Below are 288358 nucleotides of genomic sequence, written 5' to 3'. Positions count from 1 at the left end.
AATCGGCCATTCGGCCCCTCGAGCCTGCTGTGATGAAATATTCCATTCATCACTGCCTGTGACTGTGGTCGGTTTCAGTGTCATTTCCCTTCCCCCAGTCCTCATTGTATTGTTTATTGGAATGTGCTGGAATGTGCTGTGTGTGTAGGGCTCCGCCCATACCTGGCCCCTTTTGTAAGCTAGCTCAGTCTGGCCTCAGTCTCCGGAAGGAATATACCTCTCTCTCTTACGTGTTACTTTCTAAGTTAATAAAAGCCTTGTTTTTGTTTCGCTAACATCGAGTCTCGGAATTATTGAGGCACATCACCTGCTCCGCCATTCAATAAGATCATGGCTGATCTTCTACCTCATCTCCACTTTCCTGCACTATCCCCATAACTCGTGATTCCCTTAATATTCAAAAATCTATCGATCTCTGTCTTGAATATACTCAATGACTGAGCCTCCACAGCCCTCTGGTAGAGAATTCCAAAGATTCACCAACCTCTGAGTGAAGAAATTTCTCCTCATCTCAGTCCTAAATGGACGATTCCTTATTCCGAGACTGGGACCCCTGGTTTTAGACTCCCCAGCCAGGGGAAACATCCTCCTTGCATCTACCCTGTCAAGCCCTGTAAGAATTTTGTATGTTTCACTGAGCTGCATTTATTACACATCCCTACTTGCTCTGCGGGCATTAAGCGTCAACAACATGGTGTGGGACTGAGCCTGTGTGTAGGCCAGACCGGGTAGGGGACTGGGCCTGTGTGTAGGCCAGACCGGGTAGGGGGCTGGGCCTGTGTGTAGGCCAGACCGGGTAGGGGACTGGGCCTGTGTGTAGGCCAGACCGGGTAGGGGACTGGGCCTGTGTGTAGGCCAGACCGGGTAGGGGGCTGGGCCTGTGTGTAGGCCAGACCGGGTAGGGGGCTGGGCCTGTGTGTAGGCCAGACCGGGTAGGGGGCTGGGCCTGTGTGTAGGCCAGACCGGGTAGGGGGCTGGGCCTGTGTGTAGGCCAGACCGGGTAGGGGGCTGGGCCTGTGTGTAGGCCAGACCGGGTAGGGGGCTGGGCCTGTGTGCAGGCCAGACCGGGTAGGGGACTGGGCCTGTGTGTAGGCCAGACCGGGTAGGGGGCTGGGCCTGTGTGCAGGCCAGACCGGGTAGGGGACTGGGCCTGTGTGTAGGCCAGACCGGGTAGGGGACTGGGCCTGTGTGTAGGCCAGACCGGGTAGGGGGCTGGGCCTGTGTGCAGGCCAGACCGGGTAGGGGGCTGGGCCTGTGTGTAGGCCAGACCGGGTAGGGGGCTGGGCCTGTGTGTAGGCCAGACCGGGTAGGGGACTGGGCCTGTGTGTAGGCCAGACCGGGTAGGGGGCTGGGCCTGTGTGTAGGCCAGACCGGGTAGGGGGCTGGGCCTGTGTGTAGGCCAGACCGGGTAGGGGGCTGGGCCTGTGTGTAGGCCAGACCGGGTAGGGGGCTGGGCCTGTGTGTAGGCCAGACCGGGTAGGGGGCTGGGCCTGTGTGTAGGCCAGACCGGGTAGGGGGCTGGGCCTGTGTGTAGGCCAGACCGGGTAGGGGGCTGGGCCTGTGTGCAGGCCAGACCGGGTAGGGGACTGGGCCTGTGTGTAGGCCAGACCGGGTAGGGGGCTGGGCCTGTGTGCAGGCCAGACCGGGTAGGGGACTGGGCCTGTGTGCAGGCCAGACCGGGTAGGGGACTGGGCCTGTGTGTAGGCCAGACCGGGTAGGGGACTGGGCCTGTGTGTAGGCCAGACCGGGTAGGGGACTGGGCCTGTGTGTAGGCCAGACCGGGTAGGGGGCTGGGCCTGTGTGTAGGCCAGACCAGGTAGGGGTGGCAGGTTCCCTCCCCGAAGGACATTAGTGAATCGATAACAAGCCCACAAACAGATTTTTTTTCCCCATTCAATTTTAACATACCTCAGTGAACTTTGAACTCGCAACTTTTTCCTACATTGTAACCAATGTTCCCATTAATTTTTTGGGATGTGCAGCCAATTCAAAATATCGCGCACGCGCGTTTTTTCTCATGGAAAAGCCGGCGATCCGGCTGCGTGGCCGTGCAGCTCAAAGGGAACATTGATTAGAACAGTGACTACACTTCAAAAATACTTCATTGGCTGCAAACTCTTTGGGATGTCCCACGGTCGCATAAGGCGCTATATAAATGCAAGTCTTTCTTTCTTTAACTCCTGCGATGTAAGTGTCTACAAGTACCATAACCACTAGGCTACTGAACCCTAAACATAGACCTTCCTTACTCGGATTAAAATTATAACTGTGCTGTCATTTTTAGCTTTATCATTCTGACTAACAAAAACCATATAAGATCAGCACAATCTAATACAAAGTTTGACATTTGAAATGAGAAACTGAGCAATTTTCCAACCTTTTGCTGATTCTGCATTAACACTCTGCCTCTTTCTTACTGATGTGTGAGCAGCTCAAAGTGCAATGGATTGAAATCAGGGTCCAGCACACGTGACATTTAGTATTTCACTTTGCTGGCATTTAAGATTACAACCTTAAAAACATTTCGTTCTTAACTGGCAAGTGCTTACACGATAAATCATAACAAACAAACAATTTTTGGAAAGGAGCCAGAGGAAAGCAGCAAGTTAAACTGAAGCAAACCCGAGGAACTCGGTCAAGCAGCTGGGGGAAAGTTGTTGGATGGCATTTCATATTCTTTGGAAGCTCTTTGTTTTCAAGGCACTGGGTACTTGCTACACTATGGGGGCAGATTGTCAATGAGGAATAAAACCAACTTTAATGAGATCTCAGAGAGGGCACTTGTTGGAAGATTGAGCCCAGCTTCAGCCAGTGTGTTTATTGTTGTTGGGAGCAGCACCTACACCAGCTAGCATTTGTTTTTAAAGAGACAGGGTTTTATTGACTTTCTTTTCCTCTGATTTTTGAGAGACTTTTTGTTTAGTTTTTCCATTCGGTGATTTTTTTTTTAAAAGAACGGTCTAGTTGAGTCTACCTAAAAAAAAGTATTTTTAATTTTTGCTTATTTAGAAGCTGCGAAAGTCGGAAACAGTTTGATGACTGGTTGAAATTAATGATGAGGGTTTGTTTTAATTAAGATGGCATCTTGATTGGCAGCCAGAGCTCTTTCTGCTTCACCTCCACCATTAGCCACTGTGCCCACAACAGTGCCAATTAAAGAAAATACTTCTGGAAATGATCTTTAAAGGGGTAGTTATCTATATAGATTCACTGTGCAATGTCTTTATCCCAAGACAAAATGCAACAATGCAACTTTCTTTTCACACCATAGTTATTATTTTCTGTACATTTTTAGAATATAAAAGAAGAAAAGACTTGTATTTCTATAGCGCCTTTCACAACCCCAGGACGTCCCAAAGTGCTTCACAGGCAATGAAGTACTTTTTGAAGTCTAGTCGCTGTTGTAATGTAGGAAACGCAGCAGCCAATTTGCGCACAGCAAGCTCCCACAAACAAATGAAATAAGTGGCCAAATCAAGTGTTTTAGTGATGTTGGTTGAGGGATAAATATTGGCCCCAGGACACCAGGGAGAACTCCCCTGCTCTTCAAGATAGTGCCATGGGATCTTCTACATTCACCAAGGGGCAGACGGGGCCTCGGTTTAACGTCTGCAATCCTCCAGTCCTCTGGCACCACTACTAGTGCCAAAGGACTGCAAGATTGCAAATGTTACACCATTGTTCAAAAAAGGGGAGACGGATAAATCTGGCAATTACAGGCCAGTCAGTTTAATGTCGGTGGTGGGGAAGCTTTTAGAAACAATAATCCGGGAGAAAAATCAACAGCCACTTGGACAAGCATGTGTTCTCCTTGGAGCAGTGAATGCCAAGAGGAGATTTGATCGAGGTGTTTAAAATCATGAAGGGTTTAGATGGAGTAAATGAAGAGAAACTGTTTCCAATGGCTGAAGGGTTGATAACCAGAGGGCACAGATTTAAGGTGATTGGCAAACGAACCAGAGGCGACAGGAGGAAAAACTTTATGCAACGAATGGTTAGGATTTGGACTGCACTGCCCGATAGGGCGGTGGATACAGATTCAATAGTAGCCTTCAAAAGGGAATTGGAGAAATGCTTGAAGGGGAAAAAAATTTGCAGGGATCTGGGGAAAGAGCGGGGGAGTGGGACTAACGAGGCTGCTCTTTGAAAGAGCCGGCGCAGACTCGATGGGCTGAATGGCCTCTTTCTGTGCTGTACTATTCTATGCCATCTGAAAGACGGCGCCTCCGACAGTGTGGCGCTCCCTCAGTACTGCACTGGGAGTGTCAGCCTAGCTTTTGCCACTCAAGACTCTGGAGTGGGACTTGAACCCACAACCTTCTGACTCAGAGGTGAGGGTGCTGCCCACTGAGCCACAACAGACACCTTTAGTGTCAGATTAGTCTTTCTTTGCACACTTATTTGTTTTCTTCTTGCTCTAGTGTGTTTTCTATCACAATAATATAAAGTTCGGTTCTCCTTGCTCTCCATTGTCTCACTCGGCAGCTGATGGAGTCCGGCAGGTAGTGGCATCCGATTTCTTTCTCTCTTTTTCTTCCTACTTTGAGCAGTGTTCCTTGAAGGGCACAACCGCAAACAATAGCTGGCTTGTTGGAGGTCAACCTGAGGAAAGCTACAAGTTGTAACATGGGCTGATGGAACACGGGTCTGAGCCCACAGCTGCTCGAACTGTGGGCTCCCGATTTCAATCGTGCCATTGTGGTGAAGACATGTGGAGGCCAAGCAGATCCTCACAGGAAGGGAAGAAGCAGCTATAGGACCAATACCATTTAGTACAGCCTTTCCACTTGTGTGTTGGCTCGGAGAACCCTGCCTCCCCACAGCATTCCGCAGCTTTATTTTGTTGGAGGGCAAGAAAAGGAAGAGGAACCATGTCACGAACCTATGTGATGACACCCTGGACAGCCCTGCTCTACCCTACATCTATCCTCATCATTGGGAGGAATCAACCCAACAGAAACTCCAACTACAAACATTCCATACATTGCTGTCCTCAGAGGACTCCATTCACCCATCAGCAGCTTAGCGCCACCTTTAAGGGCCAGGTTTGATGTCTTCTGCCACTGTCCAAGAATGTCATTGTCTCAACAGCAAGGTTCCAGGTCCCAAGTCTGGTAAAAGAGCAAAAGCTGCAAATTATAGCTTTGTGTCAAATACAATTGCCCACTATTTAAAATAAAATGTTTACGCCTCTTAAAATAGCAAGCAGAAGAACTTCATCTGAATGTAATACACATTTATATGGTAATGTGGCCCAGCGTGAATTCCAACTGCAAATTACTTCAAACCTAGGCATTTAGAATTAAGATTTCCTTTTTACTTTCCAGCCATCCTCCATCCCCAGCCCACTGCGGCTCAGCCCCCACCCTGTCCATCCCCAGCCCACTGCTGATCAGCCCCCACCGCCCCCCCACCCCGTCCATCCCCAGCCCACTGCTGCTCAGCCCCCACCCCCCGCCCAACCCCGTCCATCCCCAGCTCACTGCGGCTCAGCCCCCACCCCCCCCCACCCCGTCCATCCCCAGCCCACTGCGGCTCAGCCCCCACCCACCCCCACCCCGCCCATCCCCAGCCCACTGCGGCTCAGCCCCCACCCCCCCCACCCCATCCATCCCCAGCCCACTGCGGCTCAGCCCCCACCCCCCCCACCCCATCCATCCCCAGCCCACTGCGGCTCAGCCCCCACCCCCCCCACCCCATCCATCCCCAGCTCACTGCGGCTCAGCCCCCACCCCCCCCACCCCGTCCATCCCCAGCCCACTGCGGCTCAGCCCCCACCCCCCCCACCCCATCCATCCCCAGCTCACTGCGGCTCAGCCCCCACCCACCCCCACCCCGCCCATCCCCAGCCCACTGCGGCTCAGCCCCCACCCTGTCCATCCCCAGCCCACTGCTGATCAGCCCCCACCGCCCCCCCACCCCGTCCATCCCCAGCCCACTGCTGCTCAGCCCCCACCCCCCGCCCAACCCCGTCCATCCCCAGCTCACTGCGGCTCAGCCCCCACCCCCCCCCACCCCGTCCATCCCCAGCCCACTGCGGCTCAGCCCCCACCCCCCCCACCCCGTCCATCCCCAGCCCACTGCGGCTCAGCCCCCGCCCCCCCCACCCCGCCCAACCCCAGCCCACTGCTGCTCAGCCCCCACCCCGTCCATCCCCAGCTCACTGCGGCTCAGCCCCTGCCCCCCCCACCCTGTCCATCCCCAGCCCACTGCTGCTCAGCCCCCACCCCCCCCCACCCCGTCCATCCCCAGCCCACTGCGGCTCAGCCCCCACCCCCCCCACCCCGCCCAACCCCAGCCCACTGCTGCTCAGCCCCCACCCCCCCCACCCCATCCATCCCCAGCTCACTGCGGCTCAGCCCCCACCCACCCCCACCCCGTCCATCCCCAGCCCACTGCGGCTCAGCCCCCGCCCCCCCCCACCCCATCTATCCAGTCCACTGTTGTTCTCCTCCCCCTGCCATTCGCAACTCCGCAGATAATGAAGCAGTCCATGCCCACATGCAGCAAGACCTGGACGACATTCAGGCTTTGGTTGATAAGTGGCAGGTTACATGGCTTTGTCAGGGGGAGATCATGTCTAGCCAATTTGATGAATTTTTCAAGGGGGTGACTAGGTGTATAAATGAGGGTAGTGCAGTTGATGTAGTCTACATGGACTTCAGTAAGGCTTTTGACAAAGTCCTGCATGGGAGACTGGTCAAGAAGGTTGAGTAGGTTGGGACTCTACTCATTGGAGTTCAGAAGAATGAGAGGCGATCTTATCAAAAGGGCAGCACGGTGGCATAGTGGTTAGCACTGTTGCCTCACAGCGCCAGGGACCCGGGTTCAAATCCGGCCTCGGGTGGCTGTCTGTGTGGAGTTTGCACATTCTCCCCGTGTTTGCATGGGTTTCCTCCGGGTGCTCCGGTTTCCTCCCACAGTCCAAAGATGTGCGGGTTAGGTTGATTGGCCATGATAAAAAAATTGACCCTTAGTGTTAGGGGGGATTAAATACGTGGGGTTACGGGGATGGGGCTTGGGTGGATGGCTGTCGGTGTAGGGACCGGGTGCTAGGGTTTGGATGATCAGCCATGATCTCGTTGAATGGTGGAGCAGGTTCGAAGGGCCGAATGGCCTACTCCTGCTCCTATCTTCTATGTTTCTATGAAACATATAAGATTGTGAGGGGGCTTGATCGGGTGGATGCAGTGAGGATGTTTCCACTGATGGGTGAGACTAGAACTAGGGGGCATAATCTTAGAATAAGGGGCTGCCCTTTCAAAACTGAGATGAGGAGAAACTTCTTCACTCAGAGGATAGTAAATCTATGGAATTTGCTAACCCAGAGAGCTGTGGAAGCTGCAACATTAAATAAATTTAAAATGGAGATAGACATTTTCCTAGCAGATAAGGGAATTAGGGGTTACGGGGAGAGGGCAGGGAAGTGGACGTGAGTCTAGATTCAGATCAGCCATGATCCTATTGAATGGCGGAGCAGGCCCAAGGGGCCGTATGGCCTACTCCTGCTCCTATTTCTTATGTTCTTATGTAAGGTAAAAGCCCATGGGATCCAGGGCAATTTGGCACATTGGATCCAAAATTGGCTTAGTGGCATGTATATAGATCCCTGCAGGCAGCAGGGCAGGTAGATAAGGTGGTTGAGAAGGCATATGGGATACTTGCCTTTATTAGCCAAAGCATAGAATATAAGAGCAGGGAGGTTATGATGGAGCTGTACAAAATGCTAGTTAGGCCACAGCTGGAGTATTGTGTGCAGTTCTGGTCGCCACACTATAGGAAGGATGTGATTGCATTGGAGAGGGTGCAGAGGAGATTCACCAGGATGTTACCTGGGCTGGAGCATTTCAGCTATGAAGAGAGACTGGACAGGCTGGGGTTGTTTTCCTTAGAGCAGAGAAGGCTGAGGGGAGACCTGAGTGAAGTGTACAAAATTATGAGGGGCACAGATAGGGTAGATAGAAAGGAACTTTTCCCCTTAGTAGAGGGGTCAATAACCAGGGGGCATAGTTTCAAGGTAAGGGGCAGGAGGTTTAGAGGGGATTTGAGGAAGAACTTTTTCACCCAGAGGGTGGTTGGAATCTGGAACTCACTGCCTGAAAGGGTGGTTGAGGCAGGAACCCTCACAACATTCAAGAAGCATTGAGATGAGCACTTGAAACGCCATAGCATACAAGGCTACGGACCAAGTGCTGGAAAATGGGATTAGAATAGACAGGGCTTGATGGTCGGCGCAGACACGATGGGCCGAAGAGCCTCTTTCTGTGCTGTATAACTCTATGACTCTATGAACATTCATGCCACACAAGTACCAGGCAATGACTATCTCCAACAAACGAGAGTCTAACCACCGCCCCTTGACATTCAACAGCAATACCATCGCCGAATTCCCCACCATCAACATCCTGGGGGTCACCATTAACCAGAAACCTAACTGGACCAGCCACATAAATACTGTGGCAACAAGAGCAGGTCAGAGGCTGGGAATTCTGTGGTGAGTGTCTCACCTCCTGACTCCCCAAAGCCTTTCCCCCATCTACAAGGCAGAGGTAAGGAGTGTGATGGAATACTCTCCACTTGCCTGGATGAGTGCAGCTCCACCAACACTCATAGAAGCTCAACAGCATTTAAGACAAAGCAGCCTGCTTGATTGGCACCCCATCCACCACCGTAAACATTCACTCCCTCCACCACCGGCGTACTGTGGCTGCAGTGTGTACCATCTACAAGATGCACTGCAGCAACTCGCCAAGGCTTCTTCGGCAGCACCTCCCAAACCCGTGACCTCTTCCACCTAGAAGGACAAGGGCAGCAGGCGCATGGCAACACCACCACCTCCAAGTTCCCCTCCAAGTCACACACCATCCTGACTTGGAAATATATCGCCGATCCTTCATCGTCACTGGGTCAAAATCCTGGAACTCCCTCCCTAACAGCACTGTGGGAGCACCTTCACCACACGGACTGCAGCGGTTCAAGAAGGCGGCTCATCACCACCTTCTCAAGGGCAACTAGGGATGGGCAATAAATGCTGGCTTTGCCAGCGACGCCCACATCCCATAAACGAATAAATAAAAAATCCCCAGCCCACTGCGCCTGACCTCTCTGTCCATCCCCAGCCCAGGAGTGTTATTGGCAATTTAGCACAACAACTGCTCTCCCACCGGAAGTTAGCCTCACCAACACAGACCGGGAAGCGAGGTAGGTCAGTATAGCTTAATGCTCCACTGGCAGTGCCTTCACCTACCCGGTCATGAGGGAAGCACGTGTAGTTTCACGTCTGTCATGCTGTTAGTTGAAAACAATAATTGAGAGAAGCCTCAGGACAAGATGCAGAGCCAGGTGGTTGTTCTCAGTACAGGGTGGCTTCACTTCTTTATTTCAATGATGATTCCCTCCTGAAGCGAATCTTCTCTCCATTCAGAATCAAAACTGTTCTAGTCAATCATTCACTATATTTAGCTAAGCTTAGCATTACAGCAACAATATAACCTTTACCAGACTGCAATTCAGAGTTTTTATTAGTACTTTAATGGTACATTGTAATTATTCACAGTATCCCACCTACACTGTAACAAGTCCCTTCAAACTCTGACACACAGACACAAACAAATATACAGAAATAGATTTCAGGCCATGTCCCTGTAGAAAGAAACTCAGTTGGGGAGGAGTGTTGATGGGACATAACCAGGGGAGAAAAAAACCAAAATGATATTTATATCAATTCATAGATTTCTATGTTTAAATTAGTTTTATACTTTCAGTAAATGAGTTTTTTCTTTGCATTGCATATTAGCACCACGCAGAAGTGACAGCTCGTCTGACGCTACCCAATGTAAATCTGGGCCACCGGGAAGTTTCTGAAGTCCCATCGCTTCTTCTCTACGATCAGAGATTTCTGTAGCAGAGCTCTGCTGGTGTCTTTAGAAATCCACCTTCCCTGACCCGAGAGTGGCACGGCGGGCAGTATAACTCAGTGCTGCCTGCGTGCACAGCTCGAAAAATTCTAGCACTGTCAACCTGATACTGAGGAGCACGGGAGCATGGCTAGTGATCAGAGATGTAGAGATGGAAGGAACGGGTATGTGGAGCCCCTTCTACTGGGGGATCATTCCTCCCATTCATTTTGAACATAAGACCATAAGAATTAGGAGCAGGAGTCTGCCATACGGCCCCTCGAGCCTGCTCCGCCATTCAATAACATCATGGCTGATCTTCTACCTCAACTCCACCTTCCCGTCCAACCCCCATATCCCTCGATTCCCCCTAGAGTCCAAAAGATTCACAACCCTCTGAGTGAAGAAATTCCTCCTCATCTCAATTTTGCTTGGTGAAGTTTTTGCTCAGCAGGACCCTGAAGTTAACGGTTTGACTGGCGCCGTCGATCCATTCGCCCCAGATTACAGCTGGATAAATGCACGTTTCACCTGAGCAAACGGTTTACTCTCAGCAAACACACGGGATCATCCTGTGCACTTTATACCCTGCGCACATTGCCATGGGGGCTTAAGCATGACGTGCGGCTGCTAATGGACCTAAAATGAAAGAAAGAGTGCACTCGCCTATCACAATAATAAAGACTGACCCCTCGTTACCTGATCAATTTGTTAATGCATCACAGTACATCTTAAAATAACCCACAGCACATACATCCAAGTACCCTTCCAATCATTCAACGCGTACAAAATCGCACAGCTCATGGGGATAGGTCACCTTCAATGTCTGTCAGCCCTCCTCAGGGGAATTGGACCGTCAACACATACCACCAGAATACATGAAGGGGAACCGAGGGGAGGGACAGCGCTTGTTGTCTCTTTAGTGTAAAGAAAGCCCCAGGCCTATCATTTAGGTAAAGAACTGCTCTTACTTTCCTTCTCCAGTGGGACCGTTCAGTCAGGGAACTGTATCGCTGGTAATCATCAGTAAACAACCCATCTGGCTACACGAGAACAGAAAGTTCAAGAACGCTTTTCAGAATAATGCGTGAAAAAATAATACAACCACGTAACAAATGGAAAAACTAATAACAATGGAAAAGCAGATGTTTTGCCAACTCTAACCCTGATTATAATTCCATGCAAACACAAGGGCAAAGTCCTGAGGGTCAGTAACAGCAGCCACACAGAGGGCCATGACCTGGCCCACCCTGCTAACTGTGTGCAAGAAGCTACCTTGGAGGTTGATGAGAAAATTAGGGAAATGCATTGTGATGAAATATTCCATTCATCACTGCCTGTGACTGTGGTCGGCTTCAGTGTCATTTCCCTTCCCCCAGTCCTCATTGTATTGTTTATTGGAATGTGCTGGAATGTGCTGTGTGTGTAGGGCTCCGCCCATACCTGGCCCCTTTTGTAAGCTAGCTCAGTCTGGCCTCAGTCTCCAGAAGGAAGATACCTCTCTCTCTTACGTGTTACTTTCTAAGTTAATAAAAGCCTTGTTTTGTTTCGCTAACATCGAGTCTCGGAATTATTGAGGCACATCAATTTTATTAACTTATTTTTCAACACTATGTATCAACTCCTGAAACCCGAACGTTTGGATTTGGATCAACATGCTCCGGACGCATCAGCACGCTTCGGACACTGGTTTGAGTGTATGGAATTCTTCCTGGACAATTCCGCAGCCGTCAAAGACACTACGGACGCTGCGGGGATGAGACTCGGAATTCTGCGGAATTGGGTAAGCCACCGGGTTTACCCCCTCATCCAAGACGCCGATACGTACCTGGCCGCCTGCGACATCTTAAAGGCGCATTACCAGCAGCCTACGAATGAGGTGTATGCTAGGCATCTGCTCGCTACTCGCGCACAACGACCTGGGGAATCGGTGGAGGAGTTCCTAAGCACCCTGAAAATGCTTGGCAAAGACTGCAAGTGCCGAGATGTAAAAGCCGCAGTGTACACTGACGAGCTTGTTCGCGATGCCTTTATCACAGGCCTCAGCTCCACTTACATCCGGCAAAGACTGCTGGAAAAAACGGGGTTGGACCTGAAACAGGCTGCGGACACCGCGCGATCCCTGGATGTGGCCCAGAGAAACTCGGACGCCTACTCTTCAGCCCGCGCCGTCCACGCCGCCACGTGTGCACCGAGGGTGCCACCATCTTGGAAGGCATCTTCCCCGCCCGGCAGCCCGACACCGGCGGGGCCCCGCTCTCCCCCCAGAAGCCCTACGACAGCCGCGACGCGTCAGGGACCCAACTGCTACTTCTGCGGGCAGCCAAAACACACCAGAAACCTGTGCCCGGCGAAAGGCACCACCTGCTTTAAGTGCGGTAAGAAGGGGCACTTCGGGAAGGTGTGCAGAGGGAACCCCGCTGGAAAACCAACCGCCGGAAAACCCGCCACCGCCGCGTGTGCGCCGTGGGAGCGGCCATCTTGGACGCCATCTTGCCCGACCTCGTGGGGTCCGCCATCTTATGAGCAGACAGCGTGGACGCCATCTTGTATCGATCAGGGCCCTACAGTGGCATCGGTCACAGTGGACCAGACCAGGCCGCACCCGCTATCCAAATCAATGGTGGACATCGAGGTAAACGGGTGCCGGGTTAAATGTTTAATTGACAGTGGAAGCACGGAGAGTTTTATCCACCCTGAACTGGCACAACAACTCTCCCTGAAGGTGGTCCCTGCTCAGGGTACCATCTCTATGGCTGATAAAACCCAGACATCGACCATTCTGGGTTACTGCACGGTACAATTGGGCGTTAACGGAACTGTATACGATAATTTTAAAGTATTAATCATGAAGAACCTATGTGCGAGCGTGATCTTGGGCCTGGATTTCCAGTGCAACCACCAAAGCATCACGCTCAAGTACGGTGGGTCCCAGCCGCCCCTCACAGTGTGCGGTCTGGCTACCCTGAAGGTAAAGCCGCCTTCGCTATTCACGAACCTTACCCCTAACTGCCGGCCAATAGCGACCAAAAGCAGGAGGTACAGCTGGGAGGACAGGCGGTTTATCGCGACCGAGGTAGACAGGCTCCTGAAAGAGCGCATTATTGAACGCAGCAACAGCCCGTGGCGCGCCCAAGTGGTAGTGGTAAGGGGTAGCGAGAAGAAACGGATGGTGATCGACTATAGTCAAACGATCAACAGGTACACCCAACTAGACGCCTACCCGCTACCCCGCATATCAGAAATGGTGAACCAAATCGCCCAATACCGGGTGTTCTCCACCATCGACCTCAAGTCAGCGTACCACCAGCTCCCTATCAGACCAGAGGACCACCCGTACACCGCCTTCGAGGCGAACGGACGCCTCTACCAATTCCTCAGAGTCCCCTTTGGGGTGACGAATGGGGTCTCGGTTTTTCAGAGGGAGATGGACCGCATGGTCGATGACCACCACTTGCAGGCAACCTTCCCCTACCTCGACAACGTCACCATCTGCGGCCACAATCAGCAGGATCACGACTCGAACCTCGAGAGGTTCCTGGAAACCGCACAAAAACTCAACCTCACCTACAACGAGGACAAGTGCGTTTTCAACACCACGCGCCTCTGCATACTAGGCAGCGTGGTGGAGAATGGGGAAATCGGACCAGACCCCGACCGATTGCGCCCCCTACGGGAGCTGCCCCTGCCCAACACTCCCAAAGCCCTGAAAAGGTGCCTGGGGTTATTTTCTTATTATTCCCAATGGGTCCCCAACTACTCCGACAAAGCCCGCCCCCTCTTGAAAGCATCCTCTTTTCCGCTCTCTGCTGAGGCCCACGCCGCCTTCAAAAGCATTAAGCAGGATATTGAGCGGGCCATGCTACAGGCAGTGGACGAGAACACTCCATTTCAAGTGGAAAGTGATGCGTCTGACTTCGCCTTGGCGGCCACCCTCAACCAGGCGGGGCGGCCCGTAGCTTTCTTCTCGAGGACCCTCCAAGGGCCCGAGATCAGACACTCCTCCGTGGAAAAGGAGGCCCAAGCCATCGTGGAGGCAGTGCGCCACTGGCGCCACTACCTAGCCGGCAAACGCTTCACCCTACTTACCGACCAGCGGTCGGTAGCATTTATGTTCAATAATAAACAGAGGGGGAAGATTAAAAATGATAAGATTCTTAGGTGGCGGATCAAGCTCTCCACCTTCGAGTACGACATCATTTACCGGCCAGGGGCCCTTAACGAATCCCCTGACGCCCTCTCACGAGGGATGTGTGCCAGCGCCACCGGGGATCGGCTACAGACCCTCCACAACGACCTCTGCCACCCAGGGGTCACGCGGCTGTTCCACTTCATAAAGTCCCGTAACTTACCCTACTCGATTGAGGAAGTTCGGTCTCTGACCAGGAACTGCCGCACTTGCGCTGAGTGCAAGCCTTGGTTCTACCGCCCAGATAGAGCCCACTTAATCAAAGCTACACGGCCCTTTGAGCGGCTCAGCTTAGATTTCAAGGGCCCCCTCCCGTCCATCGACCGCAATGTTTACTTCCTGAACATTGTGGACGAATACTCCCGGTTCCCATTCGCCTTCCCCTGCCCAGACATGACCAGCGCCACGGTCATTAAATGCCTCAACAGCCTGTTCTGCCTGTTCGGTATGCCGAGCTACATCCATACGGATAGGGGGGCGTCCTTCATGAGTGAAGAGCTACGCCAGTACATGCTGTCCAAGGGGATCGCCACGAGCCGTACCACCAGCTACAACCCCCGGGGTAACGGCCAAGTGGAGCGAGAGAACGGGACAGTATGGAAAGCAGTCACTCTAGCTCTAAGGACCAAGGGCCTCCCTATCTCCCGCTGGCAGGAAGTCCTCTCGGATGTGCTCCATTCGATACGGTCGCTATTGTGTACAGCCACTAATGCCACGCCTCATGAACGAATGTTTGTCTTTCCCCGGAAATCCACCTCAGGCGTATCCATGCCGTCATGGCTCTCCACCCCAGGTCCGGTACTCGTGCGAAGGCATGTGAGGGGCCACAAGATGGACCCTCTCGTGGAGCCAGTACACCTACTCCACGCCAACCCCCAATACGCATATGTCCGGCATGCCGACGGAAGGGAGGACACCGTGTCCATAAAAGACGTCACCCCAGCCGGCATCGACAACAACCACGGCAATAGCAGCAACAACGGTCACAGCAACTCTTACCCACCCACTACTCTTTCATCACCCCCGGAAGAACATCGACCAACGGCACCCCCACCAACTACCCCTTCAACAACCCTGGCGGCACCCCCGGCAGAGACCCAGGAGACTACCGGGGACACCCAGCCGACACCCGCGGCACCACAACAGCCACGTCGGTCGCAGAGGACTATCAAACCCCCGAACAGACTAAATCTATAGAAGGGGTGAATGTGATGAAATATTCCATTCATCACTGCCTGTGACTGTGGTCGGCTTCAGTGTCATTTCCCTTCCCCCAGTCCTCATTGTATTGTTTATTGGAATGTGCTGGAATGTGCTGTGTGTGTAGGGCTCCGCCCATACCTTTTGTAAGCTAGCTCAGTCTGGCCTCAGTCTCCAGAAGGAAGATACCTCTCTCTCTTACGTGTTACTTTCTAAGTTAATAAAAGCCTTGTTTTGTTTCGCTAACATCGAGTCTCGGAATTATTGAGGCACATCAGGCACATCATGCATTAAATAAAAATACCTTTGTTCTAATTTCATGATTGCAACTGCAGCATATAATTGGAGAGTCATTATCTATATTTACATTCTGCAATGAACACTGTCTGCATGCCCAGTGAAGGCTCAATGATAGGAGAAATAATAGAAACCCTACTAAAGGAGAAAATAGAACATCTAGAAACAAAAAGTATAATAATGAATAGCATGGGTTTCAAAAGGGAAAATCTTGCTTGACCAACCTTACTGAATTGTTTAAAGAGGTAACAGAGAGGGTAGACAAGGGTAATGCAGTAGATGTAATTTATCTAGATTTTCAAAAGGCCTTCAATAAGGTGTCCCATAATAGACTGATAAACAAGGTCAGAGAATGCGGAGTCAGGGGACAAGTAGTAGAATGGATTGCTGGCTGGCTTCAAGACAGAAAGCAGAGAGTGGGAGTAAAGGGTAGCTATTCCCAGTGGCAGAAGGTGGGTAGTGGTGTTCCACAAGGATCAGTGCTGGGACCACTGCTGGTCACAATTTACATTAACGATTTAGACTTAGGAATCAAAAACACAATTTCTAAATTTGTGGATGACACCAAATCGGGGGGATAGTCAATACTGAGGAGGACTGCAACAAATTACAGGAGGACATTAATAAACTTGCAGAATGGGCAAATAATTGGCAAATGAAGTTCAACACAGATAAATGTGAGGTATTACATTTTGGTAGGAAGAATAGGGAGGTCACTTATCACTTGGAGGGTGCGAGTCTAGGTAGATGAACAAAGGGATCTCGGAGTACAAATACACAAATCACTAAAAGTTGTGCCACAGGTTAACAAGGCCATAAAAAAGCAAACCAAGCACTGGGGTTTATTTCTTGAGGGATAGAATTGAAAAGTAGTGAAGTTATGCTAAACCTGTATCGAACCTTGGTTAGACCACACTTGGAGTACTGCGTACAATTCTGTTCGCCATATTATAAAAAAAGGATATACAGGCTTTGGAGAGGGTGCAGAGAAGATTTACAAGGATGATACCAGAAATGTGAGGGTATACATATCAGGAAAGGATGAACAGGCTGGGTCTCTTTTCACTTGAAAAGAAGGCTGAGGGGTGACCTAATAGAGGTCTTTAAAATTATGAAAGGTTTTGATAGAGTGGATACAGAGAGAATGTTTCCACTTGTGGGGAAGAGCATAACTAGAGGCCATCAATATAAGATAGTCACCAAGAAATCCAATAGGGAATTCAGAAGAAACTTCTTTACCCAGAGAGTGGTGAGAATGTGGAACTCGCTACCACAGGGAGTGGTTGAAGCGAATAGTATCGATGTATTTAAGGGGAGGCTAGATAAGCATATGAGGGAGAAGGGAATCGAGGGTTACGCTGATAGAGTTAGATGAGGAAAGACGGGAGGAGACTCGAGTGGAGCATAAACACCGGCATGGACTGGTTGGGCCGAATGGCCTGTTTCTGTGCCGTATACCCGATGTAATATGTCATGAACTACAACAGCTTGTATTTATATAGCGCCTTTAACGTAGTAAAACGTCCCAAGGCGCTTCACAGGAGTATTTTAAGACAAAAAATGACACCGAGCCACATAAGGAGATATTAGGGCAGGTGACCAAAAGCTTGGTTAAAGAGGTCGGTTTTAAGGAGCGTCTTAAAGGAGGAAAGAGAGGCGGAGAGGTTTAGGGAGGGAATTCCAGAGCTGAGGGCCCCGGCAACAGAAGGCACGGCCACCAATGGTGGAGCGATTATAATCAGGGATGCTCAAGAGGGCAGAATTGGAAGAGCGCAGATATCTTGGGGAAGGTTGTGGGGCTGGAGGAGGTTACAGAGATAGGGAGGTGCGAGGCCATGGAGTAATTTAAAAACAAGGATGAGAATTTTTAAAATCGAGGTGTTGCTTAACCGGGAGCCAATGTAGGTCAGCGAGCACAGAGGTGATGGGTGAAGGCCTCTGCCACATTATAAATTATTTTATCCCTGCCTCCCTTAAAAAATACAAATCCTGTAAAACTACAAGCAGATGTGGAACCTGATGACCTCTGCTAGGTTTGGGCAGTGCTGCTCTTCGACTAGTAAGAGGCAGATTTCATCAGTTTAAAGCACATTTGATGCTCAATTCAATTTAAATAGGGGAAACTTATTATTGTGCGCAACAGAATACAACCAGAGCTCAGAACAAGGGGAACAAGTCAATTCTTCACATTTCCTCCCCGATTTTAAAAAAAATTCATTTTATGGGATGTGGGCGTCGCTGGCAAGGCCAGCATTTATTTCCCATGCCTAACTGCCCTGGAGAAGGTGGTGAGCCGCCTTCTTGAACCGCTGCAGTCCATGTGGTGAAGGTACTCCCACAGTGCCGTTAGGGGAGGGAGTTCCAGGATTCTGATCCAGTGACGATGAAGGAACAGCTGATATACTTCCAAGTCAGAATGGTGTGTGACTTGGAGGGGAACTTGGAGGTGGCGGTGTTCCCATGCGCCTACTGCCCTTGTCCTTCTAGGTGGTAGAGGTCGCGGGTTTGGGAGGTGCTGCCGAAAAAGCCTTGGTGAGTTGCTGCAGTGCATCTTGTAGATGGTGCACACTGCAGCCACGGTACGCCGGTGGTGGAGGGAATGAATGTTTAAGGTGGTGGATGGGGTGTCAATCAAGCGGGCTGCTTTGTCCTGGATGGTGTCGAGCTGCTTGAATGTTGTTGGAGCTGCACTCATCCAGGCAAGTGGAGGGTATTCCATCACACTCCTTACTTGTGCCTTGTAGATGGTAGAAAGGCTTTGGGGAGTCAGGAGGTGAGACACTCGCCGCAGAATACCCAGCCTCTGACCTGCTCTTGTTGCCACAGTATTTATGTGGCTGGTCCAGTTAAGTTTCTGGTCAATGGTGACCCCCAGGATATTGATGGTGGGGGATTCAGCGATGGTAATGCCGTTGAATGTCAAGGGGAGGTAGTTAGACTCTCGCTTGTTGGAGATAGTCATTGCGTGGCACTTGTGGTGTGAATGTTACCTGCCACTTATCAGCCCAGGCCTGGATGTCGTCCAGGTCTTGTTGCATGCGGGCATGGACTGCTTCATTATCTGAGTTCTGAATGGCGCTGAACACTGTGCAGTCATCAGCGAACATCCCCATTTCTGACTTTATGTTGGAGGAAAGGTCATTGATGAAGCAGCTGAAGATGGTTGGGCCTAGGACACTGCCCTGAGGAACTCCTGCAGCGATGTCCTGGGGCTGTGATGATTGACCTTCAACCACCACAACCATCTTCCTTTGTGCTAGGTATGACTCCAGCCAGTGGAGCGTTTTCCCTCCGATTCCTACTGACTTCACTTTTACTAGGGCTCCTTGATGCCACACTCGGTCAAATGCTGCCTTGATGTCAAGGGCAGTCGCTCTCACCTCACCTCTGGAATTCAGCTCCTTTGTCCATGTTTGGACCAAGGCTGTAATGAGGTCTGGAGCCGAGTGGTCCAGGCAGAACCCAAACTGAGCATCAGTGAGCAGGTTATTGGTGAGTAAGTGCTGCTTGATATCACTGTCGATGACACCTTCCATCACTTTGCTGATGATTGAGAGTAGACTGATGGGGTGGTAATTAGCTGGATTGGATTTGTCCTGCTTTTTGTGGACAGGACATACCTGGGCAGTTTTCCACATTGTCGGATAAATTCCAGTGTTGTAGCTGTACTGGAGCAACTTGGCGAGAGGCGCGGCTAGTTCTGGAGCACAAGTCTTCAGCACGATAGCCGGGATGTTGTCAGGGCCAATAGCCTTTGCTGTATCCAGTGCACTCAGCCATTTCTTGATATCACGTGGAGTGAATCGAATTGACTGAAGACTGGCTTCTGTGATGGTGGGAACCTCAAGAGGAGACCAATATGGATCATCCACTCGGCACTTCTGGCTGAAGATGGTTGCAAACGCTTCAGTCTTGTCTTTTGCACTCACGTGCTGGGCTCTGCCATCATTGAGGATGGGGATATTCATAGAGCCTCCTCCTCCTGTTAGTTGTTTAATGGTCCACCACCATTCACAACTGGATGTGGCAGGACTGCAGAGCTTTGATCTGATCCATTGATTGTGGTATTGCTTAGCTCTGTCTATAGCATGCTGCTTCCGCTGTTTAGCATACATGTAGTCCTGTGTTGCAGCTTCAACAGGTTGGTACCTCCATTTTAGGTATGCCTGGTGCTGCTCCTGGTTTGCTCTTCTACACTCCTATTTGAACCAGGGTTGGTCCCCTGGCTTGATGGTAATGGTAGAGTGAGGGATATGCCGGGCCATGAGGTCACAGATTGTGGTGGAATACAATTCTCCTGCTGCTGATGTCCACAGTGCCTCATGGATGCCCAGTTTTGAGCTGCTAGATCTGTTCTGAATCTATCCCGTTTAGCATGGTGGTAGTGCCACACAACACGGTGGAGGGTGTCCTCAGTGTGAAGATGGGACTTCGTCTCCACAATGACTGGGCGGTGGTCACTGCTACCAATCCTGTCATGGGCAGATGCATCTGCGACAGGTAGATTGGTGAGGATGAGGTCAAGTAGGTTTTTCCCTCGTGTTGGTTCTCTCACCACCTGTCGCAGGCCCAGACTGACAGTTATGTCTTTCAGGACTCGGCCAGCTCAGGTCAGTAGTGGTGCTACCGAGCCACTCTTGGTGATGGACATTGAAGTCCCCACCCAGAGTACATTCTGTGCCCTCGTTACTCTCAGTGCTTCTTCCAAGTGGTGGAGTACTGATTCATCAGCTGAGGGAGGGAGGTAGGTAGTAATCAGCAGATTTCCTTGCCCATCAGACTTCATGGGGTCCACAGTCAATGTTGAGGACTCCCTCCCGACTGTATACCACTGTGCCACCACCCCTGGTGGGTCTGTCCTGCCGGTGGGACAGAACATACCCAGGGATGGTGATGGAGAAGTTTGGCTCGAGTTAAGCTATAACTCTGAACCTGTTGCAATGTTTTACCAATTGTTGGCCAAAGAAATGATTGGAACGTCTGGAACGTCTGCAATAATCTTCACAAATATGAGTTGTGATAGATATTGCAATTGACCTCAGCATCCCTTGGCACAGCCAGAGTTCACCCTCACCCTCTCGATTCCTGAGCAGTGGCCCCACTCCATCGAGCGTTGGATATCACAAGGAACGTGCGTCCCATCTGTCTGCCTCACAAGAGATCATGGAGATGTGAAGGATGGCTTGCAGTAGGTCAAGTAGGAAAATAATGCATGAATGTTTGCTTTATTGAATCAATTTACATACAAGGTTAGCGCCAAGATAAACATAGTCCTGAACACATTTACATCGAATATCTGAAGAAAACACCTGCTGAATTAAAATCCGAATTAGCCTTTATTAAAAGGATTGATAAAATATAATAGATTCAGTGAAAGGTGAGAGTACACCAGACCAGATGGAACTGAAACGTAATTATAATTTATAATAAGTGAGACGATGGAATCAAATTAAATGTCACAATTTAAATAGATTTTATTTTTTTAAATCAATGAGGAAACGTGAGCCAGGTTTGAATTAAACGGTCTTTGAATTCAAATTATGTTCCTGCACCCAAACCGTTAAATGTGCATGCTGGTCAGAAACATGGGAAATCTTGCTTAAAAAAAGAGACAATATTAAAATATTATTTTGAAGCTCTCCGAATGGCCATGCTGATAAATTTGCTGAGAAACTGAGCCAGGTGTCAGATCAGTTCTAGATTCCAGAACAAGGGGGCAGAATCTTAAAATTGGAGTTTGGCCATTTAGGAGTTAAATCAGGAAGCACTTTAAGGGAGCATCTTCCGATTAGGCACTTTACAGCCTTCCGGACTCAATATCGAGTTCAACAATTTCAGATCATAACTTCGGCCCACATTACATTTTTACTTATATTTTTTATCCACACCTTTGTTTTGGCCCTTTCCCCCCCCCTTTCTTTTTTCTCTCTCCCACATGGCAGCTGTCTCCCATTCTGCCAGCGCATTTCACACCTAATCTAGAGCCGTCTTTTGTCTCCACTAGTCCTATCACCATCTCGTCTCGTTTTGAATACCTCTTAATTAATTAATGTCTCTTCTCTTTTGTTCTCTCCCAGCCTGGCCTTTTAATCTATTTCATTTCCTGTGCTTCTTTAGTCTTGACAAAGGGTTCACCTGAAACGTTGACTCTATTTCTCTCTCCACAGATGTTGCCTGGCCTGCTGAGTTTTTCTAGCATTTTCTGTTGTTATTTCGGATTTCCAGCATCTGCAGTATTTTGCTATCGCACTTTAAGGGTTGTGGAAATCTGGAACTCACTCCCCCAAAAGACTGTGGAGTCAATTCAAATTTAAGACACAACAGTAACCTTAATTTAATTCATTTGTTGCATCGTGCTTTGAGATGTCCAAAGCGGTGAAGAACTATTGTAAACGCAAGTGTGTTTCTTACCTGTCTGAACCCATTTACGTGCTAGCACATTGTACAGGAAGGGGTGGGTGTGATAGTCTCATCACTATGCCATTGTAGTACAAGAACAGACTAGTTAAGGCAATAGGTTTCAATCACTTTATTCTGAAGTTTCATCTCATTAGGTGTCAGCCGTGGCTCAGTGGGCAGCACCCTCGCCTTGGAGTCAGAAGGTTGTGGGTTCAAGTCCCACTCCAGAGACTTGAGCACAAAAAGCTTAGCTGACACTCCAGGGGAGTGCCGCACTGTCGGAGGTGATGTTAAACCGAGGCCCCATCTGCTCTTAGGTAGATGTAAAAGATCCCATGGCACTATTTCGAAGAAGAGCAGGGGAGTTCTCCCCGGTGTCCTGAGGCCAATATTTAATCCTCAACCAACAGAACAAACAGATTTTCTGGTCATTATCACATTGCTGTTTGTGGGAGCTTGCTGTGCGCAAATTGGCTGCCACATGACAACACTCCAAAAGTACTTCATTGGCTGTAAAGTGCTTTGAGACATCCGGTGGTCGTGAAAGGTGCTATATAAATGCAAGTCTTTCTTTCTTTTGTAAGAGTTAGTTAACTATAACCAGACTATCTTACCCCAAGCTGCTTGTACACCTGACAGCTGTAGTGATTGGATAGCCAAGCCAAGGCAGGTAGAGATTATAATGAACATAACTCACATGCTACTTCAATAATCGTTTTAGCACATTAACTAAACAGTGCCATTTCTAATACTGAAGTTAAGCTACAGATAAGTGATAAAGGACCAGATAGCAAACAACTTGTTTTTAAAAAGCACAGTAAAACCCAAACCACAGGTCTATTATAGTGCCAGTCATAGCGTCTGTTGTGCCCACCACCACTATCTCAAGGGCAACTCGAGGTTGCAATAAATTGCAGCTTTGCCAACGACGCCCACAGCCCAAGATTGATTTTTATTTTTTTATTTTTGTGCTCACTTATGGATACAGGGGTAACAATTGAACTCAACTCAAATATATAACAAAAACACAAAAGGAAGCTTATAAAGTAACTGACTCCCCTGGTGACTCAGCCAGTAAAGGCACTGCTCAGTGTATAAATCAACCAACCAGATTACAAAGGTCCCAGGTTTAACGGGCAGTCTTTGTTGAGTTTAGCTCTTAGCCATGGTAGGAGCTAGAATTAGTCTCATTAGCCAACGGGGGAAAGTAAAGAAGGGTTCCCATTCCTGATCATTATCCAAGGAATGTTACTGGCTGCTACATTTGTGGATGTTCGGGGAGGTCCCTAATGGTGGAATGGCCATTCACCATCTCACCCACTGCATGAAGAATGGCCACTTGACGTGGTATCAGTGGGCTTATAGGTGTCCACGGAACTGCTCCCCAGCAGGATTCGACTCTTTCAGGAGTAAAGAAAATTACAAAATGTAACATTAGTGATATTTATAACCATTGTGTAGCAGCTCCATTTCCAATTACTAAATGTAAGCCAGCCAGCTGTTAACTTGCATTAGCCCTTGCTAGAATCAATGTGGTGATTTTAAGTCAAGGGTCGCACCCCAACCACTGCCCCAAGACCCAATAACTCAACCCAGACCAAACTGGGGCCTTCTTATCTATATAGCTCAATACAAGAGGCAATGCCTTTGGGGGGGGAAAAGGATGATTTGTTTTTAAACATGCATTTGCACAATTGCAGGCTCTTCCAAAACTCTCAGGAATTTCCTAGCATGTGGTGATGAACTTTGGAATAATTGCTGCTTGCTTTGCTTCATTGCTATTTAATGAGTCCGTTAATTGAATGGCACACACAAAAAACTTCAAGTGATGCCTGACCGATTGATTGGGGTTGTTAAATTGCATTAGCCCAGCTGGTGATTTTACCAAGGGTCACTAGTTCATCTCGACATCAATCCCAATCTCTGCAACTAAACGGGAGCCTCCAAGAAACTAGATCAGCTTCTCAAAAACCTACCATTGTTAGCGCTGGTTTGATAGAATCACATCATCTACCTATTCTAATTATAGCAGTTGCCGAGCTTTCCTTTAATCTAATGTGGAGGGAGAAGAATGACAAATTAAATGAGCTAATAGGTTTCCAAATTCATCAACAATTATCCTAAACAAGGGAGGTCCAACTGTGTGGGCTTGGGGAGAGGCAGATGGACGTATGCAAAGCAGAGAGTCGATCACATTATGTGAAAGTTTAACTCCATACACAGAAAATCCACCGGAGTGCATTATCAACCCAGACAATCAAATTTTAATTTAATTTGTTAAGTTTTATTTAAAGTTTTATTAATTTACAGTCAATTTGTTTAAACACCCCATCAAAAGGGTACACAGAAAATCCAGCACCCTCCCCCCGCCATACAAAATTCAAATCCCCATACACAAACAGTGAGACTGCCTGTATACACAAGAGAGTCCACCCCACACCCCCAACCCCCACACAAAAAGCCAGATTAACAGATGCAAAGTGAGGCAACCAAACATTAAAATTCCAAAATAACAACAGAAAATGCTGGAAAAACTCAGCAGATCAGGCAACATCCGTGGAGAGAAATTTGAGTTGACGTTTCGGGTTGGACCCTTCTTCAAAACTGGAAAGAAAAGAAACTAGATCGGAGGCAGGGCTGCGATCGGACAAAAGAATAAAAGAAACAAAAGAAGTAAAAGAGATTAGAAGCTAGACGAGATGGTAATAGGCTGGGATTAGGTGTAAAGTGTACTGGCAGGGCAAAAGATAGCTGCCAGGTGTGAGAGAGAAACAAAAGGAAAGGGGGGGGGGGGGGGAAGGAGTGGAACAATTATAAGAGAAAATGAAATGGGGGCCGAGCTTATGATCTGAAATTGTTGAACTCGATATTGAGTCCGGAAGGTTGCAGACTGCCTAATCGGAAGATGAGGTGCTGTTCCTCGAGTTTACGTTGAGCTTCCGTGGAACAATACAAGAGGCCAAGGACGGTGAGGTCCGAGTGGGAATGGAGCGGTGAATTAAAATGACAGGCGACCGGAAGCTCGGGGTCACCCTTACGGACTGAACGGAGGTGTTCCGCAAAGCGGTCACCCAATCTGCGTTTGGTCTCCCCAATGTAGAGGAGACCGCATCGTGAGCAGCGAATACAGTATACTAGATTGCAAGAAGTACAAGTAAATCGCTGTTTCACCTGGAAGGGGTGTTTGGGGCCCTGGACAGTGGGAAGGTATAGGGGCAGGTGTTACATCTCCTCCGCTTGCACGGGAAGGTGCCAGGCGAAGAGGAAGGGCTGTTTGGGGTGATAGAGGAGTGGACTAGGGTGTCTCGGAGGGAGCGGTCCCTGCGGAATGCTGAAAGGGGAGGGGAGGGGAAGATACGTTTGGTGGTGGGATCACTTTGGAGGTAGCGGAAATGCCGGAGGATGATCCATTGAATGTGGAGGCTGGTGGGGTGAAAGGTGAGGACAAGGGGAACCCTATCGTGGTTCCGGGAGGGAGGGGCAGGGGTGAGGGCAGAAGTGCGGGAGATAGAACTGACACGGTCGAGGGCAGTGTCAACCACAGTAGAGGGGAATCCTCGGTTGCGGAAAAAGGAAGACATGTCTGAAGCACTGGTGTGGAAGGTGGCGTCATCGGAGCAGATACGGCGGAGGCGGAGAAACTGGGAGAATGGAATAGAGTCCTTACAGGAAGCGGGGTGGGAGGAAGTGTAGTCCAGATAGCTGTGGGAGTCAGTGGGCTTGTAGTAAATATTGGTCGATAACCTATCCCCAGAAATTCCAAGACCACTGGATACACAGAAAAACAGCCAGGAACCCAGTCACAAAAAAAACAAACACTTCCTATCTGCTCAGTCTTCATCCCTTTCAGCAAAGCTTGAAAACTAAGGATGGGTCCTGGATTTAAAAAACCCTTTATTGACACATTGAGAATAGACGTCAGCCCATTTCACATTTTCCAGGTTGGAGGACTAATTGGTGCAAGAAAGGCTGCTCCCTGATTGGTCTAAATCCACCAATTGGATAGCACCAAGTTGCCACACCTCCAGGCCTTGGTGTTTAAAATGGCTGACGTTGAGTTCCCTGCTTGAAGGGTTTTCTCGCTTGTGGAATGAAGTTCAGTTCTCTGATTTTAGTGGACAATGGTGAAGGCAAAAACACCAGCTACAACAAGTAAGAAAATAAAGGCGAATCTGCTGGGTGCTAAAGCAGTTACAATATAAGTGAGTTGTGGGAATGTTTGATACGAGTGAGAAGCGAAGCCAAGGTAAAAATGAGGGATAATGGCAGGAAACCAGCAACTATTTACCTAGTCTCCAGGAGTGCCATTATTGGAGGACTGTAATCCCTGTCATTATTCAAAGGTTAGACTTGTTGATAACACTATTCAGATAACAATAACCATGGAGGTGCAGAGCTGGAAGCTCAATGTTTGCATAGTGAAGATGTACTGCCTGCCCTGAAGGGACATTCTCATTGTGTGCTGTCATCAGGGTTAAGAATAACCTTTTAAAACCCTGACCGGGAGAAGGATAGTTAAGTTGGGGCTTGCCAAAATGCAACCAAGCAGCAGAATGAACGGCCAACAATGGTGTGACAAATCAAGGGCATTAATGCCAATAGTGGAGGTAGAGGTGTGCTGTGTTCACTGGCCCAACAGACTCTGAGCTGCAACACAAACCAAACTGGAGCCTCTCCAGTGATTGAGGAAACCTGAGCGGCCCAGAAATTGGCTGCAAGTAGCTTCAACTTACTCTGTCCCTGTGAAGTGGAGGTGGTGTATGTTCCAGCTGTGGTTCTTCAATGTTTCAAATGCTGAGGATTTGGCCATGATTCAGTGGAGTGTGAGAAACCACACAATGGGCAGGTTTTTAACTCTGGTGTGGGATGGTGTTGTGTTATCCACCTGAATCTAAATGGATGTGGGAGATTGATGCAATTTTAACTTAATTGTCCAATTGATTGGCAATGTGTGGGACCCTTGGCAAATGGGTTTTTCCTGACTGACAGTCGCCTCTGATGTCGTCCTTGCTGCTGCATTTACAGTCTCCAGCAAGCCTTTCTTCTGCAGGCGGCCAAGCTTTCTTCGTTTGGTGTGAGGGACCTGCAGGAAACATGACTAGCGGGAGGCCCAGATCAGCTCCTCTCTTTGACGAGGTGGCACTGCAGGCATTGGTGGATGGGGCTAGGGCCAACAGGGAGGTGCTCTTCCCTTCCTCAAGGAGGAAGAGGTGTCCCAAGCGGACTAAGGCTGTGTGGATGCAGGTGGCTGAGGTCAACTCCTTGGGAGTCACATGGCGAACCTGGATTCAGTGCCGGAAAAGATTTCATGACCTTCAGCGCACTGGAAAAGTGAGTATGAATTTCCCATCATAATCATCAACTTTATTGTCATTGTTAGTGCACAAGTGCAGTACAACGAAATGTAGGCTTGCGGCTCCCGAGAGTGTACATTTAGATTAAGACATTTAAACATTCAACATTCATTTGGCTTGTAATACATGACCATAATAAAGTGCATTGGCAGATGTGCAGGCTTTAGAGTTTATTTGTGGAGTTCAGTAGGATGACAGCCCTGGGAAAGAAGCTGTTCCTAAATCTGGTTGTTCGGGTGCGAATGCATCTATAGCGTCTCCCAGATGGCAGGAGGGCGAACAGACTGTGGCTGGGGTGGGTAGGGTCTTTGATGATGGTCAGTGACCTCCGTAAACAGCGTTTCTGGTAGATGTTCTCTATGGTCGGTAGCTGGGTGCCGGTAATGCGTTGGGCAGTTTTGACTACCCACTGCAGGGCTTTCCGGTCATAGTAGCTACAGCTGCCATACCATACTGTGATACAGTTCATCAGGATGCTCTCTATTGTGCAGCGGTAAAAGTTAGAGAGGATCAGGGGTGACAGGTTACATCCCTTCAGCCTCCTTAGGAAATGTAGGCGCTGCTGGGCCTTCACCAAAGAGGTATTGAGGGACCAGGAGAGGTCTTCTGTGATGTGGACTCCGAGGAACTTAAAGCTGTCCACCCTTTCCACCACAGCCCCATGGATGTGGACGGGGGTGTGACTTCCGCCTTTAGACTTCCTGAAGTCCACAATGATTTCCTTGGTTTTCTTGATGTTAAGGGCCTCAATCTGATCTCCATTGCCTCTCACCAGCACTCTGCTTTAGCAATCTCTTCCTCCACATCCCACTTGACACTGACATTCATGCACCCTTACCCATTCCCCCTCTCTCTATGCTCACATTCACATAACTATTCGACTGTGCAGCCCTCACACTCCCTATCACTCTGATGCTATGAAAACAACTGACAACACACAGGGAGGGCCCTTGGTCTTGCCACCTCACTTCATCTTTGTCTCCTTCTAAGCATCTATGTTATGGATTCTCTGCACTCACTCCTTCATTCTCACTCAACCTCCATTTATCTCCCTCATTGCAGGAAAAGAGAGCTCACAACAAAAGTGAGCAAGGACAGGAGGAGGGACAGCCTCAATAGTCCACCTGACCCCTGGGAGGAGGCCGTCCTGGAAATTATGGGAATAGAGAATGATTTGCGTGTGGGGGACGGACAGACGGGTGCAACACAGCAAGCTGGTGACAGAAAAGTTTCCCATCTCTCTGGCATTGCATGAGTCACTGATAATGATGGTGAAGCACTAACAGATAGCTTTTTGCAGATGCTCATAAGTCCATGTGCATGTAGCCTTGGCATCACATCTGACTCTTTCCTTTACTCCCCCACAGGGCCATCACAAGCATCCATCCCCCCTAGCCAGGAAGAGGCGGCTGAGCAGCCAGACTCCTCAGAGGAAGCTGCAACCTCAGAGCGCAGCATCACCAGAAATCTGCGCACCCAGCACCAGCGCAGACACACACACCTCGATGGGACCTTCGGGACATAGAGGAGTGTTGTCACCTGGTGTATCTCGGCTCACAAGTGAGCATCAGCAGATTGTGGAGACAGGGACAGCAGTGGAGAGTCCTCGTCAGAGGGCGCAGGACTCTGCCAGCTCGGCTCGGTAGCATGTCGACCCTCTGCCTCTGGGTCCATCCATGAGATCAGCGGTGATGGAACTCCAGGCACAGATAGACGTCTCAACCCCTGCACAGCCACAGGAGCAGCAGACTGTGGACGCCTGCCAAAGGTGTCGAGACAGGAGCAGCAGCAAAGTGAGCAAGGGGCCTCCACATCTGCTGAAGCCACAAGGGAGGCACCATGTAGGAGCACGTGTAAGAGGAAAATTATGCATAAATAGTCACTTGGGTGCAATTCTGTTTACTGTTTAAAAAAAAAAAAAAAAAAGTACATAAAAATTCTGATGGCAAATGTTGCAGTTGTGACGTTTGTCATTTTGCTATTGGGACTTCCACATTGAGGCCTTAGGAATACTTGCAACTGTCAGTATGGTGGTCAGAGTGATAGGAATCCTCTGGTTCTTTGCCATTGTCAATGCTCTGGTAAGAAGCTGCGAGGCAAAAGTGTTTGACTAGGCTAAGCAAATGTGTTGATTTTGAGGCGTGGACAAGAGCTGGGGGAGGAGCGGCGGCGGTGCCAGCCTCGGCCGCACTAGATAACTGAGGCTGTTGAGTCTGTATGTCCCAGTTAGGTTTAGGATCAATCACTGGACACAGACAACAAGAGTAACTTTTAACAGGTCTTTACTATTCGAAGGTCAGGGCTGAACTGCCCAGCAAATCCTTGCACAACACTTATATACCGGTGTGGTCACCACCGGTATTACAGTATTACAGCAGCCAAGAGAAAGTAGTACATCTCTTAAGGTAGTTCTCTTAAGGTGGAACAGGTTACATACACCACAATCCTCCCTTTTTAGCTTAACAGTTATATCCCCATTTAACATAACATAATAACATATATATATATATATATATATATACAACTTCATGCAAAACAGTTCAAAGATTCAGTCTCTGAGGAGGCCTCCTGATTCGAGTTGAATAACGCCTTTCAGGGGTCTCTGATTCTCGTTGCTGGGTTGACTCATCTAGTTGGTCTCTTATGGATTGGACATCATCATCAGGTACATTCACTTCTGAGGTAGATGCTTCAGGTTCACTAACTTCTTTCACGGTTGTCTCTGCCGTAACCATGGGTTCGACCCTTGTTCTCAATTCTACCAGTTGGTCAGCATGACGCCGTATTACATTTTCACCAATATCTACCGTGTACATCAGGGGTCCTTGTCTGGCCTGAATTGTTCCAGATTGCCATTTCTCATTTTTATAGTCCCGGGCTAACACTGGTTGTCCTATTTCGAAACTCCGAGTGGTCTTGTTATTTATATGCTGGAACTGTTTGTTTTCAACTTCCCTCCGCACATTTGGTTTTAACAAGTCCAACCTGGACCGCAACCTCCTGTTGTAGGACATCATGGCAGGACTTTGGTTTGTCACTGCATGAGTGGCGTTTTGATATGCCAGTAGGAATTTGTCCACCTTGTGTTGTAGTGGAATCTGATCTTCACTCATGGCCTTTATTGCTTTTTTAAACGTTTGTACAAATCTCTCAGCCAACCCGTTTGTAGCCGGATGATATGGGGCAGAGGTATAATGTTTCACCCCATTCTTCTTCATGAATCCCTGGAATTCTTCTGACACGAACTGCGGTCCGTTGTCTGAACATATTTGTTCTGGCAATCCATTTCTCGCAAATATCGTTCTTAACACCGCGATCATCTTTTCCGAGGTAGTGGTGGTCATCTTAATCACTTCTGGCCATTTAGAATGTGCGTCCACTGCAATTAAAAACATGGAGTCCATGAAAGGACCAGCAAAGTCAATATGTACACGTTGCCATGGGGTTGAAGGCCATTCCCATGGATGCAGCGGTGCAATCGGAGGTGCATTTTGCACTTTTTGGCACCCTGAGCAGCTTTTCGTCAGCTCCTCTATCTGTTGGTCGATACCCGGCCACCACACAAGCCCTAGCAAGGCTTTTCATCTTGACTTCCCCCCCCCCAGATGACCTTCATGCAGTTCCTTTAGAACTCTCTCTCTTAACTTAGGAGGAATAATCACCCTTGCTCCATACATCAATGTTCCTTGACAGACGGACAGCTGTTCTCGTCTTGCTGAGAATGCCGGTAACAGTGGATCACCATGTGCTGGCCATCCCTTCACTGTCACTTCGTAGACCCGGGACAGTGTCGGGTCGTTCCTGGTTTCTCTTTCAATACTTGCATTGGTGACTGGTAAACATTCGATGATGGTCGAGTGAAATAACTCAACAGGGTCAACCGTCGGTGCCTCCTCCTCTGTAGGTAGTGGCAGGCACGACAGCCCATCAGCATTACCATGCTGCTTTGTACCTTTGAATTCTATCTGATATTGATGTGCCCCGAGGAAAAGGGACCATCTCTGGCGCCTCTGTGCTGTCATCACCGAAACACCCTTAGGGTTAAAAATGGATACCAACGGCTGGTGGTCTGTCAGAAGCGTAAACTTTTGGCCCTGCAGGTAATGATTAAACTTCTTTACTCCCCACACAAGGCTGAGAGCCTCCCTATCTATCTGAGCATAATTGCGCTCAGCGGAGGTCAATGATCTGGATGCGAACGCAACTGGCCTCTCCTGGCCATTTGGCAACTTGTGTGAGAGTACTGCCCCAATACCATATGGAGAAGCATCACAAGCCAAACGAATAGGCAGCGTTGGGTTGAAGTGAGCCAACACTTCCTCTGAGGTGATCAATGCCTTGCTTTCGCGAAAGGCCCTCTTACAGTCCTCGCTCCACTTCCATGGTACTCCCTTCTGCAAGAGAGCGTTCAGCGGGTGCAGCACCGTGGACAAATTTGGCAGAAACTTATGGTAATAGTTAATCAACCCTAGAAACGACCTCAATTGGGATACATTATCCAGAGCGGGAGCCTTCACAACAGCTTCGATCTTGTCAGGAGACTTATGAAGCCCCTCCTGGTCAATGACATGACCACAGTACGAGATCCGCTTCTGAAAGAATTCACATTTCTGGCGATTAACTCGAAGACCATATTCTTTCAATCTGGTGAGCACCAGTTCCAAGTTTGCAAGGTGTTCCTCGTCATCATCTCCTGTAATCAGAATATCGTCCAGGTAACATTGTGTACCTGGAATTCCCTGTAATACCTGCTCCATGGCCCTCTGCCAAATTGCTGGAGCCGATGCCACTCCAAAAACCAGTCTATTATACCGGTACAAGCCTCTATGCGTGTTGATCGTGAGATACTGGCGTGACTCTTCCTCAACTTCCATCTGTAAGTGCGCCTGCGCCAGGTCTATCTTAGTGAAGTGTTTCCCGCCAGACAATGAAGCGAAGATATCCTCAATCCGTGGAAGCAGATACTGCACCATGTGAAGCACCGGGTTAACAGTGATCTTGAAATCACCACAGATGCGAACCTTCCCCGGTTCCCCCGGCTTGTTGCTCGATGAACGCTTCATGACTGGGACAATGGGCGTGGCCCACTCACTCCAGTCTACCTTAGACAGTACTCCTGAATGTTCTAGCCCTTCCAGCTCAGCTTCCACAGCAGGTCGTATTGCATAAGGTACCGGTCTGGCTTTGAAAAATTTCGGGTTTGCATGTTCTTCAATCTTGATGTTTGCCGTAATTCCTCTGTGTTCCCAGTCCTTGTTGGAACACCTCTTTAGCATCGTCCAATATTCTGGACAATCGTTTAGGTTTGACATCTTTTGTACCGGAATCTACCGTTAGTGCTTTTAAGGAATGCCAGTCCATATTTATTTTCCTAATCCACTCCCGTCCCAGTAGTGGTGGACCTCCCTCAGGTAGCACATATAAATCCATTCCTCGGCTTTCTTTGCCCTTGTGGACCACCTTTACCTCTATCTTCCCGATGGGGTATACTCTTTGCCCCATGTATGTTTTCAATACAATCTCCGTATCCCGTAGGGGAATATGTGGGAATAACCTTTTGTAATCTTTCTTATTCATGACCGTCAATGCCGATCCAGTGTCCAATTCCATCTTCACTTGGACTCCTGCTATCTGAAGTGTGACCCAAATTGTTTGGAGGTCTGCTTCCTTACCAACATTGTGTACTCTTAGACTACCCAGTTCATTACTGCTGGCGTCTGAATCTGACTTCTGTTCGTTCGAACTGTTCTCTGTCACCTTGTGTACCTTTTTGTACTTTTCCTGCGGTGACTTTTTGTTGCTGGTCTTCTTTCCTGACCGGCATACTTTAGCTATGTGACCAAGCCTGCCACATTTTCTGCATTCCTGATTTTTGAACCAGCACTGGTTCTGATCGTGCGTTATCTTTCCACAACGATAACATTTTACTGTACTCAAGACCATTTGATTGGTGCAGAGTTACGGTGACCGTAGCTGCATTTCCGCAGTGCCTCTTGCTGCGGCTTCTTGCGATGCTGCAATAGTGACAGCTTTATCAAGCGTAAGATCATTCTCCTCAAGCAGTCGCTTTTGTGTTCCTTCTTTTAACAATCCACACACAAATTTATCTCTCAGCGCATCTGCTAGCCCTGTCCCAAACTGACAGTACTTCAATAGCTTACGTAGTTCAATTAAAAATTCAGCGTTGCTTTCGTCTTTCAACTGCGTTCTTCTGTAAAATTTAAATTGTTCCGCTATCATCAGCGGCGTGGGGTTTAAATGATTTTTCAGGACAGTAACAATATTCGCGAAGGTCTGATCCGCCGGTTTATTTGGTGATAGAAGGTGCTTCAATAGCCCGTATGTCTTCGCCCCCATTGAGCTTAATAAGGTTAATGCTTTCTCATCATCTGGTACCTTATTTGCTTTACAATAAACTTCCAGGCGTTCTACATACGTGGTCCAATCTTCGACATCACTATCAAAGGTATTAATGCTCCCATGTTTAGGCATCCTTGCAAGTTTTTAAAATTTTTGTTTTTAAAATGGCGGCTCCCCGCGCTTGTCGTCTTCCCCCGCCTACTAAAATGGCGGCTTCCCGCGCTTGGCGGTCTTTCCCGCGCTCGTCTTCTTCCCCGCCGACTACAATGGCGGATTCCCGCGTTTGCCTTCTTCCCCCGCTGGCTGCAATGGCGATTGCCTTGCTGCTGCCGTTCTCGCCTCCCCAGCGGTTCTCACTCCCCGACGCTGCTGTGCCTCGCAGCCCGGTCCTGTACACTGGCTGCGTTTGAGTTCTCCGCGGCTCTCGAGCCTTAAGCTGCCCCAGTCGCTGCGCCTCTCGGCCTTGATTGCAGCCCGGCCCTTTCTACCGGCTGTGGTCGAGCTCTCCGCCTTTATTCCTCCGTTTTCCCTCCCCTACTCCACAGTCAACGCGGCCGACTTTCTGCTCGTGTCGCTGATCGGCTTACCCACCACCGTGGTAGAAGGGATGATCACTGCCTGTCGCTGATGGAGGGCTTCGTGGTCAGAATTCTTTTTCTTTTTAACCCGGGTTCTCGATGCCTCCCATGCGATGGTGCTCAGCAGGATGATGAGAGCGGATGCCTCTTCTCGACGCCCGTTTTGAGGACGAAGCTGCCTTGGATGTAAATTTGCCACAGGGCAAGATCGGACTCGTCGCCACTGTTGAGTCTGTATGTCCCAGTTAGGTTTAGGATCAATCACTGGACACAGACAAGAATAACTTTTAACAGGTCTTTACTATTCGAAGGTCAGGGCTGAACTGCCCAGCAAATCCTTGCACAACACTTATATACCGGTGTGGTCACCACCGGTATTACAGTATACAGCAGCCAAGAGAAAGTAGTACATCTCTTAAGGTAGTTCTCTTAAGGTGGAACAGGTTACATACACCACAGAGGCAGGGCAGTTTTTCCTTATGCCCCACCTCCTTACAGGTGTGGCACCATCTGCCGTCCAGAAGACGCGGTAGGCTGTCATCTCGTGGTGCACCCTGAAAGCACCGTCTGCGTCCTCCTCCCACGCCAGCTGGACAAAGAGCTGGCGCCGGAAGGAGAAGACATGGCAAAGGCTGGCTTCTCGGAAGCCGAGCGGGATGGGCGGAATCCCTGACCTCGCCTCCCCCAGTTGACACAGGTGGGGGGGGAGGAGGAACTCACCAGGAACAAAGGGCAGGACGTGGCAGATTACAATCCTTTTCCTGGTGGCCTTGAGGATCCACCGGCAGTAAGGTCCCGCCCACAGTGAGCACGTTGGTAATGGCCAGGGACACCACCCGCTCCAACCCCAGGGAGAACACCGCCTTCCCATACATCTTTGAGGCGGTTACAATGGCTGAGGGGCCGACCACCCCAGCCATGGCTTTAACACACGCCTCAATAGTCATGTTGGGGTGAGTGCAGCTCTTTACCCCATACTTCTTTGTTATAAGTTTGAATGGTGACGGGGCAGCGGGAGTAGCTGTGGCTGCCACACCCACGTACATCCTCACTGACCCCGCCACCGGCGAAGATGGGGTCGCCCTAATTGTTTTTTTTTAAGGGCTACACTCGCCCCAAGTCACAGGCCTGAAGATGTTAAGATCTTGGTGGTATTTGTTCTCTTCCTTGGGCAGAGGGAGCTGTTAAAATTGAAGGCACACTTCTCCCCTTAGCTCAATAGACAATAAATTAATAGATAGAGGTGCCTCAGACGAGAGAGGGGGTGGGAAGGAGGGAGGCCACAAGGGCAGGGTCGCCACTCGGAATGGTGGGTGGGTGTTGGCAGGGCTGCAACTCTCCGATGTAAATTAAAGTCTTTGATGTAGGTGGTTTTCTGGTGGGGAGATGATGTCTCACTGGGGAAAAGCTGGAGATGCCCAGGCTCAGTCCTGCACCAGGTCTTAACGATGTTCCAATAGTTGAAATTAAATTGGTGACTTTACCTAGGCATAGCCAGCTGCTTTTTCAGTCTTGACGAAGGGTTGCGACCCGAAACATTGACTATTTCTCTCCACGGATGTTGCCTGGCCGCCTGAGTTTTTCCCCAGCATTTTTCAGATTTTAATGTCCCACAGCTCCAGGTTTTTTTTTTAATTAGGACTTTGTCCTCTATTTATAAACTGGTAGGTTTAAAAATGAGATTGCCACCTCCTCAGAATGCAGCAGCAGCACCTCCAGAATCTGATCTTAACTTTTTAAGCCCAATAGAAATCGTCCCATCGCCTCTCGGCCACTGACCTGACGTTTAATTTCGGTCAGCAGCCAAAGCAGCTTCCGTCCTGCAGTCTCCGTGCACAGTCTGGATTAGATCCCCTTAACACCGTGCACCACCACCGTGTCTCCGTCCCAAACCTCGAGTCCCGGCTCCAATCCTTGGGCCTTTTCTTCTCTTTTCCCTCACTTGTCTTCCCTGATTAATCTCAACCTGCAAATATTGTCCTTTTGAGGGGCCCGGCCCTTCCTCTCTTTTCCCCCCCCCCCCCATGAACCCAAAAACCAATCTCGCCACCAAAGTTTTTCCAAATTAAAGTCAAACTGTCGCCAGTAATCACGCACCAAGCGGCTGCTGCTCCGGTCCTGGGCACTCCGGGCCTGGGCACTCTGGGCCGCGGGCACTCCGGGCCTGGGGTACGTGGCCGTGGGCATCAGCTGGCTGACTTTACTTAAAGGTTCGCAGTTTTAAATGAAAGGCCGCCTCACCGTGTAGATTAGAACAGCTAGCAGGTTCTGCTGACCAGCTTACTGCACCTGGTGTTCCCAGGTGATACTAACCTGGCCTGTCTCTGGTTAGTGACTGAGAGCAGCCCAGACCGGGTATTTAGTGTGGCAGTAGAAGATAGCCGACTGTGGTCTGCTTCTCTTTATTTAAAGCTTTGTGCTTTGGCTAGCTTATTTACTACTACTGTTCCTTAACTCTGTCTCAATCCTTTCCTTTGAGAGAAATTCATCATTAAACACATTTGCATTGTACCATCCAATCATTCCTTTATCGGGCATTAGCTAGAAATTGCAGTTCAATTTGTCTCCTCCATATTAATCTATTGAACTTCAAAAACTCGTCAAAAAATGCCATCTTTAAATATCTTTCAAAATAATAAATCCACAGTTTTGTAATGCTCTTTTTAATCTCTCTCTCTCATGTAAAATACTCTCTGGTTCATTCTTCTCCCCTTAACAAACCAAGCATTCCTTCACTAATCTGGCCACATGGGGTTACGGGGATCGGGTGGGATATGTGTCGGTGCAGGCTCGATGGGCCGAAATGGCCTCTATCTGCACTGTGGGGTTTCTGTGATTATACATTGTTAATCGCTGCCCTGACACACTCCTGCAATCCCCATTGGCTGCAAGCATTAGCTGATTAATTGATTGGCTTATCGTTCTGTCACCCTCTCTTGCTAGTTTAGATTTACCTTTTTCACTCCTTCCCTCACACCACTCTCTCCCTCGAGTACTTAGCCTCCCTCACCCATACAAAGCTACAAGCCCTTCTCCCCCCCCCCCCACCTCAACTCTCCGAACTCCATGAGCTTCACTCACTCACTGGGGAGCATAGCTTGTGTAGCAGTCAATGGGGAAGCAGCCAGTGCAGACAATGATGAATGTTCATTGCTCAGGAGCGGAGATGATAATCATAGCAAACAACAGATCTGTGATTAATGTAATCCAGCACAGCCTGTTGGTGCTGTATATCCTATGTAATAGTATAACTACAACTGATAAGTGTCTAATACTAAAAGGAGAATCCATATATGGCAAGATACACATCACCCCACTGGCCAGTATAAAAAGGATCCTGCGAGCTCAGACCAAAAGGACACTGCAGTGGAGTAGCTAAAGAGTGCTGAGAATTATCGATTGGCAACTCAAGTCAGATAGCAAAGACGCACCAAGATGATCACTCCGATTCTCCAAGGACACTGGTTTGATCACCCTGTATTCTGGACTATGCTCTGCTGTTGTAAGTGCTGCTTTTAATTATTGAATGACTGCCAATAAACTGGTTTAATTGATATCAGTCTTAATTGCTCTGTTATTGTCTCAGCCCGGGGTCCAACAAAGCAAGATTTGAATCTTGCACTGCCCACATGGGGAGCTGCCTTCTCTCCTCTCCTCTCCCACACCAAGCTGCTTATTAAAAGCTCAGGCTCACACCCCAATTCAAGTCACAAGATTTCAGCCTTTCCGCACACCCATAACAGCAGCCCACACTCATCATTTGAGCAACAGGCCAGCCCTGGCTGGCAGGAGAATGTTCTACAAGCCAGCGAGCGAGTGTGTGCTGAGCTAAGAGCAGCCTCTGCTGGCAAGAAAAGCCTACTGCAGCTGGTATTCCCAGGCAGTCTCCTAGCCAAATCAGGCCCGTCTCAGCTTAGTTTGAAGTCAGACGTGCTTTTTAAAAAAATATTTATTCAATATTAAACACAGTTACAACAGAGTGATCATTCCTTGACCAGTTATTAGCTACAGGGATTAGTCATTGGTAAAAGACATTAACATTATTATTGTTATACTGAGCATTATTTCCTTTACCATCTATTAGTGTCAGATATTAAAGTTCTATATACCTGTATTAATCTATTGAACTTCAAAAACTGGGTGAATGCCATCCCTATTCTGGGGCGCTCACAGTATTGCGGCCGTAGGCAGTGGCTGACTGCCTTTCTGTTTAGTTAAAAGGCTCAGTTCTATCACCCTCTCTAATGCTTTACATTTTTTCCCCCTCTTCCCCTCCCTTCTCCACAGCACTCACTTCCTCTCCCACTCCAGAGATTTGAGCACAAACATCTAGGCTGACACTCCAGTGCAGTGCTGAGGGAGTGCTGCACGGTCAGAGGTGCCGTCTTTCGGATGAGACATTAAACCGAAGCCCCGTCTGCTCTCGCAGGTGGACGTAAAAGATCCCATGGCACTATTTTGAAGAAGAGCAGGGGAGTTCTCCCCAGTGTCCTGGCCAATATTTATCCCTCAATCAACATCACGAAAACAGATTATCGGGTCATTATCACATTGCTGTTTGTGGGAGCTTGCTGTGCGCAAATTGGCTGCCGCGTTTCCCACATTACAACAGTGACTACACTTCAAAAAGTACTTCATTGGCTGTAAAGTGCTTTGGGACATCCTGAGGTTGTGAAAGGCACTATAGAAATGCGAGTCTTTTTTCAAATGCTCAACATTCCCACCAGTGACACCGCCCCCCCCACACACAAACTACAAGCCCTGCCTTTCATTGTCTTCTCCTTGCCTCAACCTTCAAAACTCCATTCGCTTCACCATTCCTCACCTCACTCATTGCTACAAAAACCCTGCCTTAAAATACACCCAATCACCCAGCAGCCTCTCCGCCTCTCCCACGCTCGGCTACTTATTAAAAGCTCAAGCCCACACCCCAACTCAAGTCACCGTTGCCCTATTCACAACACAAGATGTTCCCATAAAGCAGCCCACGGACACCATTCGGGCAGCGGGCCAGCCCTGCCTGGCAGGTCAACGTGCCCCAAGGAAATGAGCGGAGGAAGGCGAGAGAGACAGACTGTGTGCGCGTGTGCAGGAGCAAGCAGCAAAAGTTGTTAATTAACAGCAGTGTGCATGTACAGAGCTAAGAGCAGCATCTGCTGGCAAGAAATGCCTACTGCACCCGGTATCACAGATCACAGAAATCACAGAAACCCCACAGTGCAGATAGAGGCCATTTCGGCCCATCGAGCCTGCACCGACACATATCCCACCCGATCCTCGTAACCCCTACACCAACACATATCTCCCCGTAACCCCACGTATTTAATCCCCCTAACACTAAGGGTCAATTCATCACAGCTAATCAACCTAACCCGCACATCTTTGGACTGTGGGAGGAAACCAGAGCACCCGGAGGAAACCCACGCAAACACGGGGAGAATGTGCAAACTCCACAGTCACCCGAGGCCGGATGGGAGACCAAACGCTCTCCCATTTCACTGTTTAGCTTCTGAGATCGGGCGCTTTCACAGTAGTGTGGCCACAGGCATCAGCCAATTGGCATTCCCTTTAAAGGCTTACAGTTCTCACTCCCTTTCTGCTAGTATTTAAAATGTATTTTTGACTCCGGAGAAGCAGGTTACAAAACTGAAAGGTGGGATGTGGTGGTGAAGGAAAGTGGGAAAAATTGAGGTTGCAAGAGATTTTTTTTATCAGAACTTAAAGACTTTAAGTTTAGCAATGGAGGCGGCATGTTCTTGTATTTAGGAGGAATTAAGTGACGAGGACTTAAGTATTTTGAGAATTTGGAGCAGGAAATAATGCCGGCAGTAAGAAAAATTCAGTTCCCTTGAAAATAGGCTTTCTATGCCATCCTTTAGATCCTCCCCACTCCAGGAAAGCCTGTACAAACGAACACCCCAAAAATGAGACTTATTGACAGACCCAAATAACTTGCATTGTAATACAGTTGCACCCTGAAACCAGTCACAAATTACAAACTATGGACAGACTGGAGATAGGAATGGTGGCTCAGGACGGGGGGAATGAGAGGGGGAGAGATGGTGAATGGGGGTTCAGGGGATAATCGGGAGATGGTGAATGGGGGCTCGGGGTCAGGTGGCACGTGGGTAGACCATCAAGTGATTAAACTTCCAGTAAAGCCTCCAACCAGAGATAGCAACACCAGACATCTCACTCCACTAGTACGTCAGGTACTGATGAGTGAACAGCCCCCGACCCAAACCCCCAGCACTTCAAACATTAGCAGCTGCAATACACGAAGGGAGGGGTACCCCGGATAGAGGTTTACAGGACATTTCATTCCTCTCCCCCCCCCCCCCCCAAACAATTTGGCTGGGATCCCCCAGGCACTCCAGCCCTGTGCATGCTGCCAACATAGCAGAACCCAGAAACATGACCCCAAGATGGCACTGAACTGGGAAACCCAACAGAAAATGAGCTGAAATCACATCCCACTGGCAGGGCTCCTGAATTGGGCACGATCCCAGGTGGGGGAAAAAGCATGTGATGCAGGCAGTCCCGGGATATTTGGTTCATCTGGTTTACTGTACGTACAATGGCCATTTTGAAATTAAGCACACCTCATGATTTAAGGCTTTCGTTGTATTACGACTGGCAGACCGGCCACTTTTTACTGCAATCTTTTCCTTTCACTTCTGGTCCCCCCCGACTACCTCGCGCATCTTGTCCTTTGCCGTCAAATTCACATCTCCTCCAAATGGTGGCCCCGAGCTTCTGAACATCGCTCGGACCAGTTTCCCCCCTCACTTCCTTTTATGGGGCAGAGTCCGCTGTCCTCCACTGCAGTCTTGATCCGAGGCTCCATCTGCCACTGGGACTTGGTGGCAGTTCCATTGTTTGGGCTGACCAAAGCCTTCTCTCCTCCTGTCACAATCTTCGGGCTCAGCTTCAGCCTCTGCCCCATTCCCCTTACTTCCCTTCTCCTCCGCCACCTTGCTCCCAAATTACAACTCCCAGCTCGCGCTCCCAACTCTTCACTCACTCGCATCCGCAAGGCTGCCTGGGAATACCGGGTGCGGTCGGCTTTTCTTGCCGCCTTTGTGACGAGCGGTGGTGTGAGCTGGGTGGGGGTCGGGTGCGGTTTCCACAGCAGCTCGCAATTATGCGCCAAAACGGGTCATGTGACATACTGCAGCTTAAGTCTGGGTTTGACAAAGGAACTAGTTTAGTGCTGACAGCATCGTCGTTTGAGACGGAAAGTTGTCAACTATAAACTGTATTGATACAATTACAACTTATTAAATACTTAGAAAATGCAATGTGTCAACTTTCTGCTCGTCTTGTTAGCAGTAAATCCACAACCTTTCAGGAAACATATTTTCACTTTGCTGGGAAAACTGCATGTTTCACTGCAATGACTGATTGTCTCTGGCCAGCAGCAGGGAAAACATTGCCAATTATCAAATTTTGAAAAACTGAATCGTGCAAATTTGAAAGAGAAACGACAGGTGATGCAGGCAATCCAGTGTGCATTCCTTTATTTCATTAGTAATGCAGCCTCCATCTTTCTAAAGTTGCCTTTTTTGAGTGGAGCTGGAAGACCAACTTCTCCTTGGCTTCCTCCACTGCCAGGAGCTCCATCGGATGGAAACAAGCCGCTGCTACCATCAAGATTGCCCATTTCCCCAACAGCAATGTTCTAGCGCGAATGCTCAAACAAATCACCACCATAAACAGATCAACTGCTCCTGTACAGGAATCGACAGGAATAGATGACCAGTAGCAGCAAATAGAGGGCCAGAAGAAAAGAAAACAATCACCCAAAATGTTAGACTACATTGTATAAAATGAAAAACATGACCACTGTGGCAGTATATTAACATTTTATTAAAGACAGTACAAAGAGTAAGTGTTTAAATGTACGGCATCAGGCACCGACAAATGCTCGCGTTCATTCTTTACCACATGCTGTGAATTTTCTACAAGTCATTTTCTGTATCAAGCAGGATCGGTCTTACCTGTCTAACCCCGAAAATAATTGTGCACAGCTCAACGCAAAGGAGGAATTGGTCATTTAATCAGATGATTTGTCAGCTTAGACTGAACTGTAGTAAACATCTCAACAATAAAAATCTACAGAACACAGGGAACTTTTGCTGGAAAGAGATTGCACTTCCAAAGCTACCCAAGTTCTTGAAGTTTAAAAGCCACTCATAATAAGCCCCTACTTTTCTAAAAAAATTATAATGGTCCACTTCTTCTAAGATGACAGAGCTGATGAATGCAGAGTGCCATCCTGTGGTGAAAACGCTTTACTTCTTGGGTCACGTTTCCATTCAGCAAGTTGAGAGCAGAGCCTAGTTTAGATGCAACAGATCAGGCATGAGAATAATATTAGAGATAAGGTTTCAGTGCTGTAAAAACAACAGGATATGGGGAAAACCTGCATTAAATTTGGCTGTACAGAGAACATATCTGCAAAATTCATTAAATCACATTGAAATGTGAGCCTATTTTTAAATAAATGGTCACTGGCAGTCAAACTTACTCGACTTAACAGTAAGTCTATCCAACATCCTTCACCTTTTCCAACCATATGGAACTCTATTCTCGGGTCTCAGGAAAGGCTATTGCCTGATTCCAGTCATGTGACACCACTGACCTTTGGGACTACCAGTAAGTAAAGCTGGATTTAAGTTTTCAACCAAAAAATATGCAGCGCATATTAGAAATAACTGGCTTGAATCATGAGTTGCAAGGCCGTTAATATAATGGTTCAGTTGATAGGCAAGCCTGCACTGATAATTTAAGAAGTTAATCATCTTGATCGTGTCACAGCTCTGCAATGCTTCAATGTTTTTCGTTAGAAAAATGGTACCGGAGAATCGTAACCAAGAGGGTCTGGGCATTAGATTATTCAGACATATCAAAATGGCATCAGGAGCCATATGGTTGTCAAATGAGGCTACACCGTTGGACTTACTACCCGGTCATATTCACAAACCCAGTGGCAAAAGTACCAGAGGGGAGAGGAGGAGAAATATTTTTACGCAGCGAGTTATGATCTGGAAAGCACTGCCTGAAAGGGTTGAGGAAGCAGATTCAATGGTAACTTTTAAAAGAGAATTGGATAAATACCTGAAAAGTAAAAATTTGCAAGGCTATGGGGAAAGAGCAGGGGAGTACTATTAATTGGAGAGCTCTTTCAAAGAGCCGGCACAGGCACGTTGGGCCGGATGGCCTCCTCCTGTAATTCTAATGGGTGTCGCACTACACACTGCAGGCCAGAATGGTCCCAGTTTGTGCCGAGTTCACTGATCACAGCCGAGGAAGCAGCTGGGAGAATGAAATTGGTCTCCACCTCCTTGGGGTGGGTTGTGCTCCCTCCATGGGGCTGCTGACAGTCATTTAAAAGAAAAGTAATCAAAACTCGGTGTCCTTTCTCTCTTCTGTGAACATTGGGATGTTGCGCTATGCTACAGTTGCTATCTATATGAATGGAGGTTGTCATTACTTCACCTGCCCCGCGTCTGAGGAAAAAATAAGGCAACTGACTAATCAACCATCAACCTTTAGTGATTTTGGAATTAAACATACTTAAAACATTAAAAAAGGAACCAACGGGTGAGATGGTATTAACTTCCACAAGAGAAAACCATCAAAACTGTGGCAAGATACTATTAACACTTATATCTGAAAAACAAGCATAGAACAATATATATTACACAAAATTAGGGCTTATGGGATTGGGGGTAATATAATAGTAGGAATAAATGGGTCATTGTCAGGTTGGCAGGGTACTGCAAGGATCAGTGCTGGGGCCTCAGCTATTTACAATCTATTAATGACTTAGATGAGGGGATCAAGTGCAATGTATCCAAGTTTGCTGATGATACAAAGTTAGGTGGGAAAGGAAGCTGTGAGGACGACAAAGAGGCTGCAATGGGATATAGACAGGTTAAGTGAGTGGGCAAGAACATGGCAGATGGAATATAATGTGGAGAAGTGTAAAGTTATCCACTTTGGTAAGAAAAATAGACAAGTAGAATATTTTTTACATGCTGAGCAACTGGGAAATGTTAACATGCAGGTACAGCAAGCAATTAGGAAAGCAAATGATATGTTAGCCTTTATTACAAAAGGATTGGAGTAAAAGAGAGTTAAAGTCTTACTACAATTATATAGGGCCTTGATGAGGCCACACCTGGAGTACTATGTACAGTTTTGGTCTCCTTACCTAAGGAAGGATATGCTTGCCTTAGATTGAGTGCAATGAAGGTTCACCAGACTGATTCCTGGGATGAGGGGATTGTCCGATAAGGAGAGATTGAGTCGACTAGGCCTATATTCTCTAGTTTATAAGAATGAGAGGTGATCTCATCGAAACATAAAATTCTTACAGGGCTTGACAGGGTAGATACAGGGAGGATGTTTCCCCTGGCTGGGGAGTCTAGAACCAGGGGTCAGTCTCAGAATAAGGGGTCGGCCAATTAGGACTGAGATGAGGAGAAATTTCTTCACTCAGAGGTTGTGAATCTTTGGAATTCTCTACCCCAGAGGACTTTGGATGCTTAGTTGTTGAGTATATTCAAGACAGAGGTCGACAGATTTTTGGATACTAAGACTCGAGGGATATGGGGATTGGACGGGCAGGTGTTGTGGTCACAGATCAGCTGTGATTGTATTGAATGGCGGAGCAGGCTCGAAGGGCCGAATGCTCCTATTTCTTATGTTCAGAAAGCACAGATTTAAGGTGATTGGTTAGGATTTGGAATGCACTGCTTGATGGGGTGGTGGAAACAGATTCAATAGTAGCCTTCAAAAGGCAACTGAATAAATACTTGGAAGATGAAAAAATTGCAGGGATTTGGGGAAAGAGCAGGGGAGTGGGACTAACTGGATTGCTCTTCAAAAGAGCCAGCTCAGACTCGATGGGCCGAATGGCCTTATTCTGTGATTATGCCTGACTTTTCAGGCCTAGTGAGTGTAATCTAAGCTTAAAATGTCAAATCTAACCAGAGAAGGGAAGTGAGGAAAGAAAATCACTTTTAGAAATCTACAGGTGAATGAGAATTTCTAGCCAGGCAATAATTAGTCTGTACTTACACAGGTATCTACTGCAGGGGGAAACAATGCTCATGTATGTCACCTTGTTCACACTGTATGGTGCTGGAAAAGAGAAACAGTACGTTTTTGTCAATACAAACGCTCAAGATCCAGTTTGTCTGCAATTCAAAGAACCAACCATTTAAACTTAGTTTTAAATTTGTAACGTTATCCAAAAGTGATGTGCAGGCTCCCTGATGTAGGTGAATGTAGCTGAACCATAGAGAAAGGAAATCCCAGGTCTGATCCCCAATCTGTGCAGAGTTTGCAGATGTCAGTCAGAGTAATGATGGGGATGCCATCACTAACTGCAGCATTCTGGGCTAGAGAAAGGAAATAAATTAGCTGGAGTTCCCACTCTGGATAACTATCTGGTAACCCTTGTTGGAAACCGCAAGTGTGCGAACAGGACCAAGCTTGGCTTTGATATCTCGCCAGTCACCCAGCCTGCCAACATTACCTCTGCTCAGGAAGAATCGCAGTTGAGGTAGCAGCAGGGTCGTCAGCGCTGCTTAAATTTTACCCAGAATAAATCACCACCTTCTGCAGAGGGAACAAAAATGGGATAAAATTGGGAGGGGTGGGGGAGACATGAAGTTTGTTTATTGATCCCAAATGTAACATTGTCTTCTAAACATCCACAATTTATGTAATTACCAGTGATTGATACATTCACAAAAGATAACCAGAGACTGTAAAACTTACCCATTAAGCTCCAAAGAACTGTGTCCACTCTATGGCAACAGTAGGTAATGCAGAATCTGCTTAAACATGCCAGATACAACTCGTTTATTAAAAAAAAATCAACTGATCAATTGCTGCAGTGAGAGCTTTCTAAGTAGAACAGTGTTGTTTTATGTACTCAGTTACAACACCGGCTAGGGGGTTTAGCTACAACGTGAAAGTAAATGAAGTTTAATTTCCAACTATATGCAGCTCGTTCTGTGGAATTTTTCAACCTTGTTCTGCACACATTTTTCAGAGCAGCACAAAAAATACAACACAAAGATCCCTCAGATCTTCAGTTTTTGCTCTAAACTGTAGTGCACACTTACACAAGGAAAGGTTTCTTTTTAAACCGAGGATTCAACATTATATATGCCTTTGAATGCAAGCGTTTTGAGCTGTCCACTGTGAGTTGAGTGATTTTTCCTGTGGACAGGTAGCTGGTCTCTATTCAGTATGTGGATCTAGAGAGGGGATTCAAATACTAGATCAACTTTTAAAATTTCAAGTAGAATATTTGGTGAAAATGTTTTGATCAATCGAGACATTTTCATGCACACTGCATCTATTACGATCAAAACAAACATGCCTGCATGGTAAAAGTCAAGTTCCAAGTGTAGCAGGTCAATGACTTAGTCCATTTCAGTCCACTTTGGCAGATTTTATTTGTTAAAAGTTCTTCCGCTGAAGGCTACAAAACTGTACAAAGTATATATTCCCAACTCGAACAATTTTTGTTGAAGCTGTTTTGTTCCACATCAACTTCAAATTTGGTCCACAATCAAATTTTCACACCGTCTCTCAGTAATTTTAGGAGATCATTCTGCATTGAACAGAACTAATTCATTTGTTAATCTTGGCCATACGGTCAAACACAGCGACACCAAAACAGTGATGCTCCAAAGGTGGCCTGATTTTACTGGAAATGTGAGCATCAGAAAGCAAACAAAAATTTGACTCAGCATGCTGTTAATTCTCACTGGTTTTTGACCAGAAAATTGACCTGTTGTAAGCACCTGAGGGCACACAATACTTCTCGTTTCATACCAATGTAATCAGTTGCTGGATACTGACCCCCTGCCCCCCCCGCCTCGTGAAGTTACAGGATCTGAATGTATGTTGTATGGTAGGAAGTAGAAGAAATGGAATTTCCTTACTTTAACAAGTAGCTCCACAGGTTTACAAAAGGAATGTCAGCAAAATACAGACTAACTCTGTATATGGCATGCATGGTCTGCTGTGGATCCCAAGTGATGTAATTTTTCACTTGTGAAGTGCCAATGGTAAAAACAATGGGGCATTCATTGCAGTCTGACTGTAGCTTCCAAGTGCAGCAATTGCTATAACATTACACAAATAATCCTCACCTGAGTGGCCTTCTATATTCCACATTTGTGCATGTTAAACAAAACAAAAATACTAATTATAACCCACAAATACACCCCTGCAGTCAATGCCATTTACCCAGAAACACTACACCACTGATCATTTAGAATTAATTGTCCAGCTTGGTTTTTGGCAAACCAGGAAATTCAGCTCACAGGGATTTTCACCTTCATTGCTTTACTGCTGTGGCTACAGTATTTTATCTGTGGAAGTTTGGCTCAGTAAGGGTTACAGAATACTTAGAATTTAGCAAGTTAAAGGCAAGCAAATCATTGGCCACTTGGTCTATTACCTTCAACTGTTTCATGGAAGGTTTGTGATTCTTACACCTCTCATTTTCAACGTGGAATCATTAAAATTGCAAAACTTCAATGTGAAAGGCAGAAAGTTCTCTCTCACAATCACTTGCTTATAGCAATGTTCATTCTGGGAAGGACATGCCTGTTCAAGTCTGTGTATTCGATTTCAGAGAAATGGCGTGGAACTGATTATGCAACACAGCAATTGTACTTCATAAAAAAAACAAATCAAACCATAGCTACAAATTAGGGTTTGGTATGTTGTTGATCATTTATTTCGCACAATCTCTATATACACAAGTGCAAGGTTATGGATTAAGCTTAACAAATTACACAATAACATGCCTTATTTTACATTAAACTGGGATGGGAATGTTCACTCTTAATTGGGACTTGGCATTAAGAATTCAAACTAAGTCAAATTAAATTAAAGACAGAATCACACTGTGCACAATAGGTATAGTAGATATCCATTCAATGCAAGTTTTCTTTAAAAAAATTCAATTTTAAAACTAGTAGGGGATGATGATAAATATTCTGTAGTGTCTGGTCACGTGATCTAGTTTGAGAGCTGGCACCAACTTTGAAGTTCGCTACATGGTGATTTAGCCGTGTATGTGTTTTTTTTTTATAGTTTAAAAAGTCAAAACTAGTGGAAAAAAGATTGCAAGTACGAAAAATGAGCTCTCTCTTACACGTGGTTTAGAAAATTACCTGTCTTGCAGATAGTTTCTTTTTCCAGAAAAAACCTTAATCTTTTAAATAATTTTAATGTTGCAGATCATGCACAGGGTAAAACCACTCTTTAATGGTTATTGAGCAATAATGCATGATAGTTGTAATAAATACAATGCTATTGTCCATGCTCCCAACTTTTAGGGAAAGGGAAACTCAATATTGAGAGACATATAATCCTTCCCACTTCAAAGTGGACATTTGCTTTATATCGTTTGTTGGATATATATATTATGGAAAATTCAAAACAGCTCAAACCTGGCAAATCCCATGTACTTTTAAAATGTTAATTAGCGACAGATCTTGGTTTAAATTTAGTCTCTTTTTCCAGGTTATTAATATACTGTATTTTATTTTATGTAGGTTATACAAACCAGCTGAAAGCAGCCTACAGAACCAAGTTTCAAGTTGCTGAGGCAACTGTTAGATGGTAGAGATTAGCAAGTCCGTCCATTTTTTGTGGAAAATCAGTTGAGAATTGCTCAAGAATCATTTCAAAACATTGGAATTTATCCGCAAAGATTAGTAAAAACTGAACAAGAAACTTCAGTCAAAACATGCTAAATCTGGGCATAAAGATATACATAAAAATACTTTAACTTCAGAATATTTATCTGTAAATCTCCAGCAATTAGATCAAAATCTTCTCATACACTGAGAACAAACTGTACCATCTGCTGCTGCTTTCCACCGAGACCTGCACAGTGCATCAACCAAATATATGGTTAATATACTGAATGATAAACAAGAATGCCCAGGATATATTATGATAGAAAAGAATGATTTCAAGGCTCTAATCCCATGTCAGAACTCCAGGTTCATTCCTCAACACTTAGTAATACTTGCACAGACATTAATTGGACAGGATGATATCCAGCCCCCTGAATTATCTTAGTCTTTTATCACTCCCGTGATCCAGAACTATTTGTTTCAGTTTTTTTGACTTAAGGTTCTGGATTTCAGCATTCCTCGTCTTGGAGCACAAATACTTATCTAAAGGAACAGATGCACAAAATTCATCCATATTTCACATACAGAAATATAGGTCAAAAACATGCAGTTCCAATCTTGTTTAGAAACACCATTTAAAAAGGGTCCAAATCAAACAATTTTTCCCCTGTTATTCAGTGAAGTAAACTTCCTTAATTAAATAGTGTAGTGTTCCAAGAAATTACAGAAAATGATGGCCACATTATCTTTAAAATAGAAAATGCTGTTAATACTCAGCAGGTCAGGCAGCATCTGTGGAGAGAGAAACAGAGTTAACGTTTCAGCTCGATGACCTTTCATTAGTTCTGACCAAAAAGGTCATTGACCTGAAACGTTCACTCTGTTTCTCTCTCCACAGACGCTGCCTGACCTGCTGAGTGTTTCCAGCATTTTCGGTTTTTATTTCAGGTTCCCAGCATCCGCAGGATTTTGCTTTAATCTTTAAAAATTGGTGTAACTTTTTTCCCCCCCAATTTGAAATGTTCACTACGTTAACCAGACACTAATTCCCAGGTCTATTTCCAGATGAGATGCCAAAACATACTATGTAGGTTGGGAAAAACTTGGCACAGAAATTGTCTTACCATAAAACTCCAACAGCAGCTTCCTGTCCAGCCCCCACCTAGGATGTTGGTGTCATGACAACAGGTCAGGGCCAGTCTCAACCACGCTTCCCTGATAGTCAGGTGACAAAAGGATATTTGTTAAAACATGAGAGGCGAGAACAGATACACAATTTGTGGCTATTTACCAGAGTATTTAGTAACAGCAATACAAAGAAATTTCTCATCATCTACAGCCCATTGTTTACCTTGCAAACACAACTCTCCAACTTAAATATTTTTCTGGGGTTTTTTTTTAAGCTAAAAGGAAAAATAAGTGGTTAGAACTAATCAGTAGCCAATGACAAAGTGCTAGTGTCACATTGGACAGGTCACAGCACAACTGTGCCACCTGCTGCATTTGTTCATAAATATTAGTTGAGGTAGATAGTTCGGCACCAGGTATATTTTGTCTCATCTTTTTTGGATAATTTTCAATAATTTTTTTTTAAAGTTCAGGAAGAAAACTGCCAGTCGTGCCATTTTGTTCCAATCGATGAATGTTGTACAGAAATTATACTGTAGTAGCCAACCTTGTAATAGGGATGTCACAAACATAGCTGTATCACAGAATCTTGGTTTATAGCACAATTTACCACAAAATGAATATTAATTCTGCATACCAGGTTATACAATGAGGAATTGTTTTCAATAATCAGCATTCAGTGCTTACCCCAGATATGTAAATTTTTAAACGGATGACAGTGAAATAACCAATCTATTGTGACCATCACAAAAGGCTTTTGTTTGCGCTACCATATCTGTATGAATGCAACCTGGGCGTTACAGCAAAAATGTACCTGGCAAGAGATTTTTATTTGCATTAGCAAGTTATCAAAAAAAATGCCATCCCTATTTGGCCATTTTAATATTGCCAGTATATTTTCAGTAATACAGTATTTGAGACTGGCAGATTCAGAAACGTCATTAACTAGGACAAAAAGACTTTCAAACGTATGCAGTTCAGAGATTTAAATTCTCTTTGCATGCTGTTATTCTCAAAAGTACATACTTCAGTTGATCAAAATCAAATCGCATTTGGTAAACTTAGCACAGGTGCATGAAATCTGAAAAGAGTCAGAGGATTGAAGGTATCAGATTTTAGCCGTTGACAGGTTTGATTCAACCAATGTTATTTTTGCACCAACAGTTGACAGCTCTAACGAAACCAATGGGAGGTTTCTTCCAATTACATGTAGTCAATTCAAGGATAGCCTTCATTCCCATTACCAACAAGCTGGGTAAAGATGTAAAACTGCTGCAAGTGAGTGATCAAACAAGGTATCTAAATGTTCTAAATCTGCAGTTGCAGCAACGGTTCTCACACCATAAATACCCATCCTTCCTTGCACACTAACATTGAGGAATTAGCCGTTGTTTTTACACTAAACTGAAAATAACTATAATTCATTTGATTCACTTTTGTTGGCAGCAAAGCAATTCCTACACCTTAACCAGGCTTCTCAATTAAAAACTGGGTTAAAGTGGCCCTGGCAGCTGCAATACTCGAGCCTTTTCCTAATACTGGACATTTGGAGTGAGTGCCACACCAACATTTCAGCACCCGAGAGCTGCTGGGACTGTCTGGGCCCAAGTGAGATGACCTCCAAGAAGTGCAGCCCTTCATTTTGCTTTGCGCCAGCTACAGTTTAACAGAAACCCGGTCAGCATTCCTCGATCACTGAACAGCTAACCAGCAGTAGGATGCTGAGGAGCAATACTTAACGTTAGAAGATACTTGCACAAAACACTGCCTTCCCATTCTTTGCAACAATGCGAGCAAACAGTTCCCGCTAACTTCACTTTGAAAATGTTACTCCTTATCCGACTGGAGCAATACAACAACCGCATTGGCCTCTCGACAGGAGACCACGGGTAGAATCCTAGTCTTCATTTGCATTTTGGCTTCACTAGGCTGCAAGTGCAACCAGCGAGAGGAAAACTTGCCACATGACTCAAACACACACTAGATCACCTGGAGCAACAAACAAATAGAACCAAGACACTCCCACAATCTCAGAACAAAGAGATCGAGTGGAAGTAACGCTCGATTTACAAATCACCAACGCACACAGTAGCCAGTCACAGAAGGACAGTGTATAGACAACCTCTTCAAAATAGTCACCAGTGCATTTTCTAGACCATCAATGCATGAAACTTTGCCATCTAAATAAAGATTTAAAATTATTTTCTAAGTTCACTTGAATCATATGTAGCATTCTGATTGCTCTGCCAAATGTAAGAATTCTAACAAAACTATCCTGTTCTGGATATTGATATCTCAGGCCAGCCAGTTTTCTAAGTATTCGGCTTATACCGGACGACACGGAAACATTATCAGAGTAAAAAATTATCCCAAAATACTCCTGTATGGCAAAGACATTAACTGAAAATAAATTACCAATTCCGTTTGTGGTTCACTTTTCATCTCATTCTTTTCCTTTGCATCCAACTTTTAAAAAAATCTTTCAAATTGCTTCTTTCGGGTTGGCTGGCTGTAACTAGTGGGTTACCGCAAGGACCAGTGCTTGGTTACCGCAAGGACCAGTGCTTGGTTACCGCAAGGACCAGTGCTTGGTTACCGCAAGGACCAGTGCTTGGTTACCGCAAGGACCAGTGCTTGGTTACCGCAAGGACCAGTGCTTGGTTACCGCAAGGACCAGTGCTTGGGTCTCAGCTATTCACAATCTACAATGATTTGGATGAGGGGACCAAATGTAATATATCCAAGTTTGCTGATGATACAAAGCTGGGTGGGAATGTAAGTTGTGAGGAGGATGCAAAGAGTCTTCATCAAGGGGATATAAACAGGCTAAGTGAGTGGGCAAGAACATAGCAAATGGAATATAATTTGGAGACAGGTGAAGTTATCTACTTTAGTAGGAAAAACAGAAAAGCAGTGTGATTTTTTAAATGGAGATTGGGAAATGTTGGTGTTCAGAGGGACCTGGGTGTCCTTGTACACGAATCACTGAAAGTTAACATGCAGGTACAGCAAGCAATTAGGAAAGCAAATGGTATGTTGGCCTTTATTACAAGAGGATTTGAGTATAAGAGTAAAGACGTTTTATTGCAATTATATAGGGCCCTGGTGAGACCACACCTGGAGTATTGTGGAGAGTTTTGATCTCCTTACCTCAGGAAGGATACACTTGCCATAGACTGGTTCCTGGGATGGGGGGATTGTCCATTGAGGAGAGATTGAGTAGACAGACTTGGCCTATATTCTCTAGAGTTTAGAAGAATGAGAGGTGATCTCATTGAAACATACAAAATTCTTACAGGGTAGATGCAGGGAGGATGTTTCCCCTGGCTGGGGAGTCTAGAACCAGGGGTCAGTCTCAGAATAAGGGGTCGGCCATTTAGGACTGAGATGAGGAGACATTTCTTCACTCAGAGGGTGATGAATCTTTGGAATTCTCTACCCCAGAAGGCTGTGGAGTATATTCAAGAGAGACCGATAGATCTTTGGATATTCATGGAATCAAGGGATTTGGGGATAGTGCAGGAATGTGGAGGTGAGGTAGAAGATCAGCCATGATCTTATTGAATGGCGGAGCAGGCTCAAGGGGCCGAATGGCCGACTCCTGCTCCTATTTAGGTTATGTTCTACTTAATCTTTATGCTTTATTTGACTTTTTCCAAAAAAAACTCCCACTTTTCCCCACTTCCTTATGCCTCCGATTGCTTTTTAAAAAAGTGTGGTAGCAACTTTTAGAAAACTAGGTGTTTCATTAGTGGAGAACTGGCTTTAAAGGTAAGTTTCTGACCAATATAAATCCCAAAACACAGACAGGTACGATTGTTTTGCAGATACAGCACCAACTATTGAGGCACATTACATGTCAAACATGGAAGAGGTTTCAGTAAACATGGCAAGGGTTAACCTTCCCCCCACCACCCCCCCCCCCCCCCCGAATCAAGAGCATAAAAGTTAAATTACATGAAGTATTAACTAGTTGCCACAGAAGATAAACTAGTTCTAAAATATTTGTCAACTTAGCTTGTTCCAGCATGAAATATTAGACAGTGCAAGACTGTTTAGCTTCATGAAAGTAGTTAAGCAGAAAGAACAAACTTGTTCTATGCTCAGACTAACAATTAAACAGTCCAAGCTTGGCTTATTTTAGTAACTGACCAGTTAAAATATTGGAAGCTATATAATTTTTTAAAAAATCTCAAATCATTAATTTGATTGCAAGCCAGCTTTCAAATATTTGTAATTGAAAAATTATGCATATCAATATGAAAGCCCAAATATTTTATTGGGGGATGGATGAATCATCAAAATGATTCATTCATTCTAATATATTTTCAGTTTCACTGATTTATGAATTCAGTAAAGCTCATCTTAATGATTCAGCAAGTTTGAAACAAATCAATTCCACTCTAGTATTTCTTGTACAGCTACACCGACAATCACTTGTTAACCTTATTTATAGCTACCTATATTTAGCATTCCAAACATCCATAGTCTGAAATGAATGCATGAAGCACAATGCAAAATTACAACTTAAATTATTCAGACCATAGGATTAAGTAAAGGACAGAGAGTATGCGAAGAGTTTCCCCCACTCCTGAAGATGGTGACTCGTGCTAGGATATTGCTCCACAGGTGCTCTGAGCCCTGCAATACTTTACTGAAGTAGTCATTCTTTATGAGTTAGCCTGGCATTGAGTGTAGCAGGCTATTCGGAGTATAGAGCACAGCACAGATCTTCACCTTACCCGACTGCTCGAGTTTTCCAGCAGCGGTTACTGGGTAGCAATTAGAAATGCGGATCAAACCTCCCCACCCCCGAGGAGACCATTTTCAATTTTAGATTCCCCATCATCACCCTGTAGAGCGGAGTTAATTTAGCACAGACCGCTGTGGCTCGGTACCATAACAAGCCTGCTGCAACCAGGAGACTACATTATAAAAAAGGTGAAAAACACAAGACTTGCAATCCAATTCTGAAGTGAAACAGCCTGGAAACACACAAAGCCTCTGTTTAGACATTTTTAGCGAAGATTACTTGCACCATTTGAGTTATGCGCAGCTCACTAAACATTGCACATTCAATAGAGGAAAAAAGTACAAATACAAAATTCTTCTGTTGCAGTGTAGGACTGTTTAATTTTACTAATGCCAAGATTTAAAAAAAATTATAATTACTCAAATGACAGAGCTTGGGTACTTCTTGCGATATTTGCTATCTTTAATGGAGAATTTACACATTTACTGGTCCAACAATGATAGGATTCAAACATCTCAATCAACTTTTATAGGGAGCTAATTGAGGGCCTGGTTAATATAGCAATTAGTCTCATGGTTTTAGCTCAGGAATGAATGTCAGTAATTTAAGCTTTTTGGTTTTTACTATATTCTTCCACTCATTTCTTTTAGTCATTTCCCCACTAACTCAAATTTTCAACGCTTTCCCTGCCCCCCGCACCATTCCTGGCTGAGGGATTTGTTAACGGCCCTCTACAAAACTCACTCTGGAACCAGGTGTAATTCAGGGTGACGAGCACTTTGACTGTCCCTGCCTTCTTGTGAGGAACCATTGTGTGCCTCTGAGGCATGATGGGGATAAACACACTTGGGTCTGTGTTTACAGATAGTCAATGGGAAGGGAAGAGTCTCATTTTGTGAAGGATCTAGAGGGAGAAGGAGGGTCCGAGCTGAGCAACAGCTCATTACTTCTCCATTTGTTTCAATATTTATCTTTTTATTCCTGTTTGTTGTGAAGGAGGTGGAGTTTACAGTTCTTAATACATGTCAGACGTTTAGGAAGAAAATTGCATTTCTTTTGTACTTTTATTTGTACAACAGAAAAAAAAATTAAAGATTGCTTAAAGAGTCATCAGCTGCCAAATTGTAAATACGAATCAACACCCCAACATCCAGGTTATAGCACACAGAAACAACATACTGTCTCTTTATTGCCCAAATGTTCATTTAACTTGAATTACGTAACATTGTAGGCAATCTAGTTTTGCTTTAGAAACACAAACGCCCTTCAATTAAGTCTTATGATTCCGCACAAGTTTGGAATAAAGTCGCTGTTCAAGGCACCTGTAGATGTCATGGGGTTCAGGTGATGCAACAAATGGCTTGACTTTTGCACTTGGTGGCACCATCTGAACCAATTATTATAGTTAACAGGAGACCAGACAGTAGATGTCTAACAGCAGAACTGAAACAACAGAAAACGCTGGGAAAAACTCAGCAGGCCAGGCAGCATCCGTGGAGAGAGAAACAGAGTTAACGTTTCAGGTCGAAGACCTTTCGTCAGAACTGGAAAAAAAAAAGCAGGAAATGGAACAGATTTTAAAGCAAGTTTAGGGGCTGGGAAAGGGGGAGGGGATGAAAGAACAAAAGGGAAGGTCTGTGATAGGGTGGAAGGCAGGAGAAGAGGCATTAAGAGATATTCAAGGCGAGAGGAGATGGTAATGGGACAGGTTAAGAAACAAAGGATGGCTCGAGATGGAGTGTGAATTGCACTGGCAGAACTGAAGCGGTTTGTTCTCCAAATATTTGCGTAAAGGTATTTTTTTCTTTCATTCAAATCTGAAGTGCAAATGTCAAAACATTTACCTACTTCACATTCACACCGTAAGTTATATTTATAGGGATTAGAAAATTAAAATCAATGCCACAGACAAACGAACTATCTTTAGCCGTTTACTTTTTCAGAAAGCACTGATCTTCAATCGCTTTCCTGGAGGGATTAAAAACTAACTAAATGGAAACTTTCAGAAAGGAGAAAGTGTCAACATATTTTCGTGAAGAAACATCCTGTGGCAAGTGCATCAGAGCAGGAGTTTCCTCAACTACTGGCTCAGTATTCTTGTTGCAAGTATCTACCACAGGCTCCTTTTTAGTGGCACATATTTTCAGCTTTACGTTCACCATGAGGCAACACTAAGAAAAATTAATCTGTGGCAATTCCCAAGGAACACCAATAACCTTTATTTATACTGTAGTAAGATTTTAAAAACAAGCTATCTCCTAAAACTATTTTAAAACAGGTATGAACATATTAAAAGTTCTCCTAGCCTTCAGGAGAAGTGTTTGTCAGTGTTTAAGAACATCGGAAAACCAGAAAAAGGTTACTGGATTTAGCGAGTTCATCCTTTGATAGATCAACCTCAACTACCCCCTAACTTACACACATTTATAATCTTCAACGCTCTTTTCCTGGTAACTTATTCCATGTCTGCTGTCCTCTGCATCAGGTTCTGTCCAACTTCCCATCTTAATTTTCAATTCCAAACTTCTGCCCCTTGGTATTCAAACCCTTCATTACAGTAAACAAATTCATTTTTCATCAATCTTAACAGAGGCTATTACAGGCATTGAGTGCCCTTAATAACCTCAATGAAGACAAGTTGACTTGGTCCCTCTGTACAGACTTGCCCAACATCTTGAAAATCAATTAAGTAGAAATATTACATTCATGGTCAACTGTGCCTCAAATATACATGAAAATATGAGAGAATGAGCATGTCACTTGGATAATCTAACTCAAAACATGAGCAAACCACATTCCTGGTTTATACTAACATTCAGTTTGAAAGTCACAAATTATGGACAATGTCAAATCTAACACTTGCAAAGCCAACAAGATTTTAGCATCAGAAATACATCAATTTACTTCTGGAAACTACAAGCACTTGGAGATCTTCAGGATAGGCCCATAGCAACCCCAAAGGGAGCTTTTCAGAAATAGTCCAATGTAATTTAAACCAAAAACCAATATTGAAAACAACATGTCAATAAAATTCCTGGATAAATATGAAGCTGGTGTTAAGTACAGTACTTCTTTCAACACTGAATGCAAACAACAATGCTGGAATGAGACTGGGTGATAATAGCATTATACCATGTCAGAGCTCCTGCGATTCAACAGCAAAGGGGACAAAAACCATAGCATTTAAAACCTATATTTAATAAACTTCAATCTAATTGATTCCTCACAAATCTTCCACTTTCTCTAAAACAGCCAGGGCATTGGGTTAGATTTAGAATATCAGTAGCTGTACTAATCCTTTTTCAAGCAGTGGCTCCCAAATAAAACTGACAACTGACAAAAATAGCAATTAGGCGACAAACTATACAATTTCTCTCAAAGTCAGAGTGGCGGGGCCAATTAAAAACATTTCCCCCATTGAAAATAAATTACCGTATATATTCACGTACATAGAATCATAGAAATTTACGACAGGAGGAGGCCATTCGACCCATCATGTCTGTGCCGGCCAAAAAAGAGCTATCTGCCTGATCCCACTTTACAGTCCTTCGTCTGTAGCCTTGTAGGTTACGGCACTTCACGTGCATATCCTCATTTAAATGCGATGAGGGTTTCTGCCTCTACCACCCTTTCAGGCAGTGAGTTCCAGACCCCCACCACCCACTGGGTGAAGATAGTTCTCCTCAACTCCCCTCTAATCCTTCTACCAATTACTTTAAATCTATGCCCCCTGGTTATTGACCTCCCTGCTCAGGGAAATAGCTCCTTCCTATCCACTCTATCTAGGCCCCTCATAATTTTATACACAAGTCTCCCCTCTGTCCCAAAGAAAACAAACCCAGCCTATCCAGTCTTTCCTCATAGCTAAAATTCTCCAGTCCTGGCAACGTCCTTGTAAATCTCCTCTCTACCCTCTCTCGTGCAATCACATCTTTCCTACATGGTGACCAATATAGAAGATGACCATCAAGGGCTGACATCACAAAGCCACACAAAATCTCAACATCAGTGGTACACAGAAAGACATGTTCTCGGTTCTCTTAACCCACTAACTCAAACTTCTAGCTTTATACAGGAATATATGCAATGTATTTTCCATTCATAACCAAAATTGTGGCATAATTAACAACTAAAATCAGAAACGGTAGTACAACTGCGAAAATTCATTTTGGCCTCAGTCTTAGAAGGGATAAAGTTGTGGTAACCATGTCAGTGCATTCGCTTCAATGTGATCATGGCACAACTCCCAGGAGAAATCTTGGAAAAAGAATTCTAGGAAATTTGTGTCACAATTTTAAGATGTCTTGCATCTCAGCATCCTTCATATCCCTTCCAGCATAAACTATTCCGCTTTCAAAGCAAACACGATTTGCTGGGGCTTGTTCAAATACTTGGCAAAATGAAGCTCTGAAATCAGGTGTTTGGATACAATGCCGACTCTCTTGGATAAGGTAAATCTCAATTTCACACTCCTTTAGAAGTCTAGCATTGCATTTGAAGGTAATTTTATGTTGTGGATTTGTACTTTGGAAGCTTGCGTGGAACAATCAAAACTGATTTGGTTTAAGAAGCAATTCCTATTATTCTCTTTAAAATAAAAGCGGATTTGCTCAAGACTGGCTATTTTTTTGGGATATTTGTTTAAATAATTAAGTCTCGAGACGAATTGGCATGCCAAGCTAAATTGCATAACGGAGTTGAAATAACCATCCTAGACACTGCATCAGTGATTTTTTCCCCTGCCAGCTTCCACCTCTCCCTCCTCTTCTGAAAGCATCAAAGTTTCCTGGGATACAGCCCTTTGGATGTTTTTACAGTCCCTCAGCAAAGTGGCCGCTCTCGAGCCTAGCTGGTGAGTTTTAGCAGGCACTTCAACTGTAAGGGACATAACAGCCAAATCTGATCCTATCCTCACCAGACTTGCGCTCGCAAACATTTCCAGTAAGTGATGCTGGATGACAGTCAAGAGCTAGAACCGTGACCGAGCTCCCTCACTCAGGGGTGCTGAGGCTAACTGTAGCACCTTCCTGGCTGCGTCAGCACAAACTGGACGGTGAAGCCTGTGGTTCAGCTACTCGCCCTTTACGAGTTAAGAAGCAGGCAAGGCAGCAATCATTTCAACTCCTTGCTAATTAAGCTCATCTAATATAGTTGGGTACAGTAACTCTAGGGGTATTCACCATTAGGTCATCAGCTCTTAATAGCAAAAAAATGCATTTTGAAAAATCTGTGGGGAAAATAGGTTGATCACAATGTTACTTTCGTTTTGAAGAAATGGCAGAGATGGCAAGACACCCGTCATGAGACCATCAATAGCCATCAAGTGACTAAGTAAATTACATCATAAATTCTGCAATTGTAAAGTGTAGGAAAAAAAGAGTTTGTCACTACATTCAAACTAATGAACAGTGTCTGAAACCTTAAAAAGTAACATGCTTTAAAAGTGTTAAACTATTAACCAGACTTATTCCAAACTGCACAACTAATGGAAAGACTTTCTATTCTACAAACTCCACACTTTCAACCCTCTTTCCTTAGTGAAAAACAAGGCTATAGAAAGTCAAACTATTAATTTGATCACTCACATCAGCAGTTTTTTGGGGGAAAGCTGTTGGTTTGAAGGTAATCACATTTCTAATCAAATTTTCAGGACACAATTGAATTTGAATCATGAATTTTTGGATAATATAGTTTTAAGTTTTATTGAAATTTGACATGAACAATAAATTGTAAATACAATCACATCAATGAACAAAACGCCACGGGTTGTACGATTAAGCCAAACCAAATTTTGTAGGGCAGATTCTTAAAGATGTGAAGCTAACATTTTTTTTTAAAAACACAATTTACCTACTCTACAAATGCAAAACAGTTAAATGTTACTTTCAGTACAAGAAAACTTAAAAATGGTTTTAAACTGCAAGCCCATCTTAAAACTACTAAGACAAAACACTAGCATTTACTGTATATACAGCATACTCCAATGGCAGTCTAATCCCAAAGCCACAAACCAGTGACACTGTCCAATACCAGTCAATTTTGCAAAACCATGATTGAAAATTGTGCCCAACATCTGAAAGCAAAGTCCAAAGTTTCCTTTCAAACTGCTAAAAAAGTAGCTTAAAAACAAAATAAAAAGCATCTTTCCCCCAAAGAATTGTTAAGGGAAAATGTAAGCCAGAAATGTCCAAGTGCATTTATGAAAAAAAAATCTGGTATATACAATAGTGATTCTTGATGTCAGCAAAATGCATGTGGCAGCCAATCTGTACTGAAGGATGTAGAGTTAAGCCAATCAGATTTGAAGGTTGCAGAGTTTAGCCAATCGGGTCTCAACAATCTCACAGAAACCCCCACTTGTTTACTTCCATTGCTGCCCATAAGTATCCTGATAAAACTCCTGGTTGTCATTATTGTAACCATAGTTACCAGAATAATCACCACCTTGCTGGAGAGGTTGCTGAGCGATGGGTTGGGAGCCCCAGTTCTGTTGGTTGTTGGTCTGACGTCGCTTGGAATCTGGCTGGTTGTACCCATCGGCTTTTCGCTTTCCTCCGACATTGCCACCACGGTTCCCCCTGCCACCACGGGCTCGTCCTCTTTGTGGTGGCTGTGGGCCTCCTCTGCCACCCCGAGTGCCTCTCGGAGGTCCCATTGGCGCGCCACGTTGAGGATATCCTGCCCTTCCTCGGGGTGGGGGTACACCACGACCTCTGGGAGGGGGAATTGCACCTCGACCGCCCCTTCCACCTCTTCCTCTCTGGACTGGGTATCCATCATCATAACCATAGTATGGATCTTCATATCCACCACGATAATCATGATAATCGTAACCATAGTAATCATCATAGTAATCTTCATAGCCATAATAATCTGGGGGATAGCCATAACTACCTCCTCTACTTCCACGGACTCTGCCTCTCATTGGAGGTGGCATACGGGGTGGGGGGTAGTAATAATAGTCTTCATACCTACAAAAGAAAGCAGTTTTGTTAGACAGATGTAAGAAATAAGAACCGTACATCAGTTGCACGGTTTCGCGATATGAAGTAACTTACACTTGGGTTCTTGTTGCCTGCCTTTGAGCCTGACGTTCCTTTTTTTTCTTATCTGGTGGTTTTGCAAGAACTATTTCAATGTCTTCTCCTTCAATTTCTCTTCCGTTCATTTGATCCATCGCCTGTGCAAAAAGAAAACTCATGATTACAAGATACACAATAGGAACACAATTCAGCCCATCCACCCAGACCCAACACATCTCCCTCCCTCAGTCACCAAGAGCCTCGGATTTTAAATGGGTTGAAGGCATCAACTAAAAATGGTTCGTATTTTAAACCCATCAGGATTTTAAATACCCGAAGATTTGAAAAAAGGTCCATACCAAGTGTTGATCGAGAAGGAAAGGAAGGGCTCAGGTTAATAATTTTATATACCAAATGCATGCTTTTACTTGAACAGACTTTCTTGGTGTAATTTTACAATAATGGAGCCAATGATTCCTAGAATATGAGCTAGAGGCCAAAACACAGACTGGGCATCAGTTATTTCAATTACTAATAATTACTATTGATGTTTATAATAAGTCAAACATAGAAGAAAACCAGACAAAATACAGCGTGCAGGAGGAAATTGGAACACGAAGCATGGGCAGAGAGAATGCGAGAAAAGATTAGCAAGTAGCAAAGAAGGTGAACCCAACATTTTTATTTTTTTTATAAACATGTAAAAAGCAAAATGATAGTTAAAAGAATGCCAGGACCAATTAGGGACAAAGAAGGAAAGCTTCTTGTGGAGGTAGTGGGCATGGCTGATACTGAATGAGTACTTTGCATCTCTCTTCACAAGAGGATAAAGTTAATGTCACACTAGAGGAGGGGGTAGGCATATTGTATAGGATAGGATGCGAAGTGCTAAACAGATTGGCATCACATCAACGGCTTGCATTTATATAGTGCCTTTTACGTAGTAAATCATCAAGGTGCTTCACAGGAGCATCATCAAACAAAATTTGACAGCGAGCCACATAAGGAGATAATAGGGCAGAAGTAGGTTTTAAAGAACATCTTAAAAAGGAGATAGAAAGGCGGAGAGGTTTAGGGAGGGAATTCTAGAGCTTAGGGCATCGGCAGCTGAAGGCAGAGCCGCCAATGGTTGAACGATTATAATCAGGGATGCTCAAGAGATCAGAATTGGAGGAGCGCAGAGATCTCGGAAGGCTGGAGGAGATTACAGAGACAGGGAGGGGCGAGAACATGGAGGGATTTTGAAAACAAGAATGAGAATTTTAAAATCGACGTGTTGCTGAACCAGGAGCCAGTGTAGGTCAGCAAGCACAGGGGTGATGGGTGAACGGGACTTGGTGCGAGTTAGGACACGGGCAGTGTTTTGGGTGACCTCAAGTTTATGTAGGGTAGAATATGGGAGGTCGGCCAGAAGTGAGTTGGAATAGTCAAGTCTAGAGGTAACAAAGGCATGGATGAGGGTTTCAGCAGCAGATGAGCTGAGGCGGGGCGGAGTCAGGTGATGTTACGGAGATGGAAATAGGCGGTCTTCGCGATGGCGCGGATGTGTGATCGGAAGCACATCGCGTGGTCAAATAGGAGACCAAGGTTGCGAACAGTCTCAGCCTGAAGCCAGGGAGAGGCAGAAGGAACCGAAGTTTTGTGAAGGAAAGAATGATAAAAGTTTGGTTAACATCTAGAGAAATACTTCTAAGTTGGAGGTGAAGTTATCATTTTCCTTCTTGCTATCAGTTCTAAATGTGCCCAGTTTTGAAAGGTCAGTGACTAAAAAGTGAAATGAACTTAAATAAGAGTTACCGATTTTTTTTATTGTCAGTTATACTGCAATCTGTTTAAATAATACGAATATTTTAATTTTCAAATAACATTAATTCACTCAAATTGTGGTTTCGGGAAAATGAGCAACATGGTGTTACTATACAAAGTAATATTCAGACAGGTTACAGGCACACGCTGGACAAAAATGGTCCAATGATTAATTTTGATGCACACAGATGCTGCCTGACCTGCTGAGTATTTTCAGCATTTTCTGTTTTTATTTCAGATTGCCAGCATCCGCAGGATTTTGCTTTTGTTTTTATTAGAGCGACAATTTACCCGACTAACTTCACCCTTGCCAATGAATTGATTTTGCAAAAATCTCATTTATCACTAAACTTGCAACCATCATGGTAATCTCTACAAACATGGTACTCTGTGCCACTATCCAAAGTATGTAGTTATACTGTCAACTGGAATAGATGGTACAGCTCAACGTGCACAAACCTTTACAGCAGCATCTCGATCCTCAAAATGAACAAAAGCATAGTCTTTCAGCTTTTTCACCCGTTCCAGTTTTCCAAACTGACTAAAAGTCTTTTCTAGTATTTCTTCTGTTACAGAGCTGGCCAGGTTCCTTACAAACAGCACTTTGACCTATACAAGGGAGAAAAAATACAAATTGGTTCAATGTATGGCTTCAAACCCAAATGTTGAAACACAATACTGCACTAACAAAGCAAATCCCTAGGACTCAATAGCAAATACAGTTAAATAAATCAACATGGCATTATTAACAATGCTGGGAAATGAGTAATGGCAATGAAGAGTATGAACAAGACATCGGAAAAAAGTTGTTAAGTGATAGAACTACAACTTAGATCCAATCTAGACGTTGGAAAAGCTTCGGTTCTACCTGAAAAACTAAGTATGACATTTGCAATTTACTTTGAACAGTACAGGGTAGTAGGAAATCGGAATTGTTTAAAAAGATTTCCATTGCTAAACTGTGCACTCAAGCAGCTTTTTAATAGATGCTAGTACAACTGTTACAATGCTGAATGGTTATGGACTTGAAATCACTCATAACCTTCCTTGGTTTCAAAGACTTTATACAAATTAAACAGTGCACAGGGCCAAGCTGAACCATGCCAAACCAAGCCATCTCCGTTGTCATTTTATGTAGTACGTAAACACAATATATGTTAGCTCCAGGTTTTGTCTACAACAAAACCAAATCCTGGGCCATTTGGCATCTTGTAGAACATCTTTGCCATTTATATATGAGCATGATTATGTTGCTAAAAAAAAAATTCTCCTTTTGATACAGGATACATTACCTTTGCCATCACCTCCGGATCTGGTTCCTCTACCGGGTCTGCCCATTCCACAGTGACGACATTTCCCCAGACTTTGACTTTGCCACTCATTAATCTTCGTCTGGCCTGAGCAGCAGATTTGTGATCCTCAAATTCTAGAAAACAGAAGCCCCTGTTTTTCTTCTTATCATCAGGCTGATGATAGAGGATAACATCAGTGAGACCCTCTGCAGAAGAAAAGAAAAATGAATTTGACAGAACAAATCTGTGCTAACCAACAGGACAAGTTAGAATCCGTCATCCAAACAGTTAATTCCACCTTGTCTGCAATGCATCATGATGTTCAAGTGGGCACAACACCATAAAACAATGACAAGCAAAATTACACGGCATTTAGCACTGCTGTGATTGAAATGATACTGTGACATGAAACAAAGATAAATAATAACCCTGAAACTCTCATATCTTGGATATTATATACATTTCTTCATACTTTATTAGCTGCCCAGCAATACCAATTACTTGGACAGACAACAGACTGTTCCTACGCAAAAAAAAAATCAGAAATGTGGTACCTCAAACTTTTTGATCTTTAAATTCTCATCTCGTCACTGTTGACTCCAAAATATGCAATAATCTCCAGCACTCTATATAGAGCTTGGTACTAATTTGCATCACATACTATAAAACACGACCACAATTTTGGAGTTGAGAGAAATGTTATTTACATTAAAAATGCAAGTGGCAATTATTGTATTTAAATACACGGTCAAAAGTTTGCTGTGCACCCCAAAACATTCTGGCAGCAAAGATTTACACAGGGCCAGAACATGTTATAGAAATTATTCCAGTTGGGAGCCACCATTCACTATCTGTCCCCCATTTTATCTCATCATTCCTTGTGTCCATTCTCTAACCAGTAAGGCAGAATTTGTGACTGCATTAAAAAAAACGCTGACATTGGTCTTTCAGCAGTACTTAAAATACACGAGACAATTTTTTTTGTGGGTCCTAAAAGCAGCCGAGTAGAAAACATATATCTTGTCCTTTTGTTCTGCCCTGATCTCAACAAGTACTGCAAGAACATGAAAAGCAGCATTGAGGTCTCTACATCAGCGTGCTCTCCCAGGTCAGTTATGAGATGGTCTGGCTGGATGATGTGAAATGAAGAAAGTATTCCAAATGACTCATTATTTCAAACATTACAAGCAGAGTTTGTCAGAGTTGCAACTAGAAAATTACAAGTACATATAATCCATAAGAATTATAAGTGATGTAATTACTGTCTTCCTAAAATCGATGACAAGTTGTTAAACTGTATACATCTTCAGTTTGACATTTTCCCATGTGCTTATACACTTGGCACAATGTTGACATTTGAATCTTCTTTCCTCAAGATCAAAAGTGAAACAAGACCCAGCAGCCTCCAAACCAGTTCTTATTTTCTATTTGTGGGGATTGAGCAGTGCGGATTAGATAGAGCTTTCACCTCAGGAGCCCGAGTACAAATACAAGTTCCAGTGATGTAAAAGTCTTTTTGCTAGCCACAAGGCTCCGAGTGAAATTGATCTGGCCAGTTGCAATCCATAGCACAAAAGTGAATTTGGCATCAAGTTCTAATAACAGGATGGCTGATATGGAAAAATTTTAACTTCACTGTTTCAGCACAGCGTACTTGCCTGAGATTTCTGGGAGAGAAGCAGCAGCTATACTTGACAAGCTAGCCGTGCTTCATGTTGACACCAGGTGCCCAAGATGCTAAATCTTCCATTACCCACTACAAAAATCCCTCGACTTGATGGGGACAAAAAAAATCATTTTTTTTATTTTTTAATTCCATCCAAAATTTAACTGCCCAAACATTTAGAGCGCACATCCACTCTAAATTCCTCGTGAACAGGGATATTTACGACAGTAGTGATTGTACTCTAATAATTAAAGTAGAGGCACAATGGTTAAGGAATATAGTAAGAACTGAAATCTGTTAAGAGAAAAAACTTGAATTTATATAGCAACTTTCGTGACCTCAGGAGGCCCAAAGCGCTTTACAGCCAATTAAATACTTTTGAAGTGTAGTCACTGTTGTATTGTAGGAAACGTGGCAGTCAATTTGCACACAAGCTCCCACAAAGAATTATGAGATAATGACCAGATCATCTGTTTTTTTAGTGATGTTGGTTGAGGGATAAATATTGGCCCAAAACACCGGGGATAAGTCCCCTGCTCTTCTTCGAAATAGTGCTATAGGATCTCTTACATCCACCTGAAAGAGCAGACGTGGCCTCGGTTTAACGTCTCATCCGAAAGACGGCAATTCCGACAGTGCAGCACTCCTCGGTACTGCACTGGAGTGAATAATGGGGGGGTGCCAGATATACCCGCTGCAATATACCAGGACCTCCAAAAAGCAAAATTAAGAGTAGTACTTCCTTGGTTTGCAAAACGTCACTGTTTTGTGAAGCAAATGTGCACAGCAGTTATTGAGTTTAAAAGAAGAAACGGAAGTGGTGGATCACATAGGAAAGAACACAAGTTCTACCCAGCCCCAAGATGCAAATCCACAGGAAAAATAAAGCAGATTTTAAAAAAAGGTACAAGTTTGCCATCTAACCTGTGACTTTGCTGAATTCTTCCATTATGTTTTCCTTGGTCTTGTTCTTTGGAATAGAACCAACAAACAGCCTATTGTTGGCCACAGAAATGCAAACTCCAATGTGTTTACCAGGACGGATTTCATAGTTATCGCACTAAAAAAGAAAAGGTGTAGAGATTCAACTTGTGTTAACATTTGCACAGTGGTCCTTTTCAACCCAGATATATCAAGCACTGTGATTTTTCAATGGAAACTCAGCTTTATTGCACCACTTTGGGTAGAAAGGATTTCTTGAAAAACCGACAGTCAAAAGAATCTGCAGTAGTCTAAATTTCAAATCTGTTTTATGCATGTGTTTTGGTATGGTAGCATTAAATAGAAATGATTCTCACCTGTTTGACAGCCTCTTGTGCTGCATCCTTGTTGCAGAAAGTCACAAAAGCATAGCCACGGTTCTGACCGGACAGAGGGTCCATCATTAGTCGAAGATCCCAGATAGAACCAGCTTTTTCAAACAATGGAACCAGTTCATCTTCATACAAATCCCTGGGTATCTTCCCAACAAATACCTAAAGTACAGGAGCAATCAAACTGTAAACGGAACGAGAACATTTTACCACACCGCAACCTAGTGTATTCTGGCTCAAGGGACAAAATAAACATGCTGCAAGTTACATTCAGAAATAACTAAACACTGGTTTTATATCATCTTTTGCTCTAACAGTGTAGAACTCTCAAATAAAGATTAGAAACAATACCATAGATACATTTGAGGAGAAGCTAGATCAGTACGTGAATGAGAAAGGAATAGAAGATTATGCTGATAGGGTTAGATGAAATTGGGTGGGAGGAGGCTCGTGTGAAGCATAAACACTGGCCCAGACCAGTTTGGTTGAATGGTCCGTTTCTGGGCTGTAAAATTCCATGTATTTCTATGTAAATGTAAATCAAGTCTGCAAATCCTCAGTGTTTTTCAGCCAATATAGCTGTATAGTAAAGAGTAAAGTGCGGCATGGGCTCGACATGCCAAATGGCCTTCTTCCGTGCTGTAGCCATTCTATGATTCGGGGTGTTTTGGTGCAAATACAAGAGGTCAGTGAGTCACCTACAGGTGTGGGCTAATCCTATGTAGAAGACAGCCAACAAGGAAACAATTGCTTTGCATTCAACACACTCGGATTCCACATTCAAGGCACTGAGAGCACCTTAATGAGCAGCCAGGAACAATTACATTGAGTATTACCAGGATATGAAGTAAGCAGTCAGAACGAATATGCGAGCATGTACAAGTAGTCAACTCTCCCGCATTCCTTTTCTCTCTTACCTCAACATCCTCCATCTGCTGTCAGGAATTTGGGCTTTGAGCTATGCAGGGGTCACTTAGATGACAAAGTCCGTTATATATGTCAACGTGGATTGGGATGCAGGCAGAAGGTGTTTGGATATATTCAGATAATTTGGGCTATGGGAAATTGGCTTTATTATTGTACATATAAGGTCATGTTTTCAGAAAAAGGTGAAGATTTCCAATTCCGTTTTCTGCCTTCTCTAAAGGTCAACTTATGCTGATGTGCAGTACCATGGGTGAATGCAGCCCCCTGAAGTACTCATTCTTCATGTGCACACAGACGAAGCATTATCAGGCTATCTGACCACGTGCCGAGTCTAATCCTGTCCTCACAACATGTGTGGATCAGTTGACCGCACTCTCGTCAGTCACAAGTTTGTGGACTCAAGCCTCACTCCAGGATTTGAGCAAATACTCGAAGCTGACACTGAATGAGTGCTCCAATCAGGAGGTGTAATCTTTAGCACGAGATGTTAAACTGAGGCCCCATCTGCCAGTGTCTTGACCAATAGACTTTCCTCATCAACACCCCAAAACACAAACTGCTCATTCAGCACAAAGTTTACTTCGGTTAATTCAATTGTCCTTTTTACTCAAATTATCCAGATTTAATTTTTTAAGCACAAGTTGTTTTATGATCTGAATTTATTTTAACATAATACAAACATTTTTGGAAGAAAAGTAAACGGCTTGCTTAAAAGTTGTGCCAAAGTAAGTCCACGAATTTGGGGACAATGAAGTTACTGTCAGATGCATTGATTCTAACACTTTCACACTCTGAATTCTTTGTATACCTATCCTCTTGTTAAACTTAATTGAAACCAGCAACACCCACTTTCCTTCAGCAGATCAAGTAGTGATTGGAAGCTCTCGTGTGAGCATGTTCGAAGTTGAGACACATCCTGCGCATCATTGAACCAGTTCAATCGTTTATAGGACTGGTAACTCCTTGTAGTAAATGACTGACCTCTGTTCCGATTCCAGGCTGTGGCCCTGAATGCACACCATCAGGAGGAGGACCGCCATACTTCCTTTGCCCTGTAGTTACATCCAAAGTGTAGCCTGTCCGTTCTAGCAGTGCCTACATAATGCATTAACAATTCAATGTGAATTCTATACCAGTACACATTAAATAAAGAATGTGATTAGTATCTTAAGATTTTCTTTTCCTAGAAGAAATACAAGACAGGTAAAATTGCAAACACATGCAATTAGGAGTCCACATAGTTACAAGCAAACTAACGGACTTTCTTTCTCCTAAAAGATATTCATATGATAGTGATGTGTTTGGTTTAGTTCAAAATTTCAACACTGCTATATCTCAGATGTCTCCCTGAAACCAGAAAGGTTTACCATACTCCAAAGAGTACTTTAAATATCAACTTTTCAAGGACACTATAGCAACTATGGGGTACCCTATACGATGGGCATTGACCTTTCATCTGTATTTCTCATATTTAAGGTCCCAGAGCTTTCAGTCACCTTGCCTCCTCCACTCAAATTCTCTTGCTAAACCTCCCCGCCTCACTTTTCCTCACACCTTCACCTCTCCCGCCTTGCTTTTTACTCTACAAGCCGTCAAAATCTCAATGCCACCACTTTCTTTGACTCCCTCCCCAACTCTTAGTCTGATCTGACCCCTCTCCCACCTGTGAATCACCCTGCGCATTTTTGCTACATGAAAGCCGTTCTACAAATGCAAGTTGCTTTTGAACAAACAAGTTGATTGTGACATTTTATAAAGCATTTACTTGACATGAGTAACTGGTGTCCATTGTGAAAAGCTAAGCACCTGGGGAAGAGTTTACTGTTATATGTACACAATTCTTGGATCATATACTCAACACATTTAGAAGAATTGCCCATATATGCGAAAAATGTAATGTTTTATTTAACAGGGATTTCAGGACTGCAGGCAAAATCTTCTATGGTGAGGTGAAAGTCACTTCACATACAGACACAAGAGCTACTAAAGTCTCCTCCACGTTCTTAACAAGCTGCAGCAAAATAGCAAAATCGGGAAATCTAATAAGCCCCTGTTGCAGCTGCCTAGCCGAGATCACCACTTCTATGTTCAATACATGGAATCCAGAACTACAAGTACTGCTGTATGCAATTCATTCATCTAAAGATAGATTTTTTTGTAGCCTTTGTTGGGAATTCATTTCTACCATTGTTCATCTGCCTTTCTGCTGCCGTACCTATCAGAATCAAACACAAACCCACCTGGCATATTACGCTCGTTTCCACTGAATTTGACCCACTTTATTTTCCAAAACATCTTTACCTTAATTTTTGACTCATCGGGACCCTTCGTAGCATCCTGTACTTTGCTACCTTGCTTCTCTCGCTGTCTGTAGGTCTTCATTACTCCACACAGAAAGGCACTTTTATTCTGAAAGGAAAGATCGATACCAATATGAAAAAGCAACACTGGATGAAATAATTATTTGAAATTAAATGTCAAATACAGAGGATTTTGTTTTATGACATGAAATGTTATAAACTGCTCCCCTTGTCTAGATTCCCTTCCTTTCTCCTCTACAGTCACTGTTTAACATTTTTTGATTTGAGTTTCCCTTTGACATTTTACTTAAATGTTGCATCAAATCCAAAATCAATTCAGTTTAATTTCTCAAATATCAAAAAGTTAATTATTCCCTGACCACTACAACACGCCAGCGGTGCAAACTTTGCATTATATATTACCTGCACGTGTGATAGGTCACTTTCCTTAAACTGCTGCAATACGGACAGTGCTCCTTCTTCATTGAACTCTCGGAGGGCATCAATGGCTCTCTCATCAAGATCAGCATAAGATACTAACCCTGCAGACAAAATTCAAAGCGGAACTGTTAGATAATACGGTCAAGTTAAATACTGCACTTTGAACACATAAATTCATGCATGAAAATACCAATTTCATGACCTACTTCCAAAATTTATACAACTGCTTTCAAATTAACACGAGGAACCAGCGAAGAAAAATCTCACACAATGACATGAATTGGGTTTCTGCCTTCTCCGTGTCTTCAATAGCAGTGTGGCCATTCTTTGGGGTGTTTTAACTTACTGCCCACATCTTTCTCAGCTTCTGACTAAGTTTCCAGAAACTGATTACTGTGCTCAAGTAATGCTTACTTTAGGTATTTGCATATTTTGACATACTACGAAAAATACAGAAATAACCGGCAGCACACATGCAATAAAACCAGATACAAGTTCAATTAATGAGGTACAATGCACACTGCATCCATGTACACAAACTATTTTTCATATAGCATGTGTACCACTTGTGAACTGATTAGTTTAACTCAACTATATATTCTGTCTCACCCAGGAGTGGAATCCATCGTACACTCAATTCAGTCCACAAGACCACTGTACCAAATGTTCCAAGACGATATTATTTGAACATACTTTTAGGTCTTAGTTGTACTTCAAATTTCTATCATTGCCACCAACTTTGATTGTAAGCATTGAGTACTAAAATGGAGAGCTGGAAACCGCAACTGCATAACAAGTTAATATATAGAGTTCCTGCAGCAGTAACTGACCAGGGCAACTTTAATTCTTAGCAATAGGATTTCAAAGTGGAAGACAGAATGTTGCAGAGGTGAAAGCCACTCACAAAGCCATTAAAGCACACTCTCGGCGTACAATTTTACATTTACATTTCTGAATTATTCTATTCTCCTTACCTGTAAACAATATTCCAGAGCCAACACCTTCTGAAGGTATTTTTTTAAACACATATCATTGTGCACTTAATATCAAATTAATTAATAATAAAGATGCGATTCAACTGACTTAGCTCCATCTCCATGGGGAAAATGTGATGCAATTAGAGTACGACATACAGCAAAAGCCCTCTGGATATTTGATGCAATGCCACAAATATTAATTTAAACAAATACTGCACCACCGAAGATCAAAACCACTGCGCATCTTCAGCAGGCGCTAGAAACATGTTGCATAACTCCATTTTATGGTTATATGTGCAGTATAATAGACATTAGCAGTTACAGTAGGGCTCAAAATTAGGAAATGTACTAAACTAAGGTCAGTGCATTTAGCAATTAACCTAGAAGCACATGTGCATATATTGAAATTAATTCTCAATAACTGCTTACAAAACATTTCATTGGTTTTTGTGCGCGCACAACTTTCAACAAATACCTGTGGAGAAACAGCAAGTTTGTTTTAAGCATTTAATTCAGTGGACAGTGACTACTGTCAGCTATTGCTTCTGCTCTCTAGTGGTTCTGTTGATTTAATTTTGAGCCCTACACAAATGAATGACACAAAATAATGCACTACCAATACCACTACAAATGCTGGCAGAAATAATACACAGCAATCTCTTTTTGAATTCACATCAAGTATCAAATCCATCCCTCTCAAACTGTCGGGAGCAAGTCAGGAGTTTGCCAGTTACATATCATTTTCAGGTTAAAGCAATAGTTTGGACTACTAAAACCACAGGTCGGGGCATATTATACCTGTTTGAAAGATATCATCTAGCCTTTCTGCTACTTTCTGTGGCAAGCCAGCATCTATTAGCACCTGGTAGTGTTCTGAATGGGTGACAGCAGATGAGGTATCCATGGGTTCTTCCTCCTCCTTCACCTGCGCTGCATTTCCATTCACCTCAGTAGCCATTTCTAATTACAGCTGGAATGAAAAAAATAATACTATTTAAGACAATTTTTTCCCTCTGCATATCAAATTGTCACAAGGCTTTGTTTCAAAATACTCTGTAAACACAGGGACTTGGTATAGTGGGCTAGAACACTGTTCCTTCACCTCTGAGACCAGAGGTTAGATCTAGCCCAGACAAACCAGATGAAAGTTTCTTCTATCCTAAAGCATTTAAGGCTCCTAAGTGAAATGAGTTTGGGCATTTCCCAGTGGACTGAAGTCCACAACACAAAAACTGCCCACTATTCACCACTCAGAAACAGAGATGGCTAGTGCAGGAAATGGAAATGTCACGCTGGTTCAGTAGGGGTGCTCGGAGTTTGGAATTCAGGCACCTTATCAAATCTGCGGAAAGTGGGCTCGATGCTACATACCCAACTGGAACTCTGCCTAACCTGATGGTGCTTGATGCTGGTACTTGGTACAGAAGAAAATCTTCCAGTGCGGAATTATCTCGGAAAAGATTTATCCAGAGCAGTTATTTTACCCTTTAGTAATAAGTTAAACGAACTTGATCAGCCTCTACTGTGATCACTCAGATTGAGGAGCACAAACTATTGAACAAAAGCTCACAACAAAAGCAAATGCACCAGCAATGTAAAAAAAATTCAGTTCCTGGACAGCAGAACCTTCATTCTATCACCTCAGAAAATAGAATTCCAAATCAAAAGACAAGCATATTTTTCAATCAATGTAAAGAGCTTTTTCCTGAATGGAAAAATTAATATCCAAACCTTAAAAAACTGCATTCCTTGCAGCTAACCAAAAATCTCATGCAAACTGTATTTGTGCAACTTTGATTTTTGAATGGTACATGTACCAGAGAATAATATAACCCAAGACAAAACCAGTCGACAAGGATAGTCAAAGGAACAGTGGGACCAAACAGGAAATCATCTTGTATAGTCAGAGGCCACGGCTGGTACTGAATGAGTACTTGGCAACTGTTTTTTTTTTTAAAAAGACAAATTCCTCTTCAAAAGATGATGCCAATGTCACAGTAAAGGAATAGCAAAATACTGTGGATGCTGGAAATCTGAAACAACAGAAAACGCTAGAAAAACTCAGTAGGCCAGGCAGCATCCGTGGAGAGAGAAACAGTTAACATTTCAGGTCGAAACCCTTCATCAGAACTGATGAAAGGTCTTCAACCTGAAACATTAACTCTTGTTTCTCTCTCCACGGATGCTGCCTGACCTGCTGAGTTTTTCCAGCGTTTTGTTGTTATTTCACAGTAAAGGAAGAAGGGATACAGAAGCACAATAGGATAAAAATAAATAGGTACTTAAATGTTGGCAGCGTGCAAAGTAAAAATGTCACCTGGGCCAGGTGGAATGAATCCCAACTTGTTGAAAAAAGTACAGGTGGAAATAGCAGAGGTTCTGGCCACAATCTCTCAATCATTCTTGGATATGGAAGTGATGCCAAACGACTGGAGGGTTGTAAATGTTACACTCATGTACAAAAAAGGAGAATAAACCCAGTAACTATAGGCCAGTCAACCGAACATCAGTCATGGGGAAACTTCCAGAGACCATTTGTACAAAATTAATTTTCATTTGGAAAAAGATGGATTAACAAATGACAGCCAACACAAATTTGTTAAAGGCAGCCATGTCTGGCAAACCTGATTTAGTTCTTCGACACATATAGGAGAGGATTGATTAAGGTAGTGCAGTTGATATTGTATTTATGGACTTCCAAAAGGCATTAGATTTAATGCTACATAATAAACGTGTTAGCAAAATTGAAGCCCATGGGATAAAAGGGTCAGTGGCAGCATGGATATGAATTTGGCTAAGAGACAGAAAGCAAAAAGTAATGGTAAATAGTTTTTCCTTTCAGACTGGAGGGAAGTATAGTGGTCAGTATTAAAACCACTGCTCCTTTGGATATATATTAATGACCTGGACATAGGGGACACAATTTCTAAGTTTGCAGATGACACAAAACCTGGAAATATAATGAACAGCAAGGAGGATAGTAGCCAACTTCAGGAGGACACAGGCTGGTGAAATGGGCAGACAAAATTTAATGCAGGTGTGAAGTGCTGCATTTTGGGAGGAAGAATAAGACACAATATAAACTAAGTGGTACGATATTAAAGGGGCTGCAGGAACAGAGAAACCTGGGGGCTGACATAAAATCCTTGACGGTGGCAGGACAAGTTGATAAAACTGTTAAAGCATCAGAATCGTTGGTTTGATAAACAGAGGCAGAGTATAACGCAAGGAAGTTATACTAAACATTTAGAAATCACTGCTGAGCCCTCAGCTAGAGTATTGTGTCTAATGCTGGGTGCCACATTTTAGGAAGGATGTCAAGGCCTTGGAGAGGATGTCGAGATTTACAAGAATATCAGGGATGAGGGACTTCAGTTATGTGGCGAGTGACTAGAGAAGTTGGGATTGTCTCCTTAGACCAAATAAGGTTAAGGGGAAATTTAATAAGAGGTGTTCAAAATTATGAGGGAGTTTAATAGAGTAAATAAGGATTAATGTTTCCAGGTGGGTGGGTCAATAACCAAGGGACGCAGATATGAGAAGGGGGGGGGAAATACAGTTCTTTCAAAGAGCCGCCACGTACACGATGTGCCGATTGGCCGCCTCCTGTGCTGTACCATGAATGAATCGAGAAAAAATATAACTTTCCAACAAACAATGCGAACTTTACAAGTAAATTGTGATTGTCATTTGCCGACTATACAATGCTAATTACCCGAGGGGAAAATGTGGTATATTGTTGCATAAACCAAATAACTACTAGCGTATAATTTTATTTGCATAATAAACTTTTTTTTTTACATACTGAGCACTTCACACACTATAATTAATAACTATATATACACAAATACTTAGTGTGGTTTGAGAAATCCTTTTATGAATTAAATCACCTCCTCCGACCCGATTATATAAATATACAACATGGGGTAAATTTGGAGTCACAACCTAGTGACCATCTTTAACAAGCAATTGTAAATTACTGATACAATTGGAAAAAAGAGAACTTGCATTTACAACATCAAGATGTCTGAAAGCGCATCATAACCAGTTAGTTACTTTTGACACGTGGACATGAAGTGGAAACAATATGAAGTGATTTCCAGTGAATATTCTTACTAAAAAATTTACACATTGATCGCTACTGTTTGGGAAGATGGGTTTTTTTAAAAAAGCATTTCAAATGGTGCCAATTTGAATGTTCAACTGTGTATACATCTACTCAAGCTGTGGTATCAAGTGCACAATTTTCTGAAACTTCATAAAAGCAAACGGTACCATCACAAGTAACTTGGAATTTACACAATCCAGTTCAAAAACATGCACTCAATGAAACCTCAGTAATTATCACATGGTTTGGTATTTCAGATTGAAACCTCAGTCCCGAAATTAAATTATGTCAAACTCTAAACCAGCCTGGAGCACTAAAACATTAGTGATGCAGGTGAAATTGCAAAACTTTCACCTCCAATTATGTAGTAATTTAAGAATAATTACTGCCAGTTTCAAGTGGCACCATTTCAGGAAAATACTGAGCAGACAATATGAACTGAATTGAAGTTTCAAACTTAAAACATCATACACGAAGGTAGTGTCAGAAAAACAACAAATACATGCGAAAGATTTATCCAGTGCCTAAGCTAACAAATACAAAAAGTACATAGCCCATCAAAAAAGAATTAAAGCACAAATTAAAAATCTAAACTATGAAAAAGCTCAAGATCCATTTTCTAAGTTATGCCATATCACCAGTCGCAAAACTCCTTTATTGGTTAAAGTATATATCCGAGATAGACTAACAAGAAATACATTTCCCCCCCAAATAAAACGGTGTTGGGGACATTAAGACACAGTCGTGAATTCATAATCTGCACGGTAAACATGAACCCACAAGTTTCATGAAACTCCAAAAGCATGTGGATATAAAGTTCCCTCGTAAGCTACAAATATTCTCTCACCGATTCAATAACCAAAAAGCCACTCACTCTGATCACTGAGCAAAACTATCTGCTATTTAATCCACGTGTACTAAGATGTCCAGTTTGCCCATGCGTCAACTCTGCACAACCATGAGGACAAGCCACATGTTGCAACAGTCGATCATGCAACCAAAAAAACCCACTATTATTGTAATAATAAATAACATTTATAAAGTGCAGATAGACGGTCAATCTTCGGCCGAACCCCTGGATTTCAAAAGACTCAAAAGAATCCTGCTTCCCAACTATTGCCCATCGATGGAAGAAAAATAATACACCTTTTCCCGGGCATTTGGGAGAAAATATCAATGAAAAGAATCAGCTGGGCTGGGCTCCGGGTGCATTACAGGATCTACTGCCGGGACAAGACTAAAAATAACAGGGACAGGGACTCACAACTCGGGCAAAGAAAAACTCGCGCCGTTTTTCCGACCCACAACTCGCCTGGTAGAGAAAATAAATAAACTCATAAAACGCTGAAGGTAAATAACTCGGTTGCCTCGAGGGCGCCACAAATTTAAATCATAAAAGAAAAGACAGACTCGCAGAAACAATTAAGCTCTAGATTTCTGAGATTGTAAAATAAATAACCGAGAGTTATAAAGCAGAGCAAGTGGAGGAGGCCGGGCTCCCCGAGGCTGCTGCTGGCGGGCTCGGGCCTCTCGGCACACTTCACATTGCATTTTATTCTATCGCCACTGGAAACTATAAACTTCGCAGCGCGAGCATTTGCTGCAATCCTTCATATGCAGATATAAAATATTGCAATTGGGGTTTATTTGCTTTGCAGTCGCGGGTTTCAGGAGCCGCGCGCTCGGCAAACCCAGAAAAAGGACAAAGTGCCGCGCCGAGGCCTAGCACCGAGCCGGGCCCGGCCGCCGCCGCCTTGCACCCCCGCGGCGGGGGGTTTGAGGGGGGGGTCTCCCCTCCCGCGGGGTCCCTGCTGGGGGCGGGGGAGCGGGCGAATGCCCGGTGTTCTTACCGTGTGTCCGGGGCGGAGGGCGCGGTACGGCGGCGGTGCTCGGCCCCGCTCTCGGGCTCGGAGGGAAGCTGCGGGTAAAATGGCGGCCGCCGCCTCATGGAGCCGCGCGGGGCTTCCCACCCACACCCGCACGGGGCGGCAACGCGCCCGCCCGCCGGCCAATGGGAGGCGGCCGTGGGAAACGCCGGCCAATGGGAGGCAGCGACGCCGGAGCGCCCGCCCGCCAACCAATGGGAGGCGGCTATGGGAAACGCCGGCCAATGGGAGGTGGCGATGAGAAAGCCAGCCAATGGGAGAGCGTCCGCCAGCCCGCGCGGACAGGGTGGAGGGAGGCGGCAATGGCGCTGGGCGGGAGAAGCTCAGAGACCCCGGAGAGAGAAAGACTCGCCTTTCACCACCTCAGGACGTCCCAAAGCGCATTGCAGCCAATGAAGTACTTTTTTTTTTGAAGTGTAGCCACTGTTGTAATGTAGGAAACGCGGAAGTCAATTTGCGCACAGCAAGATCCCACAAACAGCATAGAAACAGAAGATAGGAGCAGGAGTAGGCCATTCGGCCCTTCGAGCTTGCTCCGCCATTCAATGAGATCATGGCTGATCATCCAAACTCAGTACCCTGTCCCTGCTTTCTCCCCATATCCCTTGATCCCTTTAGCCTTAAGAAATATATCTAACTCCTTCTTGAATATATTTAATAAATTGGCCTCTACTGCCTTCTGTGGTAGAGAATTCCACAGGTTCACCACTCTCTGGGTGAAGAAATTCCTCCTCATCTCGGTCCTAAATGGAAGCGACAGCGAGGGAGAGAAGGAAGCGACAGTGGGGGAGAGAAGGAAGCGACAGCGAGGGAGAGTAGGAAGCGACAGTGGAAAGAAGAAGAAAGAAGCTTCACCGCTGACGGCAAATTCCGGACCTGTGTCTTTATTTGGAAAGCCAAGGATCCTATATGCTGTTTAAACAATTTTATTAACTTGTCCTGCCACCTTCAAAGATTTGTGTACGTGAACTCCCAAGTCTGTCTGTTCCTGCACCCTTTTTTAAATTGTGACGGAGCAATCTAGAGTAAAAATACTTAATTGGAGGAAAGCCAATTTCAATGGGTTGAGAATTGATCTGGCCCGGGTAAATTGGAATCAAAGATTGGCAGGCAAAACTGTAATCGAACAATGGGCTGCCTTTAAAAGAGGAGATAGTTCGGGTACAATCGAGGTACATTCCCACGAGGGAGAAAGGTAGGGCTGAGGAACTAAATGAATACTTTGCATCTGTCTTTACCAAGGAAGAAGATGCTGCCAAAGTCATAGTGAAAGAGGGGGTAGTTGAGATACTGGGTGGGATAAAAATTGATGAGGAGGTGCTAGAAAGGCTGGCTGTACTTAAAAGTAGATAAGTCACCAGGACTGGATGGGATGCATCCTAGGATGCTGAGGGAAATAAAGGTGGAAGTTATGGAGGTACTGGCTATAATCTTTCAATCCTCCTTGGATACGGGGGAGGTGCCAGAGGACTGGAGAATTGCAAATGTTACACCCTTCAAAAAAGGGTGTAAAGATAAACCCAGCAACTACAGGCCAGTCAGTTTAACCTCAGTAGTGGGGAAGCTTTTAGAAATGATAATCCAGGACAAAATTAACAGTCACTTGGACAAGGATGGATTAATTAAGGAAAGCTAGCACGGATTTGTTAAAGGCAAATCGTGTTTAACTAACTTGATTGAGTTTTTTGATGAGGTAACAGAGAGGGTTGATGAGGGTAATGCGGTTGATGTGATGTACATGGAATTCCAAAAGGCGTTTGATTAAGTGCCACATAATAGGCTTGCCAGCAAAGTTGAAGCCCATGGAATAAAAGGGACAGTGGCAGCATAGATATGAAATTGGCAAAGTGACAGGAAACAGAGTAGTGAACGGTTGTGTTTCCCCCGGGGTCGGTTCTAGGACCACTGCTTTTCTTCAAATCAAATCAACTTTTATTGTCATTGTTAGTGCACAAGTGCAGTACAACGAAATGTAGGCTTGCGGCTCCCGAGAGTGTACATTTGGATTAAGACATTTAAACATTCAACATACATTTGGCTTGTAGTATATTAACATAAATATATATTGACTTGATATATATTAATGACTTAGACTTGGGTGTACAGGGCACAATTTCAAAATTTGCAGATGACACAAAACTTGGAAGTATAGTGAACAGTGAGGAGGATAGTGATAGACTTCAGGAAGATGTAGACAGGCTGGTGGAATGGGTGGACACGTGGCAGATGAAATTTAATGCAGAAAAGTCCAAAGTGATACATTTTGGTAGGAAGAATGAGGAGAGGCAATATAAACTAAAGGGTACAATCCTAAAGGGGGAGCATGAACAGAGAGACCTGGGGGTATGTGTGCACAAATTGTTGAAGGTGGCAGAGCAGGTTGAGAAAGTGGTTAAAAAATCATACGGGATCCTGGGCTTCATAAATAGAGGTACAGAGTACAAAAGCAAGGAAGATATGATGAACCTTTATAAAACACTGGTCCGACCTCAACTGGAGTATTGTGTCCAATTCTGGGCACCGCACTTTAGGAAGGATGTGAAGGCCTTAGAGAGGGTGCAGAAAAGATTTACGAGAATGATTCCAGGGATGAGGGACTTCAGTCACATGGATAGACTGGAGAAGCTGGGGTTGTTCTCCATGGAGCAGAGACGGTTGAGAGGAGATTTGATAGAGGTGTTCAAAATCATGAGGGGTCTAGACAGAGTAGATAGAGAGAAACTGTTCCCATTGGCGAAAGGGTCGAGAACCAGAGGACACAGGTTTAAGGTGACATGAGGAAAACTTTTACGCAGCGAGTGGTTAGGATCTGGAATTCACTGCCTGAGAGGGTGGTGGAGGTAGATTGAATTGTGGCTTTCAAAAGGGAAGTCGGTAAGTACCTGAAGGAAAAACATTTGCAGTGCTACGGGGAAAGGGCGGGGGAGTGGGACTAGCTGAAGTGCTCTTGCAGAGAGCCGGCACGGGCTCGACGGGCCGAATGGCCTTCAGTGCTATAACCATTCTATGATTTCGTTCATTTTCCCAAAATGCATCACTTCACACCTCTGCATTAAATTTCATCTGCTGTGTGTCTGCCTAAGTCTGCTACCATCCTCAGTGTTTACTAAGTTTTGTGTCATCTGCAAACTTTGAAATTGTGCCCCCTATACACAAGTCCAGGTCATTAATATATATCCAATGGAGCAGCACTCCTAATCCCGATGGGTTATCGCTGTATACTTCCCTCCAGTCTAAAGAACAACTGTTCATTGGTGCTCTCTGTGTCTCTTGGCCAATTTTGTATCCATGCAGCCACTGCCCCTTTAATCCTTTTAAGGCTTCAGTTTTGCTAACAAGTCTATTATGTGGCACTTTTTCAAATGCCTTTTGAAAGTCCATGTACACGACATCAACTGCACTACCTTCATCAACCCTCTCCGTTACATCATCAGAGAAGTCAAGCAAGTTTGCCAGACAGGACTTGCTTTTAACAAATCCAGTTTGGTTGTCATTAATTAATCCACGTTGAACCAAGTGAAAATTAATTTATGATCTCGAGAAGTTTCCCACCACCGAGATTCGGCTGACTGATCTGTAGTTACTGGGTTGGAACTAGGGTGTAATATTTGCCCACCTCCAATCCACTGGCACCACTCCCATATCCAGGGAGGATTGAAAGATTGTGGCCAGAACCACTACTATTTCCACCCTTCCCTCAGCAACCGAGGATACATTCCATCCAGACCGGGTAAATGAGCAACTTTGAGAGCTGCCAACCTTTAAGTGGAATCATCGAGCACAGAAGGAGGCTATTCGGCCCATCGTGCCTCTGCTGGCTCTCTGAAAGAGTTGCCCAAATAGTCCCACTGCCCGTTCTTTCTCCATAGCCGATACAAATTTGCCTTTTTCAAGTAGAGCTCCAATTCCCTTTTGAAAGTTACTATTGAATCTGCTTCCACCGCCCTTTCAGGCAGCGCATTCCAGATCACAACAACTCGCTGTGTAAAACATTCCTCATCATCTCCCCTCTGGTTCTTGTGCCAATTATCTCAAGTCTGTGTCCTCTGGATACCGACGCCAATGAAAACAGTTTATCAAAACCCCTCATAATTTTGAACACCCCTATTAAATTTCTTCTTAACCTATTCTGCTCCAAAGAGAAAATCCTAGCTTCCTTTCTCCAGAAGTATCACAGAAACCCCACAGTGCAGATAGAGGCCATTTCAGCCCATCGAGCCTGCACCGACACATATCCCACCCGATCCCCGTAACCCCTACACCAACACATATCCCACCCTATCCCTGTAACCCCACGTATTTAATCCCCTAACACTAAGGGTCAATTTATCATAGCCAATCAACCTAACCCGCACATCTTTGGACTGTGGGAGGAAACCGGAGCACCCGGAGAAAACCCACGCAAACACGGGGAGAATGTGCAAACTCCACACAGTCACCCGAGGCCGGATTCGAACCCGGGTCCCTGGCGCTGTGAGGCAACAGTGCTAACCACTATGCCACCGTGCCGTACCTCCTCTATTTTTAATCCTATCAATTTCTCTTCCCCATCTCCTTTACTGTGACATACACTCTCTTGCCCCTTATTTACATTCTCAGTTCTCCTCTGCACTTTTTGTATTCTGCTTGATTCACTACTGTACTATGAACCTGACTTATTATAAGCTTCCTTTTCCTGTTAATCTCAATTTCTTTAGTCATCCAGGGAGCTCTAGCTTTGGATACCCTGCCTTTCCCCCTCATGGGAATGTGTTCAGTCTGCAAGGTCTCCCATTGCTCATTTACTGTTTTACTTGCCAGTCTTTGTTTCCAATCCACCAAGGGTTAGATCCCTTTATAACTCACTGAAATGAGCCCTCTTCCAGTTGAGTATCTTTGATTGTTCGTTGGGCTCGGAACAGACTGATCAAGAAAGTTCTCCTGTACATATTTTAGGAATTCCTCCCCCTCCTTACCCTTCACAGTTTTTCTTCCCCAATTTGGATAATTGAAGTCCCCCATTAAAAAAGAAAAAATATCACTACTCTATTGTTTTTACATCTTCCTAAAATGTGTTTACAAATTTGCTCCTCTCTCTCCTTCCCACTATTTCATGCTCTACAGTACACACCCAGCAGCGTAACTGATCCTCTTCTGCTTTTTAATCTAACCAAATAGATTCTGTCTTTGAACCCTCTCGCATGTAATCCCGTTCCAGAGCTGTAGCAGTATCTTTGATCAATGCTGCCAGCCCCCATCCTTTTTATTCCTTTCCTATCCCTTGGGAATGCATTGTAGCCAGGAATGTAAAGTTTCCATTTGTGCTCTTGTTTGAGCCAATCTATATTATTATTACACTGGTTATTGCCAATATATCATAACCCCACGTGGCAAACTGTGCCTGCAGCTCACCAACCTTCTTCGTCATGCTCCACGCATTTACATTCACTCAACTGGTCGCTGGGATGAGAGGGTTGCCGAGGAGGAGAGATTGAGTAGATTGAGCCTATACTCTCTGGGGTTTAGAAGAATGAGAGGTGATCTCATTGAAACATATAAAATTCTGAGGGGGATTGACAGGGTAGATGCTGAGAGGTTGTTTCCCCCTGGCTGGAGTGTCTAGCACTAGGGGGCAGAGTCTCAGGATAAGGGGTCGGCCATTTAAGACCAAGATGAGGAAGAATGTCTTCACTCCGAGGGATTTGAATCTTTGGAATTCTCTACCCGAGATGCTCAGTCGTTGAGTATATTCAAGGCTGCAATCAATCGATTTTTGGACTCTAGGGGAATCCAGGGATATGGGGATCGGGCGGGAAAGTGGAGTTGAGGTCCAAGATCAGCCATGATCTTATTGAATGGCGGGGCAGGCTCGAGGGGTCGTATGCAATGTTGCTGTTAATTTTTTTTGGGCGTGCGGCCCATTCAAAAATGTTCTCATTGAAAACCCGGCGAGCCGGCTGCGTGGCCTACTCCTGCTCCAACCTTATCTTCTTTATATTACGTACATGCACTGCAAACCCACCTTAGTCCACTTTCCAATCCTCCGCCGTCTGATCCCTCCTCTTCCTAGACTATTTATTCTAATGCTGTTTATGTCGCCCAGTCCTCTGCACCTTGTTTCACCTTGCTTCATCCTGGTTCTTTTTCCCCTGCCAAATTAGTTTAAACCCACCTCCACAGCACTAATTAACCTCTCCGTGATAACAGTAATAGTCAATTTTGAAAATCCTCTGTTCAGGAGTGTGCCTGTAGTACCCAATATCTACTATGATAGCATAACCCAGAGATGTAACAATATTCTCTGCTTGTGATGTGCCTTTCGCTCGTACCTCTCCAATCGTTTCAAAGGGAGACCAAGAAAACATCTGGTGAGATGAGACCGCCGATGAACTGTGAAGCTGCTTTATTTCAGCTGCAGTTGGGCTCATTTAATTAATGAATACAGTACTTTACACTTTCCCACATCAATGGGTTTTCCTGTTGGACTGAAACAAAGTAATGACTTTCCTGCATTATCCTCCTGAGCCGGGCTTTTGGTAGGAAGGAGGGTTGGATAGACGTCGAATAGTTGAGTCCTTTCACCGAAGGCAATGTGTGGGAGGAAAATAAATGGGTCGTGGTGAGGACATCGCAGCTGGCCTCATTTTCCCAAAGCTAGGGAGAGGAAAGTTGCTGCTCCCGATGAATAGTATGGCTGTGTGCAAGGCAACCACAAAATTAAGCCTGAACTGGTGAAAAGTCCTCATCATTCATAGCTTGTACTCTTATTACAATCATGTCCCTGCGCCAAATGCAAATCACTGAGCAGTGATTGCGAAGAATGCACCTCGGGGAAATTGAAATTTATCAATTCTGATATTAGGACAGGACCAATTGTGACTTTCATAAAATCTGAAGGGGAAAAAATGTTATACAGGTAGTGACGAATGCATATGCCCTCAATTGTTTTTTCTTTTTCAAACAATTGTCCTGTGATTTGTTCTAAACTATTAATATCTGTGGTGAACCTGTGGAATTCTCTACCACAGAAGGCAGTGGAGGCCAATTCATTAAATATATTCAAGAAGGAGTTGGATATATTTCTTAAGACTAAAGGGATATGGGGAGAAGGCAGGGACCGGGTACTGAATTTGGATGATCAGCCATGATCTCATTGAATGGCGGAGCAGGCTCGAGGGGCCGAATGGCCTACTCCTGCTCCTATCTTCTATGTTTCTATGTAATAGTGTATGGACTTTGGGTAAGAACAAGATGGAACTCAGCTGCGATACCGGTCATGGTTTTTTTTATATTAATTCACGGGATGCGGGCGTCACTGGCAAGGCCAGCATTTGACATGGTTGAATATGACCCTGTCCAGGTTCATGTGGTGAATGGGCAAGGGACCAGAGAACTGCTGAGAATGTAGAACCTTACTGAACCGTGATTCTGGGGGGGGAAGGAAGTGGGAAGAAAAATTATTAAAAGTAAGCATCATAAAGGCTGAAACATCCTTCACTTTCTGACCTTGATTTTAAATTATTATAGCTAATGAGGGGAGCCCCACAAGTGGTAGAAATATATGTATTGTTACCTCCCTTTGAGAAGTTGTCCTAATCAAGGTGAAGGAAAGAGCACTTTTCTATGTAATCACAATCAAACATTCCCAGATAAGAGCATAAGAAATAGGAGTCGGCCATTCAACCCCTCGAGCCTGCTCCGCCATTTAATAAGATCATGGCTGATCTGATCTTGGCCTCAACTCCACTTCCCTGCCCGCTCCCCATAACCCTGGACTCCCTTATCGTTCAAAAATCTGTCTATCTCCGCCTTAAATATATTCAATGACTCCGGCTCCACAGCTCTCTGGGGAAGAGAATTCCAAAGATTCACGACCCTCAGAGGAAATTCCTCCTCATCTCCGTTTTAAATGGGCGACCCCTTATTCTGAAACTTTGCCCCCTAGTTCCAGATTCCCCCACGAGGGGAAACATCCTCTCAGCATCTACCCTGTCAAACCCCCTCAGAATCTTATGTTTCAATAAAATCACCTCTCATTCTTCTAAACTCCAATGAGTATAGGTTCAACCTTTCTTCATAAGACAGCCCCCCTCATCTCAGGAATCAACCTCGTGAACCTTCTCTGAACTGCCTCCAAACTGCACGCAGTACTCCAGGTGTGGTCTCACTAGCACCCTGTACAGTTGTAGCAAGACTTCCCCTCTTTTATACTCCATCCCCCTTTGCAATAAAGGCCAACATTCCATTTGCCTTCCTAATTACTTGCTGTACCTGCATGCTAACTTTTTGTGTTTCATGTACGAGGACCCCCAGATCCCTCTGTACCGCAGCATTCTGTAGTCTCCATTTAAATAATAATTTGCTTTTTTATTCTTCCTACCAAAGTGGCTAACCTCACACTATACAACATCTTCCAGATCAGGTACACCAGTCTGTTGCAGGACAATGGTCACTCCAAGAATGCTCATTGCACCAATCGCATTCCTATTCCAGCTATTTTTGGGCCTCTCTGATGCAGGCTGCCAATGTGTGTCCAGACCTGTGCAATCGGATCTGGTGTGAGACTGCCAAATTCATCTCACTGCAGAGCTGTACAGCTGTTCGAGCCGTGTAATCACATCCTTTTGGGCTAGAATTGAACCCAGGTCCTACTAATGAAAACCAGTGTCTTAACTCCCTGCTCTTAATCCCTTCAAATATAAAAATAAAACTAGTGCTGTACCTTATAAAACACTTTCACTTTTACCTCACTCAGAACACGGAATTAAGGAGCTGCTGGATGCTATGCCATTAAGCGCCCCAACGGAATGGGTCATTGTTTGCTTCAGAACAACTAAACTTAATGAGAAGTCTGATCAAAAAGAATACTCATTTTCTTTGTGATTAATTTACACCTGTGAATTCACTGAGAACTGGCACCATTGGGTTATCCGGCGAGTTTCATTTGCGGAATTACGTTTATTTTAGAGGCATTAAATTACCAACCTATTCATTTCTATATTTTTTTGAGTTGAACATTAAAGATATTCTCAAGCAAGACAAAAGCAGCTGAGCTCAGGTTAATTAATTCCCTAGAGTTGAGTTTACAATCCCATCAGCAAAGATGAGAGACAAAGAACTCACGCAGAGAATACAACACTTGCTCCATTACATGTAGCAGTCAGATCCATTCATTGAGATTCAATTTTGTTTTTATTACAGTATAGTGGGAATGGTACTTTTAGGTTGAATTCCATGATTTTGTACATGGAAAGTGTGAATCAGCAGCTTTTATATCAGCTTCATTTGAGTAGGTAGTTAATTTTAATGAAAAAAGCACCAGGGTTCATACAGTTGCAGGCACAATTTGTATTTATATAGCGCCTTTAACGTAGTAAAACATCCCAAGATGCTTCACAGGACTGGGGAGGGCCTGTGGTTAAGGAGAATTGGGAGGTCAGACCTGGGCTGTGTTGCAGTATGGTGGAAATGGCAAGAACATTACAGGTGGGGGCTTGCTAGGTATGGGAGTACCAGGAAGCAGATCCTGGGGGATTGGCAGTGGCGAGTGTACAGTACAGAAAGACATGGGCACTTGGTGTGATGAAGCAGGAGCAAGGGGGAAAATGTACACATACTTAGGACAGGTGTAAGAGCAGGGGGCAGGGAGAAGGTACAGGTGAACCTTCCTCCACGACCCGCAGGTTTCCAACAGTCAATAAACGGCTTCTTCACGAGTGTCACAAGTTGCCGTTTAACAGGCAGCTCCTTAATGTTTGGTTGCATTTTCCCCCCTATGAGACTCATCGTTGGACACCTGGTGTGCAGGCAAGAGCCTCCCAATAACCCCTCTGTACATAGTCACCAGCAGCAGAATCTGTACCTGCCCGACCACGGTCCGAGCTCGTATACACCCAGGTCCAAATTAACTGCGACCAAGTGGTTTCCACCAGTTCAATCAAAGCCTTTTAGGGCCAGTGCAAGACTTATTGCATCATAGCTCTGACCTGACAAATAAGGGGTTAACCTGGACCTTCTGTATGTTTGGGTGGGTTCATTTTATTTTAACAGTGGCATCCTCTGACTGGTGATATTCAGCATAATACTCTACAGGCCCATCTAAAATAGGGTTTCTCCACAAATAAGCTGGAAAGGCCCATAGTATTTAAACATTTACTTAAGTGTTGAAATCAATAGGAAGCTCCCAACTAGCATGAAGAACCCTTTTAAGAAAAATCTAGCCTCCACCTGAAGAAATATTGCATTCCCACCAGAACTACGACTGGCTTTAGGTGGAAATGACATTTCCAATGTTAGCCTGTGAATCCCCCATCATTTCTTGGGAAGGAGTGGCTAGGCCACTAAGGATGATCCAGTGGGAGCTGGGAGAGACTAAGTGTGGATGCTGAATCATTGAGTATATTCAAGGCGGAGAGCAAGAGAGCTTTGGACTCTCAGGCAATCGAGGGATATGGGGATCGTGTTGAATGCTCGAGGGGGACATAGGGCCTACTCCTGATTCTTACAGTCTTTTAAGTAGTTCTTCAGACAGGAGCATCAGTGTCATTTCTAAACTTTAGTTTTCATAAGTTGTCACTAGGTAATGCAGTTTCAAATGCACACAATCCATCTTAGATTTAAGAACATATATTGTCTGTGACAACAGATACCACTCACTTAACAAACCGAGTACAAGATGCAGCCTGGAGGTATAGTTTTCATCCCAGGAAAGCTCCGTGCAATTATACATACACATCATGACAAAGTTTAGATGCATGAACAGTGGGAAAAATAAAAGATGTTTATCAAGGTAATTTGATGCTGAGCTCAAACACTGCATTTCAGTCCTCCTGGCAAAAGATGGGTGAATTGCACATTATCCCTTTAACTTAGCTACTGAGTGGGTCCAGGGAAGATCAACACACTGTCAGGGTATTAACTTATCAGTAAGTACAGGTAGTCCAGTAAGTGGAGAATTCCTGCATGCTTAATGGCGACAAGACAAGCGTCGTGAGAAGATAGTCCAAGAACCAAAGGCACACGTAAATCAATGTTTTCTACAGCTTTTATTGTCAACGCCTCTAACTGAATATATTAAACAAGAATGCCATATTGTTTTAGCACTGCCGTGTACTTGGCAATTTTGCTTTCAACATTCTTCTCAGCAATTTTCTTCAGTTTCTGTGAACAGAATTTATAAAAATCATTGATAAAAAGGGAATTTGTATTTTGTAAGACAAGCACCATTGTAACTTCCGCTTTATTCACAGTACAGATACACAATTATTACAAATTTAAAATCCACTTCTTTTTTTTGCAGGACAAAAGTTTAAAACATAACTTCCCTTTGTGTGAGTTTCCCCAATCGCAGCTCAGGCTAGAAGAGATCCCGGCCAGCTGGTTGGATAGGAGGAGTTGTGGGAAGTTAGCAGTGCACACATCCTACCAGGGAACAGTGCTTGGCACCAGACGCTCCTTAAATTGGGTAACATTGCAGCAATCTGAAGGATAAAACATTACTTACCAAAACTTTCTTCTTTCTCTCATAGTGAAGCTTGGCCTTTTCTTTACGCTTCTCTTCAAGAGTGGCCGTAACTGCCTGGTATTTCCAGCCAACTTCATGAGCAAGGCGACCAAGAGCAGCAAACTGCAAGGAAACAATTAGTCGACGGTTAAGCTCACAATTCAGCTTTTGGACAGGGTAGCATTATATTTCCCCACAGTTCTTAACTGCTTTCCCAATGGCTCAGCAAATAAATGAGCACTGCCGGCTTGGAAGGCCCCAAATTTGACCCCTAGCCTCCTTCAGAACAGTGGTAGGGCACTACAATTGGCCTCAGTACTCTCGGTTAGAGGATGAAACCGGTCGGTGCTATACATCAGCCTACAATGGGGCCAGACCTGACTGTAATAACTAATGGCCTAATACTCACTCGTGGATCACAAATGAATGGCTTGCACTTGTACCAGGGAGCACAATGCCTGTGGATTGTCCTCGGAGGAGAGATTGAGTAGACTGGGCCTACATTCACCAGAGTTTAGAAGAATGAGAGGTGATCTCATTGAAACATACAAAATTCTTACAGGGATTGACAGGGAGGATGTGTCCCCTTGGCTGGGGAGAGTCTAGAACCAGGGGTCAGTCTCAGAATAAGGGGTCAGCCATTTAGGACTGAGATGAGGAATAATTCAGCAGGTGGTGAATCTTTGGAATTCTCTACCCGAGGGCTGCGGAGGCTGTCATTGAGTATATTCAGGACAGAGATCGATAGATTTTTGGATAGTAAGGGAATCAAGGGATATGGGGATAGTGCAGGAAAGTGGAGTTGAGGTCGAAGATCAGCCATGATTTTATTGAATGGCGGAGCAGGCTCGAGGGGCCGAATGGCCGACTCCTGCTCCTATTTCTTATGTTATCAAAAGCCCAATGTGCAAGTAATGCTAGTTATTTTATAATCTTTCAAAAAAGCATTTCATTCCATCAATGGGAAAATTACATACTGTTTGGCACTCATTACATAAACAAGCTTCATTCATTGTTATAAGTTACTCATTACAATGAAAACCAAATTTAGTATCTTCATTAGTCCAACAAATCTCTCCAACACTCCCATCTGGCCAATTTCAGCTCACAGTAGATGATTTCAAACCACTGCAAAACATGATTTTTCAACAAATAGGATCATATCTGCGAGCGATATATTGCACAAGCAGCCACTCAAGAAGATGGCCCACCACCATCTCATTTGGTTAATTAGGGATGAGTCATAAATGCCAGCCTCGCCACCGACACCCATACCCCAAGAATGAAAAGATAAAACAGGAGTCCATTCAGGCCAAAACATGAAACTCTCACTGTAGCCACAAGGCCGATAAACCCAATGTACAGTCCCTCTCTGAAAATGCAGATTGCTAGTTTAACTACAGAAAAACATTCTAGTGTTGTAGGAAATCCTAGGTTCTACTGAATAGAAACATAGAAGATAGGAGCAGGAGTAGGCCATTCGGCCCTTCGAGCCTGCTCCGCCATTCAACGAGATCATGGCTGATCATCCAAACCCTAGCACCCGGTCCCTACACCAACAACCATCCCACCCAAGCCCTATCCCCGTAACCCCACGTATTTAATCCCCCCTAACACTAAGGGCCAATTTTTAGAATAGCTGTCTTTACCAGTGAACCAGTAAATGGCGGAACCCGTTTCCTACATGCCAGCTGCCTCTGTAGGTCAACACAGGTGGTCACACGGGCAATGGCTTGTTCTTAGTAGAAAACTTGTTGCCTGCATCATTGAGCAAAAAGCTTTCATGCATGCCCAATACCTGAAAACACAACTAGACTACTTTCCTTTTAAAGGGGGAATGGAGCTTCTGTCTGCCCTCCCAGAAGCATGGATTCCTTGTTGGGCCCGATCTCCATCGATACAGGCTGCCCTCCAGCACTTCACCCAAGTGGCCGTTATTCATCTGCAACTTGATTGGAGTGTTGGCATCTTACTAAAGCACCAGGGCTGTGTGGCACATTCCCAGCAAGGGTCACTGGTTAGCATCAACCCAAGCTGACCTTTCTACCCCCTAACCCAGAGACCGGGATCAACTAACTCAGTGGACCAGGGATCAAACCCGGAACCTTGACTCAGCCACACAGAATAATAATCCCACAGAAGCGGTGGATTCAAGGTAGAAAAATTGCAACGTTCAGTATTACCTTACGAGTTGGCTTCAAACGTACAATCTTCAGGGCAGCTGGAACAACCATGCGTTTCCTCTGCAAATGCAAATTGCATAGATTAAATAAGAGAGCGCAAAGGAACAAAAATAATTTGAAGAGAACTTATTCTATCTCAGTATTAAGTTTGTTCTCATTTAAAAGGTCAAACAATGTAGGTATAAGAATTCATCAGTGACAGAACATGGACATGAATTACTCAGAGACGTTGTGTCGTGCACCTTGTCATATGGAGGGGGGATCCCATCAAAGACCTTCAGTCTGTCCAAGGCAGCTTGACCTCGCTTTGTCTTGTGCGGCAACATACCTTAAAGTAACCACAGTACAACATGCTATTTTATTTGCCAAACAATGTACTCATGCAAAACAGTAGTCAGCTGTTCTACCAGTATCCATGTGTCTGGAAATGTGATCTACGTTCAAACAGTCCAGTCTTTACAGATCAATATTTGAACACCCAACAATAATCCTAACTGTATATAACTGAAATTACCCTCGTTAAAAACAGCAACTCTGCAATAGTGCAATTTTCCGAACATAAGACGACTCCGTAAGTCGAGTCCCATTCCACCACACTGCATGCAAGTGACTCAGGCCCTCCGGCTTTTAAGGCCAGTGTTGGAAAGCACCAACTTAAGTTTTCCAGAAGATGGGAGAGAACCAACGGGAGTTCATGGGATCGGAACATCGCCCGTCTCCACTCCTGCCTCAGCTCATCCGCTGCTGAAACCCTCAGCCACGCCTTTGTTACCTCCAGACTCCACTATTCCAATGTTCTCCACTCCTGCCTCAGCTCATCCGCTGCTGAAACCCTCAGCCACGCCTTTGTTACCTCCAGACTCCACTATTCCAGTGTTCTCCAGTCCAGCCTCACACCCTCTGTGAACTTGAGCTCATCCAAAACTATGCTGCCCGTATCCTAACTCGCACCAAGTCCCACTACCCGTGTTCGGTGACGGGTATTGGCACTGCCTGAGCGGGAGCGTCAATTTTTAAAATTCTCACCTTTTGTTTCCAATTCAATCCATGGCCCCCCTCCCCCACAACTCCAAATGCTCTCTGCACTCCTCAAATGCTGACCTCTTGCTTGTCCCCGATTTATCACCACCCCACCTTTAGCGGCTGTGCCTCGGCCAAGCTCTGGAATTCCCTCCCTAAACCGCTCCGCCTCTGTATTCTCCTAATATCTCCTTGTGCTTGTGTCAAATTTTGTTTGTTAACTCTCCTGTGATGGGCTTTGGATCATTTCACAATATTAAAGGCGCAATATAAATGCAAGCTGTTACTGATGCACCACATTATTTAGAAAGACATGGATTGATATACACGGGCAGATTGTGCTGGACCAAGTTTTTTGATGAAGTAACAGAGGGTGGATGAGGGCAGTGCAGTTGGTGTATATGGACTTTCAAAAGGCATTTGATTATGTACCATATACTAGGCTGGTTAACAAAAATCAAAGCCCATGGGATAAAAGGGGCAGTAGCAGCATGGATACAAAATTGATTAAGATAGAAAACAGAGTTGTGGATTTTTGGACTGGAGGGAGGTATACAGTGACGACCCCAAGGTTCAATACTAGGACCACTGCTGTTTTTGATATACATTAATGACTTGGGGTACAGGGCACAATATCAAAATTTACAGACGACAAAACCTAGAAGTGTAGTAAACAGCGAGGAAGATACCAATAGACTTCAAGACAGGCAGACAGGTGGAATGGGCGGACACATGGCAGATGAAATTCAACACAGTGCGAGGTCATTCTTCCCAACAAAATGTATCACCTCACACTTTGCACTGAATTTTATCTGTCATTTGGTAGGAAGAATGAGGAGAGACCATACGTACTAAATAATACTATTGGGGTACAAGAGGAGACCGGGGGTGCTTGTGCACAAATCTCTGAAGCATAGATATTAATACATGTCTATCAAATTCTCATAGAAGACAATCCTAGAATGGTTACAGCACAGGAGGCCATTCGGCCCGTGCCGGCTCTCTGCAAGAGCACTTCAGCCAGTCCCACTCCCCCGCCCTGTCCCTGCAAATTATTTTCCTTCAGCTCCTTATCCAACTCCCCATTGAAAATCACGATTGAATCTGCCTCCACCACCCTTTCAGGCAGTGAATTCCGGATCCTAACCACTCGCTGAGCAAGAAAGTTTTTCCTCATGTCACCTTTGGTTCTTCTGCTAATCACCTTAAATCTGTGTCCTCTGGTTCTCGGCCCTTCCGCCAATGGGAACAGTTTCTCTCTATCAACTCTCTCCTGACCCCCTCATGATTTTGAACACCTCCATCAAATCTCCTCTCAACCGTCTCTGCTCCAAGGAGAACAACCCCAGCTTCTCCAGTCTATCCACATAACAGGTCTCTCATCCCTGGATTAAAAGCAAACTATTACCTCTTACAGTCCTCCAAAAGATTCGGCTTGGTGCTCTGAAGTGATATGGGCCACGAGAAGGGTTAGTATTCATCCTCTTGCGCAAGAAAGAAAGGTACTTAACTATAGAAAAAAAAGAGGTAACTGAATATCTGTACCAAATAAATCCAACACCATTTGACTTCATGCTACACTGAAATCTAATGCTGAACTTTCAATGTCATATTCTTGGATAAACCAAATTAAATCTTTAGGTAAAATGTACAAGTATAAAAGTATTGGTGCATGTAACTTTTGCACATCTCCATAAAACATATTCAGTCTCAAGTTTTTGATTTAAGTGGATTTCTACAAATAATGATCCTGTAAGTATTAACCTGATCCTGACCATGTGTCTCAGATGGTAGTGCATGTGAGCTCTTCTCATTGTCGAGAAACTCGATCACAGTCATTCATCACAGACAATAAATCAGCTGCAACTACAAGTAACGTGAACTAATCTGAATTTATTAAATTCGATCCACAGTAATTAGGTTTTATAGACAAAAACAGTCATTGGGGGGGGAGGGGGACTTACGCTTGTTTCGGTAAAAGTTGCCGGAGATGTTGATACCTTCACACCTGACCACCACCACTTTATGGCCTTTGAGAGAGAGAGAGAGAGAGAGAGAGAGAGAGTGAGTGAGTTTGGTCAGTGATTGACAATAAACAAGAGAACTGGATCAAGTTAAAAGTTTGTGTGTGCAGAGGCTGCCTGGCCCGCGCAGTGTGCGGCACTCTCTGCTCGAGGGGAGACTGGGCCTCAGATGGTAGTGCATGAAAGTATTCTCAGTAAAACCTTCAAAATTCAATCATTCATCACCGACACCAGGAGTGAGCGCGGCCCGGCCCGGGGCAGCGAGTCAATTACCGAGCAGGATCTGTTTGGCCACGATGGCGGCCAGGCGGCCCAGGAGGTGTCCGCGACCATCCAGGAGCAGCACCTGTGGGACAAGAAGGCAAAGGGTTAGACAGAGCAGGAGAGCCCGAGGCCCCGGAGAGAGAGGCGCCCGGCCCGGAAGAGAGAGAGAGGCCCCCCGGAGAGAGAGGGAGGGGCCCTGATCCTCCACCCCCCGGGCCTCAGGCCCCGCCGGCCTCCCTCGTGTAAAATCCGCCGCCATTGTAAGGGCCCGGAGCGCGGCCTGGAGTGAGGGGAGGCCCGGGGTGTGAGGGGCCGCGCTCTGAGGGGAGGCCGGGGCCGAGTTTGCTGTGAGGGGCCCGGAGCCGCCACGTTGAATCCGGGATTTGGAGCCCGGGGTATAGGAGTAGCTCTGGGCCGCGGGCCCACCTTGCTGAGTCCGGGGTTGGTTTGGGGAGTGGAGCCGGGGGTGAGGTATATGAGGGGTTGGGTTGGGTTGGGTTGGGGAGTGGAGCCGGGGGTGGGTTGGGGAGTGTGAGGGGAGCCCCGGGGTTGGGGTATATGAGGAGCCGCAGACCCACCTTATTGAATCCGTCCGCCATCGCCGCCCAAAAGGAAGAAGCACGGGGTTTCCCAGCCTAAAAACCAGGGCTCCCCCGCTCCGCGGAGCGCCGGGCCCCGCCCCCGTGACGTCACGGGCGGTGATTAACAGTCGCACCGGGCCCCGCCCCGTGACGTCTTGTATGGTGATTGACAGCCGCACCGGGCCCCGCCCCGTGACATCACGGGCGGTGATTGACAGCTGCGCCGGGCCTGGGCTGATGGGGCGCCGAGAGGCTGAGAGCGCTGGCGGGACCTCGTGGCGCAACGGTAGCGCGTCTGACTCCAGATCAGAAGGCTGCGTGTTCAAATCACGTCGGGGTCACAACATTTTTTTATTTGGATCAAAATTTTTTTGCCTTGTTTTAAAATTTCTATTTATTTTTCCAGTTTGCATTTGCAAGTATTGTGCAATCTAGAGCACATGAGAATCTACCAGCAGATGTCCAGGTTCCACAGCATTTTGCTTTTATTTGTTATGAGAAACTACCTGCTTTTAAATGGTACAAATCAGCAAACTGACCTGTTCTTTTGGAATAAGTCCCTGTTGGGCCATTTCCCTGTCTCATAACAAGGATCTTAATGCAGAATCATAGAATGGTGCAGCACAGACACAACTCTTTCAGTCTATTGTGTGCAGGCTCTCTGCTGCAGAAATCCACAACTAATACCATTACTCCTCTCTCCCTGTGTCTCCAAATATTCCTCCACTTTTCCATTGAAAGATACCTTGACCACTCCCTGTGGAAACACATACCCTGCTCACACAAGCCTCTGTTCATGCTGGCCTCTCTCCCCAACTCACCGCTGCTGTTTCACTCCCCACGTGCCAGCTAACTCTCCAGCTCAATCTCTCGACTCTTTAATATTATTCTTTCTCAAGCAACTTTTTGGAATTCTCTGCCCCAGAGGGCTGTGAATGCTAAATCTTTGAGTATATTTAAGGCTGAAATCGATAGATTTTTGGACTTTAGGGGAATCATGCGATATGGGGATTGGGCAGGAAAGTGGAGTTGAGGTCGAAGATCAGCCATGATCTTATTGAATGACGGAGCAGGCTCGAGGGGCCGTGTGGCCGACTCCTGTTTCTTAAGAAATAGGAGCAGGAGTCGGCCATTTAGCTCCTCGAGCCTGCTCCGCCATTCAATAAGATCATGGCTGATCTTTGACCTCATCTCCACTTTCCTGAACTATCGATCTCTGTCTTGAATATACTCAATGACTGAGCCTCCACAGCCCTCTGGGGTAGAGAATTCCAAAGATTCACCACCCTCTGAGGGAAGAAATTTCTCCTCATCTCAGTCCTAAAAGGCCGACCCCTTGTTCTGAGACTGTGACCCCTGGTTCTAGACTCCCCAGCCAGGGGAAACATCCTCCCTGCATCTACCCTGTCAAGCCCTGTAAGAATGTTGTATGTTTCAATGAGATCACCTCTCATTCTTCTAAATTCCAGAGAATATAGGCCTAGTCTACTCAATCTCTCCTCATAGGACAATCCCCCCATCCCAGGAACCAGTCTGGTGAACCTTCGTTGCACTCCCTCTAAGGTAAGTATATCCTTCCTTAGGTAAGGAGACCAAAACTGTACACAATACTCCAGGTGTGGTCTAAACAGGGCCCTATATAATTGCAGTAAGATGTCTTAACTCTTATACTCAAATCCTCTTGTAATAAAGGCCAACATACCATTTGCTTTCCTAATTGCTTGCTGTACCTGCATGTTAACTTTCAGTGACTCGTGTACAAGGACACCCAGGTCCCTCCGGACACCAACATTTCCCAATCTCTCACCATTTAAAAAATACTCTGCTTTTCTATTTTTCCTACCAAAGTGGATAACTTCACATTTCTCCACATTATATTTCATTTGCCATGTTCTTGCCCATTCACTTAGCTTGTCTATATCCCCTTGAAGCCTCCTTGCATCCTCCTCACAACCTACATTCCCACCCAGCTTTATATTAACTATCTAATTTCCTTTACGCCCTATTGTAGTTGCCACGTGTGTTGCAAGAAAGATTCTCACTGCTTGCTGTAAATTTAGATTGATGCAGCCTGAAACAGAACTTTCTGATTGTAACTGTCATTTTGACAAGATTTATAAAAATTCAGTTTGCGCAATGTATTCATTGGGCATCCCCTGTTACCCCACCCTCATGAAAATAGTTCAACGGGTTTATTTCTGTCTCATTGGCTGATGGGGTGTGAACATTTATTTTGCACTTTTCACATCATTAACTATTCTTTACAGTTGACAAATTTATATATAATGAACATGTCATGGCAACATGCAGAGCTGACTCAAGAGGTTTGGGAATCTGGACCAACCGTGTTGTCCAAGAGAAATTGCTGACTAGCCACAGGTATGGCTATGACGGCACTGTTTTAGCGACATGCACTAATTTCAGTAGAAAACACCTTGCATACCTTCACACAATGCAGGTAAACGTACTTCACATGTGTATATTTCCTTAACAAGCATCTACCACCATTCAATAACCAAGGAAGTAAAGGACTCGCAATGATCAAAAAATACTCAAATACTCTGCTTTTTGTTGGCATTTTACAAAAAAAATCCCCCAAAAAGTTAATGTACACATGTATAGGCCATGCGAATATGAGTATTGAGATTATATGCCCAACAACTGTATCTATTACTCTCTCATCAGAAATGCAATTAGCCACATCTGGATTTCCAGTCAACCACATGTGTCTAGTTGTTAATGTATTGGACAACACTGCTAGCAACACTGCTCTGTACCTCCCTTCCTCCTCCACTCAATACAGTAGTCCATCACTGACTACAAGCGCAAAAACACCAGTCCCCCGGTTAGCGATGCCTCCCTTCCGGAGGAGCTTAACAACTTCTACGCTCGCTTCGACAGGGACAACATGGAGCCGGCTACCAAAGCCTTGCCACCCCCGGAAGACCAGGTGCTCACTCTGTCGACCTCCGACGTAAGGGGTGTTCTACGCGGAGTGAACACACGAAAGGCTGCTGGACCGGATAGCATCCCTGGACGGGTACTCAAGGAATGTGCTGATCAGCTGGCTGATGTCTTCACCGCCATCTTCAATCTGTCATTGGCCCAGGCAGTAGTCCCTACATGCTTCAAGACCGCTACCATTATTCCTGTGCCAAAACAAACGGCTGTGACGTGCCTGAACGACTATCGACCTGTCGCACTCACACCGATCATAATGAAGTGTTTCGAGAGACTGGTCTTAGCTCACATCAAAGCCAGTGTTCCTGCCTCCCTTGACCAACACCAGTTTGCCTATCGTGCAAACAGATCAACGGAGGATGCAATCACAACTGCTCTACACTCGGCACTGAATCACCTAGATGGTAAGGAGACCTACATCAGAATGCTGTTTATAGACTACAGCTCAGCATTCAACACTATCGTCCCCAACAAGCTGGCCACCAAACTCCAAACTCTTGGCCTGAACACTTCCCTCTGCAACTGGACCCTGGACTTCCTAACAAACAGACCCCAGTCTGTCAAATTAGGTAACCACACCTCCCCCCCCCCGACCCTGAACACGGGGACCCCACAAGGATGTGTGCTGAGCCCCCTCCTCTACTCCCTCTTCACCCACGACTGTGTGGCTGTTCATGGTTCCAACACCATCATCAAGTTTGCGGATGACACCACGGTAGTAGGCCAGATCACCAACAACGATGAGTCAGCCTACAGGGAGGAGGTCCAGCATCTCGTGAAGTGGTGCGCCGATAACAACCTGGCCCTTAACACCAAGAAAACAAAAGAAATCATTGTGGACTTCAGGAAGTCCAAAGGCGGAAGTCACACCCCCATCCACATCAATGGGGCTGTGGTGGAAAGGGTGGACAGCTTTAAGTTCCTCGGAGTCCACATCACGGAAGACCTCTCCTGGTCCCTCAACACCTCCTCTCTGGTGAAGAAGGCCCAGCAGCGCCTATATTTCTTAAGGAGGCTGAAGGGATGTAATCTGTCACCCCTTACCGCTGCACTATAGAGAGCATCCTGACAAACTGTATCACAGTATGGTATGGCAGCTGTAGCTACTATGACCGGAAAGCCCTGCAGCGGGTAGTCAAAACTGCCCAACGCATTACCGGCACCCGGCTACCGACCATAGAGCACATATACCAGAAACGCCAACTACGGAGGTCACGGTCCATCATCAAAGACCCTACCCACCCCAGCCACAGTCTGTTCACCCTCCTACCATCTGGGAGACGCTACAGATGCATTCGCACCCGTATGACCAGATTTAGGAACAGCTTCTTTCCCAGGGCTGTCATCCTGCTGAACTCCACAAATAAACTCTAAAGCCTGCATATCTACCAATGCACTTTATTATGGTCATATTTATGTTAATATACTACAAGCCAAATGTATGTTGAATGTTTAAATGTCTTAATCCAAACGTACACTCTCGGGAGCCGCAAGCCTACATTTCGTTGTACTGCACTTGTGCACTAACAATGACAATAAAAGTTGATTTGATTTGATTTGATTGATTTGATAGTCAAGGAACTATGATAATAAGAGGGTACAGGGGATAAGAGTCTGAATGGGGTAGAGTATACACTAAGAATATCCCAACACTGGACAAACAGGGGGCTAAAGGCGGGGAGGAGCTAAACACGATCAAAATCACTAAGGAAGTGGTACTCGGTAAAATAATGGGACTCAAGGCGGATAAATCACCTGGACCTGATGGCTTACATCCTAGGGTCTTGAGGGAAGTGGCGGTAGGGATTGTGGATGCATTGGTAATAATTTTCCAAAACTCCCTGGACTCGGCAAAGGTCCCGGCAGACTGGAAAACTGCTAATGTAACACCCTTATTTAAAAAGGGCAGTAGACAGAAGGCTGGAAACTATAGACCGGTTAGCCTAACATCTGTGGTAGGTAAAATTTTGGAGTCCATTATTAAGGAGACAGTAACAGGACATTTGGATAATCATAATTTAATAGGACAAAGTCAGCATGGTTTTATGAAGGGGAAGTCAAGGAACTGGAAAGTACTGAAGTACAAAGGGATCTGGGGGTCCTGGTGCACGAAACTCAAAAGGTTAGTATGCAGGTGCAGCAAGTGATTAAGAAGGCCAATGGAATGTTGGCTTTCATTGCTAAGGGGATAGAATATAAAAATAGGGAGGTATTGCTTCAGTTGTACAAGGTGTTGGTGAGACCGCACCTGGAATACTGCGTACAGTTTTGGTGTCCATACTTAAGAAAGGACATACTTGCTCTCGAGTCAGTACAAAGAAGGTTCACTCGGTTAATCCCGGGGATGAGGGGATGGACATATGAGGAGAGGTTGAATAGATTGGGACGCTACTCATTGGAGTTCAGAAGAATGAGAGGCGATCTTATTGAAACATATAAGATTGTGAAGGGGTTGGATCGGGTGGATGCGGGGAAGATGTTCCCGATGATGGGTGAGGCTAGAACTAGGGGGCATAGTCTTAGAATAAGGGGCTGCTCTTTCAAAACTGAGATGAGGAGGAACTACTTCACTCAGAGGGTGGTAGGTCCATGGAATATGCTGCCCCAAAAAGCTGTAGAAGCTACATCATTACATAAATTTAAAACAGAAATAGACAGTTTCCTAGAAGTAAAGGGAATTAAGGGTTACGGGGAGCGGGCAGGAATTTGGACATGAGTCTAGGTTTGGATTGGTCATGGCCCTGTGGGTAGCGGAGCGGGCCCAGGGGCCGTGTAGCCTGATCCTGCTCCTATTTCGTGTGTCTAATTCTGTTAGATTCAGGAGATGGTTCTGTGATAGTGGATTGGCGGTTAGGATCAGATCAGCCATGATCTTATTGAATGGCGGAGCAGGCTCGAGGGGCCGATTGGCCTACTGCTGCTCCTATTTCTTATGTTCTTATGTAGGAGCAAAGGGATCTAGGGGCACAGATACACAAATCACTAAAAGTAGCGGCACATGTTAATAAAGCTATAAAAAAAAAGGCAAACCATGCACTGGGTCCATTTCTAGAAGGATACAATTGAAAAGCAGAGAAGTTGTGTTAAACTTGTACAGAACCTTGTTTAGACCTCACTGTGCACAATTCTGGTCTCCATAATATAAAAGGGATATAGAAGCATTGGTGAAGATGCAAAAAAGATTCATAAGGATGATACCACAACTGAGAGGATATATTTATCAAGGAAGTCTGAACAGGCTGGGGCTCTTTTCTCCAGAAAAGAGAAGGCTGAGGGGCGGCCTGATAGAGGTCTTTAAGATTCTGAAAGGGTTCGATAGGGTAGACGTAGAGAAGATGTTTCCACTTGTTGGGGAGACCAGAACTAGAGGTGATAAATCGAAGACAGTCGCTAATAAATCCAACAGAGAATTCAGGAGAAACTTCTTTACCCAAAGATTGGTAAGAATGTGGAACTCGAGCAATTTAGGCAAATAGCATAGATGCATTTAAGGGGAAGCTAAATAATAATAACAACAACAACTTGTATTTATATAATGCCTTTAACATAGTGAAACATCCCAAGGCGCTTCACAGGAGTGTTATGACCGAGCCACATAACGGGAAATTAGGGCCAAAGAGGTAGGTTTAAGGAGCGTCTTAAAGAAGGAAAGAGAGGTAGAGAGGCGGAGAGGTTTAGGGAGGGAATTTCAGAGCTTAGGGCCTTGGCAGCTGAAGGCACGGCCGGCAATGGTGGAGCGATTATAATCAGGGATGCTCAAGAGGGCAAGTTAGAGGAGCGCAGATATCTCGGGGGGTTGTGGGGCTGGAGGAGGTTACAGAGATAGGGAGAGGCGAGGCCATGGAGGGATTTGAAAACAAGGATGAGAATTTTGAAATCGAGGCGTTGCTTAACCGGGAGCCAATGTAAGTCAGCGAGCACAGGGGTTATGGGTGAATGGGACTTGGTGCGAGTTAGGACACGGGCAGCCGGGTTTTGGATGACCTCAAGTTTACGCAGGGTAGAATGTCAGAGGCTGGCCAGGGATGCATTGGAATAGTCAAGTCTAGAGGTAACAAAGGCATGGATGAGGGTTTCAGCAGCGGATGAGCTGAGGCGGGGCGGAGACGGGCGATGTTATGGAGGTGGAAATAGGCGGTCTTTGTTATGCTGTGAATTTGTGTTTGGAAGCTCATTTCAGGATCAAAATATGACACCAAGGTTGCGAACAGTGTGGGTCAGCCTCAGACAGATGTTAGGGAGAGGGATGGAGTCAGTGGCTAGGGAACAGGGTTCGTGGTGGGGACTGAAAACAATGGCTTTGGTCTTCTCAATATTTAATTGAAGCAAATTTCTGGTCATCCAGAACTGGATGTCGGACAAGCAGTCTGACAATTTAGAGACCGTGGAGGGGTCGAGAGAAGAAGTGGTGAGGTAGAGCTGGGTGTCGTCAGCGTACATGTGGAAACTGACGCTGTGTTTTCGGATGATTTCGCCAAGGAGCAGCAAGTAGATGAGAAATAGGAGGGGGGCCAAGGATAGATCCTTGGGGGACACCAGAGGTAACGATGTGGGAGTGGGAAGAGAAGCCGTTGCAGGTGATTCTCTGGATACGATTAAATAAATAAGAATGGAACCAGGTGAGTACAGTCCCACCCAGCTGGACGACGGTGGAGAGGTGTTGGAGGAGGATGGAGTGGTCAACCGTGTCAAAGGCTGCAGAAAGGTCGAGAAGGACGAGGAGGGATAGTTTACCTTTGTCACAGTCACAAAGGATGTCATTTGTGACTTTGATGAGAGCCGTTTCGGTAATGTGGCAAGGGCGGAAACCTGATTGGTTTGACATGGTTGACCACTCCATCCTCCTTCTATTCCTTCTCCTTTGATATAAGGGAGAAAGAAATAGCAGAATGTGCTGATAGAGTTAGATGAAGAGGGTTGGGAGGAGGCTCGTGTGGAGCACAAATGCCGGCATAGACATGTTGGGCATGGGACATTGCCACCACCCTCCCGACTGCTGCAGACATACACCACATCCCATTGAACCATGATTTCATAAATTGTACGTGTCGAGCTTCAGAAACAGTTGCCTGCCTCTCTATAGCTCAATGGCTGTTGGCAGAAAATCTGGGCTATAGGAGCATGTGCTTATTACTAGCCTCCAGATAATTCCTTCAGCAACTGTTGTCCAAAGTCTTGAGTTTTCTCATCAGCTATAAGACAGGCATCTGCCTTCAGGATAGTGGAAGGTACTTGCAACATGCCAGCCACCTCGATGTTCTAGACACCCAAGTCTGAAGCCAGACTACTTAACAGTGAAGGTTTTAAATAAAAGTCCAATCCACTGCTCACCAGGCATCTACTCACACTTCCCAGCAAGGCCAGATCATCAGAAGTAAGGACTTTGGCTAATTTCTCCTCTGCCGCCAACTCAGTAGCCTAGCGCCCAAGGCCAATTGTAGCAACCCCACTGATGCCACATACTGGGGGTGGAATTTGGTTCAGCTCAGTACAATGCTCGGTAGGGTATTTAACCACTAGATCACCGGGGAAGCTCTGCTGATTCATTTTTAAAAATTCATTCATAGGATGTGGGCGTTGCTGGCAAGGCCAGCATTTATTGCCCATCCCTAGTTGCCCTTGAGAAGGTGGTGGTGAGCCGCCTTCTTGAACCGCTGCAGTCCGTGTGGTGAAGGTGCTCCCACAGTGCTGTTAGGGAGGGAGTTCCAGGATTTTAACCCAGCGACGATGAAGGAATGACGGTTTATTTCCACGTCAGGATGGTGTGTGACTTGGAGGGGAATTTGGAGATGGTGGTGTTCCCATGCGCCTGCTGCCCTTGTCCTTCTTGAAGATATGGAAAATCAATTAGATGTAATATTCTGCTAGAGTAGTTTATGAAGCTAAAATACCAGTTTGGACATAAATTTGTTTGCTTTTAACTGCAGTTTAGTCAACGTGCAATATGAGTGACTTTTTTAAAATTCATTTACGGGGTGTGGGCATCACTGGCAAGGCCAGCATTTATTGCCCATCCCTAATTGTCCTTGAGAAGGTGGTGGTGAGCTACCATCTTGAACCACTGCAGTCTGTGTGGTGAAGGTGCTTCCACAGTGTTGTTAGGGAGGGAGTTGCTGGATTTTGACTCAGCGACGATGAAGGATCGGTGATATATTTCTAAGTCAGGATGGTGTGTGACTTGGAAGTGGTGGTGTTCCCATGCGCCTGCTGTCCTTGTCCTTCTAGGTGGGAGAGGTCGCGGGTTTGGGACGTACTGCTGAAGAAGCCTTGGCGAGTTGCTGCAGTGCATCTTGTAGATGGTACACACTGCAGCCACGATACGCCGGTGGTGGAGGGAGTGAATGTTTAAGGTGGTGGATGGGGTGCCAATCAAGCGGGCTGCTTTGTCCTGGATGGTGTCGAGCTTCTTGAGTGTTGTTGGAGCTGCACTCATCCAGGCAAGTGGAGAGTATTCCATCACACTCCTTACTTGTGCCTTGTAGATGGTGGAAAGGCTTTGGGGAAGACACTCGCCACAGAATACCCAGCCTCTGACCTGCTCTTGTTGCCACAGTATTTGTGTGACTGGTCCAGTTAAGTTTCTGGTCAATGGTGACCCCCAAGATGTTAATGGCGGGGGATTCGGCGATGGTAATACTATTGAAAGTCATGGGGCGGTGGTTAGACTCTCACTTGGTAGAGATAGTCATTGCCTGGCACTTGTGGTGCGAATGTTACCTGCCACTTATCAGCTTAAGCCTGAACTTCATCCAGGTCTTGCTGCATGCAGGCACGGACTACTTCATTATCTGAGTTGTGAATGGCAGTGAACACTGTGCAGTCATCAGCGAACATCCCCATTTCTGACCTTCTGTTGGGTCATGAAGCAGCTTAAGCTGGTTGGGCCTAGGACACTACCCTGAGGATCGCCTGGAGTGATGTCCTGGGGCTGTGATGATTGACCTTCAACTACCACAACCATCTTTCTTTGTGCTCGGTACGACCCCAGCCTGTGGAGAATTTTCCCTGATTCCCATTGACTTCAGTTTTACTAGGGCTCCTTGTTGCCACACTCGGTCAAATGCTGCCTGGATGTCAAGGGCTGTCACTCTCACCTCTGGAATTCAGCTCCTTTGTCCATGTTTATCCATGACTCTCCTTTGCCTTACCTACAACTGGCAGTTAACCCAGCCCGACACTGCTCTATGGACCCGGTGTAGTAACAAAAGACAAGATTGTAAAGGAAACCAACTGGAGTTCCAAATCCCTCCGCATTAGTAAAACTAGTTATACTTTAAAAACAAGAGCCATACCGCAGCAACAACAGTTGTTCCCACGAGTCTTTTATTTATAGTTACTGTCACTGTTCCATGGGAGCGGCACTTTATTCTGCGCCACCCGTTTCTTATAATGCGTCGTTGCTTTAAATTTCAGCGTATGCGCGATATTTACAATGTAAAAGCCAGTGAGCGGCCTGCGCGGGACCTTTCCCATCACTGCGCAGCTGAGGGAACATTGGTCACTATAAACAAATCCTGGCCCAGTCACAGGTCATTTATAAAATACTAGCGTTTTAATGATAAAAATCTCAAGTGTATGTGTACATAACCCGTAGACAATGCATAGCTTGTAGAGATTAAGGCTCCATCAGTTGGCGACACACACGCAAGGTTAAGATAAACCACCATTATATGATGCACCCTCACTACCTTACACAGGCTGTCGAGAGAGAAATAAATAAGACTAAGTAGTAAATTTAAAGTGTATTTTTATTTGATAATGCACAATGTACATACAAGCACGATTATAGATAAAGCACATTTATTAACTGCATGACTGAGATACGTAAAGCCACGTAGGAACATCAGAAATCCTAGTCATCATCGTCATCATGCTTCAGCTTCTTGATCTGCTTCTTGTGGCGTTTAACCTCATCCTGCAAACGCTGGATTTCGTTTTCATGATGATGAATCTCCTCTTGATGATGCTTCTTCAGTTTCGCAATCTGATCCACTTCCTTTTCCCTGGAACAAAATAGAACTGCGTTGAATTGCCCGGTAGGTGTTGTATTGATATGTTTTTACGTTTATTTTTCTGTCTTTGTTAGAAATAAAAGTATGTAAACAGAATTGGTTTAAATTGTGTTCTCGAAAAGCTTTGCTCCCCTCCCCCAATGATGCGGATAATATAGTCTGTTTTTTAAAAGCCTGTCACAGCAGGGGGTCGTGCAAGAGCAGAAGATTGCTGCAATATAAAAACAGTACAGGAAACTTTGGTTTATCCGGAGGTTATATGTCTGGAATACTTGATCGAACGGCAAAAATCAGGAGCCGGTTTCTATGTTTTTTTAGTTCTCGTTGCTTTCCCCCCCCCCCCCCCTCCGTCAAGCACGGCAACAGCTTCAGCGACAGACACTTGCAGCTGCAGCCGACTGTTTTGAAGCTGTTGCTAAGCAACAGGGTTTGTTGATTCACACGGAGCTTCTCAGTTTCGTATGTTTAAACATTAACTCTGGTATGTCCGGCACTTTTGATGTTACGGCACCAGCTCGGTCCCGTCAGTGGCGGATATCAGAAAGTTTCCTGTATGTTGTTACAGACCATGAATCAAAAGATGTTTACAACAAAGCTGTGGCTCAGGAAAAGCAATGGCATGGGGCTTCATCTCTGTTTGGCACAAGTGTATTTAGCACTTACAGGGCAGATAATAAAAATGAGGGGACAAAAATATGGGAAACCCAAAACAAATTAAAATTAAGAGGAAATTGAGAAAATTAACAAAAACAATGCAATGAGGCAGCTTATAAGTTACATTAGTCGAGAAATAAAAAGCTACGGCAGGGGTGGATTCATCAGAGCGAAGGAATGGCTCAGATGGGGGTGGGGGTCTCAGGACTTAGACACTCAAGAACTAATGGACATTATAGTAAGAAAAGTGGTAAGTTAGTTAAACCTTAAATGGACAAATCACTAGGACCTGGCGGGTTGTTTTTTTTTTTTTTTTTTAAATCTGAGGAACGCGAGGGAAGGACCAGCAAAGGCTCAGACTAGAAATTGCCAAAATTCCATGGAAAGGAAACTTGTGCTAGAGTAGTGAATACTACACCCCTTTCCTAAAAAGGAGGCAAGGATAAACCAGGGGATTACAGGCCAGGCAACCATACATCAATTGTTAGTAAATTACTAAAGTCTACAATACAGAATGAATGATCAAGCAGTTGGAGAAATAAGTTCATCAGCCAGTCAGCATGGATTTCTAAAAGGGCGGTCATGCTCGACGATGTCGATCTTTGAGAACCAACAGGATAGATAAAAGAAATGCAGTGAATGTGGATTATATGGATTTCCAAAAAACATTTCATAAGGTGTCACATAAAAGACTTGCAGCAAAGATGTGGCACAGACTGGGTCTTTAATTTGCTGACATCACAACAGATAAGCAGAGATGGAGTTCAACATAGAAACACACAAAGCAAGACTTTTTGGAAGAAAATACACTGCAAATGACAAGACTTTAAAACTGTAGGAGCAAAGGAGCCATAACAAGAAGGTACACAGGTCATGAAAAAGTCATCAGTACTTTTAACTATTAAAGAGGCAAATGAAAAGCAACGGCGTAGTGTTGAAGTTATACAAGATCTTAGTTAGATCGCAGGTGCAGCTTTTGGCTCCACATTGTAGTCAGGATTTAAAAGCAATGGAAAAGGTGCAATGCAGATTCAGTGAAATGAGGTTGTAGTTATGGAGAGACTTCAGAAGTTGGGCATTTCCTAGTCGATTAAGTTAAGGGGTCACATTAAATCAAAGTGATATCCATTGGTTGCCAACCAACAATTGCAAAACATTTAAAAGTTAGAAAGAAATCGAGGGTTGTTGAAATGTGGAAGGCTATGCTACAAACTGTTGGGGGGAAAAAAAGTCCATAAATTCTTTAAGGGGAATGAGATAGCTGCTTGAAACAATGTTAAAAGGTATCGGGAGAGAGCAAGGCAATGCACTGTATGAAAGCACACCCGGTCATCTGTTCTTATCTTAAAGATCATTGAAAATCTGCATCAGTCTCGAGCCAAGGCATCAGTACAAGAAATGCAAACACTCAGTGGCCCATCGACTTGGATTTTTATTACAAGCAAAGTTGCTGAGGAGCATCAGCAAATTTTAAACCATTAACAGAGAGCTGAATTTACTATTGCAGAGGTTGTCAATTCCAGAGAGTCTGCACCTCAATTCTTTTTAAGCACTAAATTCCCACTTTGCTGGATTATTTACATTAATTCAGGCTATTGAAGTGGGGAGGGAGACAGACTGTAGTCCATGAACTACAGAATTAGCAGATGGTAGAAACAATTACCTGAAGTATTTCTCCTCCATTGCAGCTTGTCTTGTACCAAAAGCCCCTCCAGCTTCTCTTATGGATCCTCCACCACCGCCTCCCTTCCCAGCTCCCTTGCCAAGCTCTCCCAGCTGAAACAAAACAGCATTGTATAGTCTTTAGTGCTAGAAATATATCTACATACAGCATTATCCAACTTACTTTGAAAATCTTCCACTGCCTTTTCAACAAAATTATACGGCTCTTGCGTGCAAATTGGAAGAGTACGACATCTCAGCAGCATTGTGACCACATTCAAAGCAAAGCCAGGGACAATCAGATTGCTAAGGAGGAGTTTAAACAAACACCATCTTCTGTGGAAGTTAGAGGCTAGAGTGACACCAGGACACTGAAGCCATGTGGTTGACTCTGAACTGTTCTCTGAAATGGCTGACAAGCCACTCAGTAGTATTCAAGGCAGTGGCTCACCACCACCTTCTCAAGGGCAATTAGGGATGGGCAATAAATGCTGGCCTTGCCAGCGATGCCCAGGAATAATTAAAAGTTCACCTCGAACCCATCATCTCAAATGAACCAAATGAGACAGTCATGACCTAACTTGCACCCTGCATAGAAACATAGAAGATAGGAGCGGGAGTAGGCCATTCGGCCCCTCAAGCCTGCTCTGCCATTTAATGAGATCATGGCTGATCGTCCAAACTCAGTACCCTGTCCCTGCCTTCTCCCCATATCCCTTTAGCCTTAAGAAATATATCTAACACCTTCTTGAATATATTTAATTTAATGAATTGGCCTCAACTGCCTTCTGTGGTAGAGAATTCCACAGGTTCACCACTCTCTGGGTGAAGAAATGCCTCCTCATCTCTGTCCTAAATGGCTTAACCCTTATCTATAGACTGTGGCACCTGGTTCTGGAATCCACGACCATCAGGAACATCCTTCCTGCATCTAGTCCTGTTAGAATTTTAAAAGTTTCAATGAGATCCCCTCTCATTCTTCTAAACTCCAGCGACTATAAGCCCAATCGACCCAATCTCTCCTCATGTGTCATTCCTGCCATCCCAGGTATCAGCCTGGTGAATCTTCGCTGCACTCCCTCCATGGCAAGAACATCCTTCCTCAGATAAGGCAACCAAAACTGCACACAATACTCAAGGTGTGGTCTCACCAAGGCCCTGTACAACTGCAGAAAGACATCCTTGCTCCTGTACTCGAATCGTCTTGCTATGAAGGCCAGCATACCATTTGCCTTCTTAACCGCCTGCTGCACCTGCATGCTTACCTTCAGCGACTGGTGCACAAGGACACCCAGGTCTCGTTGCACTTCCCCTTCTCCCAATCTATTACCGTTCAGATAATAATCTGCCTTCCTGTTTTTGCCACCAAAGTGGATAACCTCACATTTATCCACATTATACTGCATCTGCCCAATCACCCAACCTGTCCAAATCATACTGGAGTTTCTCGGCATCCTCCTCACAGCACACACGCCCACCCAGCTTTGTGTCGTCTGCAAACTTGGAGATATTACATCTACAGTAGTTCCCTCGTCTAGATCATTATATATTGTGAATAGCTGGGGTCCTAGGATGATCCCTGCGGTACCCCACTAGTCACTGCCTGCCACTCGGAAAAAGACCCGTTTATTCAAACTCTTTGCTTCCTGACTGCCAACCAGTTCCCTATCCAAGTCAGTACCTTGCCCCCAATCCCATGTGCCTTAACTGTACACGCTAACCTCTTATGCAGGACCTTATCGAAAGCCTTCTGCAAGTCCAAATACACCACATCCACTGGTTCTCCCTTATCTATTCTACCAGTTACATCCTCAAAAAATTCCAGTAGATTAGTCAAGCATGATTTACCTTTTGTAAATCCATGTTGACTTTGTCCGATCCGGTCACTGTTTTCCAAGTGCTCTGCTATTACATCTTTTATAATGAACTCTAGCATTTTCCCCACTACCGATGTCAGGCTTACCAGTCGATAATTCCCCATTTTCTCGCTACCACCTTTTTTGAATAGTGGGGTAACATTAGCTACCCTCCAATCCATGGGAACTGTTCCAGAGTCTATAGAATTTTGGAAGATGACTAGTAATGCATCTACTATTTCGAGGGCCACTTCCTTAAGTACCCTAGGATGTAGATTATCATGTCCTGGGGATTTATCGGCCTTCAATCCCATCAATTTCCCTAACACCATTTCCCTACAAATACTGATTTCTTTCAGTTCCTCCCTCTCATTAGACCCTATGTTCCCCGACATCTCTGGTTCTGTCTTCACAAAAGAGGACACAAATAACCTCCCAAAGTATGTATTTAATTGGTCTGCCATGTCTTTGTTCCCCATTATAAATTCCCCTGATTCTGACTGCAAGGGACCTATGCTTGACTATACCAATCTTTTTCTCTTCACATATCTATAGAAGCTTTTACAGTCAGTTTTCATGTTCCCTGCAAGCTTACTCATATTCTATTTCCCCCCTCTTAATTAATCCCTTTGTCCCCTTTTGCCAAATCCTAAACTGCTCCCAATCCTCAGGTTTGCTGCCTTTTCTGGCCAATTTATATGTCCTCTCCTTGGATCTTACGCTATCCCTAATTTCCCTTGTTAGCCACGGTTGAGTCACCCTTTTTTGTTTTATTTTTATGCCAAACAGGGATGAACAAATTCTGTAGTTCATCCATGCGATCTTTAAATGTTTGCCATTGCCTATCCACCGTCAACCCTTTTGAGTAACATTCCCCAATCAATCCTACCCAACTCGCGCCTCATACCATCGTAGTTTCCTTTATTTAAATTGAGGACCCTAGTCTTCGAGTCAAATACTTCACTCTCCATCTTAATGAAGAATTCTTTCGTATTATGATCGCTCCTCCCCAAGGGACCTCGCACAAGAAGATTGCTAATTAATCCCCTCTCATTACATAATACCCAGTCTAAGATGGCCTGATCTCTAGTTGGTTCCTCAACATATTGGTTCAGGAAACCATCCCGTATACACTCCAGGAATTCCTCCTCCACAGTATTGTCACTAATTTGGTTAGCCCAATCTATATGTAGATTATTGCATGCGTCTCTAATTTCCCATTTGATGCCATCCCCAACCTTAATATTATTGTTTGGGAGGTCTGTATACCACTCCCAGTAACGTTTTCTGCCCCTTGGTATTTTTCAGTTCTACCCATACAGATTCCACATCAGAGCTAATATCCTTCCTTACAATTGTGACTACCTACATTAAGTGGGAAGTAAACATAACCGATTTAAAATGGATAATTGCAACCTCTTGGTTCACTTTCTACTGCGGATTAGCAAATCCAAAAATGAGTGATCGTAACTTCAGGATTTCTGCAATGAGCTGCGCCAACTCCCGAAGTTGCGCTCAGTTTCACAGGCGGAATGACGGCGAACGCTGCCAGGTTGGGACCGCAAATTCCACGCCAGTATTTCCAGGGAAGCAGCAGAGCACAAGGCGCTGACCCCGGGCTCGGCCCCACACCGCGGCTCAGGACACTGCCCACCCAGGGACACGGTCCTGCCCACCGAGCCCCGCCCACCCCAGGACACATGGCCCCGCCCACCCTGGGACACCAAGCCCACCCGGCCCCGCCCACCAACTGGGCCCACCCAAAACACAGCCCCGCCCACCCGGGACACAACCCCGCCCGCCCACCGACCAGGCCCCGCCCACCGACCGGGCCCCGCCCACCCGGGCTCCGGTGCCTCCGGTCCCCTGGCGCGAGGCCCCGGCAGCAGCAGGTGAGGAAACCGCACCGGGTTAAAGTGTCCTTGAAGCGGTGCCCTTGAGGCCGTGCAGTGACCGTGGCCCAGGCCGCACCGAGCTCACCTCCCCGGGCTCACCTGGCTGCTGTCGCCGTAGCCCCGCGGGAGCAGGAGCTGGAACCGGGTGGCCAGGCTGTGAGTGCGGAACAACGGGCGCGCCATCTCTCTCCGAGCGTCTGTCCGACCGACTGACCCCTCACCCTGCCTGCGACACCTGATCCCGCCCGCCAATCAGCGACCGGCTGGCCGGCCGACCAATGGCGGCCCGGGATTCTGCCGCCGCGCCCCCTGCCGGGCGGCCTGCGCACTGCCAGCTGACGTCATCAGCTGCGACAACGGGCCTGCAAGTGCCCAACAACAACAACTTGTATTTATATAGCGCCTTTAACGTAGTAAAACGTTCCAAGGCGCTGCACAGGAGTATTATAAGACAAAAAATTTGACACCGAGCCACATAAGGAGAAATTAGGGCAGGTGACCAAAAGCTTGGTCTAAGAGGTAGGTTTTAAGGAGCGTCTTAAAGGAGGCGGAGAGGTTTAGGGAGGGAATTCCAGAGCTTAGGGCCCAGGCAACAGAAGGCACGGCCACCAATGGTGGAGCGATTATAATCAGGGATGCTCAGGAGGGCAGAATTAGAGGAGCGCAGATATCTCGGGGGGGGGTTGTGGGGCTGGAGGAGATTACAGAGATAGGGAGAGGCGAGGCCATGGAGGGATTTGAAAACAAGGATGAGAATTTTGAAATCGAGGTGTTGCTTAACCGGGAGCCAATGTAGGTCAGCAAGCACAGGGGTGATGGGTGAACGGGACTTGGTGTGAGTTAGGACACGGGCAGCCGGGTTTTGGATGACCTCAAGTTTACGTAGGGTGGAATGTGGGAGGCCAGCCAGGAGTGTGTTGGAGGTAACAAAGGCATGGATGAAGGCTTCAATAGCGGATGAGCTGAGGCAAGGGTGGAGACGGGTGATGTTACAGAGGTGAAAATAGGCGGTCTTGTTATGCTGCGGATATGTGGTCGGAAGCTCATTTCGGGGTCAAATATGACACCAAGGTTGCGAACAGTGTGGTTCACCCTCAGACAGAAGATAGGGAGAGGGATGGAGTCGGTGGCTGGGGAACGGAGTTTGTGGCAGGGACTTCCCAATATTTAATTTGTAAAGGGGCACAAACAATAAGGACTGTAACTTAAAACAAATGAAAATGAACCGTATCAAATCAAATTAAAATTTTGTTCCTGGGGGTGATGATGCACTCCAGTCCCTCTGGTGCCCACCGGTCACAGAAGGCCTCGCGCGTGCTGGCGGACACCGTGTGCTCCATCTCCAGGGCCACCCGGGCGCGAACGCCATGGAAGAGAGGCAAGAGGGCTCTTTTTTTCATCTGATTGCTGATTGATCCTAATTGGCTCTTAAAAGACAACACGATGAACCTTTCCCCTAATGTCACTGGACAGAAAGAAAGACTTGCATTTCTATAGCACCTTTCACGACCACCGGCCGTCTCAAAGCGCTTTACAGCCAATGAAATATTTTTTGAAGTGTAGTCACTGTTGTAATGTAGGAAACGCGGCAGCCAATTTGCACACAGCAAGCTCCCACAAACAGCAATGTGATAATGACCAGATAATCTGTTTTAGTGATGTTGATTGAGGGATAAATATTGGCCCCAGGACACCGGGGAGAATTCCCCTGCTCTTCTTCGAAATAGTGCCATAGGATCTTTTACATCCACCTGAGAGAGCAGACGGGACCTCGGTTTAACGTCTCATCTGAAAGACGGCACCTCCGACAGTGCAGCAACTCCCTCAGTACTGCCCCTCCGACAGTGCAGCAACCCCCTCAGTACTGCCCCTCCGACAGTGCAGCAACCCCCTCAGTACTGCCCCTCCGACAGTGCAGCAACCCCCTCAGTACTGCCCCTCCGACAGTGCAGCAACCCCCTCAGTACTGCCCCTCCGACAGTGCAGCAACTCCCTCAGCACTGCCCCTCTGACAGTGCAGCAACCCCCTCAGTACTGCCCCTCCGACAGTGCAGCAACCCCCTCAGTACTGCCCCTCCGACAGTGCAGCAACTCCCTCAGCACTGCCCCTCCGACAGTGCAGCAACCCCCTCAGCACTGCCCCTCCGACAGTGCAGCAACTCCCTCAGCACTGCCCCTCCGACAGTGCAGCAACCCCCTCAGCACTGCCCCTCCGACAGTGCAGCAACTCCCTCAGCACTGCCCCTCCGACAGTGCAGCAACCCCCTCAGCACTGCCCCTCTGACAGTGCAGCAACTCCCTCAGTACTGCCCCTCCGACAGTGCAGCAACCCCCTCAGTACTGCCCCTCCGACAGTGCAGCAACCCCCTCAGTACTGCCCCTCCGACAGTGCAGCAACCCCCTCAGTACTGCCCCTCCGACAGTGCAGCAACCCCCTCAGCACTGCCCCTCCGACAGTGCAGCAACCCCCTCAGCACTGCCCCTCCGACAGTGCCGCAACCCCCTCAGCACTGCCCCTCCGACAGTGCAGCAACCCCCTCAGCACTGCCCCTCCGACAGTGCAGCAACCCCCTCAGCACTGCCCCTCCGACAGTGCAGCAACTCCCTCAGCACTGCCCCTCCGACAGTGCAGCAACCCCCTCAGTACTGCCCCTCCGACAGTGCAGCAACCCCCTCAGCACTGCCCCTCCGACAGTGCAGCAACCCCCTCAGCACTGCCCCTCCGACAGTGCAGCAACCCCCTCAGCACTGCCCCTCTGACAGTGCAGTAACTCCCTCAGCACTGCCCCTCTGACAGTGCAGCACCCCCCTCAGCACTGCCCCTCCGACAGTGCAGCACCCCCCTCAGTACTGCGAGGCTGGATGTTCGGGGGACTTGAACCCAGAACCTTCTCGTTTAGAAGTGGGAATGCTACCCACTGAGCCACCGCTCACACTAACAAAAATATTAAAGCAAATTCCCTTCTAGGGCACCACAAATACAACAAACAAGCAATAATTAAATGATAATGCTACTGCCAACATCCAGGCTGCAACCTGCACCCTGCGGTGCCCAACAGTCATGGAAGGCCTCCAGTGTGCCGGTGGACCAGGGCCTCTTCAGGGCCACCTGGGCACGGACCATGCTGCGGAAGAGAGACAGGCAGCCAGAGTATTTTAAAATGTTCGAATATGTTGATCTGGTGGTTGTATACAGTTGCTAGAAACCTTCTGCGACTGGTCGACAGCATAAGGGACTGAATATTTAATTGATGTAAATGTGATAATTGTTATTTGGACTAATTGCCATTATTTTAGTTTAGACAAAGCACGTGTTTGTTTTATTCGAGATTCCTTCCTTCTGGGGGGGGGGGAGGGGTGGAAGGCACTGGTAAGCTTTCTAACCAAACCAGTAATGATGGACAGAAAGGAAACGGAGGTGGGGTAGCTCTATTAATAAAAGATCAGATCAGTACAGTAGTGAGAAATGATCTTGGCTCGGAAGTTCCAGATGTAGAATCAATTTGGGTGGAGGTAAGAAATAGTAAGGGAAAGAAGGCACTGGTGGGAGCTGTCTATAGGCCCCCTAACAGTAGCTACACTATAGGACAGAGTATAAATCAAGAAATAATGGGGGCTTGTAAGAAAGGTACTGCAATAATCGTGGGCGATTTTAATCTTCATATAGATTGGACAAATCAAATTAGCAAAAGCAGCCTTGAGGACGAGTTCATGGAGTGTATTCAGGACAGTTTCTTGGAACAATACGTTGTGGAACCGATCAGGGAGCAGGCTATTTTAGATCTGCTAATGTGTAATGAAACAGGATTAATTAATCTCATAGTAAAGGATCCTCTCGGGAAGAGTGATCATAACATGATAGAATTCCACATTCAGTTTGAAGGTGAGAAACTTGGGTCTGACACTAGAGTATTAAACTTAAATAAAGGGAATTACAAAGGTATGAGGAGAGAGTTGGCTAAAGTGGACAAGGAAAATAGATTCGAAGGTAAGACGGTAGAAAAGCAGTGCCAGACATTTAGAGATATTTCATAACTCTCAACAAAGATATATTTCAGTGAGAAAGAAAGACTCTATGAGAAGGATGAACCATCCGTGGCTAACTAAGGAAGTTAAGGATGGTATGAAATTGAAAGAAAAGGCATACAATGTTGCAAAGATTAGTGGTAGGCCAGAGGATTGGAAAATTTTTAGAAACCAGCAAAGGATGACTAAAAAATAATAAAGAGGGAGAAGATAACTCATGAGAGTAAACTAGCAAAAAATATAAAAACTGACAATAAGAGCTTCTACAAGTATATAAAAAGGAAGAGAGTAGCTAAAATAAATGTTGGTCCCTTAGAGAACGAGACTGGGGAAATAATAATAATGAAAAACAAGGAAATAGCAGAGGCATTGAACAAATATTTTGTATCTGTCTTCACAGTAGAGGACACTAAAAACATCCCAGTAATAGTCGAAAATCAAGGGGCAAAAGGGAGTGAGGAACTTAAAACAATCACTATCACTAGAGAAAAAGTGCTAAGTGAACTTATGGGTCTAAAGGCTGACCAGTCCCCTGGACCTGATGGCCTGCATCCCAGGGTCTTAAAAGAAGTGGCTACAGAGATAGTGGATGCATTGGTTGTCATCTTCCAAAATTCCCTTGACTCTGGAAAAGTCCCTGCGGATTGGAAAAACAGAAATGTAACGCCCTTATTCAAGAAACATCTGTCATTGGGAAAATGCTGGAATCCGTTATTAAGGAAGTAGTAGCAGGACATTTAGAAAATCATAATACAATCAAGCAGAGTCAACATGGTTTTATGAAAGGGAGAGTTCTTTGAGGAGGTAACGAGCAGGGTGGATAAAGGGGAACCAGTAGATGTAGTGTATTTGGATTTCCAGAAGGCATTCGACAAGGTGCCACATAAAAGGTTGCTGCACGGAGTTGGGGTAATATATTAGCATGGACAGAGGATTGGCTAACTAACAGAAAACAGAGAGTCGGGATAAATGGATCATTTTCAGGATGGCAATCTGTAACTAGTGGGGTGCCACAGGGATCAGTGCTGGGGCCTCAGCTGTTTACAATCTATATTAATGACTTGGATGAAGGGACCGAGTGTACTGTAGCCAAATTTGCAGACGATACAAAGATAGGTGGGAAAGCAAATTGTGAGGAGGACACAGAGTCTGCAAAGGGATATAGACAGGTTAAGTGAGTGGGCAAGAATTTGGCAGATGGAGTATAATGTGGGAAAATGTGAGGTTATCCACTTTGGTAGGAAGAATAGAAAAGAAAAATATTATTTAAATGGAGAAAGTCTACAGAAAGTGGTGGTACAGAGGGACCTGGGGGTCCTCGTACATAAACACAAAAAGTTAACATGCAGGTTCAGCAAGTAACTTGGAAGGCAAATGGAGTGTTGGCCTTTATTTCAAGGGGGATGGAGTATAAAAGTAGGGAAGTCTTGCTACAACTGTACAGGGTATTGATGAGACCACACCTGGAGTACTGCGTACAGTTTAGGTCTCCTTATTTAAGGAGGGATATACTTTCATTGGAGGCAGTTCAGAGACGGTTCACTCGGTTGATTCCTGGGATGGAAGGGTTATCTTATGAGGAAAGGTTGAGCAGGTTGGGCCTATACCCATTGGAGTTTAGAAGAATGAGAGGCGATCTTATTGAAACATATAAGATTCTGAGGGGGTTGGACAGGGTAGATGCTGAGAGGATGTTTCTCCTCGTGGGGGGATCTAGAACTAGGGGGCATAGATTCAGAATAAGGGGGCACCCATTTAAGACGGAGATGAGGAGGAATTTCTTCTCTCAGAGGGTCGTGAATCTTTGGAATTCTCTTCCCCAGAGAGCTGTGGAGGCAGAGTCATTGAATATATTCAAGGCTGAGATTGACAGATTTTTGAGCAACAGGGGAGTCGAGGGTTATGGGGAGTGGGCAGGAAAGTGGAGTTGAGGCCACAATCGGATCAGCAATGATTTCATTCAATGGCAGAGCAGGCTCGAGGGGCTGAATGGCCTGCTCCTGTTCCTATTTCTTCTGTTCTTATGAGACACTGGGTTGCCCCAGTGCCATCAAACAAAAACCAAACCAAAGTGCCCCCTTTTAGAGGGGCACAACTAATAAAAAACCAAAGCTTAAAAAAAACAAAGGAAACTTAGAAACGTAAAATAATAATTCTTTTATCTGTGTTGACTATGCCCTGCAGTGCCCACCGGTTGTGGAAGGCCTCAAGTGTGCCGGCGGACACGGCGTGCTCCTTCTCCAGGGCCCCCCCCGGGTGCGGACAAGACCGCGGGAGAGGAGCTGGCAGCCAGAGTGACCAATCCCACGGGCCGCGTCCAACCTGGACCTGGAGGTGACTAAGGCACTTGTATCCGTTTTGGTGGGATTGAGTTTTCCCCAAATCCACAAATTGCTGTATCTGTACAAAACAGGACACACTCCTGGAGGCTTCCTGTCTTAACTACGGAAAGACCATGTTTGCTAGCCAAAGGGAAGCAGAGCGATCATTTGCAGAATTCTTTTAAATAGTTTGTGGCATTAAAAACGTTAGTATCTCAACAAATACAGAGAAATACCGAAATCTGATGACAGATGGATAGAAATCTGTTAGCCTCATGGATGCCCTGGAATCCCCTTGCCAACCCACTCGGATCCAGGCACCCCAACGTGAAAACCAGTGCTTTAAAGGGAGAAAAATATAGACACGGTACCACGGTGGCTGAAGATTGTCGGGCAGGAGTGCGGGAAAGGCGGCGCGAGGCGAGAGCGGACCCTATTGTGATGGCGCCGATGAAGATGGCTGCCATCCTTGCGGGCTACGTGCGTACCAGGCAGCTAAGTGTCCTTTGCTGCTTGGTGCGCTCGGCTCGTTAAGAAAAAAGCATTTCACTGACTGGATTTCACTTGTTGTATTTGGTTATGTGACAAATAAAATTGAAATTATGAAAAATTAATTACATTTTAGGGAAAGGAGGAGGGTCTATCTGAACTAAAATTTACAGAATACCGAAGATCAATAATATCTTCTGATGGCTCTTAGATGCTGGCTGACGCACTGTGTATTTCCTACATTTTCTATTTTCTTTTCCCCTTGGATTTCCAGAATTATTTTATTTTTAACTTTAACAATTATTAAGCTCAGGATCCTGATCTAGGGATGAAAAAAATCAACCAGAGTTCTCATACCTGAGTGGAACTGAAACCAGCATGAGTCAGCACCTTCAGGAGAGGAGAAAGGACATTGCCACCCCCCCGCCTCCCCCCAAATTTTTAATTTTTTTAATTAATTCATGGGATGTGGGTGTCGCTGGCAGGGCCAGCATTTATTGCCCATCCCTAATTGCCCTTGAGAAGGTGGTGGTGAGCCGCCTCCTTGAACCGCTGCAGTCTGTGTGGTGAAGGTAAAATTAGATAGTTTTCAATTTCATTTAGCTGGTAGTAAAACTACTGTAATAAATAAATAGGTGTACAGAATGTGTAATCACAATTAAATTATTTCATTATGGATTACATGCACTTGGAGTTTAAAAAAAATTATATCTAGAATTAATAATTGAAAAATGCATTGCACAATTTAGCAAGCTGCAAATCTGAGCAGGCTATACTCAAGTCCCAAATGTGCTTTTCCACTGTGAGACACATATTATTATCTAAATCGAGTTAGTCTAAAACTGTCGGTTTGATGGGCGACAAATTTGTAGGAAGACTGATGTTAGGTTTTTCTTTTACTGTGTAGAGCGTTATCAAGTGGTCGGGCCAAGAAGTGACTGAAGGCCAAGTCTGGCTTTAACTGGAACACAGAGGCCTAGTGATTCGCAGTGGCGCAAAACGGGTGGTAGTGGATCGACCACCATTATACGCAGCGCCTGATATTCCGTTCTATTACACCCATATTGTGCCATCGCCCGAGCGGAATTTCTAGGCCAGACGCCATTGCCAAGTCAGCCAATCCACTGGCTTTTAGGTAGTGAGTTTATCCGTGTTCCTGGTGGATCTCCCATGGAATTGCTTATAGTTAGTCTGAGGTCTCGAGTGGTCTGGATGTATAACTGCCCACCTTGAAGACGCACACCTTGTAGGAGTCCAGGTAATGGTAGTGCAGTCACTCCTTATGTAGAACACAAGAGATAAGTGAACAATTAAGCTTGTTTTTGGTGGTGTTGGTTGAGGGAGGAATATTGGACAAGTCACTGAGAGAACTCCCTGCTCTTTTGAATGGTGCCATGATCTTTTTTTTACAGCCGCCTTGACAGAGACAGGGCCTTAGTTTAATATCTCATCCAGCATTTATTGCCCATCCCTAATTGCCCTTGAGAAGGTGGTGGTGAGCCGCCTTCTTGAACCGCTGCAGTCCGTGTGGTGAAGGTGCTCCCACAGTGCTGTTACGGAGGGAGTTCCAGGATTTTGACCCAGCGACGATGAAGGATCGGCGATATCCTTCTAAGTCAGGATGGTGTGTGACTTGGAGGGGAACGTGGAGGTGGTGGTGTTCCCATGCGCCTGCTGCCCTTGTCCTTCTAGGTGGAAGAGGTCGCGGGTTTGGAAGGTGCTGCCGAAGAAGCCTTGGCGAGTTGCTGCAGTGCATCTTGTAGATGGTACACACTGCAGCCACGGTACGCCGGTGGTGGAGGGAGTGAATGTTTAAGGTGGTGGATGGGGTGCCAATCAAGCAGGCTGCTTTGTCCTGGATGGTGTCGAGCTTCTTGAGTGTTGTTGGAGCTGCACTCATCCAGGCAAGTGGAGAGTATTCCATCACACTCCTTACTTGTGCCTTGTAGATGGTGGAAAGGCTTTGGGGAGTCAGGAGGTGAGACACTCGCCGCAGAATACCCAGCCTCTGGCCTGCTCTTGTTGCCACAGTATTTATGTGGCTGGTCCAGTTAAGTTTCTGGTCAATGGTGACCCCCAGGATGTTGATGGTGGGGGATTCAGCGATGGTAATATTGTTGAACGTCAAGGGGAGGTGGTTAGATTCTCACTTGTTGGAGATAGTCATTGCTTGGCACTTCTGTGGCGCGAATGTTACCTGCCACTTATCAGCCCAAGCCTGAACGTTGTCCAGGTCTTGCTGCATGCGGGCATGGACTGCTTCATTACCTGAGGAGTTGTGAATGGCACTGAACACTGCAGTCATCAGTGAACATCCCCACTTCTGACCTTATGTTGGAGGGAAGGTCATTGATGAAGCAGCTGAAGATGGTTGGGCCTAGGACACTGCCCTGAGGAACTCCTGCAGTGACGTCCTGGGGCTGTGATGATTGACCTTCAACTGAAGGGATAATGACTAGTCCTAGCCCCTTTAGGGCTACCCCGGATCAGGCGTATTTCTCAGACATTCACCTTCAACTAAAGTTTGAGGTAGCCGAATCCTAAAGATGCTTAATTGGGTCTGAAGGTCTGGACTATCTCTCCCTAAAGGAAAGGAACAACCCGAGAATGTTACCGTCCTCCAGATAGCACTTTTAATAATTTTAGCTGGACTGTAACGTTCCGGATATTATGAGGGTCCAGGAAACTCCCCCAGAATTCTGCAACTCCTCACCAAAGAGTGTACAGAGATTGAGTTCATGAGTTTTTGATACAGAAGTCTTATGTGAGACAATTCTAAAAATATATAGATTTTTTAAAGTACCGACATGCAGTTTACAGTTGGTGAGTCAATCACAACATTAACAGTTCCAAAAAGAGAAAGCTTACAATCTTATTATCAGCGAACCTTACTTTCAAATCTTAACTTCGCTACAGTTTTACAGTTCTTAGTTTTCTACAGGATATCCACCAAAATCAAATACCTTTGATCCCCGAGGTACAAAGAGTTGGAGACTTACAGAGCCGCCTCTGAAGCTGAGAATCGCTTTGCCTGATTACAGCGAGTCTACTATCCCATTTGAGAGTTCAATATTTATTCCCTTTTCCAGTGGTATTTCCTTTAAGGTTTTCTGCTGATGTAAGCTAATTATCTCGTCATTTTTCTGCTGATCCCTGCAATTCTTACAGGCACCTCAGCTGGCAGCATTACAGAATTATGTCTCCTCTCTAGGTGTTCTAAGCTTACCATAAAAAACGGTGTGACGGCAGGTGTGTTTTTTACTTGATGTCATTTTTACGAAGGCAGATGTTTGTGCTTCTTTATGAGGTGTAAATTAGAACACCTTATCCAGGGTAAACCATTGTTTCATTTCGAAAGATTCAGCCTGCCGGAGCCTTTAACCTTCTGTATCAATAAGGTTATTGTAAGAAGTCACACAACACCAGGTTATAGTCCAACAGCTTTATTTGAAATCACAAGCTTTCGGAGCGCTGCTCCTTCGTCAGGTGAAGTGGAGAAATGCATAAAGACACAGCTTATATAGTCAGAGAATCATGTCAGATGTTTACAGGTAATGTTATTGATTCAGTTTCAACAACTAATCTCAATAGCCAGAATGCTTTCACAGCTATTTCATCGTTAGGTTTCTAGATTTCCAAACCCAGTTTGTCCTGTTTTAATAAGACCAGAACTCTTTCCTGAGACGGTGTATTTTTCTGAATAGGTTCTAAGGCTCATTCCTTCACACAATCGCCACAACCATCTTCCTTTGTGCTCGGTATGACTCCAGCCAGTGGAACATTTTCCCCCTGATTCTCATTGACTTCAGTTTTACTAGGGCTCCTTGATACCACACTCGGTCAAATGCTGCCTTGATGTCAAGGGCAGTCACTCTCACCTCACCTCTGCAACTCAGCTCCTTTGTCCATGTTTGGACCAAGGCTGTAATGAGGTCGGGAGCCGAGCGGTCCTGGCGGAACCCAAACTGGGCATTAGTGAGCAGGTTTTTGGTGAGTAAGTGCCGCTTGACAGCACTGTCGACGACACCTTCCATCACTTTGCTGATGATTGAGAGTAGACTGATGGGGCGGTAATTGGCCGGATTGGATTTGTCCTGGTTTTTGTGGACAGGACATAACTGGGCAGTTTTCCACATTATAGGATAGATGCCAGTGTTGTAGCCTTTAGGGAATATCCTTTAGGGAAGGACATTATTACCTGTGACTGACCTCTGAAATGGTCTAGCAAGACACTCAGTTGTCAAGAACGCAGCTCACCACCTGCAATTAGGGCTTTGCCAGCAACGCCCACATCCCGTGACTGCCCTGAAAACACTCACTGTCAAGACTCACATGGGAAAAGGGCCACTAGGACGAGGTACAGCTGGGCAAGTAGCACTCTTGGAACTATACCCTAGTAAGAGAGTCAATGCCTTCAGGACAGGGAAAACAATATCCATCGGAATGACAGCTGACTGCTTTGCACACATTGGGCTGGATTTTCATTGAGGAGTCGGGTAGGAGGCGGGACTACAACTTTCGGGATTGCAGTCCCGCCTCCATCAAGTTCTAGCCAACCCACGTGATTTTGACTTGATTGACCTTGTTGACCCCGCCCAGCGGGCTCAGCAGGCCAATTAAGGGCCACTCGGCAACAGGTGACATCACAGATTGACATTTCATCTGTCAAGACCTTTTGACAGATGAAATATCAGCGTTTCACAGCTGTTTGAAGCTGTTAAACACTGACAATCTGTACTCCAAGTTAATTCCTTCCTCTCAGGATGATTTAGAGATCTCCCCGGAACAGAAAGCTGAATGCTGCAATTTTTGACTGTTTGCGGCCATTCTACTTTCTGTGCCGGTGAGATGAGGGACTCCCAAGACCTGAAGGAAGGAAGGCTGTAAAGGTAAGTAAAACTTATTTAAACACTTTAAACACACCAAACACACTTACCTCTGCACTCATGCACCCATCACTCACCTGAACACCGGACATCTCAACCCCTCCAAGCCCTTCATCCCGATGGCCCGCCTCGCTAACTTGGCGTGGTTTGGAGCCGTCGGAAATCCCACACTTCAGCTATGAAAATAGGGATTAGGCTAAAAGCTGCCTGTTAACTACCTGTTAACAGGCAGTTAATTGGCACTAATCCCCTTCCCACCTCAGGGAGGCGGGTCCCAGTGCGGGGCGGGTACCTACCTCCTTTGAAACTGGCATGGAGGCGGGTTGGGGGCGGGATGGGTTCGTGCCCCCCGATTTCGGGATTTTAACCCCCCACACGCCTCCAATCTCACCTCCACGGCCCAATGAAAATCCTGCCCTTTGCCTTCCCACACATTCTTGATTTTATGCAAAAATGTAAACAATTTATCTCCAGTACAAGTCACGAGCATCTTATATTCCTCTCATGTGCTGGCTTTATTGATAAGACTTCTTGGTTTGTTTCTGGAATGCAAGAAGGGTAGTAGGGATAAACCAGGGAATTACAGGCCAGTGAGCCTAACATCAGTGGTAGGGAAATTATTGGAAAAAATTCTCTGAGGGACAGAATTAGTCTCCACTTGGAGAGGCAAGGATTAATCAGGGATAGTCAGCGTGGCTTTCACATATCACATAAACCCCACAGTGCAGATAGAGGCCATTTCGGCCCATCGAGCCTGCACCGACACATATCCCACCTGATCCCCGTAACCCCTACACCAACACATATCCCACCCTATCACCGTAACCCCACGTATTTAATCCCCCTAACACTAAGGGTCAATTTATCATAGCCAATCAACCTAACCCGCACATCTTTGGACTTTGTCAAGGGAAAATCATGTCTGACCAATTTGATTGAATTTTTCGAGGGGGTGACTAGGTGTGTGGATGAGGGTAGTGCAGTGGATGTGGTATACATGGATTTCAGTAAGGCTTTCGATAAAGTCCCGCATAGGAGACTGGTCAAGAAGGTAAGAGCCCATGGGATCCAGGGTGCCTTGGCACATTGGATCCAAAACTGGCTTAGTGGCAGAAGTCAGAGGGTGATGGTCGAAGGTTTTTGTGACTGGAAGCCTGTGTCCAGTGGGGTACCGCAGGGATCGGTGCTGGGTCCCTTGCTGTTTGTGGTCTACATTAATGATTTGGATGTGAATGTAAAAGGTATGATCAGTAAGTTCGCAGATGACACGAAAATTGGTGGGGTGATAAATAGCAAGGAGGGTAGCCTCAGTCTGCAGGATGATATAGATGGGTTGGTCAGATGGGTGGAACAGTGGCAAATGGAATTTAACCCTGAAAAGTGTGAGGTGATGCATTTTGGAGGGACTAACAAGGCAAGGGAATACACAATGAATGGTAAGACCCTAGGAAAGACAGAGGATCAGAGGAACCTTGGTGTGCATGTACATAGATCCCTGAAGGCAGCAGAACAGGTGGATAAGGTGGTTAAAAAGGCATATGGGATACTTGCCTTCATTAGCCGAGGCATAGAATATAAGAGCAGGGAGGTTATGATGGAGCTGTACAAAACGCTGGTTAGGCCACAGCTGGAATACTGTGTGCAGTTCTGGTTGCCTCACTATAGGAAGGATGTGATTGCTTTGGAGAGGGTGCAGAGGAGATTCACCAGGATGTTACCTGGGCTGGAGCACTGGGTTGTTTTCCTTGGAGCAGAGAAGGCTGAGGGGGGACCTGATTGAGGTGTACAAAATTATGAGGGGCATAAATAGGGTAGATAGAAAGGAACTTTTTCCCTTAGTAGAGGGGTCAATAACAAGGGGGCATAGATTCAAGGTAAGGGGCAGGAGGTTTAGAGGGGATTTGAGGAAGAACTTTTTTACCCAGAGGGTGGTTGGAATCTGGAACTCACTGCCTGAAAGGGTGGTAGAGGCAGGAACCCTCACAACATTCAAGAAGCATTTTAGATGAGCACTTGAAATGCCATAGCATACAAGGCTATGGACCAAATGCTGGAAAATGGGATTAGATTAGACAGGGCTTGATGGCCAGCGCGGACGCGATGGGCCTCTTTCTGTGCTGTATAACTCTATGGCCTAGAAATTCGGTATAGCCGCATTTGGGGCGCTAGTCCTGGCGATGCGCAAAGTTTAGCGCCAGGCGCAATTTAGCACCACCTAGCGCGATATTGGGTTGCAGCGCCCCTAAAGGTGATTGCGGCGTTAAATCAGGCGCTGCACGCTACTCTTAAGGCGCTAACCCGGCGGCGCAACCCAATTTCGCTGCGGCGGGGCGCAGAGACGGTGCTGTCAATAATCACTTTCCCTGAGACACAGTGGCGCCGGCCAGCTCTTAAAGGGGCAGGTCAATTGGCATCACCAGACACACTCACTGCCTTGTAGGCCTTCAAAGCGGTGGGAGCCTACCTGTGGCGCACCAGCCTAGCAAGACATGGAAAGGGTGAGGCAGAGGGCGGAACGCCTCACTGATGGGGCATTGGATGCTTGGTTGGCGCAGTGGAATCAAGGCCAAGGAAGATGGTCGGAATGTGATTTATGTTTTGGACAGTCTCCCGGGTGTGAGAGGCAGTTATGTGTCAGTGTATTAGTTGTGCTTTCTGTTGCCATAGCTTTCTCATGTTTGATGGAACCACATTTTGTGTAATGAAACACTTTCTTCATTTACAATGGCCATGCCTGCTATTTACATGCATCTTGCCCTTCACAGGCTTGGGGGTATCAGACTGGTTCCATTCCTGTTCTTGGAATGGCAGCAAGCATTCCGTGAGAGGGGCCTAGAAGCTACTTCTGATCAGCCTCTGACGCGCAGCCTGAGAAGAGCTGCTCGCGTAGAGGTTCAGGCCAGCAGGCATCTTCTCAGCCACCGACAGAGATGTCCTGCACCTTATCTGAGGCTGCAGATCTGGCTGAAGCAGCTGGCACAGCTCAGTCACCACCTCCTTTCTAAATCGCAGCCTTCTGACACACTGCTCCTCCAGCATGTTCATGTAGGAAAACTGCTGTCGGAAAACCCTGCCAGCGTAAGGTCTGCTGTGGCGACGTCTGTTGGCCCTCCTCCGTCTGTCCATGCCCGCCCCCTCTCCCAGCGTCTCAGTGCCCTTTCCAGATGATTCAGCAGCAGGACGTTCCCCTCCAATGCAGCCCCCATAATAAGTGCCCACAGGAATGTTCCCCGTTGTCAAGGCTCACCAACAGCAAGGTGATGGTCAGAAGGCTGAAGATCGTCTGCCTGCGCTGGCTCAGTGGTCAAATGGCTCTCAATGTGCAGCTCAGCAACTCTTTGTAGCTCTCGAGGAAGTTGTGCTCCAAAAATGGCTGCCGCTTTTAAACCACACCAGTCCCCTTTAAATAACGCTCCTCCAGCCCGAGAGCGACTTGGTAAGGTTCCAGGTAAGCTGTCACTATTTGCGCCAGGCGCTACGGAGGGGGGCGCCACTGAATTTCTGGTTCGGGGCGCCCAAAAGGCGTTGCACACTCAAATGACGTCATAATCAGCCTGCGCCCATGAGCGGGCGCTAAGATTTAGCGCCGGCGCTAAATGCATGGGGCTAAATATGGGGCGAGGCGCTAGGCGCCCTGCGCCCGCCCGGAAATTGGCTAGTGCCCCACTTCTCGGCCTCTTTAGGCGTTAATCGGTGGCGCTAACAACCAAATTTCTCCCCCTATGACTCTAATTAGCTCACTGTCTGGAATCCACTGATCTGCAGGATTTCCGTCCTTTCAAACTGGGGTCCACAGTCCGCTCAGAGAGATCTGAGAAGGGATCCCAGGAATCCCACAAAGTTATTCGATCTGTCAGGGGCTGGGCATAGAGGGTGCTATGAACACAGTGTCTCAAATTCTATACTGCACATTTTTCCCACGCTGGCTGATGTATTAGCATGCCGTTTCTGTTGCTGTCTATTAGAAATAAATATTTTCTGCACTGTTTTCCGTTGGGTAGTGGACACTGTCTTTTACAAGTTACCACAGAGGGTGTGACAATATTTGCAAGTAATTCCCCATAAAGTAAAGTTTGAAAACCACTTCCTTCAAATGAAATGTCTTAAAACACTGATAAAATGTTTTACTGTGCTTTGCAGGGCTTGACAGGGTAGATGCAGGGAGGATGTTTCACCCTGGCTGGGGAGTCTAGGACCAGGGGTCACAGTTTCAGAATAAGGGGATGGCCATTTAGGACTGAGATGAGGAGAAATTTCTTCACTCAGCGGGTGGTGAATCTTTGGAATTCTCTACCCCAGAGGGCTGTGGAGGCTCAGTCATTGAGTATATTCAAGACAGAGATCGATAGATTTTTGAATATTAAGGGAATCAAGGGATATGGGGATAGTGCAGGATAGTGGAGATGAGGTAGAAGATCAGCCATGATCTTATTGAATGGTGGAGCAGGCTCGAGGGGCCGAATGGCCGACTCCTGCTCCTATTTCTTATGTTCTTATATTCTTTGGAGGTGTGCAGACCTAATTCTTTACTATGAAATTTTAAGAGGGGTGTCACAGTTCTATCTGTTTTGCAATGGGAAAGGAATGATGTTTGACCACAAGGTGTGGCTGTGTTCGGTTTCTTCTTCCTCATTTTTTTCTGCCAGTTTTCTACTTTCTACTTCTCTCGTGAAAGCATTGACCCCTCGCTCGAGCAGAGTTCCACAAGTGTCACTGTCCTCCAATACCCCACCCAAGTGGTTATCATTCACGTGTCAACCTAGCACAGTTGGCAGGGTATCTGACCATGTTAGGGGTAAGGGAAGGAGAATCCTATACCAGCCTGACCCTGCCCTCACCAAAGCTCCTACACACTTCCAATATGGATTGCTGTGTGGTGATTAGAAGAGAGAACCCTGGATGATTTCCTCCTACCAAATCCAAGCCAAGTATCGAATCCCTCATGCCGCTCTGGTGGAGAGCGGTTAACTCAGCGTAGACTTTGGATCAAACTGAAACCCTGCTGGTCAGTATGCCTCAGCTACTCACTGATTTAACCGGCTGAATTATCGGTCAAGTCTTATTCTGATTTTACTGGTGTTAAACTCTCAGAAGGCACGAGTAAATCTTTAGGAAAAGCTACAAAGTCAAGAATATCAACAGATTATATAGTATTTACAGCACAGAAACAGGCCATTCAGCCAACAGGTCTATGCCGGTGATTGTGCTCCACATGAGCCTCCTCGCACCCCTCTTCATCAACATATCCTGCTGTTCCTTTCATTCTCATGTGTTTATCCAGCTTCCCCTTAAATGCATCTATGCTAATTGCCTCAACTACTCCCTGTGGTAGTGAGTTGCGCATTCTAACCACTCTCTGGGATATATTTCTCCTGGACTCTATTGATCAATTTGTTTCTCTAGAAAAGAGAAGACTGAGGGGTGACCTGATCGAGATCTTTGAGATCTGTGAACATTCGGGGTCCAACAGTGTAAGAGATCTCGGGAAGTCAGTGCAGAGTTCCATAAAGAAGCTTTCTATACTGAGAACAATAGCAAGACAACTTTAGCAGATAATAAAGCTACAATATCCAAAAGGTATATTTGTCACCCCGGACCATACAGAACCCATGTATGATTAATCTATCACTGTCTTCCCTCCCACAACACCTGTTGATCCCCTAATTTAGGGAACACGGATTCTCTTCCCCAGCTGCTTCTGAACAAAAAAAATCAATGTTGTCAATATCTTCCTAACTCTAAACCCTGCCTCGCAGCAGAAATCAATGCAGCTCCTTTGTTAAAGGTTCCAGTTGACCTGGAATCAAAACCCCTCCCTGGCCACTGTCTCGTGTTGAACTACTGTTCGCACCCTCGGCATCCTTTTTGACCCCCAAGCTAAACTTCTGACCCCATATCGTCTCCATCACAAAGACCACCTCCTTCCTCCTCTGTAACATCGCCTGCCTCTACCCCTGCCTCTCTTCATCTGCTGCTGAAACCTCCATCCATGCCTTTGTCACCTCCAGACTTGACAATTCCACTACTCTCCTGGACAGCCTCTCATCCTCCACCCTCCATTAACTTCAGCGCATCTAAAATTCTGCTGCTCGTATCCTAACCTGCTCACCCATCACCACTGTGCTTGTGACCTACATTGGCTCCCAGTTCTCATACACCTCCCTATCTCTGTAACCTTCTCCAACCCTACAATCCTTCAAGAACTCTGCATTCCTTCAACCGGCCTCTTGTGCATCCCTCCCCTCACTTCGCCCTACCATTGGCGACCATGCCCTCAGCCATCTAGTCCTACACTCTGGCATTCCGTTCTACACCTCTCCACTTCCTCCTCTTCGCTATTTTGGACCCACGGTTGGAGTATAACCTGGACCAACATGTTTTCTCTTCCCACCCCTACACCATCATCTCTGGAGTCCCCCAAAGATCATTCCTCAGCCCCCTGCCCTCCCCCCCCTTCCCCATCTATCTGCTGCCTCTTTGAAACATCATCTGTACACATGGGGTCAGCTTACTCATATATATGCTGATACTCAGCTGTACCTTTTCAACATTCCTCCTGACTCCGCTACTGCCTCTATGCTATCTGGCAGCTTATCTGATAGTCAGTCTTGGATGAGCCGTAGGATCCTGCAGGTAAACTTTGGGAAGATTGAAGCCATTATCTTTGGTCCCTCTAGAAACTCCGTACCCTCACCACCAACATCCCCCTCCCTGGCCACTGCCTCAGGCTGAGCCAGACTGTTTGCAACCTCGGGGGCCTGTTCGACGACAAGCTGAGTTTCATAACTCATATTCTCTCCATCACAAAGACCACCTACTTCCAACTCCTTACAATGATTAATTTCAACATTACTGTACTTGCCTCCACCCCAACTGCAGCCCTTTCACTGCTGAAACCTTCACTGATGCTCTTCTGACTGCCCTGCCATCTTCCACAAACTTCACCTTGTCATAAATCGCAACTTCTACAAGAAGTAACTCAGGAAGTATTACTGAACGGCCAGCTGAGGGCGCCGTCCAAGGAGTATAAATATTCGGGCGTGGGCCCACCTTGGCCAGAGACAATCTGGAAACAGGAAGCTAGTGACTATTAACTAGACCTCCATGTTTTGTTACAAGTCGATTAAAGCCTTGCTTTATGTACAACCAAGTGCGTAGTGAGTCTTTATTACGTCACACCTCATCCTAAATTCTGCTGCCTGAATCCTAAACAAATTCTGCTCATCCATCATTCCTGTCCCCGTCGACCTACATTGGCTCCTGTATCCCAAAACCTCAAATTTAGTCATTCTGTTTAAATCCCTCTGTGGATTCACTCCTCCCTAAATCTGTGACTTCCTCCAGCTCTGCAACCTCTCCCATACACTCTGTTCCACTAACTCTATTGTGCATCGTCCCTCTTTTCACCCTACCATTGGTGGCTGTGCCCCACGCTCTGTAATACCCTCCCTAAACCCCTCCGCCTTCCCCTCCCTCCCAGAGATGTCGGCGAACATAGGGTCTAATGAGAGGGAGGAACTGAATGACATCAGTTTTTGTAGGGAAATGGAGTTAGGGAAATTGATGGGATTGAAGGCCGATAAATCCCCAGGGCCTGATAATTTACATCCTAGGGTACTTAAGGAAGTGGTTCTAGAAATAGTAGATGCATTGCTGGTCATCTTCCAAAATTCTATAGACTCTGGAACAGATTGGAGGGTAGCTAATGTAACCCCACTATTCAAAAAAGGTGGTACAGAGAAAACGGGGAATTATAGACCGGTAAGCCTGACATCGGTAGTGGGGAAAATGCTAGAGTCCATTATAAAAGATGTAATAGCAGAGCACTTGGAAAACAGTGACACGATCGGACAAAGTCAACATGGATTTACAAAAGGTATATCATGCTTGACTAATCTACTGGAATTTTTTGAGGATGTAACTGGTAGAATAGGTAAGGGAGAATCAGTGGATGTGGTGTATTTGGACTTTCAGAAGGCTTTCGATAAGGTCCCGCATAAGAGATTAGCGTGTAAAGTTAAAGCACATGGGATTGGGGCAAGGTACTGACTTGGATAGAGAACTGGTTGGCAGACAGGAAGCAAAGAGTTGGAATAAATGGGTCTTTTTCCGAGTGGCAGGCAGTGACTAGTGGGGTCCCTACATCAGAACTGGAAAAAGCTGGAGATGTAACAGATATTAAGCAGGTGCAGAGACGGGGGGGGGGGGGGGGGCGGCGGGCTAGTAGGGGAGGAAGGAATTGAAAGAACATCCTGTACTTTTGTAAGAGGCAGGAAAGATAAAATGTTGCAAATGGGAATGGCAAAAATCATACTGCATGAAAAATGGGGGCAGGGATAATTATCTGAAATTGTTGAACTCAATGTTGAGTCCGGCAGGCTGCAAAATGCCCAATCGAAAGATGAGGTGCTGTTCCTCGAGCTTACATTGAGCTTCATTGGAACAATGCAATAGGCCGAGGACAGAGAGATCAGAGTGGGAGTGAAGCGGAGAATTAAAGTGACAGGCGACCAGAAGCTCAGGGTCACCCTTACGGATTGAACGGAGGTGTTCCGCAAAGCGGTCGCCCAATCTGCGTTTGGTCTGCCCAATGTAGAGGAGACCGCATCGTGAGCAGCGAATACAGTATATTAAATTGCAAGAAGTACAAGTAAATCGCTGTTTCACCTGGAAGGGGTGCTTGCAGCCCTGGACAGTGGGAAGGGAGGAGGTAAAAGGGCATGTGTTGCATCTCCTGCGCTGCACGGGAAGGTGCCAGGTGAAGGAGCAGGGCTGTTGGTGGTGATTGAGGAGTGGACCAGGGTGTCGCGGAGGGAGCGGTCCCCTCGGAATGCTGAAAGGGGAGGTGAGGGGAAGATGTGTTTGGTGGTGGGATCACGTTGGAGGTGGCGGAAATGGCGGAGGATGATCCGTTGAATGTGGAGGCTGGTGGGGTGAAAGGTGAGGACAAGGGGAACTCTATCGTGGTTCTGGGAGGGAGGGGAAGGGGTGAGAGCAGAAGTGCGGGAAATAGAACGGACATGGTCAAGGGCCGTGTCATCCACGGTAGAGGGGAATCCTCGGTTGAGGAAAAAGGAAGACATGTCGGAAGCACTACTATGGAAGGTGGCATCGTCAGAACAGACGCGGTGGAGACGGAGAAACTAGGAGAATGGAATAGAGTCCTTACAGGAAGCGGGGTGGGAGGAAGTGTAGTCCAGGTAGCTGTGGGAGTCGGTGGGCTTGTAGTGGATGTTTGTTGAAAGCCGATCGCCAGAAATGGAGTTGGAGAAGTCAAGGAAGGGAAGAGTCGGAGATGGACCATGTGAAGGTGAGGGAAGGGTGGAAATTGGAAGTAAAGTGAATGAACTTATCTAGTTCAGGGCGAGAGCAGGAAACGGCACCAATACAGTCATCGATGTACCGGAAAAAGAGGTGAGGGAGGGGACCTGAGTAGGACTGGAACAAAGAATGTTCCACATATCCGATGAACAGGCAGGCATAGCTAGAGCCCATGCGGGTTCCCATAGCAACACCTTTAATTTGGAGGAAGTGAGTGGAGTCAAAGGAGAAGTTGTTCAATGTGAGAACAAGTTCAGCCAGGCGGAGGAGGGTGGTGGTGGATGGGGACTGGTTGGGCCTCTGTTCAAGGAAGAAACGGAGCGCCTGAAGGCCGTCCTGGTGGGGGATGGAGGTGTAGAGGGATTGGCTGTCCATAGTGAAAAGGAGACGGTTGGGGCCAGGAAACTGGAAACTGTTAAAGTGACGGAGGGCGTCGGAAGAGTCGCGGCTATAGGTGGGAAGAGACTGGACAAGGGGAGAAAAGATAGAGTTGAGATAGGAAGAGATAAGTTCCGTGGGGCAAGAACAGGCTGAAACGATGGGTCTACCAGGGCAGTCCTGTTTGTGGATCTTGGGAGGGAGGCAGAAGCGGGCTGTGCGGGGTTGGGGGACTATGAGGTTGGCGGCCATGGAGGGAAGATCTCCAGAGGAGATGAGGTCAGTGACACACTTGGAAACAATGGCTTGATGTTTGCTAGTGGGGTCATGGTCCAGGCGGAGGTAGGAGGAGGTGTTGGAGAGTTGGCGTTCAGCTTCCGCTAGGTAGAGGTCGGAACTTATACTCCTGATCTATCTTTGTCCTTTTCCATAACTTTTTTTTATTCATTCACGGCCAGCATTTATTGCCCATCCCTAATTGCCCTTTAGAAGGTGGTGGTGAGTCGCCATTTCAGAGGGCAGTTAAAAGTCAACCACATAATAATAATAATAATTCAACTTTATTGTCATTGCACATATAGGCCAGACCGGGTAAAGACAGCAGATTTCCTTCCCTAAAGGACATTGGTGAACCAGATGGATTTTTACGATCAATCCAGGTAGTTTCATGGTCACCATTACTGATACTAGCTAATTAATTAAATTGAATTTCCACAGCTACTTGTAGTGGGATTTGAACTCCGGTCTCTGGATCATTAGGCCAAGCCTCGGGGTTACCAGACTAGTAATATAACCACGATGCTACTGTACCCCTAGGCACTATCCCAAATTTAACTGAATTATGATCATTGCCACCAAAATGATCTTCCACTAATACCCCTTCCACCTGTCCAGCTTCATTCCCTAAAACTTGGTCCAGAACCACCCCCTCTCTTGTTGGGCTTGCTACATACTGGCTAAAAAAGTTCTCCTGAATGCATTTTCAGAATTCTGAAATAAAAACAAAAACGGCTGGAAATGCTCAGCGGGTCAGGCAGCATGTGTGCTGTCTCATTGGCCTGCTATCTTTGCTTGCAAGCTGAGCTAAGTGCATTGAGCAGTGTTCCAGTATGTATTGTGTAGTGAGTTGCAGATTGCAGTGTGTTGCAGGGCACATTGTGCAGTGCGTTGTGTGCATTATTGTGCATTGTTCCGTGAGTTGCAGGGCGCATTATTGTAGTGAGCATTTAGTTGCAAGGCGCAATGTGCATTATTGTGCATTGTTGCAGTGAGCATTTAGTCGCAGGGTGCAATGTGCATTATTGTGCAGTGAGTTGCAGTGTGCATTATTGCAGTGAGCATTTAGTCGCAGGGCGCAATGTGCATTATTGTGCATTGTTGCAGTGAGCATTTAGTCGCAGGGCGCAATGTGCATTATTGTGCAGTGAATTGCAGTGTGCATTATTGTGCAGTGAGTTGCAAGGCGCAATGTGCATTATTGTGCAGTGAGTTGCAGCGTGCAGTGACTTGCAGGTTGCAGTGTGTATCATTGTGCAGTGAGTTGCAGTGTGCATCATTTTGCAGTGAGTTGCGCTGAGTATTTAGGTGCAGCGCTCGCGCTCCAGCTCCTGGCCACCAGCGGGCGGTCACGTAGCGTGGCGCGGCGCGGCGGAAGATGGCGGCGGAGAGCGGAGCGGCGGGCGGCCCGGCCCCCGGCACCGACTCGGGCGGCGAGGAGGCTTTCAAAGTGTTTCTGACCGAGGTGAGGACGGCCGCGGTGAAACCGGGGGGTGTGTGAGCGGGGAAAGGGCCCGGCTCCATCTCGCCGCCGCCGCCCCGTGCGACATGACGGGTGATTCACCAGGAAAACCTCAGTGCAGCCTGAGGCCTAGGCCCAGGGCTGGAGAGGAGTCGGGAGCGGGCGGCCTGTCCGGAGTGGCCTATCCCGGGGCAAGCGGCCTGTCCGGAGCGGGCTGTCCCGGGGCGAGCGGCCTGTCTCCACTGGAAGCCCTCATCCCTTCCTCTGTGATTTCCTCGCCCAGGAGTCGCATTGCTTCATTTTTCCCGGTGTCCTGTAAATGCAAACCGATAACTTATTTTGAGTAATATTTTATATAACTTATATGGTTTAAAAATAAAGACTTACAGCCCCTTTCCCCACCTCAGGACGTCTCAAAGCTTTACAACCAATGAAGTACTTTTTGAAGTGTCACTGTTGTAATGTGGGAAGCACAGCAAGATCCCACAAACAGCAATGTGATAATGATCAGATCATCTGTTTTAGTGATGTTGGTTGAGGGATAAATATTGGCCAGGACACCGGGGAGAACGCCTCTTCCAATAGTGCTAAGGGATCTTTTACGTCCACTTGAGAGAGCAGACGGGGCCTCGGTTTAATGTCTCATCCAAAAGATGGCACCTCCGACAGTGCGGCGCTCCCTCAGTACTGCCCCTCCAACAGTGCAGCACTCCCTCTGTACTGCCCCTCCGACAGTGCGGCGCTCCCTCTGTACTGCCCCTCCGACAGTGCGGCGCTCCCTCTGTACTGCCCCTCCGACAGTGCGGCGCTCCCTCAGCACTGCCCCTCCAACCGTGCGGCGCTCCCTCAGTACTGCCCCTCCGACCGCGCAACACTCCCTCAGTACTGCCCTCCGACGGTGCAGCACTCCCTCAGTACTGCCCCTCCGACAGTAGTCTGCGCTCCCTCAGTACTGCACTGGAGTGTCAGCCTGGATTTTTATCATCAAGTCTCTGGAGTGGAACTTGAACCCACAACCTTCTGACTCTGAGGTGAGAATGCTCCCCATTGAACCACAGCTGACATTAAATTTATAATGTAGCAAGCACTCCGGTCAAGAGGAATTAGGTCTGGCTTTTTTAAACAGTGCATCTAGAAAGCATTTAACATCTTGGTGGGTAAATGCACTTAATGGTGTGGTGCAGGTCTAGTTTTGCATTTGATCCCTGGCTTCTGCAGATCCCAGTTGGGGCAATAAAGTTTGCCTCCATGCCCCAGGCTAGGGAGGGGAGGAATCAGCAAGGGTTGCCTCTCCTGATTGCTATCCAGTGATATCTGCTGGGAAAAGTATGGGTGTTGGGTGAGGATAGTATTGAATATTTCTCGATTTTGTTCTTTCAAATTTGCATTGTGCTTGAAGGGAGCTGTTCGTCCAGAAACACTGGGTTGAAGTACTTGTGGTCACAGGCCTGTCATTATGGGTGGTAGTGCTAAGGACCATTCAAGGCCAAGAACTAATAGCATCACACGTGAGAGGCATACTGTTTGACTGGGTGAAGATGTTGAACAGCGCTCTATTGGGAAGAGGCGGGTGTTGGATAGTGCATGTTCCTCTGTTTCTACGGGCATGGTTATCAAAGGGAAACACAGGCTTTCCAAAGTTGTCATTGACGCAAACCAGAAACAGTGGAGTCTGAGGCAGCAAGGATTTACAGGAGGGTTTAGATTGGCTAAGACAAAAACCAAATTACATCTAACACTAATTAAAAATGATTACATTGCCTAATTGTGTTTCTCATGTGAGCAATGAATAGGATTGAATTGACGGGGGCGATTTCGAAAGGGACCTTTGACAATGTGGTCCTCCCTCAATGTTGGATTGATGTGGCTGCTGGATTATATCCTGGCGTGGGACTTCAATCCACAACCTTCTGAATCATAACCTCCAGCGTGACAAACCAATTTCTTTCGAAACAGGAGCAGCTACAGTAGTGCGATAGCTGACCAGTCTCCAGAGCTTCTCTCGGAGCTCCTCTTGTCAATGTTATAAATGGCTGCTCTGTCTTCAGCAGGCAGGATCAATGGCTGATCCAGCTACAGTCTCTCTGCTCCCTGTGCACCCACCCACGATAATACAAACTTGCATTTATGTAGCACTTTATCACATTCTTATCACGCCCTAAAGCCTTCACAATCACTGAATTACTCTGAACTGCCGTCACTTCTGTGGAGCCAAATGCAGCAGCCAGTTTACAAACTGAATGAACTGAATGACTAGTTACAGGAAACTTTTTTTATCCGGCATCGACGGGACCGGCGTGGTGCTGGTTTATCAAAAAGTGCGGATTACAGAGAGGTATAGTAAAAGGTACGAGAGCTCCGTATACAGCAATATATCCAGGCTTCCCTGTTGCTTAGCAACAGGTGCAGGAAACCCGGTTACACAGCCACAGATCCAGGAATGGCTACTAATATGAAGTAAAACTTACCTGAACCTACTCCTGAATTTTGCCGGTTAACAGAGATTTCCGGTTATTAAGGTGCCGGTAAATCGAGAGTTTCCTGTACTCTGTTCTTGGTGGTTGAGGTGTGGATGGTGACCAGGATAGTGGCAAAACTCTGTTCCTCTTTGAATAGTGCACTGGGACCTTTTCCCCCCGAACAGGTAGATGGATCCTGAGTTTACCGTCTAATCTGAAGGATGGCACCTGGACTAGGGATTGAATCCAGAACATTCTAACTCGGTGATGAGAGTGCTATTGAGAGTCAAGCTATCGAGGCTCCAGCAATTAAATTGTTGCATTAGAACTTTATTGATTTCATATGTGGCAAAGCTGGCAGATCAGTTGCTGGATCAACTGCATCTGTTCTCATAACATCACAACAGTTGTAATTTAAAAACATAATTTCAGTTGCACATCTGTGAAATTGAGCAGCTCCTTCATTATGTAGTGATCGACACCTACATAGGGCCTGTTGATCCTTTGTTGGCTTATATAGGGCTGTTAAAGAAAACCCAACTTTCAGGTCAAACATGGTTTAGTGAGTGGACGACAGATTGTTGTATTTACAGGACAGGCGGGAGAACTGCCTCCCAATCCGTTAATTTAGAGTTTGATCTGCAAGGCATTTGGTTGGATCGGGTTTCACTGTGTGAGCATTGGAAAGGGCATTATTGGCTTACGTTTGTAAACCCCTTACCTGAGACAGTATTTCAGATATTTTGAGAGTCAGTTGTTAAATGCCACAACTAGTGGCAGAAGGTCAGTCTTGCGCCAACTTGGTTTTCAACCAGCTAGATGTTCAGTGTCTGTTGGAATGTTGGGCAGATCATAGTGGTGCTTTAACGGGATACCCAGAAGGCTTGGCAAATGTCAACGATGATGTATCTTCCCACTGTTTAGAACTAGCAGAGCGTGTTTGTTGACTCGAATTTAGATTTTTGACTGGCTCTTGTCTGCAGCTGTTCACTGTCGGAATCTGAAATGCGTGCATGATGCCGATTGGTATCAGTCAAGTAATCTTGGTATCGGGACTAAAACCATGATCATTTTACTTGAGCAATCAATAGTTGATTTGTTTCTGCTCTTTACAGATGCTAACCTGTGTGTTTCCAACATTTATTTCAATGCAGACACTGCTTAATGCAATTTTAGTCAAACTGATACTTTAGAATATGGTGTCCAGTGCTGGCTGGCTGTCCTTGCTCTATAGCTAACTAGGAATGAGAGACTGATCTTCACTGCACTATATAGAATATAGTCCTTGCAGTTGGACCCAAAGCAGATCCCCAAAATTCTAAATTGCATAGTTTTTGTTTCTTTCCTCGCGAAGATTGGGATGGGAGTGCATGCACATGGCAACTGATAGAAGCATGGCATGCACAGCTCCTAACATACTCGTTGACATCATGGATGTTACGCATGTTTATCTTTAGACCTGATCTTTGTTAAAGCAGTGGGGAATTTCAAGGAATTTTTCCTTCAGATTCAGGAGGGAAATGATTTTTTTTTAACCGATTTCACTACCCAAGATAAATAAGGAATTTCTTGGAAGTCAGTGAAACTGATTTTAATCCCTAGATACGGTATACAGCGATCTTCAGTTTATTGGAGAATGTATCTCTTCTTAGGCAGTCCCTCGGAACCGAGGATGACTTGCTTCCACATTAAAAATGAGTTCTCAGGTGACTGATGAGTCCAATGCGGGACCTACAGTCTCTGTCACAGGTGGGGCAGACGGTGGTTGAAGGGGCGGGTGGGTGGGGTGCTTGGGTTGACGTGCGCTGCTTGCGCTTGGCTTCCGCTTGCTCCCGGCGAAGAGACTCGAGGTGTTCGGCGCCTTCCCGGATGCTTCTCCTCCACTTTGTGCAGTCTTGGGCCAGGGATTCCCAGGTGTCGGTGGGGATGTTACACTTTTTCAAGGAGGCTTTGAGGGTGTCCTTGAAGCATTTTCTCTGCCCACCTGGGGCTCTCTTGCCGTGCCGGAGCTCCGAGTAGAGCGCTTGTTTTGGGAGTCTCGTATCGGGCATGCGGACAATGTGACCCATCCATCGGAGCTGATCGAGCGTGGTCAGAGCTTCGATGCTGGGGATGTTGGCCTGAGCAAGAACACTGACGTTGGTGTGCCTATCCTGCCAATCCATTGGCAGGATCTTGTGGAGGCAGCATTGGTGGTACCTCTCCAGTGCTTTGAGGTGCCTGCTGTACATGGTCCATGCCTCTGAGGCATACAGGAGGGCGGGTATTACTACTGCTCTGTAGACCATGAGCTTGGTGCCGGGATTGAGGTCCTGGTTTTCAAACACTCTTCCTCAGGCGACCGAAGGCTGCACTGGCACACTGAAGGCGATGTTGGACTTCGTCATCGATGTCTGCCCTTGTTGACAGTAGGCTCCCGAGGTATGGAAAGTGGTCCACGTTGTCCAAGGCCTTGTCATGGATTTTGATAATCGGGGGGCAGTACTGTGTGGCGGGGGCAGGTTGGTAGAGGACCTTTGTATTACGGATGTTTAGTGTAAAGCCCATGCTCTCGTACGCTTCGGTGAAGGTGTTAATGATGGTTTGGAGTTCGACCTCCGAGTGTGCGCAGACGCAAGCGTCGTCTGTATACTGTAATTCGACGACAGAGGAAGGGATGACCTTGGACCTGGACTGGAGGCGACGGAGGTTGAACAGTTTCCCGTTTGTTCTGTAAATTAGCTCCATTCCAGCGGGGAGCTTAATGAGGGTGAAATGGAGCATTGCAGCAAGGAAGATCGAGAAGAGCGTTGGTGCGATGACACAGCCTTGCTTGACCCCGGTCCATACATGAATTGGGTCTGTGGTGGAACCATTGGTCAGGATCACGGCTTGCATGTCGTCGTAAAACAGGTGGAGGATGGTGACAAACTTTTGAGGGCAGCCGAATTTGAGGAGGACACTCCATAATCCCTCACGGTTGACAGTGTCAAAGGCCTTTGTGAGGCCAAAGAAGGTGTTGTTCCCTGCATTTCTCTTCCAATTGGCACGTGGTGAAGATCCTGTCCATTGTGCCCCTTAGTGGGCGGAATCTGCATTGCGACTCTGGGAGGAGCTCTTCAGCCACTGAAAAGGCGATTGAGGAGGATTCTTGCGATGACTTTCCCTGTGGCAGACAGCAGGGAAACTCCTCTGTAATTACCGCAGTAGGACTTGTCACCTTTCTTGAAGATGGTCACAATTACGGCGTCTGAGATCCCCTGGCATGCTCTCCTCCTTCCAGATAAGAGAAATGAGCTCATGAATTTGCGTCAGTAGTACTTCTCCGCCCTGCTTTAGCGCCTCGGCAGGGATTCCATCTGCTCCTGAGGCCTTGTTGTTCTTCAGTTGTCGGATGGCCCTTTCAATCTCATGCCGGGCTGGGGTTGTGCTGAGATGGTGGCGGGTATCATGCTGTGGGATAGAGTAGAGGACACTTGCGTCGAAGACAGAGTCTCGGTTAAGGAGATCTTCGAAGTGCTCCTTCCAGCGGGCACTGACTGCCTCCCTGTCCTTGATGAGTACCTCTCCGTTCTTGGCCTGCAGTGGGGTTAGACCTTTGGTCCTTGGGCCGTAGGCGGTCTTGACTGCGCTAAAGAATCCACGCACGTCGTGGTTGTCGGTTAGCTGCTGGATCTCCTGCGCTTTCTCCACCCACCACCTGTTCTTTAGGTCGCGAGTTTTTTGTTTGACCTCGGCCTTCAGGCGTCTAGAGCTGCTTTCTTGCTCGAGTTGTGTTGCTGTTTCCAGATCAGGAAAGCCTTGCGTTTGCGGCTTATTAGCTCCTGGATCTAACCTGTATGTATCTATACACAATATAAAATGAGTAAGAACCTCAACACAGTAATTAATTTCCTGACTGATGAGGAAGGACACATTTCTTTATTTAGCACGATCGCAAAATACTGCAGATGCTGGAAATCCGAAATAACACATGAAAATGCTGGAAAAACTCATCAGGCCAGGCAACATCCGTGGAGAGAAATTAGAGTCGACGTTTCTGGTCAAAACCCTTTATCAAGACTAAAGAGGCACAGGGAATGAAATAGATTAAGAGGCCAGGCTGGGAGAGAACAAAAGAGAAGAGACATTAAAAGATATTCAAAACGAGACAAGATGGTGATAGGACTAGTGGAGACAAAAGACGGCTCTAGATTAGGTGTGAAATGCGCTGGCAGAATGGGAGACAGCTGCCATGTGGGAGAGAGGGAAAATAAGGAAAAGGGGGGGGGGGTGGTGGGGGAAAAGGCCAAAACAAAGGTGTGGATAAAAAAATATAAGTAAAAATGTAATAGGGGCCGAGGTTATGATCTGAAATTGTTGAACTCGATATTGAATCCGGAAGGCTGTAAAGTGCCTAATCGGAAGATGAGGTGCTGTTCCTCGAGTTTACGGTGAGCTTCCGTGGAACAATACAAGAGGCCAAGGACGGTGAGGTCCGAGTGGGAGTGGAGCGGTGAATTAAAGTGACAGGCCACAGGGAGCTCGGGGTCCCCCTTACGGACTGAACGGAGGTATTCCGCAAAGCGGTCACCCAATGTAGAGGAGCCCGCATCGCGAGCAGCGAATACAGTATACTAGATTGCAAGAAGTACAAGTAAATCGCTGTTTCACCTGGGCGGGGTGCTTGGGGCCCTGGACAGTGGGAAGGGGGGAGGTATAAGGGCAGGTGTTATATCTCTTGTGCTTGCACGGGAAGGTGCCGGGGGAAGGGGTGCTGGGGGTGATCGAGGAGTGGACTAGGGTGTCTCGGAGGGAGCGGTCCCTACGGAATGCTGAAAGGGGAGGGGAAGATGAGTTTGGAGGTGGGCTCACTTTTGGAGGTGGCGGAAATGGTGGAGGATGATCCGTTGAATGTGGAGGCTGGTGGGGTGAAAGGTGAGGACAAGGGGAACCCTATCGTGGTTCCGGGAGGCAGGGGTGAGGGCAGGAGATAGAACGGACACGGTAAAGGGCCGTGTCAACCATGGTAGAGGGGAATCCTCGGTTGAGGGAAAAAGACATGTCGGAAGCACTGGTGTGGAAGGTGGCATCGTCGGAGCAGATGCGGCGGAGACGGAGAAACTGGGAGAATGGAATGGAGTCCTTACAGGAGGCGGGGTGGGAGGAAGTGTAGTCCAGGTAGCTGTGGGAGTCAGTGGGCTTGTAGTGAATATTGGTCAATAACCTATCCCCAGAGATGGAGACGAAGAAGTCGAGGAAGGGAAGAGTCAGAGATGGACCATGTGAAGGTGAGGGAAGGGTGGAAATTGGAGGCAAAGTGAATGAAATTGTCTCGTTCAGGGCGAGAGCAGGAAACGGCACCGATACAGTCATCAATGTATCAGAAAAAGAGGTGAGGGAGGGGACCCGAGTAGGACTGAAACAAAGAGTGTTCCACATATCCCACGAAAAGGCAGGCATAGCTAGGACCCATGCGGGTACCCAGAGCAACACCTTTAATTTGGAGGAAATGAGTGGAGTTAAAGGAGAAGTTGTTCAATGTGAGAACAAGCTCAGCCAGGCGGAGGAGGGTGGTGGTGGATGGGGACTGGTCGGGCCTCTCTTCAAGGAAGAAGCGGAGCGCCCTCAGGCCATCCTGGTGGGGGATGGAGGTGTAGAGGGATTGTACGTCCATGGTGAAAAGGAGGCGGTTGGGGCCAGGAAACTGGAAACTGTTAAAGTGGCGGAGGGCGCCCGAAGAGTCACGGATGTAGGTGGGAAGAGACTGGACAAGGGGAGAAAAGATAGTGTCGAGATAGGAAGCGATAAGTTTCGTGGGGCAAGAACAGGCTGAAACGATGGGTCTACCAGGGCAGTCCTGTTTGTGGACCTTGGGAAGGAGGTAGAAGCGGGCTGTGCGGGGTTGGGGAACTATGAGGTTGGTGCCGCGGGGGGGTGGGGGGGGTGGGGAGAGAGAGATCTCCAGAGGAGATGAGGTCAGTGACAGTGTTGGAAACTGTGGTTTGATGTTCGGTAGTGGGGTCATGGTCCAGGTGGAGGTAGGAGGAGGTGTTGGAAAGTTGGCGTTCAGCTTCCGCTAGGTAGAGGTCAGTTCGCCAAACAACAACAGCACCACCCTTGTCAGCGGGTTTAATGACAATGTCAGGGTTGGATCTAAGAGAATGGAGTGCTGCATGTTCAGAGGGAGGTAGGTTGGAGTGAGTGAGGGGAGCAGAGAAATGGAGACGGCCGATGTCACGGCAGCAGTTAGCGATGAAAAGATCTAGAGAGGGTAAGAGGCCAGGGGGAGGGGTCCAGGTAGAACGGGAATTCTGAAAGCGGGAGAAAGGGTCAGTCATGCAGGGGGAAGACTCCTGGACAAAGGAATGGGCACGGAGACTAAGGCGGCGGATAAAGAGCTCAACATCGTGCCGAGCTCAATTAATTGAGGTGGGGGTGTAAGGGGATGAAGCTCAGGCCTTTGCTGAGGACTGACCGTTCGGGGTCAGAGAGGGGAAGGTCAGAGAGGATAGTGAAAACACGGCAGGGGGTGAGATTGGGAGAAGGGGGATCAGAGGGAAGTGAAGGGGAAGAAGGTTCCGGAGGGGCGTTGGTGCCCAAGAGTTGATGAAGCCTTTGCTCTTGACACCTGAATCTCAGCAGGCTGGCCCAACAATGTAATTATCTCACCTATTTTAAACTTGTTCTTCTTGGCCCACGCAGTCTGTTACAATGTTCTGTTGTTGCTTCAGTATTGATGTTGATGTTTCGCTCGTTGATTGCATTTCATTTTCAGTTCCCTATGTGAAGAGCCATTTTTCCCTTCTCACCTGCCCATCTGTTTCTGTTTTCCATGTTCAATAAGTATAATGCTTTAACATTACATTATTTCAAACTGATTCTATCTTGTTAATTTCACTGCAATCTATTTTGTACTATGCCTTTGTCACTCGAGACTTGACTATTCTAACGCACTCCTGGCCGGCCTCTCATGTTCTACCTTTTGTAAATTTGAGGTGATCCAAAACTCTGCTGCCCGTGTCCTAACTCGCACCAAGTCCTGTTTTTTCCATCACCCCTGTGCTCGCTGACCTACATTGGCTCCCAGTCCCCCAACACCTCGATTGTACAAATCCCTCCACGGTCTCGCCCCTCCCTTTCTCTGTAACCTCCTTCAGCCCCACAACCCCGCATGATATCTGCGCTCCTCCCATTCTGCCCTCTTGAGCATCCCCGATTTTAATCGCTCCACCATTGGCGGCCGTGCCTCCAGCTGCCAAGGCCCCAAGCTCTCTGATTCCCTCCTTAAATCTCTCCACCTCTCTACCTCTCCACCTTTTAAGATGCTCCTTAAAACCAGCCTCTTTGACCAAGCTTTTGGTCACCTGCCCTAATATCTCCTTATGTGGCTCGGTGTCAAATTTTGTTTGATAATCGCTGCTGTGAAGCGCCCTGGGACGTTTTACTACGTTAAAAGCGCTATATAAATATAAGTTGTTGTTGTAGTCATGCATTTTCAAAGCTGGCCAGGAATACTAGTGTTCTGCTTAATTGTCAATTTGTTTTATGTCTTATCCATAAAAAATATATTTGTAAATGTTAATTTAAAGAAACATTCTTGGTAAATGCAATCTTTATGTTCTTGCAGGTTAAGCAGATTGAAAAGAGGGACTCTGTTCTAACCCCAAAACAGCAAATTGAAAGACTGACGAGACCGGGATCCACTTACATCAATCTAAATCCATTTGAAGTGAGTCTGTTTCGAACTTTTGCAGTTGTTTTTAATCTGAAGTATGTCTAAATTCCTGACATCCTACGTGGCTGCAACCATTGTGCACTATCCTTCCTTATCCTTCTCAACCTGTCTGCATCTTTCGACACAATTGACTACACCAACGCCATCCTCCTCCAACGCCTCCTCCATTGACCAGCTGGGTGGGACTGTCCTTGCCTGGTTCCATTCTTCTCCATCCAGTCGTAGCCAGAGAATCTCCTGCAATGGCTTCTCTTCCCGCCCCCATTTTCCCTCTGGAATGCCCCAAGGATCTATCCTTGGCTCCGCCCTATTTCTCATCTACATTCTGTCCCTCAGCAACATCATCAGGTTCCAAGTGTACGCTGACGACACCCAGCCCTACCTGATCACCACCTCGTCTCTTGATCCCTCCACTCACTCTTGTGTTATGCTGCTTGTCCAACATCCAGTACTGGATGAGCATGAAGTTCCTCCAGTTAAACATTGGGAAGACTGAAGCCATTGTCTACAACACTGTCAAATACTCTGTTCATTAGCTACTGATTCCATCCCCCTTCCTGGCCTCTGTCTCTGTCTGAACCAGACTTTTCACAACCTCGGCATCCTATTTGACCCTGAGCTGAGTTTCTGCTGCCATATCCTCTCCAGCACTGAAACCGCCTACTTCCACCTCCTTTATATCATCCGTCTCCATCCCTGCCTCAGGCTCTCTGATGCTGAAATCCTCATCCATGCTTTTGTTACCACCGGACTCGACTATTCCAATGAATGATCAGCTTCCCACCTTCACCCTCTGTAAATTTCAGCTTATTCCAAGCTTTGCTGCCTGTATCCTGACTCATACCGAGCCTCGTTCACCATCTCCCCTGTGCTCGCTGATCTACATTGGCTCCCGGTCCAACAACGCCTCAAATTAAAAATTCTCACCTCTGTTGAAATCCCGCCCTGGCTTCGTCGCTCCCTGTCTCTGTAACTGCTTCCAGCCCTACATCCAATGTTCCCGTTAAGCTGCGCAGCGATCTGGAGGTCCCGCACAGGCCGCTTGCCGAGTTTACAATGGATAAACCGCGTGTGTGTGGAAATTTGAATGGGCCGCGCACCCAAAAAAAATGGGAGGGAACATTGCCTACAGCCCTTTGAAAAATCTGCGTTCCTCCAATTCTGGCCTCTTGTTCATTCCTGATTTCTATCGCCCCTCCGTTGGCAGTAGTGCCTTCAGCTGTGTAGGCCCTAAGCTCTGGAATTATCTCCCTAGACCTCTCCAGCGCGCTCTCCTCCTGTAAGACGCTCATTAAAACCCACCTTTTTGACCAAGCTTTTGGTCACCTGTCCCAATAGCTCCTCCTTGGCTCAGGGTCGATTCTTTTGCATGATTTACAGGCCTGTGAAATGTCTTGGGATGTTTTGCTACTTTGAAAGTGCGATGTAAAAACAAGTGATTGTTAATATGAGGAGGTAGAGTTTCCATTTTGGGCACAATCGGCAATCCAGGAGCAAATTGTGCTCAAAATTGCGCTAGTTTTCCGAAGTGAAGTTCTGGTTCAAGTTTCTGCTAAAACTAATTTGCATAACCACAAACTTAATCTTCCATGAACCAGCGCAATGGGGCAGCGTTTCAGAACGTTATCGTTCATTGCATTAAAAGATATTCTTTGATATTTTTAAGAGTGGTAACCTGGTGCAATTTTATTAATACAGCTGAAAATGGGATTATCACAAAAAATAAGCATTTCTGATTAGTGTTTAGTCCCAACACCTGGGAGTAACCCGATTTTGAATGACTGAAAATGACTTTAAAGAGCTATATGGGACCATTTACTAGTTATATTGGTGTACGTTAGTCAGTTTCTTAGTAGATTAAATATTTTTTAAAAGGTGCCTACTAATGCCTTTGCGCCTAAAATAATAATAAAAACAGCAAAACAAAAATTTGAAGAGCCTTCTTGAAGGGCTGCAAACGAGTGCAATTGGCAGAAACTCGTCATGCTCATTAATTCAATCTGGGGGCGGCTTCCTGCGCAAAGTTTTTTAAAATCAGCGTAAAAAATCGCGGAAACTCGATTTGTGCTGGCCGTAACTTGTGCTTAAAATTCCTCAATCTTTTAGGCTGGACTGTCCGATCTCGAGTGAATTGCGCCCTAGCGGAAGCTGTACCCCTCTTGGCTGTATTTAGAAGCAAGCTACTGATTGCCTTTGTTTTCGCATTCAGCAACCTTGGGTTCTAATGAAAATAAACATTCTATAAGTTATGTAGAAATATTAATGAAGTCTTTGTGACATGCTTACTTTTGGACGAGATTGCTATAATCGCTACTATCGAACTCGGTCCTAATGGTGCCTAAAAATGAAATAAAAGCTTAATGCGTTCTAGTCGTTGCTAACACAAGTTTTGTTTCACAGGTATTGCAGATAGACCCTGAAGCAACAGATGAAGAGCTGAAAAAGAGGTTCAGACAGGTAGAAACATCTCTGTTTGCCATGCTACAGGCTAAGATAGCAGCAGATCTTAGGTACAGTCGACTCCATTTAAGTGAGTGAATAAAAATTGAAAATTCCAAAACATCTTTTTTTATCTACATCCATTACGTTTTGTTAACTGAATCTTGTTTTGGTTGAAAATTCTTGTTAAGTGAATACTTTTTTTTTCAAATTATATTTATTTTATCTTGCTCCGAGCCCAAATTATGCTCCGTCATTGTCTGTATAATATGTTGCATTACATCTGTTGTTTCAACTCTTTCCCATACCAAGTTACAGCAAGTTAACGGAAATGACAATTAAAGCCCCCCCCCCCCCCCGCCCCCGATGGCCCAGTTGGCAGGGTGTAGCTGAGCCACATGGACCAGAAGAATCCAGGTTCCATTCCCGGCCAGGGCAGCAGCTGGGGCTTCAGTGCTCCTGTTGGAATGTGCACGCGTGGGGATGCCAGGTGAGATCAAGATTGGGCTTGACTGATGGCTCCCCCCCCCCATGTAGAATAGCCTGCTGACGTCTAGACTTGCATATGAAGACTAGCCATGGGTGTGAGGTACTGGAGGGCTGCGGGTGCCTGTGGAACCATACTCCAGCATGAGTCAACACCTTCAGGAGCAAATTGGTTGGAGAAGAATTTAGGAAACGGAGAAAGTGCAGTAATTGTGTGACAGATAATCCTAACTAATGTTTCACTGTACTCTTTAGGGAAATTTTGTGGGGAAGCAAGTTATTCACTTAACAGGAATTGACATTACTAATGTTGATTGTTGCTTTCAGTTGTAAGAAGCATTACTACTTTGCAGTTTTCTACAATTTATTGAATTAAAAGTAATTTAATCATGTTAAAGGAATTTGGCAGTGCTTTTTATTTTAATTCACTGGGGCCATATCATGCACTAGACATAGCATATCCTTTACTAGCCTATGAAAATCTACACTTTTTTTTCCCAAATTTTCTCCCCCCCTCAAGGTGCTGACTCATGTTGGGGTTTGGTTCTCTGGGTGCAAGCAGCCCTCCGGTACCTCGCCCAAGTGGCCATTCTTCAGCTGTGAGCCTAGACTGTGAGTATCGTCAGGCTACCCTCGCCCAGCATCCACACACGTATACCTTCAGGCACTGGTCACTGCACAGTGATCAGGAGCAAGAACTCTGGCTGATTTTTTTTTTTTTTTTAAAAACCTTCCTAATCTGAGCACACTTGAGGCCTGTTGTAGCGCTATGCTACAATTCCAGCTAATTCGGAACAAACCAGACATCAGATTTGGGACCTTGCTGCTCTGTATAGCCCAGTACCGTACCAGGCAGTATCTTTGCTGACTGAGCTATCGGGATCAGTGGTAGAATCAATAATTTACACAGTGGCACTACTTGACCCTTGCTGTGGGTTGGCATTTAAGTGCAGTGCTTTATGCTTTGTCAACACAAGTTTTACTGTGCACAATGTAGATATCTTTGCAATTATTGTGTATTTAAAATTGTCTGTCAAATATTTTCTCATAGGTATTGTTTTTTCACTTGAGCCAGTCAGGAGTTGAGTTTATTGTTTAATGCCATTTGCTCTCTCGTGACACACTGGATCCTTGTTTCCTGCAACAAGTTCTGTACACGCTTCCATTTTAAACCTGAGCTAAGGTTTATTTGGCAGCCTTAATTCAGTATCTGCAGGGAGTATTTTTGGATCCTTTCAGTTTTAACAAAAATTGAAATGGGGGAGGGAAAAGGGTAGCTTTGTTTTTTTCCCTTGGGGCAGGTGGAGAAGGAGCAAGCAGCAGGAAGGGTTTGAACACTTGAAGCTTTGGGCTACTGAAAGCTATGAAGCAAACGGAGAGTGAATCTGAAATTGGAAATGACAAGACTTGAATGAAGGCAAAGGGTGAAGTGTAGAAAGGGAAAAAATTAAGAATACTCTTGAAGTTGTCAAGAAGGATTAAAGTATTTCATGCTTTGAAATGTGTATTCTCTGCCGCTGTGTGAAAATTGCTTCACTTTTAATTTCTATAAAGTTCTAACATCTTGAATTTTGCACGTATCATAAATAATTTTCTTCTTCATTCCAGCTGTCAATCTTGGTCCATCCAGACAAAAATCAAGATGATCCTGAACGAGCACAGAAGGCTTTCGAAGGTAAATTAGACACAACCTTGGTAGGAATAAGACTCACAGCAATGCTGCGATGTTTGTGGATCTTTGTCGTTTCCCAAATGTACACGACAAAGTTCAGCTGGAAAATTCATGATTAAAATCAGTCTTCTGATAAGGATTCTATATTGTTCAAAATTCAATTGGCTGTAAGCATTCATTTAGTTGATCTGAGGAAAGGCTCCAGTGCTTAGCGCCCATGGGTCAGGCCGTCCAACCCTTGCTGCAAGTATACACGGGTGGATGTTGGGCGCGGGCAGCATTAGACTTGGATATGATGCCTTGCAGTTAAATAGCCAGCAACATTGCCAGTGTTGATGCATAAATAATGGACTTTTGAAGAATGCCCGGCATTTAATGACTTGTATCCCAGCAAGGAATCCATGCCTTTGACCGACGAGAGGTAGGGAGAGGAGAAAATTCACATGGAAAGAGAAAGAAATAAGAAAGTAACCTGCTTTGATTGCCTAGTGGGTACAGCACAGAAACAGGCCATTCGGCCCAACTGGTCCATGCAGGTGTTTATACTCCACACGAGCCTCTTCCCACTCATCATCTTCCTCGGCACCGGCTATGGACACGGCAACGGCACAGCCAGCCCAGTCGACCTTGCAAAGTCCTCCTCACCAACATCTGGGGACTTGTGCCAAAATTGGGAGCGCTGTCCCACAGACTAGTCAAGCAACAGCCTGACCTAGTCATACTCACAGAATCATACCTTTCAGTCAATGTCCCAGACTTCGCCACCACCATCCCTGGATATGTCCTGTCCCACCGGCAGGACAGACCCACCAGGGGTGGCGGCACCGTGGTATACAGTCGGGAAGGAGTGGCCCTGGGAGTCCTCAACATTGCGTGCAGATAGAATAGGTTGTTGACACACACTGTGAATAGCTACTCGTGCTTTGAGATCTACTCTGCACATCTGGAGAGAAAGAAAACGGTGTCAAAGCACCAAAACGCTGCTCCAACTGAGATCAGCTGACTTGGCACCAATCATGCATCGAATCTGGGACCTTCTGATCTGCAGGGCTCAGCACCATATCACCGTTACCCAATAGGCTATCCAGGGAGCTGGGAATGTGCTCTCTGTTTAGGAAATGAGTTACAGGGCATAACTTGATTCATGTGTTCTTATCGCCAAAATTAAATCCTAACTTTTCTCTGCTTCTCAATAGCTGTTGACAAAGCTCACAAGATGTTATTGGAACCAGAGCAGAAGAAACGTGCTATCGATGTGATACAGGCAGCAAGGGAAACAATAGAACACAATGTAAGCAATCATTTCAAATCACTTGGGCTTAATCCTGAACGTTGCACGTGGTTGATATATTTCTCGATGGCAGCAAGTACCGACAGACTCCTGTGCTTGAAAGTGTGTCTGAGAATAGAAGGATTAAATCCTTGCGTGGACTCTCCTCCCTCCCCCTCCCTCCCCCCCCCCCCCCCTCTTTTGTTCCTGTTTTGTTTCGATGGCACTATCGTGCTGACGTGAACAAATATTTACAGTGCATTATGTATTCAGTAAATTTTCAATAGCCTTGCAGTCTTTTTTAGTGATGAAGCCTACCTTGTTAATTAATTAAAAGTTTAGAATGCCTTAATAGCTTGGTCATAATAAGTGAGTATAAGTCCTATGCGCCTTCTCGATTTAAGTAGCACATTCAGCATACTCTGACTAATGTAAAAGTTAGTGTTTCGGAGTTTGATTTGTTCTTGCCATTAGATGGTGCCACAAGAAACTTCTACACGATTGTAGTTCCGAATCCAGTTCCATGCAATTGTGCTTGGCGTTGGTATTCTGCTAGTTTTCCACATTGTCAACAGAAGGCTCAAACAAGAGAGGCAGTTCAACAAGTGTGAGGTAATTCCAGGACACCCAGCAAAAGTCAAACAATAGGGCACTTATCGTTGGTGCAAAAGGATTTTTTGATGGTACAGATTCAGAAAAAGAGAATTTCTAAAAAGCAAGTGGAAAAACAGTGTGAAAGGAATAGAAAATTAAATCCTTGCACCACACCAATATGCTTCACTGTTGCGGAGCGATCATCTGTGTTTTTTGTTTCCTAAAGAGATGGGCAAGTTCCTATAATAAATGCATGTTAAATATGGAACACTGATGGTATTTTGAGGATACAGAGACAAAATTCAAAATGAATTGTTTATTGCCTCAAACACCTAATGTAATGTTTTTAAAAACAACCCATGTCTTAACCATTGAAGTGCAATTTACTTAAACTGAAGGGAGTGGCACAACAGGCTTTCTTTTCTTCTCCCTCCCTGTCACAAATATAGTGACGAATGCTGGGCAGAGATCCATGGCTTCTTGTATTTTGTGTCTGGCCCAGGTGTCTGTCTTTTTTGTATGAGAGTCTGGATAGTGAGTGAGTGCAGACTATTCAAATTGGCCAATTATTGTTTTGAATATACCCAATGACTGAGCCTCCACAGCTCTCTGAGGTAGAGGATTCCAAAGATTCACCACCCTCCTGTGTGAAGAAATTTCTTCTCATCTCAGTCCTGAATGGCCTACTCTTTATCTCGAGGCTGTGGCCCCTGGTTCTACACTCCCCAGCTAAGGGAAACATTCTCCCAGCATCCATCCTATCAAGCCCTGTAATAATTTTATATGCTTCAATGAGATCCCCTCTCATTCTTCTGAATTCAAGAGAATACAGGCCCAGTTTACTCGATCTCTTCTCACACGACAGTCCCGCCATCCCAGGAATCAATCTCGTGAACCTTCGTTGCACTCCCTCTATGGCAAGTATATCATTCCTTGGGTAAGGAGACCAAAATTGTACACAGTACTCCAGGTGTGGCTCACCAAGGCCCTATATAATTGGAGTAAGACTACTTTACTCCTGTACTCAAATCCTCTTGTAATGGAGGCCAGCATACCATTTGCCTTCCTAATGACTTGCTGCACCTGCACATTCACTTTCAGTGACTCATGTACAAGGACACCCAGGTCCCTTTGAGCATCTGTATTCCCCAATCTTTCACCATTTATAAAATACTCTGCCTTTCTGTTTTTTCTACCAAAGTGGATAACTTCACATTTATCCACATTTATAATTCATCTGCCATGTTCTCGCCCACTCACTGAGCCTGTCGAGATCCCCTTGAAGCCTCTTCACATCCTCTTCGCAACTGACACTGCCACCTAGCTTTGTATCATCAGCAAATTTGGAAATGTTACATTTAGTCCCCTCATCCAAATCACTGATATAGATTGTGAATAGCTGGGGCCCAAGCACTGATCCTTGCGGTACCCCACTAGTCACAGCCTGCCATCCTGAAAAAGACCCGTTTATCCCTACTCTTTGTTTTCTGTCTGTTAACCAATTCTCAATCCATGCTAGTATATTACCCCCAATTCCATGTGCCCTAATTTTGTTCACCAACCTCTTGTGTGGGACCTTATCGAAGGCCTTCTGAAAATCCAAATACACCACACCTACTAGTTCCCCTTTGTCTACTCCACTAGTTACATCCTCAAAGAACTCCCAATAGGTTTGTCAAATAGGACTTCCCTTTCATAAATCCATGTTGACTCTGCCCAACCTTACTATTAGTTTCGAAGTGCCCAGTTATTGCATCCTTTATAATAGGTTCCAGTCTACATTTGTGTTTTTCTCTACGCAACGCCTGTCCTCGCAGCTGTGTTGGGTGTCTCCCTGCACCTCGGGTGAGTTTTCATCTGAACAGTGCGTTTACGTTACATTAATGATTTGTGGCATTTCTCTCAAACTGCTCCTTGCTGACATTCTGCAGCCTCCAGTTGATGACTTCAGCCATTCTTTTTATCCCTGTGACCATTGTTCTTGCAACCGCTTCTGCAGATTAATTCGGACTCGACACCAATTGGTGGCAAATTTATTGACACAGTGTTTAAGCAATAGCATCCCAAAGAAGTAAACAATATTACCCGTTCCCGCTTTGGATAGAGACCGTGACCCTCAGATGGTCTTCTGTCCTGGTCCCGCTAACTCGAGTTTTTAAACTCAAAACCTTATAACATTCTTGTCACTTATGCCTTTCCTTATATGGAGTTGTTTTTCATATTCTCCTTGACCCTTATCTTAACTGCCCAAGTCCTTAACCTACTCAATGTCAGCAACTCATTGCACCATGTTGCTTAGCCATACCCTTCTGCATTCTGGGTAGCTTCTAACTTGACAATTCTATGGCATCTAGTTATCTTATATTTCTTATAAGCGTGAGCTGTTTATACGTTAATTATTTAATCTTACACTCCTCATGTGAAACATCCTAGTGGCATGGTCTTCCCTATAGCAGGCAGGGGATCTGGACGCTGCCTCATTGCAGCCTGCACAGTGGTGGTGGTCTGGGACTGTATAATGGTAGCAATTCTGATGGAAACTCTTCCCCTATTTTATGATGATGTTCAGCTTGGAAGTGTATGACCCAGAACCTCTGGACAATTGCCCGACCCATGTGGTATTGAAAAAAGGTGGATGTTAGGGCCTGCAATTCAGAGCACCATTCAATATGTTGTCCCGAATTCACTGTATCTATTGAGCTAGATAGAAACATAGAAACATAGAAGATAGGAGCAGGAGTAGGCCATTCGGCCCTTCGAGCCTGCTCCGCCATTCAATGTGATCATGGCTGATCATCCAAATTCAGTACCCTGTCCCTGCCTTTTCCCCATATCCCTTGATCCCTTTAGCCTCAAGAAATATATCCAACTCTTTCTTGAATATATTTAATGAACTCGCCTCCACCGCCCTCTGTGGCAGAGAATTCCACAGGTTCACCACTCTCTGGGTGAAGAAATTCCTCATTTCAGTCCTAAATGGCTTACCCCTTATCCTTAGACTATGACCCCTGGTTCTGGACTCCCCGGCCATCAGAAACATCCTTCCTGCATCTAGTCTGTCCAGGCCTGACAGAATTTTATAGGTTTCGATGAGATCCCCCCTCAATCTTCTAAACTCCAGTGAGTATAAGCCCAATCGACACAATCTCTCCTCATACGTCATTCCTGCCATCCCAGGTATCAGCCTGGTGAATCTTCGCTGCACTCCCTCCATGGCAAGAACGTCCTTCCTCAGGTAAGGAGACCAAAACTGCACACAATACTCAAGGTGCGGTCTCACCAAGGCCCTGTACAACTGTAGCAAGACATCCTTGTTCCTGTACTCGAACCCTCTCGCTACGAAGGCCAACATACCATTTGCCTTCTTAACCGCCTGCTGCACCTGCATGCTTACCTTCAGCGACTGGTGCACAAGGACACCCAGGTCTCGTTGCACTTCCCCTTCTCCCAATCTATTGCCGTTCAGATAATAATCTGCCTTCCTGTTTTTGCCACCAAAGTGGATAACCTGACATTTATCCACATTGACCATAAGTAGTCAGTTCAACAACAGTTCAACAATTATGGTTCTTGGTGCAGAGTGTCAAATGTTGGTTGGACTCAATAAGTTGCATACATTCAGTACTTTATTGGTTAACAAGTTGTTTGAATAACTTACAAGGAAAATGACACCGGACTCACTTCCCATGTGTGCTGGCTTAAAACAATATTACCCGTTTGAAAGTTGAATCAGCCTTCGTGCTGGTGTCCTACAAGAAGTCCCGGACTTGTGGCTCCTCCCTTCGAGTGTGATTCCCAGGTTCTCGCCGCTAAACTAGCTCTTGGCTCCCTTTTATATCGATATTTTTACTACCTACAGGAAACTTTCTGATATCCGGCACTGACGGGACCGAGCTGGTGCCGTACCATCAAAACTGCCGTACAAACCAGCGCTAATGTTAAAACATACGGAGCTTTTCAGCTCCGTGTGAATCAACAAACCCTGTTACAGCTTCAAAACAGTCGGTCGCAGCTTAAAAGCATCTCAGTAACTAAGCAACAGCTTCAGCTTGACCTTGCAGACCCTGACTAGGGAAAAAAAAAAGCAACGAGAAGTAAAAAAACTTATAGGAAACGGCTCCTGAATTTTGCCGGCAGATAGAGCTTTCCGGACATTTAACCTCCAGTTAAATGAAAGTTTCCTGTATGTGCCATGTGCAGATTCGGCCATTTTGTCTGAGATGTGTCCATCCTTAGCCAATCGGTATCCTTGGTCGTTTAGGGAATTCCAGAGGTCCCTTATTATGTGATTTGCGACGGCTCAACCGCTAGACTAGATTGTCACCCTTATCTTGAGTTAATTATTGTCGTAGACTCGATCATCCTGCAAGCTAGTCAACTCTTGCAGGCCTGTTAACTGTTATTTGAGCAACCCCAGGCCCCCAGCTTCACGGTTTTGTTTATTTGAGATCTCTCTGTGGCTGCAGTTTTCACAGTCCGCAACCATTTTACCCAATTCACAGTTCATATTTCTACACAGTACTCGTATTATATAGACTTAGATCGAATATACAGCACAGAAACAAGCCATCAAGCCCAACCAGCCCATGCTGCCATAACATGGGTAAATAGGACAGCTGTTAAAAATAAATACAGACAACAGGGAATTGCTACTTGCCGGACAGTTAGCTGGGAATGCCAGGAGGCAGATCTCCTGATTTTTGCCTACAGTAGACCTTGAACAGGAAAATAATTTTGGAACCAAGGGGACATACTGATCTGATTTGCCTTGAACAAGAGCTACTGAATCAGAATGTTCTGTTCAGAATGTGAGAGTCCATTTTGATGGCACGAGATGACCTCTGTTTCTTGGCAAAGCATGTTATGAATTTGTTTCACTCTTGTACTCTTTATCAAGCTGATTGTAGCAATCAAATGGGGCAAGAGCTGTGTGTTTCTGATTTGCCCTATATCCAGTTTTTTTTCTGCATTCACACATTCATTTGAAGTCTACATCACATATTTTGTGAGACCATTGTACATTTAGGTGTCTACACGCACACGCACACTCACATTTTGATTGCACGATGCTTGGCACACGACGCATTTAGGGGGATATTTTTAAATTATTTTATCGCATCTCAAGTGACAGAACTATTACCATCCAGCTGTAGCCAATCTGTGTTAATAGTCTGCTGATACAGGGGTCCTCAACCATCCGAGGCCCCCCTCCCGTGTTATAAAAATTCCGCGGCCTCCCTGTAACACAAGTATTTCTTCCAGATAAATATTAGTTATTAATAGCTTTCTTACATCTTTTACACTAGCTGGGGAGCCCCGCGTTGCGAGGGCAATTTTGGGGCGCGAGGGCAATTTTGGGGCATTTGGTCTCCCTGCCCCTGTGTGTCCCCCCTCTCCCTGTCATGTCCTCTCCCTGTCCTATCCCTCCCTCCCCTCTCTCCCTCCCCTCCCCTCCCCTCCCCTCTCTCCCTCCCTCCCCTCCCGTCTCCCTCTCTCCCCCCCCCCCCCCCCCCAACCCCTCTGTCCCTCTCCCCCCCCCCCCCCCCCCCCACCCCTCTGTCCCTCTCTCCGGCCCCTCCCCCTGCCTAGCGCCTGAGGTCCGGTGCCGTTGCTGAGGTCCCCCGCGTATCGCGCGGCTGATGGACGGCCGCTGCGGGCGGGCGGCGCATGCGCGGTCAGTGCGAGCGGCCCGCGGGAGCCGGCAAGGCCGTTAGCGAGTGGGAAACTTCGGGCGGCGCGCCCGCGCTCCGTCCGCGACACCTGAGAGGGGGAAGTAGAGAGAGACAGAGAGGAGAAGAGGAGAGAGGAGAAGAAGAGAGAGGAGAAGAAGAGAGAGGAGAAGAAGAGAGAGGAGAAGAAGAGAGAGGAGAAGAAGAGAGAGGAGAAGAAGAGAGAGGAGAGAGGGGAGAGGGAGAAATTTTTTCAGCTTCAGGCCCCGAGTCCCCCCTGCGCGAGGGTGAGGAGGAGGGGGGGGGGTTGCTAAACACAATATAAAGCTCAAATAAATTGTTAATTAATTGCCTAACACATAATTGAAATATTTACCTTAGTTCCCTAACACACAAAGTGTGGGGGAAAAAATCGTGGAAAATCAAGATGGCGGCCACTCACCTCGGTTCAGAAGGATAAGGCCCGCCCACACACGCACCGATTGGTCGACCGGTCAGGTCACCGAAGCGTAGGATTGGTCAATCGTCGAGTCACTCGACACTCAACTTTAGGAAGACCTCGACGTCACACGGTCGCTAATGAGATGCTAATGAGCGGAACGCTGAACGTTTTTGGGATACCGCGGGCGGGATTTTTGTCCGGCCGAAACGTAAATACGCCTATGACCGGTCTGGAATCGCAAGCTTTCTTTTGAGGTGACGCGTGCGTCGGTACGCTCTGTAACTTCCAAACGTATAGAGACCAGGCGGACAGACAGACAGAAGAGCCGCTTCATAAATTCTTCTTTATCTATATATATAAAGTCCTAAATTTACAAAAGCAAAGTACCACAAATGCTGGAAATCTGAAATTGGCACAGCAGGCAGTGAAAACCAGTTTTCTAACCAATCAGCAGGGGTGACTCATTTGGCTGTAAACAAACAAACAGTATAAAAAGACCATTGCTAGTGCGAGCAAGTACTGAGTGCGAGGTCAGCAGAGAGTGCTGTGAGTTTGGGGAAGTGTGAGTTAGGGTAAGTGGGGTGTTCAGTGCTCTTTTCAAACTTTAACTCTGTGGGTTGCAGTTAATGAGGTCTTTCTGGTGCAGAGTGACTGTTGGGGAACCATTTAACTGGTGTAATTAGAGGGATTGATTTAATTTAAATCCAATAAATTAAAGGATACTAGCATCTATAATCGGGCAGAGGGTGTCCATAACTAACAATAAAAAATTTAATTAATTACATAGAATGGAGCAGGTGATGTGTTACTGTTGCGAGATGTGGGAGCCGGTGAACCCCATTGAGGCTCACGGTGATTGCGTCTGTGACAAGTGTCTGCTGCTACAGGAACTCCAGCTCCGTGTTGATGAGCTGGAGTCTGAGCTTCAGACACTGCGATACATCAGGGAGGGGGAGAAGTTCCTGGACACTGTATCAGGAGATGGTCACACCTATGAAGTTAATTAATTCAGATGCAGCCCATGGTCAGGGACAGGACGGTGTGACTACGAGTGAGGCAGGTACGGGGATCCAGGAGGCAGTGTTGGTGGAGCCGCAGCCCTTGCTCTTGTCCAACAGGTTCGAGGTTCTTACTCCCTGTGGGGACCGGAGCAGGCACTGCAGGGAGGATGAGCAACCTGGCCACAGCACCGTGGAACGGGGGGCCATTCAAGAGGGGGGAGTAAATAGAAATGTTGTAGTGGTAGGGGATAGTATTAGGGGGATAGATAAGAGTTCTCTGCAGCCGAGAGCGAGAGTCCCGAAGGCTGTGTTGCCTACCCGGTGCCAGAGTTAAGGACATCTCCTCTGGGCTGGAAAGAAACTTGCAGTGGGAGGGGGTGGATCCAGTTGTCGTGGTCCATGTTGGTACAAACGACGTAGATAGGACTAGGAAGCCGGTTCTGTTAAAGGAGTATGAGCAGCGAGGGGTCAAATTAAAAAACAGAACCTCAAGGGTTACCTGAGCCACGAGTGAATTTGGCTAGGACAAATAAAATTAGAGAGTTAAATGTGTGGCTCAAAGACTGGTGTGGGAGAAATGGGTTTTGCTTCCTGGGACACTGGAACCAGTACTGGGGCAGGAGGGAGCTGTTCCGTTGGGACGGGCTTCACTTGGCCAGTGCTGGGGCTAGAGTCCTGGCGGGTCATATAACTAGGGCTGTAGAGAGGGCTTTAAACTAACTAGTGGGGGGGAGGTTCCTAGAGAGCAAATAATAAAAATGACAACAGAGAAGGTCATAGACTTAGGTAGCAGTGGGGAAATTAAAAACCAGAGCGTGTCAGGAAGGGGCAGAAGGTATGGAGTAAAAGGTAAAGTAATAAAAAGGGCAAAAGCAGGAACTAAGTGTCACAAAACATATTTGAAAGTTCTCTATCTGAATGCACGTAGCATTCGTATAACAAAATAGACGAGTTAATGGCACAAATAACTACATATGGGTATGATCTTGTGGCCATTACAGAAACATGGCTGCAGGGTGACAATGCCTGGGAATTAAACATACCAGGTTATTTAACGATCAGGAAGGAAGGGGAGGTGGGGTGGCTATGTTAATAAAGGAAGGAATCACTAATACAGAGAAATGATATTGGGTCAAAAGATCAGGATAATGAAACAGTTTGGGTGGAGATAAGGAATAATAAGGGGAAGAAAACACTAGTGGGCGTAGTCTATAGGCCTCCGAACAGTTGCAACTCTGTTGGACAGAGTATCAATCAGGAAATAGTTGAGGCTTGTAATAAGGGAACACCTATAATTATGGGGGATTTTAACTATCATATTAATTGGACAAATCAAATTGGGCAGGGCTGCCTTGAGGATGAGTTCATTGAGTGTATTAGGGATGGGTTTCTTGAGCAGTATGTAACTGAACCGACCAGGGGGCAAGCAACCTTAGATCTGGTCCTGTGTAACGAGACAGGATTAATTAAATATGTCCTAGTAAAGGATCCCCTTGGAATGAGTGACCATAACATGGTTGAATTCCATATTCAATTAGAGGGTGAGAAGGTTGGATCTCAAACAAGCGTGCTAAGCTTGAATAAAGGAGACTATGAAGGTATGAGAGTGGAATTGAGTAGAGTGGATTGGGAAAATAGATTAAAGGGTAAGACGATACATGATCAGTGGTGTATATTTAAGGAGTTATTTTACAACTTCCAAAAAATATATATTCCACTGAGAAGAAAAGGGTGTAAAAGAAAAGACAGCCATCCGTGGCTAAGTAAAGAAATTAAGGATAGTATTCGACTAAAAACAAGGGCATATAAGGTAGCCAAATCTAGTGGGAGGATAGAGGATTGGGAAAACTTTAAAAGACAGCAAAAAATAACAAAAAGATTGATTAAGAAAGGGAAGATAGATTATGAAAGTAAATTAGCAAAAAATATAAAAACAGATAGTAAGAGTTTTTATAGTTATATAAAAAGAAAAAGGGTGGCTAAAGTAAATGTTGGTCCCTTAGAGGATGAGACCGGGAAATTAATGGTGGGAAATATGGAGATGGCAAAAACACTGAATGAATATTTTGTATCAGTCTTTACAGTAGAGGACACTAAGAATATCCCAACACTGGACAAACAGTGGGCTATAGGGGGGGAGGAGCTAAACACGATCAAAATCACTAAGGAAGTGGTACTCGGTAAAATAATGGGACTCAAGGCAGATAAATCACCTGGACCGGATGGCTTACATCCTAGGGTCTTGAGGGAAGTGGCGGTAGGGATTGTGGATGCATTGGTAATAATTTTCCAAAACTCCCTGGACTCGGCAAAGGTCCCGGCAGACTGGAAAACTGCTAATGTAACACCCTTATTTAAAAAGGGCAGTAGACAGAAGGCTGGAAACTATAGACCGGTTAGCCTAACATCTGTGGTAGGTAAAATTTTGGAGTCCATTATTAAGGAGACGGTAACAGGACATTTGGATAATCATAATTTAATAGGACAAAGTCAGCATGGTTTTATGAAGGGGAAGTCATGTTTGACAAATTTGCTGGAGTTCTTTGAGGAAGTAACATATAGGGTGGATAAAGGGGAACCAGTGGACGTAGTGTATTTAGACTTCCAAAAGGCATTTGACAAGGTGCCACACAAAAGATTATTGCTTAAGATAAAAAATCACGGGATTGGGGGTAATATTCTGGCATGGATAGAGGATTGGCTATCTAACAGAAGGCAGAGAGTTGGGATAAATGGTTCATTCTCGGACTGGCAATCAGTAACTAGTGGTGTTCCGCAGGGGTCAGTGCTGGGTCCCCAACTCTTTTCAATCTATATTAACGATTTGGAGGAGGGGACCGAGTGTAACATATCAAAGTTTGCAGATGATACTAAGATGGGGGGGAAAGTAGTGAGTGAGGAGGACATAAAAAACCTGCAAGGGAACATAGACAGGCTAAGTAGGTGGGCAGAGATTTGGCAGATGGAATACAATACTGGAAAGTGTGAGGTTATGCACTTTGGCAGGAAAAATCGTAGAGCAAGTTATTATCTTAATGGCAAGAAACTGGAAAGTACTGAAGTACAAAGGGATCTGGGGGTCAAAAGGTTAGTATGCAGGTGCAGCAAGTGATTAAGAAGGCCAATGGAATGTTGGCTTTCATTGCTAGGGGGATAGAATATAAAAATAGGGAGGTATTGCTTCAGTTGTACAAGGTATTGGTGAGACCGCACCTGGAATACTGCACACAGTTTTGGTGTCCATACTTAAGAAAAGACATACTTGCTCTCGAGTCAGTACAAAGAAGGTTCACTCGGTTAATCCCGGGGATGAGGGGATGGACATACGAGGAGAGGTTGAGTAGATTGGGACTCTACTCATTGGAGTTCAGAAGAATGAGAGGCGATCTTATTGAAACATATAAGATTGTGAAGGGGTTGGATCGGGTGGATGCGGGGAGGATGTTCCCGATAATGGGTGAAACTAGAACTAGGGGGCATAGTCTTAGAATAAGGGGCTGCTCTTTCAAAACTGAGATGAGGAGGAACTACTTCACTCAGAGGGTGGTAGGTCCATGGAATATGCTGCCCCAAAAAGCTGTAGAAGCTACATCATTACATAAATTTAAAACAGAAATAGACAGTTTCCTAGAAGTAAAGGGAATTAAGGGTTACGGGGAGCGGGCAGGAATTTGGACACGAGTCTAGGTTCGGATTGAACATGGCCCTGTGGGTAGCGGAGCGGGCCCAGGGGCCGTGTAGCCTGATCCTGCTCCTATTTCGTGTGTCTAATTCTGTTAGATTCAGGAGATGGTTCTGTGATAGTAGATTGGCGGTTAGGATCAGATCAGCCATGATCTTATTAAATGGCGGAGCAGGCTCGAGGGGCCGATTGGCCTACTCCTGCTCCTATTTCTTATGTTCTTATAAATGAAAATCAAAAATGCTGGATACACTCAGCGGGTCAGGCAGCATCTGTGGAGCGAGAAACAGAGTTAAGACGGAGATGAGGAGGAATTTCTTCTCTGAGGGTCGTGAATCTTTGGAATTCTTTACCCCAGAGAGCTGTGGAAGCTGAGTCATTGAATATATTCAAGGCTGAGATCGACAGATTTTTGAGTAACGGGATTCGAGGGCTATGGGGAGCGGGCAGGAAAGTGGAGTTGAGGCCAAAATCGGATCAGCCATGATCTCGTTGAATGGCGGAGCAGGCTCGAGGGGCCGAATGGCCGACTCCTGCTCCTATTTCTTCTTTTCTTCTGTTAACCTTTCAGGCCTGATGAAAGGTCATTGACCTGAAACGTTAACTTTGTTTCTCCACAGATGCTGCCTGACCTGCTGAGTATTTTCTGTTTTTATCCTAAATTTACATTATGTGGCCATTTGCTGCCCAAGGTCTGCTCCACCCCATCAACCATTTGCTCAACAGGAAATGAACCAGGAGCAACTAGCGCAGCGCTCACTACAGGCCCGTTCTGTGCAGACTCGGCCAGAATGGACTAAAATGCCAGGTCCACGTCCTCCATTTCGGAAACAGAACTTCGCTCTTACTTCGATACCAAACCCCAACACGGTGGTGAAAGCCAGCGAATTAACAGCATCAGTAATGGCGGAGGCGGATGGCACATCAGAAAAATGGAGCGATAAACAGGGCCCTGAGCGACTACCCACCTGACCTCATCGCCATGAACCCTTTAGTGACAAAGGCAGCACCCCTCTTTCCTCCTCCTCCTCAATCCTTTCCCAGGTAGCCAGTGGTATCTCAGGACTAGTCTGGGCGCTCATGTCCTTTATCTGTCCGTCAGAGAAGCTCATGGCCATGAATACAAAGCTGGAGGTCATTTTCTCTCTTTTCTCACCTGTTTGCTTCACCGCCATTTTATGTGCATCATCCCCGTTGATATACCTATCAATTCATCCAATGAAAAGCGACGAGTTAAGACAGTAACTATAGGTTTTTATTGGCTAAATAACAGAGCCCACCCTCGTGGGTGATTGGATCCAACAAGGAGGAATACCAGCCAGTCAACCACCTTTATACCTGGGCAAGTAGGTGGAGCCATGGGCGGAGTCAGCAGTGGTCAGCCCAGGTATAACAGAGTGACAAGAGGCGACCTCGTGTAGTGATACAACAGTGTAAACAGTGATAACCATAGTGTAACGATAGTGAACGATAAAAGTGGTTTACCACATTCACCCCTTGTTTAGATTTGAGTCCGGCGGGGTGAAGTGTACTACCAGTTCGGGTATGTCATTCTGTCCGGAGGCCTCGTAAGCCTTTCCGATCGTCGCAGCAGCGGCGGCGGTGATGCAGTATCCGATGTTAATGCTGGTGTCTGCGTGGTCGGCGAAGCCTCGTGGGGTTCCGGCATGCCGTCTACCTGGGCTGGATTTGGGGGGGTGGTGGGGGGTAACGGTGGTGTCTCAGGGATGCCCGAGGGTGCGAGGTCTCGTAAGGAGACTGTGTCCTCCCGCCCGTCTGGGTATGCCACATAGGCGTACTGGGGGTTGGCATGCAGGAGGTCCACCCTCTCGACCAGGGGGTCAGTTTTATGGGCCCTCGCGTGCTTTCGCAGCAAGACGGGCCCTGGAGAGGTCAGCCAAGTTGGTAGCGTGGTTCCCGTAGTCGACTTCCTGGGGAAAACAAACATTCGTTCATGGGGGGTGGCGTTAATGGCAGTGCAAAGCAGTGACCGGATGGAATGCAGCGCTGCCGGGAGGACTTCCTGCCAGCGAGAGGTTGGGAGGCCATTGGACTTTAAGGCTAAGAGAACGGCCTTCCAGACAGTCGCGTTCTCTCTTTCCACCTGGCCGTTCCCTCGGGGGTTGTAGCTGGTGGTCCTGCTTGCAGCAATACCTCTCGCTAGTAGGAACTGGCGAAGTTCCTCGCTCATGAAGGAGGAGCCCCGGTCGCTATGTATATAGTTCGGGAACCCGAACACGGCGAAGAGGTCGTTCAGGCATTTGATGACCGTGGTACTGGTCATGCCTGGGCAGGGGAAGGCAAAGGGGAAACGGGAGTACTCGTCAATGATGTTGAGGAAGTACACATTATGGTCAGAGGACGGGAGGGGCCCCTTAAAATCGATGCTCAAGCGCTCGAAGGGGCGGGTGGCCTTGATCAGGCTTGCTCTGTCCGGCCTAAAGAAATGCGGTTTGCATTCGGCACAGGTTTGGCAGTTCCTGGTCATGGTCCTGACCTCCTCGATGGAGTAGGGCAGGTTGCGGGCCTTAATGAAGTGGTAAAGTCTGGTGACTCCGGGGTGGCAGAGGTCGTTGTGGAGGGTCTGCAGTCTATCAATTTGCGCGTTGGCGCATGTACTTTGTGATAGAGCATCTGGGGGTTCGTTCAGTTTACCAGGCCGGTACAAGATCTCATAATCATAGGTGGAGAGCTCGATTCTCCACCTCAAGATCTTGTCGTTCTTGATTTTGCCCCTCAGCTTGTTATTAAACATAAAAGCGACCGAACGCTGGTCGGTGAGGAGGGTAAATCGTTTGCCTGCCAGGTAATGCCTCCAGCGTCGTACAGCCTCCACGATCGCCTGGGCCTCCTTCTCGACCGAGGAGTGTCGGATCTCAGGGCCCTGGAGGGTCCTTGAGAAGAAGGCCACCGGTCTCCCCTCCTGGTTAAGGGTTGCGGCTAGGGCGAAGTCGGATGCATCGCTCTCCACTTGGAAAGGGATAGACTCATCCACCGCGTGCATTGTGGCCTTAGCAATGTCTCCCTTAATGAGGGAGAAGGCTGCGCACGCTTCTGCCGTCAGGGGGAAGGAGGCGGACTTCATGAGGGGTCTGGCTTTGTCCGCATAATTCGGCACCCATTGGGCATAGTAGGCGAAGAGCCCCAGGGTCCTCTTCAGCGCCTTTGGACAGTGGGGGAGGGGAAGCTCCATGAGGGGGCGCATTCTTTCGGGGCCGATGACTCCGTTCTCTACTACGCAGCCGAGGATGGCAAGGCGCGAGGTGTTAAACACACATTTCTCCTTATTGTAGGTGAGGTTCAGCCGCTGGGCCGTACGGAGGAATCTCTCCAGATTAACATCATGGTCCTGCCGGTCGCGGCCGCGGATGGTGACGTTATCTAGATAGGGGAACGTGGCTTGCAGCCCGTTCTGGTCAACCATCCGGTCCATCTCCCTTTGGAAGACCGAAACCCCGTTGGTGACGCCGAAGGGAACCCTAAGGAAGTGGTAGAGGCGGCCATTCGCCTCGAAGGCGGTATACTGGCGGTCCTCAGGGCGGATAGGGAGTTGGTGGTAGGCCGACTTAAGGTCGATGGTAGAGAATATTCGGTACTGTGCAATCTGATTGACCATATCAGATATGCGGGGAAGCGGGTATGCGTCCAGCTGGGTGTACCGGTTTATGGTTTGGCTGTAGTCGATGACTAGGCGGTTTTTATCGCCGGTCTTAACGACTACGACCTGGGCACGCCAGGGGCTGTTGCTCCTCTCGATGATGCCCTCCTTCAGGAGACGCTGCACCTCAGAGCTAATAAAAGCTCTGTCCCCGGCGCTGTACCGCCTGCTCTTGGTAGCGACGGGTTTACAGTCGCGGGTGAGGTTGGCGAACAGGGAGGGGGGCGGAACCCTGAGGGTGGATAGGCCGCAGGTGGTACGCGGTGGGCGGTTTAAAGGCTGTTGGTTGTCGACTGTGAGTGGGGGGAGGGGTCCACCGTATGCCAAAGTGACACTTTGAAGGTGGGATTGGAAATCCAGCCCTAGTAGGACGGCAGCGCAGAGTTGGGGCAGGACGAGAAGTTTAAAATTTTTATACTCCGTGCCCCTAACCGACAGGGTCACAACACAGTATCCGCTGATGTCTGTTGAATGGGACCTCGACGCCATCAAGATCCGGTTGCGCCTTGGCTGGACAGTGAGGGAGTAGTGGCTCACCGTGTCTGGATGGATGAAACTCTCCGTGCTTCCGCTGTCGAACAGGCAGGTCGTGGCGTGGCCGTTTACTTTGATGTCCATCATGGACTTGGACAGGTGATGCGGGCGAGCTTGGTCCAGTGTGACGGAGGCTAGTGTATGGCTGAGCGAGCTGCTGTTGTCTGCGGGTGAGGCTGCGGTCGGGTCTGGAGACAAGGTGGCGGTCGAGTGTGGTGAACAAAATGGCGGTGCCCACGACGTTGCATAAAATAGCGGAGAAGATGGCCGCCCCCACAACTTACATGAGGCACTGCCGGTGTCGGTGGCCTTGATCAAAGATGGCCACCCCCACGACTCACACGAGGGGATACTGGCATCTGTGGCCTTGATGAAAGATGGCCGCCCCCACAACTCGCATGAGGCACTGCTGGCGCCTGTGGTTTTCCCCCTGCAGGCCTTCGCGAAGTGGCCTTTCTTGTGGCAGTCGGAGCAGGTCGCGTTTCTTGCAGGGCAGCGCGCCCTCGGGTGTTTCGCCTGGCCACAGAAAAAGCAGCCGGCGGCCCGATCGCGGGGCTCCGATGTCGCAGCCGGTACCAGGGGTGGCGGTCCCCATCGGGTCCGGGACGCCGACGCTGAGGTAGGTCCCAGAGGCGGCGGTGCGAGGGGCATTGCGGTCGGGGTCGTGCCCGAGTCCCAGGGTCGCGCAGCACAGTACCTGGAATACGCCTCGAGGTCCCGATGGGCCACTTCCAGAGAGCGTGCGAGGGCTGCAGTTGTATTCAGGTCGAGGTCCTTTGATTCGAGCAGTCTTTGCCGTGAGTAGTCGGACCGAAGGCCTTTCACGAAGGCATCGCGGATATTCCTTTCAGTGTTTTCTGCAGCCGTTACAGCTTTAAAGTCACAGTCCCTGCCGAGTGTTTGTAGCGCCCGTAAAAATTCATCTACAGACTCTCCTGGCTGTTGCGGGCGGGATCTTAGGAGATGTCTGGCATACATAGAATTTACCGGGCTCCGGTACTGCTCTTTCAGCAGGTTGAGGGTGGCCTCGTATGTAGTAAGGTCCTGGATGAGTGCAAATACTTTAGGGCTCACTTGGACGGTCAGAACTCTTAGTTTGGATCTCTGAGGCACGCCGGATTCTCCCAGGTAGGATTCGAAACAGCTCAGCCAGTGTTTGAAGTCGAGGGCTGAGTTTGCTGCCTGTGGGTTTAGGTCCAGGTACGGCGGTCGGAGGGCTCGCAGCCAGGCCGGCTGCTGTGGCTGTTGTAGCTGGGCGTCTGACTGGTCGTTTGGCTGCTCCATTAAAGACATTTCAAAATTTAGCCAATAAAATTGATATACCTATCAATTCATCCAATGAAAAGCGACGAGTTAAGATAGTAACTATAGGTTTTTATTGGCTAAATAACAGAGCCCACCCTCGTGGGTGATCGGGTCCAACAAGGAGGAATACCAGCCAGTTGACCACCTTTATACCTGGGCAAGTAGGTGGAGTCATGGGCGGAGTCAGCTGTGGTCAGCCCAGGTATAACAGCGTGACAAGAGGTGACCTTGTGTGGTGATACACTATGGTTATCACTGTTTACACTGTTGTAACGATAGTGAACGATAAAAGTGGTTTACCACATTCACCCCTTGTTTAGATTTGAGTCCGGCGGGGTGAAGTGTACTACCAGTTCGGGTATGTCAGTCTGTCCGGAGGCCTCGTAAGTCTCTCTGATCGGCGCGGCGGCGGTGATGCAGTATCCGATGTTAATGCTGGTGTCTGCGTGGTCGGCGAAGGCTCGTGGGGTTCCGGCATGCCGTCTACCTGGGGTGGATTTGGGGGGGTGGTGGGGGGTAACGGTGGTGTCTCAGGGGTGCCCGAGGGTGCAAGGTCTCGTAAGGAGACTGTGTCCTCCCGCCCGTCTGGGTATGCCACATAGGCGTACTGGGGGTTGGCGTGCAGGAGGTCCACCCTCTCGACCAGGGGGTCCGTTTTATGGGCCCTCACGTGCTTTCGCAGCAAGACGGGCCCCGGAGAAGTCAGCCATGTTGGTAGCGAGGTTCCCGTAGTCGACTTCCTGGGGAAAACAAACATTCGTTCATGGGGGGTGGCGTTAATGGCCGTGCAAAGCAGTGACCGGATGGAATGCAGCGCTGCCGGGAGGACTTCCTGCCAGCGAGAGGTTGGCAGGCCCTTAGACTTTAAGGCTAAGAGAACGGCCTTCCAGACAGTCGCGTTCTCTCTTTCCACCTGGCCGTTCCCTCGGGGGTTGTAGCTGGTGGTCCTGCTTGCAGCAATGCCTCTCGCTAGTAGGAACTGGCGAAGTTCCTCGCTCATGAAGGATGAGCCCCGGTCGCTATGTATATAGTTCGGGAACCCGAACAAGGCGAAGAGGTCGTTCAGGCATTTGATGACCGTGGTACTGGTCATGTCTGGGCAGGGGAAGGCAAAGGGGAAACGGGAGTACTCATCAATGATGTTGAGGAAGTACACATTACGGTCAGAGGATGGGAGGGGCCCCTTAAAATCGATGCTCAAGCGCTCGAAGGGGCGGGTGGCCTTGATCAGGCTTGCTCTGTCCGGCCTAAAGAAATGCGGTTTGCATTCGGCGCAGGTTTGGCAGTTCCTGGTCATGGTCCTGACCTCCTCGGTGGAGTAGGGCAGGTTGCGGGCCTCAATGAAGTGGTAAAGTTTGGTGACCCCGGGGTGGCAGAGGTCGTTGTGGAGGGTCTGCAGTCTATCAATTTGCACGCTGGCGCATGTACTTCGTGATAGAGCATCTGGGGGTTCGTTCAGTTTACCAGGCCGGTACAAGATCTCATAATCGTAGGTGGAGAGCTCGATTCTCCACCTCAAGATCTTGTCGTTCTTGATTTTGCCCCTCAGCTTGTTATTAAACATAAAAGCGACCGAACGCTGGTCGGTGAGGAGGGTAAATCGTTTGCCTGCCAGGTAATGCCTCCAGCGTCGTACTGCCTCCCCGATCGCCTGGGCCTCCTTCTCGACCGAAGAGTGTCGGATCTCAGGGCCCTGGAGGGTCCTTGAGAAGAAGGCCACAGGTCTCCCCGCCTGGTTAAGGGTTGCTGCTAGGGCGAAGTCGGATGCATCGCTCTCCACTTGGAAAGGGATAGACTCATCCACCGCGTGCATCGTGGCCTTAGCAATGTCTCCCTTAATGAGGGAGAAGGCTGCGCACGCTTCTGCCGTCAGGGGGAAGGAGGTGGACTTCATGAGGGGTCTAGCTTTGTCCGCATAATTCGGCACCCATTGGGCATAGTAGGCGAAGAGCCCCAGGGTTCTCTTCAGCGCCTTTGGACAGTGGGGGAGGGGAAGCTCCATGAGGGGGCGCATTCTTTCGGGGTCGGGGCCGATGACCCCGTTCTCTACTACGCTGCCGAGGATGGCGAGACGCGAGGTGTTAAACACACATTTCTCCTTATTGTAAGTGAGGTTCAGCCGTTCGGCCGTACGGAGGAATTTCTCCAGATTAACATCGTGGTCCTGCCGGTCGCGGCCGCAGATGGTGACGTTATCTAGATAAGGGAACGTGGCCTGCAGCCCGTTCTGGTCAACCATCCGGTCCATCTCCCTTTGGAAGACCGAAACCCCGTTGGTGACGCCGAAGGGAACCCTAAGGAAGTGGTAGAGGCGGCCATTCGCCTCGAAGGCGGTATACTGGCGGTCCTCAGGGCGGATAGGGAGTTGGTGATAGGCCGACTTAAGGTCGATTGTGGAGAATACCCGGTACTGTGCAATCTGATTGACCATATCAGATATGCGGGGAAGGGGGTATGCGTCCAGCTGGGTGTACCGGTTTATGGTTTGGCTGTAGTCGAAGACCAGGCGGTTTTTATTGCCGGTCTTAACGACTACGACCTGGGCACGCCAGGGGCTGTTGCTCCTCTCGATGATGCCCTCCTTCAGGAGACGCTGCACCTCAGAGCTAATAAAAGCTCTGTCCCCGGCGCTGTACCGCCTGCTCTTGGTGGCGACGGGTTTACAGTCGCGGGTGAGGTTGGCGAACAGGGAGGGGGGCGGGACCTTGAGGGTGGATAGGCCGCAGGTGGTATGCGGTGGGCGGTTTAAAGGCTGCTGGTTGTCGACTGTGAGTGGGGGGGAGGGGTCCACCGTATGCCAAAGTGACACTTTGAAGGTGGGATTGGAAGTCCAGCCCTAGTAGGACGGCAGCGCAGAGCTGGGGCAGGACGAGGAGTTTAAAATTTTTATACTCCGTGCCCCTAACCGACAGGGTCACAACACAGTAGCCACTGATGTCTGTAGAATGGGACCTCGACGCCATCGAGATCCGGTTGCGCGTTGGCCGGACAGTGAGGGAGTAGTGGCTCACCGTGTCCGGATGGATGAAACTCTCCGTGCTTCCGCTGTCGAACAGGCAGGTCGTGGCGTGGCCGTTTACTTCGATGTCCATCATGGACTTGGACAGGTGATGCGGGCGAGCTTGGTCCAGTGTGACGGAGGCTAGTGTATGGCTGAGCGAGCTGCTGTAGTCTGCGGGTGAGGCGGTGGTCGGGTCTGGAGACAAGGTGGCGGTCGAGTGTGGTGGACAAAATGGCGGCGCCCACGAGGTTGAATAAAATGGCGGAGGAGATGGCCGCCCCCACAACTCGCATGAGGCACTGCTGGCGTCTGTGGCTCTCCCCCTGCAGGCCTTAGCGAAGTGGCCTTGTGGCAATCGGAGCAAGTCGCGTTTCTTGCAGGGCAGCGCGTCCTCGGGTGTTTCGCCTGGCCACAGAAGAAGCAGCCGGCGGCCCGATCGCGGGGCTCCGATGTTGCAGCCGGTACCGGGGGTGGCGGTCCCGATCGGTTCTGGGACGCCGACGCTGAGGTAGGTCCCAGAGGCGGCGGTGCGAGGGGTATTGCGGCCGGGGTCGGGCCAGAGTCCCAGGGTCGCGCAGCACAGTACCTGGAATACGCCTCGAGGTCCCAATGGGCCACTTCCAGAGAGCGGGCGAGGGCTGCAGTTGTATTCAGGTCGAGGTCCTTTGATTCGAGCAGTCTTTGCCGTGAGTGGTCGGACCGAAGGCCTTTCACGAAGGCATCGCGGATATTCCCTTCAGTATTTTCTGCAGCCGTTACAGCTTTAAAGTCACAGTCCCTGCCGAGTGTTTGTAGCGCCCGTAAAAATTCATCTACAGACTCTCCTGGCTGTTGCGAGCGGGATCTTGGGAGATGTCTGACATACATCGAGTTTACCGGGCTCCGGTACTGCTCTTTCAGCAGGTTGAGGGCGTCCTCGTATGTAGTAAGGTCCTGGATGAGTGCAAATACTTTAGGGCTCACTTGGGCGGTCAGAACTCTTAGTTTGGATCCCGGAGGCATGCCGGATTCTCCCAGGTAGGATTCGAAACAGCTCAGCCAGTGTTTGAAGTCGAGGGCTGAGTTCGCTGCCTGTGGGTTTAGATCCAGGTACGGCGGTCGGAGGGCTCGCAGCCAGACCGGCTGCTGTGGATGTTGTAGCTTGTTGGATCCGATCACCCACGAGGGTGGGCTCTGTTATTTAGCCAATAAAATTGATATACCTATCAATTCATCCAATGAAAAGCGACGAGTTAAGACCGTAACTATAGGTTTTTATTGGCTAAATAACAGAGCCCACCCTCGTGGGTGATCGGATCCAACAAGGAGGAATACCAGCCAGTCGACCACCTTTATACCTGGGCAAGTAGGTGGAGCCATGGGCGGAGTCAGCAGTGGTCAGCCCAGGTATAACAGCGTGACAAGAGGCGACCTCGTGTAGTGTTACACTATGGTTATCACTGTTTACACTGTTGTAACGATATAACAGTGATAACCATAGTGAACGATAAAAGTGGTTTACCACACCCGTGCCTTCCTCAACTCTTTTCACAACTGCTCTTTTGCCTTTTTATTGCCTCATTCAAACATACAACGGTGTTGGTGGTCAGTGTATTAATCGCTCCTCTGCGACAAGCTGACTTGACTTCCGCCCTGCCATTCTTTCACCTGATTGGTTGTGTTTTGTCCGATGAAGTAGTTCGTCCATCTTCAAGTTCTGGTGAAGGTTCAACAGCCCAAGCATTAACCTGACTTCTTTCCTTTTCCCGAGGGATTGGTGTATTTCATGCATCATCTGTTTTTATTTCTTTGACTCTTACTTGTTGAACTCCCCCTCCCCTCTGCACCTGGTTCAGTCCAAAATACTGCTTTTCTATTGGTTTCTTGCCATTTTAGTTGTTGCCGGCTCCTGGTGTGCAGGTCTTGTGCGGCCGGCAGCGATTGCAAGGTGAATGTGCTGGATCCACCAAGGTTTGATCTGGGTCTCCACAATAGCTGGCCAGTGTCTCGGTGGCTGGCCTTTACAAGCTAACTTGAGGTTTGCCACCAGCTGCAGGAGAACCATACATCAGGAGCCAGCAAGAAAGCAATGTAAAAGCAGCTGCAGAAGGACCTATTTCCCCGATACCCAAATGGAAGGATTCAAGTCAAAGCATTAGACCATTGCCGACGGCCCTGTCGTGTAGCACCAGCAACTTTGGTTGTGTTAATTTCCACCATTTACAGCTTTCTTCCCCCCCCCCCCCCCCCCCCCACCCCCAAGTCAGCAGATCTCCCTCTGTGCTAGTGGCGATGTTCACTAGAGTGTGTGCCGGAGTGGCTTCATTACAGTGGGGTTGAAAGGAAGGCTCGCGCTGCCTCGGCCCATGCAAAGGGACTTGTCTAACCACACAAATGATGTCCAACAGTAAGAACCTGAACTGACCGCATGCATTTGTATCGCTGAGACTATTCCACTCGTCTCAATATACAGGGGAGACGACTCATGTTTATGCCAACTGGCAGACCCCTGAAATCTTCTCATGGACCCCCGGTTGAGAACCCCTGTGCTAATCGAGGGGATAACATATTGTTACTAAAACTTTGTATTCTCACTTACCCGAAATTACTGTCAACCCTGCATTAGACTTAACCCCTCCATATAACACGTCTAGTGTGGCAAGATATTATTCATCATGTGCAGGGCAACCTGTGTGTCCACCTGAACTGTGAGTAAAGCCCAATGGTAGTTATGGAATTTATCCTTCCAAAACTTCTAGAGTTGTGTAACAGTAAATATGTCTGATGGTGGTAATAGTTGGGAGCACTTTGAGGTGATGAATTAAGAGTGTTGTGTGGGATGCACATCCTACAACATTAGAGCATATAGGCTGAAGTGTAGTTTTTTCATGTACCTATACATTAAGCCTAGTGTCAACACAGCCACTTATAAGTTAAAGTTCTTCATATATAAGTTTATAATAATGGGGCACTGTTTTATGTAGGTTATCCATCACAGAATACAGTAAATGATAAAAGATGGATCAATATCATTTCAATATTGTAATGTCTTGTTCTTTGATTTATATTCAGTATATCTCCACCTTCCTCTCTTCTAGAACCCGAGTCTCCAATTCAATATTTAACTAGTTTGACTGGAAGTCCAGTGACCAAAAATGCTGGTGATGTTGGGATCCAGAGTATCCAAATAAAACCCACTCCTGTTAATTTGAGGTCTACAAGGTCCTTGAACGTGTAGTCGCCTCCCAAATCCGTGCCCTTCGTTCCCGGAAATCCATGTTTGAATCCCTCCAATCAGGTTTCTGCCCCTGACGGTACCGAAATGGCTCTTGTCAAAGTCACAAATGGCATTCTATGTGACCGTGACAAAGGTGAACTATCCCTCCTCATCCTTCTCGATCTGTCTGCAGCCTTTGACTCAGTTGACCACATCATCCTCCTCCAACGCCTCTCCACCATTGTCTAGCTGGGTGGGACTGTACTCACCTGGTTCCATTCTTATCTATCTAATCGTAGCCCGAGTATCACCGGCAACGGCTTCTCTTTCTGCTCCCACACTGTTACCTCTGGTGTCCCCCAAGGATCGATCCTTGGCTCCCTCCTATTTCTCATCTACATGCCGCCCCTTGGCGACATCATCCGAAAACAGTCAGTTTCCACATGTACGCTGACAACACCCAGCGCTACCTCACCACCAGCTCTCTCGACCCCTCCACTGTCTCTAAATTGTCAGACTACTTGTCCGACATCCAGTACTGGATGAGCAGAAATTTCCTCCAACTAAGTATTGGGAAGACCGAAGCTGTTGTCCCCGCCACGCACGCTGTTCCCTAGTCACCAACTCCATCCCTCTCCCTGGCAATTGACTGAGGCTAAACCAGACTGTTCGAACCTTGGTGTCATATTTGACCCCGAGATGAGCTTCTGACCACACATCTGCGGCATCACGAAGACCACCTATTTCCACCTCCTTAACATTGCCTGACTCCGCCCCCGCCTCAGATCATCTGCTGCTGAAACTTACCTATGCCTTTGTTACTCAATACTTGACTCTTTCAACGCACTCCTGGCCGGCCTCCCACGTTCTACCCTCCGTAAACCTGAGGCCATCCAAAACTCTGCTGCCCGTGTCCTAACTCTCATCGAGTCCTGTTCACCCATCACCCCTGTGCTCGCTGACCTACATTGGTTCCTAGTTAAACAAAGCCTCGATTTCAAAATTCTCATCCTTGTTTTCAAATCCCTCCATGGCCTCGCCCCTCCCTATCTCTGTAATCTCCTCCAGCCCCACAACCCCCTGAAATATCTGCACTCTAATTCTGCCCTCTTGAGGACCCCTGATTATAATCGCTCCACCATTGGTGGCCGTGCCTTCTGTTGCCGAGGCCCTAAGCTCTGGAATTCCCTCCCTAAACCTCTCCACCTCGCTCCTCCTTTAAGACGCTCCTTAAAACCTACTCTTTGACCAAGCTTTTGGTCACCTGCCCTAATTTCCCGTTATGTGGCTCGGTGTCAAATTTTCTTAATTGCATCTGTGTACCGCCGTGGGATGTTTTACAACGTTAAAAGCGCTAATTAAATACAAGTTGCTGTCAAATTTTGCTTGAAGAAAAATTCAAATTATCCAACAGTTGGATTTGAGCAATGTTACTCAGTACAGGGGGCTTTTTTGCACAATTTGAATTGAAAGTAATAGATGATTCAAATTAAACAACTTTAAATTAAAAGTAGACTGTAGGGATAAGAAGGTTGAAATTGCACTGTCCCATATTAGCCATGATACACTAATTTATTACCAACATATAGTGCAATTTCAACCCACAAATCAGCTATAACTAATTTATTCCTCATATTTTTTAGTTTTTTGAATGTCAGATTTATGATGGGTATTTACTCTTCCACTGTTTAATCTCATTAAACTTTATAACTAGAGCTGATTTTATGATGCAACAGCTCAATAGTTTTTATTTCACAAATAATAAATTATCACTGTCTTACTATTTTAATGGATTTTGTGACTCCATCCTTTTAAAAACGTTAAAGTAGCAACTCTTATCAAGTGTCAAAGCCACAGACAATTTTCGACGCACAAGGAGACCAAAAGAACAAATACAAGAGAAGTAGTGTATCGTCTCAGGAAGGGGGAAAGCCCTGACTGTTAAATATTTAGAAAGTGCCCACGTGAACATCGGGAGAGGGTGGGATCAGGCTTGGGCGTGACGGTCCCCTACGGTCTGATAGCCTGCCAGTCCCTACGGTCTGATAGCCTGCCAGTCCCTACGGTCTGATAGCCTGCCAGTCCCTACGGTCTGATAGCCTGCCAGTACCTGCAGTCTAGATTGCCCAATGAAGACTGGCATTTAGCTAGTTAATGGAGAGCGTCTGGTGCCCACAGAACTGAGCACAGCTGGGGCCAGCACCTACAAGAGACCGGGAGGAGAAGAAGGGGAAAACAGTGACGTACCTGGCGAGGACTTTTTATCGTTTCTGTACCTTTCCCTTTTTAAATTTATAGCCAGCAGTTCCCTGTTTTGCCGCTAGATAGCTCTGCTGCACTGTGTACGTAACTTGGTGGCACAAAGTCAGAGTGGCAACACTAACTGGTGATACTTCAGTTACATTGCTGTTCTCTGGGCTGTCCGAAACATCAGAGGATTATTTTATGGCTTCTAAATTGTCGATCTTGAACCAGTTCAATTTTCATTTGCTCGTGAATTCACAGACATGCGTTAAAACTTTTGAAAACAAATTTGGAAGCCGAGTGGAGTTGGTAGGCCTGTGGAATTTTCCTTTACTCCAACAGCCAAGTGTTTTATCTGTTTTCTCACTTAACCTTCAGTGCCACCCTGAGTCCCGGAGAGACTTTCCCACAGTTCTCAATACTGCTCTGTGATTAAGCTGTTGAATGTTGGACCTTCTACTGCAGAGCAGGATGTTGGGATCTATTTTTACTTCTTGTGATGGAGATGCCCCATCTGACGACCCAGCCGCGAACTGAAATTCATATCCCACATTTTTGGCACATTTAAATGTCAGACGCCGCTGGAACTCTGAGTCAGTTCCCTTCTGTTTGGTGGTCCAAGTACCAGCAAAGGCTTGCCTTTCAATCCGCCGCTGCGCAAGTGTGCATTGAGTCTCGTTAGTTTATCAAGTTAACATTTGATTTAACCTGCAGAGTAACACTTGGATAAATATGTGCATTTAACTTTGCCTTATCTGTGATGAGTTTTGCATCTGTCTCGTACCAGATGTTTTCTTGCCATATGACTCAGTTGCATAATCATTATAAAGCAACCAAACAAAGACACTGGAGCAAATATATGCACCAACATTACTTCTCAAAAAATCCCCAGTATCAAAAAAAAGTGTATGCATTTTTCAATTCCTTTCAGTGGATTACATATCCACTCCACCATATACCACTAATTATGCAACTTCATAACTTTCAACTTTACTGTTGAAATATCACTGGTCTGTGTGTGTTTTTATTTGCTGCACTTGTATAACTACTCCACCCTGGATGAAGAGCATTCTCTGCAGGACTCCATGATTACAATGGCAGAAATGGATGTCAAAGATTCTACAGACATTTTGTAATTTCTTCCCTCCTCCTGCTTTCCTCCCCTTATCTGTTCTCTTCTGAAAGCTGTCTTGTGATAGGGGGATGGTTCCATGGGTAACAATCATAAGAACTGGGAGCAGGAGTCGGCCATTGGGCCCCTCGAGCCTGCTCCGCCATTCAATAAGATCACGGCTGATCTGATCTTGGCCTCAACTCCACTGGTACTCTGTTTAGATGGCTATTTTAATTCTTCAAACTCCAAAACTCAATGACCTGCATCCTATTCCACACGAATCTGCTCACCTGTTAATGCTGTCCTTGCTGATATCAGTTGGCTTCCTCTATCCACCAGTGTGGTGACTTCAGAATTCTTGTCCTCATTTGTAAATCACTCCAAGGCCTCACCCGCTCTGTCTTTGCAACCTCCTCCAGTCCACTCGCTCTAGTCTCCTGGCTGTCCTATTGTGCATCCCTTATATCCCCCCCCCCCCCCCCCCAACTTCTTCAGCCATTACAGCCCCCTGCATTTTTAACTCTTTCTTTCTGAGCCCCTCTGTCTTGGTACCACTCTTCCTAGAGTTTAAAAACCTTAAAACCTACTTTTCCAAGCCGGCCTTCAGTCAGTTTTCCTCGTGCTCATCTTGTCTATCCATTTGCTCTTCCATACCCCCCTGCTTTTTGTGAAACACCACGGACATTTTGCTATGTTAAATGAGCTGTATAAGTGCTTGTAGCTGGGCCATTTCTGTCGTGCTATTTAACTGGGAGGCCATCACAGCCAAACTTAATACTGTACTCTAATACGATAGCAAAATACTGCGGATGCTGGAAATCCGAAATAACAGAAAACGCTGGGAAAACTCAGCAGGCCAGGCAACATCCGTGGAGAGAGAAACAGTTAACGTTTTAGGTCAAAACCCTTCGTCAGAACTGAGGAAAAAAGCAGGAAATGAAACATTAAAAGGCCAGTTTGGGGGCTGGGAAATGGGGGAGGGGATGAAAGAACAAAAGGGAAGGTCTGGGAGGGGTGAAGAGACATTAAGAGATATTCGAGATGAGATGGTAATAGGACAGGTAAAGAGACAAAAGATGGCTCTGGATGAAGTGTGAAATGCGCTGGCAGAGGGAGAGACAGCTGTGGCTCAGCTGGTAGCACTCTCGCCTGAGTCAGAAGGTTGTGGGTTGAAGTCCCACTCTAGAGACTTGAGTCCAAAAATCTAGGCTGACACTCCAGTGCAGTACTGAGGAAGCGCTGCACTGTCGGAGAGGCGGTACTGAGGGAGCGCAGCACTATCGGAGGGGCAGTACTGAGAGAGCGCTGCACTGTCGGAGGGGCAGTATTGAGGGAGCGCTGCACTGTCGGAGGGGCGGTACTGAGGGAGCGCTGCACTGTCGGAGGGGCAGTGCTGAAGAAGCGCTGCACTGTCGGAGGGGCGGTACTGAGGGAGCGCTGCACTGTCGGACGGGCGGTACTGAGGGAGCGCTGCACTGTCGGACGGGCGGTACTGAGGGAGCGCAGCACTGTCGGAGGGGCGGTACTGAGGGAGCGCTGCACTGTCGGAGGAGCGGCACTGAGGGAGCGCTGCACTGTCGGGGGCAGTACTGAGGGAGCGCAGCACTGTCGGAGGGGCGGTACTGAGGGAGTGCTGCACTGTCGGAGGGGTGGTACTGAGGGAGTGCTGCACTGTCGGAGGTGTGGTCTTTTGGATGAGACGTTGGGCGGAGGCTGCTCTCTCAGATGGATGTAAAAGATCCCGTGGCACTATTTTGAAGAAGAGCAGGGGAGTTCTCCCCAGTGTCCTGGGGCCAATATTTATCCCTCAATCAACATCACTAAAACAGATTCTCTGGTCATTATCACGTTGCTGTTTGTGGGAGCTTGCTGTGCGCAGATTGGAGATTGGCTGCTGCGTTTCCTACATTACAACAGTGACTACACTTCAAAAAGTACTTCATTGACTGTGAAGCGCTTTGGGGCGTCCTGAGGTCGTGAAAGGTGCTATAGAAATGCAAGTCTTTCTTGATTGCAACACTTCAGCAGCTGTCACTGGATAGTATTTGGTAAAATGAATCCTGGCTGCATTTTTTACCCCCCCCCCCCCCAACCCTAGGCTGGCACTGAAGTCACTGGTAGCACCCCTTGTTGCTACCTTGGTCCAATTCTGCTAACTCACTGCGCGCAAAATATTGAAGCTGGGTCACTCCTGATCTTTGGGTTCAGTGTTGTACCAGACGTGTTTTTATTTGTTCCTGGGATGTGGGCATCGCTGGCAAGGCCGGCATTTATTGCCCATCCCTAATTGCCCTTGAGAAGGTGGTGGTGAGCCGCCTTCTTGAACTGCTGCAGTCCGTGTGGTGAAGGTACTCCCACAGTGCTGTTAGGGAGGGAGTTCCAGGATTTTAACCCAGCGACGATGAAGGATCGGCGATATATGTCCAAGTCAGGATGGTGTGTGACTTGGAGGGGGACTTGTGCTTTGTGTTTACCACTGAACTCTTTGGGGAATGTAAAATACAGACTTCACAAATCTTCTATCATCTACAGTGTATTCCACACACTTTTTTTCTTTAGAAGTGACTGCTTCAAAATGTGTGGTTTCTTTTTTAGATGAAAGAAAAGAGGAAGGCGTTGAAGAAAGATGGAAAGCAAGCTTTTGTGGACGAGGATGACCCTGAAATGGTAAGAGATCCATTATGGTGGCTGATAACACTTTCAGAGATGAGTATCTCCAAGTGCGTGTCTTGCATTTCAACTGGGGAGAATACTTTAAGCCGTGGTAGTGTTTAAAAAATAAAATTAGGCAGTAAGAAAGATTGAAGACTTGGCAGCTGGTATTGCAGTAGCTGCACTATAATGGGCTTTTGGAGAGCTCGCCAAAGTGAGCAGCACACTGTAGCAAGCGTTTTATTTCTAACAATTTATCATCGGGGATGACAGTTAGTGGTAGCCCAAATTTTATCTGCAGTTCTCTCTATTCCCACACGTGAAAAGGCCGAACATGTATTTTTAGTGAAATGGTTTGTTTGTTGGGTGCTTTCTTCTCTGAAATGAATTTTAGAACTTTATGATGTTGGATGAAATATGACTCTACCAAACAGTGTTATGAAACTTTGTAAGATGTATAATGAGACTCATGGATAAAATTTTGAAAAGCCTTTCTACATCCTTTTTTAAATGATTTATTATATTATAAGTTCAAGCATTTTATACCAAAATTGTTTTTTGCAAGTTTATTTAAAAAATAAATAAGGGCGTTTAATTCAGAAAGAGAAAAGCAAATTTCTTTCCTATTTATCCAAAAAGGCACATAGGTTCCCTGCTGCAATACCTCGACTTGTAATGCCTTAAACAGCCATTGGAGGGTGCACTAGGGCAGGTCCGGGTGAACAGAAGGCACCTTGGCCTAGAAATTCGGTTGTTTGCGCCAGCGGTTAGCGCCTAAAGAGACCGAGAATTGGGGCATTACCCAATGTTGGGGCGGGCGCAATGAAGATAGCGACAACTCCCATATTGACTATACATTTAACGCCTGCGCTAAGTGTTTGCGCGTGCGCAAGCAGATCATGACGTCATTTCAGTGTGCAACACCTTTTAGGCGCCCCTGACCGGATATTGGGTGGCGCCCGGAACCTTTACGCCTAGCGCTATTAGTGACAGTTCGAAGGAACGTTAGCAGGCCCTTCTCGTAGTCGGGGGGCGCTATTTAAAGGGGACAGCTCTAGTATAAAAGCTGCAGCCACTTGGCCTGTTCATTGCGATCGTTGGTGGAGAGAGTTGGTGAGCTACTGTGGAGCAGAGTTTTTGGAATTTAGCACTAGAGTACTTGGGACCTTCAAACCTGTCCGGAGCAGTTGGGGCACTAGACCCAACAGCCTTTTGACCAACTGGCATCGGAATGGGAGCTGCTTTGGAGGGCGACGGCCTCATGGCCGAACACTATGAAGGGGCAGAGAGACGGCAGGAGAGGGGGCTGGGATTGGCCAGAAGGAGGAGGGGCAATGGAGGTCGGCCAATCCGAGGGTATGCTGCGAGGGTCTTTAGGCAGCAGGTGTCATACCTTGACATGTCGGAGGAGCAGTGTGTGCGAAGGCTCCGAATCGGGAGGGACGTTGTTACTGAGCTGTGCCATCTGCTTGCTGAGGATCTGCAGCCGCGTCTACGGTGCAGGACCTCTCTGTCGGTGGCCGTTAAACTGACTTGCCCTCAATTTTTATGCCACTGGATCCTTTCAGTCAGCCACTGGGGACATTGCGAATATCTCTGTTTGCAGTCCACTGTTGCACCCGGCAAGTTACAGCTGCCCTTTATAGGCGAAGGCGTCAATTCATCACCTTCCCTCTGACCCTGGAGAAGCAGGCGGAGCGCGCGCAGGGCTTCGCTGCTATTGCGGACTTCCCCATGGTGCAGGGGGCGATTGACTGTACACACGTGGCTTTGAGGGCGCCATTCCAGAATCCTGAGGACTTCCGCAACCACAAGGGGTTCCACTCCCTCAACGTGCAGCTGGCCTGTGACCACCGCCAAATCATCATGGCAGTCAACGCCCAATTCCCAGGGAGCAGCCACGATGCCTTTATCCTGCGGCAGACCTCAGTTTGTGACCTTTTTGAGGGGCCGGCTCGACCACGAGGCTGGCTTATTGGGGACAAGGGCTATCCTCTCTGCCCATGGCTGATGACACCACTCCGTGTGTCCGCCACCCCAGCAGAAGAGCTGTTCAACAGCAGCCATCAGGCGACCAGGAACATTGTAGAGCACGCTATTGGTGTGCTCAAACAGCGTTTCCGATGTCTGGACCATTCGGGGGGAGCCCTGCAGTACTCGCCGGAGCAAGTGGGTCACATCGTCGTCGTCTGCTGCATGCTCCACAACTTGGCGATTCGACGCACCCAGCCAATTCCAGCTGTCCCTCAACGACCAGCAGAGCAGGCGGACGAGGAGGAGGAGGAAGATGGAAGGGCTCCTGAAAGTGGAAGGGCCATCCGTCAGAGGCTCATGAGGACTCGTTTCGAGGCCCCTCTGGCGGAATGATGGGTGTCTTTACTCCTGCGCACTTTGGATGTTTGAAAGCCTCTGAAGGCCAGCATCACTGTAATTAGTCACGTGTACCATAGCACATTAAAACTTTTCTTTATTGTCACAAAAGCCTTTCATTACAGCAAAACAACGTCATGTCAACAGAAACCATAACTAACCAAATAACAGTTAACTCTTCGGCAAAGCCGCGAAACTCAACAAACCATTTCCAACAATTACAACAGGTGAGGGTGTCCTTGAATTTGGCCAAAGAAACGTCTCGGCACCTCCCTCTACTGCTGGCCCCTTGATGGAGAACGACTTCTCTTTCGCGGTCGGCCCCTTTCGTCCCTGCTGCTCCTACGTAATTGAACCCCAGTGGCGGGGTCAAAGCTGGGGGACGCCTGCTGACTGTGTGGAAGCGCAGAAGCCCCTGAGGGACAGTCTGGCCGACCTCTGGGCTTGGAGGGTGCAGACGCAGGATGCTTGATCTGAGCATGGCTGGAAGCAGTGTGCCCTGCAGGTGGTGGCAGCTGCACTGCAGACGTACCAGCGCTGGCATGTGGAATGGTCACCTGCCGAGAGCGGATACCTGCACCATGGTCGGACAACACACTGGCTCTCTGAGAGGACCGGCTCGGCTCATCCGCCACAATCGCATGCTCCACTGATTCCTGGCCTTGTATGGGACTGGAAGGGCCCGGGGTGATCCTAGCTGATGCAGATAGGGTGGCTGCAGTGAGAGTTCGCGTTGCCTCAATCTGGGTGTGGACGAGGCCGGCAAGTGACTGCGTGGCAGCAGTGAGGACCTGTGTGGCAGGTGCCAGTGCTTCGGAGAAGCCCTGGACAGACCTTTCCAGGGATTGTCCGAAGCCCTGAACAGTCCTTTCCATAGCGGCCTCGAAGCCCTGGACAGTCCTCTCCATTGTTGCCCCGAAGCCCTGGACAGTCCTCTCCATTGCTGCCCCGAAGTCCAACACACTCTTTGCCAGTGTATCTATTGACTGAGGCATCCTCCCCACTGCAGCCATCAGCTCAGTGTGCCTGAGCCGGGCCTGGGTGCTCATTTCAGCCAGGCGACGCACCTCCTCTGCACTCTGTGCAACAGTCATCACTACCTGCCTTGCCCTCCGGGGAGACGGTGGCCGAACTTGCCTACCCCCCCTTGCGTTGCTGCATGCCGCTTGTTTCGGCAACTGGCTCATTCTCAGAGCACCCCCCCCCCCCCCCCCCCCCTTCCAGGGAACTACTATCCCCAGTCTGCAGATGTGTATGCTCCCCTGAGATTGGAGCGGATGCTCCGGCTTCCTCCTGATCCTCGCCTCCGGAGGCACTGGCACTGGCAGCTTCAGGGCGTTGAGCCCCAGTTGGTGATGCATCATCTGAAAGCAGGGATGTGGAAGAGTGGCTTTAGCAAAAGGACAGGTTGGCGGAAAGGCATGCCAGATTGCAGCAAGGCTCTGACATGGCTGCACACTGAGGAAGAATGCTGGCGGGGGGACCAAGTGGAAGGAAACAGCTGGAAAAGGTGAGAGCCTTACCCTCGCTGTCGGAAATGGGGTCGGCAGCTGCAGTGGTAACAGGACCACGTCCTCCGAGAATCTGGTGCACTCTCTCCTCGAGATCCGTGAGAGTGACCACTTGTGGAGGCCCGCCACCGGTTCGAGTCTGCTCCTTTCGCCTCGCCGCCAGCTTGGACTGCAGGGGAAAGAAGGGGAAGCTCTGTAACATGAGGCCTTGAGAGATCATCTCATGCCCCCCATGGTGCAAGAGCCCTTACATGATGCCTTGAGAGATCATCGCATGCTCCCCATGGTGCAAGAGCCCTTACATGAGGCCTTGAGAGATCATCGCATGCTCCCCATGGTGCAAGAGCCCTTACATGAGGCCTTGAGAGATCATCGCATGCTCCCCATGGTGCAAGAGCCCTTACATGAGGCCTTGAGAGATCATCGCATGCCCCCCATGGTGCAAGAGCCCTTACATGTGGCCTTGAGTGAAATGTCCATGTGTGTGCCCAGAAAGGGCCATGGGTGCTTGCTGACAGATGGCCATTGGGGCATCATGGCAACAGGGTGCTCGAAGTCAGGTGCAGATGGAGGGAATCAGAAGTTTGCATAAACAACACTCACCCTAACGACCCGAGTGAGGTTGTTGAATTTCTTCCTGCACTGAACAGGGGTCCTGGTCGCCATGCTGCTGGAGTTGACCCTCAGAGAAACCTCCCTCCAAGATCGCCGGTAAGCCTTTTGATTCGGCCTCCTGCCATTGTCAGGATACAGAACATCTCGACGGCGCTCCACTGCGGACACCAACTGGTCCAGAGCCTCCGTGCTGAAGCGCTCTGCTCTCTGTCTCACCTTCTCCATCCTGACCAAGTTTTTTGCGCCAGAGAAGGGCGAGCGCCGATTCTGAGGCCTACAGGGCGTTGAGTGTGGCAGCTCAGGCTGACTGACCCACCCCTTTAAGAGCCGGCCGGTGCCTGGAAGTCTCGTGGTTATCGGTAATTGAGATCACCTGCGCTGCGCCTGTCCGCGCCGATATTGGGTAGCGCCTGAACTTTTGCGCCTTAGGAGCCCCGTGCAACGTCTGAATTCGCGCCTCAATCCCCTTTGGGGGCGATGCAACCCAATATCGCGCCAGGCAGCGATAAGTTTCGTCTGGCTATAAACTTTGCGCAGCGCCAGTTCTAACGCCTCAAGCGGGGCTATACCCAATTTCTAGGCCCTTGAGTCTGGCCAGCAGAGATCAGGAACCCATTGTGTGGGGAATCGTGGGTGCCCACGTGTTGCATTAGCTGCTCTTTTCCCCAAAGTAGCTGTGGTGCTGCAAGTCTTTGTATAAGAAACATTTTATCCTCTCTCGGGAATGACCGCCCACGTGCTGATATATGTCTTCGGGTCAGCATAAGCACCAACAGTAATTTCTCTTCGCAGTGTATTGAAATTAGTTTTTAAGCTAGCTTAGCGTGTGATGTCGTATAAGAAGGCAACACCTCCAGCTTGATGAGGCTGTTTTTAAAAAAAAAAAGGAAATGGCATTCTAAGTTTTCTCACAACAGGTATAGAATATAAAAAAACAAGAGGTAATGATGAGCCTATATAAAATAAATAAGAAAGCGAAATATTGCGGATGCTGGAAATCTGAAATAAAATCAAAAAATGCTGGAGATACTCAGCAGGTCAGGCAGCATCTGGAGAGAGAAACAGTTAACGTTTCAGGTCGATGACCCTTCGTCAGAACTGGAAAAAGCTGGGGATGGAACAGGTTTTTAAGACGTCAACAAACACGAGAAAGGAAACAGAAAGCAATGAAGAGGAACAAGGTAAAAGAGACCAACAGAAATCACGTCTGAGAGAAGGGCAGAACTTCTTCAAGGTGGGCAGCTTTTTCCAGTTCTGACGAAGGGTCATCGACCTGAAACGGTATCACTCGTTCTCTCTCCACAGATGCTGCCTGACAGGCTGAGTATTTCCAGCATTGTCTGTTTTTATTTTAAACTAAGAGCTCAGTTAGAATACTGTGTGCAGTATTGGGCTTCACACTATAGGAAGGATATTGAGGCTGTAGCGAGGGTACAATCCCGATTCACTGGGATGCTGCCCGGTATGAGGAAATCCAGATTCTGAAGGAAGACTTGGAAAAAGTGGGTCTTTTTCATTAGAACAATGCAGATTATGGGATAATGTGTTTGAAATGACGAAAGGATGGGATAGATTGAAGCAGACCGCCTCCAGTAGTTGAAGGGTCCAGAACGAAGAGCCGTAGATACAAGATGTAAGAGATTTCGAACAGAAAGCAAAAGAAAACTCCTTGCACAAAGTTGTGAGGCTGTGGAATTCACTTCTAGGGTTAGCGGTCGAGACGGAGACTCTGCCAACATTCAGGATTTGATTGTAAAGGGGCTGAAGGGATATGGGACCAGAGTGGGTAAATGTGATCGGGACTATTAGCTTGTGTGAAGGATGAGCACTAACACAGCTTAGTTGGGCCGAATGGCCTGGTTCCATTTTCTGACCTCTCTCTATTTCGATGTATTGGTGATGAGCACTGGGATATGGGAATATATTTTAACGTGTGATACTTCGAAAAGGTGCATTGCATACTCCTCATATTCTACTGATTTATTCTACATGATGATTATTTTAGAAAGGTCAAATCCTTTGAATCTGTAATTCCTATTAACATGGGACGTTAAACGAATATTTAGCACTGGCTCTGATGGGAAATGACTAGTTTCTTGCTGTTTTTAATGTACTCCAAATCATGCTAACAAATGAAATAGCAGGCTTTAGAAAGGCCAGTGAGGCGCCCAATTAAAAATCCGACACCTGAATTAGTTTTGGTTCTTTTCTTACTGTACCCTTATTTTATGCTTTCAGGTGACTGTTACCTTTTAAGAACATAAGAAATAGGAGCAGGAGTAGGCCAATCGGCCCCTCGAGCCTGCTCCGCCATTTAATAAGATCATGGCTGATCTGATCCTAACCGCCAATCTACTATCACAGAACCATCTCCTGAATCTAACAGAATTAGACACACGAAATATGAGCAGGATCAGGCTACACGGCCCCTGGGCCCGCTCCGCTACCCACAGGGCCATGTCCGATCCGAACCTAGACTCATGTCCAAATTCCTGCCCGCTCCCCGTAACCCTTAATTCCCTTTACTTCTAGGAAACTGTCTATTTCTGTTTTAAATTTATGATATAGCTTCTACAGCTTTTTGGGGCAGCATATTCCATGGACCTACCACCCTCAGTGAAGTAGTTCCTCCTCATCTCAGTTTTGAAAGAGCAGCCCCTTATTCTAAGACTATGCCCCCTAGTTCTAGTTTCACCCATCATCGGGAACATCCTCCCCGCATCCACCCGATCCAACCCCTTCACAATCTTATGTTTCAATAAGATCGCCTCTCATTCTTCTGAACTCCAATGAGTAGAGTCCCAATCTACTCAACCTCTCCTCATATGTCCATCCCCTCATCCCCGGGATTAACCAAGTGAACCTTCTTTGTACGGACTCGAGTGCAAGTATGTCTTTTCTTAAGTATGGACACCAAAACTGTATGCAGTATTCCAGGTGCGGTCTCACCAATACCTTGTACAACTGAAGCAATACCTCCCTATTTTTATATTCTATCCCCCTAGCAATGAAAGCCAACATTCCATTGGCCTTCTTAATCACTTGCTGCACCTGCATACTAACCTTTTGACCCCCAGATCCCTTTGTACTTTCCAGTTTCTTGCCATTAAGATAATAACTTGCTCTATGATTTTTCCTGCCAAAGTGCATAACCTCACACTTTCCAGTATTGTATTCCATCTGCCAAATCTCTGCCCACCTACTTAGCCTGCCTATGTCCCCTTGCAGGTTTTTTATGTCCTCCTCACTCACTACTTTCCCTCCCAGCTTAGTATCATCTGCAAACTTTGATATGTTACACTCGATCCCCTCCTCCAAATCGTTAATATAGATTGTAAAGAGTTGGGGACCCAGCATTGACCCCTGCGGAACACCACTAGTTACTGATTGCCATTCTGAGAATGAACCATTTATCCCAACTCTCTGCCTTCTGTTAGATAGCCAATCCTCTATCCATGCCAGAATATTACCCCCAATCCCGTGATTTTTTATCTTAAGCAATAATCTTTTGTGTGGCACCTTGTCAAATGTCTTTTGGAAGTCTAAATACACTACGCCCACTGGTTCCCCTTTATCCACCCTATATGTTACTTCCTCAAAGAACTCCAGCAAATTTGTCAAACATGACTTCCCCTTCATAAAACCATGCTGACTTTGTCCTATTAAATGATGATTATCCAAATGTCCTGTTACTGTCTCCTTAATAATGGACTCCAAAATTTTACCTACCACAGATGTTAGGCTAACCGGTCTATAGTTTCCAGCCTTCTGTCTACTGCCCTTTTTAAATAAGGGTGTTACATTAGCAGTTTTCCAGTCTGCCGGGACCTTTGCCGAGTCCAAGGAGTTTTGGAAAATTATTACCAATGCATCCACAATCCCTACCGCCACTTCCCTCAAGACCCTAGGATGTAAGCCATCAGGTCCAGGTGATTTATCCGCCTTGAGTCCCATTATTTTACCGAGTACCACTTCCTTAGTGATTTTGGTCGTGTTTAGCTCCTCCCCCTCCTACAGTCCCCTGTTTGTCCAGTGTTGGGATATTCTTAGTGTCTTCTACTGTAAAGACTGATACAAAATATTCATTCAGTGTTTTTGCCATCTCCATATTTCCCACCATTAATTTCCCGGTCTCATCCTCTAAGGGACCAACATTTACTTTAGCCACCCTTTTTCTTTTTATATAACTATAAAAACTCTTACTATCTGTTTTTATATTTTTTGCTAATTTACTTTCATAATCTATCTTCCCTTTCTTAATCAATCTTTTTGTTATTTTTTGCTGTCTTTTAAAGTTTTCCCAATCCTCTATCCTCCCACTAGATTTGGTTACCTTATATGCCCTTGTTTTTAGTCGAATACTATCCTTAATTTCTTTACTTAGCCACGGATGGCTGTCTTTTCTTTTACACCCTTTTCTTCTCAGTGGAATATATATTTTTTGGAAGTTGTAAAATAACTCCTTAAATATACACCACTGATCATGTATCGTCTTACCCTTTAATCTATTTTCCCAATCCACTCTACTCAGTTCCGCTCTCATACCTTCATAGTCTCCTTTATTCAAGCTTAGCACGCTTGTTTGAGATCCAACCTTCTCACCCTCTAATTGAATATGGAATTCAACCATGTTATGGTCACTCATTCCAAGGGGATCCTTTACTAGGACATTTTTAATTAATCCTGTCTCGTTACACAGGACCAGATCGAAGGTTGCTTGCCTCCTGGTCGGTTCAGTTACATACTGCTCAAGAAACCCATCCCTAATACACTCAATGAACTCATCCTCAAGGCAGCCCTGCCCAATTTGATTTGTCCAATTAATATGATAGTTAAAATCCCCCATAATTATAGATGTTCCCTTATTACAAGCCTCAACTGTTTCCTGATTGATACTCCGTCCAACAGAGTTGCAACTGTTCGGAGGCCTATAGACTATGCCCACTAGTGTTTTTTTTCCCCTTATTATTCCTTACCTCCACCCAAACTGTTTCATTATCCTGATCTTTTGACCCAATATCATTTCTCTGTATTACAGTGATTCCTTCCTTTATTAACATAGCCTCCCCACCTCCCCTTCCTTCCTGCCTGTCCTTCCTGATCGTTAAATAACCTGGTATGTTTAATTCCCAGGCATTGTCACCCTGCAGCCATGTTTCTGTAATTGCCACAAGATCATACCCATATGTAGTTATTTGTGCCATTAACTCGTCTATTTTGTTACGAATGCTACGTGCATTCAGATAGAGAACTTTCAAATATGTTTTGTGACACTTAGTTCCTGCTTTTGCCCTTTTTATTACTTTACCTTTTACTCCATACCTTCTGCCCCTTCCTGACACGCTCTGGTTTTTAATTTCCCCACTGCTACCTAAGTCTATGACCTTCTCTGTTGTCATTTTTATTATTTGCTCTCTAGGAACCTCCCCCCCCCCCCCCCCCCCCACTAGTTAGTTTAAAGCCCTCTCTACAGCCCTAGTTATATGATCCGCCAGGACTCTAGTCCCAGCACTGGCCAAGTGAAGCCCGTCCCAACGGAACAGCTCCCTCCTGCCCCAGTACTGTTGCCAGTGTCCCAGGAAGCAAAACCCATTTCTCCCACACCAGTCTTTGAGCCACGCATTTAACTCTCTAATTTTATTTGTCCTAGCCAAATTCGCTCGTGGCTCTGGTAATAATTCAGAGATTATTACCCTTGAGGTTCTGTTTTTTAATTTGACCCCTAGCTGCTCATACTCCTTTAACAGAACCGGCTTCCTAGTCCTATCTACGTCGTTTGTCCCAACATGGACCACGACAACTGGATCCACCCCCTCCCACTGCAAGTTTCTTTCCAGCCCAGAGGAGATGCCCTTAACCCTGGCACCGGGTAGGCAACACAGCCTTCGGGACTCTCGCTCTCGGCTGCAGAGAACTCTTATCTATCCCCCTAATAATACTATCCCCTACCACTACAACATTTCTAGTTACTCCCCCCTCTTGAATGGCCCCCCATTCCACGGTGCTGTGGCCAGGTTGCTCATCCTCCCTGCAGTCCCTGCTCCCGTCCGCACAGGGAGTAAGAACCTCAAACCTGCTGGACAAGAGCAAGGGCTGTGGCTCCTCCAGCTCTACCTCCTGGATCCCCGTACCTGCCTCACTTGTAGTCACACCGTCCTGTCCCTGACCATGGGCTACATCTGAATTAATTAACTTCATAGGTGTGACCACCTCCTGGTACACAGAGTCCAGGTACTTCTCCCCCTCCCTGATGTGTCGCAGTGTCTGAAGCTCAGACTCCAGCTCATCAACACGGAGCTGGAGTTCCTGTAGCAGCAGACACTTGTCACAGACGTAATCACCGTGAGCCTCAATGGGGTTCACCGGCTCCCACATCTCGCAACAGTAACACATCACCTGCTCCATTCTATGTAATTAATTAAATTTTTTATTGTGAGTTATGGACACCCTCTGCCCGATTATAGATGCTAGTATCCCCTTTAATTAATTGGATTTAATTTAAATCAATCCCTCTAATTACACCAGTAAAATGGTTTACCAACAGTCACTCTGCACCAGAAAGGCCTTATTAACTACAACCCACAGAGTTAAAGTTTGAAAAGAGCACCTAACACTCCACTTAGCCGAACTCTCAGACTTATCCAAACTCACAGCACTCTCTGCTGACTCGCACTCAGTGCTTGCTCGCACTAGCCTGGTCTTTTTATACTGTTTGTTTACAGCCAAATGAGTCACCCCTGCTGATTGGTTAGAAAACTGGTTTCCACTGCCTGCTGTGCCAATTTACTCCTACTGCAGTGTAACCTTGTTTTACTCTTCTTAAACGTTGTCTTCCTCACAACTGGCCTTATGAAAATTAAACTTGTGGCGAAGTGATGTAGTTATTGTGTTTCGTAGATATCTCCTTTAAGTATAAATAAAGTGTTAATCTCGAGGTTGAGGTGTAATTTCCAATGTAAAGCCACAGGCGTGCGGTACTTCTCCCTCTCTGCTGTAACCCTCGAGAAGCACGGTCATCAGATTGTGTTGCTTTTTGGACTGGTGTTTGGTCGCCATGTTGATGGCATTTATTTGTGTTGGAGCACTTAACAAGAGGAGCACGTGAAGCTTGCCATCTTTCCCCTCCTGGTGCTTGGATCCAAACCAGTCGGTATTTGTTTCGTTAAATCTTTTAGGTGAAATTCCTTGAAACAACTTCCATCAGTTGAGTGAGCATTATGACAAACCAAAGTGTTTTATTCTGATATTAATCTCTTCACAGATACTCCCCCAATGTTGCTGAGGAACATATTGGCCTGTGCGCTCAATAGTGGGTGTACGTGGGGACAGCAGTAGTGTTTTTAAGATGATTTTCCTTTTTGCCTTCTACTTTGAGCTGTATTTTTGTTCCCTGCTCTTTCAACAGGGTGATTGGGGAAGTGAGAGTTGCAAACTTCTGTCGTTTCTGTAAACCAAGCGCACGGAAATAGAGAAAATTGGCACTTGTTGACTTCCCTTCACTCTTGCTTCAGGAAACTTGCCCCATAGACAGCCCAGCTGTACTGTGAACGCAGATTCCTGTCCAGTCTGTGATACTGCAGGTTAATGCACTGCACCATCAAAGGTATCAAAATATGGAACTGGATAGAAGTTAGGTTATTAATCTGTATAAACTTTTTATACAGTTCACTGGTCGTCTACTTCCCAAGAACTTTTAGTAAATAAATAGTCGATTGTAAAATATTTCTGCAGTGTTGCAGCTTGTTGGATAATCACAGTGGAGTGTATCGTTTCCATGTTCTCCCACACCTGGCAGTGCTGTTTGATTCTGCACAGCATTTGTTGCTGCCTGCATTAATATCTATTTAAACAGAAAAAAAAGACTTGCATTTCTAGAGTGCTTTTCACGACCTCAGGACGTCCCAAAGCGCTTTACAGCCAATGAAGTACTTTTTTTTTTGAAGTGGAGTCACTGTTGTAATGTAGGAAACGTGGCAGCCAATTTGCGCACAGCAAGCTCCCACAAACAGCAATGTGATAATGACCAGAGAATCTATTTTAGTGATGTTGATTGAGGGATACATATTGGCCCCAGGACACCGGGGAGAACTCCCCTGCTCTTCTTCGAAATAGTGCCATGGGACCTTTTACATCCACCTGAGTGAGCAGACGGGGCCTCGGTTTAACATCTTATCCAAAAGACGGAAGGTTAAAACATTTAACCTTTTTCCCCCTAATTTCTTGCTCTTTTTCCTCAATTTTTTTTTCTGGGGTAAGACAGTGATTGTTGACAGTATATTCAACCATGGAGGATATCTGACCTGAGACTGATCCTGCTCTCGCGTGACATCTAGATTGAGCACTTCGCAGCCACTGGCTGGTGGTGAAGAGCAGGAACTCCGATTGATTCCCCCAACCTTCGCCACACTCTGAGGAAATAAGACTATCTGCAGCACCTCAGCTGCTGCCTGCCTGTGATCAGCTAATCAGTGTAAACCCACGATCTCTTGTCTGCAAGGCCTAGTGCTTCACCACGTGATGTCTTTACCTATAAGGTTATCAAAAGAGCTCTTCATATTATTTATGCCTGATGCTAGCCCAATGTACTACTGCCATCGCACCAGTGGCAATAGGAAGACTTTAATCTCAGGTTTTGAAGAAAGAGGGGGCTGTAGAACAGGGATAAGCCATTAGGTGGTATGTCACACACATTTCCCCTTGCATGCAAGACTGGAAAAGGTGTAGAGAAATGCATCCAAAGGCTGTACCAGCCTTGGCTCTCAGTCCGGCAACGCCTCAATTTTAAAATTCTCATCCTTGTTTTCAAATCCCTCCATGGCCTCGCCACTCCCTGTCTCTGTAACCTCCTCCAGCCCTCCGAGATCTCTGCGCTCCTCCAATTCTGGCCTCTTGAGCATCCCCGATTTTAATCGCTCCACCATTGGCGGCCGTGCTTTCAGCTGCCTGGGGCCCTAAGCTCTGGAATTCCCTGCCTAAACCTCTGTCTCTCTACCTCTCTCTCCTCCTTTAAAGCACTCCTTAAAACCTACCCCGTTGATCAAGCTTTTGGTCACCTCTCCTAATATCTCAATGTCAAATTTTGTTTGATAACGCCTTGGGACATTTTACTATGTTATAAATGCAAGATGTAGTAATATTAAAACCCTCTAACTGTTGTATAAACAGAACAAGGTAACTTTGTTCTCTAAGTTTCAAGAGCAAAGTATGTTTTTATTAACAAGATTTTTTTAGCAGTAAAGCCACAAAAGGTGGGCGGGGGGACACAAATGCACAATAAACTGCCCCACACACCAGCGGTCTAGCTGCAGGAAACGTTCTGGTATCCGGCACGGACGGGACCGACGTGGTGCCGGTTCATCAACAATTCCGGATAACCGAACGCTATAGTAAAAGATACGGAGCTCAGAGCTCCGCCTGTTGCTTAACAGCTTCAAAACAATGGGCACAAGTTGCAAGCGTCTCTGTAGCTTAGCAACAGCTTCAGCTACACCCTTGCACAGCAACAAATGGAGTAAAAAAAGTAATAAAAGTTACCTGAACCGACTCCTGAATTTTGCCGGTGGATAGAGCGTTCCGGTTATTTAGGGGCCAGTTGATCGAAAGTTTCCTGTATAAAGATGGTCACCAAATAGAAGTGATTTGCAATAAAAACAGAAAATGCTGGAATTACTCCAGGTCAGGCAGCATCTGTGGAGAGAGAAACATACTTAACGTTTCAGGTCGATGACCTTTCGTTAGAACTCACGTAGGGTCATCGACCTGAAACGTCAACTCTCTTTCTCTCTCCACAGATGCTGCCTGACCTGTGGAGTATTTCCGGCATTTTCTGTTTTTATTTCAGATTTCCAGTATCCGCAGTATTTTGCTTTTGTAGAAGTGATTTGCACATTGATAAAGTAAAATTGATAACACTGACAACAGAGGGAAATTATACATTGTCTATCCTGCCCCTGCAGAGGTGGAAAATGCATTGCAACCAAATCAGGTAGAAATGGAAGTACCAGCAAAATTCTGAAATAATTGGACATGTACTCTTGTTTTATTGCAAGCTTTCGATCATTTGTGTAAATTGATTGCAGCAATGCCCCATGCACATTTTTGCCAGTCTACTCAACGCCCTTTTATTCTCAAGTACACTACCAATTTATTACCCTGAAATGGACTGAAAGGATGGATTTTTCCAAACTTTAGCCAATCTTGTGTAATTGCTGGTCTGCATGTAATGTTACAGCTCATAAATATGATGAGCAAATCAGCAAGATAAATATTTGTGTGAGCGCAGTCACCTGTTGCCAAATGTCGTTTTATTTGGAGCAGCGAGGGCTCTGAATTTAAGCTCGACTGGGGGATTTCAAATACTTACCACTCTGAAGAGAGACGAGATGGTTGCCTAACCCAAGACTTTATTTTGGTGTTTTAACAGAATATATTCTATGGGGCCTGTTGACTATTTGATTTTCCCGAACTGTCAAGCTGATAACTCGGGTGCTGCTGTTCATTATGTTGCCTTGGGTCTTCATAAATTATTTGTACACACTTCTTATATTGCGCATTACCTGTCTGTCGTCTATACACAAACCTGCTTCCTGCTGCTCATTCACAGAACGAATGGATTTCAGTGAACTCTACTTTTACTGGCAGTGCCCGTACCTATTGATTTGTGAAAACAAGGAATATTTGCTTTAAAAAAAGCATAAATATGACCCTTCTCGTGTTGAAAATTTTGTTATCTGAAAGAAATTATGTAATGGGTGTGGTGGCATCCATTCTTTATAACTATATAAAGGATAAGTAAGAAATCCAAAAATGGCCACTATTTTACCAGGACTGGGTTTCTTACTCTGTTTTGTCATTCCCGATCCTGCTTCTTCCTCATTAGTGTTCTGAGTTTTGTGATCTGGGGTGGTTTGTCTATGTCTGTGACTGCTAACTGGTCTCCAAACTGCTTTTTCAACTACTTCCTCCTTCAATCAGGCACATCCCCTTCAAAATGGGCAGCTTTCAAGCTATCTTGGTGTGTCTTTTGTGCATCTAGAAGAGACAATTTTCCAAACTGGGGTGTGCAGGTCTTGAGCTCTCCGTACATGTGTCAAACACATGCTGTGAGCGCAGTGCCTTGAGAATTCTGCATTCTGTACTTGCTGATTTACTAGCATCGTATTTTTCTTGTAATCTAATAACTTTAGATACTTGGAGGTTAAGTCGGGGGGTGGGGTTCACTGAGAATATCAGTATTTGCAGGGATTCCTGGGGACTGTCCCAATATTTTCAGGGGAGAGGGTAAACATAAGTTTGAAAACCATGTTTGTAAGAAACGGTTCCCATCCACAACATCCTTCAGTAAATTCAAACTTTGTTGAGTATGATGACCTCTGTATATCTTGTTTACATATCTATATAAGAAGTGATTAAAAACTCCCGCTTGTTTTAATAGACTTGAAAATATTCACGTCGAATAAATCATTCCCAATCAACATCATGTCCAGCTAATGGGAGGGGAGGCCACGTTCCTGGAAATTTGAATGTGGGAGAAGGAACTGTGCTTCGGGAATAGTGGCTCAGGAGCCACGCTCCAACTCCTTTTTATTATTCGTTCCTGGGATGTGGGCGTCGCTGGCGAGGCCAGCATTTATTGCCCATCCCTAGTTGCCCCTGAGAAGGTGGTGGTGAGCCGCCACCTTGAACCGCTGCAGTCCGTGTGGTGAAGGTGCTCCCACAGTGCTGTTAGGGAGGGAGATCCAGGATTTTGACCCAGCGATGATGAAGGATCGGCGATATACTTCCAAGTCAGGATGTTGTGTAACTTGGAGGTGGTGGTGTTCTCATGCGCCTGCTGCCCTTGTCCTTCTAGGTGGTAGAGGTTGTGGGTTTGGGAGGTGCTGCCGAAGAAGAGTTGGCGAGTTGCTGCAGTGTTGCAGTGTATTTTGTAGATGGTACACACTGCAGCCACGGTATGCCGGTGGTGGAGGGAGTGAATGTTTAAGGTGGTGGATGGGGTGCCAATCAAGCGGGCTGCTTTGTCCTGGATGGTGTTGAGCTTCTTGAGTGTTGTTGGAGCTGCACTCATCCAGGCAAGTGGAGAGTATTCCATCACACTCCTGACTTGTGCCTTGTAGATGGTGGAAAGGCTTTGGGGAGTCAGGAGGTGAGACACTCGCCACAGAATACCCAGCCTCTGACCTGCTGTTGTTGCCACAGTATTTATGTGGCTGGTCCAGTTAAGTTTCTGGTCAATGGTGACCCCCAGGATGTTGATGGTGGGGGATTCGGCGATGGTAATGCTGTTGAATGTCAACGGGAGGTGGTTAGACTTGCTTGTTGGAGATGGTCATTGCCTGGCATTTGTGTGGGGCGAATGTTACTTGCTACTTATCAGCCCAAGCCTGAATCCTGCTCTAGGTGGTTCAAACGTTGAATTGCTTTTGACGTACAGTCACTGTCATTATACAGGAAACTGTAGCAGCTACATTGTAGCAGCAACATCGCTCAACATCCATGAGATCAGTGACCAGTTAGCCTAGGTCTTTTTGGGTTGAGGGTGTGATACTGCCCAGTACAGTCCTGTTCTTCAGAGAGAGTGGAGAGTGTTGCTGTTTGTGTCATTATTGCAAAATATGTTGTACACTCGTCTGACCGAGTTCGTGTTGCCCATTGTGTCTTGAGCTTTGTGAGAATCAATCTCTTTTTTAAAAATCTTACTAGTTCAAGCAGTCGGTGCACAAACAAACGATGAAGCTGTTTGCTGAGCTCGAGATTAAAAGGAAGGAGCGTGAAGCCAAGGACATGCATGAGAGGTATGCAATTATCTTAAAACCAATGAACGAAACATTCTGCTTCTGTTCCCCTAAAAATGGTGGTTATAACTAGGAAGTAGATTGTTGATATGGAAAAGAAGCTGTAAAATATAGTCTACCTTTAATTCAGAGTTATTTAATTTAAATTATCTGCTATTTCAAAATTTTGCACTAAATCCCGCTCACTCATCACCCACCCCCTGTGCTCCTGATCCGGCAATTCCTCGATTTTAAAATTCTCATCCTTGTTTTCAAATCACTCCATGGCCTCGCCCCTACCTATATCTCTAACCCCCTACAGCCCTCCGCGATCTCTGCGCTCCTCTAATTCTGGCCTCTTGCGCAAGCCCGATTTTCATCGCTCCACCATTGGCGATCGTGCCTTCAGCTGCCTGGGCCCTAAGCTCTGGAATTCCCTCCCTAAACCTCTCTACCTCTCCTCCTTTAAGACGCTCCTTAAAACCGACCTCTTTGACCAAGCTTTTGGTCACCTGCCCTAATATCTCCTTATGTGGTTTGATGTCAAATTTTGTTTGATAATCGCTCCTGTGAAGCACCTTGGGACGTTTTACTAAGCTAAAAGTGCTATATAAATACAAGTTGTAAAGTTCCACTTTGCTGTTCTAAATATTTCTTAATTCAAATGTATTTAATACAAAAATTACTCCAAATTGTCTATTTTATTGTAGCTTGATTTTCTAGGGGATGGAAGAGAAGTCTTTCCAAAGGCCATTTACCTGTTGTCATTTCTTCTCCCCCCTCCCCGCCTTCTCAAATTCTCACCCTTCATTTCCTGAGGTCACTGATTCACACTGGGGTGAGCTTACATGGGTTAGCACCATGGGTTACATAGAAACATAGAAGATCGGAGCAGGAGTAGGCCATTCAGCCCCTCGAGCCTACTCCGCCATCAGGGTTACCTGATTACCTGTCAGTACCTCAGCTGATTGCCACTCTTCATTTGTACGCTGTGACTGTGTGTGTTGGTTGGCGTTCTGACCATGATGCGGGGTGGGGTGGGGGGGGGATCACAATCATGTCTAGCTCAGTTGTCGCCATGTTTATTTACCAGCAGTTAGTAATGGTTGAGTAAAGGGGGAGCTGGTTCTATGGGTCTCCAGACAAGAGACAAGAGACCAGCTCCCCGGTCCCAGGGAAAGAAGCAAGGTGGCATCGCTATCATAAAGCAGGATGTGCAAGTATGAAAGCGCCTTCATTTGCTGGGATTTGAATATATCCACTGTCCCGGCAAACACACGAAATATTAGGAAAAATCTCAAAGCTGAATGATAATCTATGAGCACATTTTCTAACACTGTACACCCTTCTGAATCCAGGAAACGACAGAGAGAAGAGGAGATTGAGCAGGAAGAAAAAGCAAAACGCGATAAAGAGTGGCAGAAAAATTTTGAGGTTTGTAGAACTCTAATTTACCAATTCACAATCCTAACATAGAAACATAGAAGATAGGAGCAGGAGTAGGCCATTCGGCCCCTCGAGCTCACTCCGCCATTTAATGAGATCATGGCTGATCATCCAAATTCAGTACCCTGTCCCTGCCTTCTCCCCATACCCCTTGATCCCTTTAGCCTTAAGAAATATATCTAACTCCTTCTCTTGAATATATTTAATGAATTGGCCTCCACTGCCTTCTGTGGTGGAAAATTCCACAGGTTCACCACTCTCTGGGTGAAGAAATTCCCCCTCATCTCAGTCCTAAATGGCTTACCCCTTATCTTTAGACTGTGACCCCTGGTTCTGGACTCCCCCGCCATCGGGAACATCCTTCCTGCATCTAGTCTGTCTAGTCCTGTTAAAATTTTATAAGTTTCAATGAGACCCCCTCTCATTCTTCTAGACTCTAGCGAATATAAGCCTGATCGACCCAATCTCTCCCCATATGTCATTCCTGCCATCCCAGGTATTAGCTTGGTGAATCTTCGCTGCACTCCCTCCATGACAAGAACATCCTTCCTCAGATAAGGCGAACAAAACTGCACACACTACTCAAGGTGTGGTCTCACGAAGGCCCTGTACAACTGCAGCAAGACATCCTTGCTCCTGTACTCGAATCCTCTCGCTATGAAGGCCAACATACCATTTGCCGCCTTAACCGCCTGCTGCACCTGCATACTTACCTTCAGCGACTGGTGCACAAGGACACCCAGGTCTCATTGCACTTCCCCTTTCCCCAATCTATTGCTGTTCAAATAATTGTCTTCCTGTTTTTGCCACCAAAGTGGATAACCACATTTATCCACATTGGGCAGATGCATGGCAAATGCAGTATAATCACCCAACTTATCCAAATCATACTGGAGTTTCTCGGCATCCTCCTCACAGCACACACGCCCACCCAGCTTTGTGTCGTCTGCAAACCTGGAGATATTACATCTAGTTCCCTCGTCTAGATCATCATATACATATACATATATATATATATATATATATATGTGAATAGCTGGGGTCCTTGCACCGATCCCTGCGGTACCCCACTAGTCACTGCCTGCCACTCGGAAAAAGACCCATTTATTCCAACTCTTTGCTTCCTGCCTGCCAACCAGTTCTCTATCCAAGACAGTACCTTACCCTCAATCCCGTGTGCTTTAACTTTACACGCTAATCTCTTATGCAGGACCTTATCGAAAGCCTTCTGAAAGTCCAAATACACCACATCCACTGGTTCTCCCTTATCTATTCTACCAGTTACATCCTCAAAAAATTCCAGTAGATTAGTCAAGCATGATTTACCTTTTGTAAATCCATGTTGACTTTGTCCAATCCTGTCACTGTTTTCCAAGTGCTTTGCTATTACATCTTTTATAATGGACTCTAGCATTTTCCCCACTACCGATGTCAGACTTGCTGGTCTATATGTCCCTGTTTTTTCTCTACCACCCTTCTTAAATAGTGGGGTTACATTAGCTATCCTCCAATCCATGGGAACTGTTCCAGAGTCTATAGAATTTTGGAAGATGACCAGCAATGCAGCTACTATTTCTAGGGCCACTTCCTTAAGTACCCTAGGATGGGGATTATCAGGCCCTGGGGATTTATCGGCCTTCAATCCCGTCAATTTCCCTAACACCATTTCCCTACAAATACTGATTTCATTCAATTCCTCCCTCTCATTCGACCCTATGTTCCCCGACATCTCTGGGAGGTTATTTGTGTCCTCCTTTGTGAAGACAGAACCAAAGTATGTATTTAATTGGTCTGCCATTTCTTTGTTTCCCATTATAAATTCCCCTGATTCTGACTGCAAGGGACCTACGCTTGACTTCACCAATCTTTTTCTCTTCACATATCTATAGAAGCTTTTACAGTCAGTTTTTATGTTCCGTGCAAGCTTACTCTCATATTCTATTTCCCTCCTCATAATTAATCCCTTTGTCCTCCTTTGCTGAATCCTAAACTGCTCCCAATCCTGGTCATGTTTTGAAAGGTTTGTGTAACAATGAGTGGTGGTTATGGTTCTGCGGTCTTACTGAAAACTGTTTTTCCTTCTGAAAAGCCAATTTATTTTATTAACTACCTTGACATCGAGATGTCCAGTGAGAGATGTAGAATAGTCAATTTGATAGTATGTCTTTGAACGCTCATAAAAATGATCTGCTTCAGATAGAATATTAGATACTAAATTACAAAGAACTGTGGATTCTAATTAAAAAGCACTATAGAATATAAGCTCCACATTTGTGCAATATTTCCTTATATGTGAGAGTTTAAAAAAGTAACAGTTGTTATACGCTGAACCTAAACACAAATATATTTCTGGGGAGACCAAACGCAGATTGGGTGACCGCTTTGCGGAACACCTCCGTTCAGTCTGCAAGGGTGACCCCGAGCTTCCGGTCGCCTGTCACTTTAATTCACCGCCCCATTCCCACTCAGTCCTCACCGTCCTCGGCCTCTTGCATTGTTCCACGGAAGCTTAGCGTAAGCTCGAGGAACAGCACCTCATCTTCCGATTAGGCACTTTACAGCCTTCCGGACTCAATATCGAGTTCAACAATTTCAGATCATAACCTCGGCCCCCATTATATTTTTATATTTTTTATCCACACTTTTGGTTTGTGCCTTTTCCTTTTCTCTCTCTCTCCCACACGGCAGCTGTCTCTCACTCTGCCAGCGCATTTCACACCTAATCTAGAGCCATCCTTTGTCTCTTTACCTGTCCTATTACCATCTCGTCTCGCCTTGAATATCTCTGAATGTCTCCTCACCTCTCAGACCTCCCCTTTAGTTCTTTCATCACCTCCCCCATTTCCCAGCCCCCAAACTGGCCTTTTAATCTGTTTCATTTCCTGCTTTTTTCTCAGTTCTGACGAAGGGTCTTCGACCTGAAACGTTGTCTCTGTTTCTCTCTCCATGGATGTTGCCTGGCCTGCTGAGTTTTTCCAGTGTTTTCTGTTATTACAGAAATATATTTTATTGGGCCGGAATCTGCTGTAAGAATAACAGTGAGGCTAAATGTGCTCGCCGTTATTTATGTGGAAATCGGACAGCAACTTCCGGCGACCACACGTTCACAGTTAAACGTGGAAATCAGGAAGTTGCTGACCGAGATGCCCTGCTCCTCCAAAAGCTTCCCAGAAATGGCAGCTTGCCATCTGACTCACCATTCAAATACATTGAATGGTGTGAAGTTGCTGTACTGACCTCATAGATATGAACTAAACTCGCCAAAAAAGTTAGGGCTTGTCCATTCCAGTGTAAGTACCCTTTTAACGACCCGGTAAGTCTTAATTACTGCAAACAACCTCGCTGGCACTGAAAATCAACTTTTACAAGCATGGAGCCTCACTCCTTCAGCATTTAATTTTTAGTAATTTAAAAAGAATTTTAAAAAACTTTTTCTTTTGATCTCTTATCTCTCTCGCTTAATCCAATCTTTCTTTCCCTCTCTATTTCGTCTTCTGTACATAATTTGACATTGAATTCAATATTTAACTTGCACTTCCTGGTTCAGACTCTGCGCTGCTCATCTACGGTTCTTCGATCTGATTGGTTAAGGAGATACACCGTTGTTTGACCTGTTCACACAGGTCCCAGATGCCCTGTAGAGGGCACTGTGCTTTTTGGATGGTTGGCCAACAGGAACTTGCTGTGCAAAAGCCCATAGAGTGTCTACGGGCAAGTGCAAGTCAGAACAAAACCTGGCCCATTATTTTTTTAGTATTAAGTTGTATCTTGTACACAAATATGCAAAACATAAATCTCTCAGTGACCTGAAAAACTCATTGAATTTTTCACAGCAACTATATAATGAGTTATAGAAAACATTGTGCTTTCTAAGATTATGCTACAATGCAGAAAGAGACTATGCATGGCTTCCTGCAGATTACTCAGTCCTTGCCGATACATATGTTGTCGTACTTGTTTAACTATATAATTCCTTGCCTATTGGTGGGATTACTCTCTGACCAGGCCAGGTGGCACGGAGGAGTGAGGAGAAGAGGGAAGGCCCACCAGCACTGTTGAGGCAGCGCTTGGTACCTGTGTACTGGTGACATGGACCTTTCTGTGTAGTGGTCGGCTTGGAATCTCCTGAGGTGTTTGAGCTTTTATTGGGCGGGCAGCAAGCCTATGCCTCCTAGTGCTCTCCTAGCACCAGACGCGCCCTGTACACCATTGGTTCTGATTGTCAGATGCCCCTTTGTTATAAAAGTCAGCTACAGTATGGTTTGAGTCTAAGCTCCCGCTACTCTACTGTAGTAATGTGCTCGAAGTCTTCAGAAGAGCATCTCTTACTGCATCAGTGTGAATTTTTCATGTCTTGTAATAGTCATCTTTGTAGCCTCTGAGTAAGTTTGCAGTCCTGTGACACTTTGTGGAAATGTTAGTGCTGTGAGATGTCCTCAGTTGGAATTGATTGAAACTCCGGAAAGGTTTCAGATAGGATGTTTACAGTGGACAGTGAAACGTGACTTTCATCCCATCAGTTTGATTTGGATCCTAGGTCTCGGAGGTCACAGTGGACTGACCGACTGCTACCTAGAGCCTACTGCATGGCTTAGGGTGCAGAGGAATACCCTGATTTGCATGCAAATTTATACCGATCACTTTCCCCGATGGTTCACCCAGTCAAGACTCACTTGGTGCCACTCTTATCTAGCCAATCATAGCCTGAGCATCTCCGGCAATGGCGTCTCTTCCCACCCCTGCACCATAACCTCTGGAGTCCCCAAGGATCTTTTCTTCGCACCTTCCTCCTGCTCCTCCTCCTCCTCATCTACATGCTGCCTCGTGGCAACATTACCAAAGACATGGGATTGGGTTCCACATATACACTGACGACACGCTGTTCTACCTCTCCACCAACTCTCTCGAACCTGTGTTGTCAGGCTGCTTGTCCAACATTCAGTTCTGGATGAGCTGTAATTTTCTCCCGTTGAACATTGGGAAACCCGAAGCCATTGCCTTTGGCCCCTGCCGCAAACATTGTAAATGCATGTTTTAGTTGTTGTACCATTGTTGCCTATTTCAGCTCCCCCACCGCCCCACGCCGCTGTCTCTGGTTGAACCAGACTGTTTGCATCCTCGGCTTTCTATTTGACCCCGAGCTGAGCTTCCGTCCCCATATCCTCTCCCATCACAAAATTTGCTTACTTCCAGCTCCATAACGTCGGCTGCTCTGTCCCACCTCAGCCCAGCTGCTGCTGAAACCCTCATCCATGCCTGTGTCACCTCCAGACTTCACAATTCCAATGTTCTCCTGGCTGCTCTCCACCCTGTATAAACTTCAACTCCTCCAGAGCCCTGCTGCCTGTATCCTATCCTGCACCAAGTCCGACTCTCCCATCATCCCCGTGCTTGCTGACCTACAGTGGATCCCAGGCCCTCAATGCCTCAGGTTTAAAATTCTCAACCTCGTGTTTAAATCCTTTCAGGGCCTCGCCCCTCCCTATTTCTGTAACCTTCTCCAAACCAACAACCCCCACCTCCCCGAACTTTTGTGCTCCTCCGACTGGCATCTTGCACAACTCCACTCCCTTCACCCCACCATTGGCGGCTGTGCCTTCAGCCAACTTGGTCCTGGGACTCCTTCCCTAAACATCTCCGCTTCTTAACCTCTCTCTCCTTAAAACTAACTTCTTTGACCAAGCTTTTAGTCATCACCACCACTGAATATCCTGTCTATTTTTGTCTGATTACTCACACAAGAGGGTTGGAACAGCCAGGGCAGTATTTATGCAGTATTAGTACCAGAAATTCTGTAAAGCCTAATGTTGGGTGTTTGATGTTTTTATGTGGAATCGAATTGAACTATGGAAAAACACCCAAGCACGATTAATGTGTTTTGTTATTCTAAACTTGAGTTGCATCTGTGGGGAGACTGCTTGGAGCTTTTTAACGCGAGGTTGGCGTGCTGGCGGTTATTGGTTTGTCACTGGGGGATGGTAGAACAGTTTGAAGAAGGGTTTGAAGTGATGAATTAGGCGTCTCACACAAGAAGTATATTGGCTTAACAACAGAAAATGCTGGAAAAACTCAGCAGGCCAGGCAACATCTGTGGAGAGAAATTAGAGTCGACGTTTCGGGTCGAAACCCTTTTTTCAAAACTGGAAAGGAAATGAAATAGATTGAAAGGCAGGGCTGGGAGAGAACAAAAGAAGTAAAGAGTCATTAAGAGGTATTCAAAACCAGACGAGATGGTAATAGTACAAGTGGAGACAAAAGACGGCTCAGATTAGGTGTGAAATGTACTGGCAGAATGGGAGACAGCTGCCGTGTGGGAGAGAGGAAAAAAAAGGAAAGGGTGGGGGGGGAAGGAAAACCCAAAACAAAGGGGTGGAAAAAAAATAAGTAAAAATGTAATAGGGGCCGAGGTTATGATCTGAAATTGTTGAACTCGATATTGAGTCCGGAAGGCTGTAAAGTGCCTAATCGGAAGATGAGGTGCTGTTCCTCGAGTTTACGTTGAGCTTCCGTGGAACAATGCAAGAGGCCAAGGACGGTGAGGTCCGAGTGGGAATGGAGCGGTGAATTAAAATGACAGGCGACCGGAAGCTCGGGGTCACCCTTACGGACTGAACGGAGGTGTTCCGCAAAGCGGTCACCCAATCTGCGTTTGGTCTCCCCAATGTAGAGGAGACCGCATTGTGAGCAGCGAATACAGTATACTAGATTGCAAGAAGTACAAGTAAATCGCTGTTTCATCTGGAAGGGGTGTTTGGGGCCCTGGACAGTGGGAAGGGGGGAGGTATAGGGGCAGGTGTTACATCTCTTGCGCTTGCACGGGAAGGTGCAAGGGGAAGGGGTGCTGGGGGTGATAGAGGAGTGGACTAGGGTGTCTCGGAGGGAGCGGTCCCTGCGGAATGCTGAAAGGGGAGGGGAGGGGAAGATGCGTTTGGTGGTGGGATCACTTTGGAGGTAGCGGAAATGGCGGAGGATGATCTGTTGAATGTGGAGGCTGGTGGGCTGAAAGGTGAGGACAAGGGGAACCCTATCGTGGTTCCGGGAGGGAGGGGCAGGGGTGAGGGCAGAAGTGCGGGAGATAGAACGGACACAGTCGAGGGCCGTGTCAACCACGGTAGAGGGGAATCCTCAGTTGAGGAAAAAGGAAGACATGTCTGAAGCACTGGTGTGGAAGGTGGCATCGTCGGGGCGGAGACGGAGAAACTGGGAGAATGGAATAGAGTCCTTACAGGAGGCGGGGTGGGAGGAAGTGTAGTCCAGGTAGCTGTGGGAGTCAGTGGGCTTGTAGTGAATATTGGTCAATAACCTATCCCCAGAAATGGAGACGGAGAAGTCGAGGAAGAGAAGGGAAAAGTCAGAGATGGACCATGTGAAGGTGAGGGAAGGGTGGAAATTGGAGGCAAAGTGAATGAAATTGCCAAGTTCGGGGCGAGAGCAGGAAACGGCACCAATACAGTCATCAATGTATCGGAAAAAGAGGTGAGGGAGGGGACCCGAGTAGGACTGGAACAAAGAGTGTTCCACATATCCCACGAAAAGGCAGGCATAGCTAGGACCCATGCGTGTACCCATAGCAACACCTTTGATTTGGAGGAAATGAGTGGAGTTAAAGGAGAAGTTGTTCAATGTGAGAACAAGTTCAGCCAGGCGGAGGAGGGTAGTGGTGGATGGGGACTGGTCGGGCCTTTGTTCAAGGACGAAGCGGAGCGCCCTTAGGCCATCCTGGTGGGGGATGGAGGTGTAGAGGGATTGTATGTCCGTGGTGAAAAGGAAGCGGTTGGGGCCAGGAAACTGGAAACTGTTAAAGTGGCGGAGGGCGTCCGAAGAGCCGCGGATGTAGGTGGGAAGAGACTGGACAAGGGGAGAAAAGATAGAGTCGAGATAGGAAGAGAGAAGTTCCGTGGGGCAAGAACAGGCTGAAACGATGGGCCTACCAGGGCAGTCCTGTTTGTGGATCTTGGGAAGGAGGTAGAAGCGGGCTGTGCGGGGTTGGGGAACTGAGGTTGGTGGCCGCGGGGGGAAGATCTCCAGAGGAGATGAGGTCAGTGACAGTCTTGGAAACGGTGGTTTGATGTTCGGTAGTGGGGTCATGGTCCAGGCGGAGGTAGGAGGAGGTGTCGGAGAGTAATGTGTGATTGTTTTTCTCCTATAGCATTTTGATCCCAATACACTAAACCAGCCTGGATTTCATTTTCTACTCCATGTTTAAATACACTCCTCCGCAGCATATACTGGTGAATCTGATGTCTTTTAAGGTGCAAGATCTGTGACAGTGTCCCGGTTGCAGATTTAAGATCTCTTTGTTAGGATCTCTCTCACTTGCCCCAGCCGGAGGTGGAAGAGCTTTAGAGATGATGGGCCTCGATATTTGCTGGGAGGGTGCAGGGGAGGCCGAAGAAGCCGGCAAGTGTGGGGACGTGGTTGTCTGGCCGAACCTCATTAACATCTTGTGGCTCCACACCCTGCCCAGCAGCCGGCCAATGGACAGCCTGGCCAGCGGGCGGGAAGGAACACCAGTGGTAGGAGGCCGCAGCCGGGGACCGTCCCTGCGATTGGGGCTGGGGGAGGCCAAAGGCTTCTTTGAGGGGCCCGGGGGGAGCACGTCTGTTCCTCCTGGCCCACAAGGAGTGCTGAAACAGCCTTGTGGCGCCGGCAGCTCCAGCCTGCCTTTCACGGCTGAGTTTCCCGACCCCCTGTGCTGCTGCAGCAGCAGCAACTTTTAAATCGCACTCCCAATTGCAGTGTGGGAGCCCAGTTTAAATATGTTAATTAAGCGTCCTGCATCTGCATGGCGAGACACTCGGGCGCCCCGATATTCATCGCCATAAAAATGGTGACGGTTTGGGGTCACTTTCTGTGCAGTTCACTTTTTTTTTACCCCGCTCTTCTCCCACCCGTTGTGAGGAGGCGGGGGGGGGGGGGGGCGGGGGTTAATATCGAGGCCAATAAGTTACTGAAGATGGGTGTTCTACTGTGAGTAATGAGAGAAAAAAACAGTAGCTTTAAAAACATTGAAACCACAATGATTGCAGATAAAGTGAAGACTGCTGCTGCTCTAAGATCGGCATCAAGATTGGTGCTGACAATGGCAGCTGTATTCAAACACGGGTCCCAGCCGTAAATGGACAGTATTCTCCCACTGTAAAACACTGGTTGAATTTTGTCCTTGCCAGGGATTGCACAGATTGGATGCAGCCTAAAGCTCCCACTGCACTGTCCCAACTACAGAGCACAGTCCTATAGGCCAAGATCCGATCAGGCATGATCTTATTGAATGGTGGAGCAGGCTCGAGGGGCCGAATGGCCGACTCCTGCTCCTATTTCTTATGTTCTTAAGGGACGGTGAATTTTTGTCACTTTCTCCCTCAGCATCCAACATTGTGGCCGCTCTGGAATGTAACTTGTACAATTCAGCGTAGGCAAGCAATCATTTTACTGTAGTAGATTTAAGAAAAGATAATTAATTTGCTAACTGATAATGGGGAGTGACTTTTGAGAAAGACCAATGCTGTACATTTTATTTTTTTGCTAACGATTGTGTGTGTCACCACAGGAAAGCCGAGATGGCCGTGTTGATAGCTGGAGAAACTTTCAAGCCAATAAAAAAGGCAAGAAAGAAAAGAAACAGAGGAGTTTTCTCAAGCCACCAAAAGTTAAAATGGAGCAGCGATAAGAGTTCTCTGAAAATATTTTACGTAAAATAGGAAATCACAAACACAAACAACTATAGCAATGTTTACTCCAGAACATGTTCTTCGCTTAGGAGGAGTGTTTGCAGTTTAGTGGCAGAAATGTTTGTTTTCCTGTCCATTCTACTGACTCATAAGTGTTGTCCTTGTAGCTATTACTATTAGTTTCATCCCTGATAACCTACATAGCAGGGCTTCACTGCTTCTTGATTCTAAAAAAAAATATGATGTAAATGTACAGTATAAAAGAGGTTGATAATGGCCTTGTATCTTTTTGAAAACCTTTAATTTTTAAGCCCTGTAATTTAACGTTTTGTACCCTTTTTGTACTGTGATGAACAATTTGTCTATCTTTAGTCATCAAAGGTAATCATTAAAAGTGTTTGGAAATAACTATGAGTTTTATATTTTTGAAATCGATGAATTCCATATTGTGTGACTGGATTGATGGATCATCGTTTGAAACTTGTTCTGAAGTTTAGCTTTTCTGTACACTGATTAAAGTTGCACAACATTTAAATACATTAAATTTCAAAACTAGAAAAAAAAAATACAAGTATTCGCTTTGTAAATGTACTAACCCACAGTATTTTTGCTAGTCTTCACTCCTTTCCTGAAGGTGCTGGCTGGTGTTAGGCGACAGTTGTACAGGTGCCATCAATTCCACAGGACTTCACTAAGTGATGTCTGGACAGTGAATATTGGCTGGAGGTCAGGCTGAGGGCAGTTCATAGACATTTCAGCACAGAAAGGCTCGCTTCATGTTCGATCCACCCACTATAAATACCATTTCTCTCCTGTTTGCCCATACACAATTCTGGTACCCACTTTTAATTTAATAGAAAATATTTGTAAAAGACTTGCACAGAGGCTTGTGGATGAAAACTGATCAGTTCAACCCATGTTGATTTGCACTTTGTTGCTTGACGTATCCAGAACCTGTGAAGATGGATTTCCTGTATTCCATTTTGGCTCGGTTTTTGCTTTCTTGAAGTCTCTTGTCTGTACAAGACTTTCAAGATTACTGCCCAATTACTATGAGCAGTCTGTAATGACGTTCCAAGTTTTCCCTGCTATCTGTTACTTGTCTGTTTGCCTCTGCTCAATTTCTTATCTCAAATTTAATTGTGATCAGGCTACAATTTTTGGCATTTCGACGACACCTTCCTTCACTTTGCTGATGATTGAGGGTACACTGATGGGGCAGTAATTGGCCAGATTGAATTTGTCCTGTTTTTGTGGACAGCACATACCTGGCCAGTTTTGCACATTGTCGGATAGATGCCAGTGTTGTAGCTGTATTGGAACAGCTTGGCTGGAGGTGCGGCTAGTTCTGAAGCACAAGTCGTCTTCACGATAGCCGGGATGTTGTCGGGGGCCATAGCCTTTGCTGTATCCCGTGCGCTCAGCTGTTTCTTGATATCACGTGGAGTGAATCAAATTGACTGAAGACTGGCTTATGTGATGGAGACCGCGGGAGGAGGCCGATATGGATCATCCATTCGGCACTTCTGGCTGAAGATGGTTGCAAATGCTTCAGCCTTGTCTTTTGCACTCGTGTGCTGGGCTCCACCATCATTGAGTATGGGGATATTCATGGAGTCCCCTCCTGTTGTTTAATGGTCCACCACCATTCACAACTGGATGTGGCAGGACTGTCTACTCTCGATAATTAAACATTTGTTGAACTAAAAAGAATTGAATTATCCACTAATTCTAATTAAGCAATGCAAGTAACATGGGAAAGTAGGAATTCGGTGGAAAAAGATAAGATAATTCTAGTTAAGTGAATTTGAATGAAAAAGAGTAGACTGCATGCAAATGTTGATGACATATTTATATAGCTTTAATGTAATAAATTGTACCGAGGACTTTCACAGGAGTGTTATCAAAAAAAAACATTGACGCCGAGCTACATGAGATATTAGGACAGATGACCAAAAGCTTGGTCGAAGAGGTAGATTTTAAGGAGCGTCCTAAAGGCGGAGAGGTTTAGGGAGGGAATTCCAGAGTTTAGGGCCTCGGCAGCTGAAGGCACGGCCGCCAATAGTGGAGTGATTATAATCAGGGATGCTCGAGGCCAGAATTAGAGGAGCGCAGAAGTCTAGGGGGAATTGTAGGGCTGGAGGAGGTTACAGAGATAGGGAGGGGCGAGGCCACGGAGGGATTTGTAAAGAAGGATGAAAATTTTAAAATCGAGATTGCTTAACCGGAAGCCAATGTATAGGGGTGATGGGTGGGTGGGACTTGGTGCGAGTTATTATTATTGACTACAATTCCACCCTATCGCCCACATGCCATAGTGCCTCTCATTTTCACTACTTAAATATGTGAAGCTTGAAAGTTATCTCAGTAATAACAAAAAATATATTACTTTCACATGTAATTGCTTCTGTTTTGACTTAACGTCACTTATTGCTTCACTCAAGGGGTTTTCAGCTATATTGTTCTGTTTTAAGTTTAAACCCCTCAAACTCCAAGATCAGGAATGCGCAAACTTGTTGTCTTTGTGGATACTTGAAGTAGTGCCGAGCCCTGCGGGCGGTGTACAAACAATTTCAGTCCAAGACATCAATCCACCGACCATCACTGTGAAATTAACAACAATACTTTGCATTTAGAGAGACATAAAACCATTTCCCCCCAAGCTAAATTACACACTTAACTAACTAGTCTGTGAAATTCTAACCGGTATACCCAGTGGCGTAAGAAATAAAAGCACCCAAGAGAAGCTTATTGAGCAGGGCTTTGCAGGCTGGAAAGCTTGGGCTCCTCGGCGATAGTTTGAACACCCCGGTGAAAGCTGGATTCACTCATCTACTTCCCCTTAGTGAGCTCACTTTTCCAAGTAAGCAAGTTATATTTTACAGCTATGTTTAAATACTGTGGGTGTCTCTCACTGTTCGAGAACCACACATATGGAAAGAAAGAACATGAATTTATACAGCAGCGTTCCCATCCTCGGGATGTCTCCAAGCGGTTCACAGCCAATGAATTACTTTTTGCAGTGGAGTCACTGTTGTAATGCAGGGAAATGCGGCAGTCAAATTGCGCACAGCAAGCTCCCACAAACATCAATGAGATGTTGGTTGAGGGATAAACATTGGCCAGGACAGTGGTGGCGCAAAGGGAGGCGAGGCACAAAAGACCAGAGTTGGAGGACTGAAGTGTGTGAGAGGCGATGCAAAGCTGGAGAGCCAACGATAAATATGAAAGCGATACTTCATTCCCTTATCTGAGGAAGGATGTTCTTGCCATGGAGGGAGTGCAGCGAAGATTCACCAGACTGATACCTGGGATGGCAAGAATGACGTATGAGGAGAGATTGGGCTTATACTCGCTGGAGTTTAGAAGAATGAGAGGGGTTTTGATTGAAACTTATAAAATTCTAACAGGACTAGACAGACTAGATGCAGGAAGGATGTTCCCGCTGGTCGGGGAGTCCAGAACCAGGGGTCACAGTCTAAGGATAAGGGGTAAGCCATTTAGAACAGAGATGAGGAATTTCTTCACCCAGAGTGTGGTGAACCTGTGGAATTCTCTACCACAGAAGGCAGTGGAGGCCAATTCATTAAATATATTCAAGAAAGAGTTGGATATATTTCTTAAGGCTAAAGGGATCAAGGGATATGGAGAGAAGGCAGGGACCGGGTACTGAATTTGGATGATCAGCCATGATCTCATTGAATGGTGGAGCAGGCTCGAGGGGCCGAATGGCCTACTCCTGCTCCTATCTTCTATGTTTCTATGTTTCCCACTCAAATGAGTTGCTGATCATCTTTGGTCACCATTGCCAGATGGCTGCCGTGCACACAGTTGGTCAGGTAGTCCACATATCACGCATAAGTAACTAACTCGGGCCCAATAATAGGTTGAACAATAAAGCACGTAAATATATATTTTTTAAAACAATATAATTAACTTTTTAATAATCTCAGAATCCAAGCCTCTTTGGTTTTCATATGGTCTGGCAGCAATCATGTAATGAATCTCAGCCAAAAGCCCTTGAAGGCAATAACTGCCTCAAGGATCAATAAAGATTAGCTACAGTTTGGACTGGAAATGAAATGAAATTAAAGGTAGTGATTCCACGGAGGCACGGCCAGATGTTCCTATTGTGTTATTATAGTTTGTAGGCTGGTTCTACGCATAAATTTAAATGTTACAGTTAATGGTTTCTGTGAGCTCCCCACAGTAAGAGTTAACAGAACGATTTACATACACGGCCAATTGGGCATGTATTATAATTCAGGTGATGAATTATCCAACCCCCCACATTAGAGATGAATTGTACACATAAAAGGTTCAATGTGGGCAGCATTTTAATAGGCTGTAAAGTTTACATTGAATAGTCCAGAGTTCTAACGGAATTCTCTGCGAACAACTGTTCAATGAGAAAACTAAAAGAAATGGAGGCAGACAGACAGCTTACCCGGCTCCTACCCTGGTCACACAGGAGCAAGTTAGATAACATGTCATTGTTTTATCTTACCCATGGTTCAAAATTAGAAACTAACTGGCCTAGAAATTCAGTATAGCCACGTTCGGGGCGCTACAGTCGGGCGGCCGCTAAAGTTTGCGCCCGGCGCAAGTTCGCGCCACCTTCGCCGATATTCAGTCGCATCGCCCCAAGAGGTTGCTGCTGCGCTAAAACAGGCGATGCACGACTATCATTAGGCGCTAACCCGGCGGTCCGGGGCGATACCCCTGAGGGCGGGCGCAGCGCAGGTGCGGCGAGTTGCTGATTGACGGCAGACACTCTGGCGCCGGTCAGCTCTTAAAGGGGGAGGGTGGACTTGTCTGGCTGCCATGCCCTGCGCACTGCAGCCCTGAAGCAAGGCCTGACCAATGCTGGTTCATCAGTTCTACGCCCTGGACCATGGGGAAGCCCGCTATTCTTCCAAATCCCATTGTACGCTCTTGCTGCTTGTCCAGGGTCATGGGGAAGATGTACTGACGTCTCCTTCTGAAAAGGGCATTGTTCACCTGTCGGATGCAGCAATGTACTGCGAACTGGGAGATGTTGGCAATGTCCCCAGTAGCGGATTGGAAGGAGCCGGTGGCATAGAAGTTGAGAGCCACCGTCACCTTCACTGCCACCGACAGAGACGTCCTGCTCCTCAGCTGTGGCTGCAGATCTCTGCGAAGCAGGTGGCAGATCTCAGTGACCACCTTCCTTCTGAATCGCAGCCTCCGAACACACTGCTCCTCAGACATGTTCAGATATGAGAACTGCTGGCGGTATACCCTGGGTGGGTAAGGCCTCCTGTGCCGACACCTGTTGGCCCTTCTCCGTCTGGCCATGACTGGCACTCTCTCACGGCGTCTCTGATCCCTTTGAATGCAATGCAGAAAGCCAACGTTTCCACCCATTGTAGCCCCTGTTACAGTATATGTGGCGACTCAAGGCTATGGCACTGAAAGTGAAATCCAAGTGCAAAGCTCTGGCCTGAAGCCAGAAGTACCTGTGCGAGCGCTGAGTCAAAGCAGAAAGCTCTCTGCCTTTGTCTCTCACACAGAAGGATTGGCACAAAATGGCTGTCACTTATAATGCAGGAGGAGTCCCCTTTAAATAGCGCCCCCTGCACCCCGCAGCGACTGGGAACCGTTCCCCTCTACCAGTCGCTGGGGGTGCCAGGCGCAAAGAAGGGCGGCGCCACTGAAGTTCCGGTTTGGGGCGCACAAAGGGCGTTGCACGATGAAATGACGTCAGGATCTGCGCGCGCAGCTGAGCGCGCGCAAAGACTTTACGCCGACGCTAAATCTCTAGTGAAGTTGGGGAGAGGCGCAGATCGCGCTGCGCCCGGCCGCTAGCCGCCTAGCGCCCAACATCTCCTCCTAAGGCGCTACCGGCTGGCGCAAGCAACTGAATTTCTAGGCCTCTGTGTTTTAAAATTTTTGTTTACATGTTTTTAAATACACTTTAAATCAGTTTAAGGCAGGCAGAATAGGGGCATCATGTTTAGGACTCAAAGATCAAACAGTGTTAATGTAATTCTCAACACCCTCGGTCCCTGCAGTTAACCTGTGCTGGCAGATTAGTAAAGGTTCAAACCTTTCTATCCTTGTTTTATTGTGACTTTTTTTCCTATATGAAGTCCATTTTATGTTTCTTTCACCCTCCAACCTCAATTTCCTATCTTCCTGCCATGCTGATTAAGGTTCTATGCGGCTATGTTACCTGGGCCAAGCAGCTGCTGGTCATGTGTGAACATAGGAGGCGAGTCTCGTTCAGCAACAGTAACAATTGCACTTCCGTAGGAACTTTCATGTAACAAAGTCTTCCAAGGTATTTTACAGGGGCCTGAAAGGACAGTCAACGAGAAAGATTTTGAGGGGTCGGGGAGAGAGGTAGGAAGCTGGAGGGTTTCAAGAAGAGAATTGCCGAGTGCAGGGCATGATGACGAGAGCATTGGCATCAATAGTGGAGCAAAAGGAGGGAGGATGCACAGGTGACCAGAGTTGGAAGAGCAAAGGGCGCTTGCGGGGACATAGAGGGTTGCATTGGTAAGGAAGAGTGAGGCTACAGAGAAATCTGAAAGTGAGAACTAGCACTTTAAAGTCAACATGCTGGGAGCCAACTGGTGTTGAAGGAGTGTGCACTAGAATACAAACAGCCGAATTCTGGATGAGTTGCAGTCTATTGTAAGGGAGCACTTAGAACTGAGGCCAGCCCAGAGCACGTTAATCAAACTGCGAGCTGATAAAAGTGCGGGTGAGGTTTTCAGTGGTGGTTGGGGTCGAGGCAGTAAATGTTGCAACAGTGGAAATTTTCATATAAATTTGCAGGGCTGTGGGTAGGACGAGCTGAAGTGCTCTCGCAGAGAGCTGGCATGGGCTCGACGAGCCAAATGGCCTCCCTCTGCACTGTAACCCTTCTATGATTCATGATGGACTGAATCAGAGGTTTGAAACACAGGTCAGGGTGCAGCAGGACAGTAAAGGTTCATACCATCAGTTTCAGCTCAATAAACTCTTCCAATTTCTCATTTGCATATACATTTGGACAATATGCATTGAGTTTCTGAATCCAAAACATTAAGTAAATTAAAGCAATAGTGATCCCAAAACTGATCCCTGAGGCTCCCCACTCAGTGCTCGGTCCCTGTCCTGCGATAACTCCGCCAACAGGGCCGGTTGGTTCTACCCGCCAGCTACTTTCTTAGCCGTTCCCAAAATTGAACAAATTCCCTCAGGTTTGAGCTTAGTTGACAGGTAGTCACGTGGAACTTTATCAAATGCCTTTGGAAGTCAAGGTGTGTCATGCCGCAGGGCTTTCCGCAGTTTATTTGGTTTGTCACCTCCTCAAAAAAGTCTCGGAGGTTGGTCAGGCAGGATCCTCTCCTTCTGAATCCAGGCTGCCTGCTGTTTACAAGGTTATTATTGTGTAGATAATCTTCAAGTTTAGTCCTGATAATCAATTCCATTATTTTACCTCATCTTTCGATTAGGCACTTTACAGCCTTCTGGACTCAACATAGAGTTCAACAATTTCAGACCATAACCTTGGCCCCTATCGTATATATATTTTTTATCCACACTTTTTGTTTGTGCCTTCTGTTCTTCTCTCCCACGTGGCAGCTGTCTTTCACTCTGCCAGCGCAATTCACACTTCATATAGAGCCATCCTTGTTTCTTAACCTGTCCTATTACCATCTCTGCTCGCCTTGAATATCTCTTAATGTTTCTTAACCTCTCCTACCTTCTATCCTATCACAAACCTTCCCTTTTGTTCTTTCATCCCCTCCCCCCTTTCCCAGCCCCTTCACTTGCTTAAAAATCTGTTCCATTTCCTGCTTTTTTCCAGTTCTGACGAAAGGCCATCGACCTGAAACGTTAACTCTGTTTCTCTCTCCACAGATGCTGCCTGGCCTGCTGAGTATCTCCAGCATTTTCTGTTTTTATTTCAGATTTCCAGCATCTGCAGTATTTTCTTTTTGTTTTTCCATTATTTTACCCACGGGTCTGCAGTTACCCGAGTCTGTTTTGTTGCTTTGTTTGAATATAGGTATTTGCATTAGCCTGTTTCCAATCAACTGGTGCCTCTCAGTGAAGTTCAATGACCTCCTCATACCATTCATCTGGAAGCCTTGACAACCATTGTTGCTCAGCCGTGAAGGATATCAATGCCTAATCGCAACCAGCATCCACCTGCGACCTCTCCGCAGGGTTAGGAGGGGAAACCTTCGCCGAATCTAGTGCCTCTATCATTGCCCGAGCACAGAGCAGGCAAACCAGGAAACGAATCAGGCACTGATGAGACTCGAAGACACTTCACCTCTGATGACGTCTCTGAAAACTTTTATTTAAAAATGATCATCCCAGCAATCCTGAAATTCCCCAGCCCCATTGAAGGTGTAAAACTTCAACAAGATAAACGGTAAGAAGTCACACAACACCAGGTTATAGTCCAACAGTTTTATTTGAAATCACAAGCTTTCGTTTCCAAGACTGTCACTGACCTCATCTCCTCTGGAGATCTTCCCCCCGCGGCCACCAACCTCATAGTTCCCCAACCCCGCACAGCCCGCTTCTACCTCCATCCCAAGATCCACAAACAGGACTGCCCTGGTAGACCCATCGTTTCAGCCTGTTCTTGCCCCGCGGAACTTATCTCTTCCTATCTCGATTCTATCTTTTCTCCCCTTGTCCAGTCTTTTCCCACCTACATCCACGACTCTTCGGACGCCCTCCGCCACTTTAACAGTTTCCAGTTTCCTGGCTCCAACCACTTCCTTTTCACTATGGACGTACAATCCCTCTACACCTCCATCCCCCACCAGGATGGCCTGAGGGCGCTCCGCTTCTTCCTTGAACAGAGGCCCAACCAGTCCCCATCCACCACCACCCTCCTCCGCCTGGCTGAACTTGTTCTCACGTTGAACAACTTCTCCTTTGACTCCACTCACTTCCTCCAAATCAAAGGTGTTGCTATGGGAACCCACATGGGTCCTAGCTATGCCTGCCTTTTCGTGGGATATGTGGAACACTCTTTGTTCCAGCCCTACTTGGGTCCCCTCCCTCACCTCTTTTTCCGATACATTGATGACTGTATCGGTGCCGTTTCCTGCTCTCGCCCTGAACTAGACAATTTCATTCACTTTGCCTCCAATTTCCACCCTTCCCTCACCTTCACATGGTCCATCTCTGACTCTTCCCTTCCCTTTCTCGACTTCTCCGTCTCCATCTCTGGGGATAGGTTATTGACCAACATTCACTACAAGCCCACTGACTCCCACAACTACCTGGACTACACTTCCTCCCACCCTGCCTCCTGTAAGGACTCTATTCCATTCTCCCAGTTTCTCCGTCTCCGCCGCATCTGCTCCGACGATGCCACCTTCCACACCAGTGCTTCCAACATGTCTTCTTTTTCCCTCAACCGAGGATTCCCCTCTACCGTGGTTGACACGGCCCTCGACCGTGTCCGTTCTATCTCCCGCACTTCTGCCCTCACCCCTGCCCCTCCCTCCCGGAACCACGATAGGGTTCCCCTTGTCCTCACCTTTCAGCCCACCAGCCTCCACATTCAACGGATCATCCTCTACCATTTCCGCCACCTCCAAAGTGATCCCACCACCAAACGCATCTTCCCCTCCCCTCCCCTTTCAGCATTCCGTAGGGACCGCTCCCTCCGAGACACCCTAGTCCACTCCTCTATCACCCCCAGCACCCCTTTCCCTTCGCCTGGCACCTTCCCGTGCAAGCGCAAGAGATGTAACACCTGCCCTTATACCTCCCCCCTTCCCACTGTCCAGGGCCCCAAACACCCCTTCCAGGTGAAACAGTGATTTACTTGTACTTCTTGTAATCTAGTATACTGTATTCGCTGCTCACGATGCGGTCTCCTCTACATTGGGGAGACCAAACGCAGGTTGGGTGACCGCTTTGCGGAACACCTCCATTCAGTCCGTAAGGGTGACCCCGAGCTTCCGGTCGCCTGCCACTTTAATTCACCGCCCCATTCCCACTCGAACCTCACCGTCCTTGGCCTCTTGCATTGCTCCACGGAAGCTCGAGGAACAGCACCTCATCTTCCGATTAGGCACTTTGCAGCCTTCCGGATTCAATATCGAGTTCAACAATTTCAGATCATAACCTCGGCCCCTATTACATTTTTACTTATATTTTTTATCCACACCTTTGTTTTGGCCCTTTCCCCACCCCTTACTTTCTTTTTTTTCTCTCTCCCACATGGCAGCTGTCTCCCATTCTGCCAGCACATTTCACACCTAATCTAGAGCCGTCTTTTGTCTCCACTAGTCCTATCACCATCTCGTCTCGTTTTGAATACCTCTTAATGTCTCTTCTCTTTTGTTCTCTCCCAGCCTGGCCTCTTAATCTATTTCATTTCCTGTGCTTTTTCAGTCTTGATAAAGGGTTCACCCGAAACATTGACTCTATTTTCTCTCCACGGATGTTGCCTGGCCTGCTGAGTTTTTCCAGCATATTCTGTTGTTATTTCGGATTTCCAGCATCTGCAGTATTTTGCTATCGTACTAGGATTAGTTGGTGATGTGGGAAATATTGCAGCAGGAAACCAGGATCAGATTGTTGTGTTGCGAGATTGAAGGAGTCTTACTGCGGCCGTGTTACAGAGCAGCAGAGTAAGCTCCTGGAACAGCCATTATCAAACCTTTCCTGGCATTCTGCTACACTCATTGCGCAAATATGTGCAACAGGGCAAACCGACAAATGCTGGAAATCTGAAACAACCGGAGAAAATGCCGGAGCTGCAGCAGGCGTGTCAGCATCGGTAAAGAGAGTGTAACCAGTTTTCAGGGAGTGGGGGGAAGAAACAACAGATATTCAAATCAGAGATAGGGTTAATGGTTGAGTGAGTGACCCACAAACTGTTCAATAGAAAAGCAAGAAATTGTGGATGGAGTTGAAGGTCCTATCAACAATTGTTGAGGGGAAGTCTTGGCTCAAGAAACCGCAGAATGGTTTCCTGTTTTTCTATTTGATAGTTTGCAGGTCATTCAACCCATTAACTCTCTCTCTGTTGTTTCTTTCCCCCTTTCTCCCTTTTTTTCAACCCCACTAAAATAATTTCATTAAATTTTCGGGTCTGATGAAGGATTACGTCCGGAGTTAACTCGTCTTTTCTTTTTACAAATGATGATGGGACTGGAGAAGCTGAGATTGTTCCCCTTTAGAGCAGAGAAGGTTAAGGGGAGATTGAATAGAGGTGTTCAAAATTACGAGGGGTTTTGCTGCAGCATATCGGGAGAAACTTTCCAGTGGCAGGAGGGTCGGTAACTAAAAGACACAGATTTAAGGTGATTGGCAAAAGAACCAGAGGCGAGATGAGGAGATTTTTTTTTGTCAATATCCATAAGATAGCTTGAAATAAGTTATATGATCTTGGTTTCTAAGCTCCAGTGGTGTTGAAACACTGGCCTAAAAATCTGATGATGTTGTGCCTGTTTTATGGGCGTAAAATGGGCACCAATGTGGTGGGCGGTGCGGGCGCACATTTTCTGAACCAGAAACACACCACTCGCCATATTGGTATAGGTATGAAAAGAGGTGTCGGAGGTCGGCTCCTGAAACAGGCATTACATCCTCTGCATATGTGGCCTAATGCCTGTTTGATGCTCCCTTTACCAAATTGGTTCGCCCTGAATGCAACAGCTCCAGGCTGGCTGAGTTCAGGAGAGCCGGGTCTACATGTGGCCGTACCAGCGGTCTGTAAAGGGACTGCGGCAGACCGTCACCGATAAGGTAAACGCTTAAAAAATACTTTAATGTGGAACCGGGAGGTGCAGGAGTGCTCGTCCTGGCTGCACATTAAAACCATGGGCTGCTGCCGTCCACCGCTCCCCACCCCAGCCACTGCCTGAAACCCCCTCCCCATCACGGCCTGAAACCCCCTCCCCATCACGGCCTGAAACCCCCTCCCCATCACTGCCTGAAACCCCCTCCCCATCACTGCCTGAAACCCCCTCCCCATCACTGCCTGAAATCCCCTCCCCATCACTGCCTGAAACCCCCTCCCCATCACTGCCTCGACCCCCTCCCCATCACTGCCTCGACCCCTGCCCCAATTTCCCCCTCCCTCTCTCCGGCTCACCTCCCTCCCTCTCCCAATCACTCCCCCCCCACCCCGCCAATGACATGAACTTGGTCTTCTCTGGCGAGCTGCCTGGGATGCCCAGCATTTACCTGCAGCTGAGCAGCCTGGTGTAAATGAGGCCCAATATCGGGTGGGTCTCAGGCCCATCCGTTCCAGCACACAGATCGATCCTTGCCCCCAGCCTGCCCACGCAAACCACTTTCTAGGCCAGATTCTACAAGAACCCTGTAATGCACTCGGGGTGCGGTCTTACACAATGCTGTGGGCAGCCTGAGACAGAGTGAGCTGTGCTCTGTTCAAAGCTCGCAAATTAAAAAAACATTCAGGCGTGTCCACCTTCTCAAAGTATTAAAGAATCCGTAAAACTGCGTAAATGTATAAAGTGCCCAGGAAGTCCTAGCTTGTACCTGAGCCCCTTCTACGTCTGGTGTGATGCCGGACTGGAGTTCCCTCACCGCTGGATGGTGTCAGGGCCACTCTGTGAGGACCTCTCCCTGAGGAAGGTTTCACATGGCTGAGTCCGGGAGTTACATCATTCATTGTAATGCAAAAGCGACAGTGCAGCCGTGAATATAATTAGAAGTGAAGTGTGGTGAAACTGTGGTATCCATAAACCATAACACAAGTGGCTTCACAATTAAGGAAGACCAAGGCACGAAATCAAGTTTTTGCCAGGGCTTTACCAGTTCAGGGACTGTGGAAAGAGAGAAAGGAGAACCGATACAGAGCACAGCCTGGAGAAAAATACTTTAGAGAAGACTTTTATCAGATTCACGTGGAGCCGATGCTTTTTGTCGAATTAACTGGCAGCCCAGCATAGAGAAGTGGTCAGGACTGTGAGAAGTGGAAATTTGTACCTCTAGGTTCCCTTCTGCAGTTGAATTGTAAAATATCAAGCTTGACTTTTACCAGCACTAATAGGGCCAGTGCCTGCTGGTAATGCATGGAGGGTGCTATAACCAAGCTTCCTATCATCGTCCTCCTCACACCGCTGCCGCTAACTGTGGCTGAGAAGAGTGCCCAGCCAATGAAGCACTTTTTGGAGCGTAGTCACTGTTGTAATGTAGGAAACGCAGCAGACAATCTGCGCACAGCAAGCTCCCACAAACAGCAATGTGATAATGACCAGATCATCTGTTTTTAGTGAGGTTGATTGATGAATAAATAGAGGTACGGTAGCATAGTGGTAATGTCACTGGGCTAGTAATCCAGAGGCCTGGACTACTCGAAGACGTGAGTTCAAATCCCACCACGGCAGCTGGGAATTTAAATTCAGTTAATTAAATAAATCTGGAATAAAAAGCTAGTATCAGTAATGGTGACCATGAAACTATTGAATTGTCGTAAAAACCCATCTGGTTCACTAATGTCCTTTAGGGAAGGAAATCTGCTGTCCTTACCCAGTCTGGCCTATATGTGACTCCAGAGCCACAGCAATGTGGTTGACTCTTAACTGCAGCACTGTGGGAGTACCTTCACCGCAAGGACTGCAGCGGTTCGGCACCACCTTTTCCAGGGCAGTTAGGGATGGGCAATAAATGCCGGCCTTGCCAGCAATGCCCTCATCCCATGAATTAATAAATTAAATATTGGCCAGGACACCAGGGAGAACCCCCCTGCTCTTCTTCGAAATAGTGGCCATGGGATCTTTTACGTCCACCTGAGAGAGCAGACTCGGTTTAACATCTCATCTGAAAGACGGCACCTCCAACAATGCGGCGCTCCCTCAGTACTGCTCCTCCGATAGTGCGGCACTCCCTCAGTACTGCCCCTACGACAGTGCGGCGCTCCCTCAGTACTGCCCCTCCGACAGTGCAGTGCTCCCTCAGTACTGCCCCTCCGACAGTGCGGCACTCCCTCAGTACTGCCCCTCCGACAGTGCGGCGCTCCCTCAGTACTGCCCCTCCGACAGTGCGGCACTCCCTCAGTACTGCCCCTCCGACAGTGCGGCGCTCCCTCAGTACTGCCCCTCCGACAGTGCGGCACTCCCTTAGTACTGCCCCTCCGACAGTGCGGTGCTCCCTCAGTACTGCCCCTCCGACAGTGCGGCACTCCCTCAGTACTGCCCCTCCGACAGTGCGGCGCTCCCTCAGTACTGCCCCTCCGACAGGGCAGCGCTCCCTCAGTACTGCCCCTCCGACAGTGTGGCGCTCCCTCAGTACTGCCCCTCCGACAGTGCGGCGCTCCCTCAGCACTGCACTGGAGTGTCAGCCTAGAGTTTTGTGCTGGAGTCCCTGGAGTGGGACTTGAACCCACAACCTTCTGACTCAGGCGAGGGTGCTGCCCACTGAGCCACAGCTGACACATTTACAGCATAGTAACTACAGCAAAGATTTTAATGTAAGCACAACGGCGGCATGAATGAAAATACTGGGTCCCAGACATGAATAGAAGGAACGGCTCATTGCTCACCTTTAGGAAGGTCTGTCATTTCTCTGTAGTAATGGAAAATGCTCGGAATCACTTGATGGTAAATTGATTGATGTGGGACTGTAAACAATGTTAGAGTCCAGGTAGATGTTTATAAATACACAAAGTGCTTTTGGGTTTGCATTTGATAACACTTAGCAAATAGGTGCTTCAAAAATTCATTGAAAACCCATTGGGGGTGATTTTAACTTTGACCAGACGGTAGTGTATGATGGGTGATACCACATCAGCTGACCATGTTACTCTCTCCTGGTTCTACTTCCACTGACTTGTGCTGTCAGGGTACGCAAGCCTTATTAGACCTTGTCAAGTATGTGACTGAGAATGAGGCTTCCTTGCTCTGTATTTCCCAATGGGTTGCTTCACCATCCCGGCATCATCATTGGGGTTTTTCTTTTAGATCTGGGCAATGCTGGATTTATTGTCTCTCCCTAGTTGCCTTGAAAGGGTGGTGGTGGGCCTTCTCCCCAAGCTGCTGCAGGAGTTGTGCTGCTTTGATGGTGTTAGGTGGGGAATTCCAGGATATTGACTCTGCAACAAATAAGGAACTGCCGTATATGTCCCATCAGGGTGGTGTGTGACAGCGGGGAACTTGGGGGTGATGCTGTTCCCATGAGCTTGTTGATCTTGTCCTTCTAGGTGGTAGAGGTCACGGCCAATGTTCCCTCTGAGCTGCCCGGCTGTGCAGCAACGGGAAAGGTCCCGTGTGGGCCGCTCGCCGGCTTCCCCATTGTAAAGACCGTGCAAGCGCGGGAATTTAAAGGAACCGCGCATTGAAAGAAACAGGCCACGCAGACAAAGTGCAGCTCATGGTGAACATTGGTCACAGGGCTAGGAGGTAATGCTGAAGTAAGCTTTATGAGTTACTACAGTACATCCTGGAGATTGTACACACTGCTGGTGGTGGAGGGGATGGATATTAAGTTGAGTGGCAGGGGCACCGATTAAGCGGACTGCTCTGTCCCAGATTGCGTTGAGCTTTTTGGGTGTTATTGCTGCTGCACCTTCCCAGGTGAGTGTTGAATATTCCATCACACTCCTGACTTGAGCGTTGTAGATGGTGGAGAGCCTCTGAGGGAACCAGAGCTGAGCCACTTGTTGCAGAGCACCCAGCCATTCTCCTGCAGTTGTAGCAACATTGTTAATATGGCTGATCCAGTTAAGCTTCCGTTAGTAATGACACACAGGATGCTGATCGTAGGGACCTTGGCGATGGTGGTGCTTTTGAAGGCCAGGTGGAGGTGGTTGGGCCTTTTCTTGCTGGAGATGGTCGTTACCTGGACTCATGTGGCACAAATGTTACCTGCTACTTGTCAGCCCAAGCCTGGACTTAATATCCTGCTGTAAGATGGCATGTGTTGGTCCAATATCAAAAGCGTTGTGAATGGAGTTGAACACTGCAGAATCATCAGAGAACAGCCACATTCCTGACCTTATGATGGAAGGACGACTGTAAATGGTTAGACTGAGGATACTTTCCTGAGGAACATCCTGCAACAATGTCCAAGGACTGCAATGATTGGCCTGCCATCAATTGCGGCCATCTTCCTTTGTGTCAGGTATAACTCCAGCCTTGACCACCCTTGACTTAGGTAAATTTCCCCATTGTGAGATATATACCAGTGTTGTAGTTGCATGGAATAACTTGGCCAGGGGGGTGGCTAGTTCTAGTGCACAAATTTTTACCATTTTAGCAAGGCTGTGTTCAGTGTACTAAGCCACTTCTTACTGTCACGTGCGTCCTGTGTATCTCCAGAATTTTCTGTTACAACATATTGGTGCAGATTTTGCGGTGGGTATGATGGCTTACTCTCAGAGTACGCCATCATACCACCTTTGAAATTGACAGCAAGTTCAGGATTCCCGTGCGCTAAATCCCGAACTTGCGATCTGTCGAGGTACGCTTTGACAGATCATCCGCTCCGCCTTGGAAATCCCAATTGCGGGTGCAGAGTTGGGCTAATTGACCACCAACTGCCCAGCAATTACGTCCGAACATGTGGTGTTCCGCAGGGGTCAGTGCTGGGTCCCCAACTCTTTACAATCTATATTAACGATTTGGAGGAGGGGACCGAGTGTAACATATCAAAGTTTGCAGATGATACAAAGATGGGACGGAAAGTAGTGAGTGAGGAGGACATAAAAAACCTGCAAAGGGACATAGACAGGCTAAGTAAGTGGGCAGAGATTTGGCAGATGGAATACAATACTGGAAAGTGTGAGGTTATGCACTTTGGCAGGAAAAATCATAGAGCAAGTTATTATCTTAATGGCAAGAAACTGGAAAGTACTGTAGTACAAAGGGATCTGGGGGTCCTGGTGCACGAAACTCAAAAAGTTAGTATGCAGGTGCAGCAAGTGATTAAGAAGGCCAATGGAATGTTGGCTTTTATTGCTAGAGGGATGGAATATAAAAACAGGGAGGTATTGCTGCAGTTGTACAAGGTATTGGTGAGACCGCACCTGGAATACTGCATACAGTTTTGGTGTCCATACTTAAGAAAAGACATACTTGCTCTCGAGTCAGTACAAAGAAGGTTCACTCGGTTAATCCCGGGGATGAGGGGGTGGTCATATGAGGAGAGGTTGAGTAGATTGGGACTCTACTCATTGGAGTTCAGAAGAATGAGAGGCGATCTTATTAAAACATATAAGATTGTGAAGGGGCTTGATCGGGTGGATGCGGTGAGGATGTTCCCAATGATGGGTGAAACTAGAACTAGGGGGCATAATCTTAAAATAAGGGGCTGCTCATTCAAAACTGAGATGAGGAGAAACTTCTTCACTCAGAGGGTGGTAGGTTTGTGGAATTTGCTGCCCCAGAAAGCTGTGGAAGCTACATCATTAAATAAATTTAAAACAGAAATAGATAGTTTCCTAGAAGTAAAGGGAATAAAGGGTTACGGGGAGCGGGCAGGAAATTGGACATGAGTCTAGGTTCGGAATGGTCATGGCCCTGTGGGTAGTGGAGTGGGCCCAGGGGCCGTGTAGCCTTGTTCTGCTCCTACTGTGTTCTAATTCTGTGTTAGATTTCAGGAGATGGTTTTATTCCTGTTCCTGGCTGGGGTGGAGATCGCCTTTACAGAAGGTAAGTACTGTAGAAAATATAGGGACAGAGTGATCTCCTGGAAGAATTTCGATCGCCTAGATGGGTCGGAGAGGAATTTCCCAGATTTTTTTCTCCCAAATTGGCCATTGGGTCTTTATCTGGTTTTTCGCCTCTCCCGGGAGATCACATGGGTTCGGGTGGATGCAGAGTGATAGAAGATTTGAGGTTAGGATCAGATCAGCCATGATCTTATTGAATGGTGGAGCAGGCTCGAGGGGCCGATTGGCCTACTCCTGCTCCTATTTCTTATGTTCTTATGTACTTATGTTACAGTTTGTGAAAGCAGGCGCGGGAGCCTGTTTCCCTGTGAAAGGGACCCATTCGAGTGGATTGTTAACCATTCTGGTATCACTTAACAATAAAATACATGTATCTAGTGGCAACATTTAGAAACATTAAAAATATAAAATGTGACAATTAATATTTAAAATTATCAATGTTTTCTGTGTGATCAAGAACTGGGCATTCATCACAGATCATTTATACGCCCTACAAATGTAACCATTTTGCTATTTAATTATTTTATATAATACATTTAAAGCTGCCCCACAGCTGGTGTGCTACCTGCACGGTGTATAGTAAGTCAAAAGGATCATTGCCAACACCTTTCAGTGCTGCTGAATCACAATACGTCATAATGGACCTTTGACAGGATATTAAATGCTCGCCTTACAAGAATATAAAACTAACCTGATTTACATAAAATAAATCTGAACACATCCTTAATTTAAAAAGCCGGGATGTTTGATGTACAGCACAGGTAATTCTTTGGGCTAGGAAAACACTCGACAACGCGCTACAATGCAAACAAGGAAAGGAACATATTTCTGAGTATGAAATATAAATAATATAATGCTTAATACACTTCCCAAACGACAGAAATTGTTTTAACCTCCATAGAAGGTTAAACAGCGAAACGATTTATTTCAGTTTAGTGACCAACAACAACAACAGCTTGTATTTATATAGCGCCTTTAACGTAGTAAAACGTCCCAAGGTGCTGCACAGGAGGATTATATGACCAAAGAATTTGACACCAATCCACATAAGGAGGAATTAGGGCAGGTGACCAAAAGCTTGGTCAAAGAGGTCGGTTTTAAGGAGCGTCTTAAAGGAGGAAAGAGAGGTAGTGAGGCGGAGAGGTTTAGGGAGGGAATTCCAGAGCTTAGGGCCCAGGCAACAGAAGGCACGGCCACCAATGGTGGAGCGATTATAATCAGGGATGCTCAAGAGGGCAGAATTAGAGGAGCGCAGATATCTCGGGGGGTTGTGGGGCTGGAGGAGATTACAGAGATAGGGAGGGGCGAGGCCATGGAGGGATTTGAAAACAAGGATGAGAATTTTGAAATCGAGATGTTGCTTAACCAGGAGCCAATGTAGGTCAGCGAGCACAGGGGTGATGGACGAACGGGACTTGGTGCGAGTTAGGACACGGGCAGCCAAGTTTTGGATGACCTCAAATTTACGTAGGGTAGAATGTGGGAGGCCGGCCAGGAGTGCGTTGGAATAGGCAAGTCTAGAGGTAACAAAGGCATGGATGAGGGTTCCAGCAGCGGATGAGCTGAGGCAAGGGTGGAGACGGGCGATGTTACGGAGGTGGAAGTAGGCGGTCTTTGTTATGCTGCGGATATGTGGTCGGAACCTTATTTCGGGGTCAAATATGACACCAAGGTTGCGAACAGTGTGGGTCAGCCTCAGACAGATGTTAGGGAGAGGGATGGAGTTGGTGGCTAGGGAACGGAGTTTGTGGCGGGGACCAAAAACAATGGCTTTGGTCTTCCCAATATTTAATTGGGGAAAATTTCTGCTCATCCATAAACAGTCAAAGGACGAGAATCTTTCCATTGACCTCAAATTATCTTTATTAACCTTCAAGTGGAAAACAAATGCCAAATTATTGTTGGTATTTTGTCACATCATTTTAACAAAATGCTGATATGTGAAATAAGTGTAAGTACCAGTTTAATTAAAAGTTTTTAAAATGTAATTTCAATGGAAAAGACCGAAAGAAGTTTCTGTGGGCGTGGCTTAGTTTTGACTGATTTTGTGGGCGTGTCTTCCCTTGCGCTGCGCTCCTCGCCTTCGTGATGTCATACTCTGCGCACAACTCTGCAGTGCCGAACAGCGAGTCTACGTTCTGGGCCTTGCACAAGGTAAATTTGTAATCTTTCTGGAGGTCAGCGGCATTCTCTGGAGCTCTCTGGACAGATGGATTATGATAGGCCGAATGGCCGCCTTTGTTTGTAACTATCTTGTGTTAAAATAGCTCAGACAATAAATGATCACAAAAGCATTAACTCGTGTGGTACAAACAGCACCAAGAGGAAATTAAGCTCCCTGCCGCTCACTTACACCTATTTTCCAGCCAGGAGACACTGGATTAATGATCAGGAGCAGGAATTCTGGCTGATTTATATTTTTTACACCTCCCTTGACCAGGCCCACTGACATGAATTGTGCTGGTAGCCATTCCACAGCTTCTTAATCCTGATATACTGCCACAGTCCACATCATATATTAGCACTCTCCCATATTATCTATATCAGGCACTATCCCATATTATCTATATCAGACAATACAATACAATACAAATCGCTTTATTGGCATGATAAGGTACATCTTATGTTGCCAAAGCATCAAAATACATTTATGGTTGAACACATAAACGCGGTTCCATTCATACAGTGTATAAACAGGTATATCCCTGAGTTTATAAATATACATTCGCCTTGTTTATATATACTCTTGTCTTAGTTTACTGGTTGTCCCTCTGTTCATGGCAAGCTGTAACATAGTGTGCCGCCAGTGTTACACAGCTTCTCTCCTCCCCCAGTAGGAATGGGAGTTTTTGGTTGTCAGTCAGATTTCTGAATTCAGGGCATATTTGTGAGAATTTTTGGTAGAAATTCTCTCTGATGCACTGATATTTTCCACAGGCTGTGAGGAAGTGCATCTCTGTCTCAACTACTCCCTGACTGCAGTGAGAGCATATCCTGTCTTCTCTTGGCAGCCTGGTCTGCCTGTGTCTGCCTTTTTCGATCGCTAGGCTATGTTCACTAAGTCTGTACCTTGTCAAGGTTCTTCTCAGTTTGTTATCCTTTACCATGGTCAGGTAATCAGCTATGTTGTATTGTCTGTTTAGGGCCAAGTAGCAACTGAGTTTGCTTTGGGTTTTTGTTGTTTCTGCCCAATATGACAGATATTTTTCCTTTTGCTTAGCGACGATTGTGTTGGGTCGAATTCTTTGTGTTACCCTGTCACTGTCCTGGGACTGGTTATTGTTAGTATTGTTATTAGTTACTTTATTGAGTCCCAGGACTAGTTGACTGAGGGTATTCTTCTTTATGGTCAGCTCTTGGCATTTCAGGGCGTTGTAGTGATAGCATTGGGGGTTGCTCATTTGTAGGTGATTCCAAAATTTGGTGGCTCTTTTTTGGATAGTGATTATTAATGGGTATTGGCCTAGTTCCGCCCTGCATGCGTTGTTTACTGTTTTCCTTTGAGTCCGGAGGATACTTTTACAGAATTCCACATGTAGGATCTCAATTGGGTGTTTGTCCCATTTTGCAAAATCTTGTTGTGTTAGTGGTCCCCAGACCTCACTGCCATAGAGTGCAATTGGTTCAATTACTGATTTGAAAATTTTGAGCCAAATGCTAATTGGGATTTCTATTTGGATTGATTTTTTGATGGCATAGAAAGCCCTTCTTGCTTTCTCTTTCAGTTCATTCACAGCCAGTTTGAAGTTTCCCGTAGAACTGATTTTTAAGCCCAAGTATGTGTAGTGAGTGGTTTGTTCAATTTTGGTTGTTCCTACTGTGAAATTTATTGTGGGTCCATGTTGTTTGGATCTTTGCTGGAACACAAGGACTTTGGTTTTTTGGGGATTTATTGTCAGGGCCCAAGTCTGGCAGTACGACTCCAGCAGGTCCAGGTTCTGCTGTAGACCCTCCTTAGTTGGTGACAGCAGAACCAGGTCGTCGGCATAGAGGAGGAATTTAACCTTGGATTCATATAGGGTGAGGCCGGGTGCTGTAGATTGTTCAAGTAGTTTTGCCAATCCATTAATGTAAATATTAAAGAGTGTCGGTGAGATTGGCGAGCCCTGCGTCACCCCCCGCCCCTGTGGGAAGTATTTTGTTTGTTTGTCTCCAATTTTAACTGCACATTTATTGTTTGTATACATTGATTTAATTACATCATATGTTTTCCCTCCTACCCCGCTTTCGATAAGTTTCAGGAATAAACCGTCATGCCAGATGGAGTCGAAAGCCTTCTGGAAATCTACAAAGCATGCGTAGATTTTGCTTTTGTTATGGTGAACGTGTTTGTCAATTAGGGTCTGTAGGGTGAAGATATGATCGGATGTTCTATAGTTTGGCAGGAATCCAATTTGGCTTTTACTCAAGACATTGTGCTCTTCAAGGAAGTTTATAAGTCTTTTGTTTATGATGCTACAGAATACCTTCCCCAGGTTACTGTTTACACAGATGCCTCGATAGTTGTTTGGGTCGATTTTGTCCCCACTTTTGTATATGGGTGTTATGAGTCCTTTGTTCCAGATGTCAGGGAAATAACCGACACTCAGAACCAAGTTGAAGAGTTTTAGGATAGCCAGTTTCAGTTTGTCGTCTGCGTGTTTAATCATCTCGTTTAGTATGCCGTCTGTCCCGCAAGCTTTTCCTGGTCGCAGGTCCTTGAGTTTTTCAAGAAGTTCTTTTTCTGTTATTATGGCGTCTAGCGGGTTTTGGTTATCTTTTATGGCCATTTCAAGCTTTTCTAGTTTTTTGCGTATTTGGTGTTGCTCTGGTCTTAGTGTGTTTTTCTGGTATAATTTTTCAAAGTGGTTTACCCATGTGTCCCCATTTTGAATGGACAAATCGTCGTGTTGTTTTTTGTGTAGTGTTTTCAAGTTGTCCCAGAAACAATTCGACTCAATGGATTCCTCCATGGAGCTGAGTGTATTCTTAATAAATTGCTCTTTTTTGGTCCTGAGTGTGTTTCTGTATTGTGTTAGCGTCTGACAATAAGTAAGGCGTAATTCTTCATTTTCTGGATGTCTGTGTTTTTGGTTTGATAGTTTTCTAAGTTTTTTCCTCATGTTATGGCAATCATGGTCAAACCATTTTTCATAGTTTTTTGTTTTGGGTTTGTTCTTGCGAGCTTTCAAGTTTGCATTTGTTGCCAAATTATCAAAAATATTGTTTAGTTTACTAACTGCCCGGTTTACGCCTTCTTTATTGTGAGTGTATATGTTATCCAGAAAGGTGTCTAAGAGAGCTTGAGTTGATGCATTGCTAATTGTTTTCTGGTATTTTTCCGTGTCATTTTTGGCCCATCTGTACGATTTTTTGGTGTTGTACAGTTTACTGGGTTGTGTTTCTATGTTGTTTGTTTCTGTCTTTTTGAGAAACATAGTAATTTGGCTGTGATCTGACAGTGTTGTTTGTGGTTTGACTGTGAATGCTCTGAAAGAGGATGGGTCCAAGTCTGTAATCATATAGTCTACTGTGCTGCAGCCAAGAGGTGAGCAGTAGGTCGATCTTCCTAGGAGGTCTCCTATGAACCTACCATTGACAATGTACAGACCCAGGTTTCGACAGAGCTGTAGTAGCTGTTTACCGTTGGTATTTGACTGCTTGTCGCAGTTATGCCTGTATGGAAGGGAAGGGATGTCAAAGTGGTTATTCCCGAATACGTAATTGTTTCCCTGATTATTGGTGAAGTCTGGTTCTTCGCCCGTTCTTGAATTGAGGTCCCCACAGATCAACACGTTCCCCTGGGCCTGGTATTGGATAATTTCCCCCTCCATGTTGGAGAAGGTGTCCTCTTTGTAGTACGGGGAATCGATTGGAGGGATATAAAGTGCACAAATGTAAACATCTTGGGTGTTTGAGATAACCTCCCTCTCAAGTTTGAGCCACATATGGTTTTCGCCCTTTTTTATAAATTTGATGTAATTCTTAAGTTCTGTTTTAAACCAGATCAGTATGCCTCCGGAGTCTCTGCCTTGGGTTACACTTGGTAATTTATTGGAGGGGACCACTAGCTCAGTGTACCCTTGGGGACAGCCGGTGTGTCCTTTTCCTTTATACCAAGTTTCCTGTAAAATGATAATATCTAGATCTTTAGTTTCCTCTATGAACTCTGGGGTCCTACTCTTCACTTCTCGCACTGAAGAGCGTAGACCTTGGATATTCCAGGTCGAAATATATAAGGATTTCATGTTAAGTTTTATCTTTTTCTATGATAGGTTAAAGAGTGGTACGTGTTTGTCGTGTCTAAGTGTGGGGAAAAAAAAGATCACCCCAGTTGTCTACAAAAGTTAATACAATTTGGTTACAGTTCTTTCTATTAATTAGTCCTTGATCCATAAGGCGGAAGTAGATGCTGCTGCACATCTGCTTATTGTCTCTTAATGGATTGTTTCTGTCTGAGGTATTGCGTACGTCCTGTGCATCTCTCCCTCTGTCTGGCTGGTAGCGGTCCTATTCCCCTGTGGGACAGGAGTGGTGCAGGTCTGATAATGTTGTTTTGCATGGGGATCCTCTCCGGTCTCGGTTGGTGTGGTGGTGGTCTTTGTAGTGTTCCTGATATGTACCCCGCTGATCTCTGGTGGTCGGGGGGGGGTCCTCTTGGAGTCTGGGTATGGACCCGGTTAAAAGCGACGTCCTTCAGGGCTTTAGCAAAGATCGATATTTTTTGCCTTTGGATGTGGACGTGGTCGTAAAGACATTCTTCATCGAGGGTGGGGTGTTGGGCCAGGTGTACGTTGTGGTTTGATTCGCATTCTGTTGCTATGCTGGCATTTATCTCATGAATTGTGTTGTTGTTGAAGTCTGTTCTCGGCAATATTGTGGAAACAGTGATTCTAGTGTTTGGAAATGTACTGCTTGCCTTCCTAATCATTGCTCTGAGCGATGTTGCTACCTCTTTCTGTTTGGCCTTTAGGTCATTTGTGCCCGTGTGTATTATTATGTGTTGGGGGGAGCCTAATCTGGCTTTGGTCAGCCATCCCATGGCTCTGTCTGTTGTTGGGCACCAAATCTTTTCTACTTTACTTCTAGGGAAGAGCTTTTTCTCCCATAGAAATTTCCCATTTGAGTCTATGAGTATTACGACGTCAGCCTTGTTTGTGTTTACTGTCTGGTGGCTTTCGCCTGGACTCATAGTGTGTGTGCTGGGCTGGGGTGTCTGGTGTGTGCGTACCTCTTGTGAGCGGCTCGCTTGTGGTTCCATGGTGGTGGGGGAAGATTGCGAGTCAGTATGCTGGTCGGTCTGTGTGGCACCCCTTGTATTGTGTGTCTGTTGCTTTTGTTCCGTGTGGGAGTGCAGCCGTTCCGTCCGGCTCTGTCTTGTCTTATCTCTAGTCTCTGGTTGCTGGTCTAATGGTGTTTTCTCTCCTCTATGGCTCTCTTCTTTTTCCTGCAGCTCTTTCACCTGATTCTTAAGTAGATTCACCTGGTTATCAAGTCTATTCAGCTCTCTCTTGTGTCTCTCCCTCTCCTGCTTTTGTTTGTCATTCAATTTGAGGACCTCCTCTCTAAGTTTAACCATCTCTATCTCTAATTGATTAAATTTATCTTTTGGTTGTATCTGGCTGTGTGATCCCGGGGTATGTGTCTGGTCGGCCCTGGAAGGCTCACTCACTTCCTGGCTAAGCTGGTCGGCCCTGGAAGGCTCACTCACTTCCTGGCTATGCTGCTCTTCTCTTGGTGGGCTGGGAATGGTAGGGGAACTATGTGTGGCTTCCTCCATGGTAGTTATGCTGGGGTTTGTCAGTTGTATCGTGTGGCTGTGGTTCCCCGGGGTTAGTGTCTGGTTTGAACTGTGTGGCTCGTTCATCCCTTGACCATGCAGATTTTCTCCTGGTAAGTTGTCAATGTTGGGGGGAGTGCGGGCCACTCTGGGGCTGTTCATTCCCCTCGTAGTTGATCTTTTCAGTGTCCTGAAGGCCGTTGCAAATTTGTCGAGGCTGCCTTGCACTAATATTGTTCCGGTATTGTACGCGTTGACAGTCGTGATTGAACTGTCTCCTGGTGTGTTAATTTTCATTATGGACCCATTTGCGGTATTTTTTAGCTTAACACTGGTATAGTGTGATTTTATTGCTCTGATCCAAGCCGCTGGCTGATCTGAGTAGAATATGAGGTTACTTTTTGTCCCATTGTTGTAACAGTCAGTAAAGAGAGTTTCTGGTTTTTCTCTCATCTGAGCATGCTTGATCGTTTTTATAGCTTTTTTTGTGGTGTTGGGGGGAATCTGGAAGCGGGGCTGTTGTGGATCTTCTGATTCGCTCATTTTTGGTAAAGTATTGTTGATCTTAGAATAAGCTTTTCTGGGGCCCCGGGTTTGGTGTTACCCTGTCCCTGTTCGCGAACTTTCCCGGTCCCCCTCTCCGACCCCGTGGTCCCTGGGCCTCGGCTCCTGGGTTCACCCTTCTCAGGTCTGAGTCTGTGAGCCGCTGTTTCCCGGTGCCTTCTGATATACCTATCAATTCGTCCAATAAAAGGCGACGAGTTAGGAACGTAACTAAAGGTTTTTATTGACTAAATAACAGAGCCCACCCTCGTGGGTGATCGGGTCCAACAAGGAGGAATACCAGCCAGTCGACTACCTTTATACCTGGGCAGGTAGGTGGAGCCATGGGCGGAGTCGGAGGTGGTCAGCCCAGGTATAACAGCGCGACAAGAGGCGACCTCGTATCGTGATACAACGGTGATAACAATACAACAGTGATAACTATAGTGTAACGATAAAGTGGTTTACCACATTCACCCCTTGTTTAGATTTGAGTCCGGCGGGGTGAAGTGTACTACCAGTTCTGGTATGTCAGTCTGTCCGGAGGCCTCGTAAGCCTCTCCGATCGTCGCAGCGGCGGTGCTGCATTATCCGGTGTTAGTGCTGGTGTCTGCGTGGTCGGCGAAGGCTACCTGGGCTGGAATTGGGGGGGTGGTGGGGGGGGGTAAAGGTGGTGTCTCCGGAGTGCCCGAGGGTGCGAGGTCTCGTAAGGAGACAGTGTCCTCCCGCCCGTCTGGGTAAGCCACGTAGGCGTACTGGGGGTTGGCGTGCAGGAGGTTCACCCTTTCGACCAGGGGGTCTGTTTTATGGGCCCTCACGTGCTTTCGCAGCAAGACGGGCCCCGGAGAGGTCAGCCAGGTTGGTAGAGTGGTTCCAGTAGTCGACTTCCTGGGGAAAACAAACATTCGTTCATGGGGGGTGGCGTTAACGGCAGTGCAAAGTAGTGACCGGATGGAGTGCAGCGCTGTCGGGAGGACTTCCTGCCAGCGGGAGGTTGGGAGGCCCTTAGACTTTAAGGCTAAGAGGACGGCCTTCCATACCGTCGCGTTCTCTCTTTCCACCTGGCCGTTCCCTTGGGGGTTGTAGCTGGTGGTCCTACTTGCTGCAATACCTCTCGCTAGTAGGAACTGACGGAGTTCCTCGCTCATGAAAGAGGAGCCCCGGTCACTATGTATATAGTTTGGGAACCCGAACAAGGCGAAGAGGTCGTTCAGGCATTTAATGACCGTGGTACTGGTCATGTCTGGGCAGGGGAAGGCAAAGGGGAAACGGGAGTACTCATCAACAATGTTGAGGAAGTACACATTACGGTCAGAGGACGGGAGGGGCCCCTTAAAGTCGATGCTCAGGCGCTCGAAGGGGCGGGTGGCCTTGATCAGGCTTGCTCTGTCCGGCCTAAAGAAGTGCGGTTTGCACTCGGCGCAGGTCTGGCAGTTCCTGGTTATGGTCCTGACCTCCTCGATGGAGTAGGGCAGGTTGCGGGCCTTAATGAAGTGGTAAAGTCTGGTGACCCCGGGGTGGCAGAGGTCGTTGTGGAGGGTCTGAAGTCTATCACTTTGCGCGCTGGCGCATGTAATTCGTGACAGAGCATCGGGGGGTTCGTTCAGCTTACCTGGCCGGTACAAGATATCATAATCGTAGGTGGAGAGCTCGATTCTCCACCTCAAGATCTTGTCATTCTTGATTTTGCCCCTCAGCTTGTTATTAAACATAAAAGCGACCGAACGTTGGTCGGTAAGGAGGGTAAATCGTTTGCCTGCCAGGTAGTGCCTCCAGCGTCGTACCGCCTCCACAATCGCCTGGGCCTCCTTCTCGACCGACGAGTGTCGGATCTCAGGGCCCTGTAGGGTCCTTGAGAAGAAGGCCACCGGTCTCCCCTCCTGGTTAAGGGTGGCGGCTAGGGCGAAGTCGGATGCATCGCTCTCGACTTGGAAGGGGATGGACTCATCCACTGCGTGCATAGTGGCCTTGGCAATGTCTCCCTTAATGAGGGAGAAGGCTGCGCACGCTTCCTCCGTAAGGGGGAAGGATGTGGACTTCATGAGGGGTCTGGCTTTGTCCGCATAATTGGGCACCCATTGGGCATAGTAGGCGAAGAGCCCCAGGGTTCTCTTAAGTGCCTTAGGGCAGTGGGGAAGGGGTAGCTCCATGAGGGGGCGCATTCTTTCGGGGTCGGGGCCGATGAGTCCGTTCTCTACTACACAGCCAAGGATGGCAAGGCGCGAGGTGTTAAACACACATTTCTCCTTATTGTAGGTGAGGTTCAGCCGTTGGGCTGTACGGAGGAATTTCTCCAGATTCACGTCGTGGTCCTGCCGGTCGCGGCCGCAGATGGTGACGTTATCTAGGTAGGGGAATGTGGCCTGCAGTCCGTTCTGGTCAACCATCCGGTCCATCTCCCTTTGGAAGACCGAGACCCCGTTGGTGACACCGAAGGGGACCCTAAGGAAGTGGTATAGGCGCCCATTCGCCTCGAAGGCGGTGTACTGGCGGTCCTCGGGGTGGATAGGGAGTTGGTGGTAGGCCGACTTAAGGTCGATGGTCGAGAATATGCGGTATTGTGCAATCTGATTGACCATGTCAGATATGCGGGGAAGGGGGTATGCGTCCAGCTGGGTGTATCTGTTTATGGTCTGGCTGTAGTCGATGACCAGGCGATTTTTATCGCCGGTCTTAACGACCACGACCTGGGCACGCCAGGGGCTGTTGCTCCCCTCGATGATGCCCTCCTTCAGGAGACGCTGCACCTCAGAGCAAATGAAAGCTCTGTCCCCAGCGCTGTACCGCCTGCTCTTGGTAGCGACGGGTTTGCAGTCGGGGGTGAGGTTAGCGAACAGGGAAGGTGGCGGCACCTTGAGGGTGGATAGGCTGCAGGTGTTACGCGGTGGGCGGTTTAACCTTCGCTGGTTGTCGACTGTGAGTGGGGGGAGGGGTCCACCGTATGCTAGGGTTACACTTTGGAGGTGGGATTGGAAGTCCAGCCCTAGTAGGACGGCAGCGCAGAGCTGGGGGAGGACGAGGAGTTTAAAGTTTTTATACTCTGTACCCTTAACCGACAAGGTCACAGCACAGTAGCCGCTAATGTCCGTGGCGTGGGACCTCGATGCCATCGAGATTCGGTTGCGCGTTGGCAGGACAGGGAGGGAGTAGTGGCTCACCGTGTCTGGGTGGATGAAGCTCTCCGTGCTTCCGCTGTTGAACAGGCAGGTCGTGGCGTGGCCGTTTACTTTGATGTCCATCATCGACTTGGACAGGTGGTGTGGGCGGGCTTGATCCAGAGTGACGGAGGCTAGCGTGTAGGTAAGCGAGTCGTTGTCGTCTGCGGGCGAGGCGGTCGTCGGGTCCGGGGGCCCGGTGGCAGTCGGGCGTGGTGGGTAAAATGGCGTCTCCCACGAGGTAGGACAAAATGGCGGAGAAGATGGCTGCCCCCATAACTCACATGAGGCACTATTGGGGTCGGTTGCCTTGATCAAAGATGGCCGCCCCCATGACTCACGTGTGGGGATACTGGCCTCAGTTGCCGTGAAAGAAGATGGCCGCCCCCACAGTTCACATGAGGCACTGCTGGCCTCTGAAGATCCGCTCCTGCAGGCCTTAGAGAAATGGCCTTTCTTCCTGCAGGTTGTGCAGGTAGAGTTCCTGGCTGGGCAGCGCGACCTCGGGTGCTTCTCCTGGCCGCAAAAGAAGCAGCCGGCGGCCCGATCGCGGGTGCCCGATGTCGGAGCCGGTACCGGGGGTGGCGGGCCCGGTCGGGTCCGGGACGCCGACGCTGAGGTAGGTCCCGGGGGCGGCGCTGCGAAGGGTATTGCGGTAGGGGTCGGGCCCGAGTCCCAGGGTCGCGAGCAGTACCTGGAAAACGCCTCCTGGTCCTGATGGGCCACCTCCAGGGAGAGAGCGAGGGCTTCAGCTTTGTCCAGGTCGAGGTCTTTAGCTTCAAGCAGTCTTTGCCGTGAGTAGTCGGACCGTAGGCCTTTCACAAAGGCATCGCGGATATTATCTTCCGTATTTTCAACAGCCGTCACCGCTTTAAAGTCACAGTTCCTGCCGAGTGCTCTTAGCGCCCGTAAAAATTCAGCTACAGACTCTCCTGGCTGTTGCGGGCGGGATCTTAGGAGGTGCCTGGTGTACATGTAATTTACCGGGCTGCGGTACTGCTGTTTCAGTAGGTTGATAGCGGCCTCGTACGTAGTCGTGTCCTGTATGAGTGCGTATACTCTCGGGCTCGCTTGGGCGTTCAGAAGTCTTAGTTTGGATCTCTGCGGGGCGCCGGATTCTTCCAGGTAGGATTCGAAGCAGTCCAGCCAGTGTTTGAAGTTGAGGGCTGCGTTTGCTGCCTGTGGGTTTAGATCCAGGTACGGTGGTTTGAGGGCTTGCAGCCAAGCCGGCTGGTGTGGCTGTGCTTCTGGGAGGGCTTCTGGCTGGCCAGTAGTAGACATCTTTAAAATTTAGTCAATAAAATTGATATACCTATCAATTCGTCCAATAAAAGGCGACGAGTTAGGAACGTAACTAAAGGTTTTTATTGACTAAATAACAGAGCCCACCCTCGTGGGTGATCGGGTCCAACAAGGAGGAATACCAGCCAGTCGACTACCTTTATACCTGGGCAGGTAGGTGGAGCCATGGGCGGAGTCGGAGGTGGTCAGCCCAGGTATAACAGCGCGACAAGAGGCGACCTCGTATCGTGATACAACGGTGATAACAATACAACAGTGATAACTATAGTGTAACGATAAAGTGGTTTACCACACCTTCGGGCTGTTCCCCTCCCCCTCAGAGGTCTCTGGGCCTCTGTTTCGGCCTGGCTCCTCGGGCCTTTCCCTGGGCCTCCCTCCCTGGGCCCTGTACTCACGGTCTTGGTTGCGAGCCTTCTGGTTGCTCTCTTTCTCCTCAGAGGTCTCTGTGCCTGCTGGCCTGGCTCCTTGGGCCTTTCCCGTGCTGGATTGTTGGGCTGCGGCCCGAGTCCCCTTGGCTGTGCCGATTGCTGGATTTCCGGGCTGCGTTCCGAATCTCCTTGGCTGTGCCGATTTCTGGGATGCGGCCCAAGTCCTCTCCGCTGTGCCGATTGCCGGGCTGCGTTCCGGATCTCCTCGGCTGTGCCGATTTCTGGGATGCGGCCCGAGTCCTCTCCGCTGTGCCCGTTGCCGGGCTGCGTTCCGATTTCTGGGATGCGGCCCGAGTCCCCTCGGCTGTGCCGGTTGCTGGACCGCTGGGCTGCGGCCCGAGTCACCTCGCCTCCTCGAACTCGGTCCCGATGCCGCCGACTCAACCAGCGCTGCTGAAGCCCTGTGTGGCTGCCGTTCACTGGTTTGTGTAGTTCTTCTCTTGTTTCTTTTTTTTTTGCTTTGACTTTTTTTTCCCTCTATTTTCCTCTGGGTTTTTTTTTCTTTGGTAGTCTTTCTGGCGGTCTTTTCCTTCTCTACTTTGTCTAGACTAATCTAAACTTAAACTAAACTAAACTAAACTAACTTAACTAGAACTAAATTTAATTTTAAAACCTTTTAAAAATTGAAATGAAATGAAACTTTTTTTCCCCATTTTAGACACTAAAAACACTAAAATCTCAGCAGCCCATCTTCAGACTCTATCCCATATTATCTATATCAGACTCTATCCCATATTATCTATATCAGGCACTCTCCCATATTATCTATATCAGGCACTATGCCATATTGTTCATAATCATGCACAATCCCTTGTCCTTATCACAGACTGTCTCGTATTATCTACAATTGCCCACTAGCTCACATCATCCACATATTGTACTATCCCTTTAAAAAAAAAATTGTTTATGGGATGTGGGCGTCGCTGGCAAGGCCAGCATTTATTGCCCATCCCTAATTGCCCTTGAGAAGGTGGTGGTGAGCCGCCTTGAACCGCTGCAGTCCGTGTGGTGAAGGTGCTCCCACAGTGCTGTTTGGGAGGGAGTTCCAGGATTTTGACCCAGCGACGCTGAAGGAACGGCAATATACTTCTAAGTCAGGATGGTGTGTGACTTGGAGGGGAACTTGGAGGTGGTGGTGTTCCCATGCGCCTGCTGCCCTTGTCCTTCTAGGTGGAAGAGGTCGCGGGTTTGGGAGGTGCTGCCGAAGAAGCCTTGGCGAGTTGCTGCAGTGCATCTTGTAGATGGTACACACTGCAGCCACGGTGCGCCGGTGGTGGATGGAGTGAATGTTTAAGGTGGTGGATGGGGTGCCAATCAAGCGGGCTGCTTTGTCCTGGATGGTGTTGAGCTTCTTGAGTGTTGTTGGAGCTGCACTCATCCAGGCAAATGGAGAGTATTCCATCGCACTCCTTACTTGAGCCTTATAGATGGTGGAAAGGCTTTGGGGAGTCAGGAGGTGAGACACTCACCGCAGAATACCTAGCCTTTGACCTGCTCTTGTTGCCACAGTATTTATGTGGCTGGGCCAGTTAAGTGTCTGTTCAATGGTGACCCCCAGGATGTTGATGGTGGGGGATTCGGTGATGGTAATGCCATTGAATGTCAAGGGGCGGTGTTTAGCCTCTCGCTTGTTGGAGATAGTCATTGCCTGGCACTTGTGTGGCACGAATGTTACCCGCCACTTATCAGCCCAAGCCTTAACGTCGTCCAGGTCTTGTTGCATGCGGGCATGGACTGCTTCATTATCTGTGGAGTTGTGAATGGTGCTGAACACTGTGCAGTCATCAGCGAACATTTCCATTTCTGACCTTATGTTGGAGGGAAGGTCATTGATGAAGCAGCTGAAGATGGTTGGGCCTAGGACACTGCCCTGAGGAACTCCTGCAGCAATGTCCTGGGGCTATGACCACAACCATCTTCCTTTGTGCTCGGTATGACTCCAGCCAGTGGAGAGTTTTCCCCCCATTTCCATTGACTTCAGCTTCACTAGGGCTCCTTGATGTCACAGGTCAAACGCTGCCTTGATGTCAAGGGCAGTCACTCTTACCTCACCTCTGGAAATCAGCTCCTTTGTCCATCTTTGGACTAAGGCTGTAAAGAGGTCGGGAGCAGCGTGATATTAATTACCGTTGCGTTTTGACTCATAACATTTACAGCATGTGCAATCCGGCATTAATTAGTCATCATGCACGCGTATCTGACGGACGGTGGAAAGTTTCCTCATCTTGAGAGAATGCAACAAATTATTGGAACTTTTCAGTCTTGAGCAATATGGGCTGCTCCTCTCATTCTTCCGAGAAGGAGATTCTGAGAGAGTTATAAGAACATAAGAACATTGCGGCTGTATTTCAAACTCCTCTGTCAGATACTCCCGAAGGAAAAGTTTCTCGTGTTATTTTTGTGTCCTTCAGAAATGAGGCTTTACTGTTAGTTTTATAAAACATGTAGCAATGTTCTGGAGGTGACCTCAATCTTAAATCAAAAGGCGGGTTGAACCGCAGTGTCCTTCTTTGTTACTTCCTCCTCACAGAAGAGCAACCAGCAACTTGCCCAACAAGCTGCCAGCTGGTTCCTCATAGAGTAACCGACATCAGTTACCAGCCTGTCACGGCAGAAATGTGTACTTTTCACTGGAGCCCTCCAATTGTTTTCTTTGGCGACAATATTTCTGGATCGCTGCAGACATTGAGGTGAGGCATTGCTGACCTGTCATCACTCGCCGGGCAGTTTAAGGGCAGGGTGAGTATTTCCAATCATTTGCTGAATGTGTCGGAACATCACTCGGTAGTGACAATGTAGACTTGTTCAATGAATTATATATGTTGATTGACTGAGGAAAGCACTGAGGAAACACCAGGCGCTAGTGTGGGTGTTACAGATGGTGTAAACTTTACTCGAGAACTGGGTGGCCTATTTTAATGACAGCAGCTGGTCATTTAACTCTCGCTGGTTTTCTCTCAATGCTGTGTCCTGGCACAAGTCGAGCTTTCGGAGCACATCGGGCCAAGGAAGGAAGCGGCCCGTCTCCCCCAGAGCTTAACCCGCGTCTCAAAACCCATCAGCAACAGAAAACTTAAATTACTCGTGACTCACCCAGGTGAATTTTGTTTGAATGTTTGAAAATGTTACTCGGGAAACATCGAATTAACAGAGCAGGATTTAGGGATCTCCAGTTGGATAGATGATGGGCGTGTAAAAGCCAAAGATTTTGTGAATGTTACAAAGGAAACTATGCTGGCTGAGCTGACCTGAACATTAAGGACATTCCAATTGCCCCCATGCTCCTGAGCAAAGGAGGGGGGAATATCAGCCAATTCCCCACTCCTGATCACTGGTGGATCCGGAATGCACCTGCCTTGAAGGAGGCAGCTCTAAATGGAATTGGAGAAATACCTGGAAAGGACAGGGCTGTGGGGAAAGGACAGGGGGGAGTGGGAATAATTGGAGAACTCTTTCAAAGAGCCGGCACAGACACGATGGGCCGAGTGGCCTCCTGCTGTGCTGTGTGATTCTATGAAGTTTACATGTTTGGATGTTGGGCGGGGCCAGGTTCAGTCTCAGCTGAAAAGCCTGCTGGCACTGACTGCCTTAGAATAAGACAGGGTGAGCCTTTATCTGTGGAACTCCACCTGAGCATGAGTCAGTCTCACCGGGGGAAGGGGGAAAGAACTGAGTGAGATAAAATTAACTTATATGTTTAAGGTAAGTACAGTTTTTTATGCTGCTAAATTTGCCATTTGTACATTTTGAATAATTACTTTACATTCGAGTTTCTATAGACTGAAGGAGACACTTTAGGGGGTGATGTTTATGCTGCACCAGGGTCACTGTTGCACTGGAATAAGGTGTCTGGGAGGGAGTCTGCTTCTAGTCCACAGGTCTTCAGGACTACAGCTAGGATTCTTTCAGGATCTCAGCCTTCACTGTGTCAGTGCACTCAAGTGCTTCTTAACATCATACGGGGGAATATATAATGGGAAATAAGGAAATGGCAGATCAACTAAATGCATACTTTGGGTCAGTCTTTACGAAGGAAGACACAAAAAACCTCCCTGGGATATCGGGAAAAATAGGGACATTGGCAAAGGAGGAACTGACGCAAATCAATATCTCTAAGGATATGGTGTTAAGGAAGCTAAAGGGATTGAAGGTGGACAAATCCCCAGGGCCTGATAACATGCATCCTAGGGTACTGAAGGAGGTGGCCCTAGAGATAGCGGATGCACTAAGGATGATTTTTCAGAATTCATTAGACTCGGGAACAGTGCCGATGGATTGGAGGGTAGCTAACGTTACCCCACTATTCAAAAAGGGGGGTAGGGAAAAAGCAGGTAATTACAGACCTGTAAGCCTTACATCAGTTGTGGGCAAAATGCTGGAGTCCATCATTAAGGATGAAATAGCGGAGCACTTAGCAAATGGGGACAGGATAGGACAGAGTCAACATGGATTTACAAAGGGTAAATCGTGCTTGACTAATCTATTGGAATTTTTTGAGGGAGTAACTGGTAGAGTAGATGGGGGAGAGCCAGTAGATGTGGTGTACCTGGACTTCCAAAAGGCCTTCGATAAGGTCCCACATAAAAGATTAGCATGGAAAATTGAGGCTCATGGGATAAAGGGGAAAGTTTTGGGGTGGATAGGGAACTGGCTGTCAGATAGAAAACAGAGAGTTGGAATAAACGGCTCATTTTCTGAATGGCAGGCAGTAACAAGTGGGGTACCACAGGGATCTGTCCTGGGCCCCCAGCTGTTCACAATTTACATTAATGACCTGGATCAGGGAGTCGGATGCAGCATTTCCAAATTTGCAGACGACACTAAACTAGGAGGGGGGGTGGGCTCAGAGGAAGAGACCAGGAAGCTCCAGAGCGATTTGGACAGACTGGGCGATTGGGCGGATAAATGGCAGATGCACTATAATGTGGACAAGTGCGAAGTTATCCACCTTGGGTGCAGGAACGGGAGGGCAAATTATTATTTAAATGGCAATAGATTGGGAGAGGGGGAAGTACAGAGAGACCTGGGTGTTCTTGTACACCAGTCACTGAAGGCGAGCATGCAGGTGCAACAGGCGGTCAAGAAGGCAAACGGTATGCTGGCCTTCATAGCAAAAGGGTTAGAATACAGGAACAGGGATACCTTGCTGCAGCTGTACAGGGCACTGGTGAGACCACACCTCGAGTACTGTGTACAGTTTTGGTCGCCTCATCTGAGGAAGGATGTTCTTGCCATGGAGGGGGTGCAGCGGCGATTCACCAGGCTGATACCAGGAATGGCGGGAATGACCTATGAGGAGAGACTATGTAGTTTAGGGATGTACACACTGGAGTTTAGAAGATTGAGAGGGGACCTCATAGAAGTGTATAAAATTCTGACAGGTCTAGACAGACTGGATGCAGAAGGAATGTTTCCCTTGGCGGGTGAGAACAGAACTAGAGGACATAATTTAAGGATAAGGGCTAAACCATTTAGGACAGAGATGAGGGGGAATTTCTTCACTCAGAGAGTGGTGAACCTGTGGAACTCATTGCCACAGAGGGCAGTGTACGCCAGCTCATTAAATATATTTAAGAGGGAATTAGATATATTTCTACGGGCAAAAGGGGTTAAGGGTTACGGAGAGAAGGCGGGGACGGGATACTGAATTAAAGGATCAGCCATGATCTCATTAAATGGCGGAGCAGGCACGAAGGGCCAAATGGCCTACTCCTGCTCCTATCTTCTATATGTATCTATATGTATCATGGGGATGAACCAAATTCAATGGACACCGGCATCTATGTGGCTGGGGACATTGATGGGGTCATCCACGAGGTATTTTTGGCCTTCTGCCTTACACTCATGTGGTGTCAGGGCAAGTGATTTCAGCTTTGCTCGGCAGTAGAAGAGTTGGTGGGAAAGAGGAAAGGTTGCCTACACACTTTGTGTGCTACTTCTCTATAACAACAACAACTTGCATTTACATCGCGCCTTTAACATAGTAAAATGTCCCAAGGAGCCACATAAGGAAATATTAGAACAGGTGACCAAAAGCTTGGTCAAAGAGGTAGGTTTTAAGGAGCGTCTTAAAGGAGGAGAGAGAGGCAAGGGATTTAGGGAGGGAATTCCAGTGCTCGGGGTCTAGACAACTGAAGGCACGGCCGCTAATGGTGGGGCGAAGGAAATCAAGAATGTGCAAGAAGCCAGAATTGGAGGAAAGCAGAGATCTTGGAGGGTTGGAGGAAGTTACAGAGACAGGGAAGAGTGAGGCCATCATAATCATAATCATAATCATAATCAACTTTATTGTCATTGTTAGTGCACAAGTGCAGTACAACGAAATGTAGGCTTGCGGCTCCCGAGAGTGTACATTTAGATTAAGACATTTAAACATTCAACATACATTTGGCTTGTAATACATTAACATAAACATAACCATAATAAGTGCATTGGCAGATGTGCAGGCTTTAGAGTTTATTTGTAGAGTTCAGTAGGATGACAGCCCTGGGAAAGAAGCTGTTCCTAAATCTGGTCGTTCGGGTGCGAATGCATCTGTAGCATCTCCCAGATGGCAGGAGGGCGAACAGACTGTGGCTGGGGTGGGTAGGGTCTTTGATGATCGACCGTGACCTCCGTAAACAGCGTTTCTGGTATATGTGCTCTACGGTCGGTAGCCGGGTGCCGGTAATGCATTGGGCAGTTTTGACTACCCGCTGCAGGGCTTTCCGGTCATAGGAGCTACAGCTGCCATACCATACTGTGATACAGTTCGTCAGGATGCTCTCTATTGTGCAGCGGTAAAAGTTAGAGAGGATCAGGGGTGACAGGTTACATCTCTTCAGCCTCCTTAGGAAATATAGGCGCTGCTGGGCCTTCTTCACCAGAGAGGAGGTATTGAGGGACCAGGAGAGGTCTTCCGTGATGTGAATAAAAGGATGAGATTTTTAAATATGAGATGTTGCTAGACTGGGATCCAAAGTAGGTCAGCGAGCAGGGGGTGATGGGTGAACGGGACTTGGTGTGAGTTAGGACACTGGCAGCGAGCACAGGGGGTGGTGGGTGAACGGGACTTGGTGTGAGTTAGGACACTGGCAGCAGGGTATTGGATGAGCTGACGTTTACAGAGGGTGGGAGATGGGAGCTTGGGAAGAAGAGCATTGGAATAATGAAGTCTAGAGGTAACAAAGGTATGGAAGAGGGTTTCAGCAGCAGATGGTCTGAGGTAGGGGTGGAGACGAGCGATGTTATAGAGGTGAAAGCAGGTGGTCTTGGTGATGGAGAGGATACAGGGTCGGAAGCTCAGGGATAAAAAGGATGTCGAGGTTGCAAACAGTCTGGTTCAGCCTGAGACAGTGGCCAGGGAGAGCGAGAGGGATGGAATCGAAGGCTTGGGAACGGAGTTATTCGGAGCTCTAAGGATGCTGCAGTTCACAATCTTTGGTTTGTGCCATGTGAACCCTTCCCAATAGCAAAATAATGTAGTCTAAGGTGGGGACACTCACCGAGGCATTCCCTTATTTCCATTTGCTTCTAATGAAGCTTCAATCTAATTTAAAAGAAGCTCAAGACTTTAATGATACAGCAGTTTAAGCTTCTAATTTTTAGGTTTTATATTCTCTCCTGAATTCAGGTCAGATAATTGGGTGAAATCAGCTGTGAGTAAATAGGTACTTTTCAAGTCAAAAATTAAATGTTTGCAATCAGAAAATGTTGGATTTAATGTGGTTTCATTAGTGAGACGGCCTTTAGAAGGAACATTTATTAAATAGCAAACACTTACGGCTGTCTTCACAAGATCGACCGCTAAAATGAATAGAGGTCTATCATCAGCCACCTCCTCAGCACCTCCTCCCCCACTGGACTGAGTTCACTGGACTGTATCTGACGTGTGACTGACAGACATTCAGCAACATTCTGAGTGTTAGGATGGACAAAGGATGAACTGCTCCCTGTTCCAAACGGAGAACGGCTGCGTGTGTCACCCCAGAACTGCAGTAAAAGAATTAAAGAACTTGCATTTCTATAGCGCCTTTCAAAACCTCTCTCCCAAAGTGCCTTACAGCCAATGAAGTACTTTTTGAAGTGTAGTCACTGTTGTAATGTAGGAAACGTGGCAGACAATTTGCACACAGCAAGCTCCCACAAACAATAATCTGATGGTGACCAGATAATCTGTTTTAGTGATGTTGATTGAGGGATAAATATTGGCCCCAGGACAGAACTCCCCTGCTCTTCTTCAAAATAGTGCCGTGGGATCTTTTATATCAACCTGAGAGAGCAGACGGGGCCTCAGTTTAACGTCTCATCCGAAAGAGGGATAAAGACAGTATGCTGACTTTGACATTTCTGTGTTTTATTGATCCTTTTGTGGGTGAAGGGGGTGGGGGTGGGGGTGCGGTGGTAATTATTGGATTTGATCCTAAAATGAGAATACTTAGTTATAATGTAACATGGAAATCCTGTTGCCAGCTTCACATAGTCAGTCAAAAACTGATGGTGAGAGAGAAAATACAATATAAATGTTAAGTTAGGGAATGCCTACCTCTGTTACTGGATCATATTTCCGGCTGGCTAGTATTCCAGGGATACAATTAGTATAATATTTTTTAGAAATAACAACAGAAAGTGCTGGAAACGCTCAGCATATTTCAGATTTCCAGCATCTGCAGTATTTTGCTATTGTATTAATATTTTTTAGAAGTGGTCCTTAAATTAGTTCCCGTGAAATGGATGCCAATTTGTGTCTCTGCGTAGTTTTTGGGCCAGATAAAAAGGATCAAATTACAGGCCAAATACCAAAGGTATTCTTATGCTCTCCCGATAGCCTAGTAAATAAAGCCACAGCATGGTGTGGTACTGAACCATACAGATCTAAAAGGCCCTGGGCTGCATCCTTGCTGAGGTAGCAGTAGGGATGGTACAATTGGTCCCAGGCATCCTGGTGTAATGAGGGGATAAATCAATCAGGTCCTACTATTGATTGCTGACCGCCAGCTTCTACCAAGAGTATGCATTTGTGCGATTTCTCCGCATTAAGTTTTATCTGACATCTATCTGTCCAGTGTGCTAATCTGCCTATGTTCTCGTCAAGTTGCTTACAGTCCTCTTCACAGTTAAACATAATATCTACATTTGTGCCATCCGCAAACGTTGATATTGTGCCACCATACCTGGGGTGAGATCACGAGAGCAATGATCCAAAAACTGGTTCCACAAATCATTGAGCTGCCTTATTTCACAGACAACAATGAACCTACAGACCAACCGTTACCATCAGGCTCACGTCATTTAATCAGTGCCGCTTGTCTCCATGTAATAACAACAATGACAATTTGCATTTATATTGTGACTTTAACATAGAAATAATGTCCCAAGGTGCTTCACTGAGGCGTAAGGAAAAAATGAACGGCAAGCCAAAGAAGGAGATATTGGGAGGAGTGACCAAAAGATTGGTCAAAGAGGTGGGTTTTAAGGAGGGTCTCAAAAGTTGGAGAGGTTTAAGGAGAGAGTTCCAGAGCCTGGGGCCTAGGCGGTGCAAGGCACGGCTGCCAATGGTGGAGCAAAGGAAGGGGAAGAAGCATAAAAGGTCAGAGTCAGAGGAACGGAAAGTGTGGTGTGGGAGGTTATAGGGCTGGAGGAGCTTACTGAGACAGGCAGGGGGCAGGCTGCATGTCTCTGTTTTTGTGCTTTTATATCTGTGTTCACAACTCGAGCTTATGCCAGTGAACCGCTGACCACCAGGGGCAGGGACCTCCTAAGACAATGAGGGGGAAAAATTCAGTTGTTTGCACCTCCCGTTAGCGCCTTAAGAGGGCGCTAATGAGGTGCAAAGCAACTAGCGCCCGTGCGCAGCGATGTTTGCGCCGCTCGCAAAATTAACTAGACATTTTGTGGCGGCGCTAAACACTACTGCCACGATCTCCTGCGCCGGCAGATCGTGACGTCAGTCGAGTGTGCAACGCCCCGTTAGCACCCCGGACCGGATATTGAGTGGCGCCCCCTCCCTTACCGCCTGCTGCTAGCAACGACAGGTTGAGGGGAGGGTTATGCTGTCAGAAAGGGACTGGGGGAGCGCTATTTAAAGGCGACCGCTTCCTGTCTTTTTTTGTCAGTGACATTTTTGCACCACGCATTCTGAGAGAGAGAGAGAGAGACTTCTGGAGAGATTCAACGCTGTGTGAAGGAGTTTTGAGTACTGAGCAGCACTTTGCAGGTTTATTTTGATTTGCCCTTCCTTGCTTCGCCAGCGCTCTGAGGTCGCGCCTCGCTCCTCGGCCTTTGCGCCTTAAGACAGGTGTGAAGCGCCTGATTTAGCGCTCCAATCACCTCCAGGGGCGATAAAAGCCAAGTTTGCTGTCGGAGGCGATAATTAGCGCCAGGCGCTAAACTTTGCGCACGGCCGATAATGGCGCCCCAAATGGGGCGATATTGAATTTTCCCTCCTGAGTGTGAGGTATTTATTGATCATAGAGACAGGCTAACAAATTGTTTATTGTTTAGATTCTTTAGAGAAAATTAAACACCATTCATAGTGCTGTTTTTTTTAAAAAAGGAACTTTGCTTTAAAACATAACATTAACTGTAATTCTTTTTCCCTGAATCGTTTTTTGGGGAAATATCATCCAAAAAAATCATGCAATGTGATATATGTGCTCAATCTTTTTAATAAAAACGAAACTCTTTCCGGTGCAGTTACTTCAGATGCTCCATTCTGAAAACATCTTTGACACCTGATCTATGCATCTTGTGTAATACTTCAAAATGGCCAACCTTAGAACATAAGAATTGGAGCAGGAGTCGGCCATTCGGCCCCTCGAGCCTGCTCCACCATTCAATAAGATCATGGCTGATCTTCTACCTCAACTTTCCCGCACTATCCCCATATCCCTTAATATTCAAAAATCTATCGATCTCTGTCTTAAATATACTCAACGACTGAGCCTCCACAGCCCTCTGGGGTAGAGAATTCCAAAGATTCACCACCCTCTGAGTGAAGAAATTTCTCCTCATCTCAGTCCTAAATGGCCGACCCCTTATTCTGAGACTGTGACTCCCCAGCCAGGGGAAACATCCTCCCTACATCTACCCTGCCAAGCCCTGTAAGATTGTTGTATGTTTCAATGAGATCACCGCTCATTCTTCTAAACTCTAGAGAATATAGGCCTAGTCTACTCAATCTCTCCTCATAGGACAATCCCCCCATCCCAGGAATCAGTCTGGTGAACCTTCATTGCCCTCCCTCTATGACAAGTATATCCTTCCTTAGGTAAGGAGACCAAAACTGTCCACAATAGAAACATAGGAGCAGGCCATTCGGCCCTTCGAGCCTGCTCCGCCATTCAACGAGATCATGGCTGATCATCCAAACCCTAGCACCCGGTCCCTACACCGATAGCCATCCCACCCAAGCCCTATGCCCGTAACCCCGTGTATTTAATCCCCCCTAACACTAAGGGCCAATTTTTATCATGGCCAATCAACCTATCCCACACATCTTTGGACCGTGGGAGGAAACCGGAGCAAACCCACGCAAACACGGGGAGAATGTGCAAACTCCACACAGACAGTCACCCAAGGCCAGATTTGAACCCGGGTCCCTGGTGCTGTGAGGCAACAGTGCTAACCACTATGCCACCATGCTACCTGGTGTGGTCTCTCCAGGGCCCTATATAACTGCAGTAAGACGTCTTTACTCTTATACTCAAATCCTCTTGTAATAAAGGCCAACATACCATTTGCTTTCCTAATTGCTTGCTGTACCTGCATGTTAACTTTCAGTAATTCGTGTACAAGGACACCCAGGTCTCTCTGAACACCAACATTTCCCAATCTCTCACCATTTAAAAAATACTCTGCTTTTCTATTTTTCCTACCAAAGTGGATAACTTCACATTTCTTCTTTTTCTAGATTTCCACGCTATTCGTAAACGCTTAATGTTTTCTGCAAGATTTGGATTCTCTGCAGTTTAACAATGACTTCATTTGACCATAATGTCACCTATTTCAGTGTCATTGGCATTTCGTACAAGAGCAACAACAGCTGCCAGGTCGATGCTGAATTCCGATACATACTGATCCCAATTGTCTACAGTTTCATCTTCATACTAGGACTCCTGGGAAACTGCTATGTGCTGTGGGTTTTTAAACAGATGACCCCTACCAGAAGTACAAATGAGATTAAAATCTTCATGGTGAATCTGAGCGTGGCTGATCTACTTTTTATCCTGACCCTCCCGCTTTGGATAGTGTACTACAGCACCAAAGGGAACTGGATATTTACTGAAATTGCCTGTAGGTTGGCTGGATGTCTATTTTTTATCAATACCTACTGTTCTGTTGTGTTCCTTGCGGTGATTAGTTACAATAGGTACTGTGCCGTGGCGTACCCAATAGAAACAGTTCAGTACAGTGACAGAAAGCGAGGCATCATTATATCGACAGTCATCTGGATTGTAATCATTAGCAGTGCATTGCCTTTCCTATTCCAAAAAGGAACAAATAAAGTTGGTAATGTTACTCAATGCTTTGAAGGGTATGACAATAATTCATCAACACCCGTGGTTATCATCCACTTTATCTTGATTGGCGCTTTCTTCATTGCCTTCCTCATAATTATCTGCTGCAATATACGTATCCTAAGTCTGTTATCGACCCAGCCAGTCCAGCCACGGAAGAGCGAGAGGGTGAAGAAGCAGGCTTTCCGCATGGTGTGTGCTGTCATCACTGTTTTCATCATCTGCTTTGTCCCCCATCACCTGGTACACGGCCCCTGGACTCTCACCATCCTTGAACTGTGGCGGAGGGAGGACTGTGCGCTTAGGCGTGCACTGAACAACGCCCATCAGATCACGCTGTGCTTGATGGGTTTGAACTGTACACTGGATCCCATCATATACTGCTTCCTGACCAAAAAATTCAGGAAGTTTCTGACGCATCGTATAAGTAGATGGAAAAGTACTCGGAAGAGCAGTAGGACCATGTCCACTGATACTAACATGGAAGGAGAAATGGTTTTGCCCCATGTTACCCCATGAAGTGACATTGCTGATTGGACAAAATTAATGCTGACTTTTCTTGGCTTGCCGCATTTATCAATTTTTTATTTTTATTTTTGTCTTACTGTTGATAAATGTGAGCATCACATTGTTTAATATCATGAGGCACTGTCACCACCATGGAGAAGGTGCTCAGTTTCAATTATTAAAAAGAAGTTTTTATGACTATGTATATTAGCATTCTACGACAAGCATTTATACAGTGCCTTCAGTGTTAGATTCACATGGCCTTTTACCCAGAGTGAGAACAGGAACAGATAAAAGAAAGACTTGCATTTATATAACACCTTTCATGACCTCAGGACATCCCAAACCGCTTCACAGCCAATGAATCAGTCGTCGCTGTTGTAATGTGGGAAGCACAGCAAGATCCCATAAACAGCAATGTGATAATGCCCAGGTTATCTGTTTTAGTGATGTTGGTTGAGGGATAAATATTGGCCCCAGGACACCAGGGACACTTCAAAATAGTGCCATGGGATTTTTTACATCCACCTGAGAGAGCAGACAGGGCCTCAGTTTAACTTTTCTTCTGAAAGACAGCCCCTCCGACAGTGCGGTGCTCCCTCAGTACCGCCCCTCCGACAGTGCGGCGCTCCCTCAGTACCGCCCCTCTGACAGTGCAGCACTCTCTCAGTACCGCCCCTCTGACAGTGCAGCACTCCCTCAGTACCGCCCCTCTGACAGTGCGGCACTCCCTCAGTACCGCCCCTCTGACAGTGCAGCACTCCCTCAGTACCGCCCCTCTGACAGTGCGGCACTCCCTCAGTACCGCCCCTCTGACAGTGCAGCACTCCCTCAGTACCGCCCCTCTGACAGTGCGGCACTCCCTCAGTACCGCCCCTCTGACAGTGTGGCGCTCCCTCAGTACTGCCCCTCTGACAGTACAGCACTCCCTCAGTACCGCCCCTCCGACAGTGTGGCGCTCCCTCAGTACCGCCCCTCTGACAGTGCGGCACTCCCTCAGTACCGCCCCTCTGACAGTGCAGCACTCCCTCAGTACCGCCCCTCTGACAGTGCAGCGCTCTCTCGGTACCGCCCCTCTGACAGTGCAGCACTCCCTCAGTACCGCCCCTCCGACAGTGTGGCACTCCCTCAGTACCGCCCCTCTGACAGTACAGCACTCCCTCAGTACTGCACTGGAGCATCAGCCTAGATTATGTGCTCAAGTCTCTGGAGTGGGGCTTGAACCCATTACCTTCTGACTCAGAGGCAAGAGAGCGACCCACTGAGCCACAGGTCAAGCCATGTAGGGTCAGATTGAGAGTGGCGACTGAAACCTTGGTCAAAGAGATGAGTTTTGAGAACATTTTCAAAGATGGACCGAGAAGCGGAGAGGTGTAGGGGTTTAGGAGGGAGATCCAAACAATAGGACCAATGTGTCTGAAGTCTCTTCCACCATTGCTGAGATGAAGGGAGAGCCGAATGCACAAAATACCAGAATCAAAAGGCCAAAGGGTGCAGCTGGGAATAGGCACTATAAGATGGAAGGAGGTTGTGGAGATAAAATGGTATGAGGGGATGGAGAAATTTGAAGATGAGAATAAGATTTCAGATTCAATGCATTGGAGAGGGGTAGGAAGCCAATGTAGGTCAGCGAATGTGATTTAGTTTGGGACAGGATACGGGTAGTTGAGTTTTGGACACGTTGGAGCTTGTGAAGCATGGAAGGCCAGTAAGGAGGACAATGGAGAAATTAAGTCAAGAGATGACTAAAGTGTGGCTCAGGGTTTCTGTGGTGGTGGGCTCAGGTAGGAGCACGGTGGGGTCAATGATGCAGAGATGGAAGTAGACACTTTTGGTGGTGGATAAGATGTGGGGTTTGCAGCTCAGCTCTATGCTGAACAGGGTTCCATCAATGTGTTGCTACAATTGGTAGGGGACATCATAACTGGGTCCAATCCTCACCTTACCTGACATTCAGGAAAGCCTCATAGATATTTCCTTCCTAAACCCAAGGGCATTGAGACCTATTCTGGTGTCACACTTCACTAAGAATTCAATAACAGTTTAACACTTGTCTCTCTAATTGCATATTAGGTAACTGTACTCCCCGCTGTGGAACTGAGGCACACAGACTAGTAACATCCTCGGGATCCATCTCCAGTCTGTACTGAATAAGCTGCACTCAGCCAGGTTAGCAGTAGAGACACCAGAATAGGTCTCAATGCCCTTGGGTTTAGGAAGGAAATATCTACCAGGCTTTCCACTCCTGAATGTCAGGTAAGGTGAGGATTGGACCCGGTTATGATGTCCCCTACCAATGGGAGAACAGCTTTTTGATATTCACTGTCTGCCATATATAAGAGGACAATTGTTTTAAATCTGCTCTTCTCCTGAAGGACTGTAAGTGTCATGTGATAAATTGTTCAGTGACTTCATGAACTATATCTATGTACCTTAATGTTGAGGAAAATAGTACTAAAAAAAACTACAGCTGATGGTAAACATGTGAGTCTCTGCAGTTGAATTGCTTTATATATGCTGGGAAATACAAACTATTCCTATAAGAGATTAGCGTGCAAAATTAAGGCACATGAGATTGGGGGCAAGGTATTGACTTGGATAGAGAACTGGTTGGCGGACAGAAAGCAAAGAGTTGGAATAAACGGGTCGTTTTCCGAGTGGCAGGCAGTGACTAGTGGGGTACCGCAAGGATCGGTCCTAGGACCCCAGTTGTTCACAATATATATTAATGATCTGGACGAGGGAATTGGATGTAATATCTCCAAATTTGCAGATGACACAAAGCTGGGTGGGAGGGTAAGCTGTGAGGAGGATGTTGTGAAACTCCAGTACGATTTGGACAGGTTGGGTGATTGGGCAGAAACATGGCAAATGCACTATAATGTGGATAAATGTGAGGTTATCCACTTTGGTGGCAAAAACAGGAAGGCAGATTATTATTTGAATGGCAATAGATTGGGAGAAGGGGGAAGTGCAAAGAGACCTGGGTGTTCTTATGCACCAGTCGCTGAAGGTAAGCATGCAGGTGCAGTAGGCGGTTAAGAAGGCAAATGGTATGTTGGCCTTCGTAGCAAGAGGGTTCGAGTACAGGAACAAGGATGTTTTGCTACAGTTGTACAGGGCCTTGGTGAGACCACGCCTTGAATATTGTGTGCAGTTTTGGTCGCCTTACCTGAGGAAGGATGTTCTTGCCATGGAGGGAGTGCAGCGAAGATTCACCAGGCTGATACCTGAGATGGCAGGAATGACGTATGAGGAGAGATTGTGCCGATTGGGCTTATACTCACTGGAGTTTAGAAGATTGAGAGGGGATCTCATCGAAACCTATAAAATTCTGTCAGGCCTGGACAGACTAGATGCAGGAAGGATGTTTCTGATGGCCGGGGAGTCCAGAACCAGGGGTCATAGTCTAAGGATAAGGGGTAAGCCATTTAGGACTGAAATGAGGAGGAATTTCTTCACCCAGAGAGTGGTGAACCTGTGGAATTCTCTGCCACAGAGGGCGGTGGAGGCCAGTTCATTAAATATATTCAAGAAAGAGTTGGATATATTTCTTAAGGCTAAAGGGATATGGGGAGAAGGCAGGGACAAGGTACTGAATTTGGATGACCAGCCATGATCTCATTGAATGGCGGAGGAGGCTCGAAGGGCCGAATGGCCTACTCCTGCTCCTATCTTCGATGTTTCTATAAGGACCATCTCACTGGGTCTTCTAATCTCTTCCGGCCTAGTTACAGAGTTTCTATCACCCTTGCATTGCTTTCCATGTCCCCCTCATGAATATTGCAGACTATTCAAGATTTAACTTTTTTTAGCTCAGAAATCTGTAATGAAAAGTATGTTTTGATGAACCTTAAGGCATTAAGGGTTATTTTTCCCTGGATGATTTTGACAATAAATTCGATATCTAAAACAGGGGCTGCGTGACTGGTGGAAAGCAACAGGGTTTGTGTCGCCACGCTGAGACTCGCTCCCATCCTGTAATGGGCTCGTGGAAATGAGCAACAAAACACATTTCGTGAAACAGCGATTTACTTGTACTTCTTGCAATCTAGTATACTGTATTCGCTGCTCACGATGTGGTCTCCTCTACATTGGGGAGACCAAACGCAGATTGGGTGACCGCTTTGCGGAACACCTCCGTTCACTCTGTAAGGGTGACCCCGAGCTCCCGGTGGCCTGTCACTTTAATTCACCGCCCCATTCCCACTCAGACCTCACCGTCCGCGGCCTCTTGCATTGTTCCACGGAAGCTCACCGTAAACTCGAGGAACAGCACCTCATCTTCCGATTAGGCACTTTACAGCTCTCTGGACTCAACATCGAGTTCAACAATTTCAGACCAGAACCTCGGCCCCTATCACATTTATATATTTTTTATCCACACTTTTTGTTTGTGCTTTTTTTCTCTCTCCCACATGGCAGCTGTCTTTCATTCTGCCAGTACAATTCACACTTCAACTAGAGCCATCTTTTGTTTATTAACCTGTCCCATTACCACCTCCTCCCGCCTTGAATATCTCTTAATATCTGTTTAATTGTCCTGCCTTCTATCCTATCACAGACCTTCCCTTTTGTTCTTTCCTCCCCTCCCCCTTTCCCAGCCCCCACACTTGCTTAAAAATCTGTTCCATTTCCTGCTTTTTTCCAGTTCTGACGAAAGGTCTTCGACCTGAAACGTTAACTCGGCTTCTCTCTCCACAGATGCTGCCTGACCTGCTGAGTTTTTCCAGCATTTTCTGTTTTTAAAACACATTAAGCTTGTTGAGGCTAGCCATGAGAGATTTGTAAACCGAGATGTGGGGGGTGGGAGGGGATTTAAAGGAAAAAGAAAAAACTAGATGTAATATCTCCAAGTTTGCAGACGACACAAAACTGGGTGGGCGTGTGTGCTGTGAGGAGGATGCAGAGAAACTCCAGTATGATTTGGACAGGTTGGGTGATTGGGCAGATGCATGGCAGATGCAGTATAATGTGGATAAATGCGAGGTTATCCACTTTGGTGGCAAAAACAGGAAGGCAGATTATTAGCTGAACGGCAATAGATTGGGAAAAGGGGAAGTGCAACGAGACCTGGGTGTCCTTGTGCACCAGTCGCTGAAAGTAAGCATGCAGGTGCAGCATGCGGTTAAGAAGGCAAATGGTATGCTGACCTTTGTAGCGAGAGGATTTGAGTACAGGAGCAAGGATGTCTTGCTGCAGTTGTACAGGGCCTTGGTGAGACCACACCTTGAGTATAGTGTGCAGTTTTGCTCGCCTTTTCTGAGGAAGGATGTTCTTGCCATGGAGGGAGTGCAGCGAAGATTCACCAGACTGATACCTGGGATGGCAGGAATGACGTATGAAGAGAGATTGGGTTGATTAGGCTTATATTCGCTAGAGTTTAGAAGAATGAGAGGGGATCTCATTGAAACTTATAAAATTCTAACAGGACTAGACAGACTAGATGCAGGAAGGATGTTCCCGATGGCGGGGGAGTCCAGAACCAGGGGTCACAGTCTAAGGATAAGGGGTAAGCCATTTAGGACTGAGGTGAGGAGGAATTTCTTCACCCAGAGAGTGGTGAACCTGTGGAATTCTCTACCACTGAAGGCCGTAGAGGCCAATTCATTAAATATATTCAAGAAGGAGTTGGATATATTTCTTAAGGCTAAAGGGATCAAGGGATATGGGGAGAAGGCAGGGACAGGATACTGAATTTGGATGATCAGCCATGATCGCATTGAATGGCGGAGCAGGCTCGAGGGGCCGAATGGCCTACTCCTGCTCCTATCTTCTATGTTTCTATGTTTCTATGAGCATTGGTTGCAGGCGACCTAAAGGAACTTTGTTTCTGGAATGCGGTATTGAGGGTAGCTGGGGCCGGGCCGATCAGTGCAGCAGAGAATGGCCTGGCAATGTCAGAGCTGGGGCTGGGCCGATCAGTGCAGCAGAGAATGGCCTGGCAATGTCAGAGCTGGGGCCGGGCCGATCAGTGCAGCAGAGAATGGCCTGGCAATGTCGGAGCTGGGGCCGGGCCGATCAGTGCAGCAGAGAATGGCCTGGCAATGTTGGAGCTGGGGCCGGGCCGATCAGTGCAGCAGAGAATGGCCTGGCAATGTCGGAGCTGGGGCCGGGCCGATCAGTGCAGCAGAGAATGGCCTGGCAATGTCGGAGCTGGGGCCGGGTCGATCAGTGCAGCAGAGAATGGCCTGGCAATGTCGGAGCTGGGGCCGGGCCGATCAGTGCAGCAGAGAATGGCCTGGCAATGTCGGAGCTGCATCTTTTACACAACAAGCTTCCCCAGGCGGAGGCTGTCCTGGAGCAACATCATCTCCTGGGACTAGACGGAGGAACAATGCACAACGCGGCTCGGGATCAGCAGATTACTGGAAGGCTCCTTATAAAATTCCACGCTCATCCTCTGTAATATCGGTCTGTGCTGTTCAGCTTGAATTAAGTTTTCAAGGCACTTCGCTTAACTGCTTTTATTTTGTAAATTTGCAATTTTGTTAATAAACATTTTGACCAAAATCATTATTTAAGTTGCAGTTACTGTGAAGAGAACAAAGTGCAAGGCAGAGAATTAAACTCACTAAATATTTTCTTTAATTAAAATCAGAAAATGCTGGAAATTCTCAGCAGGTCAGGCAGCATCTGTGGAGAGAGAAACAGCGTTAACGTTTCAGGTCGATGACCCTGCATCAGAATATTTTCTTCGGGAGGTTTAAAAGACCTGTGATTTAACTTTAAAAGTTGCAGGGGCAGTGAAGATGCTGATTTCTGAGCCTGCAAGTTAGCTCAAAAGATATTTACAGAAATTAAAAAAAAATTAGAACTGTGTAAACTTTCACTGTTTAAACATCCATCAATGAAGTAAGGTGCTGGGTGAGGAGGGTCTCAGGGCTGATTCACTCTCTAGGTATCAGTGGTTTGATTAATCAGAGCCTCCCAGATCATTTCTTTCATGTTCAGAGATTCCTGATCTAATCGGAATCAAGACAGGGGCGTGGGGGGGGGGGGGGATTTTCTTCTGTGTGTCGGTAAAGGAAATTATTTTACAAAACTTGACATTTTAATAATAGTCTAGTAAAAAAGTGTTTCTTTAACTTTACAGGCAGAGTTGAGTGTACACTATAAACATGTCACCTCATTGCTGTTTGTGGGAGCTTGCTGTGTGCCATTTATCTGCTGCGGTTCCCTAAATTACAACAGTGACTACACTTCAAAAAAGGTCCCACAAACAGCAATGAGATAAATAACCAATTAATCTGTTTTGGTGGTGATAGTGAGGGAAAAATGTTGGAGATCTCTATGATTTTACATCAACCTGAACAGACCTCCAGGACAAAGCAGCCCGTTTGATTGGTACCCCATCCACCACCTTAAACATTCACTCCCTCCACCACCGGCGCACCATGGCTGCAGTGTGTACCATCTACAAGATGCACTGCAGCAACTCGCCAAGGCTTCTTCAGCAGCACCTCCCAAATCCCAAACCTCTACCACCTAGAAGGACAAGGGCAGCAGACACATGGCAACACCACCACCTCCAAGTTCCCCTCCAAGTCACACACCATCCTGACTTGGAAGTATATCGCCGATCCTTCATCGTCGCTGGGTCAAAATCCTGGAACTCCCTCCCTAACAGCACTGTGGGAGCACCTTCACCACACGGACTGCAGCGGTTCAAGAAGGCGGCTCACCACCACCTTCTCAAGGGCAATTGGGGATGGGTAATAAATGCTGGTCTCGCCAGCGACGCCCACATCCCAGGAATGAATAAATTAAAAAAAGAAGACAGATGGGACCTCAGAAAATGCAGCACACGTTCAGTATGGCACTGAAGTGTCAGCCTAGATTTTGTGCCCAAGTCCTGTAGCCATGCTCTTCTGACTCCGAAGGGAGATGCTACCATTGAGCCAAGCTGACACTTCTACACACCCACCTGCTTGTGCATCATCCCGAATTAATTCTTTATGCCATTTGTGTCAAATGTTAGACCCTGTCACCATAAAGTGACACATCAAAGTTACACATTTCTGCACCTTAACAGCAGAATAATACATCTGTTACATGGTGCAACCCTGCTGGATCTCATACAACAGGATTTCCTGCAACCTTCTGTGAATAGTGTTACAATATGAAAAATATCGTGCTACTTTGAAAGATTCAAATTAGTAAAGAACCGCTGTGGCAAACTGCAGCTATATCTATGTGAACCTCTGAAATGCTCGATAAGGCTGAGGTGTTACAGAATGCAGCTCCCAGCACTTCTCATGGGCAGTGTGTGGCTGACCCACTGAGGAAACGTTAGTTAGTTTTGCTCCACAGCTGTCTGTGGCCTAAGGCACATGGTACTGATGAGATGTCTTGTTCTGGGACATTTTCACTGCGCACGGGACAGAACAATTGCCGGCAATCCCGTTACGTCCCACGGTATGAATGTTAAGAATATTATTGAAGTGTTTTCTTTCTTCTATTTGTGTTAAATTTGCATAAACATAACACAAACCAATTATTATCTGAAGGTGATTGAGTTATTAATTGGAGGTACACCGCCAGAGTTCATAAGCGTTTTGTTAGAGTTCAAGGGATTATTTTTATTACTGCCTTGTTTATGCTATGCTATTCTGTTGTGCGTTAAAGTGTATAATTCAGAGATCTGATAGGCTCGCTACGTGGCTGGAGCATCATTCTGAGCAACTGGCATCCCGAGATCCGTTGTAATCTAATACAAGAATATAATATGCTAATAAATGTGCTTGCTATGATTGATTAAGTAAATAAACAGGTTCCTTTGGGCCAAAATCCGGCATCATGTTCTGGGAGAGCCAACGAGTGTCTACTAATAAGAAAGCAGCATTACCGGGAATAGCATCAAGCTTCATACCCGCTGGATGAGGGACTGGAGGGTAGAGGATTGTTTTGTGTCATTTACAGAGAGGCCCCTTTTATGGGAGTCGGCAATTAGAAGATAAAACCTCCAAACTGTATGAAAAGAGAACGAATTGTGCTATCGGGAGGAGAGGCATCACGAAGAACAGAAGAAAGAAGAACAACAACGTGTATTTATATAGCACCTTTAACATAGTAAAACGTCCCAAGGTGCTGCACAGGAGTATTTTAAGACAAAAAATTTGACACTGAGTCACATAAGGAGAAATTAGGGCAGATGACCAAAAGCTTGGTCAAAGAGGTAGGTTTTAAGGAGTGTCTTACAGGAGGAAAGAGAGATAGCGAGGCGGAGAGGTTTAGGGAGGGAATTCCAGAGCTTAGGATCTTGGCACGGCCGTCAATGGTGGAGCGATTATAATCAGGGATGCTCAAGAGGACAGAATTAGAGGAGCGCAGATATCTCAGGGGGGTTGTGGGGCTGGAGGAGATTACAAAGATAGGGAGGGGCGAGGCTATGGAGGGATTTGAAAACAAGGATGAGAATCACTTCGGTAGACACTCCTGACCTCCCTCAGAACAAGCGTCTGTTCAATCTGCACTCTGAACCATAGTCCACAGTTGTGAGTATTATTTAGAGCTGTTGTTTGGCAATTGAATAAAGTGTTCAGTAATCTTAGTCCTAGTTCCTGTGGTTGTTGTCACCGCTCAAGGTTAGAACTCATAATGGGGTTATTTCCCTAAACATAGGGACTAACTAATAATAATAATCCTACAGTTCTTTCATTGTCGCTGGGTTAATATCCTGGAATTTCCTACTTAAAACCATTGTGAGAGCATCACCACGAAGACTTGAGCAGTTCAAGGGGAAGGCCCACCGCCATCCTCTCAGGGCAGCTCGAGATGGGCAATAAATGCATCAATGCCAGTGTTGCCCACATCACAAGACCAAGTTAAAAAAAGGGCTCCTTCAGTGTTGAATCCAATACACCAATTATTGCCTGAACCCAGTGCTGTGAAGTGCTTGAGTGTACCAGACCATTCACGTTGCATCTAAGGCAATAGGATTATGAGAAATCAATATTTTAAACTGGTCTTTCAACCTGGGCGGTTTTTCAAAAAGCTGTAACTCCAGAAATTCCAACTTTTCCACAAGACATAAGGGCCTAGAAATTGAGTGGGCTTAGCGCCCAATTAGTGGCGCTAGAGGGCCTCGCGCCGGACTTATAGCCGTTTTGCAAATTGACTTGGGCCTTACCATCGGCGTCAGCCGGTAGCGCTGCGCCGGCACTGATGACGTCATCGGTGTGCGCAGCATCCCGGTTGCTGTGGTAACCCGGCCCCAAGCCCAAATTCAGTTCCGCCCGCCTCGCCCGTGGCAGGCGCAACTAACGAATGTGAAAAGTGTTCTTACACGCCTTTGCGCCGGCGCATAAAGGTGGAGCGGCGGCCGGCCGCGTTCCCGGCGGCCGCCTGCCCGCACCTCCCTTCCCGGACTCCTGCATCACCCCCCCCGCGGCCCTGATGAGTGTGTGCTGCGAGCCCGGCACTTCCCCGAGGTGCCGGGCTCAGATGTCGGGGGAACCCGCCGGACAGTTGTCGGCTGCAGGCAGCTCCTCCTTAACAGAAGGAGGAGGCCTGCAGTTCCCCAGCCTGCCGCACCGCATCGGGTGCCGCAGCGGGGGATTAGCGCCGGGAAACCCAATTCAACGCCCGTTTTCAGGCGCTAAAACCCTCCTTTAGCGCCCGCCGCCCTCTGGGGCCGGTGCAACCGAATTTTCGTCGGGCGCTGCCGCATTAACGCTGGCGCAAAATCTCTGGCGCTACAGCCCTGGCGAGCCCACAACCCAATTTCTAGGCCAAGGATTCTGACTGAACTTACCAAGAGTTGCAAGAAATTAACAAGTATTTCTCCATAAACCTTTTATACGGTCTAACTATTAAGGTGGGAACATGAGCAAATATTACTGTTCTTCAGAACTGCTGAAAGACCACAGTCTGCACAAGAGGTGGTGATGAAGGGATGATTAGCTTGAAGGCAGAATATTTACTTCATCCGTGGACTCAGGTTACTGTTATAAAGATAAAAAGACAGACTTGCATTTCTGTAGCGCCTTCATGACCACCGGACGTCCCAAATTGCTTTACAGCCAATGAAGTACTTTTTGAAGTGTAGTCACTGTTGTAATGTAGGAAACACAGCAGCAAATTTGCGCACAGCAAGATCCCACAAACAGCAATGCCATAATGATCAGATAATCTGTTTTAGTGATCTTGGTTAAGATGTACATATTGGCCAGGACACCGGGGAGAACTCACCTGCTCTTCTTCAAAATAGCAGCCGTGAGATCTTTTACGTCCACCTGAGAGAGTAGACGGGGCCTTGGTTTAACGTCTCATCTGAAAGACGGCCCCTCTGACAGTGCAGCTCTCCCTCTGTACTGCCCCTCTGACAGTGCGGCACTCCCTCAGTACTGCCCCTCCGACAGAGCGGCGCTCCCTCAGTACTGCCCCTCTGACAGTGCAGCACTCCCTCAGTACTGCCCCTCCGACAGTGCAGCGCTCCCTCTGTACTGCCCCTCTGACAGTGCGGCACTCCCTCAGTACTGCCCCTCTGACAGTGCGGCGCTCCCTCAGTACTGCCTCTCCGACAGTGCGGCACTCCCTCAGTACTGCCCCTCCAACAGTGCGGCACTCCCTCAGTACTGCCCCTCCGACAGTGCGGCACTCCCTCAGTACTGCCCCTCCGACAGTGCGGCGCTCCTTCAGTACTGCCCCTCCGACAGTGCGGCACTCCCTCAGTACTGCCCATCCGACAGTGCAGCTCTCCCTCAGTACTGCCCCTCCAACAGTGCGGCACTCCCTCAGCACTGCCCATCCGACAGTGCAGAAGTCCCTCAGTACTGCCCCTCCGATGGTGCGGCGCTCCCTCTGTACTGCCCCTCTGACAGTGCGGCGCTCCCTCAGTACTGCCCCTCCGACAGTGCGGCACTCCCTCAGTACTGCCCATCCAACAGTGCAGCTCTCCCTCAGTACTGCCCCTCCGACAGTGCGGCACTCCCTCAGTACTGCCCATCCAACAGTGCAGCTCTCCCTCAGTACTGCCCCTCTGACAGTGCGGCGCTCCCTCTGTACTGCCCCTCTGACAGTGCGGCACTCCCTCAGTGCTGCCCCTCCGACAATGCAGCACTCCCTCAGTACTGCCCCTCGGACAGTGCGGCGCTCCCTCAGTATTGCCCCTCCGACAGTGCGGCGCTCCCTCAGTACTGCCCATCCAACAGTGCAGCTCTCCCTCAGTACTGCCCCTCTGACAGTGCGGCGCTCCCTCTGTACTGCCCCTCTGACAGTGCGGCACTCCCTCAGTGCTGCCCCTCCGACAATGCAGCACTCCCTCAGTACTGCCCCTCGGACAGTGCGGCGCTCCCTCAGTATTGCCCCTCCGACAGTGCGGCGCTCCCTCAGTACTGCCCCTCCGACAGTGCGGCGCTCCCTCAGTACTGCCTCTCCGACAGTGCGGCGCTCCCTCAGTACTGCCCCTCCGACAGTGCGGCGCTCCCTCAGTACTGCCCCTCCGACAGTGCGGCGCTCCCTCATTACTGCCCCTCCGACAGTGCGGCTCTCCCTCAGTACTGCCCCTCCGACAGTGCGGCGCTCCCTCAGTACTGCCCCTCCGACAGTGCGGCACTCCCTCAGTACTGCCCCTCTGACAGTGCGGCACTCCCTCAGTACTGCCCCTCCGACAGTGCGGCACTCCCTCAGTACTGCCCCTCTGACAGTGCGGCGCACCCTCAGTACTGCCCCTCCGACAGTGCGGCACTCCCTCAGCACTGCCCCTCTGACAGTGCGGCGCACCCTCAGTACTGCCCCTCCGACAGTGCGGCACTCCCTCAGCACTGCCCCTCCGACAGTGCGGCGCTCCCTCAGTACTGCCTCTCCGACAGTGCGGCACTCCCTCAGTACTGCCCCTCCGACAGTGCGGCACTCCCTCAGTACTGCCCCTCCGACAGTGCGGCACTCCCTCAGTACTGCCCCTCTGACAGTGCGGCACTCCCTCAGTGCTGCCCATCCGACAGTGCAGCTCTCCCTCAGTACTGCCCCTCCGACAGTGTGGCACTCCCTCAATACTGCCCCCCGACAGTGCGGCGCTCCCTCAGTACTGCCCCTCCGACACTGCGGCACTCCCTCAGTACTGCCCCTCCGACAGTGCGGCACTCCCTTAGTACTGCCCCTCCGACAGTGCGGCACTCCCTCGGCATAGTGGTTAGCACTGTTGCCTCACAGCGCCAGGGACCCGGGTTCAAATCCGGCCTCGGGTGACTGTCTGTGTGGAGTTTGCACATTCTCCCCGTGTTTGCGTGGGTTTTCTCCGGATGCTCCGGTTTCCTCCCACAGTCCAAAGATGTGCGGGTTAGGTTGATTGGCCATGATAAAAATTGACCCTTAGTGTTAGGGGGGATTAGATACGTGGGGTTACGGGGTTACGGGGATAGGGCTTGGGTGGGATGGCTGTCGGTGTAGGGACCGGGTGCTAGGGTTTGGATGATCAGCCATGATCTTGTTGAATGGCGGAGCAGGCTCGAAGGGCCGAATGGCCTACTCCTGCTCCTATCTTCTATGTTTCTATGGTACTGCCCCTCCTACAGTGCGGCGCTCCCTCAGTACTGCCCCTCCGACAGTGCAGCTCTCCCTCAGCACTGCCCCTCCGACAGTGCGGCACTTCCTCAGTACTGCCCCTCCGACAGTGCGGCACTTCCTCAGTACTGCCCCTCCGACAGTGCGGCACTCCCTCAGTACTGCCCATCCGACCGTGCAGCTCTCCCTAAGTACTGACCCTGCGACAGTGCGGCACTCCCTCTAGGTGTCTAGGTGAGAATTTGCAACCTATTAAATTACACAGTTACTGTAATATGAACACAATAGAATCCTAGAATGGTTACAGCACAGAAGGAGGCCATTCGGCCCATTGAGCCCGTGCCAGCTCTCTGCGAGAGCACTTCAGCCAGTCCCACTCCCCCGCCCTTTCCCCGTAGCCCTGCAATATTTTTTCCTTCAGGCACTTATCCAATTCCCTTTTGAAAACCACTATGGAATCTGCCTCATTGACATTATTCACTGGCATTTATGTCAAGCCTACCGATTTCTTATTACAACAAGAAAATACTGTATGATATAAAAGGAATGTCGTAACAATATCATGTTCCAATTTTCATCACATCAATAGCACACCCTACTGGTTAATGGATAGTATAGACTGTGATTCAGAAATAAGTCTTTTGTCATATAAAAGTGAAAAATAAAGTGTAACGATTGGTGCAATATAATTTGACAAGGGTTCGTGGAGGTGTTTATGTCTCTGTTGAGAATGATGGCTTAAGACTTTGCCACAGTTCTTTTCCTTTGAGAAGTTACTTTACATTTGAGCAGATTCCTGAATGGGGCCGTATGGTGTGCACATTATTTGGGATTCACTGGGAAAGTTTGTCAGGATTGTGAGTATGTGGGAAAAGTTGAAGGGTAATAAATCATCAGGCAGGGAAAGGAAGGCTGGAGAATATGATGGACTGGATAGGTGTAACATCAGAGGTTGTTACAATCCACCTGTGTGGAGGCTGATTTGCCAAGAAGACCCATTGGTGCTTTTACATTACAACAGCAAACTGCCATTGACTGCACTCTGAAATATCAATAACCCAACCCACAGTGAACAGCTGGCATCATAGATGAATGAAATTATAGCTCTACAACTGTGCTGTTGAATCAAGATAGTTTTGTTGCACAAGTTAAAACCGTGGAAGGAGTCCTGTGTGGCTGCAGACCTACAGAGACTGGCACTTGACAGTAATTCTAAATGGGGAGAATAATGCAGCAAGACCTGGACAACATTCAGGCTTGAGCTGATAAGTGGCAAGTAACATTTTCATCACACAAGTGCCAGGCAATGACTATCTCCAATAAGAGTCAAACCGCCGCCCCTTGACATTCAACGGCATTACCATCGCCGAATCCCCAACCATCAACATCCTGGGGGTCACCATTGACCAGAAACTTAACTGGACCAGCCACATAAATACTGTGGCAACAAGAGCAGGTCAGAGTCTAGGTATTCTGCGGCGAGTGTCTCACCTCCTGACTCCCCAAAGCCTTTCCACCATCTACAAGGCACAAGTAAGGAGTGTGATGGAATATTCTCCACTTGTCTGGATGAGTGTAGCTCCAACAATACTCAAAAAACTCGACACCTTGAGTGGAGGCAGCGGACCTGAGAGGGAGCGAGAGCGGAGCCTGAGGATATAAAGAGCGCGGCAGAGCGAGGCCCGAGAGCGGAGGCAGCGGACCCGAGAGGGAGCGAGAGCAGAGCCTGAGGATATAAAGAGCGCGGCAGAGCGAGGCCCGAGAGCGGAGGCAGCGGACCTGAGAGGGAGCGAGAGCGGAGACTGAGGATATAAAGAGTGCGGCAGAGCGAGGCCCGAGAGCGGAGGCAGCGGACCCGAGAGGGAGCGAGAGCGGAGCCTGAGGATATAAAGAGCGCGGGAGAGCGAGGCCCGAGAGCGGAGGCAGCGGACCTGAGAGGGAGCGAGAGCGGAGCCTGAGGATATAAAGAGCGCGGGAGAGCGAGGCCCGAGAGCGGAGGCAGCGGACCCGAGAGGGAGCGAGAGCAGAGCCTGAGGATATAAAGAGCGCGGCAGAGCGAGGCCCGAGAGCAGAGGCAGCGGACCCGAGAGGGAGCGAGAGCAGAGCCTGAGGGTATAAAGAACGCGGCAGAGCGAGGCCTGAGAGTGGAGACAGCGGACCCGAGAGGGAGCGAGAGCAGAGCCTGAGGATATAAAGAGCGCGGGAGAGTGAGGCCCGAGAGCAGAGGCAGCGGACCCGACAACAAAAACAAGGAGTGATGTCACAGGAAAGCAGGGAAGTGACTGGTTGGTCAGTATTTCTCTCTTTATCTTGGGCATTGGTTTAAATTAAGAGCCAGGATTAAAAATTAAACGTTCAAAAAGAGGGAGCTGATTGGTGAGTATCTGGTAAGTGTTTTTTACTTGGCTTTCTTAAAGTTTTTAAGTTTATTCCAGCTAGGTTAGTAAATAATCTGTTAATTAGAGGTATGGCAGGGCAGCTCACACTGTGGAATGCACATCCTGTGCCATGTGGGAAGTCCTGGACACCTCCCGTGGTCTGGACGACAACAGCAGCTCGATCACTGGGTTACGGAGCTTGAGCGGCGATTGCAGTCACTGCTGTGCATCTGCGAGGCTGAGAGCTACATGGGGAGGTGGTCACCCCGCAGCTTAAGAGTGTGCAGGCAGAGAGGGAATGGGTGACCGTCAGACAGAAGAGGAGGATCGGGCAGGTAGTGCAGGAGTCCCCTGAGCCCATCTTGCTCACCAACCAGTATTCGGTGCTGAGTACTGGTGAGGGCGATGGTTCCTCTGGGGAGTGCAGCTAGAGCCAAGTCCACAGCACCATGGAAGGCTCAGCTGCACAGGCGGGGCGGGGGGGGGGGGGGGGAAGAGGAGAGGGAGAGCAATAGTGATAGGGAATTAGGGGATTCAATAGTTAGGGGAGCAGACAGGCGTTTCTGCGGCTGCAGACGTGACTCCAGGACGGTATGTTGCCTCCCTGGTTCCAGGGTCAAGGATGTCATTGAGTGGCTGCAGGGCATTCTGAGGGGGGAGGGAGAACAGCCAGAGGTCGTGGTCCATATCGGTACCAACGACATAGGTAGGAAGAGGGATGAGGTCCTGCAGGCAGAGTTTAGGGAGCTTTAGGTCCCGCATAAGAGATTAGCGTGCAAAATTAAGGCACATGGGATTGGGGGCAAGGTATTGACTTGGATAGAGAACTGGTTGGCGGACAGAAAGCAAAGAGTTGGAATAAACGGGTCGTTTTCCGAGTGGCAGGCAGTGACTAGTGGGGTACCGCAAGGATCGGTCCTAGGACCCCAGCTGTTCACAATATATATTAATGATCTGGACAAGGGAATTGGATGTAATATCTCCAAATTTGCAGACGACACAAAGCTGGGTGGGAGGGTATGCTGTGAGGAGGATGTCGTGAAACTCCAGCACGATTTGGACAGGTTGGGTGATTGGGCATAAACATGGCAAATGCACTATAATGTGGATAAATGTGAGGTTATCCACTTTGGTGGCAAAAACAGGAAGGCAGATTATTATTTAAATGGTAATAGATTGGGAGAAGGGGAAGTGCAAAGAGACCTGGGTGTTCTTGTACACCAGTCGCTGAAGGTAAGCATGCAGGTGCAGCAGGCGGTTAAGAAGGCAAATGGTATGTTGGCCTTCGTAGCGAGAGGGTTCGAGTACAAGAACAAGGATGTCTTGCTACAGTTGTACAGGGCCTTGGTGAGACCGCACCTTGAGTATTGTGTGCAGTTTTGGTCGCCTTACCTGAGGAAGGACGTTCTTGCCATGGAAGGAGTGCAGCGAAGATTCACCAGGCTGATACCTGGGATGGCAGGAATGACGTATGAGGAGAGATTGTGTCGATTGGGCTTATACTCACTGGAGTTTAGAAGATTGAGAGGGGATCTCATCGAAACCTATAAAATTCTGTCAGGCCTGGACAGACTAGATGCAGGAAGGATGTTTCTGATGGCCGGGGAGTCCAGAACCAGGGGTCATAGTCTATGGATAAGGGGTAAGCCATTTAGGACTGAAATGAGGAGGAATTTCTTCACCCAGAGAGTGGTGAACCTGTGGAATTCTCTGCCACAGAGGGCGGTGGAGGCCAGTTCATTAAGTATATTCAAGAAAGAGTTGGGTATATTTCTTAAGGCTAAAGGGATCAAGGGATATGGGGAGAAGGCAGGGACAGGGTACTGAATTTGGATGATCAGCCATGATCTCATTGAATGGCGGAGCAGGCTCGAAGGGCTGAATGGCCTACTCCTGCTCCTATCTTCTATGTTTCTATGTCTATGTTTCTAGGGAAGAGGTTAAAAAGCAGGACCTCAAAGGTAGTAATCTCTGGATTACTCCTGGTGTCACGTGCTAGTGAGTACAGAAATAGGAGGATAGAGCAGATGAATGCATGGCTGGAGAGATGGTGTAGGAGGGAGGGCTTTAGATTCCTGAGGCATTGGGACCACCTCTGGGGGAGGTAGGACCTATACAAGCCAGACGGTTTGCACCTCAACAGGACTGGGACGAATATCCTTGTGGGGGGGTTTGCTAATGCTGTTGGGGAGCGTTTAAACTAGCTTGGCAGGGGGATGGGAACCTGAATGTATTGTCAGAAGGGAGAGAAGCAAAGCTGGAAATGGAAGGCTGAAAATTAGTAAGCGAGTTTGGAAGGCAGAGGAAACAAAGGCTAGAAAATAGACAATGAGGGAGTTTGGCAGTGCTAAATGGGATATACTTCAACGCAAGGAGTCTAGGGAATAAAGCAGATGAGCTGAGGGCATTGATAGACATGTGGGATTATGATATTATAGCTATTACTGAGACATGGCTGAAAGAAGGGCGGGTTGTCTTATGAGGAAAGGTTGGACAGGCTAGGCTTGTATCCGCTGGAGTTTAGAAGAGTAAGAGGTGACTTGATTGAAACATATAAGATCCTGAGGGGTCTGGACAGGGGGGATGTGGAGAGGATGTTTCCTCTTGTGGGAGAATCTAGAACTAGGGGTCACTGTTTAAAAATAAGGGGTCGCCCATTTAAGACAGAGATGAGGAGAATTTTTTTCTCAGAGGGTCGTGAGTCTTTGGAACTCTCTTCCTCAGAGGGCGGTGGAAGCAGAGTCCTTGAATATTTTTAAGGCAGAGCTAGATAGATTCTTGGTGAGCAAGGGGGTGAAAGGTTATCGGGGGTAGGCGGGAATGTGGAGTAATCAGATCAGCCATGATCTTATTGAATGGCGGAGCAGGCTCGAGGGGCTGAGTGGCCTACTCCTGCTCCTAATTCATATGTTCGTATGAAAGGCAGCTCAGCATTCCTGGCTACAGGATTTTCAGATGAGATAGAGAGGGGGATAAAAAAGGAGGGGGGTCGCAATATTGATTAAAGAATCAATTACAGCTGTGAGGTGGGAGGATATCTTAAAAGGATCATCAAAGGAGACCATATGGGTTGAACTGAAGAGCAAAAAGGGGCGATCACACTGCTGGGAGTGGACTATAGGCCCCCAAACAGCCAGAGGGAGATAGAAGAGCAAATATGTAGGCACATTTCTGAGACGTGCAAAAACAGGGCAGTAATAGTCGGGGATTTCAACTTCCCTAATATTAACTGGGATAAAATTAAAAGGCATAGAGGCAGCAGAATTCTTAAAATGCATTCAGGAGAACTTTTTTAGCCAGTACATAGCAAGCCCAACAAGAGAGGGGGCGGTTCTGGACCTAGTTTTAGGGAATGAAGCTGGGCAGGTGGAAAGGGTATCAGTGGGAAAGCATATTGGTGGTAGTGATCATAATTCAGTTAGATTTAGCGAAGTTGTGGAAAAGGACAAGGATAGACCAGGAATAAAAATTCTCAATTGGGGAAAAGCTAATTTTACTAAGCTGAGAGGTGATTTAGCCAAAGTGGACTGGAGACAGAAACTTGAAGGTAAATCAGTGTCAGAGCAGTGGGAGGCATTCAAGGGGGAGATAGTGAGGGATCAGAGCAAGTATGTTCCCTTAAAGAAAAAGGTTGGGACTAACAAATCTAGAGCTCCCTGGATGTCAAGGGGCATACAGGGAAGGATAAAGAAAAAAGGGAAGCTTATGACAGTTACCGAGGACTCAATACTGCAGAAATCCCAGAGGAGTATAGAAAGTGCAGGGGTGAAATCAAAAAGGAAATTAGGAAAGCAAAGAGAGAGCGTGAAAAAATATTGGGAAGTAAAATCAAGGAAAACCCAAAGATGTTTTATAAATATATTAAGAGCAAGAGGATAACTAAAGAAAGGGTAGGGCCTATTAAGGACCATAAAGGTAACCTGTGTGTGGAGGCGGGAGACGTCGGTAGGGTTCTTAATGAATACTTTGCATCTGTTTTCACAAAAGAGAGGGACGATGCAGACATTGCAATCAGGGAGGAGTGTGAAATATTAGATGAAGTAAACATAGTGAAAGGAAGTATTAATAGGTTTAGCATCTTTGAAACTGGATAAATCCCCAGGCCCGGATGAAATGTATCCCAGACTGTTAAGAGAAGTAAGAGAGGAAATAGCAGAGGCCCTGACCATCATTTTCCAATCCTCTCTGGCTACAGGTGTGGTGCTGGAGGACTGGAGGACTGCTAATGTGGTACCGTTGTTTAAAAAGGGAGAAAAGGATAGATCGAGTAATTACAGGCCAGTCAGCCTAACCTCGGTGGTGGGAAAATTATTGGAATAAATTCTGAGGGACAGGATAAATCTTCATTTAGAAAGACACAGATTAACCAGGGATAATCAGCATGGATTTGTTAAGGGAAGGCCGTGTCTGACTAATTTGATTTGAATTTTTTGAGGAGGTAACATGGAGGGTCGATGAGGATAATGCGTTTGCTGTAGTCTATATGGATTTTAGCAAGGCTTTTGATAAGGTCCCGCATGGCAGACTGGTCCCGAAAGTAAAAGCCCATGGGATCCAAGGCAAAGTGGTAAGTTGGATCCAAAATTAGCTCAGAGGCAGGAAACAAAGGGTAATGGTCGACGGGTGTTTTTGTGACTGGAAGGCTGTTTCCAGTGGGGTTCCGCAGGGCTCAGTACTGGGTCCTTTGCTTTTTGTGGTATATATCAATGATTTGGACTTGAATGTAGGAAGTATGATTAAGAAGTTTGCAGATGATACAACAATTGGCTGTGTGGTTGATAATGAAGAAGAAAGATGTAGACTGCAGGAAGATATCAATGGACTGGTCAGGTGGGCAGAACAGTGGCAGATTGAATTCAATCCGGAGAAGTGTGAGGTAATGCATTTGGGGAGGGCTAACAAGGCAAGGGAATACACATTAAATGGTAGGACACTGAGAAGTGCAGAGGAACAGAGGGACCTTGGAGTGCATGTCCACAGATCCCTAAAGGTAGCAGGACAGGTAGATAAGGTGGTTAAGAAGGCATACGGGCTACTTGCCTTTATTAGCCGAGCCATAGAATATAAGAGCAGGGAGGTTATGCTTGAACTGTATAAATCACTAGTTAGGCCACAGCCAGAGTACTGTGTGTAGTTCTGGTCACCACATTACAGGAAAGATGTGATTGCACTAGAGAGGGTGCAGATGAGATTTGCGAGGATGTTGCCTGGGCTGGGGAATTTTAGCTATGAGGAAAGATTGAATAGGCTGGGGTTGTTTTCTTTGGAACAGAGGAGGCTGAGGGGAGATTTAATTGAGGTGTATAAAATTATGAGGGGCCTAGATAGAGTGGATAGGAAGGACCTATTTCCCTTAGCAGAGGGGTCAATAACCAGGAGGCACAGATTTTAAGTAATTGGTAGGAGGTTTAGAGGGGAGTTTGAGGAGAACTTTTTTCACCCAGAGGGTGGTGGGGGTCTGGAACTCACTGCCTGAAAGGGAGGTAGAGGCAGAAACCCTTATCACATTTAAAAAGTACTTGGATATGCACTTGAAGTGCTGTAACCTACGAGGGGGCCAAGGACAGACCCTTGGGGGACACCAGAGGTAACGATGCGGGAGCGGGAAGAGAAGCCATTGCAGGTGATTCTCTGGTTACGATTAGATAGATAAGAATGGAATCAGGCGAATGCAGTCCCACCCAGCTGGACGACAGTGGAGAGGCATTGGAGAAGGATGGAGTGGTCAACCATGTCAAAGGCTACAGACAAGTCAAGAAGGACGAGGAGGGATAGTTTACCTTTGTCACAGTCACAAAGGATGCCATTTGTGACTTTGATGAGAGCCGTTTTGGTGCTGTGGCAAGGGCGGAAACCTGATTGGAGGGATTCAAACATGGAGTTGCGGGAAAGATGGGCACAGATTCGGGAGGAAACAACACCTCGAAGGACTTTGGAGAGGAAAGGGAGGTTGGAGATGGGGCGGTAGTATGCAAGGACGGAGGGTCAAGGGTTGGTTTTTGGAGGAGAGGGGTGATGATGGCAGATTTGAGGGAGAGGGGGACAGTACCTGAGGAGAGAGAACTGTTAACAATGTCAGCTGACATGGGAGCCAGAAAAGGAAGTTGGGTGGTCAGCAGTTTGGTGGGAATAGGGTCGAGGGAGCAGGAAGTGGGTCTCATAGACAAGATGAGCGCGGAGAGTTCATGAGGGGAGATCGGAGAGAAACTGGAGAAAGATGTGAGTTCAGGGCTAGGCCAGGGGGGAACCTTAGAGGAAGTTCGGCCCAGTGGGCTAGGGGAAGGAAGGGAAGTGGCAGAGGCAGCTGAACGGATGGTCTCAATCTTAGAGACAAAGAAGTCCATGAGCTCCTCACATTTGTTATCGGAGGTAAGGGTGGAGGAGACAGGGGAGAGGGGTTTAAGAAGACAGTTAGCAGTGGAGAATAGAAGCCGGGGTTTATCTTTGCATTCCAGAATGATTCTGGAATAGTGAGCAGTTTTGGCAGACGAGAGCAGGACCCGATAGTGCTTTATGTGGTCCAGCCGGATCTGGCGGTGAATGGCTAAACCAGTTGTCCGCCATACCCGTTCAAGTCTACGGCCCTTGGACTTACGGGAGTGAAGATGAGAGCCGTACCAGGGGGAGCGGCCAGGGTGAGAGAGAGTAACTGTTTTAATAGGGACTAGGGCATCGAAGGTAGTGGTGAGGGTGTGGTTGAGCAGATTGGTAGCTGCTGAAATGTCATGGTGAATGGAGGGCCAGAGGCTGGACAGTTGGGATTTGGTAAGTGCAGTTGTAAGAGAGTTATGAGAGGGATTTTTCCAAGGGCGGTCACTGAAGGAAGTAGTGTTTGGGGGAGGGGGCGGTGAAGGGGGATGTGGGTGGAGTGCGATATGAGGAAGTGGTCAGAGATGGCCTTATCTGTGATTGACACGATGAGAGTAGCGAGGCCACGAGAGATGGCAAGGTCGAGGGGGTGGCCGTGAATATGGGTTACTAAGAAAAAGGAGCATTCTCTGTTACCACAAATATTTATTTCTCCCCTTGACTGAAAGGAATTGTTTCTCCAAAAAGTAGTCTTATTGTTAAAGGTTAAGATTAACGTTATTTCTTTGGCGAGAACGGATGTATAAATGTTAGAGGTGAACATCTTGTGTACTCTATTAGCCAATGTTGTGCAAGTATTTTAGTATTGTACATATAGTACACATCTGGGATTGGGGAAGTGCCGACCCTTTCACTTCTGTAATGTGAGGTGTCTGTTCCTCCTCTCTGATTCTGGCTTAAATTCCAGTTTAGTGAAAGTCAGAATTACTCATTGGAACGATGGAAAGCCCCTTTCCCACCTCTCCCCCTGAGCACAGGCTGTCTTCCTTACATTTAGAAGGTTTCATTTGATTGTATTGCTAAGAGATTTGCAAATTAGCTCGCTCTCGTAGCGAATGAGTAGAGATATTTTCTGATCTTGTGGGCTGTTGTGGTTTAACAACACCAGTGAGTTGCAGAAATGAAACAGGCGGAGTTACTGTATTTATTCATTTTTAAAATTTGTTTATGGGATGTGGGCATCGCCGGCAAGGCCAGCATTTATTGCCCATCCCTAGTTGCCCTTGAGAAGGTGGTGGTGAGCCGCCTTCTTGAACCGCTGCAGTCCATGTGGTGAAGGTACTCCGACAGTGCTGTTAGGGAGGGAGTTCCAGGATTTTGACCCAGCGACGATGAAGGATCGGCGATATATTCCCAAGTCAGGATGGTGTGTGACTATGAGAGGAACTTGGAGGTGGTGGTGTTTCCATGCGCCTGCTGCCCTTGTCCTTCTAGGTGGAAGAGGTCGTGGGTTTGGGAGGTGCTGCTGAAGAAGCCTTGGCGAGTTGCTGCAATGCATCTTGTAGATGGTACACACTGCAGCCACGGTGCGCCGGTGGTGGAGGAATGAATGTTTAAGGTGGTGGATGGGGTGCCAATCAAGCGGGCTGCTTTGTCTGAGGGGCAGTACTGAGGGAGTGCTGCACTGTCGGAGGGGCAGTACTGAGGGAGCGCCGCACTGTCAGAGGGGCAGTACTGAGGGAGCACCGCACTGTCAGAGGGGCAGTACTGAGGGAGTGCTGCACTGTCGGAGGGGCAGTACTGAGGGAGCGCCGCACTGTCAGAGGGGCAGTACTGAGGGAGCGCCGCACTGTCGGAGGGGCAGTACTGAGGGAGTGCTGCACTGTTGGAGGGGCAGCACTGAGGGAGTGCTGCACTGTTGGAGGGGCAGTACTGAGGGAGCACCACACTGTCAGAGGGGCAGTACTGAGGGAGCGCCGCACTGTCGAAGGGGCAGTACTGAGGGAGCGCTGCACTGTTGGAGGGGCAGTACTGAGGGAGCTCTGCACTGTCGGAGGGGCAGTACTGAGGGAGCGCTGCACTGTCAGAGGGGCAGTACTGAGGGAGCGCCGCACTGTCGGGGGGGCAGTACTGAGGGAGCGCCGCACTGTCGGAGGGGCGGTACTGAGGGAGCGCTGCACTGTCGGAGGGGCAGTACTGAGGGAGCGCCGCACTGTCGGGGGGGCAGTACTGAGGGAGCGCCGCACTGTCGGAGGGGCGGTACTGAGGGAGCGCTGCACTGTCGGAGGGGCAGTACTGAGGGAGCACCGCACTGTCGGAGGGGCAGTACTGAGGGAGCGCCGCACTGTCGGAGGGGCAGTACTGAGGGAGCACCGCACTGTCGGAGGGGCAGTACTGAGGGAGCGCCGCACTGTCGGAGGGGCAGTACTGAGGGAGCGCCGCACTGTCGGAGGGGCAGTACCGAGGGAGTGCTGCACTGCCGGAGGGGCAGTACTGAGTGAGAGCTGCACTGTCGGAGGGGCAGTACTGAGGGAGCGCTGCACTGTCAGAGGGGCAGTACTGAGGGAGCGCCGCACTGTCGGAGGGGCAGTACTGAGGGAGCGCTGCACTGTCGGAGGGGCAGTACTGAGTGAGAGCTGCACTGTCGGAGGGGCAGTACTGAGGGAGCGCTGCACTGTCAGAGGGGCAGTACTGAGGGAGCGCCGCACTGTCGTGGGGGCAGTACTGAGGGAGCGCCGCACTGTCGGAGGGGCAGTACTGAGGGAGCGCTGCACTGTCGGAGGGGCAGTACTGAGGGAGCACCGCACTGTCGGAGGGGCAGTACTGAGGGAGTGCTGCACTGTCGGAGGTGCGATCTTTTGCATAAGATGTTAAACCGAGGTCCTGGTTGCTCTCTCAGATGGACGTAAAACATCCTATGCCACTATTTTGAAGAAGAGCAGGGGGGAGTTCTCCCCGGTGTCCTGGGGCCAATATCTATCCCTCAGCCAACATCACTAAAACAGATGATCTGGTCATTATCACATTGCTGTTTGTGGGAGCTTGCTGTGCGTAGATTGGCTGCCGCGTTTCCTACATTACAACAGTGCCTACACTTCAAAAAGTCTTTCATTGGCTGTAAAGCGCTTTGGGACGTTCTGAGGTGGTGATAGGTGCCGGAGAAATGTGGGTTTTTCTTTTATTGATGTTCAGGATTCACTGCTGCTGGTCTGCAACATCTGTGGTTGGCAAAATGTTGGAGTCCATTATTAAGGAAACAGTAACAGAGCATTTGGATAAACATAATTTAATAGGACAGAGTCAGCATGGTTTTATGAAGGGGAAGTCATGTTTGACAAATTTGCTCGAATTTTTTGAGGATGTAACATACAGGGTGGATAAAGGTGAACCAGTGGATGTAGTGTATTTGGACTTCCAAAAGGCATTTGACAAGGTTCCAGGGTCTTGAGGGAAGTGGCGGTAGGGATTGTGGATGCATTGGTAATTTTCCAAAACTCCCTGGACTCGGCAAAGGTCCCGGCAGACTGGAAAACTGCTAATGTAACACCCTTATTTAAAAAGGGCAGTAGACAGAAGGCTGGAAACTATAGACCAGTTAGCCTAACATCTGTGGTAGGTAAAATTTTGGAGTCCATTATTAAGGAGACAGTAACAGGACATTTGGATAATCATAATTTAATAGGACAAAGTCAGCATGGTTTTATGAAGGGGAAGTCATGTTTGACAAATTTGCTGGAGTTCTTTGAGGAAGTAACATATAGGGTGGATAAAGGGGAACCAGTGGACGTAGTGTATTTAGACTTCCAAAAGGCATTTGACAAGGTGCCACACAAAAGATTATTGCTTAAGATAAAAAATCACGGGATTGGGGGTAATATTCTGGCATGGATAGAGGATTGGCTATCTAACAGAAGGCAGAGAGTTGGGATAAATGGTTCATTCTCAGACTGGCAATCAGTAACTAGTGGTGTTCCGCAGGGGTCAGTGCTGGGTCCCCAACTCTTTACAATCTATATTAATGATTTGGAGGAGGGGACCGAGTGTAACATATCAAAGTTTGCAGATGATACTAAGATGGGAGGGAAAGTAGTGAGTGAGGAGGACATAAAAAACCTGCAAGGGGACATCGACAGGCTAAGTAAGTGGGCAGAGATTTAGCAGATGGAATACAATACTGGAAAGTGTGAGGTTATGCACTTTGGCAGGAAAAATCGTAGAGCAAGTTATTATCTTAATGGCAAGAAACTGGAAAGTACTGAAGTACAAAGGGATCTGGGGGTCCTGGTGCACGAAACTCAAAAGGTTAGTATGCAGGTGCAGCAAGTGATTAAGAAGGCCAATGGAATGTTGGCTTTCATTGCTAGGGGGATAGAATATAAAAATAGGGAGGTATTGCTTCAGTTGTACAAGGTATTGGTGAGACCGCACCTGGAATACTGCATACAGTTTTGGTGTCCATACTTAAGAAAGGACATACTTGCTCTCGAGTCAGTACAAAGAAGGTTCACTCGGTTAATCCCGGGGATGAGGGGATGGATATATGAGGAGAGGTTGAGTAGATTGGGACTCTACTCATTGGAGTTCAGAAGAATGAGAGGCGATCTTATTGAAACATATAAGATTGTGAAGGGGTTGGATCGGGTGGATGCGGGGAAGATGTTCCCGATGATGGTTGAAACTAGAACTAGGGGGCATAGTCTTAGAATAAGGCGCTGCTCTTTCAAAACTGAGATGAGGAGGAACTACTTCACTTAGAGGGTGGTAGGTCCATGGAATATGCTGCCCCAAAAAGCTGTAGAAGCTACATCATTACATAAATTTAAAACAGAAATAGACAGTTTCCTAGAAGTAAAGGGAATTAAGGGTTACGGGGAGCGGGCAGGAATTTGGACATGAGTCTAGGTTCGGATCGGTCATGGCCCTGTGGGTAGCGGAGCGGGCCCAGGGGCCGTGTAGCCTGATCCTGCTCCTATTTCGTGTGTCTAATTCTGTTCGATTCAGGAGATGGTTCTGTGATAGTGGATTGGCGGTTAGGATCAGATCAGCCATGATCTTATTGAATGGCGGAGCAGGCTCGAGGGGCTGATTGGCCTACTCCTGCTCCTATTTCTTATGTTCTTATGTTCTTATGCAAGGGGGATGGAGTATAAAAACAGGGAAGTCTTGCTGCAGTTATACAGGGTATTGGTGAGGCCACACCTGGAATACTGCGTGCAGTTTTGGTTTCCATATTTAAGAAAAGATATACTTGCTCTCGTGGCGGTTCAGAGAAGGTTCACTCGGTTGATTCCGGAGGTGAGGGGGTTGACGTATGAGGAAAGGTTGAGAAGGTTGGGACCCTACTCATTGGAGTTCAGAAGAATGAGAGGCGATCTAATCGAAACATATAAGATTGTGAGGGGGCTTGATCGGGTGGATGCGGTGAGGATGTTTCCACTGATGGGTGAGACTAGAACTAGGGGGCATAATCTAAGAATAAGGGGCTGCCCCTTCAAAACTGAGATGAGGAGAAACTTCTTCACTCAGAGGGTAGTAAATCTATGGAATTTGCTACCCCAGAGAGCTGTGGAAGCTGCAACATTAAATAAATTTAAAATCGAGATAGACAGTTTCCTAGCAGATAAGGGAATTAGGGGTTACGGGGAGAGGGCAGGGAAGTGGACGTGAGTCTAGATTCGGATCAGCCATGATCCTATTGAATGGCGGAGCAGGCCCGAGGGGCTGTATGGCCTACTCCTGCTCCTACTTCTTATGTTCTTATGTTCTTATACCCACTGCACATTGATTGAATGGCGTACAGTACTTCCCTCTTAATGGTAATGGCAGAGTGGTGCAAAAGTAGCAGGAAATGATGGCATGTGTAAGTAATGGCGTGAGTCACTCACTGTGTAATTTCCTGGCACCTCTGCACTAGAATAATGGTGGACACTATAGATGCAGCGTTACTCTGGCACAAGGTTTCTGCAAATTCCAGGCCATCATGTTTCCAAAAAAAACCTAAAGGAGATGAGGTGTATTGGTGCGTACCTCATTATCTAACGAGTTCCCAAATGATTCTCTAGTCAATCAAACTCCTGTCTAAATCTTCTATTTGTCTTTTTAAGACATAGCACATCTATCCTGAGAAGGTGATTGAGATTCGATTAAATTTTACGATTCTTCTGGTTAATGAGGAACAACCTCTTTGCTTTTCGCCACCTTTAATCCTGATCTAAGTGTAGCCTGGCGAAATGGAGTAGCACAGGACACGAACTTTCGTTTTTGGGGTTTTTTATTCTGTATTAATAACTTGGGTCTAGGTTTAGGATGAAATTGTAAATACATAAAACACAGTCGACAAAATACGGCAGTGGCTTGCTGTAAAACAGAACATGAGGTAAACCACAAATCATTATACAAAACAAAACATATCATACCATACATTCGTATGTCCCGTTATCACTTGTTACCTCTTACAAGCAAACAGAAAGTATTAAACTCGTTCGAAACGTAGCCCCAAGGACTCAACAACAATTTTAACAAAGGTTAACACCAGCACATGGTGGGACAATCTACAAGCATCCCCGTGATATCGAGTGATTTGGGAAACAATATCACTTTAAAACTATGTCTGGCTGCACGAAATGCTGTTTTAGTTGTACTTTACGCAGACTAAGTTCATTTCAAAAGTCATATTCACCCCAACTCTCCTCAGAGCACACCCCTCACGCTGGATCTAGAAAATGGAGGCTGTGAAGAAAGGGGAGGTTCCTTTGGCATCACATGGCCCTTCCCATAACCCTTTTCTCCTTTTTTCAAATTCTAAAGGGGAAAATGAACCACGCCATCTAGTGGACTTAAATATTCACTGCATTTTCCCACTTGGCTACATTCTCCCCTGCTTTAAAGTCAACGTCCTCGGTGACTTAGCACCCGTTTTTCACTTCTTTTACAGCTTCTCGAAAAAATGCAGTACCCAGACTCGATAAAACATGAGAGAACACCTCAGGACTGAGTGAGACTGCATTACAGGCTGACTGAGGCAAATGGTATGGGTTAGGGTTTACCCCAGCATTGGCTCTTTTAGTTCTGCGAGGAGCCGGAATGGGTACCTCAACCTCAGTCCCACACTCAGAAGGATCTGAATGCTCTGGCTCAGAAACAGCCTCTGATTCCTGTACATCTTGGGCGTTACCAACAGGATCATTGTTTGCTTTTTCCTCCTGAGTTAACTCTGGATAGGTGACTTCCTCTACCACAACAAACTCAGTATCAGAGGGCTCTGGCAACGATTCTGTCAAAAGAGTGACAGGGGGTACGGTGACAGGGGACTTGGTTCTCGTCCGCCTAGGCTCAGGGACAGGGGTAACACATGGCCTAAGATTAACTCTATGGACCCTTTTTAAAGGACCGCCCTCTACAGGCTCAACTGCATGTGTAGTACCCTGTACCTCCACCACTCTGTACACAGTAGGACCCCAAGCATCCTGAATTTTGTTCCTACCCAAAGGCATGTGTCGTAAGTATACCAACTGACCCACCTCAATGGTTGGACAGTACACTTTGTCTTTGTTAAGTTCAATTCTTTGAGCTGATTTCTTTTCAGTGTACTCTCTTGCCCTTGCATGTGCCTCCTTCAAACGCTCTTGGTGGACAACCAACCACTCATGTTTCTTGTCTAACACTTGCTCCTGACCTAATAAAGCATCTACAGGAAGGTGTGGATGAACCCCGAAAAGCAGATAGTACGGTGAGTAGCCAGTCGTAGCATGGGGTGTTACATTGTAGGCATACACCAACTCAGATAAGTGCTCAGGCCAGCGGCGCTTCTTTTCTGGAGGCAGTGTACGCAAAAGATCATGTAAAGATCTGTTGAATCTCTCACATTGAGCATTTCCTTCTGGGTGGTGTGGGGTAGTGCGGGTTTTCTTTACACCATAAAGCTTACACAGCTCGGCAATGATTTCACTCTCAAAATTTCGACCTCTGTCTGAATGCAATCTTTCTGGGACCCCATACTTCATGAACCACTCTTTGAGAAGGACTTTTGCCGTGGTATCAGCCTTTTGGTCCCGAGTAGGGAAGGCTTGTGTGAATTTAATGAAAACATCGGTCACCACTAACACATTCTCACGACCATCGGAGGCCGGTTCCAGCATGGTGAAATCTACAGCAACTACCTCAAGGGGCCGGGAGGCTAGAAATGATTTCATAGGGGCATGTATCTTGGGGTGGGGCATTTTTGTCAAAACACACCTCTCGCATTTCTTGACCCACTGTTCCACATCCCCATACATCCCAACCCAAAAACATCTCTGTCTCAAAAGGTTCTGTGTGCGCTCTATTCCCTGATGGCCCATACGATCATGCACACCTTCAAGCACGACTTCTTTCAAACAAGAGGGCAGTAGTAGCTGGTGACACTCACCAACATGGACATCCTCGATTACACGGTACAACAAACCATCTTGCTCACAAATACGGGGCCACTGCTTTAACGTGGATAATACTAGCTTGGATAACTGCGACCTCTCCTTGTAAGTTGGCCTTCGCTGCTCACCCCAAAACTTCCTAAACACGCTGAGGGTGGGGTCGGTGTCCTGAAACTTACGTAGTTCCTCTTTAGAGTAACCGGGAAGTGTTGGTGTGTTACCCTGCAACTCACTACGCTCAGTACTTTCTTCTGCGTCCGAAACACGGATCTGTCTGACTTTACAGCACTTGACTCCTGCTGTCCCTAAGTCTGGTCCTAGAGCTGTTCCCTTGTGAGTGACATTACATATGGCCACACAACCATCATAGTCCGCATCCCCACTGTCTGACTCGGGCTCCCCTGCTAACGGCTGCCTAGAGAGGGCATCTGCTGCTGCATTACAGCGGCCTGGGCGGTACTTGACGTCAAAGTCAAAAACAGCTAACTGAGCCACCCATCTTTGCTCAACAGCACCTAACTTAGCTGTAGAAAGGTGACACAGGGGGTTGTTATCTGTTATGACAGTGAACTTGGAACCTAGAAGGTAACCTCGAAATTTCTCTGAAACAGCCCATTTGAGGGCGAGGAGCTCTAGTTTCATACTGCTGTAGTTTCTGTCATTTCTTTCAGCATTACGGAGCCTCCTACTGGCATATGCTATCACTCTCTTCCTATCTCCCTGCTGCTGGTGGAGGATGGCACCTAATCCTAGGTTACTGGCATCCGTCTCTACAATAAAAGGCTGAGTGAAATCTGCGTAACCTAACACTGGAGCACTGATCAGCTTTTCTTTCAGCTGTTCGAAAGCAGCTTGGCACGCCGCTGTCCATGAACCTTCAAACAACCGTTTTGCTTTTGCTGGGCTGTCTTCCCTAAGGCATGCATTGACTACGTCATGGAGAGGGCCAGCTCGTTTAGAAAAATCCTCAATGAACCTCCTGTAATAACTACAGAAACCAAGAAATGACCTCAGATCTTTGACTGTACTGGGGACCGGCCACTTCTTTACGGCGGCAATTTTCTCTGGATCTGTCCCTATACCCTCCCCTGAAATTTGATGCCCAAGGAACCTGACTTCCTGCTGCAGGAAGTGACACTTTTCAAGCTTTACTTTCAAACCTGTCTCTTTCAGTCGTCTTAGAGCTGTTTCAAGCCTCTCTAAATGGTCCGGGAAGGTCTGAGAGAACACAAGGATGTCATCTAAATACACTAATAGGATGTGGAACACTAAGTCGCTCATAGTCGCTTGCATAAGTCGTTGAAAAGTCGCAGGTCCATTACAGACACCAAAAGGCATTCTGAGGTACTCAAAAAGGCCAAAAGGAGTTGTAAAAGCAGTCTTAGGCCTGTCACTTTCACGAACAGCAACCTGGTGGTACCCACTTGCAAGATCAATGGTCGAGAAGAACTTTGCACCATGAAGGGCATCAAAACTCTCGTCAATGCGGGGCAAAGGAAATGCGTTACGTCTGGTTTTTGAGTTTAGTTTCCTAAAGTCAACACATAGTCGTATGTCTCCATCAGTCTTACGAACTACCACTATGGGTGAAGCGTATGAACTATTGCTCTCCTGGATGACACGCTGATATACCTATCAATTCCTCCAATAAAAGGCGAAGAGTTACGAAGGTGACTAAAGGTTTTTATTGACTAAATAACAGAGCCCACTCTCGTGGGTGATCCGATCCAAGCAGGAGGAATACCAGCCAGTCGCTCACCTTTATACCTGGCCTGGTGGGTGGAGCCAAGGCGGAGTCGGCAGTGGTCATCCCAGGTATAGCAGTGTGGCAAGAGGCGACCTCGTACCGTGATACAATAGTGGTCAGTGATACAGTTATAACGAACAGTGGTGAACAGTGCTAACTACTAACAGTGATACGATAGTGAACGTGGTTTACCACATTCACCCCTTGTTTAGAATTAAGTCCGGCGGGGTGAAGTGTACTACCAATTCTGGTAGGTCAGTCTGTCCGGAGGCTTCGTAAGCCTCTCCGATCGCCGCAGCGGTGGTGTTGCCTTATCCGGTGCTGGTGCCTTATCCGGTGTTGATGCTGGTGTTTGCGTGGTCGGCGAGGGCTCGTGGGGTTCCGGCATGCCGTCTACCTGGACTGAGGTTGGGGGGGGTGGTGGCGGTGTTTCCGGATCGGCTGAGGGTGCGAGGTCTCGTAGGGAGACAGTGTCCTCCCGCCCGTCTGGGTACGCCACGTAGGCGTACTGGGGGTTGGCGTGCAGGAGGTTCACCCTCTCGACCAGGGGGTCCGTTTTATGGGTCCTCACGTGTTTCCGCAGCCAGACCGGCCCCGGGGCGGTCAGCCAGGTTGGTAGAGTGGTTCCCGTAGTCGACTTCCTGGGGAAAACGAACATTCGTTCATGGGGGGTGGTGTTAGTGGCCGTGCAAAGTAATGACCGGATGGAGTGCAGCGCTGTCGGGAGGACTTCTTGCCAGCGGGAGGTTGGGAGGCCCTTAGACTTTAAGGCTAAGAGGACGGCCTTCCATACCGTCGCGTTCTCTCTTTCCACCTGACCGTTACCTCTGGGGTTGTAGCTGGTGGTCCTGCTTGCTGCAATACCTCTCTCTAGGAGGAATTGCCGGAGTTCCTCGCTCATGAAGGAGGAGCCCCGGTCGCTGTGTATATAGTTCGGGAACCCGAACAAGGCGAAGAGGGCATTCAGGCACTTAATGAAATGGTAGAGTCTGGTGACTCCGGGGTGGCAGAGCTGGTCGTGGAGGGTCTGAAGCCTATCGATATGCGCGCTGGCGCATGTCATTCGTGAAAGGGCATCAGGGGATTCGTTCAGCTTGCCTGGCCGGTACAAGATCTCATAATCGTAGGTGGAGAGCTCGATTCTCCATCTCAAAATCTTGTCATTCTTGATTTTGCCCTTCAGCTTGTTATTAAACATGAAAGCCACCGAACGCTGGTCGGTGAGGAGGGTAAATCGTTTGCCTGCCAGGTAGTGCCTCCAGCGCCGTACTGCCTCCACGATCGCCTGGGCCTCTTTCTCGACCGACGAATGTCGGATCTCGGGGCCCTGTAGGGTCCTTGAGAAGAAGGCCACTGGCCTCCCCTCCTGGTTTAGGGTGGCGGCTAAGGCGAAGTCGGATGCGTCGCTCTCCACCTGAAAGGGGATGGACTCGTCCACTGCGTGCATCGTGGCCTTGGCTATGTCTCCCTTAATGAGGGAGAAGGCCGCGCACGCCTCCTCCGTGAGGGGGAAGGAAGTGGCTTTCAGGAGGGGTCTGGCTTTGTCCGCGTAATTGGGTACCCATTGGGCATAGTAGGCGAAAAGCCCCAGGGTTCTCCTAAGTGCTTTAGGGCAGTGGGGGAGGGGTAGCTCCATGAGGGGGCGCATTCTTTCTGGGTCGGGGCCGATGATTCCGTTCTCCACTACGCAGCCGAGGATGGCAAGGCGCGTGGTGTTAAACACGCATTTCTCCTTATTGTAGGTGAGGTTCAGCCGTTGGGCCGTACGGAGGAATTTCTCCAGATTCGCGTCATGTTCCTGCCGGTCGCGGCCGCAGATAGTGACGTTATCTAGGTAGGGGAATGTAGCCTGCAGTTCGTTCTGGTCAACCATCTGGTCCATCTCCCTTTGGAAGACCGAGACCCCATTAGTGACACCGAAGGGGACCCTAAGGAAGTGGTATAGGCGCCCATTCGCCTCGAAGGCGGTATACTGGCGGTCCTCAGGGTGGATAGGGAGTTGGTGGTAGGCCGACTTCAGGTCGATGGTCGAGAATACTTTATACTGTGCAATCTGATTGACCATGTCAGATATGCGGGGGAGGGGGTATGCGTCCAGCTGGGTATATCTGTTTATGGTCTGGCTGTAGTCGATGACCAGGCGGTTTTTATCGCCGGTCTTTACGACTACGACCTGGGCACGCCAGGGGCTGCTGCTCCCCTCGATAATGCCCTCTTTCAGGAGGCGCCGCACCTCAGAGCTAATGAAGGCTCTGTCCCCGGCGCTATACCGCCTGCTTTTGGTAGCGACGGGTTTGCAGTCAGGGGTAAGGTTAGCAAACAGAGAGGGTGGCGGGACCTTGAGGGTGGAGAGAC

General features: G+C 46.9%; 5 protein-coding genes and 3 non-coding genes across 17 annotated transcripts; 3 read left to right on the top strand and 5 right to left on the bottom strand.

The window, feature by feature from the left end:
* Positions 1-42123: 42123 nt before the first annotated feature.
* Positions 42124-78676, bottom strand: LOC147103466 (heterogeneous nuclear ribonucleoprotein R). 10 transcript variants are annotated; one of them, XR_015072973.1, is made up of 16 exons: positions 78541-78676; positions 73381-73552; positions 71588-71706; positions 71166-71273; positions 69846-69959; positions 67923-68099; positions 67549-67684; positions 64959-65164; positions 64126-64275; positions 61897-62018; positions 61268-61809; positions 50773-50899; positions 50082-50172; positions 46417-46551; positions 45362-45424; positions 42124-42612 (listed from the first exon to the last, which is right to left on the bottom strand). XR_015072973.1 is itself a non-coding variant. In XM_085963076.1 (11 exons), exons 2-11 carry the CDS (start codon positions 73538-73540, stop codon positions 61200-61202), a joined length of 1902 nt encoding a protein of 633 aa, XP_085819202.1. In that variant the 5' UTR covers positions 73541-73552; positions 78541-78676; the 3' UTR covers positions 60514-61199. The 10 variants fall into 10 exon arrangements, 2 of the variants coding, with proteins under 2 accessions (XP_085819202.1, XP_085819204.1); XR_015072974.1 differs by lacking the exon at positions 46417-46551 and having other exon boundaries at positions 42124-42669; XR_015072972.1 differs by lacking the exon at positions 46417-46551.
* Positions 78677-89581: 10905 nt separating this feature from the next.
* Positions 89582-96219, bottom strand: rpl13a (ribosomal protein L13a). The gene is made up of 8 exons (XM_085963075.1): positions 96128-96219; positions 95559-95631; positions 95226-95291; positions 94670-94771; positions 92484-92569; positions 92242-92301; positions 90059-90181; positions 89582-89715 (listed from the first exon to the last, which is right to left on the bottom strand). The coding sequence occupies exons 1-8, from the start codon at positions 96146-96148 to the stop codon at positions 89629-89631; spliced, it is 618 nt and encodes a 205-aa protein (XP_085819201.1). The 5' UTR covers positions 96149-96219; the 3' UTR covers positions 89582-89628.
* Positions 92371-92445, bottom strand: LOC147103465 (small nucleolar RNA SNORD34). Its single transcript, XR_015073011.1, has one exon. It is a non-coding gene; the product is annotated as a small nucleolar RNA SNORD34 (small nucleolar RNA).
* On the bottom strand, positions 95039-95114 carry LOC147103464 (small nucleolar RNA Z195/SNORD33/SNORD32 family). The gene has a single exon (XR_015073020.1). It is a non-coding gene; the product is annotated as a small nucleolar RNA Z195/SNORD33/SNORD32 family (small nucleolar RNA).
* A 180-nt stretch (positions 96220-96399) lies between the features above and the next one.
* Positions 96400-96471, top strand: trnaw-cca (transfer RNA tryptophan (anticodon CCA)). Its single transcript has one exon. It is a non-coding gene; the product is annotated as a tRNA-Trp (tRNA).
* Positions 96472-106821: 10350 nt separating this feature from the next.
* On the bottom strand, positions 106822-113421 carry atp5if1b (ATP synthase inhibitory factor subunit 1b). The gene is made up of 3 exons (XM_085963074.1): positions 113270-113421; positions 109421-109533; positions 106822-107094 (listed from the first exon to the last, which is right to left on the bottom strand). The coding sequence occupies exons 1-3, from the start codon at positions 113351-113353 to the stop codon at positions 106944-106946; spliced, it is 348 nt and encodes a 115-aa protein (XP_085819200.1). The 5' UTR covers positions 113354-113421; the 3' UTR covers positions 106822-106943.
* A 22779-nt stretch (positions 113422-136200) lies between these two features.
* dnajc8 (DnaJ (Hsp40) homolog, subfamily C, member 8) lies at positions 136201-210237 on the top strand. The gene is made up of 9 exons (XM_085963073.1): positions 136201-136332; positions 146377-146478; positions 148885-148941; positions 151018-151084; positions 152278-152372; positions 181387-181458; positions 198642-198733; positions 200071-200146; positions 209709-210237. The coding sequence occupies exons 1-9, from the start codon at positions 136246-136248 to the stop codon at positions 209826-209828; spliced, it is 768 nt and encodes a 255-aa protein (XP_085819199.1). The 5' UTR covers positions 136201-136245; the 3' UTR covers positions 209829-210237.
* A 32618-nt stretch (positions 210238-242855) lies between these two features.
* Positions 242856-253855, top strand: ptafr (platelet-activating factor receptor). Its single transcript, XM_085963071.1, has 2 exons — positions 242856-243387; positions 252539-253855. Exon 2 carries the CDS (start codon positions 252603-252605, stop codon positions 253662-253664), a length of 1062 nt encoding a protein of 353 aa, XP_085819197.1. The 5' UTR covers positions 242856-243387; positions 252539-252602; the 3' UTR covers positions 253665-253855.
* The last annotated feature ends 34503 nt before the right edge of the window (positions 253856-288358 follow it).

The sequence above is a fragment of the Somniosus microcephalus genome, chromosome 20 (genome assembly GCF_052327205.1).
Source record: "Somniosus microcephalus isolate GS21.2 chromosome 20, FLI_Smic_1.0, whole genome shotgun sequence".
NCBI classification, from domain to species: Eukaryota; Metazoa; Chordata; class Chondrichthyes; order Squaliformes; family Somniosidae; genus Somniosus; species Somniosus microcephalus.
Note: the sequence above shows the minus strand (reverse complement) of the source record. Positions and strands in the feature narration are given on the sequence as shown.

Bases quoted from the DNA above. Each gene is read 5' to 3' on its own strand.
- LOC147103466 (XM_085963076.1), bottom strand. From the start codon at position 73,540: ATGGCTACTGAGGTGAATGGAAATGCAGCGCAGGTGAAGGAGGAGGAA. The intron at 69,960-71,165 runs GTAAAGATGTTT...TGCATTATGTAG, and splicing joins CCGATGAGTCAAAAATTAAG to GCACTGCTAGAACGGACAGG. The intron at 65,165-67,548 runs GTTAGATGGCAA...TTTCTTCTGCAG, and splicing joins AGAATTCAGCAAAGTCACAG to AGGGTCTCACTGATGTTATC.
- rpl13a (XM_085963075.1), bottom strand. From the start codon at position 96,148: ATGGCGGACGGATTCAATAAG. The intron at 94,772-95,225 runs GTAAGTCCCCCT...TTTTTTCTATAG, and splicing joins CAACTTTTACCGAAACAAGC to TTAAGTACCTTTCTTTCTTG. The intron at 92,570-94,669 runs GTAATAGTTTGC...GGTTACTTTAAG, and splicing joins CTTTTGGAGGACTGTAAGAG to GTATGTTGCCGCACAAGACA.
- atp5if1b (XM_085963074.1), bottom strand. From the start codon at position 113,353: ATGGCGCGCCCGTTGTTCCGCACTCACAGCCTGGCCACCCGGTTCCAG. The intron at 109,534-113,269 runs GTGAGCCCGGGG...GTTTTGTTTCAG, and splicing joins GCTACGGCGACAGCAGCCAG to CTGGGAGAGCTTGGCAAGGG. The intron at 107,095-109,420 runs GTAATTGTTTCT...ATTTTGTTCCAG, and splicing joins ATGGAGGAGAAATACTTCAG to GGAAAAGGAAGTGGATCAGA.
- dnajc8 (XM_085963073.1), top strand. From the start codon at position 136,246: ATGGCGGCGGAGAGCGGAGCGGCGGGCGGCCCGGCCCCCGGCACCGAC. The intron at 151,085-152,277 runs GTAAATTAGACA...GCTTCTCAATAG, and splicing joins AGCACAGAAGGCTTTCGAAG to CTGTTGACAAAGCTCACAAG. The intron at 198,734-200,070 runs GTATGCAATTAT...TTCTGAATCCAG, and splicing joins GCCAAGGACATGCATGAGAG to GAAACGACAGAGAGAAGAGG.
- ptafr (XM_085963071.1), top strand. From the start codon at position 252,603: ATGACTTCATTTGACCATAATGTCACCTATTTCAGTGTCATTGGCATT.